Source organism: Tympanuchus pallidicinctus, unplaced genomic scaffold (genome assembly GCF_026119805.1).
Source record: "Tympanuchus pallidicinctus isolate F22 unplaced genomic scaffold, pur_lepc_1.0 scaffold13, whole genome shotgun sequence".
NCBI lineage: Eukaryota > Metazoa > Chordata > Aves > Galliformes > Phasianidae > Tympanuchus > Tympanuchus pallidicinctus.
Genome location: NW_026294648.1, coordinates 17,769,582 through 18,040,739, shown reverse-complemented (window position 1 = coordinate 18,040,739; position 271,158 = coordinate 17,769,582). Strand labels below are relative to the sequence as shown.

Genomic DNA, 271,158 nt, shown 5'->3' with positions numbered 1-271,158 from the left:
TCTTTCATTCTGCACGTTTCTCTTCTCCGGCGCCCCGCACGGCACACCCCTGCCATCCAATTGAAATCGACGTTTATTGGGTTTCTGCGTTTAAAAAGAAATTAAAATCGGGAATTAAATGTGTTGTTAAATTGAAGCTGTGCAGATGCTTTCCATCGGCCAGGCCATTCCCGGCTCCTTAAATCAGGTTACACCGTGCCTCTCACAGCCTGTTGGAGTCCTGGAGACAATTGTCGGTTTGATTTAAACTAAATGAATGAGTCTATCAATTGCTTCTCCAACGACACCTTAATTCAAAAGAGACAGGGAAAAAAAAAAAGATCGAGGAAGGAGGAAAAAAAAAATAATCGTTTTCATTTTAGGTGGGAGGATTTCGAGCCTACCGTAATGAGTTATATTGCAACAAAGGTAATTATTCTAAGCGAGCTGGCTGGGGAATTGAAAACTGCATTAAAGCGTCAGTGACTTCCCTCCTGCATCTCCCATCGCTGCTTCCCATCAGAGAAACACGTACGTGGCGCGGAGCGGGCGCAGCCCCGGGTCGGCCGGCCGGCCCCAGTGCCCCCAGGCGCTCCGGGGGACACGTCGGGCTCAGCCCGGTGCCGCCCCGTGCCCGGAGCTGCGGCCAGGAGGATCCCCCCCCCAACCCCCGGCCGGTGGCAGCCCCAAGGTGTTCCTGTCCAATAATCTCCGCAAATGACATCACGATTAGTTGCCATGGCGACGTCTGCTCACAGCACAACGGCTCAGGTGGGAGATGGGGAGCCGAGGAATTCTGAAGCGGGAGAATGGTGCTTTCACGCTTTCCCGGTGCCAAAAGAACGGCGCTGGGCGGAGGGGAAACGAAGCAAAAACAGCTTCGGTGCCGCCCGAGCCCCGCGCTGGGCGCTGGAACCCACTGCCCATCAGCCTCACGTGCAGCACAGCACAGCGCCGTGCCACCTCCACACCGCCGTGCCCAACCCCGCTGGTGCTGCTGCACACAAAGACCTTTTGCCTTCAGCGTTTCAGCTGGTTTTTTTTCCGAGGAAAACAAGGCCCAGGGCCTGTCTGCAAACAGCCCGGCGTGTTGGGATTGCGTTGCTGAGGTCTCTCACACCCCAAACCAAACCAGTGGAGACCAGCTGGGTGCCAATCAACACTGGTGCATCCTTAGGATGAAGGGAAACGCAGCCATGTGAGCAGCGCGAGCCGGCTGTTGTGGGCACTCATTGCAAGTTTAAGATAGGCAATGTCAACAGCGAGCATCCAAAGGTCACCCGGTGCCTCTGTATCGTGGGCTGAAATGGTATGTACATACCTGACACACCAGTATCGCTGTGTGCTTGTGGGCTGTGTCAATATCCAGTCTAACTCAGTGTTTTTGTTGCTTCTTCCCGTGCTGGAATTCCTCAGTGGACAGACGGACACAGAATCGAATGGTTCTGGCGTGGGAAAGGCAGCCCGGCTCAGGAGAGGCTCCTTTGGCTGCAGCCCAGCTGGTTTGGAGGGATGGGCACTGGGCTGTGAGGATGGGACACAACTTCCAGTGCCACCATCACCACGGCCACAAACCCTGCTTTTCTAACTGAGGCTATGAAGGGAATTTGTGACACCAGCTGAGGCTGATACCTCAGAATTCAGAAGAAAAAACTGATTGAGGAGAGGCTCCCGGCCTCAGCTGGTGATCTCTGGCATCCAGGGACACCTGTGAAACCCATGGGCTGCGTGCAGGGACAGGAGGAAGGGTTTGCTATTTTGGGGCAGCAGGGGAAAGATTGCAAAGCAGGTGCTGGGCTGAGTGCTGGCCGGGCGAGGAGGTGCAGTGGGGAAAGGATGCCCCGGCCTTCCCCAAAAGCCCAGGCTCTGTGAGCCCTCCTCTCACCTAGACAAGCAGCAGGAAGATGGGGAGACACCGCCAGCAAGCTGACACCTGGCCCGTTCCTGCTTGTCACCCCCAGAAACAATGGGAATTCAATGCCCTCCCCACTTTCTGCCTTTCTGCTTCCCCTGCACACACTCTGGGTTAGTGGGGGTATCCTCCCTCCAGCCACCAGCAGGGCCTCACCCCATCCACATCCCCACAGACACAGAGCGCCCCGAGGCAAATGTGGGTCTGGAGGGCAAGGAACTGAGCCAAGGTTTCCTCACGTGGCTTTGCCTGTGTGCCTCACCCATCTTCAGGATCACGTCCAGGAAGGGCAAAAGGGACAGAGCGGGCACAGTGTGTGTGCACAGTGTGTGTGCACAGTGTGTGTGCACAGAGAGCGTGTGCACAGACACCGCAAGGAGAGTGTGGGTGAGCTGCTTGCACGGAGAGCACGACGAGTGTGCAGTGTGCGCGGCGGGGCTGTGCTGCACACAAACCTGATCCCCTGATGGCCAAAGTTCTCCCCCTTTCCACGGGCGCAGGGTGCCACCCCCAGCCTGCTGCCTGCACCCAGCACCCAGCCAGGCACCGGGGGAAGCGGCACCTCTAAGATCCCACGCCCTGGGCAGAGATGTGCACAGAGGTGTGGGGACAAACACAAGCACACGTGCATCCCAGACCCGGCCCAGCTGCGAGGCATTCCTCTGTGGCACAGACACACACAGCGCGAGCAGAGCAGGCTGTGGGGGTACAAAGGCACGATGGGGGCTTGGCCCACAGCTCTGGTGCAGCAGTCAAGGGTGGCTCTTGCTGCTTTGATGTCTCCCCAGGGACAGCTGCCTGGAGCATCCGGTGTCACTGCTGTCATGAGCTGCAGGGCCCTCGGTGCTGCAGGATGCTCCTGTTGCAGATGGGGTCCCCAGCCCAGCCCTGCAGCCGCTCTCTGCCCTTTCCAGTGCGCACTGCCCGTCCCTTAACACCTACAATCACACCCTCATCGAGTGATGAAGCTCTGCAGCACCAGATGTATTCCGCAGCCGCTTCATATCGAAATTACCTGGGACGGTTTATAGCGAGAGAGCAATGGGATGAAATGGAGCAAAAGAGAATTTAGGCTGAGCACCTGGAGAAAGCGCTTAGTGCTGAAATCTGCAGGATGGCTCCCCCAGGGAAGCGGGTTGGAGTTATTTAAAACTCACCTAAATAAAAGCCAGGAGGGAATGAACTCCGCTTGTCCCACAGGCGCGGGCACGGCGGGACCTGGGGGACGTTCCCCGAATTATTTTCCGTGCTGAAACACGTGAGGGCTCACACAGCTGAACTCGTGCGGCCCTGGGCTGAGCAGAGGGGAAAGCAATGGGGCTGCACAGCGGGGAGTGGGGAATCAGAACTCACAGCTGAGCCAAGAGCCCTGCATAAGGAAACAGATGGATTTTTGGCGCATACCAGATGCACGGAGCTCTCGGACGAGCCGTGTGGCTCTCAAACAGCAAGCAGCCGGGCTGAGAGGGGTGCCAGAAAGCCTACGTTACCCTGCAGGGCCACAGGATCGGATTCAGAAATGAAGGTGATGTCAAGGATTTTCCCTCGCTGTGATTTATGCCGTCATTCTGGTGCTCAGACTCCTGGAAACTTGCACCTCCTGCAGATGTGCCGGCTGATTAAAATGACGCAACGCAGTCGCTCGCTGGGTGATGTGATTGAAATTAAAAGCCCTGCATTCCCACCGAAAATGTGCTGTGGCTGCTGGCAGCTTCTCACTGCCACGTCCCACCTGTGCAGGCAGCAGGTGTGGGGCTGCGGGGAGCTGGCCTGGCCCTTCGTGTGCTCCCAGGTCCTGCAGCCGTGGGAAAAGGCAATCCTCACCCGCTGTGGGCATCGGGCTGCTGGGACAAGGAGCAAGCGTGGAAATCAGCAGCACAGAATGGTTGGGTTCCAGAAGGCGCGTTTTATGGGGCTGGGAAATCTGCTGCATTACGGCCCAGGGAAGGGAGTATGAACATCCTTAACCAGGTTTGAGAGATGTGATAATTAAGGTGTTGTAAGCTTCCATTGCCTGGAAAAAAAAGGAATACAAAAAATAAAATAAAACACCACAAGGGCAAGGAGTGTGATTTTACCTAATTTAGGAAGGAGGGAAGGAAGGAAGGAAGGAAGGAAGGAAGGAAGGAAGGAGGGAAGGAAGGAAGGAAGGAAGGAAGGAAGGAAGGAAGGAAGGAAGGAAGGAAGGAAGGAAGGAAGGAAGGAAGGAAGGAAAATGAAGGAAAATGAAGGAAAGAATCCCTGCAAGAAAAAGAAAACACAAGAAATGAGAGAGGAAGGTCAGGCTGGGGGCTGGAGGAAGGATGGCCTCAGAGCTGCAGCTCCGTGTGCAGCCTCAGGTGCAGAGAAGCTGGGGAGCCCAATTCAGGAAAGCACTCAGCAGTGCCCCAGCTCCGGCCATTCCTGCTCCCATGGGGGACTTGAATGGAACTCAAGCACAGGTTTAATGCTTAAGCATTTCAGTGGAGCAGCTCTCTTTCATTGGGACCCCTGGGGAGGAAAGAATGTTGGTTTAAATTAGTGATGCCTCTGAAGTGGTTGAGAGACACGGAACTCAGAGCTTTCCTCTCTCTTCTGAGAGGAGTTTGGGTGCAGGACAGCAGCTGGTGGTGGGACATTGACAGCATCCTGCGAAGGGTGGGAGGAATGTACCCCAATTCCACACACTGGGAGCCAAGTAATTTCTTCAGCTGTGTCTAGATGAGGGGAAAGCTGGCAGAGGAACAGAGCTCACGGGCTCCAGCCTTCCTTGTGTCTGTCTGGCAGCTCCATAACACACAGAGCCAGGGGCAGTGGGGAAAAGGTGCTGAGGCCCAGATGATAATGAACCCTGAAGGGCCTCCTTGGGGAGGAGGAGGCAGGGGATGGTCCCAGGGGAGCTGGCAGCAGAGCTCTGTGGCCATGGGATGCACAGAGAGGGGCTCAGTGTGCAGCCGCTGTGTGAGCTCCTCTCATCCACCTCTCATAGGGAAAACCAAGAGTGCATTTTCAGGTCACTGGTCCACCAAAAGAAGGAAAAGCCCCAAAAAGGAGCAGGAGCCAGAGGAATGGCATGTAAGCTGAGATTTTAAAACACATGGATCTGTTTTCTTTGGACGGGGAATGGCGAAGGGAAGTCACAACGGCATGCAAATATCCCACAAGGTTTTAACACTAAAAGAAAGATGATTGAGGGTGGCAGGAGAACAGAAGGCAACCTGGGCTGTATCCTGCCTGTGGGGAAAATGCTGGGCGCCCCGTGGCTGTGCTTTGCAGCCAGGTGCACGCTGCAGGCAGAGGAACTCGCACTGCTCCCAGATTGTGCAGCATCTCATGTCCTTGTGGGCACACGGACCCCGCAGCTGCTGCCCCTGGACTCTGTGTTGGCACTGTGGTGGGTTCTGCTGACCCACTGAGAGGGTCTGCACGGAGAGCACGTGATGTGCCACAAAACCACACCAACCGTGATGGGCTGGCTGAGTTTTCTCTCCGTTCCAGCCTGGGTTGGGGCAGGGCAGGGTCCTGCAGTGCGCACCCACCCGCGCGTGCCCCGACCAACTCGGTGATCTCACGTGAATGAGCTCAGAGCTGGCTTTGCCCTGCCAGGATTTACATGGGAGGCTCCAGAGAGTCTATGTGTACTCAGAGCCCTCCTGCAGAGCCGCTGCTCTCCCCGCGGGGCGCAGCAGTGGGGCTCCCTTTCCTGTTCCCCACCCTGAGCTGCTCCGGCTGTTGGCAGCCATCCTGCGCCGGGCGGCCCACGCTGTGCCCTGCCCCAGCAGCCCAGGCCCTGCGCCCCGGGCCAGTGAGCTAAGGCATGCTGCACCCTGCCACCTGCACCATGCACCCCTGCGTCCCTATAACCCTGCATCCCCACAACCCTCTCCCCGCAATCCTGCAATCCTGTACCTTGCAACCTGCATCCCTATCGCCCTGCATCCCTGCAACCTGCACCCTTCAATCCTGCAAACATGCAGCATTGCAACCTGCACCCCGTTCCCTGACAACGTGCAACTCTGCAAACTGCATCCCTGCAGCCTGCATCCTGTAATCCTGTTACCTGCACTCTACATCCCTGCAGCTCGCACTCCCACTCCCTACACCCACGTAACCTGCACTCTGCATCCCCGTAGCCCCGTATCCCTGCAACTTGCATCCCCACTCTCCACATCCCTGTAACCCTGCACCCCACAGCCTACATCCTGCATCTCTTCATCTCTGCACTCTGCACCTCGGTTCCTCTGCACCCCAAGGCCCATCCTCACCTACTCCACAGGTCAGGAGGGAGCTTCAGCTTCACACGCAGATATAAAATCCTCCCATCTAGGCAAAACGTGCTGCTGCACACACACAGGGCTTGGACCCACGCTCTGCATCCTGGTGCACGGTGTGTGTGTCGCAGGTTTCTCCTTCTCAGCCAGTCAGTGCTTTCCATGGATGCTGGGAAGTGCTGGCTCACGGTGCGCAGCAGGACGGGGCGAGAGGCGGAAAGTGGAAACCAGAGAGAAGATGTTTTATCTCAGCAATCGCCAAAAGGGATAAACTGACATCATGAGGAGTTGCACAGCAGCATTTCTTTTGTGGGGCTGGTAATTTGTGACACCGAATATCACGGAAAATATCTTAATTAATGTTTATTTTGATGGCTGTGTAGGTTTGGGGTGACGTGTCCCTGAGTCTGGAATGGAAAGGGGGGGCAGGGGGGCAGGGAAAAAAAAGCACATCTTTTTTTGACTTGCTGCCCAGAACCACAAAAATGCCTTTAAAGACTCCCTCCCTCGCCCCGACAGGCTCCTCGGGAGGGGAACGAGATCATGGAAAGAAGAGAGATAGAAAGATAGAAATCCGGAGGAAGGGGGAGAGGGGCAGAGACATGGGAAGGAGACAGGCAAACGCACACGGGGCAATTTGCATGTTTTATGAGTCTTTGATTTCAGCGTATTTACAACCTCGGTGCTAACACCCTGGTGGGAAGTTCTGGAGGTGACTGTATTTACCCTCCGTTCCTCTTCACATCTTTATCAGGCGATCTGCCCGTCTCGCCCCCAGCCAGCCGTTACGAGCTGCGTCCCAGGGAGCAGCTCCTGCCCGGCTCCGGGAGCGCTTCCCAGCGACGCACCCAGCAGTGCCCCCTCCCAGCAGTGCCCTCCCTGCATCCGCCGCGCTGCCCCACATCAGGCCAGGCCGGTTCCTCTGGGACGTAGGCATGAGGATAAAGGATAACCTCGGGAAGCAGCAAAGCTCCTGAGGTTTTGCTTTCGCTCCTCTCTGTTGCTCTTGTTGTTTTTCCTCAGCTTCAGAGATTGCAGCGTTCCTGCAATCAGCTGCTTGCTGCTGGGATGTGAGGGGTGGCTCAGCACAGGGGAAGGGGACTCTGAGGATGATGCCTTCCGCCCCTACGTGCCCCACTGCCTCCTTCTGCTCTGTTCAGCTGCCAGGTCTGTGACCTCCCAAGTGCTGACATTGGCTCATCTCTTTTTTTCCCATTTCTTTCCCATTTCCTCCTCTCTGAGCCATTCCCACTGAAAGAATCACATTCCCAACTTTAACCAAGGCTGCCACGCCAGTGGGATGGCCAAATGGATGGGCAGCAGAGGGCCAGCACAGCCCATTGCTCATCTTTAACATTTGATGCTTGAAATACTGACACCCGGCTCCTGCAAGCCTCCTCAGCCTCAGAAATGCCTTTTCTATCAAGAGACTCTGCTGGGAGAGCCCATTTTCTGTGGCAATATGAAGATCCACTGGAGATCTGCCATGTCACAGCGAGCGCCCGGCACCCAGACAGCAGTGCTGTGCAAAGAGCAACTGCCTCACGCCAGGCTCAGAGCAGCATCGCTCCAAAAACCACGCCGTGACCCCAATTAGCACCCTGGAGGAGCAGATAATGAGTGCTTTTCCTAATGCCCTTTCCAGCACATTTTGTTGCTACGGATCTTACGATCTGCCTCCATCCATCAGCGTGCCCAGAATGCAGCCCTTCTCCTCCGACCCTCGGAGCGCGCTGAGCTCAGATCCAGGGAAGGTTCCCGAAGGATCTGCCTGCTTTTTGCTCCTGGATTTCCCCCACACCACTGTGATTTCTCTGGAGTTTAGACACCCACACGCACACACAGGAACCTCGAGGAGGGCTGGGGGTGGCTCTGCCTGGAAGCAGCTCCCGGCCGGAGGGAGCAGCAGCGCTGTGCAGTGTGAACCAGCGGCGCCCGCTCCAATTGGCTGCACACCCCCTGCTATCATTTCCACTCCATAATTGGGCAAGCGATGCTCTTCATATCAGATCTCCAGCGCAAGCACCAACGCGTACCTACAAGTCCAACGGCTCTTGGGTGAATAATGAGGAATATTCAAGGAAAATCTCGTGCTTTTTCTCATCTCATTTCTGCCAGGAAACTCATTTTTTGGGCTACCTGCAGGAAGCGAAAGCAGCAGAGGCGCAGGCCCACAAGTACGGGCAGCTCCTGCATGACTATTCCTGGTCCACCTTCAGGGTGCCTGCCTGAACTCCAAGAGGATTTGGGGGAGAAGAAGAAAATAAATGCACAGGCCCGGAATGCAGCGCCAGGGGAGCAGCGCAGCCACCAGCCCTCCCTGCAGCTCTGCTGTCACAGAGAGGGGCGGCGCGGAGGAGACCTCTCTGCCAGCGCATGCAGCTCATTTATACTACGTGTTGGTTTGGCTTTTTTTTTTTCCCCTGACATTATTTAAATCTTGTTCCTTAATAACTCTACAACTAAAAGCAATTAAGGAGTTCAGTGAGCAGCATCAATTTCAGCTGTTCTCTAAGCATGTCCAGCTGAGATAAGCCCCCGCATGCAGGTGGCAGGGCAGGGGCACCCCGTGCCAGGGCTCCATCCTTAGGGCTGCGCTCACCTCCCCGGCCCCAGCAGGGACGTTTCTGCCCTGCGCCCATCTCCACTGCTGCTCTTGCAGCCTCTGAGGGTCGCTCTGAACACCCCTGTGATTTGCAGACCCCTCGACAAGGCTGGAGGCTGTGCTGGCCTGCACACCCCTTAACCAGAAGGTGCTGCTTCCCTGATAAATGATGTTTAAAATAAAATCTAGGGGGGAAAACGCTGTATATATGTATATATAAAAATATATTATTTATTTATTTATTTTGCAAATGAAGCAGCAGATCAAAAGCAGCCGTCTCTGTGAGGCAGAAGATAATTACCAGCAATAATCTCCCCGCAGCCACCGGCGGGGAAGCAGAGCTGTGCACGATAACGGATTGGAGTGATGCACACAGAGCTGAGTCACAGATGTGAGGGACAGGCACAAACCAGGGCCTGGGCAGCGCATGGGGACACCTCACATCCTGGGGAGCAACCCAAAAGGGCCAAATGTGCAGCTGGGGCACAGCACCCGGGGGTCCCCTTGTCCATCCTTCCCTGCCCAGGGAGGGCTCAGCACTTCTTCAGCTGCGCAGCCGTGTGCCCCAGCCTCTCAGCACAGTGCAGCTGCAGGCAGATGTTCTCCTGCGCTGCTGCAGGACGTGGATGCAGGCATGGAAGTCCCAGCAGGTAGAGAGCGTAGCTCAACCTGCTTTGCATTCTCTGCAACAAAGGGATTTTGCTTCCATCCCAGTCGTAATAAAAACCGAGACAGGAGAGGTAACCTCTTCCCACAGCATTTTAATGAAGAAAACACCCACTGAGATGTGAGCGCGCAGCCTGCAGTCCTCCTCACACTGCACTGAACGCCGCGCTGCTCATCGAGCCCAGCAGGCACCAGAGGAGCCAAACGGTGACAGCAAAGCCCATGGCCACAGTGTTGACACCCCGGAGAAAGGAGGATGCCACACGAGGGGTGAGGTGGCACAGAATGGAGGCGGCGGTGCTGAGGGCGAGGGGAGGGAATCTGCATAAATCAGCTGGAGGCAATTTGGCGCCCGCGTTCTAATCGCCCACTGCACACGCCGCTCCGCAGAGCTAATAACAAAGCAGGGCGGTTTTAGCCCGTAAGCGTGCTTAAACAAAATGGAGACACAGCTTTAAAGGTCAGCACATCCTTCATTAGCAGGGAGCAGGTACTTGATCCGGAGAAGCACGTGGGGCTTTGCAGTGAGCAGGAAGTGGAAGGCAGGCAGGAGCAGCCCTATGGCACCGCCAGCACTTGGGGCAGGTCCTGCCCTCCTCTCCTGCGCTCCTTCTGACAGCACACATCTGGGCTGCAGCCTGGTTCCCAGCTGTGTTATCCCAGCGTTGAGCCTGGATGCCTCCATTTACATTGCAGCAAAGTCATCTTCATCCTCAGTGTCACCACAGATGATGGGGAAGTGTGAAGAACGTTGTTTTCCCTCCCATCCCTCAGGATATCCTGCTCCCCCACCCCATGTCCTCCAATTCCATCCCACCCCATCCCATCTCACTTCACCCCATCCCACCTCACCCCACTTCCACACGACGTTGCCTTTTCTCCACAAGCAGCCAGCAGCTCCCATGGTGTCTTTTTGTCTTTCCTGCAAAAGTAAATTTAAAAAAAAAAAAAAAAAAAAAAAAAAAAAAGGTTTTTATTTTTTTTGCTCTGCGCTGAGCAGCCCCACCTGCAGCACCACACCTGGGCCAGCTCTGCTCCACCTCCATCCCCGCTGCAACTCCCCATTCCCAGCCCGGTTCCCAGCCTTCCCCCCGGCCCTAAGATGCTCTCCCGCGGCTGAGCCCAGACGGGTGAGGCTCACTTCTGTCAAAACATTTCAGAACGAGAGTCATAAAGCACGGCCAGGCTTCAAAACAAGTTAAAACGGAGCCGCTGAGGTCCGGTCACCTCATAAAGCACAGATAAAGCCAGAAAGGCCTCGCTAGAGCAGGTTTGATCTTCCTCCCTTCCTGTATCTCTTTCATAAACATTTTTGGGGGCTACAGGAGAAGAATCTTATTGATGAAGTCTGAAAACTAACATCCTATGGATGCCAGGGGAGCCCCACGCACTATCCCACACTCCCTGCCCATCCACAATGGGGCCGACCCCACTGTGCTCCGCTTCTGCTGCTGCCCGTCCCTCTCCCTCGTCCCTCTGTTTATGTTAGGCCGGTTCCTGTCTCACTCTTTGTTCCAAAAGAGGGGAAAAGCAAAACCCAAGAGGCCCTTGTGCTGCCTCACCTCAGCGGGGTGTTGGCCAAAGGCAAAGGGTAATGAGGGCAACAGGGGAGCATCTTTAGCAAGGTCAGTGTGGCAGGACAAGGGGAAATGGACTCAGACTAAAGGAGGTTTAGATTGGCGATGAGGAGGAAGTTTTTCACAGTAAGGGCACTGAGGCACTGGAACAGAGTGCCCACGGAGGTGGCGGTGCCTCATTTCTGGAGACATTCATGGTCGGGCTGGAGGGGGCTCTGAGCACCTGATGGAGCTGTGGGTGGCCCTGCTCAGTGCAGGGAGCAGCACCAGGTGACATTTAAGGGTCCGTTCCAACTCAAACCCTTCTATCTTGAGCTTTTGCCCAGCCCAGGTAGCTTCCCCAAGCCAGCGGGATGGCATGCTGAGCCACTGATCCCATACCCGGCCCTATGCTCAGGCAGTCTGACCCAGTGCCCACACTGAAGGGCTGCAGATGATGCCCTGGTGGTGCATAACAGGGCAGTAAAATGTCAGGTCAACGTCACTGTCTGTAATTGCAAAGTTATGGACATGAAAAGCAGCTCACTCGTGTCTGTGCAGAGCAGTGGGCTCCGTGTTGGCAATTACTGTTCTCTAAAGGGATCTTGGAGACATTGCAGAGAGCTTTGAAGGCATCCTTTCAGCAATTAGCGGGAGTCAAAGAAGGCAAGTGAGATGCGAAGGACTCTTAGAGCCAGAGACAAAACAAAAGAGAAAACATCATGATTCCTTCATCTGAAGCTGAGGAGCTCCAGCAGCTCGCTCCAACTGACCCATGAAACAGGCAGACAAAGCGGCGCAGAAAATCACTGCAAACACTGATCAAAAGTTTGGGATGGTGTCTGCATGGAGTTAAAATGGGTTGGGAGCTGTCTGCCTGGGAAAGGGGATGAAGAGGCAAATAACTGGAAATGACAGAGGTTTGCAAAAGCACGAGTGGAGAAAGTGACAACGCAACCTTCAGGTGACAGCTTTAAAATCAGCGAGTAGAAATGCTTCTCCCACAAAGTGACTCCATGGGAAATAGCTGGAGCCTTCTAGGGACCTGGATGGGCTTTATTCCCGGGCTGACCGTGAATTTGGGCACGGGGTGTCCTCCCATATCCTCCATGACATCCTTTCTTGCAAAAACTCCACTTTTGTTTAGGAATTTTCCAGATCTTCCTAGGAAATCCTCGGTCTGAAGCCTTCAGTGATCATGGCGGGGATGGGTTGGTGGTTGATGATTGTAGAGGCCTTTTCCATCCTCAGTGGTTCCACGATTCTATGATTCTCATAGGTCTTCCTTGTGCCTAGAACATCCCCAGGAATACTCATGAAATTCACAGGTCTTCCTCAATCAGGAACAAGTCAAGGAATGCCCCAGAACTTCACTGATCTTCAACCATCGAGAAACTTCCCAGGAATTTTCCAGGCTTCCAAGCACTTGTCAGGCATTTCCTTATCTGCAGCCTTCCAAGGGGCATCCCGGCGCACGTCAAGAAGCCCAGAAGTGCCCTCGAGAAATTCCTCAGTCTAGAATCTTTCTGTAACATTCTTCACGTGCTTTTCAGAAGTTTCTCCACCCAGGAAATCCTCAGCCTAGGACTTTTCCCAGGCTTCCAAACTGCTTTCCAGACATTCCTCAGATGAGGGTCATTGTAGATATTTCCCAGGTGATTTTAATCTTTTTCTCCCTGATTTCTAAGTCTCATCCACCTGCACTTCTAACAGATTAACTCCTTGCTCTGGTGGAGTCCTCTCACGCTCCCAGCTTTTGGGGTGCCAACCACCCCACGCATCCCAGGCCTCTATGGGATGGAGCTGTGCGCAGGAGCTCCTCTCAGCCCGCATCCCACCTGCGTGAATTGGATTCTGCAGGCTGGATTCAGGCGGTGGCAGCTCGCTGCTCCCCTCCAGTCCCCAGAGGCCCTTCCTGAGCTGCCCAGAGCACGGTGTGAGGAGGCTGATCTGTCACTGCTGCGCCGAGCTGTACCCCGGGATGTGAGCTGTGCTTCCTCTCCTGCCCTCATCCATCACCTCCAATTAGCAGGACACACATGGGCTGCAGGCACAGGGCGCAGCCGGCAGCTGCCCTGGCCAGATGAGAGGAGAGAAAGCAAAAGCAAAGTCGTGACAAAGGCAAGATAAATCAAGGGTCCAAGCGCCCGGATCGCTGCTGAACCTTTGCTGGTCACTCTCTTGGTTGTTGATGGCAGGCTGGAGTTCCCCAGGAGCACACAGGGGTTTGGGGGGACAACTAAAGGCAGCTGTGAGCATTCAGGTCTCCTCACAAGGCCTCCCCACCAAGGATCCAGGAGCCTGATGCTGGGGTCCTACTTCTACAGTCTCCTCTGCACCCTGAGCATCCCCTCCTGCAGTGTGAGCATCCCCCCAGGGGTCACCTGCCCCCAGCCCAGCTCGGGGCTGCTGTGGGCTCTGCACAGTGCAGGGAAGAGGAGAGGGGCCAGAAGAAGCAGAGCAGCCAGGAGCTGCATAGCCTGTGTCTTTTGGGGGCTTCCTGCAGGTGCAGACAGGACCCTGCACCGTCCCCTGGGAGCACCCTGCCCGGCTGCTGACTCACACCGTGCAGGATGGGCATGTTTCTTCTACAAATATTTTCTGAAATGAAACAGCCCAGGCCGTATTTACTCTGTTTATCTTTCTGCCATTATTTATTTCCTACCTGTCGATTAGGGGGAGGCGGGCGGTCAGCGCTGAGCGAGGCGCTGGGGCTGAGTTGACTTTGGCAGAGGGAAGAGAGCGTGTGTGCCAAAGTGTGCAGGGCAGGATGCAGAGCACGGCTGTGGTGAGGAAGGGGAGGCAAGGAGGGGAGGGAGAACCAACTGCTGAGCTCCTGGGGCACCTGCTGTTGTGCAAGCAGCTTAGAGAGAAGCCGCAGGATTTGTGTCTCTGCTTCGTGCTTAATTCCCCTAAGATCCGTTTCCCTGCGAGGAAGTTTTCCTCTGCTCCAACCATAGGGGCCTTAAAACCTGACATAGAGCACCTCAGGAGGAGCTCAGAGCCTTCCCTGGCTGGGGGTGAGGATGGGGTCCCCATGCAGAGCACAGCCCAGTGCTGCCCAGACCAGGGCTGATGAGGAATGGCTGCTGATGGCCACCCAGCATCGCTGCTGCGAGAGAGAATCATTTAGGAAAGAGGATTGCTAATGAAGCTCAGCTCACATTGCTGTTTAACTTAAACGAAGGCCATTTTCTCTCCAAATCCTCTCTAATTCCTCGCAGATATTAATTATAGCTCATTGTACCCAGCCCTCAGGAGCAGCAGCTCTTCCCCACGTCCCAGGCCGAGTGCTTTCCCGGGGGCCCCATTTGCAGCCAGCACTCGTCAGGCTAAATAAATCCCTGCCCTAATGCGCTGACTTAAATTAGATTTGGACCCTCCATCCCCTCTCCACTGCTTTCTTCTCATTTCCCTAAATATGTAATGCAGAGAAAACAGAAGGGATTTGGAGAGGCGGATTTGGCCGCATTTTCATCGTGCTGGGGCTGCAAGATGGGAGCTGTGCTGGTGGCTGCTCTGCCAGGACCGGCCACTGGCTACACATACAAGCAGGAGGGATGCTGCCCAGTGTCCCCTTCACTGGACCATGGCTTGGACTCATTCCCTAGTCCTGTCCATGCTGGCTGTAGTCCGAGAGGGCCAGGAGTGCACACACAGAACGCACGGAACTCTTCTGGCTCCCCACAGCTGCTGTGGCCCCATTTAAACTTAAGGCAAAGCTCCCAGCTTTTTTCTCACTTTGGTTCTGCTATGCCTACCTCCAGTGCTGCCTTTTGGGACACACATCAGCCCTGCAGGGCTGGTGCTGTTCCTGTGGGGAGGGTAGGAGGTGCACATCCCAGCTTGTTTGGTTGCTGGGGGGCTCCGAGGCCACACTTCACGCATCCCCCCAGCCCTGGCAGTACAGAGGTCAGGCTGCGCATACTGTCTGAGTACCAAACATGCTGTGTATGTGTTAAAGAGCAGGATGGGGAGGGCAGTGCCACAGAACTCCGAGTGGGGGCTGAGGGAGGCTGAGCTCAGGAGGGTTTTGTGCTGACCTTTCAGCTGAATGCCACTTTAATGAAGCAGCAGCTTCCCGGGAAGGAGGGGAGCGTGCTTTCAGCCTGTGTGCAAACAGATGGCCCTGGCAGCAGCAGCAACCAGTGCAGTCAGCTATGCAGGCAGAGCACAGGGAGTGGAGCTGGCCTAAAGCAGCAGCACCCGAGGGTGCAGGAAGCACTCTGACACAGGTCACAGCTGACTGAGTCGCAGGCTGCGCGCCTAACTGCCGCAACAGCTCTGCACAGAAGAGTTGCAGACCCAGAGACAAGACCTCAGTGCTGCACAGCAGCCCCACTTTGTGGTAGATAAGGCTCCAAAATCCCCCCACGGGCTCTGCACAGTCCTGCGCTGCCCCACAGCCATCAGCCCCTCCTCAAAGCGCTCCTCCCATGGGGCACAGCACTGGTCAGCAGGGTCCTGGGTGCAGGACTGTGCGTGGGATGTGCAAGCCCAACACAAGCTGTTACTGCAGAGCCACTTCCCAGAGCAAACAGGAAGACCCCCAGGAATGCCCTTTGCCCACAGTTGGTGACCTGTGAGCAACACCTCGCCGTGACCAGGCACCACGCTCTGCAGAGCTCTGGGCTGCAGACCCTCCACAGGTGGTGATTTCCAGGAGGCCCTGGCTGCAGAGCCCTGGCTGTGCTGTGGTCAAAGCTCCAGCAGGGTTCAGGGTGGATGAGTCCCAAGGTCCTGCAGAGGACTGGGGACGAGGTGCTGTGGCAGTCCCCCCTGGTGCTGAGCAAGCTGAATACTGCTCCCCCCCCACCCCCCCGTTGCACAGAGGCTCACTTTGCTTACATGCATCTCACTCCCTCTCCCTGGGGAGCGCTTTAATTTCAGTGGGATCTTCATTCTGTATTTTTCCTTCCGTTAATGTTTACACTGCTCAGTGCCCAGCAGGGCAGGCAGAGGCACACCCTGTGCACCCTGGGGTCCGGGACCCCCTTTCCCATCCTCCCTCTCCACCTGCTCCCTGTGCCAGCAGGCATCGCTGACTGCTTAGAATCAGCCCTCTATGCAGACCTGGCTCCCTTTCACCCGGGTTTCCCTGGCTCCCAGCTGGTTTCAGCCAGGTTTGGACTTGGGAGAGGCTCCTGCCAGCCCACTCACCCCACCTCAGCTGCATCCTGTACCAGCTGGGCATGGCCTCACCCTGCCACCCCTAAGGGCCAAAGTCCCATCCCCGTGGGCTGCGATGGGTGCGCCCAGCAGCCCCTCCCCACCATTCCCCCCCCCCCCCCGACCCCTCATTGCTCATTAACCAGCTCCTTTACGAAGGAATAATGAATCGTAAATCACACCTGCAGCCTGCCCGGACTTTACCCAGCAGCCCTCAGTGTGGTGCCGGGGCTGCACCCATCCATGCTGTGCTGGGAAGTCCCCGACCCGCAGCACCCGCCTGACCCTGCTCCTCAAGGCAGCTTTCCTTGGGTTTTTGCAGCCCGCGGGCTCTGCCCTAATCTAGGAGCAAACAGTCACTGCTGATAAGGCAGCCGATGACCCACCGAGCCCCCAGACCTTTGTTTTCCTTTTGGCATGCAGGTGTTTGCTGCGGGATCAGCCCTATCGCAGCGGGATGCCACAGTGGGCAAAGTCTCCTGCGGGTGGATGGAAGCCAGGCCCAGCCCTTCAACCCCACCCAGATCTGCTCTGAACCCTGCTTGCTGCTCCCCGTACCCCCTTGCTGCTACCATGAGCTCTTTCCTGGCTTTGCAGCAGGTGATGGTGATGATGCAGAATTTGAGGCTGGGCAATGAGATCACTGTGATCCCTTCCCTTACTCCACATTTGCCAATTAATGCAGCTGTGACTCCCAACCCCCGTGTTTCCACTGGCATCCATGGCCCAGCCCAAGGAAAAGGAGTTGGCACTGGGTTGAGGTGGCCAGTGCCTCTGGCACATGGAAGAGAAAGGGAGAACTGCGTGTTTTCAACATCTAAAGAAACTGGGGTGGAGAGGTGGATAATAAATTAAATTATTGAAGTGTAACATAAAAGGGAAAAATTCATCCCTGGCTGTTTGCCTTCAAATTCTCCCTCTGCGCTCAAGGTCCTGTGTCCAGACTGGTGGCCCAGCTGCTCCGACACCAGCATCACCCCTGTATGACGTGGGGAGGACGAGTGTGGGTGTCCTGCAAAGGACGGACCCGTTTCCCATCCCCGTCCCCACACACAGCTCACACTGCACACGCAGCTCCCACTGCCCCTTTGAACCTCCTCCCAAGATGCGCTTCTGCTGGGACACCTGAAAGCCATTACCCAGCAGCTGCTGGTGGGATGGAGCTGTGGGTGGCTTCAGATGTGCAGCAGGAGTGACCTGGCTTTGATCAGGCCTGCTGCTGCTGCTCCGTGGTGGGAGAAGAACAGCCCTCAGCACTGCTCTGCAGGGGCTGTCTGCACCCGTAGATGTTGGTGTGCATCTCCTGGAGGTGTCTCACGGGGGCTTTCCATTATCACAGCCCTTACACAGATGGCACACACGCGTCCCATCCTGCCCAACAGGATGCTTTTCCAAAGCAAAGCAAGAAAAGGCTGAGAAAAACGGATTGCACCGCCAGGAGGACAGAGATGGTCCATCCACCTGCCTGTGGCTGGCACTGCGTGGCGTCCCTCACCCTCAGGGTCAGGCTGTGGGTGCTCTGCCATCACCACGCAGTAGCTGGGACCACAGCTCTGTCCAGGGGGGAGCCTGCAGAGCCCATCAGCCGTGCGCTGGGGTTGGATCCCAGCTCTGCATCGGGGGCTTTGTGCAGGGGATGCACACAGCGAGACCTGTCAGCGGCGGGGCAGGAAGGGCGGCTGTGCTAAATGGTGCATCCCCCCACCACCCCCACCCCAGTGGGCTGTGCGAGCGCTTCCCGACACGGTTCAGGGCACAGGGGTCTTCCCCAGCCCCCGCTGTGAAGATGGGAAAACAAGAGCTCTGCTTTGCCCCGTGTTCTCAGTGCTGAGCGATCCCCCCCAGCCCCTGGGCTCCCCCTGTGCTTAGGGTGAGTTTGTGCCATGATTGATCTTCCCAGGAACCCTCTGCAGATCCGCTTCACGCCGGGGAGGGGACGTTTCAGCCACTGCCCCCAGTTTCTCTGGATTAGCAATTTAGGACATCTTTTCTCACTTTATATCCAACGGAGAGAACCTCTGCTAGAGCCATTACTGCTCTCACACAGCCTCGCTCTTTATATGGGAGACATTTCCTCCGCAGTATTTTCTCAAATCTTTCACTGAGGTATTTTTTTAGGGACCGCAAGCTTAATTAAAACCCTCGTTGTAACTTTAGCACCCAGTGATACCTCAAAGACTTTGCAGTCCCCTACTGAAAAGCCCTGGGATGCCAAATAGCTCCAGCGCTGGTTGGGAAGAGGCAGGGGAAGCATCGCAGCCCCCACCCATCCCCAGCCCTGGCACCAACGTGCTTTCCATGGACAGGACTCCATGTCTACAGGCATGGATCAGTTTGCACCCCGTGTCCTGGTATGTATTTCCTGATGGAAGAAGCGTTGCAGCTCGGTCCCTGCGAGCTCCTGCCCCAGGATTCTGCCTTTCACAAAGCACTGTGGCTCCCAGAGCTCAAAGGATGCTTTGGGAGTTCCCACCCCTGGGATGCTTCTTGGGTCTGTGTGGAACTGAAAAGATCCCAGGAGAGACATGAAGGAATGATGGTCCAATGGTCACAAACTTCTGGGTATTGATAAGCAGCCCCATGGCTCAATACGTGCTTCAAAAATTCTGAGCTGGGTGCTGCAAAAAGCTCCATTGGAGGCACTTCAATCTTTTGTTGCTGTGCTACACTTTGCCCATCCCCGACTTTTCTGATTGATGTTAAAAGGTTTGGGTACCCAGTGAGGCAATCAGACATCGGTCTGTTACAGCACCGTGTCTCTAATGTACTTTATTGGATTTCTTCATGGGAATAGAGCTGCATGCAACAGGGCAGATGATAAGCCAGAAATCGGTGAACCCTAAACGTCACCAAGGATTTGTTCCCCAGAACCACGAGGAGTGGGAGCAGAGGACAGCCTGGCTCTGCCTTGGCACCCACCCAGGGCAGAGCCCGGCTCCAGCCGCAGGATGCGCCCACAAAACCCTCCCCCTCCCCAGGCTGAGAGTGGCTGACCCAGGGCAGCATCCAGCACACAGCCCCATCCATCAGGACAGCAGAGCCCCCGGGGTCCCGGACCTTTCAGCAGCCAGATGCAAAGCACCGCTCCTGCTGCCCAGGTACTTACTCATTTCCACTTGATTGAAACATAAATACAGGTCCTCAGCCTGATGGATCGCTTCTGCCCCGCGCAGCATTTACCTTTGAGGGGGAGTAACAAGGGGAGAAAATGGTTTCCTATGTACTTTCCATACACAGGGAGAGCACACAGCACATGGAAAACATCACTGCTCCATGGATAAGATACCGATCTGACTCCTGGACGTGCTGGTGTTGTCTCAGCAAAGCCGTGCAAGCATCTCTTGCTGCCACAGGTCTCTTTTTCACCATTTGTCCTTTCTCTTTAGATCTCAAACACTCGGGGCTGCTTTTAACCATTTGCTAGTGGTCAGCGCATCTCTAAAGAGCCCCGGCACCGAGGAGACAATGAGACAATGAGACAGTGCAGAATCCCTTGCTGGGAGCCATCACCCCTTGCCGGAAGACAGCCCCGTGGTTGTGCCCAGCCCCTCGTCCTTTCCATCCAGGCGAGCCAGGAGTGCAGCAGGGCGAGGCGAGGGGCCGGAGCTGAGATAGCAGGGCGGAATTCCCAGATAACCCCGGCAGATATATGGTCAGACACAGGGACCTGCCCTCCCTGCTCGGTGAATTACAGAGGACATAAATTAGCGATGGAGAGCAGAGATAGGGGGCAGCCCTGCTGCTGGGGCTGGGGGGGGGTGCGGTGGTGTGGGAACGCTCCTTGCATGTGGGGTGAGCTGTTCCTCATGGGCGTGAGGAGATGGTTCATCCCCACTGACCCCACTGACACGGGTCAGCAGCACAGCGTCCCACTCGGCCGGGGAAGAGGCCTTTGCAGTGACACAGAGCAGCACGGCTCCGTGCGGGGTGTGCAGCCCAGCATGCAGTCCTGCAGCCCAAGAGCTGTGGGAAGGATGCACCCAGCCCATCCCATGGGGGCACAGAGGCGCTTTCTGCCAGGACAAGCACCGGGGATGGGATGCACACCCCGCAGGGAAAGGCAGCCTCGTGCCTTTGGGCTGTGTTTGCACCACAGGGTGACTGCCAACCTCCAGCTCGGTGACACCCCTCCCGGTGCTGGGGACCCCCCCTGCACCCTCCTGGCAGCACTAATGACCGCTGGCGCCGAGAGCGTGGGGCAGTAATGAGCCCAGCTCTCATTAGCACGGCAGTGCTGTCAGCGGGTGAGGGTGTGTGGGTTCAATCAGAGCCCCCCAGCCGCCCCGATAGCAGAGGAGAGGTGGAACAGAGCATCCTGCCTGCAGCCCTGCACGCTTCCCAGCACCCACAGTTGCCTGCCTGCAGCCCGGCGCTGGGCAATAGCACGCAGCTGCCATTTACCTGCCCGCCGCTCTGCGCAGTGATGGATGCTGTTGTAACCAACCCGAAATGGAACGGGGCAAAGATGGAAACCAGCCCCCACCTTTCCCAGCCGCCTTCCCCGGTGTTAACATTTTCTTGAGTGCACGGAGAGCAGATAAGAAGAAGTTAAATTTATCTTCAAAGAACCCCCAAAAGCGACTCGCTCTTAACCCCCTGCTCGCCGCCTCCCTCCTCACCCTTATAAATCTTCCCCTTATCTGAACTTGCAAGGAGCGGGGCTGGGCGGGGGAAGGAGCGGGAGCACAGTGGGCTTTTTTCAGCCAAAAACATCTCTGGTTCATATTAACAAGGCGGGATAAAAGAGCGCGAAGGTCCCACTGTGAGCATAAATAACGCAGGATGGGCCCTTTGCTGAGATTTACGCCAGAGAGGCACAAACCCCAAACAACAACAAGGGGCACAGAGGGAGCTTTGTCCCCACGTGGTTTGGGATCTATTTGCCTTAAAAGGGAAATTGTGTCTCGGGGAAATCACAGCTGGAGCGATAGGCGATGGCTGGGGTGAGGCGTGGATGGGGCAGCACCCAGCGCCCGTTGCCTCCTGCCCCCCTGCCCCACACCTAGGGAGCAGAGAAGAGGGGGAAAGAGGGAGAAAGGCAAAGAGAAGGGGAGAAGGGGAGGAATTGCACCCACACTGCGGTGACCTGAGTCTCACACGAGCACAACGCACCCCTGCTGATCGGACAAAGGAAACCAGGCAGACACAGACAAATTCCAGAAAATTATTTTTTCATTTTCTCCTTTATTAGTTTTTTATTAGAGGAAAAAATAAACGTAAGCTGACTCTGCCCGAGTGCTGTCTTCACCAGGAAAGCTCCCGGCTCCTCGGAGGCTCCCCCAGGGCTCGGGGGCGCTGTGGGTTGGAGCTCTGTGGGTCTGGCTGCCCCCTCCCCCCTTATGCAGGGGGGCACGGGGCTGCCATTCCCATGGCATCAGCAGCAGCTCGTCCCCTGCTAGTCCATGCGGCGTTGCATCCTCAGGAAGCTTAGCACAAAGGGAATGAGCACTGATGGAAAAGGGGGGCAGGATGGTGATGTGACAATATCCACAAAGTGTGGGGCTCAAGGAGTTCTTGGGAGCCAGCTGGACACACAGCAGATGGGTGAGTAGACCTTAGCAGGGTTCCTGGGGGGGGAAAACATCACAGCCAAGGAATGAGCTCAGAGCAGGGTCAGACACAGCAGATACCGCAGTGTTGGAGCGATGAGGGAGAGCTGCAGCACGATGGGAACCATTGGAAAAATCCTTTGACCTTCCTTAACCCTCAGAAAGATAGAAGCAACACCTCCATCCTGGGGAGCAGGGGGAAAGAGGAGGGCATGTGCAGATGCAAGGACCTTATGCAAGGACACCTCCAGTGGCCAGGGACATCCTCACATTGAGGCACGCGTGGCTCCACGACTGCAAGTCCTGCTGAAGGTGGGAAGGGCTGCCAAGAGCCATTGCTGTCCTGCAGAAACGCCCCGATGTCTGGAACCAATTATTCTTCAGGCCCAGGAATTAGCACATTACAAAATCGAGCTGACTTCAAGGACCAGGAACGGGATCCGTTTTTGCTCAAATTGTCACCTGCTGCCCCTGATCCTGCCCTGGGCGCGGGGAGGGGCGGCTGCAGGGCAGCAGAGGGGCCATGGGGGCAGAAGCCCTCATTCACACCCGGCAGCTCCGGGCCGAGGTTACAGAGAGGTGTTGGTGCTCGCTCCCCACGTCAGAGGAATTTTCCTCCTTCCCATTGAAGCTCTGCAGAGCTCAGCCCGAGCTGAGCAGCGCCCTCGGTGGGCTCAGGCACAGCCGCCCAAACCTCCCACGTGTCATCACCGTCAGGGGGGCAATGTGTCCTCCTTCTGTGCCACGCACCTCTATCTGCACCACCGCTTCTCTGGGGGGCAGTGATGAGCTGGGGGTGTCCATCCCCTGGGCACAGCAGCTTGCAAACACACTTCACCAATCCCAACAACGCAAACGGGAGGTGCCAGGAGGGCACGGTGCAGCCCTCAGGCTCTCCTCCCTCATGGTGGGGGTGAATTGCAGGGGCTGCAATGCCTCTACTCCCCCAGCATACGGGGTGCAGCCCCCAGCTCCATCTGAAATGAAATGCACTGTGCAGGACAGAGCAAACCAACGCAGGATTTGCATGAACAGCGGTCGCTACAACACGAGCGCAGCCAAGCACAATATTGGACAGGCAGTTTCCCCTCTGTCCTTAGTGCTTCCAGATGGAGCCTCTCTCACAGACCAAAGGGCCGGGCCGCAGCTCTGCTCTCAGCACGGGCAGCCCCGTGTGGGCAGTGGGACAGATCTGCCCTTTGTTGGAGGCGGCGGAGCCCTGCTGCGGCCCCGCGCCCTGAGCTGCGCATTTGTTTCCACTTCCATCGGAGAAAGTTAAAAGAAAAGAAAAGAAAAGAAAAAGAGATCAGGGCGTTCTGTAGGGCCCCGGGGGGGCTGTACAGGGGAAGACATCCCTGGAACAACACCTCCGGCCCCATTGCTGCCCTCTGAGCCCGGCCAGGAGTGCTCTCTGTGGGCACTGGGAGCGCTACAATGCCATGTCAGCACGGAGCAGCCGGAGGCTCCTTGGCTCACACCTGGGTGTGTGTGCCTGTATTTGCCATTAGGGTCTGATGTCCCCAGGGCACGGCCGAGCCCTGACAGCTGTCCCCCCCCCCCGGGACCCCCTCCCCAGAGCTGTCAGCTGTCAGTGTCAGTATCTGAGCCGGGGTCCAGCCGGGCTGTTGTGATGAGGACAGACGCCCCGTGCAGACGTGCAGTGCAGCACCCACTGTCCCAGCACTTCAATGCTGCTGTGCCCATTCCTGCCCACCCCCCGCCAGGCTCTGCTCACATCCCCTCATGCAGGGAGCTCACTGCACATGCAGGCTAATTTCTGTCCATGTTACGTTGCCGTGGGCAGCGGTTCTGCCCTCCCCAGCCTTCACAACATGAAGTGGGTTCACCACTTTCCCCAGGCAGCCCAAGAGCAGGCTGGGGGTTCATCCATCAGTATTAAGCTGGTCGCCTGCTGTCCTTGGGACCGAAAGCCATGTGTAACTGCCACCCAATGCCCCCAAACCACAGCATTCCCATTAGTGCTCATGCAGGATCACAGCCCCAACCATGGACAAAGCACCTTCAGAGCGACATGAAAATCAAATTGAAGCCACAGTGTTCTCTTTCTTCCACTGGCAGCCTGCAGCCCTTCTTGGCAATGATGTGAGGAGCCGAGGCAGCGCCCAGGATGGATGCAGCCATTCCCATCCCATTCAGCCCCTTGGCCCCTCTGCAGCTGGGAGGGTTGGGGGGGTCCTTCCGAGGGTGCTCTCTGGATCCAGGCCCACGGAACGCAGTTGTTTATGCGGCCGTGGCTCCTCCAGCCCCACAGCTGCACTGGACAGGATGCTCAGAGCCCCCCCAGCACGCTCTCTGTGATCATGGGGTCTGGAGGTCCTCTGCCGGATGGGAGGGAGATGAGGGGTCCTTCAGCCGGGAACCCAGGTGTGCTGCAAGCTGGGTTCCCGGTGCCACGTCTTAACCAAGGGGCCGCATGGGGTCAGGCTGTGGGAACACACAAATGTGCAGCCCTGGGGTCAGCGCACACCTGTGATGGGAGCACATAGCAGCTGGAGAACAAGGAGAGGACAGAACACGCAGTGCTTCCCTTCCCCTTCTGCCCCCCAGCCTCTCACTGCTCCCAGCCCAGCAATTTGCAGCTCTTCCCTTGTCTCTGTCCTGAAGCAACGTGGGATGAAATGGGTTTGTGCCACAAGGAGGTGCAAAAGCACATGGCCAGCAGAGAAGAGAGGGACACTCCATCACAGCATCTTCCCACAGCAGATGCAATTTGCCAGATGGAGCTGGGGGATTTGAGCTTGCTTTCACAACCCAAAGGAACAGGACAAGCCATCATCATCCTGGGAACCACAGACCAACTGCTTTTTACTCCTACCAAGGCCACCACTACCATGGGGCCATTCCCGCACTGCTTTGGTGGGGCCCAGCAGCACACTGCAGGGCAGGAGCACGGGGCAGGGTGGGCAGTGTGCTGCTGCAGTCAGAGAGGCCACAATGGTTGCCTTTACACACCCAGAGATACCAAAAGCCAACTTGAAGAGGATAATTGCTCAAAAAAAAAAAAGAAAAAAAAAAACAACAAAAAAACCAACAAAGGGTGCTTCATATTTCCTGGCTCCCTGACAGAATGAGCACAGCGAGCGCTCCCAGGTTCTCTTTCATTCCTCTCCAAAAACATCACTTTCCTGGAGAGGGGAGGGGGAGGAGTGAGCAAAAGGGGATGGGAAACACTGCACCCTGGGGTGCTCGGCCCCACAACCCCAGCACAGGGCTCTGGGTTCAGCCTCCACCCGCAGCAACTCCAGGCCCTGCAGCAGGCGCTGTGCCCACAGCAGGACTGACCCACGCGCTGTGGGGCGGCGAGCAGCTGGTGAAGAGCCTGGCAGGCTTTTCCTCCAGCTCTGCCGTGCTGTGAGGCAGCGTGGGGCTCGCCCCTGAAACCAGGTGTCCTTTGTAATGCTGGGGCAGCCCCAGCACTGAGCAAGTTGCAGCCGGCACGGGGTTGTGCCCGTGGTGCCAGCGTGCGGGTGGTTGGAGGTGTGGTGGCTGCAGGTGGGGAGATGCCGCTCGCCAGCACCACTGGGCAGCGGGGTATCCAGAGCCCTAACCTGCAAAGCAGCCCCAGACCCACGGTGAGCATCGCTGGAACCAAAGGCTGGCAGAGCCTCCTGGCATTAAGGCCCCTCGCATTCACCCCAGTGAAATCCCTGCTGCTTGCCAACCCCTGCAGCTGGGGGTGCTGCCACCCCCAGGGCTCCCCTCCACCCCCCCCCCCCAGCTGCTGGATCTCAGCCCCTCGCGGCTTTTCAGGCCTCCCCATAAAGAGTGTTATTCAGGGCTGGAATTAAAAAGCTTAAGTGTAAAAGAACGCTAAAGGGAGCAGTGGAAGAACCGGATTTTCTTTTATTTGATTTTTTTTTCTGCTCTGAAGGATGCTGTGTTGAGCCGAACATGACAAATATGCCAGGAATGTTTGCCCTCGGGGCTCGGGAGAGCAGGGAAAGGCCCAGAGAAAGGCACCGCTGGCACCTTATCAAGCACGGCCCTGCAGTTTGTGCAATGCCCAGCATCAGTGGCAGGTCCCCGTGCCCTGCCCAGGATGCCACCAAGTGCCAGGTGTCACCAAGGGGCCACGTCACTGCTGCTGCGATGCCAACACTGCGTGGCCACCGCAGACACGGTGCTGTGCTCTGCCTGCTTGTAGGGATGAGAAGAGCAGCAGAAAACATCATCTCCGTTCTTGGACCCCGATTAAATGCACCACAACAGGAGCACATTGCCCCGGTGCTGGCATCCTGCACACTGCTGTCCCCACCTGTCCTTCCAGGTCCTTCTGCCCCATCCCATTGAAACCTCTCCTCCTTGAAGAGACTTCAGTGATGCAGGGCATCCTTGGCTCACACTGTGCACCCAGGAGAGCTGCTGCCACGCTGCTCCACACAGCAGGCTGGGGCCGGGGCTCATTAACAACCCTCGTTAAAATATATATTGCGGTCGGTTGAAAAGAGGTTCCCCCAAGCCAGAGGAAGCTGGGGAAGGGGCTGCAGAGAGATAGCAAGGCATTAAGGGGGGGGAGGTGGTGGCTGGGTGCATTTATTTCTTTATTTACTTCCATTTCGAAAATAAAATAAAGTGCCTCTCTGTAGCTGCAGGCGCCCTCACGTCTATTAAAGTACCACATAGGAAATTGTAAAGTGCAGGAAAACAACCCAATCAGCCTGACCCCTTAACAAACTCCAGCCAGAGCCAAAGTTGCAGAGTAAACAAAGCAAATCCGCCGCCGCCGCTGCGCCTGGCTGGGTGCTGGGGCTGCAGGGCTGGCAGCTGAACGGCCCCACAGCCCCATCCCAGCCCCAACACCCCAAAACGGGGATGCTCTCTCCAGTGTTACCCTGGTGGCGTTGCCCTGATGGCTGCAGCGGTGCTGTGGGACAACTGAGTGCAGCTCAGCACGTCCGGGCACACGGTCGTCCTTGCCCAGCCTGGCAGCACCGCAGCCCCTGCCCCTCTGCAGGAGGCAGCTGGAGAGCAGCACTGCCTGACCACAGGCTTCCTCAGCCCCTCGGGGTGTTAAATGGCTCAACAGCTGGCCTGAGCACAGGGGTCGGAGGGTAATATTTCCTCCAAGTCGGATTCTGCCTCTCCTCCTGGCTGGAGACACTCAGGACCCACCTCCCCCGATGCTGCCGTGCTGCTGAGGCACAGATCTGTGCCACAGCCCTCAGACACCTGCAGTCCCACTGCCAGCCATGGGCACTGGTCCCACCCAGGCACTGCTCCGTTCCCCTGGACACAAATAATTCCGCCACAACCCAAACTATTTTCAGTGCATAATAGCCAGAAATTTGCTCTCAGCTGCAGGCTCTGAAATCAGCGTCCCAGCAGAGGCTGCCCACATCAATCAGGCTGGCCACAGCTTGGAACAAACCCGCTGATTGAGCCTTGGCAGAGGCAGCACCTGTGCCCCCTCCCCCCCTTGCACAGGCACAGCGATCAGAGATGTTCACAGAGCAAAAGTCTGCGTCCTGCTGCCCCCTGCATCCCTCATCCCAAGGGACCCGGAGGAGCTGCCTGAGCACGGGTCCCCCTTGGTCACTGGGAGGGGACAGCACAGCCTCTGCTGCCACCTGGCCCCAGGTGTGTGCTGGGAGGGAGGCAGGAATCCTCGAGCATCCCGACAGCCCCACATCCGTGCTCCCTTCCTGGTAGAACAGCGGATGTTTACATGATGGTTTCTTGCTGGTGAAGGACACACAAAGCCTCCAAAAAGAAGGGAAAAAAAAAAAAAAGAAGAAAAGGGAATAAAACACACACACACAAAAATCCCCTGTTGTTCCCTCCAGCAGATGGAAAGTAAACACAGCTGCTCCTCTCACCCCACGCACCCCAACCCCCGCCCATGGAGGCCCCCCCACCCCCCGTCAGGCCTTGCAGCCGGAGGCCCTTTTGCCTGCAGGGTTCCTCAGCACAGCAGGCACAGGAGAGGGCACTTCTGCACGGGGTGCCTCTCACGCTGTGCCTGATGCTGTAGCATTTTTTTTATCCTGCTATGGTTTCCTGGACTGTGGCTCTGTGCCTTGGGGTCACCCCCCAGGGATGCTACGGGCCCCCTCCTCGTGGGGATATTGGGCATGAGTGCATTTGGGAGAGCCACGCTCCAGCAGCGACGTGGAGGCTCCAGGTGCACCACCACGCCTGGGATTCCCCATCTCCATTTCTTCTTCCTTGATTTCAAAGCAGGCAGCAGCTCCCAGCACCAGGACCTGCTGCAGCTCTGCAGCCCGAAGGTGCCCACCCCACCCTGTCTGACCTGAAACGAAGGAGAAATGAAGCATTTCCCATATTTACTATGCAACAGCAGCAGCCCGGGGCAGAGCCGTGAGTGGGAACCTTCTCAACAGCTTCCTCAGAGTAACACTCCCAGTTCTGGATTTGAATAAAGCAAATCTCAACCCCACACGCATGCAGAAGCACCAAATCTCCTCCCGTTCCTCCTTTTCCATCGCTCACCTGGCGCTGTGTTTGCAAGCAGCCCCAGCCCATCCACCTCTGGGTCTGGGAGACGCGCGAGCCCCGCGGGGCGGCTTCGGGGCAGCGGCGATGCTCGGGGCTGCGGGCTCCTGGCGGCCGTTCCGTGGAGCTCGGCTGTCCTCTAGCGCCCGCCCGGCTCCATGGCACGGCGGGGCCGGGCGGGGAAAGAGAAACGGAAATTACAGACCCGGCCCTGCGGAGCCCGACCTCCGCTTCTCAGCCTCCCGCTCCGTTTCAGCCCCCGGTTTTCCTGAGCGTCGACGGTTGGGGATGGTTGTGGGGTTTGTTTTTTTAGCCTTTCGTTACCTGCCGGCATCCCAGCCCCATTTGGACCCCACTCTTTCTGGTGTCCTGACACTTTTAAGCCTCCTACGCTTCTGTGTCCTCCCCTCTCTTACAGGACTCCCCCATTTCTCAGCTTCTCTGCTTTTGCTTTTCCACCCTCCCCCCTTTTTTTGAGCATCTCATCCTTTTTTTTTTTTTTTTTTTTTTTTTTTGGCCTCTAACCTCTTTTTCAGCCTCTCATCACTTCCAGGCCACCCGTTCATTTTATATACATATATCTTTTTACCTGTACATTTTTCTGCACCCTCCACTCTTTTCCAGCCTCCACTCTTTTTCTGGTACATCCACCCTTTTTGATTCTGCCCCCATCTTTTCAACCTTCGCTTTTGTTCATCCTCTACCTGTGGTACTCCAGGGGGGTGCAGGACGCAGTGTTTTCATTGCACAAAGCGAGCTGGCAGAGCTCGTATTGCTCGCAGCTGCTGCCTCTCCGGGGCTCCCCTACTCACAGCGGTGCTGGCGGGGGCTCAGCACGGGGCGGGTCTCGCAGCACCGCCCCTAAGACCCAGAGGCGAAGGGTTGTTTGGGAAGAAGAAGGAAGAAAAACCGAGCCGGGTGACCCCTCCGGCCCTGCCGGCCTTCCCCGGTCCCGGCGACGTCGCTGTGCAGTGGCGGAGCGCGACCACGAGGGGGCAGCAGCGGGACGGGGTCGCGCGGGGCTGCGCTCGGCCGGGCGCTGGGTGCCCGCCTGGCATCCGCGGCGCGGGGCCGGGAGCCTCGCCCTGCTGGGGGGCACCGACCCTGCTGGGGGGGGCGGCCATCCCTGCTGGAATTCCCTGCTGGCTCGGCATCGCTTCCGCAGAGTTTGCCTTGGAAAAGGGCGATGCTTCCCTGCTGGGCTGCACGCTCGGCTGGACCCAGAAAGGACCCGGAAAGCGGAGCGCTGCTGCTGCTTCCGCCTGCGTTCCACCACCACGGCGTTGCCCTGTCCCAGCCCGGCCGTGGCCGAGGCCCGGATACGAGGAGCTCTGCATTCCCAGCCCTGCATGCCGAACGCGATCTCCACTCACAGCCCCCCCTCACCAGCCCCTCTCCCACCCCCACCATCTTCAAAGCCAGCGACCTGGCAGCCGTTCTGAAACCCGGGCAGAGCCTCCATGCCATGGCTTGGCACGCAGCTCAAAGGCTCAATTAGCAACATCTGCTTTTGTGGGCTGTAAAACCTGCTCCCTGCTCCCCTCCCTCTCTCCCAGTGCTCACAGCTGGGAGCAGCATGGGGCTGCAGCCTGCCTGGGCCGGGGGAGCTGCACTGGGCTGCCCCGGTGGGATAGATAGTAACACAAAGGGATGCCGCCCTGATGGGATGCTGAGGGTGGTGGGGCATGTCTGAAACTCGAAATTGGACAAGGATCAAATTTCTCACCCCGGAGTTTGTGTAAGGACCCTTGTAACGTGCATTCGTGTTGGTCTCTTCCAGGAGATAAGAAATGTCAGAGAAAGAATTGGAAAGTGCCCAAGGCAGCTGGCAAGGTGGCGGGGTGCATGGAGAGCAGAGGGCCCCGCAGCCCTCCCCAGTCCTACTCCTCATCTGCAGCTTGGCCACCCTCAGACTTATGGGCTGGTGAGAAACAGGGCTGATTGTTACAGCTGCTGCTGCTCCAGTCAGCTAAGAGCTCCAGGTGAGATGCGTTTCTCACATGAGATACAGCCCCCCGTGCATCCTACTGGTGTCCCCACCAATTGGGGAGGGTGCACAAGGGGCAGTGCAGGAATGGGCTCAAGGAGCGGGGGTTCACGTGTATGCAAGTGGCACAGCCTGAGCCCCCCCTGCCCATAGGAATGGGACAGCAGTGATTCTCCTGTCCAAGTTCTCCTCTGGGGCCAAACAAAACCAGGGCTCTCACAGAAATTAGGGCATGCCCTGGCTTATGCTGTTCTCCTGGCAGTTCAGGGCCCAGAACAGCCATCTCTAATTCAGCTGATTTCAATCAGAAATTGTTTCCCTGTATTACAGGCATGGCCCCGTGTACCTTTGGTGCACCTGTAGTAGAAACCAGTAAATCAGCATTTGAAGTTTCATCCCATCTCCTTACACACACCCAGACTGGCTGTGTGCAGTAAGAGGCGATTGCTAAGAAAACTGAGCCTCTGCATCTCTGCCTGGTGTAAGAGAAATGCTGGCATTGGCCCTTGGAAAACAGCATCGTTGGTAAATGCAGAGAAGTCCAAGGAAGGCTGAGCAATCGGACCCTTTTGCTCACAAGGGCTGTGTGTAAACCATTATTTTTGCAATAAAAGAGCAGGGACTGGGAGGAGCAGTTAATGTTTTCCCAGCAAGGGGAAACTCCCAGGGGAAATAGCCCTGCACCCTGGAAACGGCCCCTTCGTCAAACAGGGCCGTGTTTGTGCAGCCTTATCTCAGCTCGGTGATGCTGAGCAGGCTCTGCAGCAGGACTGCTCCCAGCAAGAAGAGGTGCTGCGAGCTCCCACCAAAGCCTGGAGCAAGATGTGCCTGGGCAGAGATGTGAAGATCGGGGCTGACCTGGGTTTCTTTGCCAGGGCTTTCCTCCCCTGGAAGCCCTTCCTGCTGCTTGTCCTTCTGCTTGCATTCAGCCCACATGCACCCATCTCGAGCATCCAAAGGGATGCAGAGTCCTCTGGTCTGGAAAGAAGCTGAACACAGAAAAGAAAACACATCCACTCTGCTGACTCAAATAGCACCCAATGTGAGGAACTTTTATTGGCAGCCAGCTGACCCTTAGCAGAGCCTGGGATCAGCTGGGTGCAGGACTCTCCCTTGCCACGTCTCCTGCAGAGAGAAGTGCTGGCATGGGATATGTGGTCATGTTCCTCTGTGCTCCACCAACTGCCACAGTGCCCAAAGCAAGTATGTGGAGCACTCTGCTATCAGCAGCATCTCTTGGGGTATGACAGCCTTCAAGGGACTCCACTATTCCATCTATTCCAGCATCTCCTGCCCAGCTGGAGGAGCAGGAAGGGAGGAGAGGGGAGAGTCAGAGGGAAGCTGTGCCATGGGCTCTATAGTAGTGCTCTGCAAGTGCCACAGACACGCTACAGCCCATCCTCCAGTCTGGCCTGCAGCTTTGCCTACATCACTCTCCATGATGTTTGCCATTTGCTCGTTCCGGCTGTAAAACCTCTCTTGGCTCTTCCCCAGCTATTTTCTCACCTCAGTGCCTCAGCTGGAGCACAGCTACCTGTAAGAGCACACGCAGCCTGGGCACACTGGACCTGATGGTTAATGCACACTGGGATCCAGGTGACAAGAGGCCCGGTGGGGCAGCTTTCTCCTCCTTGGTTCCCCTCCTGACGCAGTGCTTATTGTCCTCCGGGGGAGGAAAGGAGAGAAAGAAAGAAGAGAGCAGCCGGGGCAGAAGCTGGAAAACCCAAAACCCAGAGCTTTAGAAGGGAATTTGCCTGGATTGAGCTGTTGGGTTTGGGGCAGGTGAGAGGCAGCCCTATGCTCATCCATCCCTGCAGAATCCCACCTGCCCCAGCCAGTCAGGAGACCCCAGGCAGCCAGCAGAGAACTGCAGAATCGTAGAGTCGTTGGAGTTTGAAGGGTCCTTTAAAGGTCACCTGGTCCAGCTCCCCTGCAACGAACAGGGACAGCGCCAGCCCCTCCGCTGCTGAAGGGCTGCTGGCGCCGCTGGGCGTGCTGTGTTAGTTCATCTGGGGACAGAGCTTGATGAAAGCCCCATAAATAGGAACACTTGAACCAGTTCCCACAGCCAGGTTAGCGCCCGAGGGTGAGGATGGGTTTGTGTACGGTGGAGTCTGGGAGCGGCTCCGCCAGCGGGGCTCGTGGCACAGCGCCGTTCGTTTCCGTTCCCGGGGAAGCCGATAGCCGGCCGCACGAGCCTCGCGTTCCACCAGCCCGCAGACGGCGTGCTGGTAGGGCCGGGGGCGCAGCGAGTGACCCCCCCCCCCACCCCCGTTAGCTTCGACTCTTCTTCAGCGCTGCCCGGAAACCCAGCGCTCGGGAATGGGCTCCTCCCAGGGCGGGCAGGGGGTGCGCAGCGCTCGGCCCGTGTCACAGCCGTGTCCGCGGCCGGGCCGTGCGGGGCGCCCCGGGAGGACGGGCGGGAAGCGGCGGCGCGGAGCTGTCCTTCAGCACCACGGCACCTGCCGGCCGGCGCCGCTCCGGGCGCTGCGGGGCCGCGCGGGGCCGGCGGGCAGTGAATGGGCGGCGGGCGGCGGGGGGGCCGCGCGGGCGCGCAGGCGCAGGGCTGCGCGGCTCCTCAAGGTGTTGGCGGCGCGGCCGAAGATGGCGACAGACTGAGGGCAATGGGGCCCGGCGGTGGGTGCGGCGGAGGGGCCGGCGGGCTGGCGCAGCCCACGGGGAAGCGGAAAGCCGAGTGAGAGCGGGGCCGGGGCATGCCCCCGCGCGGCGGGCCGGGGCCGGGAGCGGGGCCGGGAGCGGAGCCGGGAGCGGGGCCGAGCCGGCGCCGCCTCCTCCTCCTCTTCCTCCTCCTCCTCCTCCTCCTCCTCCTCCCGCCGCACCATGCCACGGCCGGCGGCGGCCTGTAGGCGCGGGCATGGAGGCGGCGGCGGAGCGGCGGCGGCGCGGCGGCCGCAGGTGACATTGGCGGCAGCGCGGCCGCAGGACCCCCGCGCCGCCCCCGCGGCATGATCCGCGGCGCCTGGATGTACCCCCGCGGGGGCGCCGGCGGCGGGGCGGTGTGCTGCGCGCCGCGCCGCAGCGACAAACCCGTGGCCGACCCCGAGCGGGCGCAGAAATGGCGCCTCTCGCTGGCCTCCCTCCTCTTCTTCACCGTGCTCCTCTCCGACCATCTGTGGCTCTGCGCCGGGGCCAAGCTGCGCGCGCGGGAGCGGAGCGGCGCGGGGAGGCCGCGGGGCCGAACGGCCCGAGCGCTGCAGGAGCCGCCCGCCGGCAGCTGCGAGGCGTTCCTGGGCAACCTGAGCCGCGCGCCGGGCCCCGCGCCGTGCCCCGCAGCCCGCGCGGACCTGGACTCGGCGTGCGCCCGGCTGCACTCCCTGCAGCGCCTGCTGGGCTCCTTCGCCGGCGTGCCGCTGCGCTCGCCGCCCGCCACCGCCCTCTTCTCCTCGCCCTCCTCCAAGAGGAACTTCTTACAGGCGTACTTTAGGAACTTCAACCTCTCCTTTTGTGATACTTACACGATCTGGGACCTGCTGCGGGAAATGGGAGGCCCGGACAGCTTGGATTGCAGCGTGGAGAACCTGATGGTGGATCTGGTGGCGGCGGCGGCGGGCGCGCTGGGCGGGGAGGCGTGCAGCAGCTGTGTGCAGGCCTACCAGCGCCTGGACCAACACGCTCAGGAAAAATACGAGGAGTTCGACCTCTTGCTGGAGAAGTACCTGCAGTCGGACGAGTACTCGGTCAGGTCCTGCATCAGAGACTGCAAGGTAGGAGCGGGGCCCCGCCACCCTGCCAGGGCTCTCTGCCGTGCGGCTGTGTGAAACGGGCTGGGATCATGGGGAGGGGAAGGGGAAGGGATGGGGCATCGGGCAGAGGTCCTAGCTGTGGCAGCATGGGGTGCTGGAGCTCCGGGCCCTCATGTCCCCATACTGGCCCTTAAATCCACGGTGTGGGACTGGAGCCTTGGGACGTGGCACAGTGCTGAGCATCCCCTCTCACCCACCCACTCTCACACACACACACTGCAGACCTCAGCAACGCATGCAGGTTGAGTAAATCAGGCGTGGGACTTCTCACCTCTGCCTCTGGCCTGCACAGAGCGCTGGGGCAGCGCAGGGCCTTCCCTGTGCACTGCTGTACAGGATGTACAGATGGCAGTGACCCGAGATGAACCACAGAGTGGAGCCCCCTCCCCATGGGCACAGTGGGTGCTCAGACATCTCCCAGCACCTCACCCCCTTGTCCTGGGGGTTGGACTGGTTGGTGTCACCCAGCATCGCCCGCTGCCCCAGCCTAGGATGCATGGTACAGGGGGCCGGGAGGTTAGGGCAGGTATCACCAGCCCTGCCTTTGGGGCTGTACCCCAACGTGTGGCCCCATCTCTATGCCCTGCTGCACCTGTAGAAGGTGGCAGAGCCCGAGTCTCGCAGGCATCGCCTTGTTGTCAGCAGAGCAGAGGTCTGCAGGGCAGCCCATTTTCCTAAAGTCACAGCGCTGCTTTCCTAGCATCTCATGGGCTAGATGTTGCTCCTCTTGGGCGTTCCTCTCCCTTCCCCTCCCTTCAGTGCTGTCTCCAGGAAGCTCAGCGGTCCCAGTAATTAACCTGCAGCATCTGGGAGCAGCAGGAGTGCCATAGCAAGGCACTGTGTGTGTGCATCACCCCAGAGGGCTGCAGGCACAGCATCCCTGGGAGTGGGAGGGGGATGCCCCTTGCCTGGAGCATGTCAAGGGACACATGGAGCTGCACAGCAGCTCCTGGAGCAGTGTTTTCTCCTGGGGAAGCACAGACCTGCTGGGGGTGGTGCCTTTCATGGGCATGGCCGTGTGGTGCTTCTAGGCTTCTCAGCACCTCCTGCATGGAGCCGCTGTTGGGAGGCAGCTGATGTTGGCATGCTGGGCTGGTGCCAAGCCAGGTAATTGCAGTCTGCTTACTGAACTTCTCCCTGTGGTTTTGCAGCTCCTTAGTACTCCACTTGCACCAAAGGGTTTGGTGTTGCTGCTCCGCTCCTGGCAGCAAAGGAGGCAATGTACCTCATGCCACGTGTGTGCCAATGGTGCCCAGTGGGCTCAGCGGAGTGCAGGAGGAGATCGGAGGGATGGAGCAGGCTCTGCAAGGTGCCTGAGTATGCCCAGGGGCATGGGGACGTGGGCAAGCTTGTGTACAAACCGAGCTGGCACCAGTGGTTCCACTGGGCAGTTCCTTCACCCAGTGTTATCCCACTGGCATTAAAGGATGGTGAGAAGAGGTTGGCTTTTTAGGAGAGCAGAAGGAGCCTGAACACAATGTATGAGGTGGGGTTTTGGCAGAGCTCCCTACTCCTGCTCCCCAGGATGGACCTTCCTGGTACAGAGACCTCGAGAGCAGTGATCAGAAAGAGAAAATAGACCTTGTCTATGGTGAAGAGGGGTTCTCACTGACTCCAGAGCACTAGAAACAGAGCCTGGCTCGGATGAATTTTCCTTCGGTGTCCGTGGGCTGAGCATCCTCAATGAGAAAGCAGGAAGCGAGCTTGGGAGATGCAGAGCTGAAGGCAGCTCCCGACTCACCCGCTGTCACACACACTCTCCTCCTTGCAGCATCTGCGAGCACAGCTCTGGGCAGCAACAGGAGGGTGTGAGCAGCACGTGCAACCTGTGAGCACTCACCCGTGCAAGATGCAGGGAATTTCCCATGCCTGAATTTTGCAATTGCCCACGCAATCTCTCGGCTCTCCCTCTCTTTTCAGCATCTGGTGAGCATCAGGCCGCTTGTTTGAGGTGCTTCTGTCTGCACTGAGTTGCCTGGGGGCTTTCAGCAGTGGAAAGCTCAGCCCTGCCCTCTCTGTATGCGTGGGTCCAGAGTCAGTTTGGTGCGTTCTGGCCCTGTTTCCTCGTGGCTCAGCAAGGCTGGGCTGGCAGCACTGCCTGGCGGGACTTTGAAACAGCCAGGCTTTGCAACCCCTTCCCAAGCACTGAATAATATCGCGTTTTCTGATGCTGCTTTTGGCCGTGTGCTGCTGGAGTGAATGCCTGCGTGCAGCAACAGCAGAGAGCTGCTGCCCAGTGGTGGCAGAATGCACGGGTCAGTGACAGCAAAAAGCGAGAGGAGAAAAATACAACAGGGAGGTGGCCAACAATCTGACCCTGCCTCCATTCATACCTTCCTGCTCCACAGCAGGGGCTGGAAGATTTGATGCCAGCAGCTCCATCCTGCTCACCTGTGCACCCCTCAGCCGCTGTCCCACTGCAGGGCCAAGTCCTCCCCAGCAGTGATGTCCCCAGGGAGCAGCACAGCTCAGAGAGCAGCACTGGGGAACTGGGAGACAGTGAACCAGCGTGGGGACGTGGGCTGCGCTGCTTTAACTGAAGTGTGGGTGCCGCTCAGACACCTGGAGGCTCCCCGTGTGTTGGGTGAGCGTGTCAGTTCTGCTGTCTTCCTCCTGCTTGTCTTGTACCTTTGTGGCTGCGGGGCAGGAGGGGCTCTGTGCTCAGAAGGGCTCTGGCAGCTGGAGACCCACAAGCACGGTGTGTGCTGTGGCCGCATCCCCCTGGAGACGCCCGGGGCACCGGGAGCCTTTGCGCACGCGAGCGATCCGCTCCATCTTTGCAGGATGCAGTGCAGGGGGAATCCCCTGTTGCTTTGAGCCGCCGTCCCGTGGGATCCTTCAGGCTGATTTTTTTTCCCTTGTTTTCTTGTCTTTCTGGATAGACAGAATGCAGCGCTGCCTCTCGCTGAGCCGCCGTGAAATGAGATGTTTGTTGCTTTAAAGGCGGTGGCACTGCGCGTGTGCTGCCCGACGCAGCCAATCGCCGCCCGGAGAGCACTCCGAAAAGCACGCATCCCCACCCTCGTTAGGGCAAATAAAGATCTATGGGATGGAGCCTGGCGAACTAGGGACTCGTTAAGCTGCGAGAAACAAAGCTGCAGAGGGAGAAAGCCTGACAGGCGGGAGCTGCTGGGCGATGCCGGGCAGCCGCCTGGGCAGGACCTGTAGCATCTCAAGGCAGATTAGATTAGCAGGGCTTCTCTGAGTGCGGGGCTGGCACTGCATCACCCTGCAGCCCTGGCTCTGTCCCCGTAATTTCCTCATTATCTGCTAGGGAGCAGGACACAGCTTTAACAACCCCCCTCTCCCCTCCAAGGTTTTCAGGCAGTGCAATGAGAGATGGAGTTTGGTCTCCTCAGCCGGGACACGGCGTGGGGAAGGCCTGGCTCTGCTGCACTTCTGCCCTGCTGTTTTCTTGCTCTGGCACAGGGGGTCAGAGTGGAGGGATGGGAGCAGGGGCTGCAGCAGCCACCTGCAGCAGGAGGGGTCTGAGGTGCCCTGAGAGGTGTGCTGACAGCCATGACCCTGGGTAGCTGAAAACAAAAGGAAAAGTGGTGTCTCTTCCCCAGAACTGCTCTTTGCTGGTGACAGCATTACTCACATTTCATGAAATGAACAAAAAAAAATCCCAAATAAGCAGTGGATCAGTGCAGTACTTAAATTGGCAATTTTAGCAGAGGCCATATGTGCGGGCTTAGCCGAGCATGCAGCGCAGCCCTGCACGCCCATCCCCTATAAACAGAGGTAATCTCTTTCAGCCCTGCACCACGATGTGATTAAAAAGAAGGAATCTGAACCAAAGGAGCGTGCAGTTGGCGAGCAGTTGGTGTGCAGTTGCAGCAACCGAGGCACGGTTCATACACCTCATGCAAGACCTTTGAAAACTCACATCAGAGATGGGCAGGGACTTCTGCAAGTAAAACGGGAGAGGCAGAAAATGAATGGGCTGTCGTGTCGTGCAAAGGGGGCATTTTGTTGGTGGATCCCACAGGGCAGAAAGGAAAAAGGAAAGAAAACCGATCCAAGTTTCTGACCGCAGGCAGACTTTGTGTAGCGACAGCCGGGTTAGCAAATGGTGCATGGGAGGGTGAGAGCTCCGTCTGCATCGGCTGTCACCGGGCAGCTACAAGTGACGCAGGTGCCAGCGCTGCTCCAGTGCCTGCGTGCTGCAGGCGCGTGCCGCGGTGCCGAGCAGCCCTGCGCCTCCAAGCAGGACATGAGGGGCGAGGCTGGAGCAGCTCCCCGAGCCTCCGGCAGCTGGAGGCGATGGCTTTGGAGAGCATCCGGCGTGTGAGCTGCTGCTGGGCTGCGGGCAGCGGGCGGTGAGCTCAGCAGAACGTGCCCCGTGCCGGCAGGCTGCGTGCTGGCGAGCTGCTGGGCTGGAGCGGGGCCACCTCATGCTGGGGCTGTGTGACAGGCAGCAGGACGTGCTGTCGCTGCAGACGAGGGGACCTGGCAGTGTTACGCTGCCTCGTGCAGCCCCGATGCGCTGTGGCACCCCGAGGCACTGCGACTGGTGCGGGAGCTCTTGGCAGGGCGTGAAGCCCCAAAGGCAGCGGGGCTCCGTGGCGGCGATGCCCGCGGGGTTTTCCTGTGCTGGCAGCAGGCAGGATGCACCTGGGCTGTCACCGAGATGCCATTAGGATGCGGCTCATACGTGGCTCTGCACGGAGGAAGCAGGGCTCCGCTGTCGTTTGAAGGGCAGTGACTAAAGGATAGCGAATCTGTGAATGAGACACGGAGGCTGCTTGGGTGGGAAGGAGCCGACCCTGCCTGCCCGCGGGCCCTGCTGCCCTTCCCCTTCTCTCTTCCCTGGGCTTTTGCCGATGTGGCAGTGGCATCCCCTGGCAGGGTTCGTGCATTGCAGATCTCTGCCCGGTGAGCATCGCGGTGCTGCTGGGGAAGGAAGCACCGCCTGCCCCACGCATCCCCGAGGAGGAAGGCACGTGCTTGGCATCACAGCTGACATCTCTGCACGGCAGCCTCTCAGAGCAGCTGGTAAATGGGTACTGGGCAGGGGCAGCTAGGAATGGGAAAATGCTGCCAGAACTTGAGTGGGGGGATAAGCCACGGCCTCCAGCTTACATCCCAGCCCTGGGTGCTTTGGGGGATGTCTCCTGCTGGGGAGGTCCTTGCTGTGTCGCTGATGCCATGTGCAGCAGTGCTTTTTTTGTGGATCCCCACCAGTTTGCAGCAACTCCTTGCTGGGCAGCATCAGTGCGTGCAATTAACGGGCGGTTCTCCTGCACAGTGATGAAGGTGCTGGAGCTGGTTGTGGTCTTGGCCTCGGTGGCATCTTGCTGGACTTCTCTCCCCAGTGCTCCCTGGGCTGGCACCGCCATTAATCACAGGAGGTAATGAATCTTCACACGGCGCTGTGCAGTCTGGTTCTCTGCATGTGGGTGGTGTATGCCTTAAAACCCGTCTTGCATCACAGCAAGGAGCACAGCAGTTGGGCCATGCAGGGTGCTCAACACGATCAAGCTCCTGAGCAAGGCCAGGGTGAGCCTGGTGAGCCGAGGAGACCCCTCTGTGCCGGAGAGACTTCTCCTGGCTGCAGCCTGCCGTGGGTAATTTGTCGTGTGTGGCACTGAAGTGTCTAGCCCTTATTTTTTTATATCCTATCTAATGTAACAGGATGTTCTCATTATCTGTATAAATGTTTAATCTGCTTTTGAATCCCAGCTGCAGCAGTATCTAATGGGGGTGAATTCCTCAAGCGCTCCTAATAGACGGCGGGCACCCGATTTTTTCCATCTGTCCCGACTCTGCCATCATCATCATCTTCATCTCCATAACTGTCTTTAATCACTTTGTCACTAATCAGCCAGCCAGCAGCGAGGCTGCAGCTTCCCAGCGCTTCCCCAGCAGCTGCAGCAGGGAGAGCTGCTCAGGGAGGCAGCGGCTGTGCGCCGGGGTAACTTCATTGCACGTCTGGGCCTTGCTGTGACGTTGGTCTGTTCATCCCTGGAGTCGGGCTTTGTGGATGGTTGTTGTCAATAGGGACGGTGCCTGCTGGATGCCAGGGGCTGTGCCTGGGTGCCCAAATGGTGAGGAATCCCAGTGAGGATCAGAGGGCTCCTGCGTGTGCCCTGGTGTGTCAGTGCTGATCAGTTGTGGGGCACCAAGGAGGGGGGATGCAGTGATGTCCCCCCCCCGGGTGACGGTGCAGATGTGCCCAGGGAGCAGTGGTTTGGCTGGGGAGCACTGCAGCATTCGGCACACCTGGTGCACGCAGTGCCATCCATCGCAGTGTTCCCATCCCTCCATCCCTACAGCCCTGAGGATGCCCCGTCTTGGCTCCAGACAGCCCAGTCCCCACTCGCTGGCCACCAGCTGCACGTCCCCGCCTGCTGCCCACCTCCATCCCCTTCCCACACATACCTTCACGCTCCCCAGGCCGCGCTGCCTTGCTGCCCCTCTCCCCTCTCAAGCCCGGCCAAACTCCTTCTAAAAGGGGACAGAAAGCAGCTGCCAGGATTTACGGCCGCCCCTCTTGCTGCGTGGGAGCGCTGCTGCCTTCTGCCTTTGCTCTCGGGTTCATGTGCATCTGAAGTTTCTCAGGACAGCGCCTGTCTGCTCCCCGCATCCTGCAGCACAATGGGGCCTGCTTCTATAAGACTCAGTGTGCATTTTGTTTGCGTTCAATACATTTGTTTTACAGCACTGCCTGCAGGCAGCCCACCAAGACTGGGGCCACTTTGTCCCAGACGCTGCCCGAGCGTGGGCAGAGGGGACGGAGCTGGCTGCGGGCACCAAGCGCTCCGCCGGCATCACAGAGGCATGGCACAGACTGGGGTCTGCACTCTCAGGAGCTCTTCCACCCCATCGAGTCCCCACTGGGAGGAAGGACACGTCTACCCCAAGGTGGCATTGAGTAATTAAATGGCAATGTTGTTTCGTGGCAGTCAGAGTGGTCTGAAGAAGCGGGGTGGTATCAAAAGCAGAGGCACATGGCCAGACCCTGGTGGCAGCAGGGCCACGGTGGCAAGGCTGCGCTGGGCAAACTGGGGGCTGTGGTGGAGGAGCAGTGGTCTGAGGTCCCACGCTGCCTGGTTCCTGCACTGGGCTGCCCGCTGTCAGTGCAGGGGCTGCTGCCTCTCCCATCATCCAGTGATGATGTTAAGGAGCCGTACTGTAAGGTTGAGGTACCCAGGGCTGTGTCCCCAAAGTGCACACCCAGCCTCATTCCCAGGGGATGCTTCCTGTTCTGATACAGACTGCAAATAAGAGTGATCCCTTATTTGCTGGGGTGAGCGTGGGCTGAAGCGCTGCTCTGTGCTCAGTTCGTTGGTGCTGAGCTGGGGCTGAGCCAAGGGGATTTCAGCACTGGAGGCATCCTGCAGCATCAGTGCCACGTATGGCCCCAGGTCTGTCCTTCTCATGTCTTTCTCTTTGGGTGAACCAGACAACCTAAGCCCCACGTTTTCCCCTTTCCCAGCATCCCCACAACGGTTAAATGCATGCATGCATGTGCAGAGATCCAGAGGTTGCTATTCCCCTGTCCACGTGTCTGCATCTGATCTGCGGTGTGGAGAGAGGATTTCTCCGAGCAGTGGAGGTGCATGGAGGTCGTGCTGAAAAGCTGCTTTCTTTGAGTTTTGAAAGAGATGAGCTCAGGGGGCCACTTGTGTCTCTGGCTTGCTCTGAGGAGGGTTTCTTACTAGGGAGGCTGTATCATCTATAAAAGAAAGGGCTTTATGCTAGCTTCTTTATTCCAAGAACTGGGCATTCAAGTGAAGATGCTAAAAGCGTGTTTCTTCCTGCAGTCACGAAGGTCAGCAGTGCTGGGAGCAGACGGACAGTGCTGCTGGGTAATCCTGGGGTGGTGAGGCCGGGGTGAGGTCTGCTCCTGGGGTGCGGATGGCTCTCCTTCATGGTGCCGCCGCCCCGGATGAGACGGAGGATGCTTGGCTCCAGCACTGTCAGCACCAGGCACGGGAAAACACCATAAAAACCAGCATGGAGAAAAAAAAGGAATTGCACAAAGTTGTGTTTTTAGTTCCCCCCCTCCCACCCCAAAGCAGAGCTTGTGAATGTGGCAGAGCCAGGCTAACGTGGCCACGACACAGCTCCGGGAATATCAAAGTTACCGAAAAAACAGCTGTTCCCGATATGATGTGAGCACAGCCTATAGCAGGGCTAATGAGAAAAAAATACAACGCTGCTTAAAAAGCTCGACATCGTTAATGTCAGAATTGCAGGCAGCGGTAATTGAATACAGCGCTAATTGGACGTTGCAGGCTGTGTTTGTGACTCCTGGCCGGCCGCTAGCGAGCATTCCCTTAATCCTCTGCCATCCAGGGGGCTCTTCTCTCCCCCTGCCGAGCCCTGCTTCCCCCGCTGCAGCCTGATGTGCCAGAGCTTGGAGAGGTGCCCAAGCGGCTCATTAGCAGTACTCATTTCCCTGTGTCCAAGATTAATGAGGCGCAGCCACTCCAGATGCTCATGGCAGGCCGTGGTGGAAAGGCGAGTGCTGAGAGCGGCTCCTCCGGCGCGGGCAGCTCCATCTTCAGGATGGGGACGTGGGGCACCGCAGGCATGACCTGCTGGCTCTGGGTGCAGTGGCACTGCTGCTGTTTTTGTGGCCCCAGAGACAGACAGCTGCCATGAGCTCAGTGGCACCAGCAGTGAGGAGGAGGAGGAGGAAGGGCACGAGCGCAGAGCAGCGTGCAGAGCAGATCCACCCCAGCGCTCCTGGATTGTTCTGCAGAGCTGACCTCGGTGCCTTCTCCCAGCACTGCCCAATATTACTGTGATTAAGTGCTGCTCTGAGCAGCTTTGCCAAGCTCTAAACTCACGCGTGGTTTCTGCAAGCCCCCAATTTGCCTGCAGCTGGCAGAACAGCTGATTGCAGCCACTCCGTGCCTGCCTCCTGTGCAGCAGGAGGGCAGCACCCTGCTCACCTGCACAGGGACACACTGCCTTGCTCAGGCACAGCGACGGCAGCAGGTCTGCCTTGTCTTTGCAGGGCAAGATAGATTTGCAGACGGATTTCCTGCTTTTTTCCCTGCCCTCGTTGTCTCCCTCCCCTTCGGTCTGCAAATCCCTGTGTGGAGAAGCAGATTTTGAGCCACAAGCAGAATTTCCCAGGGCTCATCTCCAGCTCCGTGTCCTGCTCTGGTGGGAGAGCAGCTGCTTGTCGGGTTAATTACAGCCATTATCTGGGTGAGTGCCAGGGATGCTCCTCCATCCCTGTGTTTTGGTCCTCCCAAACGTAGCTGGGATAGTCCAACAGCCCTCACTGCTGTTGGCAAAACATTGACATCAAAACCTATCAGATTACTTCAGAACAAACAAACGAACCATTATCTGGTTTTGCGTGGCAGTTCTCAGGGAAAGGCTGTCTTTTGGAGGGGCTCTTGTGCACCTCCAGGATTTGAGTGCAGGCAGGTAAGCTCACCTTCCTCATTGCCTATAAATGGGGCGTCGGATGCTTGCCCCTTTCCTCAGCAGCAGAGCTCCGTGTCCTTTCATGGTCATCCAGGCAGTGCTCTGAACTTCTGGGAGACCAGATCGCTTGTATTCACTTGGATGGGCTGGAGATTGGCCAAAAGCAAAAGCAGAATGGAAGAAACACCCACCACAGCCCAACTTGCTGCCTACAGAAACGAGAGGACAGGGAAAAATGGGCAAGCTCTCCGTGGTGAGTCAAGCAGAGAATAAATCTCCACCTGTCCTAAATTCTCACAAGTCTATTAGAAGAGCAAGAGGAAGCAGGCTGCATGAGATAAGCCCAGAGGTATCGAAAGCTGCTGAAAACCTGAGCTGTAAGCTCAGTGCTTAGCGCAGGGAGCCGTGGCTGTGACGGAAAGATGCTGGAGCCTTCTTGTTGGCATGCACTGAGTCCTGGAAATGCCCAACGTTCAGCCTGGCTGGAGGTAGAGATCAGCCTGGCTGATCCCACGTGCATCCCGCATGGACCTCACGCATCCCTCAGCTGCTCCCCAGCCCACTGGTGTGCCCCTGGGTGACTCGTGGCTATGTGGAGGCTGGAGGATGGTCTGGAGGAGACCATGGGTTTGACTGGAGCTGCTTTTCCTTCTCTCCTAGCATGGTCATGGCTGGGGCAGTGCTACTTAGGGGGCAGTGTGGTCGGTGGGTCCTGTCTGCTCACAGCTGAGGTGGTCACTGCTTCTGAGCAGCAGTACAGGAAAGAGACACGGATGATGAAAGGGAGGGAAGAAATGTGACAGTAAATCAGTCAGGCTCGCCTAAGTTATGACTAAACGGGGAGCGTGATACATCTGCAAATATTAGAAATGTGTAAACACAGAGCAGGGAGAGGGATGATTTATGGGATGATTGAAGGGAATGAACTTTTGGATGGGAAAATGTAGGTCAAGTAGCGAGGAGAACTTGCAGGCATCGAGATAACTGCCGGCAGCAGGAGCAGCTCCTCCTCAGCAGTGGGGCTAAATGCCATGGGGGCAGTGGGGACCCCCCCGGGGATGGCAGCAGGGTGATGTGGTCCTCCCAGAGCAGAGCAGGCCACGTGTGGGCCGTGCACTGCATGTGCAGTTTGGTCCCTTTCCTGTTCCTGCACCGTATGGGGGTGGAGGCGATGGTTTGCTGCTGTGTGCACGGCTGGCGAACGCTTCAGCAGGATCTCAGCGTAACGCAGCCTGCTGGATATGAGCTGTGCTCGTCACCTATTTGCTGTTTGTTATTTGTAACCATGGAGCGTGGAAGGGAGTGTGCAAGAGAGGCTTCAGTGGCTTTCTGTGCTGTGTTGTTGGCAAGCTGGCTTCAGGGGAAAAGCCCAAAAGATCGCTCACAAAAAGCAAGTGGTGAGTTGTCTGGCAGCGGATCTGTGCTTTTAGTCCTGGCGTCTCAGGCTTTATCTGCTGTCTTCCAGGCTCACTTTTCATAGAATCATACAGTCATAGAATGGCCTGGGATGAAAATGACCACAGTGACCATTATGATTCCAACCCCCCACTGTGTACAGGGTCAACAACCAGCAGAGCAGGCTGCCACATCTAGCCTGGCCTCGAATGCCTGCAGGGATGGGGCATCCACAGCCTCCTTGGGCAACCTGTGAACAGTGCCTCACCACCCTCTTTTGCCCTGAGACATCTCATGAGCTTTACCTAACAGTATGGGAACTGCTGAATCACGGCCTGAACCTCGGATTGAGCACCTGAGGTGAGCCATGAGTCAGCCCTGGGAGCACAGGTGAAGGCAATTCTGTGCTACTGGAAGGGGTAGAACCAGGCTGCACTTCTCCTAGACCCCATTTAAGAGCTGACTGCCAGTGGGGAAGGATCTCTGCTGGAGATTGCTCCTCTTGGAGTCTTCTCAGTGAGCTCAGGACATGGGTAAGCTTTCCATCCATTCTTCTTTAGTATGATAACATGTTTAGCATGACTTTCTTGTACATTTCTTAATTGTAACATCCATATATTCATAGATCATGCACTAACACGCACTGCGTGCAGCTCGGCTGCTCATGGTGCAGTCAGCGCATCCTGTTTGTAGCCCCAGAAAGGCTGTGGCTTTCAGGAGAACTCATCCCACCCAACTTCAGCCATTTGGAGCATCTGATCTATGCTGGCTGTCAGACACCAAGCCCTGGAGCTGCCCAGCACTCAGCCTGGCTGGATGTAGTGTGGGGCACTGAGCGCCTGGCCGGCCCCACATGCGTCCCCACAGGCATCACACATCCCTCAGCTGCTCCCCAGCCCACCTGGGCGGCTCATCCTCAGCAGGGAAGGAGCAGCACCTCCTATAGGAGGTATGCGTGCAGCCCAAGCCCCTACCTCAGAGAACAGCCGCAATAACGAGTTTATTTTAGGTCGGAAATCAAGTCCCGAGCGCCTAACAGACCGAAACGCTTTGACTGGGGCGGTTCTGTGGAAGGGAATGCATTTCATAAGGCTGCTGCTCTCGCTGCCTTTTCTTCCTGTTGCTCTGACAGCCGGGCCGATGCCCGCTGCCCCCGCTTCCCCGGACTCGCCCGCTCCGTGCCCGCGGAGCGCAGTGCGTGCCGCCCGTGCCCCCTAACGGGGAAAAGGGGAACGCGCCCGGCCGGGCTGCACGGCGCCGAGCCGTCGGCGGGACGGAGCGCCGGAATCGCGCATCTGATGCGGACTGCGTGCCCGCCTGCACCCACACGTCAAGGCTGTGGGGCAGAAGTGGGGACTTGCCGAGCTGCAGAGTCGTAGGGTGGCTTAGATTGGACCTTACGGATCATCTGTCTCGTCCTGTCCTGTCTGGCCGGTGGATGCTTTCTCCCGTTCTCCTTCCTGCCTCATTTAACGTATCTTTACCTGCCGAAATGCTTAACGGTCTGCTGTGTCTCGCCGAGGTCGCCCTGCAGCAGTGCTGGGCACTCCTTTCTCTGAGCAGAACCCACGTGCCTGCTGAGCACCGCGGGGCAGCTCAGTGCGATGTGCTTCCCTGGGCCTCGTCCTCCCGGCTCCCCGCTGCCCAGCGCCGGCCCTGAGTCTGGTTATCCTTACCTGCAGTCCTATAATAGCTTATCTGCAGCCTTACAGAACCCAGTCTGCAGCCCTTTAAGTCCATGTCTGAGCCATGGAGAAGGAGGTTCAGGAGGAGGAGGAGGCGGTGGGGTTGGGGACGGGCTCACTGCCCATCTCCCCTCCTCCTCGGCCCCAGAGAATGAGCTCAGGCAGATGCAGATCCAGAAGCAGAGCTCTGAGCTCTCCCTCCTGGCCCTGTCCTCGTGGGCTGATTACAGCCAGTCCCTCCTCTGGAGCTGTTCCACTTTGTCTAAATAATTAACATCCAGAGGGCCAGAGAGAAAAAGCAGGGCTGCAGCTGGAGCTCCACTTCCCAGCTGAAGCCCTGGCCACAGGGCTATTGCCTGCTCCATGTATTGCGTCCTGGCCCCCAGTAAATTTGTTCTGATGAAAGTTTCAGCAAAGCATGCTTCCATGAAAATTCTAGTTTTCATGAATTGGCATTTTCCAGGAAAAAAAAAAAAGGTGGGGGGGAGAGGGGGGTGAAAAGCAATAGAAAGAAGTTGCCAAGAATTTCCCAACCAGCATTAATCCTGAGACATTACTATGGTCCAAACAGACAATGATAAGGATCTATGGAAAACATGGGGAAACAAAGAAGAGATGTTTTTAAAGCCTCCAGAAAATAAAAATCCAGCTGGAAGGAGGGGCATGGGGTTTATCCCAGCACGCTCAAGGAGGGAGATTCATTCCCTTTGAATGGCGGGGAGCCCTTCTAGTTGGTTTCAAAGGAAGTTGGATGTGATCATTAATGTGACCTTCATTTTGTTGCTAAATGATACGTTTGTGGATGAGCTGGAAATGCTGGGGAGGTGCAGCCTGAGGAAGCTCACTGCTCAGAGCTCTTCTCCAGCGCAGATGGGCTCTTCCCCCCCCGTGCCCCTCCGTGGGAGATGTGGGGTTGAGCTCTGCACTGTGGCCATAGGGCTGTGCCCGGCCCCACGTCTCTGCAGCTACAGCAGGCACTGAGGTGGGGAGGTGGGCACAGTCTGTGAGTGGCTTTTCCAGCAGGCAGAGAACTCGGAGATGCCCAAAAGATGGGCAGCTCCACGGGGAGGGCACCAGCAGCTCGGCACATCCCTGCCCATCCCGTGGCTGGTGCCGTGTGGTTGGTTCACTTGTGTGGTGATTTTTATTTCATTAGATGAGCTCTGCAGCCTCTCAAGTTCTCCTTTAGTTGGTGGTTAGCTCAGTAAGCAGCCCAGACGTGCCGGCAAGAACTTCCAAGTGAGATTGGGGCCTTCTTCCTGCTAACCCAGCTCTCTGCATCTCTGGTGTGCTGGGGAGTGACATGTCCTTCTTGGTGACTTTCTCTAGGCTGTCTACAAGGCCTGGCTGTGCTCCGAGTATTTCAACGTGACGCAACAACAGTGCCGACACCGGATCCCATGCAAGCAATACTGCCTGGAGGTGCAGACCAGGTGCCCGTTTGTGTTACCGGACAACGACGAGCTGATCTATGGAGGCTTGCCTGGCTTCATCTGCACGGGTAAGAACAGCGGGGCTGCGAGGGATGGAGGTGCACCTCACAGGGGTGCCCGTAGAGCTTTATGGTCTTGAAGTCTCTATGGGAGGGAGGGAGGAGGAGGTTCCTGGGCTGGGTCCCCTCTGTGCCACCTCACTGACCCCGGTCTTCCCGCAGGGCTGCTGGAGAGCCAGCTGCCCGAGGAGGAGGCCAAGTGCTGCGAGGTGCAATGGGACTCCTGCGACCACCCCCCGGACAGCAGCTCCGACACATCCCCCAAATCCACGGCGTCAGAGTCGCTCCATTACCACCGCCACGACCCCCACCTCCATCACCAGCGGCAGAACCACTACCATCTCTACCACCACCACCAGTACCACCACTCCCCGTCCTTGCTGCCGGTCTCCGCAGGGTCTCGCCTGGGCAGCAGCAGGATCCGGCTGTGCGTGCTGGTTCTGATGCTCCTCCACACCATGGTGTCTTTCTCGAGCGTGCACGGCGGCGGCGGGGGGCTCGGCCCAGAGACCCTGCCCTCCTTGGATGAGAGCGTGGCGCGGGACGAGTGATGCGGAAGGCAGAGCCGACCTCCGAGAGGAAACGCCAGATCTTTTTCCACGAAAGGGGGCACATGCTATTCCTCCAATGGGAGGCACGGGATCGGGGGTGACGCACACAGACACACCCCCACACATTACCCCCAAGAGCTGCTCGCCGCGGGGCATCCCCGTGATGAAGAGTCTCTAATGCGCACAGGGCTGCGGGACTCGGCGGTGAGAAGGGTTCAGTCAGCAGCAGCCAGGTGGTTCGGCGTGGGGCGGGATGGGGAGCGGAGGGGGTGGGACCCCTCGGGAGGTGGCCCCATGGGTACCACATGTGCCTTGGGTACCCACCAGCTATGTGCCAGGAGCGTGGAAATCAGCCTAACCCCCGTTTCTCTTCTGTCCATAAAGCCCAGCACCCCGTGGTCCCAAATGGGTGGGAGGGTATGGAGACAGCATCTCTCCGCAACCCTCCTCTTCCCGTCCCTGGGGAAAACCCAACAAGGCAAGGCAGTCCCTACACGGCCTGGCCGGGCTCCTTCTGCTGCTGGTGGTGCTGGCGGGGCTGGAGGATGCTGCCCTATGGTGCTGGTGGGGTCGGTGGGGCAGGAGGATGCTGCGCTGTGGTGCTGGTGGGATTGGTGTCGCTCGGCCCGGCGCTCCCTGCTTTGCAACATGATGGTTCCATTTACCATCTCTTGCTTGCTTTCCCCACGGGAGAGGCTGCTCTCGGGGAGGCGTTAGGGAGACGTGGTGAAGCTGAGGGTGTCTTCAGCTTGCAGTGGGATCAAGGCTGGTAACAATTGGATGAAAGGCTTCAGAGGGCATCCTTCCATGCTTCGCGGCCACAAATCATCTACTGGATGGCAGAAGGACTGGGTGAAGGGCTGGAGAAATCTGGCTGGTAGGGATGGTCTCCCACACAGAGCAGAGGCGCTAATAAGGCCCAGCTGGAGAAGGGAGTTCTCCCAAATGCTTTTTATCAATAGTTGCCCCCAGATCAGAGAACATTGAGGAGCCCACCCGGGGCAGCGGCGCTCGCTCAGGCAAGGTGCAGCCTCAGTCAATGCAGACTTTTTATACCTGAGTTCAGCATTTCTGGGCCCCAAACAGACACCAGGTCCCTCCCTGCCACGAAGCTTCCAAATTCTCCATCCGCCCACAGGGCTCTGCAGGCAGCACGGAGGAGGTGGGGAAGCAGGCTGCAGACTGCTGCAGGGCGCTGCGGTCACAGCGCGGGTGCACATCTGCTGCTTCCATCCCTGCCCCTTCAGGTCAGCTCAGGGTAGGGTCAGGGTGGCCCTGTGGAAGACATGAGGATTGTCCTGCTGTGCCCAGACCTGTGCCAGGGCCCTGTGGAGCAGTGGGGAGGTTCAGGGCGGTGAGCATTTCTGGTTCCTGGTCTGGTGAGGTGAAGCAAAGCCCCGTGCACAGTGCTGCTTCTGACCTGGAGGAGGGCAGCACCAGGAACCTTGCAGGAAAGGCTGCTCTCGATGTTTCCAGCCCATTCACAGACCAAAGAGGCTCTGAAAAGCAGCTGAATGTGTGACTTGTGCTTCGACTCGAACCTCAGAGCTCTGGGGAGATGTTTACACACTACCAGTTACCTGTTACCAAAGTCCTGAGGATGCAGAGCCCATGGACTTGTTGTGCAGGGCTGTCGGGCAGGAGAGCTCACACTTGTGGGAGGTGCAGAGCGTTTCCCAGGCAGATTCTATTACGGATGGCACCCAGGATGGATAGGCAGGGAGATTCTTGTTTGAATATTCACGGCAGCATCCCTGTATTTGCGGTCTGGTTTACACCAAGCTGGGAACTCAGACGTGCAGCAGCTCAGCAAATAGGAGTGGGGCCGCTCCGTTCACTGCGGCACCGCGGCGTTGTGGCGAAAAGCGAAGGCACTCAGCAAGAGCGAAGGAGGGAGAGCAGCCGCGTCCCTTTCCTTCTTAAGGAAATGAGATTCTTCACGTACTGCCAAGAGTGAAGCTGATTCCAGGCGCCTCTCCCCGAGATAGGCTGTGTCCAATCTGGGAGAAAGCGTGGCCCCGCGCGGTGCGTCAGCGTGCGGCCCTGACTCAGCTCTGCTCTTTCTCTGCCCGCAGCTTGCTGGGGGTGCTGGGCCTCTGCCCCACGGCTACACAGAGCGACAGCAGCGGGAACAGCTTGGGGACGCTGCATCTGGGTGCGGGGATGGGGATCCCAGGCAGGGAGCAGCCAGCTCAGGGTGCTGCTGTGAGGGGCCGTGGCATTACCTAGTGTGACTGAGGAAAGTGCTGAGTCTTCACAGAGCGGGGCTGTTGGAAGGAGTTCTTTTATTTAGCAAGTCTGGGCTGCTGTCAATAAGTTCTGTGGTTTTCGGGCACCATATGCTGTATTCAACGCTTTGCCAATGGCGTTAAACAAATCCAGACGTGGCTGTTTGAGGAGCGGGACGGAGCAGCTGGGAGCTGTGCGTGGCGCAGTCTGACACTGTAGGGCCAGCAGATAAAGATCTTCCCTCTGCCCTGACGCTGCAACCCCGATAACCCTCCGCATCAGCCTTGGCTAGAAGAGAGAAGCAGAAAGCAGACCGGGCGCAGGCTCAGCTGATAACCCCACGGTTCCCCTTTCAGAGCATCCCCGGGGGAGCGCAGCCCCACGCAGCCCATGCAGGAACTCAGCCCACGGAGCTCCTCCTTTCCTTCCACTCTCCGATCTGGTTTCTCCCCCCCGGTGCTGGGGGTCGGATGGTGCTGCAGGGATGCGGCCACGGCCCGTCTGCTGCGCCAGCCCTCTGCACCGCGCTTTTATGTCGCTGCCAGTTGTACAAATTAATTAAAAATAACTGAAGAAAAATCCCAAAGAAAGGCCCCGCTTCCTCTGGTGAAGATTAATCATTAGTTGAGCCTTTTTCTTATGAAAATACAGATCCATGGTAGCCCCAGGCAAAAGATTCCCAGGGAGAGCCCTCACCATTCGTGCTCTGAGTTAGGGAAATCGCTTTGAAAGCATCTGACAACTAAAGCAGAACATGTTGAGTAACTTGGCAACACTCTGAAAACATCTTGAAATGGTTTTTGTTCAACACATTTTGCTTCGCTTCAATAGGAGATGTCAGGGCAGTTCATTCACTGCCGCTCAGGGCTGCGGGCGATGCCGGGAGACGGCTCCTCTGCAAAGAACTGAGAACCCCGATCTGTGCTGCTGTGAGCCAGGGCCAGGGTGGTGCTGCCACGTTGGAGCGGCCCGGAGCTCTGCACGGCTGCCTGTCTGCACCCTCATCCCGCATCCCCTATCCTTCATCCCACGTTCTGCATCCCACGTCCCGTATCTCTCATCCTCCATCCCACCCACGGCAGCCCTGTTCCCTGCTGCCCTCCCAGCATCCTCGGATGCCCGTCTTCAGCTCGCGCTGGATCCGATCCGTGGCCACCACCCCAGGAAGGAGCACCCCTAGAAATTAAGAGACAAATTTGAAACAGAAAAATGATCCGAAGAAAACGGCTGTGAAAATCTATGCAACGTGTCCAGCAATTTTGTTTATAGGTTTGGGTTTTTTTGTTTTTTGTTTTGTTTTTTTTGAGCTGCCCTATGAATTTCCATCCGTGGGAGCATAAATCATTATTCCAAGTATATTTAGAATCATAGAATGGCCTGGGTTGCAAAGGCCCACGATGCTCATCCAGTTCCCTGCTGTGTGCAGGTCACCAACCAGCAGCCCAGGCTGCCCAGAGCCACATCCAGCCTGGCCTTGAATGCCTGAAGGGATGGGGCATCCACAGCCTCCTTGGGCAACCTGTGAACAGTGCCTCACCACCCTGTGTGAAAAACTTCCTCCTCATATCCAACCCAAACCTCCCGTCTCACTTTAAATCCTCCTGCCCTGTGCCCTGGATCCTGGCAGCTCAGGGCCCGCAGGCTCCATCTGGGTCATTCCTCAAGGATTCTGTCACAGTTCCTTGCACACACAGTGTTGGATGTCCGTAGGGTTGGGCTGCAGCTCAGCTCAGGGCGCTGGAAATGGTGCTGAGTGGTTCCCACCTCCCCAGCATTCAGAACATGGGCCCTTCATGGCCGCCCCATTGCAGGGATGGCTCTAACTTTGCTTGCTGTAAAGTGAAACTCACCCTCGGAAATTTTTCAATATATTTATTTATTTACTTTACAAATTGGCTTCAGCTTATGAAATTTGGGTTTGGTTTTGCCATTTTTAAATGCATTTATTTGGGAGCTGTCCATGCTTGAATTGCAAAACAAAAAGCCGTTTCGAGCCAGATGGCTTTTTGGGTTGTTTCTTCTTCTTTTCATTTTGAAATGTATCAGGAGGCATATCGATAATTAGCGCTAATTTTTTTTTTTTTTTCACATTCAGAAATGCATCCAGAACTGCCCTTTCCCACAAAACGTTTCATTTTCCAAAAAAGAAAGAAAGAAAGAAGAACAAAAATCAATCACACTTTTTCTGCTCGCAGTTGGAACTGGTGGCGGTGGATTTGGAGAGAATAGCAATTTGTCAGGAATTCCAACCAGCTCGACTCAAAATAGCAAAACAGCACCCAGCCGTTTCTCGGGGGCAGTGGGCTGAGCAGCGCCGTGGTGAAAGCAAACTGGAGAGCTTCCTTCCTTCCTGCCTTCCTTCTTTCCTTCCTCCCTTCCTTTTTCCCTCCTTTCCTTCCTTCCTCCTTCCCTTCCTCCACTCCTTCCTTTCTTCCTTCTTCCCGTCTTTCCCCCTTCTTTCTTTCTCCTCTCTTCCTTCCTTCCTCTCCTCCTCCCTTACTTCTTTCTTTCCCTCTTTCCTCCTTTCCTTCCTTTTTTCCTCCCACCCTTCCTCTCTTCCTTCCTCCCTTCTTTTCTTCTCCTCCCTCCCTTCCTTCCTCCCCCTCATCTTCCCTTCCTCATTTCCTATTTTTCCTCCCTCTCTTCCTTCCTCCCACCCTTCACCTTTTCCTTCTTCCTCTCTTTTCTCCTCCCTTCCTTCCTCCCATCTTCCCTCCCTCCATCCCCACAGCTGCAGACCTGACGTCCCACCTGTGGCTGCAGAGATGCTCCATTGCAGACACCACTGCAGCCCCGGTGGCCGTCGGCCTCCCGCAGCCACCCCTGTGACCATGCTCCGTTCTTCCCCAGCCCGTTGCCTCCCAGCTCCTCCCCACCCGCACATCACTCCTCCGGCACCGATGGGAAGCCCTCAAACCGGAGCGTTTTCCAGGGAGTTGAAATAGGAAGGAATCAGACCCGCGGGTCCGGCAGGGAACCGCAGGGCTCACGGGGAAAAGCGAGCGCTGCAAAGAGCGACCCGAGGGAGCAGAGGGGAGAACAGGGGCAGGGGCGGCCCGTGGGGGCTGATGGTGACCGAACCCTTCTCACGCGCCCGGGGCCGTCGGTGGACGCGGGGCCTCGACCTGCGGGGCCTCCCGGCGCCGCGAGGTGAACCAACCATCCTGCTGAAGTCAAAGTACTTTCTAATCCCCCCCGCCCGGTTTTCTCTTTCTTTCCAGCTTTCGTCCTCTGCCTCCCCCCCGCCCCTCCCTCTGTTCCCACCCCCCTTCTGTTTCTCTTTCTCCCCTCTGTCATAAGAAAGTGACTGTGTCCTCGAGGGGACGGTTTTCTTATGCCATTTTATACACTGTGCTTCATGTTTAGAACTTTTTTGCACTAGTTCCTATTACATTTATTTTCCAAACCGGTTTGACAAAAAACAAACAAACAAACAAACAACAACAAAAAAAAACCAACAAAAAAAAAAGACAAAAAAAAAAAAAAAAATACAAAACCAACCGACAAAACCAACACAAAACCATGCTATAATTCCGTTGTATTAAAAATATTATCCTACTACTCTCTGTGTTCAATAGTCTCTGTACCTGTAATGCTTTCAGTTCTGTTGTATCCGGGGCAGAGGTTTGCTCCGCTCCTTGTTTAACCCAGTACGGAAATAAAATGTTAAGAGTTGACGATGCCCTGCCGCTCTCTGTGCCTCGCTCGGGGCTCGCAGGTCCGCGCTGCGCTCCGGCCGTGGCTGCCGGCGGAGCCGGGTCCGCTTTCGTAACCTTCCTTTGTATTTCTTTTGTTTCTCGCCTTCGCGTTTCTCGCCACGGGGCTTACCTCGGAACAATAGGGGCGAGGGCTGTCACCACGAGATCCATCACGGAGCAGTGACTAAGCCGGGCTATCCGAACGATGCCCGGCTGAAGCCCACACCCGCCTGTAATCTGGAATTAATTCATCTGCACCACAGATCGCGGCACGCAGCGGAGCCGGGGCTCTCTGCCCCAAACGGAGCGCTGCGTGCCCGCCTGCAAAGCTCTGAAGTTACGCTTCGGCAGCCCCCACCCTGAGCTGCGAGCTCTGAGATCGGGAAGGTGGAGAGAGAGAAGGGGGGAATTAAGGATAAAATGCGATCGGTGCAGAAAAGACAACAGCAGAGTGCTGGAGAAGCAGATGGGGAAAAGCGGGGGCACTAACGGGGCACGGGCAGCTGAGCGGGGCTGGCGCCGTACTGCTCAATGCCACGGAAAGCCCCCGAGCTGCGGCACGGCGCCGGGGGCAGCAGCTGAGCACAGGTGTGCTAACAACCCTCCCTCCCACAGCCGTCTGCAATTGCCAGCAACGAGCCTTACGGCACAGATGTGCTGCTGAGGGCACCAACCCCCCTTCGGTTTGAAGAAGCAAACCATCCGCGTTCCTCTTGGAGGGCGCTTCAGAAGCAGCACGAGCTCCGTTTGGAGTTCCCAGGTAACCTCGTTGCTCTGGTGTGGTGTCATGGGGAGCACTGGAGCTGTGATAAAGCTTGGTGGGTCCTCAGTCCTGACGCCCATTGCTCTGGTTTGTTCCATGCTCGTCACTTTGATCTTATCGAGAACCTGGAAAGCAGATGTGTGCAGGTAGAGCCCTTGCTGTGCACTTGGGTTCCTTCCCACCACCCCATCCCTCCCCTCTTATTGAGGAGGATCTGCAGAGCCCTGCGTGAGCCCTAGGCTGTGCTGCTGGCACAGGCTGTGTGGAAGCCCACGTGGACCAGAATGAACCACCTCCTCCACCTCCCTGGCCAGGTAAGGATGTTGCCATTTGTCACCTGGTGCAGAACCTGCTGCTGTTTGGTGCCTGGAACAAATCAGGTGCTTAGGAAAGGGAGAAACTCTACAAACAGATTATGTAAGAGGGGGCTATGCCACTTTCCTTAGAGCTCCCTCATGTAGGAGGTCAGAAGTGTAACCTGGTGCCCCTGACGTATGAAAATAAGGCCAAATCAAAATGGTCTCCATGAGGAGAAGTGTGCAGGAGCTGCTGGTGGAGAAGCATAGCTGCCAGCAGTGGGGGGTTTTCCTATCACTTGTGTAGAGGGGACCATGCTTAGACTCAGCAAAGCATACAGAGGGGTCTATGTCCAGAGCAGCTCTCAGGTGCAGTCAATGGGCTGAGGACGCAGTGCAATGCATTGTGCTTCTTGGGAGATGAGCTGAAGGTCAGCCCTTCCTTCAGGCCATGAGCCACCACATGAGTCACAGAAATGTGGAGCATCCCAACCTGGAGGGGATTTACAGTATCATAGAGTCCAGCTCTTGGTTCCACGCATCACCAACCAAACCCTATGGTTGAGAGCAGTGTCCCATCACTCCCTGAGTTCCGGCAGCTTCAGGCTGTGCCCGCTGCCCTGGGGAGTTGTGCCTACCGCCCTCCGGGGCCTTCCTTTGACTTCCCAACTCAGCTCGCCGTTCCCTCGAGCCCCATCTCCGGGCATTCACTCCGCAGCACCGCTCCTGAAGCGTCGACGTGCGGTTAATGGGATCTTCGGGGATGGCGGCAGTGTCCCTACGGAGCAGCTCGGGATGCTGCGGGGCCGCGCGGGCGCTCCCAGGGTGTGCAGTACCACGCCTGACCGCCAGGGGGCAGCACCGCGCCGCCCGTAGGTCCCACCTGCAGGGGCCGGGCTGCGCACCGCGATGTGCGGCACGGCTGGGCGCGGGGCTCGGCCTTCCCGCGTGTCGCAAGAAGGCATCGGAAGGAAGCGGTGCGGTCTTCAAGCGCGGACATCATCACGCCAACGTCACAGTTCTACTCCAGAACCTTTTCCGAGCTCCTGAAGCTGCTTTGTCTCCTCCGCGTGCGCGGCCGCTCAGAGTTGTGAGAATTGGGCTGTGTGTCACCGTGGGTTCCATCACTGACATCAACGTTTGGACACGAAATGGTGAATCCCAAAGTGATGCCTGTGAGCCGTTGTTCCCTGCACTCCTTGCTCTGCGCTGAGCAAGGAGCCCCTGGCTGTTCCAGGCCCTCTGAGCACCAGCGATGCTCAGAGCATCATGCCCTGCTGCTGGGATGAGCCCTTCATCATCGGTTCCTTTTCATCTCTATTTGGGTTTTGCTGAGGATCAAACAGGTACCTTGTGTTGAGTGATGGGTTCTGCGGCTGGAAAGTTGGCGTGATGCCTCCTCAGAGGACCGATGAAACTCTTGTAGCTGGAGCTGAAGAAATTATTAATGATCGTAATTTCCCACAACTTTTGCCTGGAGGACTCCTTTGTTCTCTTCTTTGTCTAAAACTTGTGTGAAGTAAGAGCTCACAATTTATTCTGCATTAGCAGCCCCTTTGCCATAGAAGAGCAGGCACTGCCTGGATGGGCTGTAGGTGGATCCATGTGAGATCTCTGATCCAGATGGGGCTTTGCTCTGCTCTTCCTTCCTGGGCACTGCTTTGCTTTACTCATCACCCAGGCACTGCACGTGGCACTCAGCATCCTGACTGGTTTTGGAAGCAAGTCTCCACCACATCAATGTTCTCAGTGAAGGCAACATCAGTGCCTTTAATTCAGCTTTGTCTGAATTAACTCTAACTGCTTTCTTGGGCTGAAGTTGTCTTCCCTTCTGCAGCACAGCTCCAACCAGGGAAGGTCTGCCTCTAGTTGCCATCCTCAGCAAGCCGCTGTTCCTTGCTATGTAGGCCATGGCACTCTGAGCAGCTCACTCCTGGTGAGGGTGATGGAGAGCCTTCAGCTGGTGAAGGTGAGAGCTCAGAATGAGATTCTGGAGGTGAATTTGGTGGTGCTGGAGAAGCGGCGGCTGCGCCGTGCCACCAGGTGCCCGATGCTTGGTGCTGGGACACCCAGCCCTCACGCTGCCCTGGGGCAGCATCCTGCAGGGAGAAGTGCAGGAGGTGCTCTTCCCTTTGAGGAGGGCAAGGTGATGTGCTACCAAGGATCGCAGAGCCTCTCTGACCTGCTAAACCCAAAGGATGCTGGATTGCATCCAAACCTTCTTCACCATGAACAACCAAGACGAGGCCTGAACAGGATAGCAGGAGCTGCTGTGTGCCTACGCTGCGTGTGGGAGAGGTGTCTTGGCGTCACGCTGGGCGCGTTGCCCACTCACACCCTACCCCCAGCAATCTCCTTCGTGCATCGGTATGAAACCATGCTCCCACCGCAGGGGCGTTTGCCCTCTGCAGAACCCATTGCTGCTCTGCCCCCTGTGGGAGCACTCCTGCTCTTCCCCGCAGGGAGGCTGCAGGTAGCCCAGCCACCAGCGTCTGCTGCCAGCCACCCCTCGCGTGTTGGCATCCGTCAGCCTGTCAGCGTTCAGCTTTTCTTTCCTGCTGGAGGAATGGCTGCTGCTCCTCGTGATGAACGAGCCTGGTGGCAGTGCCAGATCCAGGAGCTGTGCTTGGGGTGAGCCCACGTGCAGAGCTGTGACTGCGTTGGCATCGGCTGTGGTGCAGCCGGGAAGCCAACAAGAACCTCTTTATATAAACTCTAAGGGGTTTTTTTTGTTTTTTTTCTTTTTTTCATAAAAGCCCTTCTAATTTGTACCAAAGAGGCTGGAGCACGCCCTTGGGACTGGTAAAAATAATAATAGCTTAAGTGGTAGAAGACTGTGAATTTGAAACAGAAGGTTATGAGACTTAAAAGTATTACAAAAACGTCAACATTGTATATCAATAAGCGTAATTTAGATATACAGAGAGATAGCGAAGGCTCAAACAAAGAACTGTCAAGTTTTACCTCTTCAGATCTCCTTGAAACGAAGCAGATGTCTTCATCCAATTGATCCGAGAAGCTGGCCTTCGCATCCAAAAGCATTTCATTTAACATCACAAATGAATTACTCATTACAAAAATTACATGGTTTGCTATTTTTTTTTTTTCAATCTTTTTTTTGTTGTTTTAATTCCGAGATGAAACACACATGTTGGTGTTGGCTGCTCCAGCACAGCGCTCCCCAACGCTGGGAACAGGGAGCTGCGGCCGGGCGATGGGGGGTGGAGACGAATGGCTCTCATTACAGCCCTATCTGTTGGCTGCCTGAAATATGCCTCCTAACAAGCGGTTTAATTGCGAGCGCTGCGTGCCATGACGAATGGCTGCCGCCTCCTTCCAAATCCTCCACCGGCCGTCCAAGCGTCCCTCATCAAACCCTGATCCAACGCGGAGTCTGAAGAGGAAATTGCTGCTTTAGGGCCGTGTTACCACGGGATATTACGTCTGAGCCCTGTGATCTTCCTCCTCGCATAAATCTGTGGCTGTTGGGACACATCTAAGAACAAGCATTCGGGCTTTCCTTCCCTGGGTTATTGCTGGCACGCTGCGGGTCCTGAGGCTGCAAATCACTCAGCCGGGAGCCTCTGCCCTCAGCTGGCTGTGACCACAGGGTGAGCAGCAGGCGGCTCTGTGTGCACCTGAAGGCTGCTCCTGCTTGGGCTGCAATTCCTGGGATTTGCCTCTGCGAAGGTGAAGCTTTGGCTCCTCACCCTGAGGTGTCCTGGAGCAGGAGTCACCCCAGTTGCAGCTCTTTGGGCAGCTGCTTTGCTGAGGTTCGCCTCACCTCATCTAGAAGCAAGGCTGCAGCCCTGTGCTTGGTGCACCTGGGCCGTGACCTCACTTCCAGCCTTCAGCTGTGGGGCGGTGCACCATGAAGTGCCCTGGAAACCCTTCGCCCTGTGGTGTGCGTGCGTGTTTCAGCCCTTCTATGCCTTTGGAGGCCACGGTGCGTGGGGAATAGTTTCATTGGGACCGTACCTCCAAAGAGGTAACCTGTGCCATGCATTAACGGGGACAGATGTCAAACAGACAAAACCATTTGCAGAGGAAACCACGGCGTGAGCCCCAGCCTGAGCGCCGTGTGCAGGGAGATCCTGCTTGGAAGGAGCTGCTCTGCTCTGCAGGGGTGAAGGTGCACCTGGGGGCCTCCATCCCAGAGGCTGAGAGGTGGCTTTCCTGCAACCAGCCCAGAGCTGTGGCACTGGGCAGGGTGGGGAGCGCCCATGCATCCCTCAGCCCTTCATCCAGACACAGAGCTGCGTGCTGAGCTGCTCTCACATGGGCTGCTGGGGGCTGAGCAAGGAGCAGAGCAGGCTGTAGGCTCCCCAGCGCGTGCCTTGCATGCAGCACGACCTACGCCCCTCCAGACAAAGATCCTATCACCTCCATTCCCAAAAGTGGACCCCAATGCCAGCCCTCGAGGCCGATACTCACCAGCATCCCGCAGTTGGGAGCCCAGGGCTGGGGGTGAGCAGCAGGCGTTGTATAACACAGAGTGGAATATCACTGCTGCAGCCAGGATGAGTAAGAGAACAGCTGACGTTGGTCACCGGCTGCAGTTCCGTGCGGCCGAGGGAGGGGGAGGCTGAGAGACGGCTGCACAGTTGAAAAAATAAAGACAATGAGTCTATAAAAGTTGAAGAACTGAATAGATTCCGAACATTTGCTTTTCATTATCACCAAATAACATATAAATAAACATACGACAGAAACGAGAGCAACGTCCCAGCTGCCCTGTCCAGAAGGAGCCGTGTTTAGGCTGAACTGAGCCTTCTGTGGCCAGGCCTCCTCCCCGTGTGCTCTGTGATGGGACTGGGATCCGGCTGAGCTCCCATCCCAATGCAAAGCCAGGTGTGTGGGAAGGAGAGCTGTGCTGGTTGTCCTTCGAAGGCAGGAGGACAGGGGGAAGGGTGTGCAAATAAGCACTGCCAGTCCATGCACTGCTTTGCTTTCTGGCGCGAGCAGACCTGAGTCTTTTGCTGTTGTTGTTTTTGCACGTCGATAATTAATAGCGCAGCTCAGAAATGCCATCCATAAAGAATAGCTGGCTTTGCTTTTCCTTTCCCCACGTCTCACGGTGCAAAATGAGCCCTTGAGTGATGCTGAGCACGTGGCAGAGCAGATGGCTCAGGCTGGAATTGCAGCGGGTGCTGCACCATCAGCATCACCACGCTCTCTGCTCTGGCTCTGCTGTGCACATCCCCCCATGGCAGTCCCAGAGCTCAGCTTTGCACTGCTTTGCAGTGACCACCGGCCCGGGGAGGACTGCAGGTTCAAGGAAAGGAGAGGGCAGCTCTGCAGCTGCAGATGTAAATGGCAGAATGTGGTGGAAAGAAGGAATCCCTGTGGCTGCTCTCCCCGTGCAGATCCGCTGCTCAGTCCCTGCAGACGGACACAGCCTCTGTCACAGCACAGTCAGAGCCTGCGGTGGCTGGGAGTACAGCCTTAAATAAAGCAGATAACATGAGGAATGTCAGCCCTGTAGCTGCAGCAACGGCTGGAGGCTTTCAGAAAGTCAGGATGCTTTGTCCTATGGGCTCACAGACGCATCTGAGGACACAATCCCTGCCCGCTGTGATCTCAGGATCCAGGAGGCTGCGTTCTATTAGGGTTGCTAACATCACTGTGTGAGCAGAGGAGATGGCTTTCCTGCAGTTTAGCGGAGTTTTCCTCAAAGGAAAGTCATGAATTCCAAAGCTTTTAGGTCACGCATGTTAAAATCCACTCTGCTGCTGCAGCAGATACAACAGCTGGTGCCAAAACGTAAATGGGAAATGGGCTCGGAACTTATTTGCAGCATGCCTCGAAGAGATTCGCTTAATCTCCTAAATATGCAAAGCGCTGGCGCTGCCCCTGTGGTGCCCCCGTGGTGCTGAGGGCTTTGCCGAAGGAAGGAGACCTGAAGCATTGATCTGCTGCAGGTTCCTCCTCCCGGCTGTTGTCTGGGACACAGCAGCTCTGGCGTGGTGGTGCTGGGAGTAACGGCGCTTTGGGAGCCAGCAGGGAAAGCCCACGGGCTGAGAGAGGCGGCTCCGTGTTCCTCCCCCATCAGCCCCCAGCCATCCCATCCCTGCGGGCTGCAAGGAACAGCGCCTTTATTTCTGGGATGTCTCCTTTTCCCCTGGATTTCTCCCTGTTGTTCAGGGGGAAACAAAAGCAGGGGCAGCTGGGCCCGATGGATTCCTGCAGATAGAGGCAAAATCCAGGCATGGGGAACCTCCTCCTTGCGCAGCAATGCTGCTTTCTGGTTCAGAACTGCTCCCTGCAAAGCCGTGCGGTCCACACGTGAGGGGCCGCTCTCAGGTCTGGGGTGGCACATTCACTGCTTGCTCGGATGGGATTTCTCATTAACCGGTGGGATTTTGTAGGAAGAGCTCCTCAGTGCTTCATTCTGAGGGTGTGATGTGTGTCCCGGTCAGATCCCAGCGGAGGCGGCCAACTCAGCTCTTCTGGATGGTTCACGGATGGATGGAGACCCCCAAGCAGACCCTGAAAGCACAAAGTAGTGAGGGAATCGCTTAACCTCTAAAATTCACCCCGAAAGGAAGGTGAATTACCCTTGAAAACAGAGCCAGGTTGCAGCCTGCCTGAGGAAGTCGCTGTTTGTAAATAATTTGGATCTCCATCTTGAAAAACAGGACCAACCCTGAGTGTGCAAATAATTACAGATGTCCCTAAAATAATGGCAGTGTTGTGTACTGAGAGTCCGTTGGCTTTTATTTGCTTTTTGCTCTGGAGCTGTCAGGGTTGGTGCTGGTTAATGCTTCCAGTTTTTCTATACAAATATTAGGGAAACATTTCTCTCTTAAATGAAAACAGAGACTCTCATATAATTCCATGACCATGGCACAGAACTTAAAGGCAAAATAATAATAATAATCCCTATTGCAGAAAAATAAGTCTAGGAAGGAGTACAAAGAGGTCATCTGGTTCATCCTGCTCCCCAAAGGCAGCACAAACTGTGTTCTTTATGGCCCCAGCCCATGAAATACAGAGTGCTGGAGACCCCCCGTGCTCCCCATGCTCCATCCCAGTGCTTGCAAGGCATTCTCAGAGCCTCACGTCCCCCTGCCCTGCTCTGTGGGGGGCAGCCCCCTGCTGCTGCTGCGCTGGGGGTCCCTGCACCATCCCTCCCCTCCTCCCCCCCCCGGGCCTTGGGGATTCAGGGTTGTCCCATTCGGTGTCACAGCAGATTTCTGCTGGCACCCTGTTTTGCTTTGGGCACCTCTCCGATCTGCTAAGAGCACAGCTAATGCTTGATGCCATCAATTCCCAGAGACATCCCTGAAGGATGCCAACAAAACACTGCCGTTGGTAAAAAGGCTCACGGTGCCATTTCTCCCCCTGCTTTCTTTTCAGCTTGGACATTAGGAGAGATTGCTTCTCCAACACAGCGGTGCTGCCCATGGAGCGGTGGGGTCACCGGCCCAGAGGTGTCCCAGAACCGTGGGGAGGTGGCACGGAGGGACGTGCTTTAGTTCCTTTTTCTCATCTCACCCATTGCTGATGTCAGCAGTCCCTGAAACACCAGTTTTGAGCGTTTCTCATTAGAATCGCCCCAAAGCTTCTGTCTGCTTCAGCTCCTTGCCCAGAGGGCCCCTCCACCTGCTGTCCCTGCCATGTCACACACAGTGACACCTCCATGCCTCCCCTTGTCCCTTGCTGCTGCAGACACCTCTGTGCCCCATCCCTTCCCTGTCGCTCCCACTGCCTGCTCCCTGCAGCTCCATCCCCACACCCCCGTGCTGTTCTTCTCCATCAGGAAGGGCCCTGATTTATACTTTCTGTGCGTGTTCCTCATTGTCTCCGAGATGACCGAGCTGATCTCATGCTATTCTTTCTATCTTGCCTCTGCCCTGGGATGTTCTGCAGATGTGCCCTTGTGTTAATCCCTGTGAGCAGCTGGCAGCTCCCCCAGCCCTGTGTTCCCAGCCACACCGACCCCCCCTGCACCTCCCACTCAGGTCTGCTTTCTCAAAGCCCCCCCTCCCAAACCCCACGCCTCTGCCTCATGTACTTTTGCTGTCAGTGCTCAAGAGGCATTTGGATAAAGCCCCCAGGGATGAAGCTCTGAATTGCTTTTCGGTAATCCCCGTAGGTCCCTTCCGAATGAACTCTGCTATTCCCTTCCATCCCACTCTATTCTGTTCCATTCCCACCCGTTATTTAACATTCCATTCCATTCTACACTATACCATCCCATTCCACTACTTCTTTCCATTTCTTCCCTCTTCCCTTCTCTCTTCCCTTCCCATTTCCCTTCTCTTCCCTTTTCTCTCACTATTTTCCTTCCTTTTCCCTTTCCATTTTCCCTTCCACATCTCCTTCCTTTTTCCCATCTCTTTCTTCCTCCCATTTCTCTTCCCTTTCCCATTGCCCTCCATCTCCCTTTCATTTTCCCTTTCCTCTTTTCCTACCTTTTTTCTCATCTTCCCTTTCCCATCCCTATCCCAACCACTTCCCCTTCTCCTACCTTTCTCCCTTCCCCATTTCCCCTTCCCTTTCCACATTTCCCTTTCCCTCCCCTACCTTTCTCCCTTCCCCATTTTCCCTTCCCTATGCCATTTCCATTCTCCCTTTCCCATTTCCCATTTCCCCATCCCTCCCCGCTCCCCTCTCAACCCACACCTCCCATCCCCGCCCCCCGCCCATTCCCCGCCCGCATTCCCCGCCCCGCTCCGTTCCCCGCCCCCTGGCGTGGCGGTGGGGCGGCCCCGGCCGCTCTGCCCCCGGCGCCCCGTCGCTCCTCGGCCGAGCATGGAGCAGTAGCGGAGCCGCCGCCGCTCCGTCCCGCGGCCATGGGTGCGGAGCGCAGGGGGGAGGCGGCCCGCGGCGGCTGCTCCTGTGCCGGCGCCGGGAGCTGGCGCCTCTTCCTCGGCTTCTTCGCCCTCTCTCTGGCTCTGCACGTCCTCACCCTCGGCTGCTACCTGGAGCTGCGCTCCGAGCTCCGCCGCGACCGCGGCCCTCAACCCGCGGCCCCGCCGAGACGCGACGGAACGGCGGCGGCCGCCGCTCCCGGAGCTCCGCCCGCCGTCCGCCCGCAGCGCCCCGCGGAGAGCGGCGACCGGCGGCAGCAGGTGGGTGCGGGCCGGGCGGGGGGAGCCGGAGCGCCGCTTTGGAGCTCGCGCCGTCCCCGGGCTCCGTTGGCGGTCGTCCCCGCTCCGCTCGGCCATCCGCGGGGCCCCCCGACGGCCGGGGACGCGCCGCGTTACGCTACACCTGCTGCGGGCGGCGCGGCCCGACGTGCGGCGCTGCGGACGGAGCTGCGCGATCCGTGCTGCGGAAGCACCGCTGCGACGCACGCGAGGGGAGCCCGCAGCGCCCGTCCGCTGCGCCCGCGCTGCTTGCGGCGTTCGCTTTTCCCGCGGCGCAGTTGGCCGCAGGGAATCTCCCCGCCCCGTTTTGCCGCTGGCACCGAAGGGCCTCGAAGTCGGAGCGGCTGCGGGAGGAGCCCCGCGCGTGCCGAGGGCCGTCGGTGCGGGGGGACCGCGCGGGAACGGCTGGGGAAAAACCCGTGGGTTTGGAGCCTCGGCCTCTGCGTGCCGCTCCCGGCGCCGTTTGGGTTCCGTGGCTTCTGATAACGAAGCGTAAGCGGAAACTGGATTGGGGGAAGCCGGATAATGCGGGCATCTCCCCGCAGTGCGTGTTTCTGCGGTGTCAGAGCGAAGGGAGAGAGCTGCTCGGTGTTGTGGTTGAGTTTGGGATTGCCCCGTGGCTGCACATGGCCGGAGCTCCGGCTGCGTGTTGTCACGTGAAATGTGCTTGGGCTGCAGAGCGCTGGGTCGCGGAACAGCACGGCACAGCTGAGGCGTGAGTAAGTTACAGCCTGAGATAAGCTGAGTTTGTGCTGAGACCTGAGCGCCGCTCTGCGCAGCTGCCGTGCTCCGGAGAAAGGTCTGCGAGTCGGTCCTTGGTTTGCTGTGTGTCCAGTGAGGGCTTTCTTGCTGTGCTGCAGCGGTTGGTTATGAGAGAAAGTTCCCTGTTCCCATGAGCAGCAGGCTTGGCACGATGGGCAGGGAGCTGCTGGCACCGCACGGCGCTCTGACAGCATGCAGCTCGTCTTATTTGGAGCATTTCTCTGCTCTTTCTCACTGCCTTCACTGGAAAAAAAACCAACCACCCAACCCTCAATGCTGCAGCGTTTCATTAATCCATCCGTTTCCGGATGGCCGCAGTGAAACAAGGTGTTTGCAAACAGCCTGCCTTGAGGAGTTAATGACGGTGTAAAACTCCTCCATGTGCTCCCCGCGGCTCCTGCAGCCTCACTGCACACAGATGTGTCCCGAGGCATCAGCTCGCAGCACCCGGCGCGGCTCAGGGCTGCGATGGTGACGCTGCAGCCTGGGACCCCTCCGGGTCGCTGTGCTGTACCGGAGCGGTGACGCAGGCTATGGGAAGCCCTTCCCCTCGCTGACCCCTTTGTTTTATTTTCTCCTCGCTGACCCATGGAGGAGGAGGGCGGCCGCGATGGTCAGCGCTGGGATTTTGGCAGGAGCCGCGCTGGGCTCTGTGCCAGCAATGACCTCATGACAGGAGCGAGATTTGGCAGCCCGATAGCGCTCTGCTTCCCTATCTTACAGGGTATTCAAATATGTAACTAATTTAGGATACAAGGGCAATTTTTCATGGCAGAGGTTGAGGCATTGTGCTTCACATCTTTGTCCCAGAAGCTGCGGGGTGTTGCGTCAGCAGTTTGGCCTCTGGGTTAAAAGTTTGTTAACGCCGCGTTAATTGGCTGGGTTGGGGCGGTTGGTGGTGCTGGGGAGCAGCGCGTGGGACGGATGCAGCCCTGGCAGCGCAGCCCTTAGCAGTGGGTGCTCCCCTGGGTGCTGGCACCGTGGCACAGAGCGGGCAGAGGGGATTGAAGCAGTTTGTGTCTAACCCACAGAAAGTCAGACAGTTACTGCTGTGCTGCTTGAGTGTTGCGGTGGCCTCAAGGCGCTGAGCATCCAAAACGATGCTCTGACTGCAGGATGGCTGCAGTGGGTGCAGCCCGGCGGGGTGATGGGGCTGGAGCTCCTCTGATGGATGTGAGCATCCTCAGCTGGGCTCAGCAGGTGGGAGGGCTGCCTTAACAGTGGGAAGCGCCTGCTGTGAGCATTGCTCCTAGCGTGCCGCAGGCCCCAGCCCACTCCTTGTTAGGAGCTCAAATGAGGTTTTAGGTTTGCTCCTGTGCTCGGTGCAGCCCTGAGTGGGTGCTGTGCCTCCCAGCACCTCGCAGTGGCTGAGGATGGGGGTCAGGGGGTGCAGCACCATCTCTGCACGCTGCCTGCCCTGCAATCTGCTTCTCTCAGTAACGCCATCGGTTTGGGGTGAGCAATGCTGCGCTGCTGCTGGTGGCTGAAGATCAGCACACCAGGTGTGGGCAGTGTGAGGCCAGGATGGTGCCTGTGAGCAGTGCGTGCTGCTATAGGCACAGGGAGCACACAGGGTTGAGTTCAGCACACAGCTCAAGTGTATTTGGCCCCTCCTTGCAGAGCCACAGGGCCTGTGAGTGCCCTCAAAGTACGGAGCCTGTACACAGAAGGGTTTATTCCTCAAGCTGATGGTTGGCTGCAGCTGATGACCCAACTGCCATTAAACTGTCCCCAAAGCATCCCCCAAAAACAAAAAAGCTCCTCCTCTGATGCACCCCAGCCCCCATCCCCACAGTGTGATGGGTGCACAGAGAGCTGAGCCATGGCCACGGGACGCGTCCTGCATCTCCATGGTGTGCATCCTTTGTGCTGTGCTTTGTCATCCAAACTGGGGCTCTGCTGTACGGTGTTCAGCATTGCTGAGGCTGTGTTGGTCTTTGGGTGCAGTATGCCTGGAGGGCTCAGAGAGAGATATCAAATGGGAAACACATTTGTGCTCCTAAGCCTGGGGATATTCTGTGTGAAATCCGGCACCGATCCATGCGCTGCGTTTCTTTAAAGAGCAGATAGTGCACAGCGTTGGAGAAGGGCTGCAGGGGGCAGGGATAACCCAGTTCATCTGTAGGGATCAGCGGTGCTGCTTTGGTTCCATCTCAGGTGGGAACTCAGGAACTCAGTTTCTTCTCAGAGCGGTGATGTGCGGCTGCACAGGGAGCAGTGGGGTCACCGTGCCCAGGGTGTCCCAGAACTGTGGGGATGTGGCACTGAGGGATGTGGGGATGGGCATGGTGGGGTGGGCTGGGGATCTGAGAGGGCTTTTCCTGTGTCCCAATCTCCCCCCATGCCAGTGGGTTGCAGGGAGGGCTTTGCTTTGGGTGAGTTGCCCATTGGCCCTTACACCAGGGGGGCATGGAAAGCAAGCGAGCACGGAGGTCACAGCACCAAGGGCTCCATCAGCCCAGTGGGATTTTAACCTCTTAATGTGATTTTTCTCACTGCACAGTACTATAAATCATCTCTGCTCCTCCGTACGCATGCAGTATCTTGTAGTGCTAATTAAGCTGCACGCCATCCTAATTTTGCTCTCATACTAATCCCATATATTTTTCTTGACTCGAAGCCAAACCCTGAAAAGTTCAGAGCATGCGAAGCTCCCAATCCTGCCTTATTATATGTTAATGACTTGGTGTTTTAATGTCTTTCAACACTTTAAGAGGATGTCATTTCTGGAGGTTTCTGGCTGCAGAAGGTGACCTGTGTGTGAGTGCAAAGCACTAAATGGGCTCTGTGCAGCGCGTCAGTGCTGAGTGCATCTCAGCACTGGGATCTGTCAGAGCTCATTGTGCACAAATACAAATTGCAGCGAGATTTGGATGTAATTTTAAAATAGTTAACTGTCTTTATAGGTTAGGAAAATAAAGCTCCTGCCTAGACTTTACATGCTGCAGTTGTAAGTGCTTTCTTGTTAAACTCTTGGGGAAATGAACTGTTTTTGTGTGCTGATGGTGCTGATGCCAGTTGGGCCTGAATGCTACTATAACAAATAATTACTTGCAGATGTGTGCATATTAAAATGAGCTCTTTCCATAAGGCCAAATAAAATTCTGTTGTAAGTGCAAAGTACTAAATATGCAAGATTGTATTGATGAAATGCCAGTGCTCTAATGCTTTCCAAATGGCAAGTGCCAGCATCCCTGGCTCAGGCTGCACCTCGACTGCAGCTCCTCCTCCTGTGGTTGCTCTGCACTTCCTCAGCAGTGGCTCATGCTATGGGGAGGCACGGAGCAGCACCTGGAAGTGATGTGTGGGTCTGCGAGGGATGCGGCCCTGTGCAGCACCTCCTGTCTTTTGTAGCAGAGAGGGTTCTGTGCAAAGCCATGCTCTGTGCCCCCCACGCCTTTTGCTTGGGCAGAAGAGCTCAGTGTGAGGAGCCCCGTGTGCAGGAGGCGCGGTGCTGCGTAGCTGTGCAGCAGTGGGTGTTGCACGGAGCAGTGTTGTGTTGCATGGTGTGGCTTTGCAGCAGGGTGTGCTGAATGGCGTTGCATGGCATTGCATGCTGACGTTGTGTGCATGGCTTTGCAGCAGGGTGCATTGCATGGTGTGTCGATGGCTTTGCAGTGGCACTGGCACCAACAGGCATTGCTTGGTGTGAGGTCACCATGGGAGTTGCATTGTGTGGTACTGCGGGCACTGCATGGTGCTGATGGCTTTGTGGGGTGCAGTGATGCCTTGCAGGGCTTTAATGTCTGTCTTTAATTGCTGCGGTGGGCACTGCATGCTGTGATGTGTGTGGCTCTGCAGCAGTGCAGCTTTGCAGCACTTTGGTGCTTTGCAGTGGCCGGTACCAGGTGCTCTGTGGTGTGGAAAGGGTGCAGGAGACGTGGCCTTGATTTGGGTTAAATTCAGGCAAAGATGATGATAGACCACGCCACAAAAGTGATAGCAAATGTCAGCTTGCAACTTCTTTCTGCTGCTCTTACCAATTCCCAACAGATGTACTGTGCCAGTAGCTCCCAAAGCCTCAGCCCATCATCAAGCAGCATTAAATGCCAAACGTGCCCCAGGCAATGGGTGCTGGTCCCCATCCATCCCTGCTGCAGCCTTTGTTTGGTGCCCATTCATCCCAGCTTTGCCATTCATTCACCTCTGCCGCCTTAAATCTCTCCGGAGGCACATAACAAGGGATGGAGACAGTAGGGTTGTTGCTTAAGCGGTGGCTCAGAGTCAAACACACCTCCAGAGATCAGGGAAAGGCCCAGTGGGGCATCTCTGCCTGCTCAGCCCTTGGTTTTGGGGTACGGTGCTGGGGATCGCACAAAGGAAGCCCTGAAAGTGCCAGGGCTGAGCTCAGGGCTGTTAACCCAGCACAGGTGCTGCTGGTGGGTCCCTTCCAGCTCGGGTATTCTGTGCTTCTGACCCAGGGAGCCGTAGTGGAGCAGTTTACTTCCACCTCACACATCAGCCTTGGGGTTTCCTCGGTTTCCCGTGGGATGGGAGAACAGGGTAAACCCTTCACAGCCGATTCCTTGAGCTAATGCTGCTCTGGCTCGCTGTGACACTGAGATGAATACACAGTTCATGTTTATAAAGATATGTTTTTTACTGCTGTTTTAGGATTCTGGCTGTCAGTGCGTTTGACCCATTGCCTCCTTCCGCTTGGAGAGGAGGGTTTGGGAACTTGAGGTTACCAGAATTAGGAAGGGTTGTTTCTGTCTGGAAAGCCTTAACTCTCATTCCTTCCCACAAAGGCAGAAAAACGAGATTGGAATGTGAATTGCAGGTTTGCCATTGGTGTGCTGTGTGAAGGCAGCACGGTGGTAATGGTAACGCACAAGGAGAACAGTTTCTAAGTGCAGCTGTTAGTGCCTTTTTAGTGGTAATGAACTCAATTAATCCAGTGCTGCCACTGAGCAATGGCCATGGGGGGACATCGAGAGACTGTGCTCTGCTGCCATGACAGTTGGGTTGGAGGTGTAGAGGAGCCTTTCTTGTCTGCAGACAACAGATGGAGCATAAAGGTGTCAGTCCTCATCTGTCAGTGAGTGCTGTGCCTCCTTATCAGTACCACGTGTAGCAGAAATGCCGAGTCACAGCCTGAAGCAGTGATGGAGCACCTGGCAGGAAGGCAGGGCCAGCCCAGGGGAGCTCAGGTGCATGCAGTGCACTGAGTGATGGAAGGAATGGAGTCAGGATTCACTCCTGCCCAGCCCTCATTTAAGGGTTGGCAGTGGATGTAAGGGTATCTTGCTGGAGATCCCTGCCTACCTGAGGCCTTCCAAAGTTAAGCAGCTTTTCCTCCTTTGTTTCTGTGTCCATGGCTGCTGCATTTGTCTTGTTCTCATTAGCTGCAGTCTGGGATTGTGCCACCCTGCTATTATTGCTGTACTTTCTATCTCATTATAGCATTGCACTCCATCATGGCTGGTTGGTCATCTTTGGGTCACAAACCTACGTTGTTTTGTTCTGAGTTTGCACTGATTGCAGCTCTGTTCTCCTCTGGCTCTGCTCTCTCTGCTCCTGCTGGAAGTTGTGCACAACTCCCTGCACTGGGGCCGGTCCCAGCCGCAGCACATGTGGCTGGTGGTGACTTCCTTGTGACACAGCAGAGCACATAGGCAGCCACAGGGCTGTTTCTCTGCTCTTTCAGTAGCATTTGTTTCCTATGCTCTGAGTGCTGACTCAATTTTTACAAAGGAAAATCACTGTATTCACTACTAAAACGAAAGGTGAGCTGGTTGGGTGCAAAGGAGCAATGCAGAGCTAAGCAGAATTACCTCTCAGGTGCTGTATTATCAAAGGCAGCATCTGAATGTAGGAACTGCGGGGAAGCAGCCACAGAAATGAGTTCTGCCTGGCATGATGGAGTGCTGTCCTGTGCTGCAAGTGGGTGACAGCTGTACTCACCAGCAGCTGGAAGGAAGGGTGCAGTGGGGCAGGAGCTGGTTGGGGCACACGATGCATTTCTGGGCCCCTGGGTGCTACCAGAGCTGCTAGGAGTCAGCATGGGTGTGCAGGGAAGCACTGCAGTGTTGCAGCAGTCTGTCATTGTGGTGGGTGCTGCTGAAGTCTGAGCCCGTTCTTGCAGACAGATTGCATCATGTTGTAGTGACTGCTGTGATATCTCAATTGAAAAGAAGGAGGAGAAGCAAAGGCAGAATAAGCAGAAACAAAAAATTTAAAATAAAAAAAAAATAACAATTCCCCAAACCAAAATAAAAATCTGAACCAAACTATCCATGCTGATAGCCAAGAGGCTTTGCATGATGCTGCCAGAGGTACCGGCCTTCTGACAGTTTGATTACATCTTGCTTAAGGTATATTGACAATGCAGCAAGTGCGTTAGGAGGTGTTGAAAGCAGAGATGATGCCCTGTGCAGCCTTTGGCAGTTGGGCAGTGAAGGCCTTGGGGACTCGGCACCAATCCTGCTCATCCACGCTTGGCTTTAGGTCTGGTGGGGCAGCCAGGCAGTGGGAAACACCGACTACTGGGCAGTGCTGTGTGGGCTCCTGGTGAGCTCAGGGCACGTCTGAGTGCCAGGTTTGTAAGGTGTGGAGCAGCTCTGCCCCATCCCTCACCCATCAGCATCTGCACCAGCACCACACCTTACACCTGTGCAGGGTGCTCCAAAATCAGGTGCCTCGTGTGCTAAGGCTGGCTGCTGAGCGCCCCAAAGCAGGCTGCCAGATGCCCCCACGTCAGGTGCCCGTAGCAGGGTGCCGTGCCGTGCTCCCTCAGCCTCACGCTATCTCCAAATGCTGCAGCCGCTGTCAGAGTCACGTAGCAGGGAGCAGCAGCCCACGAGCGGCTCTGAAGCCGAAAGCAGCACGCCTGTAATAAAAGCAGGCTCCGACTTCAAACAAATGTGTACTGCACAGTCCTTGTTAGCACTCTGATGTGCGGCTGCGGAGCTTGGACAATTTATAGGCGCTGCATCAAGAGCCTTAGTCAGTTCCATATGTGCTGCCTTCGTGCGTTTGCCGGTATGGAGCGGTGGGATGGGATCTCGGAAGTTGAGGTCTTCAAGTGTTAAATACAAAGCGTTGCTCCTGCAGGCTCTGCTCTGCTGATCCAAGTGTCTGGCGCACATTTCTCACAACAGGCTGAATTTGCCAAGGAGAATTACGCTCGGTGCAGCAAAGAGCTGTCAACTCTTTCCTCCCTCGCCTGCCAGGCTGCCCTTCAGCAAGCAGAGGGTAGTGCTTGAGGTGCAGAGTTTGGTAGTTAGCGGTGGTTGCTGGGGCTGCTCAGGGAGGTGTGTGGTCGCTCAGCTCTCAGCCCAGTTGCTGCCTCCCATTGACTCTCCCGAGCCGGGCGCTCAATGGTTAAACGCTCCTGCTCTTGGCCTACAAGAGCCGGGTATCTCCTGCTGGATCCCTCTGCTCCATCAAATCTGGCAAATAGCACAGATTTTTATGCTGTGAACAGAAATGACGCCCCAGGGCTACGACTGAAGGGAGAGGTTGACATACTTACCTAGCAATCTTGTTATCGTTAGCTGCGCTTTCTCCAAAACCCCAAATCCCAAGAACAACAGCAGCAGAAAACATTGCAGGTTTTGTGAGCAGATGCCTGGAGATAACAAATTACTTTGCTCTTTGTTTGACTCCTTGGCACTTAGTCATTAATTAAAATGAGGCCAAGTGTGCTTAGATGGTTCATATGGAAGGAAAAAAAAGCAAAGCTTGCTTGCGGAATGAAGCAAAACTGCCTTTGTGAGAAATAGGGGCAGCATCCCATGCAGTCAGCGTTAATCTTTCAGTCTACGAAGCAGCAGCACTAATTCTGATCCAGCTCTTCCCCTTTTCAGTATTATCTTTTGTGATAGAGAGATCTGCTGGCATTGAAGTTGGTCCAAAGTACACCTAGGATGCTGAGTAGCACTGCCATGTGCAGCAGCACGTGTTTCTAAGGATGGACTTGGAGGATTTTTGTACAGAGAGGAGCCTAAGAAGCGTGGTTCTCCAGTTGTGATTATAGGCACAAGTGCTTTGCAGTGGGAGATGTTACCTTGCATACATGCCTTTCTTCTAGCTGGGGCACAAATGGTGCTGTTAGCATTCAGTGTTTGGATGTAACGTCTTTGCAAGAAGTATGCACTGCGTTCCCCAGACTGAGTTATTGCTGTACTTTAGGGAAGGCCCAGTGAGGAAGAGCAGAATGCAGGGATGTAGCAGAAATGCTCAGTCATGGCTTGAAGCAGTGATGGAGCACCTGGGGGGAAGGCAAGGGCCAGCCCAGGGGAGCTCAGGTGCATGCAATGCACTGAATGATGGAAGGGATGGAGCCAGGATCCACTCCTGCCCAGCCCTCGTTTAAGGGTTGGCAGTGGAGGTGAGGGCATCTTGCTGGAGATCCCTGCCTACCTGAGGCCTTCCAGAGGTGAGCTGCAGGATGGGTGGATGCTCTGTAGTGGCGCTCACTTGTAGTTCTACATACATTGTGCTGCCTCAGAGATAACAGGCAGCTGGTTGGCTTGGGCAGAGAGCAGTTCAACTGCACAAGGACTTGTGCTCTGCAGGGCTGTTGTCTGTGCAAAGGGAGAGATGCCTGTTCATGCAGTTAGTGCAGACTGCTGCCTCTGCAGGAGGCCAGCACAGCTGGGTGAGGAGCTCAACATGGCACATTGGGCAGCAGTGCACCTTCCAGCATCCTCCTGAGGACAGCCAGAGCTACGTGGCTGTCAGCCAGCACCGACAGCAGGACGAGCATCTCCTCCTTTCACCGTGGGGTGAAAGCAAGTGCGCGTTGTGTGTCTGCAGCATCTCCTCTACGCTGTCCCTCTTGCACTGCCTGGATTCTCCCAGACCCTGGTGCAACGATGCTCAGCATCCAGCTGGATTCACAGCCCCTGCATGGGCTTAGTGGGAGCAGTGGTTGGTGTTGGGGGAGCACAGTGCTCCTGGGTTTGTCTCTGGAGCATTGCTGCACTCATTCAGAGCCTCAGGTGTTACAGTAGGTGAAAGTCAGATGCCTAGAGCTGATTGCTTTCAGTCTTCCTGCTGGCTGCTTGGAGGCCCGTTGCTGTGTGTGCTGCATGCTGTGAGGGTCCTTCAGTGATTATTTGCTGTTTCCCAGTTCCATGCTAAGAAGGAACAAGAGCAGAATACTTGCTGGCAAATGACTTCTGAAGTCTTATGAATGATTCTGTTAGTGCTTAAACTATGCAGGGATATTGGTTTTTTTTCTTCCTCCCTCCTCCTTCTGTGATCTAAACTTGGGTTTCTGTGGTCATTTTTACGTGGTCCTTTTTGAATTAGTGCTACACGTGGATGGGCTATTCCACAACTGCTTGATGAACTGCTATGCTCTTATCAAATGACAGAACTCTGTTTTTAGTGCTCTAGTGACTGAATTGGCCCAAACCAGCAACTTAGAATCAAACCAGCCAACGCCGTTGTGGTGATTTGGGAGCAGAGACGCATCCTGTGGGCACCTGGGGAGGAATCTGAGGTGTAAACTCAGGGTGCATTGACTCACACCCAAGCCTGGTGTCTGCTGTGCCCTGCACAGATCCTATGCACTGCTGGGCTGGTCCACGCCACCTCTGGCTTCTGCCTGGGCTGATGACTCCTGGAAGCACAGCCCTGTAGGTGGGATCTGCACTTGCATGGTACTCGTCCCTCCAAGCAGAGCTGCTGATGGCAATTAAAGCTGCTCCGATGATGCTGAGCATCTTCCCTCTGTGCTGGTTCTGGAGGTGTTCTGCAGGACGGAGCCACGCAGCTGGCACAGGAAATGTACTGCTGCCCATCTGCAGCCAGAGCGGGTCCTGTGTTGAGCAATTGAGGGTTCAAATCCCCTTCTAATTTTGTGCCACTTGTGGTTGCTTTGTGCCTACCTGAAGCTCTTCACTGCGGCAATATCTGAAAGCAGAGAATACTCCACGTTAGAATTCTTAATTAACATTAATTATTTGGAGGGTGGGGGGGTTGTTTATCAAACGTGACAGTTAATGAGCGTCCAGTTGGGTCTGGTTATCACATGGAGGACTGAATGCATTGAAATCCGCTGCTGGCAGTGGTGGGGTTAGGCGGGGTGATGTGGAGCAGTGCAGCAGAGGTGGGCATTACGGTAGGAGAACGTCCTGAGCAGGGCACGAGTTGGTGCCCACAGCCACTCAGCTTCATAATCTCGCTGTCTGTGTCGACTTACAAATGAAAGCTTGCAGTAATTTGGAGCAGCGTTTGAGTTGCGAGTGGTGGTGGTGATGCTGAGCTCGTCTTTTAATGCCGAGTTTGGAGGCTTTGAGGTTTGGATTAAAAAAAAACTTCAATGAAACCACAAGAAAGACATTGGAAGCATAACTGAACAGGTGGAACAAATTTGTTAAATCTGTTATTGGGAAAACAGCAACTTGCTTTTAAGAAATAAATCAATCTGCAGCTCAGCGTTTCATAATGAGGAGTGGGATAGGAAAATCTAAAAATATCTACAAATGGGAGCTAATGCTCTGAAGGAACAGATCCAAACTCGAATATAATATTGCCCATTGTGGTGACAATAAGCATTTTAAAGTTCATTGAGATCCGTGCTGGGATGCAGATGGGAGCCGGCGTGTTTCTCTTGCCTGGGTCCGGTTTTATTTGCATAACCACTTATAATTTGCATTGCCAGTAGCTTGCAGAGCTGGGGTTGGGAAACCACGATGAGTTCATCCCACTTGCTGTGCTCAGTGCGTGAAATGGCAAATCTGGAGGGCAAATCTCTGCTCCCTGATGTGAGTGAGCCGGCTCTGTTCTCTGTCACCTGGCCGTGTTTGTCCCCTGGCAGCACTGGGAGCAGCCCTTGGTCAGCACAGGGACTCGTGCTGGTGGTGTGGGTTGCGTGCGCCTGCGTTTGCAAAAGGGCATCCCTGCATCCTGGGCTTGGCTTTTTCTTTAGATTCCGCTTTGATGTTTGGGCAGCACTGCCCAAGCATCAGCTTCCCCGTTTTCTTGGAAAGCCCCATGCTTCCCAGCTGGGTTTTCCTGGTGGTGTTGCATTTCCCCTGCTCAGCCGTGGCACACAGCAGCGCTGCCCTCGCCTGCCATGCTCCAGCCCACCTTCCATCCCAGCCTGCTGGTTGCTGAAGGCTTCCCTCTGCTCCTCTGGAGCAAGTACTGGAATGCATGTGGACAGCTGTTGCTCAGAGGCGCACAGGGAAGGAAGTGCATCTGTACGGCTCCTGCACGGTGCTCGCCTTTTGCGGAAGCGCTGTGCCCTTATGGCACTAAACCAGGAAAACCCCTCCTCACCATCCAGTTTTGGGTTGAACAGTGCTTAGTCTGGGTGCAATCGGGGCTCTTGGGGCATCAGGGTGGGAAATACCCCCGTTGCTGTCCATGCAGTGGGTAGGGATGCCCTGTGCGGGGCTGCGTGCTGCCCCAAGTGGGTGCCTCGCTTTCCTCTGCGGGAGGCACCGCAGGATGCCAACGGGTCCAGAAGGGCACAGACAGTACTTCTGCAAGGCTGGGCTTCCCTCGCTGCATCACAGCCCAGCTGTTTGCCCTCAAACCCATCACACCATTTAAAATACTCTTTTTCCTTTTTTTTTTTTCTTAATGGTTTACCAAAACCCAGCCATCAACCTGACCATCCACGCGCTGCTCCCCGCGCGCGTCGCGGCCGCTGCAATCTGGCGGCTGCTGCTTTAATGAGGACTGGAGCTGTGCTTTCGGGGCCCGCGTGGCAATTGTGCTGACTCCTCATGATGCTTTTGGAAGCACTGCTCGCCTTCTGTTGTTGCCGTGGTTTGGGAGGGCTTTCATTTGATGCTCTGTCCCTGGGAGAGCATCCCCGTGGTGCAGCTGCGCGGTGCCCGGGGCGGAGGTGGGGGTCCCACGGTGCCCATCTGTCCCCCAGCCCTCACCCATGGGTGCGGGGGCTCTCGGGATGCCCTGCAGAGCTGTTAAGTTGGCAGCTGCCGAGGCCAGGGGTTCAGGGAGGCTTTTGTGTCCCCGCTTTGAAGCCTGAGTCTGAAAGTGTTGTAATGAGGTTTTATGATGTATTCTGGCAAGGGCTTGTTATTTTGTGTGTGGATTTATTGTATAATGAACGGAGTGATTTTGAAATGTTTTGTGCAACCATTTTTTGGAAGGGACATTGTATTTTGTTTATGGGGATGTGTGAGTTTTTATGAAACTTTATTTAGCTTTTAGCAAGAATAATCTTTATTCAACAAATAGCGCAAATAAATCTTTAATTGAACAAATATGTGCCAACTTTCAAACACAGCAACAAACAATGACATGAAACGGGGCAACTTTGGAACAGCATACGACTTTAAGCATAGTAAAGAAGTAAGTAATAAAAGCTAACAAAGAGCAGCTCGGGCCGTGCAGGGCAGGTGGGGGTGGGCCAGGCCCCCTCCCCACGCTGCGCTCAGCCCCATGCCTGCTTGCATTGGGCTCCAGCCTGACCCAGGCTGTGCTGATGAGTGTAGCTGTGGGTGATGTGGAAACATTCTCCAGCAAAGCTTTGTGTCCCCACGGCGGCTCCAGGAAATATTTCATATATGTCGCTGTCTTTGCTCAGCAGCACTCCTGGGGGGCGAGCTCTCCCCTTCTGCATCCTGTCCCGATGGCGAAGCGTCGTGGGATGGCTGTGGGGAGCAGCACCTCGTCCCTCTGCAGAGCCGTCAGGGTCCTGCTGCATTGCCGTGACTGAGATGGGCACAGAGTGACTGGTGGCAGCTCTGTAGCATTTGCTGGTTTCTCCTATAAAAGCAGTGAACCTCACGGCGCCTGGAGGTGGCCGAGCTGGTGGCCGTGCCGTGCGTGGGGCTCTCTGCAGCATGACAGTGCCCTGTTCTTCAGTCCTGCTCAGTCTTACCCTCTGAATGCTCTGCTTGCTGAAATGTCTTTATCAGGAGCAAATATTTGGAATTAATTCTGGGTTTCCCGGAGTTTTTCCATCAAATCTGAAGATAGATTGCAGCGCAGAATGGCTCATCCTGATCAGTGACGTTTTCTCTTTCCTTTATCCTTTGGGCTTTCCCAGCTTTTCTGCTTTACTTCACTTTTTGGAGCGTTCCTTGTAGGAAAGGACAGAATCTTCTTTCTGTTCATTTCCAGGGCGGTTTCGTTGTGCTTCATTCCTTGCTCCTGCACCACAGCGTGGTGATGCTCATCGTTTTTCATTCTGGTTGCTGTCCCCAGTTACAGAAGGAACCTTTTGGTGGGGACACGTGTCCCTGCCTGGCTGCAGCTTTCCCCGAGGTGTCTGGAATTCCTGTGCTGAGCTTCTGTTTGTTTCTCAGACCTTCCTGCCCAACCCTCCAGAGTTGGCCTTCACCACTTTGGTCAGGGTGTAGAGCAGGAGATGAAATGCATGGGGTCACGAAGCCAAAAGAACATAGCTATATTTGTGGAGGAAAGAGACCAAACTGCTTCCAAGTGTCTTTCCTACTTTCTAACCTTGGAAAAACCAGGAGCACGAAGCCTGATATTACTTATTTCTGTGGGAAATCTCATGTAGCGAATCCACTGTTACTGGGAGGAGCATTTTCAGCCCCTCATTGGCCTTTTCAGCCCCTACAAGTTTTAACAAAAGAGCTTTTCTTCTAATGGTGAGCAACGGAATTGGGTGTTAATGAAAACAAATTAATTCTGAATGGAAAATTCCTTCTCGACTGTGTTGTGCCATTCTCTTCTAATAGTGCAAACCTGCCAGATCTCTCTCCCATCACTTTTCCAGGAAGAATAAATGAGACTTATGTTTCCAGAACCACGAGATGGAGGCATCTCTTGGTTCGTGTCCAGCCTTCTTCAGCCCTTCACAGTGCCCCTGCAACTGCACAGAGCCAAACTCTGCTCTTTTCTGTGCCACTTTACTTTGGAACGTTGGTTTCCCTTCAGGTCTTTCCTCCAAGTTGGCTCGTTCCTCTTTCTTGCACTTTGTCATTACTTTATATACCCGAAGAATCTGGTCAGGACTCTTTGTTGTTAGCTACAAATTCAGCTTCTCTTTTGGTTTTGGGTCCTGATGTGGATGGGCACCCTCAATGCAGGAGCTCCGTGGGACCGGAGGATTGCATTGGGTTTGGGGAAGCTCTACCCCCATTTGTCACTGGTGCCTTGCTGGAAGCCATGAGCCTTCAGTGTCAGTGGGATGTCAGGCATGTAAGCGTGTTGGCAGCTGAGCTTCCTCTTGCCTTTGGATCACAAGGGAGGATGGAGCAGACGTCCTGCAAATCCCATGTAGAGGCCAGAGCCTGGTGAGCAGTCAGGGTGGGATGCAGCATGCAGCCACAGGGCCACCGAGTGCTGAGCTTGTCCCATGGAGGGGGAGATGGGGGCTGTGCAGCTTGGTGGATGCCCATCACTGGGACACAGAGATTGCTTCTTTGCACCGAGCTCAGCGTTTCGGTGCTCACAGGTAGCTTTCCTAACAGCTCGGCTGGAGCCCAGCAGCGCTCACACATTTTGGTCCTCAGCTCTCAGTTCTGCCACTTCAACCTCGCTTTGCTGCAGGACCTTCCTTTGGAAAGAATGCGGCGCCGTGCGTCAGAGCGCTGCGATGGAATTGTGAGCTCTGCCTTGGGGGTGAGGATTCTGATCTGAACCTGTGAGTCAGAGCACGCGCTGCTGCAGCGCCCCGAAGAGTTTACGGCTCAGCCTCTCATTGCCCCTCACAACAGGTTTTTTATTACGCTGGAAAACTAATTTGCATCGCTTGTTGTAATTAACGCTGTAAAATGTTTAAACAAAAGCACGGATAGAAATTAAATTTACAGGCCTTGCGAGCAATAGCATTAGAATAGAAACCTTTGGTTCGCTTTTCTCCTTTGGCAAGAAAGTGATTAGCTCAAATTAAATTTATGGAGAGCTCTCTGCTCAGATTGAGGGATGTAATGAAAAAAACGCGTGGCAGAGCTGGTTTTGGACCCAGAGTCTTCCAGTTGTTAATCTTCAAATGGAGTCATCCAACCAACCCGTCTCTGCCCTGATTTGCATGGTGGGCAAAAAATTACGATGTGGGAAAATGGACTCTTGGTCATGTTGGGATTCTCTTCTGTTGTTTTGAGTTGTCGTTCTGTTGTTTTATGGCTGTGATTATGGCTGTGGTTAGAGCTGACTTGTTTGTATGGGATGAGGCCATGAGCTGTCCCTGCGCTGCCATGGGACCACAGGATGGTGTGTGCTCCTTTGGGGCTGTCTGGCAGTCCTTTTGCTAGTCGAAATTCAGGTAAAAATTGAAGTGTGTGAGCATGGCTCTGTCCTGGAGTCCTCCGAGGGGTTTTGTTGCACAGAGGGTTTGCTTTTGGAGGAGAATTTGCAGCTGTGGGGAAACACAGCCAGGTTGGGTGGTAGGAGCAATTCCTGCTCCAAACGCTGATCAGGCATCAGCACCAGCTGCCCAGGGAGCAGCGAGGCCACCCAGCAGTGCTGCAGAGCTGCAGGAATGTGGCACTGAGGGATGCAGTGATGGACACCGTGGGCTTGAGAGATGGCTTCTGCATCCTGAAGGACTCCGTGGTTCTGTGGCTGTGACCTGGCAGTGTGTGTTCAAAGCCTGCTGTGTGGCTGCAGGGGTGGGTTTGGCAGTGAGTTTATGCCTGATGCTCTACAAGGAGGGAAAGGTGACGTTTGTGGCAACGACTTGTGGGTGGTTAGGATGAGAGTTGTGGCACTGATAAAACTCAGTGGCTGCTCCACCTCCGTGGCAATTTGGTAGCTCTGTAATAGTCATATTCCTGAGTATCTCTTTTTTTTCTTTCTTTCTGGGTGAAAACCAACAGCAAAGAGCTGTCTGTAGAGAGGAGCTTTTTAATTTTTGCATCAATCTCCCACGTCTGGGAAGGTGCAAGATGGCAGCAAGCCTAACGTGGGCTGCAGGGTGAGAGGAGAGCTCCCGTGTTGTTCCTTTCATACACTCCTTGCGTGGCTGAGAGACAGACAGCATTAGGGACAGTGTTTGTATGGCAGCAGTGCATGGACTGAGCCCTGGATGCTGAGGGGAGTTTGCAGCATCCTTTGGACCCACGACCCCGGCTCCATATCCTGCCAAGCACTGCAGCTGGGAGCACTGTCACTTCTCTCCTCGTGCAGCGTTTTCATTTTCAGGGCCCTCTTGCACTGCTGCTCTGCTTCTTGCTGTTCCCCAAGCAGCAGCTCTTTAAAAGCGTTGATGTGTTATCTGTGTTCATCTGAGCAGACTGTCAGCTCATACAAAAGCTCTTTCAAACCCTGCCAGCCTGTCTGCAACCTGTCTTCTTTTTTCTTTCCGCAGCCCTTTGCTTGTGTAGGCACTGTGTTTATGTGCTGCTCTTTCTCCTGATTAAATTCTCTTGCACCCAGTGTGACTCCGTGCTGGCTGAGCACATCTCCAGCCCATATGTGCATTGCAGGAATGCTGCTCGGAGTGGTGGTTGCATCACTCAACAGTCTGAGCTTTATCTGAGAGACAGAGCCCTCCTGCTGTAGTGGCAATGCTCAGCCATGGCCTGAAGCAGTGATGGAGCACCTGGTGGGAAGGCAGGGCCAGCCCAGGGGAGCTCAGGTGCATGCAATGCACTGAGTGATGGGAGGGATGGAGCCAGGATCCACCCCTGCCCAGCCCTCATTTAAGGGTTGGATGTGGAGGTGAGGGCATCTCTTGCTGGAGATCCCTGCCTACCTGAAGGTAAGCAGCTCTTTTCCTTCATTTCTGCATCTGTGGCTGCTGCATTTGGGCTTGTTCTCATTTGCTTTAGCCTAAGACTTTGCCACCCTGCTATTATCACCACATTATAGCATTACCTGCCTCACCTGGGAGATGAAGAGGGTTGGGTAACGGAGCTGCAGAAAGTAAGGATTGCTTTGGAGCAAGTGATTTCAATGGGATAAGTAGGAAGGAGGGTTGGGCTGTGCCAGTCTCGGTGAAGATGGATCTGTCATGCCCTAGGTGCTGACTGTGAAGAGCAATTAGAGCTTTTTTTTTTGCTGGTTGGGTTTGATTTTGCTTTTCTAGGCCCTGTTCAGGATTTTGACATCTAAGCCTCTGAATCAGTTGCAAAAGAGAGCTGTGCAACTGGGGAAAATGCCGTTCGATTGTGAAGTTTCAGGGAGTCTCAAAAACACCGAACTGCAGGTTTTGGGTCTCGTGACCAGCTGGTGGAGAACATCAGAGATGTGGGACTTCAGGTTTGTGTCTGTGTGTGTGCTGGATGTTTCGTTTGAGAAAAGTTTCTCTGCGTGCACAGTGAGGTGCTCAGACCTCATTTAGCCGCGCTGCCGTTGGGAAGCGTGAGCTGTGGCAGGGGTTTGGTCAGGTCCTGCTGGGGGTTTGCTGGGATATGGGGGGAGTTTCTGTGTTGCTTTGTTTCGGCTCAGGTGTTGGGCTGCCGTCTGCGGACCTCAGGCAGCCTCACAGCTGCTGTGACACACGGGGATCCCATGGCATCACCATGCAGAGCGCGTGCACTGCTGCGTGTCTGGGCAGACGGGGAGCAGAGCAGCTCTTCAGGGCGTTCGCTCTTTACGAGCTGACCATGCATGTGGATGGTGGTCCTCAAACCTGGCTGCTTTTCGGGAAGCAGGATGGAGATCAGGGCACCCTCTCGCACCCAAACCCCCAGCAGTGCCTGCAGTGGGGCAGGCAGCCCTCCGTGCATGGCTGAGCTGCAAGGTGGGGGCTTTTCCTTGCGTCTCGCCTCCTCCTCAGACCAGCAGGGCTGTCCCTGATGCACAGAGCTTCCCCCACAGCCTTCGTGGGAAGACTCCGCTATCAGGTAATGATGTTTGGAAATCTGCTTGCTAGCAAATAACCTCTCTTTAAAAAGAAAATCTGGTGTTAGAGGTATAAAGGGGTGCTGGGAAGTGGAAGAGTGAGGCTGTGTCCCAGTGCAGCACTGTGGAGGCCTGGGGAGGTGCTCTGAACCGGGTTTGGCAGCGGTGAATTAGAGCAGAGTGGAGGAGCAGCTCCCATCACTGCCTTCTGCTCCTTCTGCTGTTTTGTTATCCAGGAATGAAATGGGGTTGCTTGCTCTGTCACTCCAAGCTGAGCATTTCCAATTGGAGAAGCTCTGTGCGTCCCCTCAGTCGCAGGGCGAGAGCAGCAACTGTTTGCTGTGCTGCTTTCAACTGTTGCTGCCTCTCGTTTGGTATTCTGCTTAATGCACGTGGAAGGGAATCGCAGTGCTGCTCCTGGCTAGGAGGAGAGCAGCTAATCCACAGAAACATGTGCAGCCCAACCTTTGTGGCTTTCCATTTTGCATAATTCTGCAGAACAGGATGTGTCAACACTCCGGTGTTTGACAGAGAGCCACTGCAGGGTGTGTGGATGAAGCGATAAGCTGGGGCTGACGGGTAGGTGTTGGGACATGCTGCTGGGTGCCGAGTCTGCACAGAAACAGCTGTTTTATAAACCCCTGCTCTCCTTGGTAATGGAAAACTGACAGCATCCCAGACGTGAAGTGAGCTCGGGAGGTGCGGGCTGGTCTGTGCCTCTGGGTGTGCTGGGTGTCCCAGCAGTTAGCTGCCATTATTTTGGTTCTGTGTTTGTGCTGCTGGGACACAGCGCGTGCTTCATCCCTTTCAGATGTTCTTTTGCTGCTTTTCTTTCTTTTCTTTTTTTTTTTTTCTTCCCACCTCAACTAGAAAAGTTGAAAGAGGGATTTTGTTTCTCCTGCCTTGAAATGCTGACCTTACTGCATCGTGTTGTCTGACTTCTGCTTTTCCATCCAAGCGATTAATGTCTGCACCTGGTAACAAGGTGGTGGGTACTGCTCGTTTTGCTGCATTTCCATACCTGTGGTGCCCATCCTGAGGTTCTCCTGCCAGTCTGGGAACAGCACTGTTTGTGCTGCTGTTGGCACTGTGCCTCTGCACCATCCCAGCCCCTGTGGTCACTGCAGGGCCCTCCCAGCAGCTGCTGTGGGGCACAGCCATGGCTCAGGACCCACAGCTTGCTTTGCCTTCCCATGGAGACCTCGTGGCTCTGCATCACAACTGGGCCAGAACTCATCCTGCTGTTCTGATGTAGCACTGATGATGCTGTACTTCCTGCAGCAGAAGTGCTCTCTTGGTGTCCAGCAGTGGTGAGCTGTTTGTGTCCAGCACAGCAGGGCTCTTGTCTTGTGCCTCCTGACCTCTGGGTTAGGTTGTGTTCAGACTCCTGAGCATCCAAAAGTGTCCCTGTGTATTAAAGCTGCCCTTGTAACTCCTCAGTGACCCCATTCTTGCGCAGGGCACCTGCAGGTCGCTTACTTCTGAGGGATGTGATTCAAATTAAGTGTTGGCTGAGCTCTGCAGCGAGGTGTTGACGTGCTGAGTTCGTGGGAAGAGGCACGGTTACACTTGGCAGAGGTTAACCCCCGTCTGGGTAAATGTTTACTTTGCTGAGTGCTTCAGCACTTGTTCTGAGTGTCTTTCTTTGGAAGATGGATGTTGTGGGATTCCGGGGAGGAAGATGAGCACGAGGGGCTGAGAGCTGCCTTACAGCCTCAGTGCTTGCAGAGCTGTCAGCAGCCCGCTGCTGGGAGCTGCTACAGGAGCTCCCCAAAGCACGGGGCTCCTGGCTCCTGTGCCTTCCTCCTCCTCCTCCTCCTTACTGTCTTCAAAAGGAGCCTCTGGAGCCAGGACAAAACCCATCCTGAGCAGCTGAAGTTATTGCCTTTCCTTCTCGTTATTTTCCTCCATTTTCAAATACCTTTGTTGTCTTTTCCAGTAATTGTAACAGTATTTAATGTCAATGTTGGCTTGTTCTGAGTAACGGGAAGTACTTACAAACCCATAGCATGGTCTGGCTGTCTCTTGGTGTGTGTTGTTTTGTACCCCAAGCTCTGTAGGGCTGTGCTAACAGCTACAGCTTATCACAGAACGTAGAATGGCCTGGGTTGAAAAGGACCTCAATGCTCATCCAACCAGCAGCCCAGGCTGCCCAGAGCCACATCCAGCCTGGCCTTGAATGCCTGCAGGGATGGGGCATCCACAGCCTCCTTGGGCAACCTGTTCCAGTGCCTCACCACCCTCTGGGGGAAAAACATGTTTTCAACATGCTTGGGTTATACAATTCCATGAAAAGTCAGTGGACTCTTAATTAACATGTAGGGAAATGAGTGTTGCCAGGCTGTGCTCCTTGTGGGGTGCAGACCCACAGGTGAACCTGTGGGAGAAGGTGGTTCAAGGAGAGCCCCCTGGAGGTGTAGGCCATTGCTGCCATAGCTGCCAACAGTATAAATATTGGTGCCCTTCCAAAACAATCTGTTCTATGAGGCTTTTTTTCTGGGTAGTTTCTATTCTTTGCTGCTCTGTGGGTTTTTCTTTCTTTGAAGTGAGCACAATGAGGTCCAGCACAAGAGGCTCGTTTCTCACACTGCCTGAGTGTCCGTCTCCACACAGCAGTTCTTTGGTTTGCTAATGCAAAAAGAAACAACAGAAAAAAAAAGCCTCAACCAAAGACAAATTGCTGTCTGTGTGCACGAGATGCTAAGGAGGGCCGGGAGGTTAACATGCAGGTCTCACCAGACCTGCAGCAGATGGAGCTGCACTGCAGCCCCACTCTAACAGCAGCTGCAGGATGAGGAGCAGACGGGACAACTGCTGGGACCCAAGTGTTTGAGCCATGCTCTGCCATGTTCTGCCCCTTCTACCAGGGAGAAGCTCCTGAGAACCTCCTGCCAGCAGGGGATGTTGCTTATTAAGGACTTAGGTTGTTGCAGTGTGACTCTATGGACCCAAAGTGAGTGAGAAGGGGGTTTTTGAGGGGAAACCTGTGCTAAGAACCAGACCTTATAGTGTAATCCAGACTGACTGTGTCCTTTTGGATGTTCAGGGTCAGATCTTTATGTTACTGATAACACCAGAAGCATTTCTCACCTCCAGAATATGGAGATCTTAGCACGTGGGTTTGGGCATCGTGTCCCAGTGATGTCCCAAATTGTTCTGGTTGCCCATTGCCATGCTGCAGGTTTCTGCTGTCATGGATGTCCATCGTGGGCTTCCCCAGGGTATGCATGTAGTCTCAAGAGTTGAACATCTCATGTCCTGTGGTTGGTCCCGTTGAAGAACCTCTCCCCCCAAATTTCAGCACATGCAGCAAACCCCGTTGTTGGCTTGGGTGCAGTTTTTACTCTTCTACTCCTTTGTCTCCAGTGTTGCTGGAGCTGAGATTTTGTTTTCTGGAGGCAGAGCCTTTCTGCTCTGCTCCCTTGAAAGTGGCAGATGCACACTTGGGGCTGCATCAGGTCCTTTCCAGCGAGTGTGGGGCCACATCCCCTATTCTGTTCTCTCATTTTCCAATGCAGACAACTGTCTGAGACGTCCTTCTGCTTTATCTATCTTTTCAGTTGCCTTTTGCAGTTCCCAGCAGCATCTCGCCTCCTCTGCTGCCTGTTTATGTACAGTTCTGGTAAAACATCCCTTTCATTTGGGAGCCTTTCCCAGTCTGGCTGCTCCCAGGGGTCAAGGGAATAAAATCTCATGGCGCAGAGATCTGACAGCGCGATGCCTGTAAGCAGGCTCTGCCCAGCTGATGCTGCAGGGATGGGGCTGTGGACAAGGAATGCCCACTTGTGTGGGTGCCATCTGATGTGTACCAGGGGAAATAAAGGCTCTGGTGGGCTGAGCTCAGACTGAAACGTGCTCAGCAGAACCTTTCTTTGTTTGGGTATCTGGTCATTGCGCCGTTCCTCTTTGTCTGTTTAGGATGATTTAGAAAGCCAGCTTCAGAAACAAACAAACCCAAGCAAAGCTGCCTGAAAAAAAAAAAAAAACAACAAAAAAAAAAAGCAACCAACCCTGTGAGGATACATTTGATACTTTTTCCTGGCAAAAAGTAAACAGTTTCCATCCTCCTTCAGTTTCCAGCCTGCTAAGGTCTCCGGGAGCCCCTCGGTGTGTGCTGCCCACCCATGGCTGTGCTGGGGGCTGTGGGGCTGCGGGCTGCCCCCGCTGCAGGTGGGGCTGCACGTTGCCCCAGGCTCTGCTCCATTCCACGTCCCCACCACGGCCAGGAGGTGACCTGGGATGACACTGGGAGCAGTTGCAAAAGTCTGTCTTTAAACAGTAACTTTTCTTACCCTCAGCCCCAAGCCATGGAGCTGTTGGTCTCACCCAGAAAAGCAGGAAAATGCTTCCTGGCTGCAGGAGTGAGGGCTTTTTTTCCTAATTTTCTTTGCTGCAGCAGTGTTTCTCATTAAGCAAAGGCATGCAGAGTGCCTGGATGAGACCTCTCTAGCATATATGCCACACCAAGGTGTGTGCCTATGTATGCATGTATGAGATGCATCTGTGTGTGTGTACAGGTGGGCACGAGGGCACGCTCAGATGGCTAGGAAGCTTCGCAGCTGCCATAAAGCAATCCATAGCAGCACTTGCTTCTTCCACGTCTGCTTCCCAGCAGTTTGCTGGGTAAAAAGGAAGAAAGGATAACGATAAAATGTATTGTTAAAGAGACAGAGCAGCTGAGGCTTCCTGGGCGGGAGCAGTGCGGGGGGTGATGGGCTGTGCTGGAGGAGCAGCTCAGGGGCACTGCGCTGTGCTGGGCTCGTGCTGGTGGAACTGCTATCACAGAAGGCTTCAGAGCCAGCTTGCAGTTGATGTGAGCCTGTTTAGTTGTCGTTTCAGGAATTTGGCACGGGCCGTGTTTATGAAATTTTTATTTCCTGGCTTGTTTTTTTCTTTTATTTTTAACCTCCAGAAAGTCACTTAACCTTTCCGTGCCTCGCTTTGCTGCTCTGCAGAAAGCAGCTCCCAGAGCAGCAGAAGCCCCTTTGCAAGCTCAGCATCACACCCCGATATCTAAATTCGCTTTGACAAACTCTCAGGACCCTACAAAGGCTCTGTGTGTCTGCATCCCAAAGTGCAAACCTGGGAGCAGCTCCCGGCAGCTGTGCTGCAGCTGGGCTGGCGCACGAGATGGGAACATCTGGCCGGCCTGACGTCCCGCAGCCCGGGTGTCGTGAAAGCTGCGCCGATGCGTTGTGCACAGCATCTTTCTGCTGCTCTGCTCGCCTCTTTAGAAGGCGTGCTCTCTCTGTTGCAGCACATCAAAGCTGGAAGCAGAAAGGCTTGGCTTGCAGAAAGCAGAACGAACCAACGCCTCTCCTTTCTTGTACTGCTTTGCTGCGTCTCTCGCGCACAGCCGGAGATTGAGCCTCGTACGTGAGCTTTATTAGCCCAGAGGAGAAGGCAGTTCCTCTGTTAGCTCCAGATTGCACTTGCTAGCGCTCTGGTGGCTGCTGCCCAGGCTGCTGGGCCGTGGGAGGCTCTTGTCTCCTGATTGCAGCACTCCTTGGCCTCCACGCAGAGAGTGAATGGGGGATGTTTTTCTGCTTACAGATCCGTGTGGAGCTTACACAGCAGGCATGGGGCAGCCCTGGGGCTCAGCCTCTGCACACTGTGGGTGCCTGGGACCGACTGTGCACCGTCACAGAATCATAATGGATTGCGTGCATTGTATGGAAAATGGAGGTGTGGATGAGTTGAAGTCCCCAAAGGATTCTCAGCTCTTTTCCCATGGATTCCATAGTGTCATATGAGATCACATCTCCTTTCCCAGACTGTATCTGTTTGGGGCTGTGGATCCGGGCAGGGCACAGAGACCACCTGGGTGCCCTCAGCCACCCCAACCCCTCCAGCATTCAGCAGGTCTCAACAGCACAGCCTTGGCTTGGCGTAGGGCCATGCTAAGGGGATGCTGGATTCCCCCTGGTGCTGAGGTCCGGTGTGCTCCAGGACATCACTCCTTCCAGCAGGGCGCAGGCAGCCGGGGAAACCAAACAAACACAGTTTGGATTTTTGGCAAGAATCGCCTTGATCTGTGGATGAGGTAATTGGTTTCCCAGGTGCCGTGTGCTGAGGAGAACCTTGGAGCTCTCTGCTCTCAAGAGCAGGGCCTCGAGGGCCATTCCCGTTCCCCAGTCCCATACCCCAGCTGAGTGCATGCCGGCTGATCCTCCGTCCTCCAACTGATCATCCTCCCTGCATCTTCCCACTGGGAAGTGCTTTCCCCCTCCTCTCTGCGATGCACAAACCTCAGCCCTGTGGTGAGAGAGCTGCCAAAAGCACGAGACCTTTCGCTTCCAAAGCAGTGCAGTTGGTGCTGGGGGATTTGCTTTGCTGGCGCTGCTGTGCCCCACGGCAGAGTGAGCGCTGTCAGAGCTCTTGGTTGTGTTTGCATGCAGCCGTAGTCTCTTTTGACAGTAATTGCAATGGATCTGATTAATTAGGCAACAAAGCGTGATTTCTTTAGCAGGTTAATTTGATAGAATTAAACTGGCAGTTGCTGCCTCGCACCATGATACCCTGTGGGAGTGGCTGTTCACCTTCCCTGCTGAAATAGGCGTCTCATAAAGGAATGAAAGGATGTGCTGAGCTGCTGTGTGCCCCTAGGGGGTCAGAACAGCAGCCAAACCAGTGGCTCTGCAGCCATCCCAGCGCAGTGGTGCCACTGAAACCGATGGCAGCCCCAGCTGCTGTGCTGCTGCTGGCCTGGCTCCTGGCTGGGTGTTTGGTGGTTGCCACACATACAGTGCACTTGGTTTTCTTTTATGGTGATACTGTTTGGCTTGGACTACTTGAAGTCCTCCTCCTGTTTCCTTCCCTTCTGCCTCTCCTTCCAGTGAAATGTCATAGAATTAATCACAGCCAAGGGCCTGGTTGAGCATCCAGATTTAGAAAATAGGGTTTGAAAGCCCTCATGCTGAAAGTAAAGATGCGCTCCAACAGGAAGTCTTTGTTTTGTTACGGAGCAACAAAGGGAAAAAATAAAAGTTTTAAAAGTTGACAGCAAAAAAAAAGAAGATGTTGAGACATTGAAGATATCCAGAGTTTGTGAGGAGCTGATGTGGCTCCAGGCTGTGCTGGGGCTGCAGTGGTGGGGAGGCAGAGTGCAGATGGGGGAAGGCAGAATGGGGAAGGTGTGCATGGCGTTGGGTTGGTGGCACTGCGCTGCGCTCTGCAGCCTGCGAGGGCTTTGGTGGGAGGATGAGGAAAGCATTGCTATTGATGTGCGAGAGGAGAAGCTGTGACCTCCATATGGAGGGGGACACAGCCCAGCTGGCTCAAAATGGGGCTGAAAAAGACTATGAAGGCTAATTAAAATGTGAAAAACTGAGAATTCGTGCTAATAGACAGCAGATCTCTGTCTGGCGCTGGTTCACAGCTAAATCTGATTTCCTTGGGAGAGGAAAGGAACTGATTTGAGGCCCATACCTTGCGCTGACACTGATTCTTCTCAGCCCTTTTACCAGCGTGTTCCCAGAGCGGGGTTGGGTTTCTGCAGGTCTGCCTGCAGCAGGAACCTCTTAGTGCCGCTACCATTAAGAAATTCAGCACAGGTGTCTTCCTGCATGGTGTTAAACTCAGCGTTGACCTCGTTCTCCCCCAACATCTGGGTTGTGTTTTTAGCTTTCCCTTCCCGTGCCAACAGGTGCAGTCAATTGAACCCAACATTGCAGCGTGCCGTGGGGCTGGAGCATCAATGCTTGTGCACGGCCAGCCTGCGTTGAGCACGAGAGGCGGTGATGGAGGTGCCAGCCAGAGCAGCTCCTGTCCCCGTGGGGATGGAGTTCCTGTAGTCACAGCCTCCCTCACCTCACCACCACCTGGAGGGCAGGCCTTGGGGCTCGCAGCACTGTTGTTCTCTGCAGCTGGCATGGGTCTGTTTCCATCTCCCCTTGGCAGCTCTCAAGGTCCGTTCCCTTCAGCGCTGTCTGTGGAGCTCGTGGTTGCAATGCTGAGGCTTCCGTATGGCTTTCACTCCCCCTCTGGGCTGAAGCTGTGTAAAAACAACTGCTGGTATGGATGAGCAGTCATAGTTGCATTCCCCTAGGCCACGAAGGAGCCATCATAGGAGGAGGGTTGGACTGCTTTCCTAAGCCAGCAGAGGCCAACTCCCATTGCTGATCCCAGCGGCACCTCTGCACCCAGGGCTGCACAAATGTTGCCCTCCAGCAGGCTGCTCTTGCTGGCGATCAGCCTGAAATATCTAAGAAAGATCCCTCAGTGGTCTGTGCTTAACTTGCAAACCCTGGGCTGAGGTGTCCAGTGAATGGTATGGAAGTGTCTTGCCCTGCTCCATCCCCACTGTGGCATCACTGAGGGGTTCTGCAGCATGGCAGGATGGTGAGCAGCTCTGAGTCATACAGAAGGCATTCATCTGTTCTCTCTTCTATAACGTGAGCGTGCCATTAACTACAGTTAGCAGTTAGCTGTGTTTGAAAAGTAGAAATGAGTTAATGGTAGAAATATAAATACATGGGACGTTGCACGTTAAACTCGGCTAAATTTATGGGATGTGCAGGAGGCGCTTTGATTAGCTGTGCAAAGCTGAAATAGCTGTGAAAGCACCGTGAGCCAGCACCACACTGTGGAGGGAGAAGTGCTTTTGCTTTGAAGACAGGGATGCTTGTGGCTGTTTTTGCTTGGAGGGCCGTGGGTGCCCCATGCCTGCAGGATTCAGGGCCAGGTTGGATGTGGCCCTGGGCTGCCTGATCTGATGGGTGGCAGCCAGCCCAGGGCAGCAGGTTGGAGTGAGATGACCTTTAAGGTCCCCTCCAACCGAAGCCATTCTTTGAAGTGGTGTCAGGATCCCTGTGGGGTTGCCCCTCTGCTCCAAGTGGGTTCTGACCATCTCCTCCCTGTGCAGTAAGTGCTGCCCTGAGGAGGAGCAGAGTCAGGCTGCTCGGTCCTAGCTCAGCTCTGCAGGATAGTTTATGAGCTGCGTTGTAGCCTCTAATGACCATTAATTGTGTGTGAGTATTGGCTGGTAACGAGCCTTGAACTGATAACCGGCAACTTTGTTGAATGCTCTGTGCTGAAAAACGCAGTAGCTTTCCCGAGTAATGAAGTTAAAATACCAATAAAATCTTAGGAAAATATGCTCCCTCCCTCTTTTATTGTTGTCTAATCACTTTATATTACCGCAGTGCCTCGAAGACCCAAGAGCAGGACTTGGTGGGTTCGTGTTTAAAGCCCTGATTGCGCAGTGCTGTGCTGAGAGGCTGCTCAGCTCTGGGCAGGAATGCTCCATCCCTCTGTCGGCGCAGTCTGCCCGGATCGCTTGGCCTGAGCTCAGTGGCATCTCTGCAGCTTTCATCTCCTGAAGTGGTTCGTGGGGCGTCTCAAAATGGAAGGGACCCACATGATGGTGAAGTGCAGCTCCAAGGAGGCTGTGGATGCCCCATCGCTGCAGGCATTCAAGGCCAGGCTGCATGTGGCTCTGGGCAGCCAGGGCTGCTGGTTGGCGACCCTGCACGCAGCAGGGGGTTGGAACTGGATGAGCACTGTGGTTCTTTTCAACCCAGGCCATTCTGTGATTCCAGGCCCCACACAGAATGTCTCAAAATGGGTAGGAAAAGTCCCTGCTTATTGCAGGGCAGTTGGGTTAGATGACCTTTAAAGCTCCCTTGCTAACTCAGCCAATTCTATGATTCTAGAAAATGTTGTTTGCAGAAATTCCTTTGCCTCGTGGCTTTGGGAGGTAAAGTGTTTAAAGACGGCTGTCCAGTCCAACAGCCTCAGTGAGGATCCTCATGTGGAGATGAGAACGAGAGGGAATTGTGTTTTTCTTTGCCTTTTTTTCCCCTGTCGATTCAAGAGCTTCTGTTCTGTGCCTGTGGGACCTCGGGCTGCAGCGTGAATAGCTGGCACAGCAACCCAGCTGCCATGCAGGGGGAAGGATGGCAGGGAGCGCTGAGAGGTGGAGCCATAAGGCGAGAAGGGTTTTGGGCAAGGGAGGCTGGTGACTGAAGCTTTGTGAAGGAGATGAGAACCACAGAACGGCTGACGTGGGAAGGGCCCCCAAAACCCATCCGTTTCCATCCGCTGCAGTGGGCCAGCAGCTCTCAGGCTGCCCAGGACGCAGCTCCAGGGATGGAGCATCCTGCTGTGTGCAGCCCCCCAGGGGAGGATCTGAGCCCCCAGCCCAGGCAGGGCGCAGCTGTGGGCTGGTGGCAGCTCAGCTCTGCCCAGGCGTTGGCTCACAGCATAGCTCACGTTTCAGGAACTTTGCATTCGGGGCCGGGCTGACAAACACGGCGTGTGTAAATTCTTGTCGTGTTTTGTCATGTTGAAATGCGAATTGTTTACTCTTTCTCTCCTTGCGTTTTTATAAGAACGAGTCACGATGACAAAAAAACAAAGCCGAAAATATGTTGAATGGCTTCTTTGGTATAAAAAAAAAAAACAAACAACAAAGCTGCTCCCCAAACTTCTTTTTTTTTTCTTTTTTTTCTCCAGCCTGTTTGAAAATAAATGATCTCCTTCGGGTTTGACACCACGTGTCACCACGGGCGAATTCCTGCTGTAGGACAATGGGCTGCGATTCAGGGAGCTGCTGCTGGAACCGCAGGCTGTGCCTGCTGACCTCCAGAGCCAAAAAGCAGCGGCAGCGCTCGCAGGGAACGGCTCCGAGGAGCTCCGGGTGGCTCCCCGTCCTCACGCCGCTGATCTGCAAAGCTGCAAATGAGCGTGAATTGAATGAGAAGGGCAGCGTTTGGTGGTGAGGGTGAGGAGGGCTCGGTGCCTCCCTGCTTCCCCCTTGGGAGCAGTTTGACCCTTTGGATTGTGGTGCCCAGTGGGTCTTTGTTCTGATGTGATGCGTGGTGTTGCACAGGGGTGCAATTAAACCCCCAAACCTTTGCTAGTATTTATATATCCCAGCGCTGCCTTGCTTTTCCTTATTGCTTGTAGTTTATATATCCAGCCCTAACGATGCTCCATCTGGGTCTTATATCCTGAAGAAAGATTCCAATTTATGGTACCTTTAAAATGTATTTATATATATATATGTGTGTGTGTATAAATATATATATATAATACACAATAAAATGTCTTTATTCTTCCTTTTGCAGAGTCCTTTCTTACAAACCAGATTGGCTTCTGAGTAACTGCAGGCGACGTTATTTTGGTAATTCCTATTGTGTTCTCATGGCATTCCAGAGTGTTATTGTTTGGTGTTTCCAGAGAGGTTCTGCATGTTGCTGCAGAGCGAACCAGTGCTTTTGTGTGCACGCCTTTGTGTTTGCTTTATTCTGCTGACAGAAAGCAAGGTATCACTGATTCATTGCAGCAGGGCGTGCTTTGGGCTATTGTTCCGCAGGTTATTTTGAGGTATGTTTTCCCCTGGGGGTTTTTCCTCTCTTTGCTGTTTGACCTTCCCAGAGAGATCTTGGTGATTAAACATAGGGAGTCATAATGGGTTTACACGGTGTTGGCCGTTTCAGGCCTTTGCATGGGAGTGCTGATGCCTCCAGCTTTGTGTGTAGCTGTAGCAAAAGTCCAGCAGGAGCTGCTGCTGCTTTGGCTGCAGGTGTATTTGCAGGGCTGTTTTTTGGGTGGTCCTGTATGGAGCCAAGGGTTGGACTCTGATCCTTGCGGTCCCCTTCCAACACTGGATGTTCTATGGTTCAACCCTCATTGCTCATGGTGGGAAGGGTCCTTTGCAGTACATCTGTGCTGTGACGCCGTCCTGGTGAGTGTTCTGCCTGGAGATGATGTCTCTCCCTGCATCTGTCCCAGTGGCTGCGCTGTGTTTTGCAAGCTGGGTGGCAAACACCTGCAACTTTCTGCTGGTACAGCCTCCGCTCTTGGAGACAAGTGGAAAACAAGAGGGTAGGTGAGGTTAATTCAAGGCAGAGTGCAGCCCAACGGCCAGGCTGAGAGCTGCAGACCCGTGAGCAGGGTGCTGCTGTTAGTCACATCTCAGGGGTGGCGGATGGGAGGAGCATCTCTGGCTCTTCAGCCCCACACAGCTGTGCTGGACCCGAGCGCTGTTTCCACCCGTGTGGGTGTGAGTTCTGTGTCTGAGAGCTGTATGGTGGGTAGGGGCAGTGGGGAGCATGGCTCTGGGCAGCTTTTTTGCTGGAGCTTTTCTGGCCGTGCCATGCTGTGTGTGCTGCTGGGAGCACAGCTCCGTGCAACCAGAGCATCGCTGGGGCTGGAAAAGCCCTCTCGGATGCTCACCCCCCTACCACGTCCATGCCTGCATCCCTCACTGCCCATCCCCAGAGTTCTGAACTCCTCTGGGACGGTGACCCCACTGCTCCCTGGCAGCCGTGTCAACGCCTGACCGCTTTATGGAGAAGAAATTGTTCCTAATGTCCAGTGACCTGAAAGCAGTGCTGATGTTCCTCTTCCATCCCGAGGAAAACCTCTCTAAGCCCCTGCGTGTCACTTCCTGGAGCTCAGTGCTGCTGTTTGCACTAATGAATGTTGCAGAAGCAGTCTCAGGCCAGGCTGCTCTGTACATCTTTTTTCCCCGCACCAGTTGTGTCAGTTTGCAGTCCAGGCTGCAGTCAGTTCTGCCAGACAGCTTTCTTTCATTGGAACTGTTCTCAGACTGCTCACAGCTGCTGTGGCTGCCATCGCTGCCATAAGCAATAAGTTCTGTTATTTTCCTAAGACTGACTTTGTACGGTGATGGAGAGAGGGCAGGGGATCCACAGGGTTAGCAGTTCCACCTCCTTGTCCTTCAGTCCCCTTTTGTGCGTTGTTCCCTGGAGATCACACGCTTACAAAAGAGGGGGAAGGAGTGGGGCAATGAAAACTTTGAATGGGTTTTACAATCACTGGTTTTTTTTCCTTTTTTTGCTCTTGTAGCTGGGTGAGCACAGTGTGCCCAGTGTGGGCAGCAGGGGTCCCAAACTGACCCTAGCAGGGGCTTTTGTGGCCTGTAGCTTCATACACTGCCCTTGTAGCTGCTCATCCATGAAAGGGGTTGGTTCTTCCCTGCTATTTAAAGGCTGCTTTGATGCGCTGGGTTTTGTTCTCTGTGCTGATAAGCTTTGGTGCTGCTTTTGGAAGCCTCTTTGTTCCTTCCTTAGATGGGTGCATGTTTGGTGTGGGTGTGTGTTTGTGGACCAATAAATGCAACCGAGTTCCTTCAGCGTGAGGAGGAAAACCCCATCCAGGTCACCAGCAGTGCAGTGCAGGCTGAAGGAGGTGGCTGCCACAGAATCATAGAATGCTTTGGGTTGGAAGGGACCTTTCAGATCACCCAGTTCCAACCCCCTGCTATAGGTAGGGACACCTCCCTCTAGCCCAGGTTGCCCACAGCCCCATCCAGCCTGGCCTTGACATGCAGTCTCCTGTTCTGTGGAGCAGGAGCGCATGGAGGAATGCCCCCAGCAATGGGCTGCTGCCACAGCTGTGCTGCTGGGCTGTGTGCTGCTGACCATCACGGGGCTCTGATGGCAGTGAGTGCTCTCCACCAACAGGAGATTGCTGCGGAGAAACGTTTCCCTCTTGGCAAAAGCCGTGTTATAACCATGTACTTGTCCTAGGTTTAAAGTGTTAATGATGTGGTATGCTGAATTGGATTTAAAGGTCCCTGAAGACCTCTGAATCTCAGTAGCTAATGAGGCTTACAGAAGGGAGCTTGGGAGAGGAAAACTTACTGGCAGTGAGCAGTACTGGTGAGAGCTCCAGGATTGAGCAAGTTTTGCAAAGGATAATTAAAAGCGATTGCATCAGCGTTTGGGGCTTTTGCTTATTTCCAGCTCGACCCTCCATGATCTGCGTGTTGGCTGCAGGCAGCAAGGTGGTTTTTACTGGGTTACCAAATAGGGAACAGAAATAACTCTTCTGGTGCAGCTCAGCCCCGTTGGGAAATGCCCAGCTTCATCTTCTGCCTTGTGCTGTGCATCGATGTGCCCGCCTGCTTGGATGCCTGGGCATCTCCAGCAGCCTTAACCTTGTCCTTGTCTTGCAGCTGGCCTTGCTGAACTTCTTTCACCCTGAAGAAAAGCTGCATGTTGGAGAAGGCAGACGTGTGCGCCGGAACAAGAGGAGTAAGGGCAGCGAGGGCCCAGATGGTGAGTCCTGCTGTGTTCCTTGTCTTCTCACCAAGGGACCAAGCATAAGGACCTTTTCCTTCTTATCATGGTTATACGCAGAATTCTGTTTGTAAAGGAGAAAACAAACAGCATTCGTGATGTATAGCAGTTTCTGTATGATTTTGATTGCCTTCCAGGGTGCTAATTCCAGCAGTCCTATTCCTACGTCCTAGGCCTAGTGAACTTGTGCACAGTAGTGCTACTGGGTGTCCTTGTCCTTAATTCTTCCACAATACTCGAGGCTCTGTGCTCATTCCAGGTAACTGTTTGTACTTGTATGCCCATATTTGTTGCTCTGTTGGCCTGTTAGCTGTAGATCATCAAGTAGCTCTTCACTGTCTATCAAATGACTGCGAACATCTGCATCGCAGAACGTTAGCTGTTCTCTAATAGGGTTTCAAGCACGCTGGAGGATCTCAGGTGGCTTCAAAGCGTGTGTTTATCTTTGAAAGCACACGTTTAATCTTTAACCTGGAAGCCACGGGCAGCGGAGCCCATTGCTGACATCTGTGATGGAGCTGGGCTGGTGCGTGGGACATGGGGTGATACGGGAGCAGCTTCCACTCCATGTGAGCTGCGTGCACGGTGCTGCCAGCAGATGTTTGGGGGATGAGTCTGGTCCACGGGGCTGTCAGAACGCCGGCTTCATGCTGACAGATGTGCAGAGAGCTGTGCGGTGAGCAGGAGCTGCTGAAAGCTGATGGAGGCTTTTCCCTCACTGTTGTGCCGAAGTGAGAGCGTGCCCCTCTCGTAGCACTGCTGCAGCCTTCCCACGTGTGCTGCAGGGCTCAGCCATCCCTGCAGTGCAGCGTGCTCCCACCGTGTCTGCTTGGAAGTTATATTTTGACTGTGTGAGGTGATGGGGATGGGCAGAGTTGCCATAGTGATGGGTTGTGTCCTGGTGAGCTTAGCAGAAGGGGTTACATTAGCAAGCAATTAGCTAGTGTTTGGCTATCGCAGTTTTATTGGGTAGAGAGGCATTTAACAAGTGTCAGCTGCCAGGGAAGGGACTGTTCTGCTAACAGCCATGAAGTCAATAAACAAACAAAACCGCATTCTACCCCGTGCGATTGCTGGGGTTTGTTTTAGGTTTGCGTGCAGGAATCTGTTTTTCACAGAAGGAAAGTGACTCATTTGAAAATATATGTACAAACCAATGATACTGGTATGGCATCACTGTTTTCTCCATGAGTTTTGCAAAGCTGCTCAAACCTTTGGTCTCCAAAGAGCCCCCAGAAGATAAAAGTGGATGCACTGCAGATCCCAGGAGGAAGCGGGTGTGCCTTCCATTGAGGCCTTGAGAATACTTGTCCAAAATTGGTCTGGGGACCCTCTGAGTCCCTTGCCATGTGCAGCCCGAAGCACTGGGCAGGGTGGCACACAGCTGCTGCCCTTCCCACTGCACCAGCCCTGCGCTGGGCAGCGAGATGGGAACACGGGATGTGACACTGGGAAGAGAATGTGGCTGCTTTCCTAAAAGCTGTTCTTTTTCTTTTAGGAAAATGAGCCTCCACTGCTTTGGCAGTGAGTGGGGCATTTGGAGGAGGGGGCAGAGTTGGTCCCATCTGTCCTTGGGGCAGGAGGCTGGGATGCTGAGGGGGCTGGGATGCTCATGGCTGATGAGTGCATGGGCTTAATGCTGGTTGGTGCCCTGGAAGCACCTGAACAAAGCCAGGGTCATGTCCTGGGAGGAGCAGGATTAGGGAGGAGGCTGCCATGGGGCTGCCTTGCCTGGCCGTGGGCCTGATGCCCATCCACGTGCTGCCAAAATCAAGCTTGCACCACTGAGAGCTGCAGCCGCTTCTCTCTGCTCTTCAGGGAGCCCAGCACTCTCCTCGCAGTGCCCTGTGCTACCAACTCCACCTGCCTTACCCTGCTCCACCCCGTCCCTCTGCAGCATCTCCTCTTTTCCCCTCCGTCCTTTCCATCTCGGTGTATTTATGCTGCTGTGGAACTGCTGCAGCTCCCAGATGGACAAATCATTCTGGAGCTGGTAATTAGCAACAGTTGTGCTAAAAGGAACCATCAAGAATGTTAAATTAGTCCACTTTTAAATAAACTGTGTATGAAATGTTAGATCTCTATTCCCAGAGCTGCAGTAAAAGCGCTGCTGGCTCTTTGCTAACAAAGCCAGAATATGGGAGTAGCATGGTTGTAAGTACAGAGACAATTCCGTGCTCTTGAGGTTATAAATAATGACAGAACATTTACAAAGCAGATGTCAATAGGACTCTTTAAAAAAACATGCTTAAAAAAAAAAAAAAACAACAAAAAAGTAGTTTCTTTTTCTCCTACTTTCATCTCTGTTCCCAGTGAGATCCCTGCAGTGCTGCTTTCCTGGTCTGGTTGGTTTGTGCTGTTTGGTTTGGGGTTGGCCCTTCTTTGTGTTTTTAATCCCTTTCCTAGGTTTGTTCCTTGTGTGCTTGGTGAGAAACACGGCTGATTGTTCCCTGCCCTTTGATGGGGAGCGTGGCAGCTGGGGCACTGTCCTTAGCTGACAACACTTGGGTTCCTACTGCTTTGGCAGTCATTGCCGCCGAGGAAAGTCCTCAACGAGCAACGAGTTTCAGTGCTGCTGGTGGGTTTCGCTGGGGTGGGAATACCAAGGGCTCTTGGGCTGCTGCCCTCACACCCAGGGCTGCAGAGTGCAGGGTCAGCAGGGTGCCCAGCCGTCCCCGGGTTACGACGCAGGTCGGTGCGCGGCGCTCTGTTGTGCACTGAGGTCACAGAGGGACTTTTCCTGCTCGCTTCCTCTCCGTTGGAAAGGGAAGATGCAGCCCTCCGACTGCAGAGCCCAGAACAATCAGTTCCTTTGTGCCGGCCCCGTGCAATTCCCTGCAGCCCAGGGATTCTCAGAAACGCAGATGGATGAAGGGCGATAGAGCCTTATTGTGCTCGGAAACCATGGCGATGAGCTCTCCGTAAATAAAGAGCATTTCCTGGATACTGGAGCGGAGGAGACGGTCCCAGAAGAGCCACCTCACCAGAACACACTTGATCTTCTCTGGTTTCCCCCGAATTTCTCTGTGATTTCCCCCAAACCAGGAGGAGTTAAGCTATGCCAGAGCAGACGTTGAGTCCTCACGTGTGAGGGCCGTCACCTCCCCGTGCTGACGCTGTCAGTACTTTCTGTTACCACGGTTAAAACTGAGCCCACAAATCCCTTACAGCCCCTTGCCTATGGTGCACCTGCACTTGTTGTAATGGGGCATGCTACCTGTGGCTCACACAGCTCAGGCACTGCTCTGCCAGGAAGATTGGTGGCTACAAATGCAGTAACCTGATTGTAGATCACAGCCTGGTGTCTGTGCTGTTCTAACTGCTGTTTCCACAGGGACGCATCCAGAGAAGCTTAACAGCTGTTGGAACGTTCAGAGTGACATCCAGGTGGTGGTCCTCAGCTCTCTTGCAGCAGTGGCACACAAACACCGACCCGTTGCTGCAAACAAACGGAGGTGGAAGTTGTGTTCAAGGAATCCTCTAGCACCAGGTGTGACATGTAAGGCAGTGCACAGACAGCAGAAACATTTTTAGCTCATCCTCGGCTCAGACTGCTTGGAGCTCAGTTCTTCTGAAATTACTCTTGAATTCTGAAACCACTTTGAGGCCAAATCCATCACAGTATCCATTAATGACCTTTGCTGAAGCCTCCCTCAGGCAGCCCTGGCCGTCCTGCAGCAGAGGCATCATCTCAGGGATGTTCCATGGGAGTCTGGGAAGAGCAGAGATGCCAGCTCAAAGGGTTTGGAGTCACTTTCTGCAGCAGGGAGGTGCATCCCAGCAGTGTGTGTTGGTGGTGTTTGGGTGAGGCTGTACTGCATCAGAGGTGAGGAGGTCTGCAAACCAATGGAGCTACAAAGTGCTCACTGAGCTCTGATGTGCATGGCTACCCCCGGTAGCATCCCTTCCAGCTGTGACCTGCACTGTTCCAAAAGAAGCCTTGCTTCTTCAATATTCCCACAGCTGTGATAGGATGCAGCTCTGTGTGTGTGTCCTCTTGCTCTGGTCCCTCCCCATTCATCTCCTGTCCGGTGTGGGTAAGGTGGGAGGACAGCAAGATTCTGAGATGCAGAGGAAACTTGGAAGGCTTGAGAGAGAATTCTGTGCTCAGAACTCCATCCAGGCCGTGCATTCAGGTCCTTGTGCTGATTCAGCTTTTGGATGGGTTTCAGTCCTGTCCTGCCCAGATCCTCAGCGCAAACCCAGCGCCGTGTGCTGCAGCAGGCTGTGCTGGAACTTGAACTACTCTTTGAAACTTCTCTTAAAGCTGCGTGTTGAGCAGGGACCAGTATCATTAGAAGTAATTGGTGACTCCATATGAACTCCACTTGTGAAAACTGGGGCTTTTCATAACGCCTCTGGTCAAATGCTGACGCTTGAGAATCTCAGTTTCTTCTGTTACAAAGCATGGCCCTGGCTAATGAGAAGAGAACAGATGTTACAGCAGGGCGGGAGTGTGATTGCATCTGAGCTATGTGTGCATCTGGACCGTGAATGCCACGTACCAGGCATTGTAAAGGCTGACTTGGACTGGTGGCTGGTGATTCCTTCCCCACAGTGTGCCGGAGGCTCTATTGTCTGTCCTTGGGAAGTGTTTGCAGCTGAGCTTTGATTTCTGTGCACGCTCTGCTTGCTGGCCATGGCCCTGCAGCGCTCTGCAGGCGCGTGGTGCTGTGGTCCATCTGGTCACTGAGTTGTGCTGCTGTGAGAGCTGGCTGTTGGGTGCATACCTCTCCAAACGGCTGGGGATGCTGCTCAGGGTCTGCTTGGCGACTGCACGCTCTGCCTTCTGCAGATTTGGGACAGAATAGTATTGATCTGGTTTGCTGGCAGCCCTGCTTGTGACAGAGGTGTTGGCACTTGCTGATCCTTGAGGTCCCTTCCAGCCTGAGCCATTCTGTCATTGTATGAATGCCCTTATTTTCAGTCCGTGGCAGTCAGGGTGGGACTGAATAGCCAAACACAGAGCTGCAGCTCTGGCGATGGAATTGTGGAGCTGCCTTCAGTTGTGGCCTGTCTGTGCGCTCGTTAAAAACCCGCTCGGTTATACGAGACCAGATACATTCACCATAAAATAGGAGAAGTTGCACAAAGCTGCAGAACAGCACCAGCGAGGAGCTCTTTGGGGAAAAAGCTGTGAATGAGGCACGACAATTCCATGTTTTCATTAGGGCTTTGTTGGCAGTGATGTATAGCTATTGGTGCTGTGAATGTGAGCAGGGCTCAGCTCAGCGCTCATTCATCTGACTGCGGTGATGTGAATGGATGGAGTGGGGCAGAGCCAGGTAGTGCTGTGCTGGGTCAGAATGCTGTCAGTGAAGGTGCAGGCTTCCCAAGACGCGGTCTCTGTCTCTCCCTTGGGTTTCTTTCAGCTCCTTTTCAGGTTCCTCCAAACGTGAGCACACGTGCACGCATGTTTGCATCAGCAACAGAGCCTGTGCAGCTCTGCGTCATTAAAACCATCAGAACAGCTCAGAACAATGCAGAAGTTTGCAGTGCAATGAGGTTGCAGGCAGGAAGAAGGAGAACCATGTCGGCTTGCGCAGAGAGAGGAGGGCTGGATGGGTTTCCTCCTGCCTGCTCTGGTTCCTCAGGCCTGGCTGTCTTAGAGTGCATTGGAAATGACCCATTGCAGAGCATCTTCCCTCCACTCAGCTCCAACCTTGCAGCAGCACTGCTGGGGAATCGCTTCTGCAGGAATTCGGGACATATGTTACTTGTTTATCTTAGTGGGATGTGACTTAAAATGCCAGAATGTTTTGTGTTAAGCAACAACCGAATAAAACAAACAAAATAAAAACACAGCTGTAATACCACGCTTTAAATAGTTGCATTCAAATATGTGGTATTGATAAAGTAAGCAATAGGGTGCAGCGGTGTGTAGAAAACAAGCGTTGCGAGGCCGGCCAGCCAAAAAGCAGCCTTGAGATCCTCGAATTGGAAATAGTAATGCTGTTTGTCAGCTCCGCTCAAAGATCCAGCTCTTGGAATCCACCCGCAGCGCCCGAAGGGAAACAAAAGCACATCATATTCTTCCATAGCCAGCGAGAGTGCAGAGAGATGAAATGTGACGGCCGCAGGTTCTGCTGTGAGCCCCAGGAACTTGGCTGGGACTGATGGTGTGGGAGCGGAGCTACGAGGGGCGGAGATTTATGTGCGATTGGTTTTGTGCTGTTCTGAGAAGCCGGCGCAGCGATGTTCTGCCAGCAGCGGTGGCTCTGCAGCTAATTGGGGGCAGGACGGGGTCTGTGCTGGGGAGCACCGTGCTGTGCTCCCTCCTGATGGGGTCAGGATCCTGCACAGCCCCTCGTGCTGGCAGTGCCGTGCCGGTGCTGTAGGCGCACGCAGAGGGTTGAGCCTGCTGCCACCTCAGCTCTTCCCTGCTGCCAGCCGCGGGGCCCCTCTTGCCTCCAATCCTTCAACGCTTCAGTTTGCTGAAGTTTTTCTGTTCTTTTGAGGCAGCGGTGCAAATGAGAACCTCTGGTGTGATGAAAGCTTTGAGTTTCAGCTGTTCTCCCAGCATGGTTTTGAGGGATGTTGCAAAGTGCTTGGTGGGTTACCACGGCCAGCAGGGACAGCTGGGAGCTGCCTGCAGGCTTGCTGCTGGGCCTGTTGCTGCATTGGGGTGCTTACACCTGGCAATGTGACACACGCTGTGCTGCTGCTCTCCTACGTCTGTCTGTTGCACTCCTGCTTCGCTTCGGTTCAGTTGAGCAGCTCTAACTGATGATTTTTTCCCTTTAATCTGATTAAAGACCATTGTAAAGTGCATCACAGCTGCCTGTCGCTGTTAGCCAGCATCTCTGCATTCCTGCCTTTCACTCATGAGCTCGACCAAGTTATTCCCATTGTGGAGAGCCTTGCTTTCTTAATCATCAAACCGGGCAGAAATCTCTCTGAAGCGCTGGTAGGAGAGAAAAACAATGGTGACAGCAACAAACCTACAAGGTGATGAGCTGTTGTGGCAGCCTGAGGCTGTCTGAGGAGGAGCACGGTGCTGCTCCAGGGAGCACAAGAGCAGCAGCGAGGAGCTGGGGCTGCTCCCACAGCAGTGCATGGGCTCAGAGCAGCAGGGAGGGAGCAGGCTGCTACCCATGGGGCTCCCGGAGCAGAACGATCATCTGAATGGCACATGGGTGTGGGTTTGTCCTCTGATAGATTGCACAGAGGAGAGCAGTGAGGCAGCAGAAAGCTGCTCTCGTACCGAATTCACCAGCAGATAAATGATCTTCAGCCTTTGGCGCTGGTGCAGAAGCTCTCAAAGCCTCGTGGCCGAGCACGCAGCGACCCAGAAGTGCCAGGGGAGACCTCAGCGTGGGATACTTCCCCTGGAGGTGTGTGGGAAAAGTCCTCTGGGGAGATGAAGAATGGCCCTAAAAGTGGATGGAGCCGAGGGAGTGCCTCGAAAGAGCACGGAGAGCTGCAAAATGCTCATCATCTTGAGGAAACTGGTTTTGAGTGTCAGTTCAGTTCAGCACAGGGGTGGGGGATCGGAGCCGTGGCAGATGTGAGTTGGGGCTGAGCCTCGGCTGGGCACTGAGCAACGTGTGGCTCAGGATAACGGTGGCACTGTCTTGTAAGCAAAGACCCCTGACGTGTAGGACGTGGGGCCTGTGGTGTGCGGGGGGCCATCGTGGAGCATCTCAAAGGAGTGAGAACAGGATAATGGAGGGTGACTGTGTCCATGTGTGAGCTTAAAAAAAATCATTGGAACAAAAGCAGAGAGAGGCAACAATGGTGGCTGAGAATAACCGATGGCCCGGGGCTCTGCCCTGTGTGCTTATGCGTCAAACAGCACGATTTCATCCTTTTCCCCTGCTTTGTACAATGAGCTCCCCTTTCCGTTCTGTAATACGTTCAGTGTATTTGGATTTACTGAAGATACTCCAGGCCTTGTACCTGGGACATCCCATCCCACGCTTGGGTTCACCCCTTCCTCCTGCCATTGCTGACAGCATCTTTCCTCTGCTCCCAGCAGGAGACCGCCCTTCCTCTTCCCACCCCCAAAATCCACTCTGCCAAAGCATACCAGACGTTTGGAGCAGTGCATGGTATGTTTTATGTCTTGGATGCTTTCCTACATCCATAATTCATCCTATTTTCTGGAGTGATAATAGCAAATAAGAGCTGCTCCTCGAGAGCTGCTGCCTGGCTCTTTGGAATTGGTGAAGAAGCACTTTCTGTGCAAGGGAAGGGGAAAATTCATCCTGCTTCAGTATTTGTATTGCTGATATTTCAGCGGAGTCCAAGAAGCTTTCATCTGGCTAGACCAAATTTCCTGAAAATGTTGAAAACATATTGGTTCAAAACCTCCCCAAACCCACGTGTTCTGGATTAAGCATGTGTTGGGAGCTAACATCCTTCTTTCCCCAGCTCCGCCATGGTCTGGCATTAATAACACAGCACTTGGAAATGTTTGAAAAGCCTCACATATCTCATAGCCCCGTGAGTGGAGTGAACATCAGTGCACCCATTCTGCAAACGAAATGATGGAGTTGCAGAGGTTGAAGTGGGCCTTCCCATCTCATCCGTTGGGACAGCGTGTCAAAGCGTGTCATGGGTTCCTCATTGCTTGAAAACTTTATCTCTGGAGTAGCGATTTAGCTTTTCTTGGTCTCTTCCCTGCTCCCCCCAGCATTAATTAGAGAGGGATACAGGGCTCGATGGGAGGCTTACTGGGCAGGACTTCATTAATCCTTGGTCGTCATCATGGTTCCTTGTGGTCTTACCTGCTGTGAAATGACAGCGTCCACCATGCAAGGTTGTACCGACTGCCACAGCCTTGTCTTTGGGACACCAAAGTTAAGAAGGACTTTGACCAGCAGCCATATGTCTGTTGGTCGCTTCTCTAGTGATGCTTTCCCCGCCGTGGCCAGGTGGGTTCTGCAAACCATCTCTTCTCCAGGGGCCTCTGGTGGAGTCAGGCAGCATTCAGAGCTCCCTCTGGGATCCAGCAAGCGATCTCTTTGTTAAACCAGATGGCTACCAGGATTTGGAAGAGTGCTTTGCTCAAATTCCCATCGCTGTTGAGAGAGGCGGTTGTTAAACCTGGCATTCCTCTTGCAACCACAGCCAGAAGCTCCCGCTTCAAAGAAGAGGCTGCAGGTTTTTGGGAGTGCACAACATTAGGGAAGATGGGCCTGCAGGATAAGTCACACCGAGCTCCTGCTTCTGTTCTCATCTTCAGATTGCAACTGTGCTGGAAGTGAAGGGACGTGTCTGCAAGGTGGACAGGGAATCGCTGGGTCTGGGTTCTGCCTGTCCCTGGGGTGAGGGTGGCTCAGCAGTCTTCCTTGGGACAGCTTTCTGCAATGGCCTTTTGCAGGTTTTACATCAAACCAGCATAATTACAAAGATCTGTTCCTGTCAGTAAGACCAGTTTGAACCATTCTGAAAGAATTCGAGCTATTTCTCGTTAATCCACACACACAGCTAATAAGTGAACGCAGGTTGGTTTGTGTTTTTTGTTATTTTAAATATGCTATTTATATCAGCACATGACCTAAAGAGGTTTGGGGGTATTTTTGTATTTATAGCAAATCACAGCAGCGTGTAGCACACAGAAAGTAAAATCAAGGGGGGTAGGGGGGGGGGGGGGAAAGTAAACTCTCTTAATCTTTATAAGCGAAAACATGTCATGTGTAATATCCTCGAGTTGCATCACCATCTGGTTTCTCTGCAGCCCGTGGTGGTTATGCAGCAGATGTTGGGGTCGACCCCATCCCTGCAGCACTGTGCAGTGCCCTCTGCGTGGCCACATGTGCTGCCCTGCACAGCGCTGGCCCACCTGCTGCAATCCCTCCCTTGGCGTTGGGAAGCGGCCGCAGGGATTCTGCTGGTGCTGCCCCAGACCTCCTCCCGTGTTTCCCCCCTGTGCCAACCCTCTGCAGGGGGAGGGCCGTGTTTGGGTTATGGAGGGTATTACGAGTGGTAGAAGCAGCTCAGCTTGCTGGCTTTGGTGCTTTGAGTCAAGTTAGCAGCCTGCTTCGTGGTTCTGTGCTAACAGCTTGCGGTGCCCTTGGGAAGAATTCTCTCCAAGAGGACTGATGAACTGTTGAGCCTTTCTGGCAATGCCCTATGGGGATGAAGGTTCACACTGAGCCAGCAGACCCCTCCAGACCTGTGCTGCTCTCCTGGAGGTTTGGAATAGCCCCCTCATTTCCAGCTTGGCTGCCTTTGAGCAGGAGCCTTTCTACAAAAACGTTCTCGTTTGAACTCAGCTCTGTATGGAGGAGCTCCACCAGGCAGCAGCAATCTTCACTCCATGTGTGTGGGTCATTTGTAGGACTGTGCATCCTGTATGAGTGAACCCCATCCCATGCTCACTGCTGTGACCTTCAAGGCCTTTCTTCTGCTGCCCCTCTTCTCTGTCTTGGTGCTTCTTGACAGCTTTGCTGAAGCAAAGGGTTCCACAGGACTGTGAGCTCTTCTGAGGAAGAGCAGCATAGGAGCGTAAGAGCAAATTTCATTTCAGCTGAAGCAAAACAGAGGGGAGGATAAACTTCCCTCAGTTTGGTTTGGCCTCAAGCACGAATAGAAAGCTTGCAGGGGAGAATATAAGTGGGGTTATGAGGAGGAAGAGTGGAAGCTGAGCACAAATACAAATGCAGAAGAGCCCTGTGCTTTGGCAGGTATTGGGGTGGAACTGTGCCTCCCAAACTCAGTGAGAGGCTGTTACTGCATGGCAGTCAGTTCAGAGCTATCTGATGAGTTCTGAGCAAAACCAAGCAAAGCTTTGGCTGCTGGTGCATCCCGTGAGCCCCATGGCTCCCCGTGCAATTAAACTATCCATCCCTCCCTGTTGGGAGACGAACAGATGCAAACCCCAGAGGCTCAGAAGCTCCCAGGGCTAATAATATTGTGTTTTTTTTCATGTCAGAAGTATTTTTGTGTTTGTCAAAAGATTCACTTGCACAGCCGTAACATCTCTCTCTGCCGTGCCTGGAACAGATGCGTGTGTTGTAATATAGACTGCGAACATCCCCATCGCATGTGGTTCTCATTCCTCCCATTCATCTTTGAAGCTAATTGGTTCCATCCATCCCCAATGTGTTTGGCTCGCCGCAGCTATTTGTACTTTCACTCTGGTTATGGCGCTAATGGTGTGATATATATAACATGAAATAAACTCTCGTGACTCCGAGGTCTGGAGAGGCGCAGAGGCAGTGCTCGCCTCGTGCTGCCCGCCCTGGGTTGTTCTCTGGGTGATGTTCCCTGCCTTGTTTGCTTTCCCTGAGCACGGTGTCGCGGTGCTTGGCAGGTGTGGGCAGCATGGCAGTGGCCGCCAGGTGTGTTGGCCTGGCAGCTCGCCTCTGCTGGGCTGATAGGAGGGTGTACGTTTGTACAGAATGCATAAGAAATAGCTTTTCAAAAGAGCAGATTGATAGAGGTAATAAGTCAGATGATACCCTACATTTCCTACATGCAATGCGTGTGCCTGGGCTCCAGGGGTTCTGCAGGCAGGGTGGCACCTGGGGGTCTCGTTCTCATCCATCATGAATCGCTGGGGAAGCAGCGGGGTGTGCTTCACGCTCATGCTCAAGAGCTGTGCCCTGCTCAGCTTCTCTAGGAATGTTTCAGCCACGAGCTGAGCTGGGTTCCCTCCCCAGCCTGCTTTCCCCAGGACATTCGCTGCATCACCAAGGCAGCAGGGCTCTGCACAACCTCCCAGCAGTGGCTGCACAGCATTCTGCATTACAGGGATCGAGGCTCAGGATTTCTGCTGTCCAAAAGCTCAGTGTGCCCCATTGCAGAGGCGACCTCGGCGGATACAGGCAGCACATCTGTGTGCAGAAGTCAGGCAGTGCTGCAGCAGAGCTGTGCACAGAGCATCCTGCAGAGCTGGGGGCTCTCAGCCTTGGGTGACCGCTTCTGTTCCCAGTTTTGTTCCAGACAGAAGCCTCTTCCCAAGTGCTACGGGTGGCAGCGGGGATTTTTAGGATTAATTGATCACTGAATCTTACTGGCTTTCTTTTTTGTTTTTTTTCTTTGTAGGTCCAAGCTCAGTTAAAAACAAGAAAAAGGGTAAGTTTGATTTTTAATGTAATTTGACCTCAGTTAGCCCTTGGTGCACCTGTGTTAGTGTTCTGGCTACAAGTTCTCCACCTGACATGAATGGGAAAACCATTCATTCACATCCCAGCAATGGGCACAGCATCAATGCAGCACTCTGGGGCTGCTCCCCATGCCTCCACCATTGCTGTGGCAGAACTGCATCCCCCAGCAGCACTGTGGAGCTGGAGGTGCTTGCTGAAGTCTTCTTTAAAAGCAAAGGGAACTTAATTGCATTGTATAGAAGCGATTCCCATAACAAACAGCTGTGCTGCCATGTGCCAGCTGTGGCGAGCTGCCTGCTCTCTGCAGCTCCAGCTTCCCTCTGCTCTGCCATGGGTCCTGCTGCAGCTTGGTGCCTTCTTCAGACCTTCAGATTCTCTGAATGCACTCTGCAGCTTCTGTGTGCACCAAATGCAGAAGTTCTGTTTTGTGTTTCCATGCTGAGTGTGGGTCGGCCCACAGGTGATGCCTGGCTTTCTCACCACGTTCCTCAAGCTGTTTGCAATGTGCACCTACTACCCAAAATGCAGACTGGGGAGGTGTAGTGTTTTGTGTTTTGGGCACACGATTCCGTGCTTTGTGGGGCATCTGGTGCCATCTGTGTTTGTGCCTGGCTCCTTGGCACACACAGTGGTTGTGCATGGATCTGCTACCAGAACACAATCCAAAGATCTGGGTTGCTTTGTAGGCTTGTTCTCAAAACCAAGCAACAGCCATTTAGGGTTTTAGGTTTAGGGGAGTGCAGCCATTGGCCCCGTGCTGCTCCTCTCACCCATCAGAGCACCCATCAGAGCACCCACCCATCTCACACCCAGCACACGCCCACAGTGCCCTGCAAGCAGCAGGAAGGTGCCAGCTGTGTGCAACTCAGGGGCTCCCCCAGACGTCTCTGCAGCACTCAGTGCTCACTGCTGATGCAGGGCTGCACGCAGCCAGGGCTGTGACAGCACCTGGGGATGGGGCACGCAGGATGCCACGTTGCACTGCTGCATGGCCCTGGCACTGAGCTGCAGCAGCCCCTGCACGGCACAGCACAGCACAGCGCTCTGCTCTTGCTCCTTGCATGCAGCCTCACGGCTGATGGCTGCTGTGCTCAGAAACATGGGCTGTTTGTGCTCCAGAGCTGCGTCACGTTTCATGTTCACAAAGTTTGTCCTAACAGAGCTCTGAAACCCCAAACCCTGCTAAATCAGCTGAGCTAACAGCAAACGGTGCTGTGGTGTTCGTGCAGTCCTGGAGCAGCTGAGGGATCTCGCAGTGCTGTATTACATACAGCTGTAGTGCTGCATGGAATATTTTTCTGTTATGCTGTTGTCACATTTTCTTTAATTTATTTTCGTTTTTTGGACTTAGAGCTTATTGTTTGGCAAATGGCAATTAGGGAAAGCACACGCTGACTGTGCTGCACTTGGGTCGTGCTGCCTGTGCAGTGCATGTGGCTCCTGGGAGCAGGGCCTCCACCAGCAGCTCTGCCACACTGAGGGGCTCTAAAAAAAGTCCAGAGAGGAGGAAGGGGAAGCAGCAGCAGCAGCAGCATCTCATTCTTGTGTATCCATGCTGAGCACTGCAGTGCACTCCTTGCTCCGTGCTGCAACCCACCCGGCAGTGGTCTCAGCTGGAAGGTGAATTGAGCTTTGTGTTTTAGTGAATAACCACTTTTTGCCTTGTGATATCAGTGAGCAGGATTCCATTACAACAGAGGGGGAGTTGAAATTGCTCGAAGGAGCAAGAATGCCCAGAATGCACATCCCTGTGCAGCTTCAGCATGATGCGTGGTTGTTTTGCTGCTGAACGAGCAGCACGCTGAGCTGCAGACCCCACTTCTGAGATGGATTGGTTAAAACAGCTGGCATGTGATCCTCTTGGGAAAGAAAGAAGGGGAGCCAGCCGTGGAACTGCTGGCCCCATGTGTGAGCCTTCCTCAGCATTGGCCTAGGTAGAAGGAAGGGCATTTGCAACGTGCTGCTGGGGAGATAGGTGAGAGCTGGGACTCGAGCTGCTCATTTCGAAGAGCTGTCACCATCCTGAGGTGGAGCATTGCTGGCGTGGCCTGGTGCATGGCCAGCTCAGGTGTGAAGGCACAGCTGCTGATCTGGGCAGAAATATTGCAGGTCACAATTTGTCCCCCTGTTTTTATGGGATACTGGCGTTACTGCCATATTATTTTGGTTATGCATAGCTAGTTTAGTTTACTTCTTTGATTCAGAAGGTAACATTCTGCTTCCTTTAGCCCTAGAATTTACAAGGCTGGAGGTGAGTTGTATGCAGGGAGCAGCAATGTGGGGAATGGCCGTGAGGCACTGAGCAGCACAGCTGTTTCTCATCCCTGGTTCGTAGCCACAGTGCACCAGGTTGTATCCCACCAGTTCCACGCAAGCTGAAAATTCTTGCTGTGTGCAGTGATGTGATGCTGATGCTGAAGGTTTATGTACAATGCATCAGCATACAGCAGCTGGGAAAGATTGCAACTGTTTTCCATCAAAAAGCTTCGGTCACATCCACACCCCTGGGGCAGATGCTCCGTCCCTCGGGTGGCCCTGAGGTGCAGTCCTTGTTTAGGTGTAATTGCACTGCAGGTGATGACCAGTGGTCATGCACCCACACGGCTGCCCGGGGAGCAGTGGGTTCCCCCAGAAGTGTTGCAGAGCCGTGGGGACGTGGCACTGAGGGACTTGGTGCTGGGTGGGCTGGGAGCAGAGGGGCCTCTTCCGACATGAGTGATGCTGTGTGCTGACACTTGGCCTTGTGTTTTCCAGGTAAGAAGGCCGGTCCTCCAGGACCCAACGGTCCCCAAGGGCCACCAGGCCCCCCTGGGCCCCAGGGCCCCCCTGGCATCCCCGGCATCCCCGGGATTCCTGGGACCACTGTGATGGGACCACCCGGCCCCCCTGGCCCACCCGGCCCCCAGGGCCCCCCAGGGCTGCAGGGCCCCTCAGGTGAGCGCTGCTATTAGAAAAGGCTTCTTCAGAGAAACCGGGGCTGTCCCCCCACAGCTCACACAGCTATCAAGGGGAAGCTTAGCTGACGTCAGTCTCCCCCAGGATCAGGGGACAGCAGCAGTGCCAGGTCCTCAGTGCTGCCGCATGGTGCCCACGAGCATCTCCTCTGTCACGGAGCTTTGGCTCTCAGAGAAGCTTCAGCAGAGCATGAGTGCAGCAGATGGCTGCGTTGCTGCCTTCACACTGCTGTTGGCATCCCAGAGCCTCTGTTGGCACTGCTGCCAGGAGCAGAGTGCTGCAGTTTGTCCTTCCAGTGGAAGCTGGTTGAGTGATCTGAGGATGCTTCAGTGACGCCGGGCAGAAATACAGGATTAAGACAGGAAAAAAGCAGGATGAGGTGTTTTCTTATTTCGGTGCTTTCTGACACGGAGCTGTACCCCACTCAGCTGCTGGTGTCCTCCTGTTAAAAACGTGTCTTTTATGCTTACTGTGGGGTAAGAGGAGGTTTCTCTGAAGGAATAGTTACTGCAGCTCTTTCAGGCTTACCCTGCAACGATGTGCATTGCATTTTGCAGGTGCCACAGACAAAGCCGGCTCCCGAGACACCCAGGTTGGTTGGCCTCCTTCCCGGTTACCAGCTTTGTTGACTAACCTTATCTGCTGTGTTTACTAACACGTAAATCCCACCCTTCCTGTGTGTGCTGTGTTGTAGCTACCCCGAAAGGACCGGCTGAGCTGACTCTTCTCATTGCTCAGAAGCAGGCTGTGTTAATCTGCCCTGGGTTTCTCACTCCTTGTGCAGTGCTGATGCTGTTCTTGGCCGCTCCGCTCTTTTGTGTTTGTGGAGAGCAGTAATGATCTCAGAGCTGTGGAGCTGTGCCCAGTTACTGTAAGACGACACGGTGTTTCTGACCGACTTTAAATCCCTGTAATCTCGTTTGCAGCCAGCTGTGGTCCACCTTCAAGGCCAAGGCTCAGCCATCCAAGTGAAGAATGGTAAGGATCTCATGCTATTGGCACTTACTGGGCCCATCCTGCAGCCCCAGGCATATATGTGGAGCTAAGACCTCCCCTGTGATGTGGGTCGGTGCTGGCTGACCGTAACAGACTCATTCCCATTGCCCAAACCCCACAGAGGAGCCCACTGCTCAGCATCCCCCCATTTCTCCTGCAGTCAAACTCATCCCCCGGTTTGTCTCTGTGCATCTCCCACTAGTTCTGCCCTACTGGATCTCACTTTCCCTTCACCTCCTCCCACCTGTTGTAAAGTCATCAGTTTTTCCTGAGTCCCCTACTGGCAGCCTCCTTTCCCAGCCTCTTTCTTCTCCTATTCTACGCCTGCAGTGTGTCCTTTTCCCACCTCAGCCCCGTTAGTCTGCTCTTTTCTCCATTTTCCCCATTAGTTTATGTCAGGAGAAAATGCAGCTGTAATGGGAGCTGCGAGCACAGAGATGCAGGGCCACCAGCTCCTGCTTTGCCGTGCTGCAGGCACACAGCATGCAGCCCCTGAGCATCCCTACCCATCCATACCCACCCCAAGTCCTGCCGAGCCATCTCACATCCACCAGCACTTCTTTGCTCTTTTCCTTCCTCCCCAAACCCATCTCCGATTTCTGCTCGCGTTCCCTTTGCCAACAGCTGGGTCTCATTCCTTAGCTGCTGCCTCTCGGCTGGCCATATCTCGCTGTACTGGAGAGGAGCTGCCTCATCCCCTGCCCAGACCCAGGGAGCTCTGGTTCAGGGCTGCAAGAATGGGACAGGGCTGCAGGAATGGGTTCACCAACCTCCGCCCCATGTGTGGGATGGTGAGGGCTGGCCAGGGCTCCTGTAGGAGGGCTCGGTTTGTCTCTCACCAGGCGTGAGCTGCAGGAGCTGACATTTCTCACGATTCTGTCTTGGAGCTGAATGTGTTTGTTATAGCAGGGTGGGGGGAAGCTCCCAGCAGCAAAAAGGAAATCTGCTGTTTCCAACAACAGCACAGGGGAAAAGATGCTGTCGTGCTTACATTTACAAAGCAATTATTCCATTATCAATGGGACCCTTCTATGTTTACAGAGCATACGCTGCTCTCTAAGAGTGGGAATTACCCTGTAACTGTCCTTCCCTGCTGCTTGGGAACAATCTGCTATGCTGAGCCTGCCTTCCTCGGGCACTCTGACATTAATGCTGTCCAGCTGACAGAGAGCAGAAAGCACAGCCTGGCTGGCTCACAGCTGGGGGCAGGGAGCAGAACAGCAGATAAAGGCTAGGAGGGGAAAGATTGCTTTTGATACAACCTGCAGACTGCAAGCTGTCCTCAGCACGTAGCAGAGCATGTCCTCGGATGTGTCTGCTGATGCTTTCAGTTGGCCCAGTGACAGAGGAGTGGGTGGTGGGTCTTCATGCCCCTGATTGTGCTGAGGATGTATCTCAGCACAGGGTAATGTGGTGGGATGCGATGCCATTTCACGCAGGCAGGTTTGCCATGTTTTGTCCCATTCCTATAAGGACAGGGATCACAGTTCTCACCCTAGCCTAGTTTAGAAAACACAGCAAATAGTTTAGAAATACTGGCACTGGTCTCTGTGTGCCAGAGTGTCCTTGCTGTGCAGCAGGGATGATGGCAGTCACTTTTGATGTTACTGGGGCTGGGAATCGCTCAGCTACTTGGTTGTATCGGGAGAAGACAAGTCAGTCTGCACCCAGCCCAGGGGACGAGCAAAGGGCCGTGCACTGCATCCCAAGGATGAGAATTGCTCTTAACCAAAAGCGAGCAGAGATCGGGTCGCTCATCCTGTGCACAGAGCAGAGCGGGTGCCCCGTTCAAACAGCAGCAAGAGGTGGCGCAGGTAGAGCTGCTGCCCTGGGAAGGAGCCAGAGCAAACACAGCACAGTGCTTAACCGTGGGGTTTTCTGACCGAGTTCCCCTGACTTTCCCACGTGGGGCTGCGTCAGCTGCTTGTGTTGCAATGTGACTGTATTTGTGTGCTCCCGCGCTTCTCATCCTGACGGGTACTGAGTGACTGCCGTTTTCTCATACTGAGATCTTTCAGGTGGAGTCCTCAATGACTGGTCTCGCATCACTATGAACCCCAAGGTGTTTAAGCTGCATGCCCGCAGTGGGGAGCTGGAGGTACTGGTGGACGGCACATACTTCATCTATAGTCAGGTAGAAGTGAGTACGGTCCTAGGCCTAACTCCTATTCTTGTGTTCCAATGGAAGCCTTGCATGAACCACGAGAGGGCTCCAGACATCTAGAGAATGCCAAGAACTTGTATGTGCTTTTAACCACTTCGTGCTCTAGGAGATGTGTGTCAGATGAAGAAGTTAATAGAGTTGGGAAGTGCGAGGTCACACGTTCTGCCACGACACCAGCTGCAAGAGCCTGGTTACTGCGACACATGCACAGAAGCCCAACCAAATCCCATGTGCCACCAGAGCCTTTTTTTTTCCCCTCCACATTGTCTGTGCAGTCACTCAGCCGCAAATCTAAACCTTATTGCAGAGCAAGAGCCCCAGCAGGAAGCTGGGCTCAGTGCTTTAAGAGGGATGCCGTGCCAAAACCCTCACGACTTGGGATGTTTGGGCAGCCGTGGCACTCTTTGTAAGCATAGGGCTCCCAGCCCAGGTAATTCCATTTTGCCTCCACATTTCAGACTGATGCTGTGCTCCAGCAGCCTTGCTGGCTGTGGGATGGCTCAGTGCCTGCATTAGGCAGCACCAATGGTGGGTTTGCAGACCTGCTTATGTAGAAAGGACTGAACAAAGTAACAATTGCTTGTATTATGACTTAGGATGGAGCTAATTAAGACACAATTTCTGTAATTTTCCCATTCAAAAAAAGAAAAAAAGCAGGAGGTGCTCTGTCAATTTAATGCCTTGCTGCTGGTTTCTTGCGAGTCTTTGACACGGAGCATGAATGCCACGTTCTGCCCTTCCACAGCAGCCGGGGTGTTCGGACACCTGAGGACTGAAAAACTGTGCAGGCTGTGGGACAGATCTCAGCACTCCTGCTCACAGTTTGGCTGCATTCAGTGGGCAGCCCCACGGGGATGGCAGCAGCAGGATGGGCTGCGGCCGTCAGGTTAGACAGGGCTCTTCTGTGGGCACGGCTGTGCGTCCACATTGGATGGTGGCAGGGAAAATAACTCTACTTGGGCCAAAGTGCAGTTGTTTCCCAAGTGCTTCGTGCTCATTGCTGGCCACCGAAGCCGTTGCTGTTTGTGGTCCGTCAAGGAAAATGGGGACTCGGCCTTGCTTAGCTTCTGTGGTCACACAGCGTAGGCTAAGAAGAACTGGCAGACGCATCCAAACTGAGTAGTTTCCTTCTATCAGGAAGAAGCAGCTCCCTGGGATGGACTTCTCTCTGTGCAGGCCTTTCTCAGGCATCCTGGAGTTCTTCAGAATCAGTACGTGGGAGATGGTTAAGTTCCAGCAAGCTGCACAGTCCTGGGGGCTTTGTCACCAGATCTAAGAGTTAAATCAGTACAGATACTGTGAGGTCATTTGCTTCCAAGCTGTGGAGGTTGGGACAGTGTCTTCCCTGTAACAGCTTATGCCTTTGAGAGCACCTCAAGTCCAGTTACAAAGAAGGCAGCTCCCAGTACATCTTAGGGCATTGTTGATGTCAGCACTAAAGGAGGCTCATGGGACCCAGAAAGCAGGACTTGCCAGGTAAGTGCAAGAGGACTTCAGTTAACAACTTTGTTTGTTTGTTGGATGGTTTGTTGGCAGGTAGATTTGTTCTCAGATTGCTGTAACTAGGCTTGCACAGGTTTGTACATTCCCTATAACAGCAGGGTCTGGCATGAGGCTTCCTGGCTCAGCCATAGAGATGCTTGGATTCACAGGCACTTGCATGCTTTTATTAGGATGAAGTGAAATACGGAGTTTCCTTATCTCTCATTGGCTTGGGGGTCATTCAGACAAGTCGGCCTCCCATGAATGTGTGTGGCTGGGGGCTGAGGAGAGGATGGTTAGCAGGGGGAGCATACATACGCACCGAGAGGAGCGTGGGCTTGTTCCTGCTTCACAAACACGCTGCCTAATAATCTCTCTTCTTCCTGCTTCACATCAGGTATACTACATAAACTTCACAGATTTTGCCAGCTATGAGGTGGTGGTGGATGAGAAACCCTTCCTGCAATGCACTCGGAGTATTGAGACCGGCAAGACCAACTTCAATACCTGCTATACAGCCGGGGTCTGCCTCCTCAAAGCCAGGCAGAAGATCGCTGTGAAAATGGTCCACGCTGACATCTCCATCAACATGAGCAAGCACACAACTTTCTTTGGGGCCATCCGCCTAGGAGATGCGCCAGCATCCTAGATGAACTTGGCACATCCAAGGAGACTCACAGAACTGCACCGTGCTGCTGTTCATAAGCGTATCAGTATTTCAGGGGGTTCTGTAATCCGGCCATAAGGAAAGCTGATCCAGAGCTATTTATTCCTATATGTGAATGCAGGAAGCACAATGTCTTCTGTGACTTGCACGGAGACTCGGATCAAAAAGCTAGCTGAAAAAGCGTGGTGAGGAAGGAAGGCTGTTGTGTCCGCCTTGTCTCAGTATTTCAAGTATTACTGCACTGATATTCTGCTCTGTGATCTTCACGTGGGGCTTGTTGGGAGTGACGTGGCTCTCTGCTTTTATGTTGCACTAAGCACGAGCATCATCCCAGGCAGGAGCAGGAGAGAGCCCAGCCAGGCGGCCCTACCTGGCGCTCCTGCTTCTGCCCGCTGATGAGAGCGAGGATTGGGGTTTCTGCTTTCCTGCCTTCTCAGTTCTAACTGGAGCGGCGCGCGGCGCGAGAGGAGGTGGGTGAGAGTCAGTGGTGTTTACATTCATCCTCAGGAGTGGAGAAAGGAGAGCAAAGTGCCTCAGGCAGAGCTGGGAAGCAGGCGGTGAGAGTGAGAGCGGTGCGGTGGAGGGGAAGGTGGATGCTGAATAGAGCAGGCTTAGCACACGGAGAACCGCCTCTGCATTCCAGAAATCACAAAGTCCCAAAGAAAAAGACAATCCTGGTTCCAGAGCCTCTGCTACTTCCAGCTCCTGCCGTGACCCCGGAGCTGTGCGCTGCCCACCGGGGGCTGCCGTCACCCACTGCTGCTGTCACAGCTGCCGGTGGTTTTTGTTTGGGGGTCGGGCTTTTTTAATGTGTGTCTTTTTAATTAATATTTTGCAAACCAGAACACTTTTCTACTGGCTTCCCAGAGGCACGCAGAGCAGACACAAGTACTTGTGAGAACACTCTGAAGAAGTTTGTCATGTTTAAGAATAAAATATTCCAACAGGAAATTATTTTTTCTGTTTTAATAGCAGCTGCCCTGCTCTTAGATGTGGTTTTCATCCTTCCTCCCCACACCCCGTCCCTGTTGGCACCCTCCTACCTAAATTGCTCCAATGAGCAGCGATGGAGTCTCTAGCAAAAATGTGTATTTAAAAAGCCTGGTCTAGCATGAAGTCACCGCTTTTCTTTGCTCTGAGCCCTGCTGGGTCTAGTCCTAACTCGATTTCTGGTGACTAATAGCGGAGCGAGGACGCTATTGTTTCTTTTGGCTTCTTGAGCAACTCTCTCCCGTCACCTCCCCACGGCTGGTGGTGAGATCTGAAGCTGGAAGTTGTGCTGGAGCTGAGGAGGAGGCCGGAGCACGAATTGCCCCTGGTGCTCGGTGGTGCGCGCCTGCTCGTGTCCTTGGGTAGGCGGCCTTCGCTAAGGGAGGGCAGTGCGATTGCAGCCCCTGTGGCAAACACAAACGGCTGCGTGGGGAGCCGAGGTCCGGGTGACAGCCAGGGCCGCCCCAGCCGTGCTCACCTGCGGTGTAAGCCAGCACTGCTGTGCCCCTGCAGGCTCTGCCTGCCCGCACTGCTCCCGGCTCCGCTGCTCTCCGCGGCCGTAGCGAGTGATCTCACTTGCCAAGTATTGCAGTTATTGGGAGATAAATATTTCTTGGGGGCACCCGGCTTTGGCTTCAGCCTTGCTATTCACAGGAGGCGTGCAGTTTATAAAATAACTGCATGAAAAATTGCCTGCTATTTCTTTTTCAATATGTTCTCCTCCTTTCTAGCCTTAACATGTTGGGCTAGCGAGAGCCTGAGGGGCACTGAAGCAGCCTTTGTTGTTTATTTCCTTTAAAATCAATTAAGAAGGAGATGTTCCTCTGACAAGAATGAATCGGGACAGCTTCTTATAGTGAGAACATGAAGCAAATCATTAACAGGATTGCTTTAGAATACAGTCTGAGCAGCGAGGCTTAGGGGCAAGCATAAATAACACGATGGCTTGGGAGAGCGCGATGGATGTCACTGGCATTCCTCATCCCCCGCTGGCAGGAGCTGTGGTTCACTTCTGAATGTGCCTGTGAGCAGCAGGAGGCAAAGGGAGAATCCCTTTTGCTGTGAGCATCCCGGCACTGCTGCCACGATCCCTTGGCATGCGTGCAGGAGCAGGGCAGGAGGTGCTGCTGGCTGCAGGTGGCCGTCCTTCCTCGCTGCTCCATGCCTGGCAGCTGTGGAGTCCTTTGTATTTAAACCCTGTGGCTGCTGCAGCAGCACGTTCTCACGGATGCAGTACTGTGGCACAGTTACCCAGGCTGTGGTATAGCTGCTTCTGTTTGATACTGCTCTGTGCCACCGCCCCTGGGGCCTCTGCACGTTTCCGTCATTGGAGCCAAAGGGCCTGGAAGCAGCTCAGGACAGCTGGAGGGGGTTCATTGGTGTGGAAGATTGTAAGCTCCGGCAGGAACAGGGCCTCGCTGCATCCTTCCCTCTGGTGTCTCTCCTGCAGAACTCCCAGCAGTCCTTCAGTTCGCCCTCACCCACGTGCCTCAGCTCTGCTGCTCAGCCTTCGGCTGGACTCCAGTTGCAGAAATGTAGCAAGCAGCCGATTGGTATCTAACTCAGCATCTGAAATCCTTCTCCCTCTGAAGATCCCCAGTACAGAGACAGCCCTTATGGAAGCCAGCTCTGCTTCTGTGTTCAGGGTGCCTTTGCAGGAGGGATGCTCCCCAGCACACCCTTCAGCTCATGGCTCTGCACCCACACGTGCTGGCTGTGCTTCCTCCAGCACCTTCCTCACCCAGGGTGGGGGCTGAGGGGCTCCTGCCATCACCAGCAGCCCATCAGTGCTGCAGCTCTGTCCTCTTAGCATTGAGCGTTGTATTTCCCAGGCTGAGAGGTACAGGGCAGGTGCTTCCCGGGGCTGCTCTCAGGTGAGCTCTTTCCACGGCTCAACGAAATCCAGACGTGCTGTCCCAGCTCAGAGCATGGGAGCAGGAAGGCACCGGTCCCAGCACTCAGCACTGCAGGCTGAGCCCCTCCAGCTGGGGTTTGTCCCATTTCTTGGGCTCTCCCCTGCCCAGGCACAGCTGTGTGTGGGTGCTGCACCCTCTGGCCTGGCCCCACACATTGCCCACCCTCATGGCTTCCAGGGGTGGAAGGAAGCCCCTCCTCACCCCCCAACCAAAAAGGAATGGGAGAGGAGCTGTGGGAAAAGATGCCCAACTCCACTCCCGTTTATCTGAGCTGCACAGAGATATTCCAATGCTGTTTTGTGCTTCGACATCTTTATTCAAGACACTATCTGTATATAAAATATACATAATGTATATAAATTAGGATGTAAGTTTATGTAAATTGTCAATATTTTCTTTGCAAATAAAGCTTTTTCCTGATCTCTGGGCGTCCCTGGATATCAGCTGGTTGCTGGGCACGGAGGGGCTGGGCCCTGTGGTGTGGCAGCCCCAACTCAGACAGGAGCGGGGCAGGCTGTGCCCTACAGCAGTGCCCCAAAAGAGAGGGGACAGGACGTGGGGAGTTCACAGGCGTAGGATGCAAATGGCCGGGGGTTCTCCACACCAGTCCCTGCCTTTGATCTGGGACTTTTGGCTGATTTCTTCTTCCTGTGTGCTCTGCAGACCCGTAGCCAGGGCTTGGGTGATGGCTGGGGCTCCCTAAGATGTGCGGTGCAGAGGGATGAGGATGATTGGGTTCAGCCAGAGGCCGGTGGCTCCTGGGTGGAGCTGCCTGGTTCCACATCTGGACAGATGTGCGCTGAGAACAATCAGGGGTTGTTCTGCTGCAGCTGCCCTTGGCCCGAGTGCATCCACTGTGGGCGGTGGGGAGGGCTGAGCCCCCAGCACTGCACTCTGTGGGTCCAGAGCCTCTGTCTGTCTGTCCAGGAGGAACCGCAGCCCAGAGGCAACAAAATGCTCTCCATGGTATGAGCTGGCAAAGGGCAACCCCAGGAAAAGTCAGGCTGCTGTGTCTTTAGATACAATCACATATATATGGAATGTGCAAGTAGGGGGAAAATGTTATCTATCATTCTGCCAGGCGCATCTAGGAACAAAGCAACCATCTGCTGCTGCACCCTTAACAGAGGCAGCCCAGCTCGGGCTGAGACACAGCAGCGTCTTCAAGGGGCCTCTTCCAGACCCACTGGGGATGTGTCACTGAGGAGCACAGCTCTCTTTCCCTGCTGGGGATAAGGAAAGGGCTGCGTCCACCCCGGCTCCTACCCAGAGCTTTGCTTTGTGCCCCCCCCCGCACAAGGGCTGAGCAGTGAGAGCACAGTGGTTGTGTCTCAGGGTGCACAGGAGGGGGATTTGTTCCTTACTTGTGGTCCTGGGATCCTCAGTGGGAGTTGGGGCGTCCAGGCTGTGGGCACATCCCCGGCACAGGGCAGGGGAAGAGCAGCTCTATGTGGGGAAGTCCTGCAGAGCCTTCTGCTCTCCCAAGCACGGCGTTCCTTCCTGATGCTTCATTTCCACGGTGGTTTCAATGGATCACCTGAGCCCTCGTGCAGCCCTGCCTCCCCCCACTCCAGCGGTTTCTCTTTCCCTTCCTTGTGGTTTTGTGCAGTTTTTCCCCTCCATGCTCCTATGTGTCTCCTTTCCCACTTCCGCAGCTGCTGACACCCGCTCTCGCTATCTCCTTCCCCCGTCCGTGCCACAGCCTATTTATGGGGCTGTGTGCAGGGGCTGGAGCAGAGCGGTGGAGCTGCGAGCAGGGCTGGCGGTGCCACCATGCGGAGTGTCCGTGGGGCAGGACGCCTGCTGCTTTGCCTGCTGCTGGTCATCCTCAGGACCCAGGCTGGTGGGGAGGCGAAGCCCAGGCCTCCACCGTGCCAGCAGGTAAGGCTGCTGCTTCCCGAGGCTGTCACGGCACTCTGCGCTGGTTCACAGCACCCATCCCTCTGTGCAGCAAAAGGGAGATCTCACATGCCTCTCCCCCACGGCACTTACCTCACCCAGCCTCCACTTCTACCCGTCCTGTCTCTCCACCTTCCTGCTCCCCTCTGCTCTCCTGGCTTCAAGCTGTTTGCCCATAGCCTTTCGCAGCTGCTCCCCGTCACTTTCAAACCAATGACAACATTTCCAGGGGATAAGACGGGACAGGGGCTCTGCAGGGCAGCGCTGTCAGTGATGCCATTAACTTTTCATTCACTGCATGAGAGGACAGCCTACATGGCCAGAGTGTGGGGCTTCTCCCATCTCCAGGAGCACCATCAGGCAGGCTTTGCCTTCCGCTCCCTCACTTATCCTCCAGGGCTTAAGGCTAAGGAGTGCCGGCGATGACCCGCACCCAAACCAGCAGATTGCACCACGCACAAAAACAGATGTGAAAAGCAAGATCCTTCACCCAGAAAGCCCACCCCATGCTGGTCTCCCGAGCAGCTTCTGGTGGCCTCACCCCTTCCCGTTGCAGGCACAGAGCAGATGACAAAGAGCAGCTCCTCTGCATGGAACTGTGCCGGCTGCTGCTGATGGGTTTCCCCGTTTCTCTGTAGAGCCCCACAAAGGTGTCCTGCAGGGCTGCTGGGCTGCACAGTTTTCCCAAGGACCTTCCCCAAGGAGTGAAGCACCTCGATCTGTCCCACAACATCCTTCAGAACCTGTCAGAGAGCCGCCTGCCTGCACTGGGGCAGCTCGAGCACCTGGACCTGCGCTCCAACCGCCTGGAGGCCATCTCAGGGTCGGTGCTGGCCCAGCTGCCACGGCTGCACTCGCTGCTGCTGGGCTCCAACCGCCTGCACCAAAACCATCAGGACAATGCAGTGGCTTTCAGTGCACTGCAGGGTATAGAGGTGCTGGACCTGTCGGCCAACGGCTTGGAGAGCCACATGGTGAGGGGGTTCCTGAGTGGCCTCACTGCACTGCGGGTGCTGCACCTGCACGGAAACAGATTGAGCCAGCTGCCAGCGGGCATCTTCCAGGGCTCCCCGCGGCTGAGCGAGCTGGATCTCAGTAACAACTACATCATGGACATAGAGGAGGGAGCGTTTGAGGCATTGCGGGAGCTGGCGGTGCTGAGCCTGGCCCTGAACTCCCTGCACTGCCTCTCCAGCTTCAGCCTGCGGCAGCTGCAAGTCCTGAACCTGAGCCACAACGCCCTGGAACTGTTTGGCTGGGAGGAGGGACGGGGTCCCTACCTGCTCCAGGTGCTCGACCTGAGCCACAACCGACTGCTTTCCTTCCCACAGCTCCCAGCCGCGCACCGCCTCGTGCACCTCAACCTCTCCCACAACTCCATCACTTCGCTGGACCCCAGCTCACAGCACCCAGCCCAGTTTGCACTGCACTACGAGGAGATGGTGAGCTTCAGCACCTCGCTGGCCACCGCAGCCAACCTGGCCCGCCTGGCCGAGCTGGACCTCAGCTACAACTGCCTGCAGCTGCTTCCGCTGCTGTTCTTCCGTGCCATGCACTCCCTGTTCACTCTCAGCGTGGCCATGAACTGCCTCCAGAACATCACCATGGAGCTGCTGACCAGGGACGGGGATGGGGACAGGAATGGCACAGCTGTGTGGCAGGAGGACGCAGCGCTCTCTGTGCGCTCCATGGACCTCCATGGCAACGCCATCCGTGCTCTGCCTCGTTGGTTCTTTGATGCCCTGCCCCAGCTGGAAGCCATCGACCTGGGCTCCAACAGCCTTCAGCCCTGCGGGAGTGACATGGGGGAGATATCAGGAGGGGGCTCTCCAAGGGCAGAACCCTGCACCGCCTTCCACAGCATCCCCCACCTGCAGCACCTCAGCCTTCGCAGGAACAGCCTCACCCAGCTGCTGCCCCACACCTTCAGCCGAACCCCATTGCTCTCTTTGGACCTTTCTGAGAACCAGGGCCTGGCCGTGCCACGGGTGGCACTGGAGGGGCTGGAGCACTCCCTGCAGCAGCTCTGGCTGCGGGGGAACCACATGGACAACAGCAGGGCTGAGATCCCTTGCTTGGACAAGCTCAGGGTGTTGGACCTCTCGGGCAACCGCCTAAGCCTTCTGCCCACGGGTTTGTTCTGCTCCCCACTGCAAACCCTGGATGTCAGCGATAACCAGCTGCCAGCGCTGCCCAAGCAGGCACTGCTGGGGTGGACCCACAGCCTGCAGGCATTGTGCCTGGCAGGGAACCCCTTCCATTGCTGTGAGCTGGGCTGGCTGGATGCTCTGCAGGCAGCTGGCGTGCAACTGCCCGACCTGCACCGCGCACGTTGCATCCACCACAGCATCACAAACAGGACAGCACCACTCGGCAGACGCCCGCCATGGCCGTGCCCACAGCCCTGGGATGGCAGCCCAGCACTGGTGCTGGCAGCCCTGCTGGGTGTCCTGCTGTGTGCAGGCTGCAGGGTGTGCTGGCTGCGGGGCCACAGGATGTGCATCCTGCTGCCACAGCCCCAGGTAGACAGAGTGGCCGAGGAGGAGCCAGCACACAGCGACACCAAAGTATAGCCAGGAGAACCAACTGCAGCTGTGTGTTGTCAATACTACTATTAATATGATTATATTTCAGGCACCTCTCCCAACACGCTGCGTGTTCTGCAGATCTGATCGCACACATCCAGCGCTGGATAGGCAGCACACAAAGCTGGGTCCCTGCAGCCCATTCTTTGCAGGGAGGAAGATGCCTCATCTGCAGGGCCATGAGCAGTGTCAGGAGAGGTTCTGCTCTCTGCTCATGGGAAGGGAATTGTCCCTGCAGCCAAGAACGTGGTGCCACCACCGTGAGTTTGGCAGCCTGGCTCCCAGCTGGCACCCATAGGGTCAGCAAGGGATGGACGAGGCAGCAGATGGGTGCTGGCTTTGCCAAGGGGCTGAGAAATAAAGGACAGCAACCAAAGAAGGACAAAGAGGGACTGAGGCGTGGAAATCAATCCAGGGAAACGGTGCATGGTCCTCTGCATCTGTATCTGATTTAACAAGCAGCTCTCTGGACTGCGTCCCACGATTGCTCCCAGGAGAGCCCCATGGTTTTGGTGTTAGGAGCTTTCTCTTGGTTGATACCAAGCTGAAATGATTATGTCAAAATGCTGTGTCAAAGTGATTCGTGCCCAGCTGTGGGACAGTGCGACTCCTGGTCTGAGAGGAGTGCTGGCACTGACAGACCCTGGCATTACAGATTTTCTAGAGAATCAGTTGAGAAATCCAGCAAAACTAATTCTTTCCAGTGGAAACCTTTCACATGTCACTGAATCACGCCATTTTCAAAGTAAAAGAGATTTTATCAGAAGTTCCCAACTGGCTGCTCTGCTAACTTATGTGGAAATCACCTTGTCTGCAACTAACTGGAGTTAAGGCATAGTTGAGCTTTGCCCCCTTTTCTCCATGCGATCAGGAGCCTGGCTGGGAGCTGTGGGATGCAGTGGGCAGAGTCCCCCCCGTGCTGCCCCTCTGACGGGCACAGCTCAGCCCACACCTCCCCCAGCTCTGTTGTAGGATAACACACACTTGGGGCTGCTGTGCTCCCACTGTGTGTTGCATCCAACTCGCACAGCCACGCAGGGCCACGATGGCAGAGCTGCTGCTGGAGCTGTCCCTACTTTTGAGTTTTTGCTGCTGCTGATCTTAAAGCCATCACCCCCCTACTTCATGCAGATGGGATTTATGTTTCCAGCAGCTGTGGTGTTCGCTCTGTGGCTTCGGGATGGGACCGGGGCTGATGGCAGTGCCTCTTCCCCATCCCATCCCCATCTGCACGTCCTCCAGGACCTCTGCCCTGTGCCCTCCCTCCTGCAGGACGGTTCCACCGCTGCTTCCCATTATCACTCCCTACCACCACTTCTGCTGCGTGACTCAGTGCCACCCCCGCCAGCCACTCCTGCCTCATTGGTGAGGTCGAGCGTGTCATGCATGACACTCTTTTCGTCTTTGCTGGGGCTCCGGCCAGACGGGGACCTGCACCTCCCTCTGGCAGCCACAGAGCTGCTGGCGAGCAAAGAGGGAAGGCAGCTCCCAGGCATCCCTTGCCTCGTTCTCAGGGGCAGCCGTGCAGATGCAGACAGCTGTTGTGCAGCTGGGTGCCCCCACCCCGCCGCCTTCCATCCTGGTGCCCTGGGGACAGGGCGTGCAGCAGAGCTCAGTCTGTGCTGGGACACTTCTGTCACAGTCACCCCATGGCAATGTCCCCACGTGCTCTGTTCTCTTTCCTCCCTCACCCACAGCAGCCGCACGCCCGTGGTCTCTGTCCCCAGCTGTAAGGTGCCGCCGACCCAGGCAGAGCTGAGCGAGTGCCGTGGGAAGCGGGGACACATCATCCCTGTGTGTCAGTGTCCCAGCAGCTCAGCTGATGGGCACCTCGGGAAGGTCGCTGCCTCCCGCAGCCGTGTGAGCATCCGTCCTGTGCTGAGGTCACCGACACCTCGGAAAGAGGAAGGAGGTGGCTTGGCTGAAGTCAATTGTCACAACCACCAGCACAGGGGCACCTCCGGTACCAGACGCACCCCAAGACATGACAGAGGTGGGCACGGGGGCTGGGGCAGAGGCCACACTTCACAGGTGTCCCCCCTCTGCTCTCACACCAAACCTGTCCCCAGCTGTGCATCCCTGCACTTTCTCCCAGGCAGAGAAGGGGACGCCTTTCCCAGGCTGGGAATCCCCTTTCTCACCTCCTCCTGCCTCAAGGCAGCTCCACATGGAAGTGGAAGAGGTATTTTTAGCACTTGCCCTGCATTCACTTCATGGATGAGGCAAGAAAGAGGAAGTGACATCAAACAAAGGGCGGCTTTGGCTTTAAAAGGAATCCTTTCTTTCCTACTACTCAGTCGTCGCAAAACTTCTGTGAAGAGGGGTTGGTAGAAATCACCTGGTGGGAGGCAGCGAGGGGGAGGCAGGAGGTTGATGCCAGACGTGGGTGCTCAGGGCCCAACCAGTGCCATCCCACTGCCACCTGTCACCCCTCCGGATCCCAGCCAACGACACCATCTGCACCCCGAGCAATTTTCCTGGCAGTGACACAGCCAACGGGGGCACAAAGTGCTGAGGGTGGGACCTGCTGGCCCCAAGGAGAGAGAAGGCAGAGACCCCGAGGGGAAGGGGCGGCCCTAACAGCAAAGCCGTTGGCCAGAAGGTGGCAATGTGCCCCTCCGGCTGGGGCTGGCACTGAGCGCCCCGTTAGGATGCGCTTTGCCCATCTCTGTGGGCGCTGCTGCCCTTCCTGCCCAAATCCCCTCACAGCACAGCTGTGCTGACAGATGTTTGTGAGGGGCAACTGCTGGCCTTTCTGAGTGATTGCTGCCCCGTGTGCTTGGTGGCAGGCTGAGCACATGGTGAGCAGAAAGCACCCGAGCACCTCCCAGCACTGACAAAAGCTGCTTTTCCTCCTCAAGAAACTCCTCATTCCTCCAGAAGCTGCTCAGATTTCCCCCCGATGTCCCCCTTCAGGCACAAGGCATTTCTCCATTCCTTAAGGTTGAAAAAAGGGGATTCACGGAGAGAAAAATGTCACGACACCAGAATCTTTGGGGTTGGAGCGAAAGGCCCATTTGGGCTCACAGGAGGGAGAAGTGTGGATGCTGCATCTGGTTCTGGCCAAGGTAAGAGAAGGATCTGCAAAAGCCGTGGTGTGAAGGTGGGAAGACAAGAAATATCAGGGACTTCCAAAGACTTCACGTGCAGCGGTGTCTACATGGCAAACCCATCACGGCAGGGGCTCCAGGGGCCATGCGTCCCCTCACAGCCATTGGCAGAGGTGGGTGGGATTCACAGATCGGTTCCTCTCTGCCACTCAGCACCTGGGATTGGAGTCAATGGCCCAGAGTGGGTTTACTTTACAGAGGACGGCAGCGCTGAGCCTGAGGTGTGGAAGGAGCAAAGCAAGCAGCAGCTGCCCCAGACAGCAGGGATGCTGCAGGAGGTGCTGGGCTGGTGAGGGAGCAGCCGAGCTGGAGCTGTGGAATGGCCTCTGGCCCTGCAGTGCTTCTCTGCTCTGACCATGGAGGCTGTGGCAGCAGTCTCTCTCTGCCTTTCTTTTTTTTTCTCTTTTTGTTCAGCTTTTTGTACTTACGCTTGGGATTTGTAATGCCAGCCTTTTCCTAGCAGGACCCCACAAAGCACTGTGGCCTTTCCATCCCAATAGAGCACACTGGGGAGGTCAGCCATCCACACTGTGCATCCCAGCTCTGGTTCATGTGACAGCGAGTCAGTGGGAGGTCAGGGGGTGCTCACCAGACGTCCTGCAAAGGGAAAGCACCTCCTGCTAGAAGGGAAGTGGCACAGCGAGGGAGAAAGCACAATTCCAAAGGAGAAGTGCCAGACATGAGCCCAGCTGCTGCCCTGCAGAGCATCCAGTCAGACCCAGCACCGGCTCCTCTGCACCTGAGAGCTGCATGCAGGCAACCCGCAGTACCAGGCTGGGAGGTTTCCAGGGTCGTGCTGGTTGGGAAGCTGGCTGTGCTGTGTTTAGGAGGAGTTAACAGCAAGCAAAAAAAAGAAAAAAAAATAATCCAGAAATCAGTATCATTCCTTGCCATCCCTTTTGTCCCTTACTAATGTCATCGCTGCCTGATTCCCACTAGTCTACATCTCCTGCTTATGGGGACAAGTTTTTATCTGCTGAGAAAAGAAGTGTGTGCTTGCTTTGCAAACAAATGGCTCTCCTTGAGCTGAAGGTGATATCCCTTTGCACCAAGCTGCTCTGTGCTCCCTGAGGAGCAACTATTTCAGGAGCAACTGACCGCAGCAATAGTGGGGTGTCTGACCAGTGAGATCCCACTCCAGGAGAACCCAGACTGGGGACCAGAGCCAGGCAGTGGGGGTGGCCACTCCATCCTCCCCCAACAGCTGTGAGCTGTGAATGGCACCAAAACCGCCTTTTTTCCCCTCCCCAGTGGGCAGGACAGAGGCCAGAGGGTATAAAGGGAGCAGAGGCCCTGCTCACAGCCCTGCTCCCAGTCCCATCCCCAGCCATGGGCCGACTCGCTGTGCTCACTGCTGCAGTGCTGCTCTGCCAGCTGGGGCTCGCCATGGCCATCCACTGGCTGTGAGTAATGGAGAGCAACTGGGGGACAGGAGGAGGCTCCCTTGGGTGTCCCCTGCAGCATTTCCCTTTGGTCTGCCCATCTCTCATTCCCTGGGTCCCCATCCCAATGCCTGCAGACCCCAACCTCTCATCCCCAACCTCTCACCCCCATCCCAGTGCCCATCATCCCCGTCCACTCATCCCCATCCCTGTGCTTGTGGTCCCCTCACAACACAACCTCTCTCAACAGAGCATTGGCAGAGAATGGCAGCGCAGTGTCCTGGGACAGAATCCACCACTGCCGGCTGCTGGCTGGGCTCGTGCCCGACCAGGTCCAGATATGCCGCAGGAACCTGGAGGTCATGCACAGCATCGTTCAGGCTGCCAGCAAAACCAAGAGCATCTGCCAGAAGACCTTTTCCAGCATGAGGTGGAATTGCTCCTCCATCCAGCGTGCCCCCAGCTTCGGTCCTGACCTGCTGAAAGGTAAAGAAGAGAAAACTTGCTGCCATTACACCGGTGTTAATCGTGTGCCATTCGATCTGCAGGAGATGAGACATCTCCCCCTTTCTTTCCAGGGACCAGGGAATCTGCCTTTGTCCATGCGCTCTCCGCCGCCGCCATCGCACACTCCATTGCCCAAGCCTGTGCCTCAGGGTCACTCCCACTCTGCTCCTGCGGCTCCGTGCCCTCCGAGCTCCCTGGATCGGACTTCAGATGGGGTGGCTGCGGGGACAACCTGCACTACGGCCTCCAGCTCGGTGCTGCTTTTGCTGACAGCCCCCTAAAATCCAACAAGCTGGGATTGCAGGCTCTGAGGGCCGTGAATTGGCGTAACAACGCGGCAGGCAGGCAGGTGGGTACGGCCCACGGCCCCTTGAGGTTGGATATTAGGAAAAATGTCTTCTTGGAAAGAGTGGTGATGCACAGCTGCATAGGGAGTGATGGGGCCACTGTCCCTGGAGGTGACCCAGAACCATGAGAATGTGGCACTGAGGGATGCAGGGGTGGGCTGGGGCTGGGGAGCTGAGAGAGCCCTTCTAACCTCAGTGATTCGATGATTCTGTGACGCAGGGTGCAGAGGTGCCTGAGGTAAGGAGGTAGGCTCCAGAGGAGGACACAGTTCCTGAGCCTTTGTGAGAGCTGGGGAAGCTGCCACCCCACTACGAGCTCCACCAGGGCACTTCCCAAGGGTCAGACTCTTATTACAAAGGGAACAAAGCAGGATGAGTCCTCAGTTGCTCCACTGAAAGAAGGCACTCTCTGGATGTCCCAGCAGCACCACTGTCTTTCACCTCTAAATGAGAGAGAAGTCTCTCTGGTGGCAGTAAGCAGCTCAGCTCTCCCATCTCTTGAAAGTGACAGTGGATGTTCTTACAAACCTGTCAGTGGAGTGGGAACCAGGAGCAGCCACTAAATTCTTATTTCCACCCTCTGTAGGTGCTGAGTGAGTCCCTGGATACCAAGTGCAAATGCCACGGTGTTTCAGGCTCCTGTTCGGTGAAGACCTGTTGGAAGGCACTGCCGAGTCTGGCTGAAATTGCCTCCGAGCTCAAATCCAAGTACCTGGCAGCCATCAGGGTGAGCCACCGCCTCGTGGGGCGCAGGAAGCAGCTGAAGCCCACGGAAACAGACATCAGGGTGATGAGAGACACGGACCTGGTTTATCTGATTCACTCCCCCGACTACTGCACGCCCAATGTCCACCTGGGGTCTGTGGGGACACAGGACAGGTAAGGACCAGCTGCAAACATGCTCTAAGAGCCGCTCAGGTGGGCACCAGCACTGTGGGTGGGAGGCATACTGCCTCATTCTGACCCATGCATCCCCCCTTGGCAGGCAGTGCAACAAGACATCAGCGGGCAGTGATGGCTGCGACCTGCTGTGCTGTGGCCGCGGCTACAACGCTTACGTGGAGGAGGTGGTGGAGAGGTGTCACTGCAAGTACCGCTGGTGCTGCTACGTGCTGTGCAAGAGATGCCGGCGGCCGGAGGAGAGGTATGTCTGTAAATAGTGTGGGGCATCACAGCAGGCAGCAGGACGTGTGTTGAGTCCTCCGGTGTGCAGCTGGGGAACGGGCACCATCTGCAAGCAGTGCTCTGAAGGGGACTGTGCTGCAAGCCTGGACTCTGGAACTACAACAGAAGACCTCAAACTGGGTGATGATGGGAAGCCTCAAACCAGAGGACGACCTCTGTCTCACCAGAGTGAGACAAAGGGCTGCCCTCCTGCAGTGGATCAGCATCTGGCCCTCTGTCTCCAGCTGGGGACAACCATTTATCACTCGGCCCTGTTCTCCAGGGGTGAATGGGGACTCTGCACTGCCATTGTCCTTTTGCAGGAGGCTTTTGACAGTGGCCTGAAAGCCAGGAGTGATGGATGAGAAGATGGGTAAAGAGTTGTCCATGGGGGGAAGGCTGCAGAAAGAAAACCGCTGAGGTTGAGGGGGTCCTGGTAGACCCTCTGGAGCCAGGTTTCTGCTGTGGATTCACCCAACACCACTGAATGTTCCTCCTCACGGGCAAACACTGTTCCAGAGCTCTTTGCAGCATCTGAAATAAAGAGGCAGATGGCAGTCAGTGATGGCTCCAAGAGACAGAACTCATCACTTTCCTCCACGACCCACATGGAGATGGCTGCAGGTCTCACAGTTACAAGACTTCAGCTGTGGCTGATGGAAGTTGCTCCTTCCACCCCCTGACCCCAGGTGTGCTGCACTGGCCTGGGGAGAGGACGGGACTCCTGAAGAAATAAGCATAACTCTTTAGACTCACTGTCAGTGGGATTCCGGTGCGTGCTGCTTAAATAAATGTACCATACCATGCCTCTGTGACAGAACTACGTGTCACCTCCTCCCACCTTGGCATTCAGCTGACCCCAGAGAGAACAAGCTGGAAGGAGAGCGCGAAGCACAGTGTATAAGGTTCTGGTAGCTGGAAACAGAGGCAGCTGGGGCTCATTTTCTGATCTGCATGTATGTGGGTTGGAGCACAGTGTGCATCGAGGACAGGGTCCTGATTCACCTCATCCTTCCCTCAGTTGCCATGACTGCTTTTAGCAGGAGAGTTGGAGAAGTGCTTGCATAGAATGAGATTCCAGTTCATGCAGCCTTTGGAGAGAGGTGGTGAATTTAAGCACATGTGTGCTGAGGAGAACCCACAGCACAAGGAGTGCAGGTAGATGTGCCTGAGATCCCAGGATGGCTTCCTGCAGCTCCCACCACGACCTAGAGGCTCTGGCAGCCTTGCGTGCGCCTTGTGTAATTTGTGGTTTGCATTGAATGGAGCTGGTTGTGCTCAGCCCTGAGTCCAGCTGTAAGATTACTCATTTCCATATTCATTCAATCATTTTTTAACAGCCTCAGCTGGGTCACAGAATCAATTCATAAGCTTTTGTTGTAAACTATCCCCTCCACTTAATGTGCTCCAGGTTTCTCTATGAACAGTGAGTAAGAGCTGAGAGTCCGAGGCGGCTCGAAACAAGGCTGGGAGCTGGAAGCCCAAATCCTCAGGGGTGAAGCATATGCTCACATGGCTAACCAAGTGAGTTAACCATCATTATCAGTTGTTAGTGCAGCACTGACTCGGTCTGGCTGCTGACATACTGCCTTCCCAGAGCCACGGGAAGGCCACAGCTGGGAGGCTTCCGCTGCAGCTGCAAGGGCAGAGGAGCTATCTCCTGTTTGTCTTTTAAAATGCAATTAGGAGTTAGTCACCAGCATTCCTCGAAAAGGGAGGCTTCAGCTGCAACCCAGGACCTGAGTACAGAGGTGATGCAGGTACTTAATTAGGAGGACTGCTTAAATACCTTCCCCATAGCCACCCCCACACCGCAAGATCACAGGGAGGTGAAGCTGGGAGGGGCTGCGAACTCCTCAGAGCATTGCAAAACGAGCTGGGGAGAAGAAAAGAGGGGAAGGATACTGTGAAGGGAGAGATTCCACCAGGAGGGTGGGAAATGTGATTTGCATTTGGTAACTGCAAACACACATTGCCTGGGGTGGAGGAGAGGAGTCACAATAGCTAGGAGCGCCCTGGGGAGATGTCCTGATTCCCCTCCTGGAGAGGTCCTGTTTGAATTTCTGCCTGGGAAACGGCAGGGTCAAGGGTGGAATATGCAGAGCCCTCTCCTCCTCTTGCTGCTTGCATTCTCGCTGCAGACCCAGCAGGGAAGGGCTGGAGGGGCAGTCAGCAGTGGGATGCTGGGTTCCATCTGTGTCCTGTGGGAGATGGGGAAGTGCTGTAATTAGCTGAAGGGTGCAAAGAGGTCAGGCTGGCAGGAGGGGCTGCGGTGGAGTGGTGGCAATTCACTGACAATGTTTAGAATGGGAAGTGCTGCAATCTGAGTTTGCAGCTGGAATTTCCAGTCTTGTGAGATCAGCTAGGCTGGAGGAGTCTCCTCAGGACTGGGAGCCAGAGCAAAATCCAGCAAGGGATCCAGAGGGAATAAACTATCTGCTTGGCTCCAAGGTCTGCTGGGTGTATCTTCTCTCTCTAACCCTGCCAGGGCAGGAAAGCCAGCAGAAGGCTGCTAAGGGCACCCAGAGCCCTGTTTCCCCAGACCAACGCGGGCGACCTCCAAGGCAAAAGATGGGAAAACTTGGACCCTGACATCACCCTCAGGTGTCTTCCAGCACCCATCAGTGAGATGTTGCCAGAGAAAACAGTGCAGGAGGGCTTTACCTTAGCTGCCTGCAAACCTCGCTGCCATCGCAAACGCCTCAAGGTGTGAAAGGTGCCTCTTCATGATCTGAATTAGCTGGACAACAGTGGCAGCAGTGTCCCTGATGCTCTGTAAGGATTATGGGTTTGCAGCCCTTCAGACACATCCCCCTTATTTCTTTTGCCCCATGTTCACAATCAGTCCTCTCCACACTGTGGCAGGCTGCTGTCATTACCCTCTGCTTCACAAACCCTCTTTGGGCTCATCGCTGATGTGACAGATCTACCTCTTTGACTCCTCTCTCATTACCCATTTTCCCCACGTCTTGTGGCTTTTTGTTTATCTGTCTCTGGAAATGAGACTCCCGGAGTTGAATGGTCATGGCAGAAGCTCTTCACTTTGCAGTGCTGTGAACTGACCTGGGAGAGACGGCTCTGAATGTGGCTCATGCACAGAAGAAAACCGTCCCTCTGCAAGCAATTTGGTGAGAACCAGGCAAAGGGTTTGCTCTGAAAAGCCTCCTCCCTGTTATTGCTTGGCTTTTGCGTTTGAGAAGAGTAAAACAGGTGTGAACATGGCTGTTCCCTGCTGGTTAAGGATGCTGCTTAACTAATTCTAGGCAGACAATCCAAGCAAGGGCAATGAGCTGTTGGTAAATAAGTAAAATCTATGGGGAAGAATGGCACTGCCTTCAAGGATGCTTTGGGATATTCCTTCCCTACAGCCTCAGAATGCAACTCTGAGAGGAGAGTGCTTGAAGACACAGCTCCTTCCTTCTGCTGACCCCACGGATGGCTGAGCCAGAACAAGGGGGAGGCACAACTGAGGTCACTGTTGGGGCTCAGCAGATGATCAGTGCCTATTCCGTCCTAAAGATCTGGGGAATGTTACCTTGACCTTTGGTGTTTACAGTATCACACCACCAGATACAAACATGAGCAGAGACTCGTATTTAAGGAAAAACCCTTGGCTCTTTGTTCTCCTTTATTTGTAGGGTGTTCAGCAATGTCATGAAGTCTTGAGGATGACAAGTAACAAACAGGGATTGCCCTTGTGGGGATCTTCAACTGAGTGATGTAGGTGAGTAACAGACATAAGACCAGAGGGGGAACTGGTCCCCAGTCTGAGGGCCCTTGAGCACAGCTTAAAGGGCAGCTGCAGCAATGGCTGTGCTGGATTCAGAGAGGAAGAAGACTTCCATGTTTTCCTTGAGGCTCAGCAGGCTGGAAACCCTCCCAGCTCCGCACCCCTCAGTTCACCAAGTTGCAGGGCACAATTCCCAGGTGGAAAAGGCTTCTACAGAGAACAGCAGTCCTGTAGTGGAAATGCTAACTTATGGCCTGAAGCAGTGATGGAGCACTGGTGGGAAGGCAGGGCCAACCCAGGGGAGCTCAGGTGCATGCAATGGGAAGGGATGGAGCCAGGATCCACCCTTGCCCAGCCCTCATTTAAGGGTTGGTGGTGGTGGTGAGGGCATCTCTTGCTGGAGATCCCTGCCTACCTGAGGCCTTCCAAAGGTAAGCAGCTCTTTTCCTTCATTTCTGCATCTGTGGCTGCTGCATTTGGGCTTGTTCTCGTTTGCTTTAGCCTAAGACTTTGCCACCCTGCCATTATCACCCCATTACAGCATTGCGACTCCGAAGTTAAAATCTCTCTTGGTGCTTGCTTATTGCTCTCCAGAGCAAAACTAACGTGTCAGAGAGCTCAGGAGCACGATGCTACCTGCTTCTGTTCCAGCACTCTGTGGCCTTTTCCAACTATCTTTCTGCCAGTACAGAAAAGGTGCTGTGGTCCTCCTTTGAATGATGAAATGATACCAACCTCCTTCTGTTTACCTATGGAGAAACTGTCTCTGAAGGCAGTCAGAAAGTGAGGTAAGGTGGAATGAGGGCTGCAGAACAGCCTCCTCTACAAAGCAGAAGCAGGCACAAGCCATGAGCAGCCCAGGGTCTCTGTGCCACGGGGCTTTTCCAGGCATGCCCTAGAAGTGCAGCCAGATAGATTTTGAGGACCTTCTCAGTTTGCATATGTGTCAGCCTTGACCACTGCGCAGTGGAGCAAGGGATTTCCAGGCATACTTCTGTCTGGCTGGAGCATTACTGGTGTGTGCTGTGCTACAGGGCTAGCAGGAGCTCTGAAGCCTTCCAGGTGGCTGGATGCATTTGTAATATGCTGGTGCTCCTGGGGAAGCACAAAGTGGGCCCTCTGGTTGTGCAGTCAGATGCTCTGCACACATGCCTTAAATGCAATACACCAGAGCAGTTCTAGGTTTGCTACACGTATAGTGGAAAGCACGAGGGCATGTTTCATGGCTGAAAACATAAGAGCTGTCCAGAACCTGTAGCCGGGCCCTAGATATGGACTTTATGCTGAGAACCTACCATACTGAGACACACAAGAGAATAGAAGAGCAGGAGAAATCAATCCTGCTTGTCAAAGCTTTTCACATGTAGCAGGACTAATCACAGCCACCATCCCTACCGTCAGGGTCTTGCTGGGTAATTACACCTGCCAAAGAATCATTTATCTTTTCCCTTGTGTTAAGAATGCCCCTGTAATTGGAAGAGGCAGCTCGAAAAAAAGCCTCACATCCTGCCAGTCTGTAAGAGGACGCTGTGTGTGGGTACGTGCACCTCATATATTGGGGCTGGAGAGCAGACAGACCACGGACACTTTGGTCACCAGCCCTTATTGACTTCATTCTCTGCGGTGTAAGTGAAGCCTGTTGTTGACCATATGGGACAGCAGACAAAACCAGGGGTAGTTAACTGCTAGCAAGGAGCTTTAGAAGCCTCCAACTAGCAAACAGGTTTGCCCACTCGACTCCTCCTTCTCCATCTTGGAGGAAGCAGGGCTTAATGTAGATTTCCTGCTCTCTCAGTCCAGCTTGCGTGGTGAGCTGTGATAACGTGCTGCTCGAGGCCAGTCCTGTGCTGCCACTGATAGTCTGGGTCTAAGCTGACCCCTCCTTCCTGATTTTAAAGAGAGGGAAAGCAGGCTGAGGTCCCGTGCTCCATCATCAGCCTCTGCACAGCTATTTGGAGAGCAAGCAGACAGCTCCTCGTGAACCTGTCCGGCTTGTTCTGAAGGCTTACAAGAAGAATGCCCAAAGGAGAAGTTTAATCTTTAACAAACAGAGATATTCTACAGGCAATGTGATCTCTGAACTGCTGAGGTTGTCCTGATAACACAAAGGTGATGGCGTTCATTCCAGCATTCTCTATCGCTCTGATCCTCAAAACGTTGTTGAAATTTAGAACCTTGGAGATGGTGATACGATAGGTTTACTGTGGGTTTCAAGTAATGCACATGAAGGTGAAAGATGCTGTATCAAGTGCATTGCTGCCTCTCTAATGAAAGTGAACTGGCTGTAATTATTGGGGATTTCGCAGTATCTTCTGCCAGTGAGCAACGAACGGCTGTAGATTCCTGGCCCTGTTCGACTTCCAGTTAATACATTAATTAGTTTTCCCACCACTGGACATACTGCTTTTTACTTCCTGCCTTGTGTGCAGGATTACCACAGAATGATGTGTTAAGCTGTTGACAGAGTTCACACCACTGGTGTCTGTGTTTTCAGTCAAAATATGGTCATGCAGAGGGAGGATGAGAGAAAAGTACAACCACCAAGATGCACTCAGGACACGGCATGCAGGATCCTAAACTCACAACTCTTCAGCTTTTATGATTAACTTTTTATCAACGTATCTCATGCACGCACGAATAAAGCAAACAGAGCAAATCATAAACTGACTCATCTGTGGAAACTGAATGCTTCCAGCCTGCCCTGAATTATTGTCACACCATATAAATTGTTCTCATCTAGGTCAATGACTTGTATCGTGTTTCTGTGTTTGTAAAAGTGTAGCTTTAACCCTTACCCATCTTATGCCTGTTTTAATTTCAGGGGTACATAAGGGAAGAAAAGAAACATGTGGAGAAGAAATGGCAGTAGGCACTGCACCTGAACAGCAAAACACAGCACTATGCTGCCAGGTGTCCAGGATGCTGTGTCACATTCCAGACCCGGGCAGCGATGGCTGCGTGCAGAACGAGCGCACAGTGCAGCCCAGCCTTGACATCAAGGTGCCATCAAGGCTCTTCCAGGAGCAGGACGGGCCACGTGAAGCACCCGTCCGTGCCTGGGGCAGGGCGTGCTGACTTTCTGACCACGCGTTTCCGCAGTAGCGGTGATTTGGGGGCCCCTGGAGGGACCCACGGCAGTGCCTGGTGTGTGGGTGTCACGGCGATGGCTTGGCTCCCTCTGGTGCAGCGGCACGAGCAAAACACAGCTGGCTGCACCCAGCCGAGGGAGCTGAGCCCTGCAGGGCTGCCGGCACGGGGTCCTCGGCACGGCGGCACGTTATCCCGATCTCTGGTTGGTTTTACAGCGACTGTTCCCCATTCTGGAGCGAGCACTGCTCAGCTCCAGCTCGGCTCCTGCTGCACTGCGCTGTGTGGACGGACTCTGGCCTTCGGCTGTGCTTTTTATTTAATTAACAGAAATCGATGAAGATAACGGAAAGAGACTTGCGCCACTGAACAAAACCAGCAAACAACCATCTGCAGAGGAGGGGATATGGGAGCACTATTCAAATAAGAGGCAGCCGGAGGGGCTCGGTGCGATCCGGGATGGATCTGTGCGAGCCCGGATCTGCGTCACTGCACGGCGCTCCGGGGCCAAGAAACGGAGAGCTGCCGCCACGTGTGGGTGAAACTGAGGCTGAGAGGTGCGCAGATCCGGATAGGTGCATCCCTAACTGATTCGACCTCCGACTTGTTAACGCTCTGCTTTGTGTTCCCTCCGGCCTCGGTTCTGACCATCCTGTGACCGCGATTCTGCGCGCTCACGGCGGCCCGGCCCCGCCCTCACCAAGATGGCGGCGCCATTCTCACCAAGATGGCGGCTCCGCCCTCACCAAGATGGCTGAAGGGGCGTCGCCGCCGTTACCGGAAGCGGGCGGCAGGCGGTTCCTTCCCGGCCCAGCATGGCGGAGGCGCCGGGCGAAGGCCCGCGGCTGCCGGAGCTGCTGGAGACGGGCTGGCGGCTGCTGGAGGAGGTGGAGGCCAGCACCGAGCCGTCCTCCGGAGCCCCGTCCGTGCAGGCCAAGGTGCGGCGGGGGCTGGGCGCGCTGCAGCAGGCGGCCGCCATGGTGGAGGAGCTGCAGCTGTTCAGGTGAGGCGGCGGGGCCGCGGGGCCGGGGCCGCAGCGCCGGGCGGGCTGTGAGCCGATCCGTTGCCTTTGCAGCGAGAACGAGGAGCTGGAGGAGATCGCCTCGGCAGATCTGAAGTACCTGCTGGTGCCCGCGCTGCTGGGTGCGCTGACGCTGCGACAGGTGGAGCCGAGCCGGCGGCGGGAGCACCTGGAGAGCGCCCGGAGGCACCTGTGCCGCTTCCTGGAGCTGTGCCGCTCCTACGGGCTGAGCGGAGCCCCGCCGCCCCCAGCCGCCCCTCGGGAGGACGGCGAGCCCGGCAGCGCCGCGCAGAGCAGCCTGCTGGCCATGGCCTCCAGCCGGCAGGCCAAGATCGAGAGGTGAGAACCGCGGGTTGGGCTTTGAGGGCTCAGCCTTGCCTGCACGGGCACTGCCTGCCTGCCCGTGTGCAGCGCTGCGGCTCCTGCTGAGCTCCACCCCAGCTGGCCCCACCTCAGCAGATGGGAGGCGGCTGCCCCAAGCCCTGCTGTGAGCAGGTTCGTGCTTGACCCGCTTGGAGGACAAGCCATTGCAATTACAGCAACAGGGACAAAACTTCCCAGAGCTCTGTGTCATCATGCAGAGCTGTCCCGTCCCAGTTGCCATTGTCAGTAGTTGACTAAAGGGAGCTCATCCTTCTGCAAACAAACCAGAGAGGGGCGGTTTGCTTTGCCTCCCTGCAGCACAGGGCTGGGCAGGCAGGTGCTCAACTTCTTAAGATGTGTTTTTCAGGGTTTTCTGTGGAGTGTTTTATAGAACAGCTCATAGTCTCTGTGTCCTTTCAGCTCCCATAGGCTGCTAATCTTCGATTCTTACTGTTCGTTCTGTGGTGACGCTGTAACTGAAGGATTTACCCTGGAAGTGTGTTAGATAGGTAGTCCTCCTCCCTGCCCCCTGCTTCTCTTAACTAGGCCAAGAAAATCCAGAAAGCCAAAAGCATAGTAAAAAACTCATCTGCAGGCATATAACCATCTGAGACAGAAATTGGAAATGTGCTCAGTTGTCCTTTTAACCTCTGGCAAAGTCTAGTAAAAATCCATTGCAGTGCCCAAGTTGGAGTTGAGAGTAGGACAGAATGGGGAAAGTGGGTGGAGAGGATCTGGATGCTGCAGGTATGTGTATGGTCATGCATTTTCAAAGCCTTTGTAAGCACAGTGGAACTCTTCTGTAGTTTTCATCTGTCAGAAACTCACACTGAGGTGGAGTTATGTCCTCATGCTTGGTGTTCTGCCTCTTACTTGTGCTTCTTTAGAGGTCACCAGGAAATGACAGCTGGTATGATCTGTTGCTATGTTCCTGAAAGTCACTGCTTTAGCTCTGTGGGACTGTTGGTCCTTTGCTGTATGAGTGGGTCCTGCTCTCACTGGTACATTCCTCAGCAGTATGAGGCTCTTTATGAATAGCTGGGATTTATTTACCCTAGTGAGCAGTGATCAGAAACTGGCACTTCTGTGCAAAGCAATTAACGTGGGACAGGAAATAGCTCTCTAACTACATTTTATTCAAGTTCAAGAAATAGTTTATTTTGGAAGACACAGTGGGCTGTGCTGGAGAAAGTTTATTGGAATTAATTAATTATTCTTTTCTCTTCGAGCCAGATATAAGCAGAAAAAGGAACTGGAGAACAAGTTGGCCTCTCTGAGAACCTTTGTGGAGAGCGGGCAGGCAGATGAGGAGCAAAAACGGGAGCTGTATTTACTGCAGGCCCGTAAATGGGTCAACATCAGCTTTGAGGAAATTGAGAGCATCGACCAGGAAATGGTCATCTTGAAGAGCAGGGATACAATGAAGCAGGTATGAAGTCTCTCTTGATCTGCAGGTCCTGTGAACTCTGCATAGTGAGATCTCATGATAAAAGCTGTTGTGGGTAAATGAACCATGGAGGAATTCATCAGAGTTTCCTAAATCTTGTTCTTTGGATTCTAGATCAGAGTCTTAGCTCGTGCACAGCATAAATGGATGGGGCTTGGTTTAATTCTGAATGGCCAGTGGTGCTGCCACATATCTTAGACAGTCATGGGTTGTTAAATGCTGGAGCACTGAATATCAGAGTGTAGCTGCTCTGCACACAGAGGCTTTTTTCCACTTAGCTGGGTTGTGCCAGACCTTTAACTCTAAAGAAGTAAATACATTTTTTAATTAAAACAAGACCTTCGTGGCTCTTATTTTTTTCAAGACTGCACTTCTGAGCCTACAGAAAATCCTGATGTTAGAGTAAAACATTCCATTCCGAGTGAGGAAAGCTGCTTAGGGACCTGCAAATCATGTGTAGGACAGTTTCTCCAGACTTCATGCTACTCACCTCAAATGTCTGTCTAGAATTAAAAAATCTGAGTGTACCATAGTCCAGCTTTGGCACAGCTGGTTTGTGCAATTCTGTATTGCAGAGCTCTGCTGTTCTGTAGTGCCCTGGGTGATATCTTCATGAATGATGAGCTTGATTGGCTTCATAATGTACTGCGTTTGATCCATGGAAAAAATAAGCTATATTTCATGCTTTGATCTGAGCTGATCTGGTTTAGCTCTGTTGACTTTCTGCTTTGATCAGAGTGAGTATAATAAAGGCACAAAGCGGAGTGATTTGTGGAAGCTCACAGATGGAGTTCATGATTTAAACTGGATTAAGAGCTGAATTGTCTGACTTGGGATGTTGCACTGACAGCAGAGGCATTTATTTTCTACAAGACCCTTAGTAACTTGCTTGGGGTGGGAGGTAAAGAAGGGAACTCTTATCTACATGACTGTCTTATGACTCTTGTTGGCAATTTCAGTCCTCAGCACCGCCACACGGTCCTTCTCGGCAAGTCAGGACTCCATTGAAACCTTTCATTCTTACCCGGGATGCAGCTCAGGCTAAGTATGTTGGTTTTTGACTATTTAAACACAGTGTGATGCAGTGTTGTGTCTTCATGGTGAGTCTAAGACACTTTTCCAAATGCAGGAGAGCAGTCATTGTCTTCAGGTAGCGTGTCACACCGAGATTGCATCTGTTGTATGGTGAGGGATGGGGGAACTTCTGATACGTTTCTTCCAGTCTCTAACTTCTTTTGTTGTCAGCATATTTCAGTGTCTCAGCTGTCAGTACAAGCTGGGGTGCAGAGCAGTTCCATGCACTGATGTTGGTTCAGTCGTGCAGAACGTTCCTTGACCATCTCTCTCTTCCTGTAGAGTGTTTGGTGCTGGATATCCTGGCCTGCCAACTATGACTGTAAACGACTGGTATGATCAGAAGAGAAGGGAAGAAGCAGCGCGTGGTCAGACTGCACCTCAGAGGCCACCAAGTAAGGCAGAATGGATCCAAAATGGGAATAGAGAACTTGGTAGCTCTCTTGAGGGGAAGGGCGAATGGGAATGTATTCAGGATGTGAAACACCCGCTAGCTTTCTCCATTGGGTTTGAGGATAAATGGTTGCTGGGCTGCTGTGTGGCAATTCCTGCTTTCTGTCTGGACCTCACTCTTGTTCTCGGCCTTTAGCAGACACAAATGACGAGGAGTCGCAGAAGGAGCAGCAGGAGAAAATAAAGGAGGAGGATGATGAGGAAGCTCTTCAAAAAGCTCGGGACTGGGATGACTGGAAAGATACACACCCAAGAGGCTACGGCAACCGGCAGAACATGGGCTGATGCTCCAGCAGCAGAGAGAGCAGGGCCTGGAAATCCTGTAAGAGTTGCCTGTGTCTCGCAGATGTAAGAATAAATGCACTGTACATATGCAGAGGTATCCTTGGCTTCTCTGCGAGTCACTGGAATCAGAGGAGTGAGCGTGACAGTTTGCTTTGGTTTACATGAAACGTCAGGCTGACAGCGTGCTTGTCCTGTGCAGTGACACCGGGGGCTCCTGGCAGCGGGCGCTGTGATGGGTCAGGCTGCCTCTGCCCTCCCAGTCAGAGGAAGTCCTTGAAAGAAAAGTACCTGAGTTTGGAAACCGCTCTTTGTATTGTTGGTGGATGTATTTATTTTTTCCTCTATATTTTAAACAAAATAAAATCTCTCGTGTTGCCTAGTTCTCCTTGTGAAAATCCATTGCTTTTCATCCTGGTCTCTTCCAGGGCTTGTGTCAGCTGGACAGTTATTTTAGCCAGGGCTACTGTTGGCCCTTTCCACTGCCTCATTGCTCTGTTCCTCCCCGGGTGGGAGGTTTTTTGTGGGTTTTTTTGTATGTTAAGTAGATCAGGTGTTCTGAGGGCAACGTGTTGAAGTGCCCACACTGTGTAGTGTGCCCACTACACATAGTACAAAAGCCTTATTATGAATGTTTGTCCTTTTGCTTTGTGTAACGTGGAGTGTGCATATGTATGGACAGTGTATGTCCTCAGGACCCTCTAATGGGGCATTGCCAAGGCCAGTGCTGGGACACAGCAGTGCCACATGCAGAGGAGTAATGCGTTGGTGGTCAGCATGCTCTGAAATATCCTTACAGAATAGCCCTGAAGGATCTGGGTTCCTCTAAAGCAAGCTAATGGGAGCTCTGGCCTTGCCAGCTGTGGGCCAGCAGCTGCCATTAAGTTGTTCAAAACCTGTTAAAAATGCAAAGTATGCTACAAATGTCAGGATTTAAAAAAAAAGAAGTACCTTTCCTGCTTGTGTGATAGCACGTTTCCCAGAGCAGTTTCAATCTTTTATTTGGCCTCAGCTGAGGCTTCATCAGCGGCTGCTCCCTCACCTTTAGGAACAATGGGATTTTAGAAGAATTCAGCTCTTTTTTTTCTTCTTATGAGCATGATTCATGCAGGCTGGGCTGCACGATTGCTCAGATGCAATGTCAGCACCTCTTGGCAGCGTGTGCTGAGGAGCTGCAAGTAGTCTGCAATGGATGCAGCTCCCTCTTTTTCCAGGTATTCTTTTTTCTATGACTTACCATATCAAATTGTGGATTTCTGTGCCTTCCAAAACTTTTTTTTCTTTGCTTTAACAACGTGTGCAATCTTGAATACGAATTAACTCCTTTCCTGTGTTGCTGTCAGCCTGCTGCTCCTGCTGAGTCCTTCTGGAAAGACGTGGCTCCGCTGGATGACGTCCTGCAGGTTTTCTGTCCCTTCCACTGCCAGCCTGCAGCCCGCTCTCTGGGCTGCTTCCATGCTGTTTTGTTTCCTCCTTTCTTCATGCATTTGGAAGGGAACCTTTCCCATTTTTATTTTGTTAAGTTGCACCCAGTCTTTTTGGTCTTCTACACCTGTCCTTTAGCAAGCAGGACTACATGCCAGCATGAAGGCTTCATCCAGTGGAGGAAATCTGGATGTCAGGCACCACCCCGGCCATCCTCTTGGTTTGCTGAGGAGGGAACCACGTGGCTGTGGCTGACAACCAGCTCACCAAGCTGCATCCCACCCCACTGGGCATCAGGGTGAGATTTTCAGGTGCCTCTTGCATCGCACCAGCAGGGCAGGACGGCGGGTTGTGAAACACCCACAGTGCCATTCCTGGGGGGCAACGGCTGCCGGCGGTGACAAGGAGGAGTTGTCACTGTGTGACTGCTCCCAAGGAGCTCCAGCAGCCACCCTGGCCCTGCTCCTGTCCACACGTCCCCCTCGCATCGGCCGGGGCGGTCACCGAGGCCGGCTGAGCGATCAATCGCCGCCCAGGATTTCCAAACCTGCCTTTTAACCCGCTGAGCCGGGCTCCAAAGCAGAGCTTCCTGCCACCATGAAAACAATCATTGCAGCCTGTTCCCAAAATCTGAGTGGTAAGGAATATCCAAATGTTTGAATGGTTCCTAACGCTCCGGCGCTGTATGGGCTCGGGCAATTAGCGTTTGCTGTCACTTATTGTCTGTTTGCTTTAAGACTGCTCAGGGGAAAGGGAGGTGTTGGGAACAATTTGGGGTTAGCGGCACCAGAGGAAAACATAAAGTTGCTCAACAGGAATGGGATTTCTTAAGTTAATGCTGACCAGGCGTTAGGAAACGCTCCTCCTGTGAGATGCTGCAAAGTGATGCCAGTTCTGCTCTCATCTCCGCGCTGCCCGGAGCCGTGGACGCTGAGCTCCTCAGGGGAGGCTCCCACCACGACTGGGGAGCGGTGTGGGCACAGCACCGGGCATCGCCCATTGCTCCGCTGATGGTTTTCATTGTGCAGTCTGGAAACCAGCGGAGTGCTCGAGGGGCTGTAAAAAGAGCTAAAAAAAGCAACGTTGGGGTAGGCACAGATGGGCTGTGTGTCTTCGCTGGAAAAGTCAGCAGGCATTGGGAAAGCTGAGAGCCACGGGGCTGGAGGATTTCTGGGAATGCGGCATAGCAGGGGGGTGTTTGGAACGGGGACAGCGCTGAGAGGGGGCAGAATCCTTCTGCCAGGCTGGTTCCAGCACTCTGTTTTTCCCTATTGCTCCGTTCTTCCCAATTGCGCTGTTCCTGATTTGGTTTGAGGTGGGAAGAGGTGAGCTCCCCCCGGGACTGCTGCTGGTCCTCAATGGGCACAGCTCTATCCCCTCTTCCCCTGCACATCTCTCTCACTGCAGGTTTCAAGTTGTTTTCACAGCCCTGCTGCATCTCAGACCTTTGGACGATGGCTCAGGCCCGTTTTGGGGGAGGAGGGATGGGGCTACTTGTGGAGTTTGGATCCTGGCACTGTCTGGGGTAGTTAATGGTTCACCAGATCCAGCAGTGGGGAGCAGGGCCAGGCTGTCTCTTCAGGGACAACGGGGGCATCCACCCCTACTGCTGTCCTTGGCACGGCCGGGAGGGCAGACATCAAGCATCCCCAGCCCATCCACCCCACATCCCAGCACCAGCCAAACAGGGCCACTCCTAGCATGGCGGTGACTCTGTGGATGGGAACGCTGAGCCCACCGTGTCTGTGTCCCCACAGGCAGCCGTGCCAGCCTCCATGCCGCCCTGCGCACACTGCTGGCCGTGCCATGGCCCTCACAGAGGGATGTCCGTGCCTGGCTGCAGCTCCTTGCAGTGCTCCAGTGGGTGCTCAGCTTCCTGCTGCTGGGTGAGTGGGGCCATGGGGGCTGTAGGGCTGGGCGTGCGCTCACTCACCCACCCCATCCCACAGGCCCCGTCACCCTGGTGCTGCTCCTCTACCTGGTGTTCACCCGCTTCTGGCCCATCTCTGCTCTCTACCTGGCCTGGGTCATCTTTGACTGGGACACACCAGAGAAAGGTGGGATGGGATGGGATGGGATGGGATGGGATGGGATGGGATGGGATGGGATGGGATGGGATGGGATGGGATGGGCACTATGGACACTCCATTTCTCTGGGTCTGCCCAAAGCAATGCCAAATCTTCCTCCTTCCACCTACAAATGGCAGCAAGAGGGATACAGCCCTCTGTCTGCTGGGATGGGCCCTCATGACTCCATTCCTGTCTCACTTGCAGGCGGCAGGAGGCTGCCATGCTTGAGGAGGTGGTCTGTGTGGAGGCATTTTCGGGATTATTTTCCTGTGAAGGTGAGGAGCAGGGTATGGTGTGGGGGTGACAACACAAACAGCTGTGGCACCATCCCAAAGGATCCGCCGTGCTCTCTAAGCAGTTCCCATGACTATGAACCAGACGGGAGCAGTGCTGTTATTCCAGGTGTCCCCAAGTCCTTGCCTGCAGCACACAGTGCTACCACAGAGCCCTGTCAGTCCCCTCTGTGCCCACAGCCCTCTGTCCCTGCAGTTGGTGAAGACACACGACCTGTCCCCCGGCCACAACTACATCATTGGTTCCCACCCCCATGGCATCCTCTGCGTCGGCGCCTTCTGCAACTTCATCACCGGCTCCACTGGCTTCTCTGAGCTGTTCCCAGGCATCCGGCCCTTCCTCACCACACTGGCTGGCAACTTCCGCCTGCCCCTCTTCAGAGAGTACCTCATGAGTGGGGGTGAGTGGTGTGGGGTTGGGGTGGGGGTCCGGTGCCTGCATCCCTGCTTCCAGCCATGACCTCTGGTCCCCAGCTGTGCCCAGTGGCTGCACTCCCAAGGAGCGGGAAGGGCATGGGCTGAGACTACCTGTACCTGTGCACGCTTTGCCTGCAACCTTTGTGCACCTTGTTTGCATCCTGCACGTATCTTTTTTGCAGTGTTTACATCCTCTGACATCTTGGTTGCATTCTGATTGCACCTGCGTGCATCCTATGCTTACCTCCTCTTGCGTTGTTTGCACCATCTGCAAACCTCGCTCACATCCTGCTCGCATCCTGTGTGCTCCTGATCTGTGCTGTCTGCACCTTACGCACACCCTGTGCACACCTGTGAGCACCTTGTTTGCATGCTCTGCACACCCTGCTTGCACCCCTGCCCAGATTTTTGCATTCTTTTGAACACCTACACGTCTTGCTTGCACCCGTGCACACCCTGCCTGCACCCCATGTGCACCTTTTTTGCACTATTTCACTCTGCGCTCTGTGCTCACATCCCACCTGCAGCCCTGCTGTCCCCATTCTGTCCCTTCCAGACACGATCCCTAGCGGGGTCCTTTGCACAGTTTCCCCCCACCCTACAGACTGCATTTCTCCTGCCATAGGCCTGTGCCCAGTGACACGCCGTGCCATCGGCCACCTGCTCTCCAACAACGGCACCGGCAACGCCGTGGCCATCGTCATTGGAGGAGCAGCTGAGTCCCTCTCCTGCAGCCCCGGCGTCACCACGCTCATCCTGAAGAACCGTAAAGGCTTCGTCCGCATGGCCCTGCAGCACGGGTGAGTGTGGGAGCACTGGGAGGGCACCGGGTGAGAGGCACGGGGTCCCAGCACACCCCCTCAATGCCACCGTGTGCCCCGGCAGTGCCTTCCTCGTGCCCTCCTTCTCCTTCGGAGAGAACGAGCTGTTCCGCCAGGTGGTGTTTGAGGAGGGCAGCTGGATGCGGGCCGTGCAGCAGCGCTTCCAGAAGATGATGGGTTTTGCTCCCTGCGTTTTCTATGGCCGTGGCCTCACCTCCGTGCGCTCGCGGGGCTTCCTGCCCTACGCCCGGCCCATCACCACCGTGGGTGAGCGGCTACAAGGGGAGGAGGAGGGTGTCTATTTGATGCCGGGAGGTGGAACTCGGTTCACGTCCCACCAAGCTCAGTGCTGCCCTGTGATGGCTTCCCTTCCCGCAGTGGGGGAGCCGGTGACGGTGCCCAAGATCGAGGAGCCGAGCAGCGAGGTGGTGGATCTGTACCACGGCATGTACGTGCGCTCCCTGCTCAAGCTCTTCAATGACAACAAGACCAAGTATGGGCTGTCAGAAGGGGATGAGCTGCGCATCGTGTGAGTGCTGTGGGCATGGGGACGCGTGGCTGACGAGGCCCTGCCGCTCCCCCTCCTCCTCTTCCTCTCCTGGCACCCAAAGGCTGGTGGAGGCCCCAGAGGTGCCACCTCCAGGATTGCAGTGATGGGCACGGCCCCATACAGTCACCATGAGCAGAGGGAGGGCGTAGGGTGTCGTGAGGAAGAGGAGGGAGGTCGTAGATTTGCATCCCCAAGGCCGGGCAGGGGAGGTGTTCCCCCCTTGGAGCAAGGGAAGGGACGCTCAGACACAGGAACCGGTGACAGTGGCCTCGACGTGGTTGTTGGGTGATATCTGTCATACAAATTTCCATCCCCTCACCGTGTCCTGAGTGTGCTTTGGGGTGCTCGATCGATCGGGGCACAGCATAGGGGTGGGTGGATGGGGTTTGGTGGCACTGCAAGTAATGGCGACACAGTGCCTGTGCTCTGGATCTCCTTCCCCAGGCATGGGCTGGGTGTGCAATGAGGGGCAGGGACAGCCCCATGTAGGGGCTGACGCGAGATGCAGCTGATAAGCATCTCCAGGCTGCTTGTCTTTACGCAGATCCACAGTTAAACATAACTGAGTAAATATTTACAGAGGAAACACCCATAAAGGCAGATTCTCCTACAGGCCTTCCCCACCCATCTCTTGTCATCCCAGTGCCACCCTCCCCATCCCATGGCCCCAGGCTTGCCCCAGATTATGTCTTAGTATGAAGGGGCTTCACTACTGTACCCTTACCACGAATATGTCCTCCTTCTTCCTCCTGATACAGGGAGGACCAGTTTAGCATGTGAAAAAGGGAAAAGTGCTTTATTGGGGTCCATTGGCAGCACAGCCCTTCACCGCCTCCCCCAGGACGCTTTGGGGGGCATCTCTGAAATGTGGCTCCATGCCCATCCCCCAAGTGTCCTCACCCTGAGGACAGTGCAGCGCATTGCAGCAGGAGACTGAGCCCTCAGTGCTGGCGGCACTGGACTGAGTGACAAAGTCTCAGTAGAGACCCTGGCCAGGACCATGACCATTCCTGCTGTCCCCACGTATCACCACCTGACACAGAGCTGCTCCTCCACTGTCCCTAATGTCAGTCCGCTCACTGAGCTCTATGGTCAAGCACTCTGTGCATGCCTGGGGAGGGACAAATGTTTTCTTAGTGACCTGGGATGCACCCCATGGCCACCCTCCCTCAGACCCATGGTCAGTGCTTCAGACAGGTTTGTGGGACCAGGGCTTCCGTGCTGTGTCTCACTTCACTTCTCATTGCCCACCTCTGCTCCTCGCTGTCCCTCCCTCGACTCTCACTTTTGCAGCAACTGCCAACCACACTGCTGTCCACGGAGGGGGACACGAGGCCCAGCAGGGAAGTGGGCACAGGCTGGGGCCGCTGGGCTGCCCCCCGGCGCAGCCGTCCCCGGTACTTGTCCCCAGCCATGAAGTACAGAATGGGGTCCAGGCAGCTGTTGATGCTGGCCAGGGGTCGCGTGATCTTGTAGGTGAAGTTGATGATGTTGAGGGTCTGGCAGTCAGCTTGGAAGTAGCGAGAGGTGTAGTAGAGGGTCCGTGTGATGTGGAAGGGCACGAAGCAAATGGCGAACACTGTGAGCACGATGATGATCATCTTGATGGAGCGCTTCTTGTAGGAGGGCATGCGGGGGCTGGGGCTGGGGAAGCTGCGCTTGCAGAGCCTTTTGGCCATCAGGCAGTAGCACACAACAATCACCAGGAAGGGAATACCGAAGAGGAGGGCCATGACGGAGGAGCTGTAGTGCACGTAATTGTCAAACTCCTCGGGTTTGGTGGTGTCATGGCAAAGGGTGGTGTTGTCCTTGGAGCTGGTGGTGACGAAGATGAGGTTGGGGATGAGGCAGATGGTGACAACCAGCCAGACACCCACGCAGATGAGCCGCGCGTGTTTGGTCTTCACCCACTTGAGGGAGCGGATGGGGTGGCAGATGCCCAAGTAGCGGTGGACACTGATGCACGTCAGGAAGAGGATGCTGCTGTAGAGGTTGGCGTAGAAGAGGAAGCGCACGATCTTGCAGAGCACCGTCCCGAAGGGCCAGTTGTTGCGGTCAGCGTAATAGTAGACCAGGGTTGGGAGGGAGAAGACGTAGAGTGTGTCAGAGATAGCCAGGTTGAACATGTAAGTGGTGGTGGCATTCCAAGGCCTCATCCTGGAGACAAAAATCCACACGGCCCAAGAATTGAGGGGCAGACCCACCAAGAAGACGATGCCGTAGGAGATGGGCAGCAGGATGAACTTGAACTCCTCGTTGAAGACGCACTCTGCCTCCGCAGCAGCGGTTGTGTTCCCTTCCAGCCAGGGGGTCGGCGTCGGCGTCCACGGGGCAAGTGAGAACATCCTCACCGGAGCGTCCATGTTCTCCCAGCCAGAGCTGCGGGAGCAGTTAATAAACACACATTAGCTGTTGATCCCGACCATTGTCAGGCACAAAGCAGGGCAGGCGGCCAAAGATGCCAGATTTTCCCCCCCTCCAGGAGCTCCGGCCACTTTGATGCTTCTCTGTTTTTTCTCAGCTCTTGGGTTTGGGCTTGACACGTCCTCCCCTCCGGAGCCCTCCCAGTGACACCCGCGGATCGTAGCTCGGAGCAGCGCGCCGTGACACCGCGTGGAGCCGGGCAGGGTGCCCAGGGCCAGCCAGCAGACCCGCGGCGCAGCAAACAATGAAACCTTGATCAGCAACAGCAGCTCCTGCACGGTGCCAGCGCAGCCTCTTGGAAGCCGGCTCAGCCTAATTGGCACCGCCGTGACAATGCCGCCAGTCCCAGAGGGGTCCTCCCCAGAAGAAAGGCGGGAGGAGAAGAAAGGATTGTCTGGAGGGGTACGATGGCCCTGAGAAATCCTCGGGGGGCTGTTAGGGGAGCCTTTGGGAGGGCATTCCTGGGAGCGAGGGGCCTCCAGCTGCCCGCTCTCCTCCCCAGGAGAGCAATGAGTTCAGCTGCACAGAGAGGAGCTGCTCCCGTGCCAAACCCCAGCCCGACACAGCGCGAGTTCGAAGCCATCGGGACATTTCCCCCTTTGCACATTGTTCGGATCAAAGGCCGGGATTCTCATCGTCCCAGCAAATTGGTCCCCGGGGGTGAAAAGCGAGGGCAAGCTGTAAAACGGTTGCACTCGCCTTTGGAGATGTCTAAAGTTCAGCACCCGCTGCTCCAGCAGACATGGGGCAGCCGCCCTGGGCAGGGGTTGGCTGTGCTAAAAGCCTCCCCTGTGCTAAAAGTCAGCGCGGGCTGCTGGTGGTGGGAAGGGCTCACAGAAGGCAGTGCTGATCTACAGGTGGGCACCGGGATGGAGCAGAGCTCGGCTCAGGGAGTGAAGCAGGATGCTGGTTCGGGAGGGGTGAGAAGAAAGCTGTGCCACCCCATGCTCCTGTCCCCCCATTCCCTTTACCGCTTTCCTTCGCAGTGAGCACAGCTGGCAGGGCTCTCCCCAGGGCACATCCGTGGCTCCGTTAAGCCATCGTCCCGCAGAGGCACCCCACTGTTTGCAGAGATGATCATAAAGTAACGAATGGCACCAGGACCAGGCACCAGCTCCGCTCGCAGCCCAGCAATTTGTTTGAGTTCTGGGCTGAGCTCAGCTTTGGGCCCAAACCCAGCACCCCTTCCTGCTGTGAACGGCTTAATGACCGGATGAGTTCAGAGAGCAAGAGGCTGGCCCTGATCAAACATTAACAGCGGGACCTCGCTCTGCTCTCCTTGTAGGGACTGGGAATACCAATGGGGGCAGCAGGAACAGGGGGTCCGTTCTCCTCTCCCACCCTCTGAGGATGGCAGAGCAGCACAGCACAAAGTCCTGTAAGAGCGGCGGTGCTTCAGGTTGCGGCCACCGCTGCCAACCTCTGCGAAGCTGCCGACCAACGAGGATGATCTGAATAATCCAATTAAAAAAAAAAAAAAAAGACATCTGATGTAAGAAACGCACAAAGAAAACGCGGTGCCGGATGGCTCAGGGCAGAGGGCAGGTGATAAAACAGGTGAAACCTGAGGCCGGCTGCAAGCGGCAGCGTGATTTGGCTGCTCCTGAGCAAGCTGCCTTCAGGAAAACCACTGACAAACTGAAATGCAAAAGAAGATGACAACTGACAATCTTGATCTCAGCACTCGGGGTTTCCTACTTCCTCATCTTACTCACGATCAAAGGCAGTGGTTTAAAGGGCTCTGATTTACGCCCATCCACCCCGAGGACACGTCACTGCTGTTTGTGTTCCTCGAGCACGGCCCCAGGGAGGCTCTTGCAGCCACTGCTTTCTCTGTGCACTTTTCTGGACGGACCACCTGCAGCGGTGAGGCTCTGAGCCCAGCTGGGAGCTGGCAGGGGATGACGCAGGGCCGGGGAAGTGATGCTCAGTTCTGCCCTGCCCCTTTTGTGGATGCACAGGGCTGTGGTGTGGGGACTAGTATTTCCCCTTGCTGTGAGTGCAGCTGGTGGCACACAGGGATGATGGCCAGAGAGAGAGGGGGGCTGGGGACAACCTCAGGGCACAAATCTGGACCATGTGCTGCCCTTTGAAGATGGGGCACGGAACAGACTGCAGAGGGGAACTTGGCTGGGTGAGCCAAAGGGGCTCGGGGAAAACACAGGGCTTTTCTTCTCTCTTAAACCCTTGGAAATTGCAAAACAAGGGGAAATTGTGCAAAACATCCTGCAGAAGACCCTTGTCCCTAATCGCCACGTGGTGAGCCCAGCCAAAGCCCTGGCACCAGGGGAGCGTGACCTGATTTCTCTGAGCTCCCTTTCGCTTGCCCGAGCTCCGTCCTTCCTGGGGCTGGCAGTGGTGCTGGGGCTGTGCAGTACCCCACTGCAGCCTGCCCAGGTGCCCCCAGGTGTCGGCAGGATGAAGGTGACAGCCTTTTCGTCCTCAAGTGCTCTGTTCAGCCCTTCCACCGCACCAGTTTGCAGCACCGAGCAGAGCTGCAGCAGCCACAGGGCCAGCCTTGTCTTCAAAGGAGATGGCATTTGGGGGCTGCAGAGGAAGATGAAGGAGGGGAGGTGGCTGCCCCTGGACATACAAAGGTTTTTGGTGGTAGAGGTTCGCAGTGGTGTGGTTGGAAGGAGAAATTTAGGGATGGACTGACCCCACCCTCCCCCCATCCCAATCGTACACCCCCTGGATGTCACTGCCAATCTTCTCAGGGCCAAAGCTGCATCTCCAGAACCCCCAAGCCTGGCTAGGTTTGTACAGTCATCACATCACAGTGGGACCATCCCAGCTGCTGCCCTCCCCAAGACCCCCACCTCACCTCCGCTCCAGGGATGGGGTGACTCTCATCTGCGGGGCTCCCCCAGGGAACACCCGTCCCCCATAGGACCCAGGGCCATGCCGCCGTGCCCGGCCGGCCCGCGTCGTGCCTGCTCGTGCTCTTCCACGCTGGGAGCAAAGTGCCTGGGAGAGGCAGGGCTGGAGGTGGGCGGAGGCGGGGGCAGGAACCCGCTGCTCGCTGTGCGCCGTGCCGGCGTCCCTGCCTGCCCCGCGGGCCGCTGCGGGGCTCAGCGCTGCTGCTCTCCCGTCCTGCCCTGCCCTGCGCCCGTGCAGCCTTCGGACTGGATGCAGCCCCCGAGATGTGAGATGTGTGTTTTTCTCTCTCGGTTGCTGGGGACCTCAGCCCCACGGCTGCGGTCTGCCACTCACGGGCACCGCGTCCCATTTGTCCGTGGGCGCCATATGCTCTCACCCACGGGATCGCGGCGCCTTGCAGATGGGAACCGGCCGCGATCCCGTGGGTGAGAGCATTCTTCTCCCTTGGGGACCAAGCGCCCTCAACCCTGCGGACTCCGGCCTTTCTCCTTCGGGGGCAGGATGGCATCGCAGCCCTGCGAGGCTCTCCTGGGGAGAAAGGCGGCCACTGCCACCTTGAGGCCGGCCCGGGCATCGTGTCCCCAAAGCGGGCAGCAGCAGCAGCCTGCGGTTCGGCAGCACGCAAATGCGTGTCGGGTCTCCCCGTGGCTTGGCAGAGCAGACGTCTGTCCTCAATGTGTGTACGTGCACACTTCAGCGTCCTCCAGACCCTGACACTTTATTCTGGGTGATAACAGCGCAGTGCACCCCAAAGGACGCAACCTCAGGAGCAGCTGCTGCAGAGCTCCTTGGGGAACTGCCCAGCCAGGGTGTGCAGGGCCTCAAGGACCAAAAGTCCAGCGGTCCCTTTGTCCTGAGGGGCCTCAGTGTGTCCTGTGCCCCCTCCTGCTGGTAGGGCTCAGCAAGGTCTTTGCATTGCTTTGGGGAGGGCCATGGAGACACACAGTGACACCCCGAGAGCATCCATCTGACGTCCATAGGAACTTCATGAGACTTCCCAGCAGAGGCACAGCAGTCAATCACTCCACATCAGGGTGCTGGCCACGGTTAGGTGAGATGCCAACAGAGTCGGCAAGGGAACAACTATGGGACATCTCCAGTCTCACATGCGCAAGTTTAGGTGTTGGGTTTGGGGTGGGCTCAGTGCTGCTGGCTCCCCGAGGGGCTCCCATGCACTTTTACATGGTGCAGGGACGTGCAAGGCTGAGCACCCCAGCTCCCAGCACGTCTTGCTCAGTGCCATCCCTGCACATACAGCAAAAGACCCTTTTGCCAATAAGTGGGGACCCCCTGGGTGTCCATGAAGATCTGGGGACACACAGTGGGTCTGTCTCCCCAGTCTCCTGTACCCTGCATGGAGGGGTTCACCTCTCATCCTCCCCCAGGCGCAGGGCTCTACTGGGGACCCTGGGGACAGCAGTGCTGCCCTGCTCCATGCCTGCTGCTGCCAGCTCCAGGGCTGGGGGGTACCTGAAGATTTCAGTGCCGTCCCAGCCATGTGCACACAGCCCCTCCTCACGCTGCTGCACTCCAACGTGGCCTGGCCCAGCACCAGCACTGCAGGACCTGTCACAGCACCACTGGGGAAAGAAAAACAAGGGAAGGCTTCAGCCCCGTGACAGCAGAAATGCCCACCTTTGTGTCCCCACCCTGCATGAACCGTGCACCCCAGCACCACCACCCCTCAGCCATCCACACCCCATTGGTGTCTCTACAAAGGGACACCTTTGTAGGTGCTTCTGGGGGTGGCCCTGCTTCTGGGGGTGGCCCCTTAACCAAAAGCACATCCCACGGTTGTACCTCTCTGTGGTGGCCATGCTGGTAAGCGCTCACTCCATGCCCCGGCACCCGCCGGCAGCGTGGTGAGGGTGGCTGAGGGGCACTGTGGCTCTGGTGCAGCAGCATTTGGTGGCCATCCCCTTCACCCCTGGGGAGCATGCGGTCCAGCTGGCTCAGGTCGGTGGCCATGTGCAGCACTGTCAGAGAGTAGTCGCCACCCTCCGGCACATCCCTCGCCAGGACGGCCGATTTGGGGCGCTTCTGCCTGCCCACACCAGGAGGGCTCAGCAGGGACCTGCAGGGTGAGGGCAAAGGGGTCCGTGTCTGGGGGGGACCCCGCACGGGGCTGTTCTCCTGTGCGTCAGCACCCAAAGCCCACGTGGCAGGTAGTCCCTCAAAGATGAAGTAGGCCGGGTTGGTGTAGCTGCTGGTCACCTCTGGGAGGCTGCGGGGACGGCTCCTGCAGGGCACAGCATCACCAGGCTCAGCGTCACCTGGGGATGGGGCACGAGGATGGACCCCAGCCTGAGGGGGTACCTGAGGAGCGGCTTGGGGCACAGCGGGGAATCCTCTGCTGGAGCATCCTCCTCCTCCTCAAAGCTGATCCACTCTGCAGAGCACAGAAGTGTCACTTCTCCCCACTTGGGCACATGGCAGCAGTGGGGTGGCACGGCGGCACCTTACCGTAGAGCCTCTCGCGGGTGCTGCGCCTGTCCTTGGGGACGCGGACCTTCATCCGGCCCCGCATGGAGCCTGTCTCCTCGCCGTGGTGGAAGAGGAAGGTCTCAAACTGCTGGGCCATGCTGCCGATCATGGATCGCATCGCGATGCAGCACTCGCCTGCACACAAAGCACGGTGAGCCCCACACCCAGCAGCACCCTGCCCGCGTCCCCATCCCGTGCGCACCGTACGACTCGCAGCTCTCCACGCCCTTGATGCTGAGGAGCAGGTGCTGGTCACCCAGGTACTCCACGTCGGGCAGGATGGGGTTCAGCTGCACGAAGTGAGAGGGGCAGGGCGGTAAGGAGCGCCTCTGTCCTCGGGGGATGATCACAGCACGCAGGGGGGGAGGGACGGGAACGAGGAGGCGGGAGGATGCTGAGCCCTCCCCTCTGTGCTGTGCGTACCACGGGCAGCTGCTTTGCTGACCAGCACATCCTCAGGAAGCCGGGGACGTCGCAGTTCTGCGAGGTGTTCTCCCCACTGCGCTGTGCCTCTGCCAGGGGAGAGCCATGGGGACAGCTCCAGCCCCACGCCAGGCACCGAGCTCCCCTGCTCAGCACTGCAGCCGCAGGGCACCTCACCCTCCAGGCAGTAGGAGTGGAACTCGATGTAGCACTTGCTGCGGCTGGCAGTTTTGACGATCACCTCGATGCTGTCCCACTCGATGCAGGCCAGGGGCTCGGGGCCAGTGCCAGGAGCTGCAGGACATGGGGGTTCTCAATGGGGGCCGAACCCCAGTGGGGATCAGACCCCGTCCCCTTGTCCTTACCCTTCTTAGGCACAAACTGCGACGTCACACCCACCTCAAAGGTGGCAAAGACGGGCGAGTGGTCACTGGTGACGATGTCATCAGTGCAGCCTGGCATGGGGAGAGGCAGCTGATGGGCTGCCAGAGCCGTGAGACTGCACGGGGCTCAGCCCCATCCCCAGGTGCCACTCACCATAGGAGCTGCAGACCAGGTGGGTCTCTGGGAGAGACTTCCAGAGGATGCGGTCACACCACGAGGGGACATTGATCCTCATCTAGGAAGGAGAAAAGCGACCGCTATAGGTGTCCTCTTAGGGTCAGGATGTTTTCTCCTAGCCTGCTTCTTCCTCGCCACCAAGAAAATGTATAGAGTGGCCCTAAAGCTTCACCTCCCCCCAGGGGAAGGCTGAGCACCCTGTCTAGCACCATCTGTCCCACTGTCCCCATCCCCTATCTGTGTCCACATCCCAGTGATGTAGGAACTCACCCCTGTGGTCTTGAACTTCTGCCACATGTAGTTGTCCCGGGAGCCCCGCTCATACCGGTAGGTTGGTGGGAAGGAGATGTCGCCCTCTCCTGGGAACCGAGACACACAGATGATATGAAGCCAGCATTTCCAACTGTCCCCAGAGGTGCAAACTGCTCCAATGGGGTCAGGTCCTGAGTTTCCCCATGCCCACATGCTCCCAGCTGTGGGGACGCTGCCCAGGAGGGGCTCATGATGCACATGACTTTCCCCAGGTTTTTGGCAGCTCGCACAGAGCCATGCAGGGACACAGTGCTGGAGGTGGCACTGGCAGAGAGCTGGAAATCCCTGGCTTCCACTGGGAAGGCAGCAAGCAGCCCAGCAGCCCCACACTCACGGAACTGCAGGAACACCTTGTTCTTCTCCCGCTCCATGTTGAGTTGGTCCATGGCTAGGAGGATGTCAAACTCCTTCTTAGTGACATGGGTCAGGACGTCCTGAGCAGGCACAGGAGGAGCAGTGAGCACTGGCGCTGACACCCTGAGCCCAGCTCCCCACAGACGCACACCTGCACATCCATATCCAGGCGGTAGTTGAGGTCCCCGAACCAGAAGAGGTGGGTGAAGCGCAGCGTGAGGTCGAAGGCGCTGAGCCGTTTGTCGCCCAGTGCCAGAGAGCGCAGGATGTCACTGTAGTTCTGGTTCCGCCTGTGCCGTGCGGAGGGGATGGCAGCCACGTGTCAACCACTGCGGGGTATCGTGGGGCCACCCCTTGCCCCTGAGGCAGGAGGGGGATGGGGTAACCCCACACCAGCCCACGGTGTCCCCATCACCTGTGGGTCTTCTCGCTGCCCGAGGCCAAATGGCAGTTGACAAAACCGAAGGAAGTCCCGTTGAAAAGAAAGGAGACACCCACAGCCCCCTTGTTCCCTATGGGGACACCGAGCTCAGGGGCGTGGAGGTGCCCTGGGGCAGCCCCCCCAGCTCAGTATCCCCATCTCTTCCTTACCCAGAGTGTTCGCAATCCCTGTTTTGACACTGGAGGTGTGGACGTGGCTGATGCGCCGCTCGTGCTCTGGCTTCACCAACACCACCATCTTGATGCTCCAGAGGCACTGCAGGGCCACCTGCGGGACGGGGCAGTCAGCCCAGCTCCCACATTGCAGGAAGGCAAAGCATCCCCAGAAGTTGCTCATTACCACTCGGTAGTCGATGGCCATCAGCGTCTTCAGGGACGCGCGCAGGAACTCGACCCACTCGCGGTCACCCAGGGAGTTCTCCTGTGTGCCGATGACGTAGATGTCATGCGGGATGCAGGCAGTGGTCTCGTCCTGTGTGTGTCCCAGGCCCCTCGAGGTCAGCCAGGAGGCCAGGGAGCGGGGCGGCGGTGTGCTGCCTGGGGATGGGACAGCAAGTGACTGCCTCGCACCCTCCTCCACCCCAGTACCTGCTGGGGATGGGAAGCATCACACCAGCACCGTGGTCCACCCATGCCCATCTCAGACCTGCAAAGCCCTCCAGGTACTCATGTCTCCAACAGCAATGGGGCAAGCAAACTCCAAACCACGAATGGCCATGATGGGGACTTCTACAGCCTCTCCCTCCCACTGAGGACCAGCTCACACCTTGCCTGTCCTAAGGCAGCTCCCTGCAGACCCTTCCAAACCGTCCCAGGTTTGCAGTGGGCTGTGAAGATCCCCCAGGATGACTTGACTTCATGGAGGTCACTTACCCATGTTCCACGTCCCGACATAAACCGAGATGAGGTCAGGTTCATCCAGGTTGGAGTGTTGGATCTTCATCAGCTGCAGCAGCTGGCAGAAGGCTTCTCGCTTCTGGGAGCAATGCAGGGGGCTCAGGGCATACAGGGCTCAGAGCTGGACCCAGGTATAGGAGAGCACAGAAGCCTCAAAAGCAGACAGGATCAGGGGGATAAGAGCACCCAGGTGCCAGAGCTAACAGAGGCCTGGCCTTGACCTCAAGAGCACCTATTCCCTGCACAGCTAAATAATGGCTCTGTGCTCCCAAAACAGCCTCTCTGAGGAGGTTGGGGGGAGAGGCTGGGGGACATCACCCCACAAAGCCACCCGCATTGCTCACCTTTGCACTGGGAAAGATGAAGTCCTTGCTCAGGCTCTTCTGCAGGTCACGATTGTACACCAGCCTCACCTTGCTCTGCACGCTCTGGTACTTGATTAGCTGCAGGACTGAATGTGGGGCATGAGGGTTACAGGGGGACATCCTGTGTGACAGCACATGGCATGGGACAGAGCTCGGTGTGCAGCCCATGCCATGGAGTCAGGCCCAGCCCAGCAAATGCCTCATGCAGAGAACTGGGGGGCAGCATCCATTTACTTTTGTCCTGTGGGATGACCTCCTCTGGGGACCCACTGCCCCTCTTGGTGATGCTCACTGTGCCCTCCTCCACATCCACTGTCAGGGCTGCGCGCTGCGACTTGCCCACCTTCACCTGCAGCATGGACAGGGGGGGTTCCTGGGTCAGCCCCCACCCATGGGTGACAAAGACGCCGGGGCCACATTGTGTCCCCTATCCTCACCTCAAAGCACTGTGTGGCCATGGGCTTGGTGTCTGGAGGCAGGGCTGCAGGGCTGGGCAGTGCCAGGTTGTGTCGTGACACCGTGTCCTGCAGTGACACGAGGACCTGCCAGCAGGAGGAGTGAGAGATGGGGACATGGTGGGTGACAGCCTGGGGGTGGCTGAGGCACCCAGATTGGAGAGATGCTGTCACTGGGAGTATGGGGTAAGGGGCCCTACGCATGGGGAAAGGCCAGGGGTGCGTGGCTGTGCAGCTGAACAGCAATGTGCTGGAGGGATTAATTAGCTGACCAGTCGGCCAAGCACAGCAAGGAGCTGGCAGCATGTGGGCACCTTCTTCTCCAGTGATGAGAGCAGGTGGTTGACAGCTGAGATCTTGCTGAGGAGCAGCTCCAGGTCAGGATTGCTGGCCAGGAAACCCTGGAGAAGAGGACTGGTGCTGGTGTTGTGTTCAGGTGTGCCCAAGGCTGGCAGGGACCTGCTGCCCCCTCCTGCACTGGGAGCACATAACTCCTTGTCCCCAGTGGGGACCTCATCCCCTCCTTTGTGCTCAGAGAGCACCACAAGGCGTGCAGCACCCTCAGACGCCAAAACCACCCATAGCCCCTGGAGTGGGATGAGCCTGCAGGACTCACCTGCTCTCTGGCCAGACTGCGTGGGGACACAGGAGGCTCAAACACTCTGGCCAGAGTCTCCAGCCCCGCCAGCGTGAAGTCAATCTCACTGCAGAGAGACAGAGGAGCATGAGAGCTGGAGATGCACAGGGACAGGGACAAGCAGGCGGTCCCTCAGCCCTGCCCTCCTCCTGCCATCCTGTGCCACTCACCTGTGCAGCCCCCGGCAGGCGGTGACGAGAGCAGCACTGAGATGGTGCAGATGCGGGTGCCCACTGTGCAGTGCAGCCAGGTCCAGTGGTAGGTGCTGTGTCAGGTAGTCAGCCATGAAGCCCATGAAGTCACTGGATGGGCTGTAAGGGGGGGCAGTGGCTGGGAACGGAGGTACCCAGGCTCAGAGAGGTGCCAGCCTCAGCTCGGGATTTGCAAACCACAGGGAAAGGCATCTTGTGCCCTGCTCCAACTCCAGCATGAGCAGGGCTGGATGTGGGCAGCCACCCTTAAGGGCATCCTCTTGGTCTTGCATTTTTGGGATGTGCCACTTCCATCCTGCTATGCTGTGCCCACCCCGGTGCATTACCTGCTGTGGATCTGCTCCTGAAGCCTCAGCTGCAGCTGCTGTGAGATGTGGGGATGGGTGGGGGGAGCACCAGGCCCTGTGCTCTCTGCATTAACCCTGGTGGGCACCATGCTGCCAACATGGCCACCTCTTCCATCTTCTCCATCTGCAGGCACAGATCCCAGCTCAGCGCCATCACCTCTCTGCCGGCAGCCCCAACCCTTTGCCCCCATGCCCTCACCAGAGTCCTCATCAGCTGCTTCCCGGAGCTGGTGCACAGGGTAGAGCAGCTGTGTCACCAACCCATTGTTGGGCTGCTGGTAGGCGCTGATCAGCTCATGGAGGCTGCGGAAGTACTTGGCCTGGATACCCTGTATGGTCTGGAGGGGGGGCAGAGGGGACGGTGGCCACCATGTACCCCATCCACAAGCCAGGTGCCTCCAGCCAGGTTCACTGTGGGCAATGGGGGATGCGCTGCACGCTCTCACAGCAGGGATAGTGGCAGACAGGAGACAGCATTTTCACAAAGCCTCCCCCAGGAGCAGCAGCAGTGGGCGGCCATGGGGCTGCCCAAGTGGCATCGCTCCCAGGCGGCTGCGCTGCAGAAAGGGTCGGTGCAGAGCTCCCACATCCTGTGCTGTTGCACTTATGCAAAAAGCAAACCGCACCGCTCACCACGTGCGGGAAGCTGCAGGCTGCACCTCGCCGTGTGCTGTGCAGAAGTTGGAGGTGGGGGTGAATGCCCCCCTTCCCTGTGCACTGCTTCCTGCACTCACCTGGACGGAGAGCAGCCCCTCATCGTTGGGCAGGATGCGGTAGGTGTGGACGTGCCGCTGGAACCTACAGGAGAGCAGAGCATCTGCACCCTGTGCACTTTGCAGGTAGAAGAACTGAGCTCCTGCTTCAGGTAATGAAGCTGTCACCTTCTGCCCTCCCCATAGCCCATGCTCCCCAGCACCATGTGTTTGCCATTCGCACCATGCACCTGGCCAGGAAAGCCATAGGGAACTGGGGGGCATCCTTCTAAACCCGCAGAAGCACTGTCCGTGCATCTCCAACACATCTGTGCAGTATGTCCCTCAGTCGTAGTGGAGGTCCACCTCAGCCCCAACCCTGTGCCTCCAGCAGCAGCAGTGATTTAGGTGCTGGGGCTGCTCAAACTGGCAGCTGAGAAGTTAATAGCAGGCACTGTGGTCCGGATGCTGGCGCGCCAGAGGCTGGACGCAGAGGGGATGATTGTATTCACACAGAGTGAGCTGTGCTGGCCGCTTCCTCCACCCCACGCAGGGGCCAGGCAAGCACCCAGATGCACCTGAATGTGAGCAGCCCCACAGGGCACAGCGTGCTGACCCATGGATGTGGGGTGGGAGCTTTGCAGGGCCCCCCACCTCACACCGAGCTGGGCATCACCGAAAAAGCCCCATCACTGATTGCCGAGCAAAGCAGAAGTGGTGGCTGCACCCTGCACACATCCTTTTTGCTGTCGAATGATTTGCAACCCCAGCCCTGCCTTGCTGTCGCTCCGCTCCATCCCCCCACTCTGCTGCAGGGACCGGGGACAAGAAAGAAGCCAAGTGCAGAAAGAAGGCAGAACTCACAGGAGGCACAGGGCGTACGCCCCTGCGATGGACTCACTGTCCCGCACCAGGAAGCAGCCATCGCGCCCAGCCTTGGCCAGCAGCTCCTCGGCCACCACCCTGCTGATGTCCCGGTGGTACCAGCTTGCTGCTGCCATCCTCGTGGGTGGCACAATGTCAGCTGCACTGCGTTGTGTCCCTCACCCAACATGGGCTGATTGCCGTGGAAGGGGAAGGTGGGGGCCCGGAGGCTGTGGGTCCCGATGGGCGATGTGCAGCTCCTGCTCACAGGGTGCCCCGCACTGATCCCCCCAGCTGGGTGGTGCAGTAGGAGTGGGTCTGGGGGGGCTGTGGGGTGAAGCTGGGGGTCCGGGTGCTCCTCATCATGGGTGGCTGCAGCCTGCAGAGTGAAGGGGAGCACAGAGGGGGAGATCAGGAATCCGCGGCAGCATCACCCCACCGGCGTCCTGCCCTGCTGCACCACGAGCATGAGGCCACACGGACATCCCGGCAGCACGTGGGATCCCGTAGGTCACCAGAAGTACTCACCCTCTCTCGCAGACATGGCACTGCACACCCTGTGCCCCCACCGCCTGTCCCCTGCAGCCAAGCCCACTTCTCACGGCCCCGCTCTGCACTGCTGCGCCTGCCCACACCCTTCTTCCTTAACGCTCTGCTCGCTCCACATCTGGGACAGCCTCCTCGCTCCTCCTCCCACTCCAGCCCTGCTGGCAGGAGGAAGCCGGCAGCCATGCTGGGCCCCGAGCACAATGGGGGCTGCCCAAGCACCACCACCCTGCTGCCATGCAATCCCAGACCCTACCCCACAGTTGTACCCAGCGGAGGGGATGGAGGGCTGCACGGCATCACTGTGCTGTGCCGGGGCTGGCAGTGATGGGGATGCCTGCACATGGGGGCTGCCTGCACACAGTGTGGGGCTGAGCTCCAGCCATGCAGAGATGGTGATGCTGTGGGCATTGGGTGGGTGAGAAAAGTAGGTACCCAGTGCTGCATTCACTCATCCTGTTCAGGGGTGCCCTGGCTTCAGGAAGAGGGGAAGCAATGGGCTCAGGGAGGGTATGGGGACCATCACACTGAAGTTTTGCTCCTCGTGGCATGCAGTAAGCAGACCCCACGTGCCAAGAGCTGCGCGGGGCAGCTGCCAACAAGGCTGCGTTAGGGTGATTAGCGCCACGGCACTGTTAATTACAGACAAGCTGCAGCCACCATCTGCTGCAGGAGAGATGGGATGGGGGCTTCACCACCCACGCCAGCCTGGTTCCTCCCTGCTCTTTGCACGATTTGCTCTGGGCAGTTTACAAGACCAGCACGTGGGCACCCCCTGCAGCAAGCAGCAGCAGGCACAAGGACATCCCCACCACCCTCTGCACAAACCTCTCCAAGGCATCCCCTGAGCTCCTGGCACCAAGGAGGAACCTGGTCACCTCAAGGGGCCACCACCTGGTTTGGGGATATCAGCTACGGGCTGGTGGCATTCCCATCCCTCAGCTGTCCCAAGCACAGCTGCATGGCACGGGGCAGTGACTGGGGACTCCACCACCTGGAGACCCCCTCCCACCAGTGCTGCTTTCAGTTGTTACTTAACCATTCCTGTGTTTGCAGGTCCGGCGGCAGGCAGGATTAGTGCTGACCACAGCACCTAATCCAGCTCAGGGTAGGAAGGCACGACGCTGCCAGGGGCTTTGGGAAATCATTGCTGTCTGTCTGCCAGCTTGCCCTGCAGCAGGCTGTGTGTGAGTGGAGCAGCACACAGTGTGGGGACCTGCAGGTAAGGCTTCGTGCCATTCATCAAACAGGAGAAGGATCCAAACACGGGGCTGCGGACCCCGGTGTCCCATTACCTGTGCTGCAGTCACACCGACGCGTGCAGGCACCCAGGTAAGGCTGCACCCAGACCTCCACCACTGGGAAGATCACAGTTCACGTGGCCTCTGCCCTTGGCAGAAATAGTGCCTGCTAATCTGCAGCGTAAGCAGCTCTGTGTGTGCAATTAAAGAGATCACAAGTCATGGACCTGGTCAGCACGTGCTGGCAGCTGCAGCCCCGCATTTCTGTGTGCTCAGTGGGGTGGTTGTGGGGTGGTCCATCCCCACCTCCCGTGTGTGTGTCCCCACACTGCGGGACGACAGTCCCCACCATGGACCCACTTGGTACTTCCCCAGTTTTCTTATTTGCAGCTGTGCATCCTGAATTAACAACATGTTAACTGGGTAAAGTGAGGCCAGCCTGCAGCGTTATGAAATGACCACTGGTGAGGGAGCAGCCCTCGTGGGTGTGTTCACACCATCATCTCGTGAACCACTGTTCCTGGGCCTTCTCTCTTTGGTTCCTATTCTCCCACCACCATGTGTCTGTGTGCTGAGGGCAGGACCAGGTGGCAGGGATGCACCCACCGCTCACTGCCCAGGGACTGATTCTGGGTCCTGAGGGGCTCAAGGTCCTTCCCAAGCTGTCCCATACCCATAGCAGGATTTAGGAGGTGCCTGGCCCCATCATGGCAGCCCCACAGAGTGCACAAGGGAGGAATACAACCGGGAAGCCCCTTCCTTCCCTTCTGTTGATCCCATCCACCACCATGTGAGGACCTGCACCCTGCCTGCACCCTGCCTGCCAGGCACTTCCACCCCAATTATCATCACTTCACTCCTAAGCTTTACCAATCTCCATAATCTGCTTTCCCAGGGCTCCAGCCACCACCCCATTTATAGCCCACTCTTACTCACAAAGCATCTCCCTGGTTAAGAAACTAATAGGATTGCAGCCCCAAAATACCTCTCCCATAGTGCACACATGGCACACCCCCGGCCAAAGCCTGGTGGGCGAGATTTGGGGTGGGAGCAGGTGGCTATAAGAGGCCACAGAGCTGGGAGCAGCCGTGGTGAGCAGGTGGCAGCAGGACAAGCAGGAGAGGAAGAAGAGAACGTGCATCCAACCCCAGGTGAGCGCTGCTGTGCTGAACGGGCAGGGATGTCAATGGCTGAGTGGTGGCTGCAAGGAGGGCAGCCTGCAGCTGGGTGGGTTTCAGTATGGGTGTAGGCATCCTTAGTGCAGGAGGACTTGGCCAAGCCAGGAATCCCAGTGCCCATTCTTGGAGTTCTGGCACACAAAGGAAGGCTTCAGCTCTTTTCTCCTTTCTGTCCTTTCATCCTCCCTTTCCCCATCACGCAAATCGTGCTCCTTCAGCACCTCAACCTGCTGTTCCCAAGGAATCTGTGGATTATGTCTGAGACCCACAGCCCACCCGAGGCCATTCCAGAGCCCGTGCTTGGGACTGACGCTTTGTTTCCCCATGGGGAAGAACATCATCATCTTCCCTCCATTCCCTCTCTATCGCCTTTTCCCTTCTCCCCACCATCACTGGTTACATAAAGGGGTGATTCTGCCCACGCGCTCCTGGGGCTTAAAATCTTGCCTGGCCTTAAGCCCAGCTAATGTCAGAGCTGCCTAAGTTTAAGAAGCAGAGCTCATCCCTCCTGATCTCCCCACAAATCAGCCAACAATCAGCGAGACATTTGCCGTTTAATTCTGGACGCTGATGTTGATCAAGCAAAAAGCAGCAGCCCCCGAGGGGAGCTCAGTCCTGTCCCACTGCTGGCCCTGAGGCTGTTGGTGAGTGCGGGATGGGGCTCTGAATGGCACTGGGCTCCCCTGCCCATGGTTTTTCTCACTGTCTTGTGAGTGAGCACAGTGAGTATGTTCCTCCTCCTTGCAGGTGATGGCAGCAAATTCCCAGCAGCTGCAGTCTCCAGCAGCTCCATCACTGGGGTGAACCCCCAACCCCATAAGGTCCTGAGAGAGCATGGCAGCTCTGGATGCAAATAGAGCATCTGAGCCCTGCTAAGCCTCCAGCCGTGCTGCTCACAGTGCCAACCCCCAGGAGGGCCATTGCCAAGGGTTCTGCACAGCATTGGCACACGAACCATTGAGTCCCCATTGCTGGTGATGGCCAATGGGGCTCCTGTTCCCATCTCCAGCATTTCCCCCATCTCTCCCTGCAGGTTCCTGGCTGTGTGGCACCTGACTTACAATGGCAGAAGGATCAAAGTAAGCCCGAATCCCAAGGCTGGGACATATCTGCCTGCCTGGGCACAGCTCCTGAGGATGCTCCTCTAGGGGGAGAGAGCAGCACTGCCCCCAGCCTCACCACTGTTCTGTGCTTTTCCTACAGGGTATTCAAGAAGACCAGTCCCAATGGGAAGGTGAGTCCATCAGGCACATGTGGGTCTGTCCCCAGTGCACATGAGCTGGTGGTGCCCAATGGTGAGGCTGCGAGGGCCTCAGTGTGGGGGACAGGGGATGCAGCCCAGGTTGCCATTCCCTCTGCAACCTCCTGATTCCCCTGTGCCTGCTATGGTGCCATCACTGGGGTCACTTTTCAAAACAAGTGTTTTAAGAAACACACGCAATTCCTGCGATGCGATGCCTGCTCCTTCACACCAAACACCTGCAGCATCACAAAGCTCAGCACCCACTGACCTGATGTGTTGTTTCCATTTGCCATGGGCTCCTCCAGCTGTCCATCTACCTGGGGAAGAGGGACTTTGTGGACCACGTGGAGTCGGTGGAAGCCGTGGGTGAGTGTGGTTCCCAGGGTGCAGGTGGCAGTGAGTGGCCTCGACCATTGCTCTGTGTGGAGAGAGGAGTGAGGGCAACTCCAGAGGAGCAAACACCTCATTTTCCTACAAATATCTTTAAAGCAGTACTTACAAAGCAAAATTCCTTTGCAAGTAAGCCCTGGGGGTGGAGATGTTGAAGGAAGGGTCACCATCCCCATGCAGGCAGGTCCCCTGGAGGCAGCTCTCCTGGCCTCCTCCTGTCTGAGCATTTTGACTGTAGAGCATTCTCACAAGGACCTTCCCTCTCTCCAGCACACCCAGTTCACCACCTCTTCTCTCCCGTTATTTGCAGATGGCGTCTGCCTCATCGACCCGGAGTACCTAAAGGACAGAAAAGGTATTAAGGCACAAAAACCCATGTTACGCAGGGCAGGGACACAACCCCTGTAGGTCGCCATGCCTTGAAGAGACCTGATGAATCTCATTAACTTTATGTTTGGCGCCTGAGATCTGCTTTCAATGCCAATAAGATACAAACACACCTTGTCTTTCTTTCCTCCTTTCCCAACCCTTCCCCTGCGCCTTTCCCTCCTCGCTCCCCTCCATTCTCACCCAGTCTATGTGACACTCACGTGCGCCTTTCGCTACGGCCGAGACGACCTGGATGTCATTGGACTGACCTTCAGGAAGGACCTCTACGTCCTGACCACTCAGATCTTCCCACCGGTGCCTGAGCAGGTGCCCAAAACCCTCACCTCTCTGCAGGAGAAGCTGCTGAAGAAGCTTGGTGAGAACGCCTACCCCTTCACCTTTGAGGTAAGGGTTGCTTGGTGCTTCCCAACCACGCATCTCAATGGGGATCATCCTTGGGCACGCTCTCTGTCTGCACTCTGTCTCTGTTCTGCCCAGATTGCCACCAACTTGCCCTGCTCAGTCACCCTCCAGCCGGGACCGGATGACGTGGGAAAGGTCAGATGCTGTCCCAGCCTGTCCCCAGGTTGTTTCTCTCTCATGGGGAAGAGGTTGGAAGGGACGGACAGCTGGAAGCAGGGCTGGGATCCGCAGGGATGTGGTGGGGGAAGGAGGGGAACAAATCTGAACCTCGTGCAGCTTAGAGCCTCTTTGTAACCCAACGTGTCCTCCCAGGCCTGTGGTGTGGACTTCGAGGTCAAAGGGTTTTGTGCTGAAAACCTGGAGGAGAAGATTCACAAGCGGTATGTATTGCCCTCAAATAGAGGGGAACCCTCATCCATTTCCACTGCCCTGAAACTGAACAACTGAGCCATTTGGGGGTGATCACCTCCGGAGCTGAGACAAGGCTGCAATGCCTGCTCGTGTCATGCTTGGGTTGGGGACTTTGCCTAAAGGAAGGGTGATGGTCCCTATGCCTGTGTCCACCCCATCCTCAGAGCAGCCTGTAGACTGCACTGTTTGAATGGAGGAATTGAGGTGCCCCCATAGACAAGCTATGCGTGCCTAGGGAGGCCAGGGGGTGACAGCTTCTCGCCCTGCAGGAACTCAGTGCGCCTCGTCATCCGCAAGATCCAGTTTGCACCTTTGAAGACAGGCCCAGGGCCCAAGTCAGAGACCACCCGGCAGTTCATGATGTCTGACAAGCCCCTGCACCTCGAGGCCACCCTGGAAAAGGAGGTCAGTGGGGGGCTGTTCCCAGCTCCTGCTACCATGTGTGTTCCCAGGGATGGGGACCGGGACTTCTTCGGCCCCAACCCCATTTGCTGGCCACGTAATTGAGCTTTTTCTGACTGCAGATCTACTACCACGGAGAACCCATCAACGTGACTGTCAATATCAACAACACCACCAACAAGATTGTGAAAAAAATTAAGATTGCAGGTGAGAGGAGTTGTCCCAGAACCCCCGTGTTGGGTTGGAGAGGGGGAATGTGGGCCTGGGTCTCTGCCGCCATGCCAACGCTGCTCCCTCCTGTGTGCCTCCAGTTGATCAGATCACAGATGTGGTTCTCTATTCACTGGACAAATACTCAAAGACTGTGTGCATGGAGGAGATCAAGTGAGTAAAAACGAGCTGGCAAACAGAGCTGGGGAGAGGAGGGAGGGGGAGAAAGAGAAGCTGGTGGCAACGATGGTTTTACACTGAGCAAGAACAAGGTTAGAAGTGCAGATGTGAGGAAGCGGAGGAGAGGGAAGGCTGCAGACACTGAGAGTCCAGCTCGAGCCTGGGGACGTCCCTGGGGAAAGGTGCACAGCTGCCCCCAGGCTGCTTCCTCTCCCCGTTTTGCATCTTGAGCCCAGCCGCAGTCAGACGAGGTCTCTGTGCTCCTGAAAAAGAGGAGTGACAGAGCAAAGATGGGAAGGCAGAAAAAAAGAAGTGGTCGTGGGAAGGAACAAAAGGAGGAAATGAGCCCAGGCAGCTGCAAGGGAGGGGAGGATGGGGCGGGACTGAAGTCAAACTGGCACGGTGCTGAGCACTGATCAGGGGGTGCTGGGTGCTGGCTCTGAGCTCTCCTCTCCTAACCCTTCTAGTGAGAATGTGGCAGCCAACTCCACCTTCTCCAAAACATACTCTGTCACCCCCACGCTCTCGACCAACCGGGAGAAGCGAGGCCTGGCTCTTGACGGCAAGCTCAAGCATGAGGACACCAACCTGGCCTCCACCACCATGTAAGAGCCTCTGCATCAGAGCAAATCTCAGCTCAGGCACCTCAAGTGGCCTCCAGAAGCTGTGGCCTCAGCCACTGATCACCCTTCCCTTCTCTCTGTCCGCCACGTTGCTTTGCAGTACAATCTAGTGCACCCCACACCAGTACAATTGCTCTGGGGGTCATGAGGTTGGCTGCATGTCACAGCTCTGCTCTGCCTCTCTCCTAGCCTGAGACCTGGCATGGACAAGGAGGTGCTGGGGATCCTGGTGTCCTATAAAGTGAAGGTCAACCTGGTGGTGTCCCGAGGAGGGTGAGCTCTGTGGGCACGGTGGCAAGGACACCTCTTGGGTCGTGCGTTGGGGTCTTGTACAACTGAGCTGGTGACAAGGGGATGGATGCAATGAGAAGGAGCTCATGCTGTGGGTTCCTTTCTCCCTGCCCATTTCCAAGGACTGTGGAGGCAGCTGAGGTCCACATCATCCTCTTTGTCTCCACCACTACTGCCCTTCACTTATTACAAAGCATTTTATTTCAAAGCTAAAAAACCAACACCCTTCTCTTCTTCCTTTGCTGCTTTCTTTCCTTTATCTCCATGGCCAAAGCATCCTGGGGGATCTCACATCCAGGTAAGGAGGGAGCTGCCCACAGCGCTCAGTGCCAGCGCAGTGCAGAGCCGGGGCCAGCATCGTGCAGCACTGGGTGGGTTCACTGAAGGAAGTGCTTCTGCTTCCAGTGATGTCGGTGTTGAGCTGCCCGTCATCCTGATGCACCCGAAGCCTGCGGATGGTGAGTAGCACTTGACATGCTGCCGAAACACCAGGGAAGAAAATGTAGTTCCTATTCAAGGGGGAACTGATAGGACTGATGGCTCTGGAAAGTCCCAACGGCTGGATGAAGTGCCCCAGAAAATGAGGCACATGTGACTCATCAGCCACGTGCTGCTCAGGATCAGACAGCGTGCTGGAGGAGCAGCTCTGCTCCCTGCTGCCACCCACACATGGCAGGCTGTCCAGAAGAGCACCTGAGCATTGAGATGCCTGTTGAATGTCATTTCTTTATTAACCATAAACATCTCTATTTCAATCCTTGCCTTCCCACGCTGTGCTTACAAATGGACTACACAGATAAACCAAGGTAAGTTTACTTACACCTCAGACTGCATTTCCTCCAACACGCAAATTGTGTAAACCCATCGCAGATATTCCATTTTGGGTAATGGAGGTGCTCTTAAATTAGAACATCCATGCCAGCAAGCCTTCTGCACGTGTCACAGCAGGCAGCACGGCATCCCCTACAGTGGCACAGGCAATAGGATGTAGGCCTATTCATGGCAGCCATTGCTACCAGCCGGCCCCACAGCTCTCACAGCTCCCAGACCCTGCTTCTGTGTCTGGTTCGTGCCCCAGTGCAGGGTGTTACATGGGGGTGTGGAGCCTGGAAACTCAGTCTGCAGCACTGCCTCAGCTCAGCAAGGACACAGAGGCTTACAGAGAAGAAAAGCTGTTGGTTTGCTCCCACCATCACAGCCCATAGATTTCCCCAGGTCGTTTCATATTCACACACTCCTGGAATTGTTTTTGCTGACTCTTCATTTCCATCTTTTCCTTTTCCTCTCCCTTGCTGTCATCCGCTTGCCTTTTGCAAGGAGGTAACGAATCCCTTTGTCACCACTGTAGCTCCCTTCCCCTCCTTTTTCCCCTTGACACTGTAAAACACTGCCTTGAATTAAACCCCCCAAAGTTGCTGGCCCTCCCCCGGCTCCCCAGCTCCAGTTTGGGCTGCACGCCCGCAGGGTGTCTGCAGGGGGAGCCGGATTTGGGGTGGGGTTCAATCGTTCCAACCTCACCGCGCTCCTTGCAGCGAGGAGGACATCGTCATCGAGGAGTTCGCTCGCCAGAAGCTCAAGGGAGAAAAAGACGATGAAGACGAGAAGGAGGAAGGCGAGAAGGAGGAGAGCTGAGCTGTCTGCAGACAGAGGCACGGGGGACCGTACCCCCACAGCACCCCGCAGCCCTGCCCGCCCTCAGCACCACGTGCCCCGTAGCTGCCCCGCTCTGCCCCGCTCTGCCCCCTAGCTGCCCCGCTGCCCCGGCGCTGCTATCGGGCTGTCCCACCGCCCACACTGAGCGCGGAGCTCCGGCGCTCGCACGGCCCAGCAGCGGCCCCGAGCGCCGTGTCGCCTGTCACCGGCCTGAATGACGCGATGTTTTCGGCGTGTTTATAAATAAACCGACGCGAAACAAGAAACAGAGTCGTTTTGTAGGAGCGCTACAACGGGGGTGGGCTCGAGGCCGCCGCCCACCGCCAGGTGGCGCTGTGCCGTGTCGGTGACGCCATCGCGGCGGCGGCGGAAGTGACGCCATCGCGGCGGCGGAAGTGACGCGCGGCGCGGCGGGCGGGGCGGCGGTGCCGGTGTGTGCTCGGTGGCCTCTTCTTCTCCTCAGTCACGGCTCCGGCTCGGCCTCTCCGCGCCGCCATGTCCGCCCCAGGCAGCGGCGGCGAGTTCGGCAACCCGCTGCGGAAGTTCAAGCTCGTCTTCCTGGGCGAGCAGAGCGGTGAGCGGGGCGGGGATTGGGCCTGGTGCTGAGGTGCCGTTAGGCGGGGCGGGGCCGGCGGGGCGGCGGCCGGAGCGGGAGGGGGGGGGGGAGAACCGGGGGTGGCGGGGCGGGTCGGGCCAGGCCCGGCCGGGGGGTCGGTGGGCTCGGCGGGCTCGGCATCGCCTCACCGCCCGCGGCTGCGCTGCGACTGCCGTCGGTCTCCTTTCAGCCGGACGCCGGCTCTGTTTCGTGCCCCTGCCCTCACGGTGCGTGGATGACTTGCGTTATTTTCTTGAAATCGGGGTACTTCGTCTGTGTCGCTCTCCCGTATTTATCGTCTCCTCGACCGCAGGACTGCGTCTTGCAGGAATTTCCAGAAGTTTTCAGGTTGAGCTGCCTCAGCGAGGCGGGATCCATGTTGCTGCTGACAGGTGCTTGCCCTCCTGTTGCTGGCGCTCACCATTTCGCTGCTTTCTGCAGCTGCTTATTCCTTTTCTTTCCTCCCTTTTGTCTGTGTTTTTTGCAGCTTCCCAAGAGAATCAGGGATCTTTGGTTCCCGTTCTCATCAGTTCTTGCACTATTTCTCTTGGTGACATTTGGATATGTGCGTTTTTTAAGCAAGCTATCAAAGTTCACAGGATCACAGAATGGCCGCGGTTGGAAGGGACGTCAAGAATCACAAAGCCCCAAGCCCTGCCACATGCAGGGCCACCAACCTCCACATTTCACAGCAGCCCGGGCTGCCCAGGGCCCCATCCAACCTGGCCTTGAACACCTCCAGGGATGGACGGGGCATCACAGCCTCTCTGGGCAGCTGTTCCAGCACCTCACCACTCTCCTAGTACAGAACTTCCCTTGACATCCAACCTAAGTCTTCCCTCCTTCAACTTAAAACCATTTCCCTTGCCCTGCTGTTATCTACCCTTTCCAAGAGTTTACCTTATATCTAAATATCATTTATGGACAAATGATCTCAGTATTAAACGCTGCTTTTCTGTAGAGCTGGTGGCAGCTAATTAACGTCCAAGGCAACACCGTGTCAGCTTTTGATGCTTGCATCTGGGAGTCCCAGACTTGGTGATTACATAAGTGCCCAAATATGAATAACAAAGCAGATTTACTGCTTGCTCAAAGCAAACAGGCAGCTCTATGCTGTTCTCATCATAACATATCTAAATTGAGGGTCAGGTTTCCATAGTGATTAGGTTTTTTCTTAGATTCCTTTGACTTAGTGCTCACCTATTATCTCATGAATGAATTTCTCAGCTGTTTATTTCCCAGGTGGGAGTAGCTGGGAAGTAGCCTTATGTTGGCAACGTCATTCTGGCGGTCAGTGGTACCAGTGTGTGAATCCTGACCAGCAGGTTCTTCCACTGCTCTTTGAAAGTAATTTTGCCTCTTCTTTTATAGTTGGGAAGACCTCTCTGATCACCAGGTTTATGTATGACAGTTTCGACAATACTTACCAGGTATGTGGTAGACACTCCTCTGTGAACACATCTGTTTTCCACTACTAAAATGCATTCCTCTTGTGCACGTCTCCACGAGGTGTCAATTGAGTATCATACACGAGACTGTAGTGTGAGTTGAAACGTAGATCAGACTGGCTTTCAGTCCCAGTGTGCTATCAGGGTGTGCAGTGAGCAGGAGAGCCGTGAGGTTTAGATCCTGTTTGGGTGTTGGAGAACTTGGAGGAAAGCAAAGAGAAACGTTGGTTTATGGGATCAGTGAACAAAAAAGACAATGGTGAGGATGAGTGAAGGTCAGCATGGAGCATCAGGAAATGGGGAATAAGGTACACGTGTGCTTCTGATAGTTCTTGGTCTCTGCTCTCTTTATAGACGTCCTGTTAAAATAGTACTTGAGTCCAGACTACGTGGACGGACCCCCAAGAAGTCTACATGGTGTATTTTCTCTCTGAGTCTTTCCCTTCTTAATTTTTAAATGTATGTCTTGTTTTTTAGCTGAAAGGGTATAGATAGAAAAAGTCAGGGAAATTTTGGCAAGGAGAGAGCAGGGTAGGGATGGAGAGACTTCAGACTGAGAAGCTCAGCATGTGTAGGAGGCGCAGAGATCTCGGGAAGAGTCAGCTGAAACAAAATGGCTTAGTGGTATTTCAAAGGAGTACTGAATGTCTTTGAGGAAGATGAGACTGTGGTGGCCTCTTTTAATGCAGGCCAGGAAGAGTTATTGGTTTCAGTTGGAGTAATTTCAAGCTGGAAGGTAACAGAGAAGGTGGTTTTCTGGAGGACGAGTCATTTACTGAAACCAGATCCACTTGTGCTTTGTGTGCTTTTATTCCTAACCCTTGTTAGGTGCTCTGGAGGGTTTATCTTGTTGTGAGCTGTCTTGGCTGCAGAAAACAGGGCTCCTAGAGAAGAGCTACTGACTGCAGAAATTGGCAGCTGTGGTTTGATATCAGCTGGTTCATGTTCTAATGGATGCTTCCAGAACACGTGGTGCTGCCTGTGTTTGAGTCTGGAGATTGTACTAAAATCTGTTCAGTAATCAGTCACTTGTTTCCTGGGGTTGTGATGGGCTGGGATGCCTGCTTGATTTAAATGCCTGCAAACATTTAACACCTCTAACTTCATAAGTTACTTTGGGTGTTTCTGTAGTGGAATGTCTGTGCAGCAATGGAAATGTGAATGGAGGGAGGTAGATGGAAAGAACTGCTTGGGAAGTGCAGCTTCTGGTTGTCCTTGAAAAGGAAGAGCATTCTCTGTTGTTGGATAGCCCTGAATCAACGTTACTTTTTAGGTTTCAGCACAGTTGCTCACAATTTATTTGTTCTACCTTCTGGTTATTTCTAATAAGAGAAATGTTACCAGAACAAATTGCTGTAAAGCAGAGGGAGATGACAGGACAGATACGATCTGCGCTGAGATGCACGAATGTCAAGGAGGTAAAATTAGAATTTGGAGGATCTTGGGAGTTGAGAAGTGTTGGAAGAATAGTGTGAAATAGAGATGGTGGAGATACCTAGATTGCTTTGTTTTTATCAACTCTTTTGAGGGCAAACGACTTCAACAGCTAAATTACAAGTTAGCGAACGTTCTTTAGAGATTGTGTAGAAAGATCTGATCTGCAGATCCTGGGAGGCAGTTCCTAACGCTTTTCTTCTTTCCAGGCAACCATTGGAATTGATTTCCTGTCAAAAACAATGTATCTCGAGGATCGCACGGTAAGTGAGGCGTCCGGGTGACGGTGTGGCAGCAGCAGCTGCTGTGGTGCTGTTTGCTGGCCAGGCCTGCAGCGCCTGCTGGAATCCCGCAGCACCTTCAGAGGGACGGCCTTTGTTGAGTCACTGACCCACGGCCCTGCTGGTACCCACTGGTGTGTAAGGCCTCCAGCACTGAGCCTGGTCCTTCCGAGCAGAACTGGGCCGAGCCCATGTCCCAGCCGTGGGGGAGCGGCTGGCTGCTCTGCTTGAGAGGCGCGCTTTGCTCCCAGGGTTTGCAGTGCTGTCTGTAGGGGTTGTCAGTGTGACTGGATGTGGACAGACCCCAGGAAGCAATTCCAAGTTTTGAAGTCATTCAGATTAACAATAGTGGCACGGTTCCTCTTTGCAGAACGGTTCTATTTGTAGCACAATGCTGACTTTCTGTTAATAGAGCGTTTTTGAACTTAGCTTGCATGAGACTCCATTTTGCAGAAGGAGTTCCCTCGTATCTCTCTCCTGTCTTTCAGCATCTGCCCATTTGTTCCTGTTTTGCTAGCAGTTGCCTTTTTGCTCATTTTATTACTGGCCAAGAAGCTGCTGGCAGGAGGGAGGGGTCAGCTCTGCAGTGGAAGCCTTTTGCACTGTTTTGGGTCTGTTGCTTTTGAAGAAATCTCATCCCTGTGTGTGGCGAGATTCTCCTGAGTGCTTCTCTGCCATCTTACCAGCGACTGATTGTTAGAAGAGACCTTACTGAATCTTTGGGAGAGCTGCTTGGAGAATGTTCTTGTGTTGTTAGCAGATCTTGAGAATGCAGCCTGACACCTGTGAAGTCAAAGTGGAATGCCTGTGTCTTGTTTGCAGCAGTCTGTAGGTCTCAAGCGTAGTCCTGGTTCCCTATGGCTGTGTAGGTCACGGTGCCGTGCACCTCCTGGCCTGCTAGCCAGAAAAATGGCTGGTATACTGTTAGCTTTCTTAATTATTTATCCTGTTAAAATAATGAGAGGTGCGGAGTGAAAGTCAGGAGGGAGAAATACTAGCACACCAAGCTAGACAATGGAATGGTTTCTCAGATATGGCTAGTCCTATATTTTGCTATAGGCTTTGTCTGCTGTACTTGAAATGAAGAATGTGAAGCCTCCAACTGCAGCTTATGCTTTGACATCTATGTCTTTATGCCAAATAATGTCCTGTATGTAGTGGATTGTACCCACTGCTGTTCCTAGGCACTTCACATCAGAATTTCCAGTGGATTAATCAAAACTGTGTCTGGATGATGCACTCCTTAGGATTTGGAGTGGCCGCATCTAGCTAGCTGTAGGCTGCAGTCTGTATGACTTGTGTACCTGGAGTCCCCCTGTGGCAGAATGCACTGAGGTATGTATGCACAGTTCCCTCCTTAGCAGACAGGTTTGGAAGCTACTGTAGGGATATTTAGGACATGGGAGAGTGTGCTTGTGTACGAGTTGCTGCTGGTCGTGTGGAGGGGGAGAGGTTTTTCTGGTGTGTCAGGTTGCAGTTAGAGGTACCGCTGCCTCTTTTCACGCTTCTGTTCCATGTTAACTTTCCTTTTGTTGCATTTTTTTTAACCATGCAGGTTTTTTTTCTTTTTATTTCACTTGAGTTTTGGTTTTGTTTTCCATTTTCCTGCCCTTTCCTTTCCCTCCTCCCTGCACTTTTCCGTTTCCCAGATCAGGCTGCAGCTGTGGGATACAGCCGGCCAGGAGAGGTTCCGCAGCCTCATTCCCAGCTACATCCGTGACTCTGCTGTGGCTGTCATTGTCTTTGACATTACAAGTAGGTATTGAGCCTGAGTGTCTGCAGAGGCCTTGCTTGTAACGTGTGCCTTTTGTGCTTTGGAGGCAGTGCTGGTTTCTGAATGTAGTTCAGTGCAGCGTCTGATGCACGGACTCAGATGCGAATGATGCGAATCGTTCTCTACAAGGTCTCACATCGCTTACATACTTTCACAGGTTTTCTTTTTCTAGCTTTCCCATCCACTCCCACAACCTTCCCATCCACCTTTACGTGTCAGCAGAGCAGCATTCAGCAGAGCGCCCTTCAGCCGCTCACGCAGGCGCTTGTCCACTCAGAGCTGTGAGATGTTGGTTCTTCTAGAGCTGTCCTTGTTATCATGCTGTTTGTCTTGCTCCACAGCTTCTGCTCTGAACAGTTTTTCTTGTATTCCCACAGTTAACATAGAACATCAGCCCCAGAACTGCAGGTGTTTTGTGGGCTGAGGGGGAAAATAGGTGAGCATCAAGCCCCCAAACCAACATAAACCCCATCTCCTGACACCTAAACTGGGCAGTCATTTAAGTCTTGTCTGCTCAGAAATCAAACTGTGGAAATGATACAGAAAACTGCCCTGGCAGGTGGGTGAATAGGGGTTATGGCTGTGTGTGACTTCGTGGAATAAAAGGTGGCTGGTAGCCTTTAGAAAACTTCTTAGCTTTCTGTCTGTTGTTTTTGCTGTTGTTTTTGTGCTTTTTTCCTGTTTTGGTGTTTTTGTTTTGTTTTTTCAAATCTTCATATGTTTTCTCTGCTCTGGGTAACGAGAGAGGTAATAGAGGAGACAATTTCAGAGGCCAAACCATTGAGTTACTGCCAGACTAGGTAGAACACTCATTTAAATAGAAGCAACGTGGTGACTTGTGAGTATTCAAGACTCCCATTTCACTGAAGAGCAGAACTGACAGCTCATGTGAGTCACCAGAGAGCTTTTGAGAAGGAATTCCTCTCACCACAATTTCTGAAGAATGAATGAGTTTATATGGAAACTGTCTGTAACTCTTGGCATAAGCATTTTAGTGTATGAGAATAATTTCATGGTAACTCTGTTATCGCTTACCACTTGATCTGGCTTTTTCAGCTAAGTGAGCTACAGCATCAGCTACACAGGATTCATGCCCCCTGAATTAAGCTGAAGTAAAGAAAGCACCACAGATTCAAACAAACAAAACAGCACTCCTTTGGCTTGCCTTCCTTCCATCACAGACCGTACCTTATTGGGAGTCTTTATGGATCAAACTGCCCTCAGAACGAGAGGTTGATCGTAGCAAAAATAATTACGGTGTTTCAGTTCTGTAGCTTAAGTATTTAGGGAGGACTTCTGGTTTGGTGCAAAGTATTGTAAAGCTGATCTTTTGGGGTTTGAGGGGTGCTGAGATGTGCTGTGATGACGTGCTGGGAATGGGTTCGCATGAGCAGAGTTTCAGGCTGCAGAGGCTGGCATCTTTTCCTCCCAGCTGTTGTGACAGGTTTAGGAGGCTGTTTATCCAGGCAGGTGGAACAATCTTGCCACAGTCTAGCTTGTTATTAACAACTTCCAGACGTGTCAGAAATAGTTAAATGACAGCTGATCTCATCGTGCCTCAGTAGTGGTCTGATCTTTTCAGATAACATCATTTTTTTCCCTTTACTGCTCTTTGTTCTGTGCTTAGCAACTAGGAAGCTTTTAGGTTTGTCACGACAGTGAAGGAATACGCTTGTGTGCTCTTGAGGGCATGATAATGGTGACTGAGGGGATTACAGAAATAGTTTCCAGTCTGAATGGAAGCTGAGCTGTGCATTTGCACTGTCTTTAGTAGCAGCTGTATTTGGGAACCTCAGTCTTCTCTAAGTTCATGTTGATCACAGTTGTGTAAAACAGGGACAGTCCTGTGAGTACCTGCCAGGATGCTCTGAACAAGTACAGCAAGCACTGCTGGCTCCACTACTTGTTCCTCTTCAACAAGATCAGCAGGGCCAGCCAGTCACCTTCAGTCACTTCTGTGATTGTGAATCTGCAGTCTAGAGCATTTAAATCACCCCCTTGGTGAATTTTGTGGGTGAAAAAAGCCTGATGTAGCAGTAATGTTTTGGACGCTGTAAGGAGCTCATTGTGAAGTTCAAAGCCCAGAGCCTGAAGCAGTCGTTACTATCAGTCTGATCCGCCAGCAGTGGCGCTTGGAGTTCATCACCCTGAGTTTCCAGGGGTAGTGAGGAGCCCTGATCTTTGCTACTGTAACAACAGCTGCCTTTAGAAGAAGGAGCCCTAGCTGTACAGCCCAACTGTAAGCTCTGATCTTCCTGAAGTCCTTGGGCAACCATGTGGGTGCTCTGATACAGATATGTCTTGTTTAACCTGTTGTATCAAGACATTTTGCAGACGTGTGCATCTATTTACATTTTTCTTGTAAACAAACCAACCATCAGACCTTCAGAAACTGTTTTCTCCCTTGCAGCCTATCTCCTGCCTGTAGTTATGACTGCATGCACCACATATTCATACATACTAAGAGGGGAAAAGGATGGTAGCAAACCAGATGCTAGTGCTGTCATTCAATAACTTGGTTTGTGTTTGGAGATCACGGTGGTTCTGGAGATGAACTGTATCTTACAGCATTTGGTACTTGGTTCTGACTCTTGTGCTTGTTAAAAGGGGAGAGCCCAGGGCCCTTTTTGCACATGAAGCCTGTATTGTAGCATTTGCTTTTTTTTCTGCTGGAATTTAAGTTATCAGTTGCCCTGATGTTGCATGAAAATCTCCATTGCCGTCTTCTGGCTGCATCATGCTGGGAGATTGGATGCTGTTGCACTACTTGGTGTCAGACTTGAGGTAGTTAGGTGTCTGCCATGTGGTAAATGCCCCAAGGGTTTTAGCTGGGTCATGGTGGGCCGGGAGGTCTTGCATGAATAACCCTGGGTAGGTTAGGAAGGTGGCTCTGTTACGTACCTGTGCCTTTAGCAGCAGTGGCTGGAGGTGGCAGCCGTAACCTGGAGCTCTTTGGGATGTGGTGGCCGTGGGAGTAGGAGGTAATGAAAGCACATTGCGTGCAGTCGAAATCTGAAGAGCCAAATTGTGCGGTGTGCGGGTGTTTGCAGCTGCATTACAAGGTCAGTGCCAGCTTCTGAGACTGAGCTGCGTGTGGTCGGTTCTAGAAATGGCCTTTCTCTAAAGGACAGTTTCCTCCTTTCTTTTCTCTCCTGCGTTCTCCCTGCTCTCCCTGGCCTGGTACCAGCAGGTTCGGCTGCAGCTCTGGGACACGGCAGGCCAGGAGCGGTTCCGCAGCCTCATTCCCAGCTACATCCGCGACTCCACTATTGCTGTGGTAGTCTATGACATTACAAGTGAGTGATCTTCGGTGTCTCGTTGTTTGAAATCCTGCATGTGAGCAGAACTGCTCCCTCGAGTTCTGCCTAAAGATGATTAACGGTAGAAACGTCCCCCTGCCCCTGCGGGTTTTTGTGTTTGGGCAGAAAACGATTTGTGGGTCATTTGTGTGTGATGTGGGGAGACTTGGAGAGCATCTGGATGCAGGCGTACCCAGATTCGTGGGTTTTCTTTCTCGCTTCAAAGTAGTTTTATCCTTAGCATTCCCATTTGCTTCTTCCTTACAGACTTGAATTCCTTCCAGCAGACCTCCAAGTGGATTGATGATGTTCGGACAGAGAGGGGAAGCGACGTCATCATCATGTTGGTGGGGAACAAAACTGATCTGGCAGACAAGAGGTAATAGAGGAGCTGGTGGCCTTGCTGCCCTGGCCAGGAAGAGCAGGGAACTGGCTGCCTTGACTCTTAAAGCCCCGCGGATTTCACATCTTAGGGCGTGCTGTAAAATGTTTGCCTTTAAAATTCCTAATTCTGTGATGCTACTTTAACTAACAACCACCAGAATAGCTTCTCAGAGGACCACATTCTGCATTTCTATTTCAAATTCATCCCTTTATTGTTCAATTAAGAAAACATATTTAATGTTTTCAGAGATTTTCCTTTATGAATGTATTGGAAATAGCGTAGATAAGGAAAAATTGCTTATTTCAGGGGTCAACTTCACTGTTAGTTGACAAAAAGAAAATGGAGAATGCAGCTTCTGACAATCCCAGTACTTTAAACTAACACATGCGTGCATATGGGTACTCTGAGATGTGTTCTTTGTGTTTCAAAGGGTATATGAGACCTCAAAGTTATGAGGAATTTTTATTTGGTGTAAAAGAATATCAGAAAAAAAAAAAAACTGGGCAATGCCTGGATGTCACAGTAAAACAGAGTCTTATGAAATCAAAACCTGGCTGTTCATGAGACGCTTCCAATCACAAGATACCATCTTCAGAAGCTGTTTTCTCAGAAAAGAAATCCTGCACTATTACCTGGGTTGCCTGCTTGTTTACTTTTCTCCTCAGTATGATGTGCTTAACAGCAGTCTGACCGTTCCATTATTGGATGTTGCCATGTTTTAAATCATAAACTTTGCTTTGCTCACCCCTGAGATGTAAATCCTGCCATGGGAAATATTGTGGTGCTTTTTTTTTCCTTCCCCTTACATTTTGGTGTTGTACAAATGCTCATGTGAGACAAGAGCCAGCATCCCTGGCTGTACAAGGATGCTTTTTGCCCTTTGCCCCGGTGCAAGTCGTGCTATTAGTTTTTAGTTTGCTGTGCCTAGCAGGAAAAGCACAGTACTAAAACTCATGATAGTTGAGGTTTTCCTGAGTGCTGCGTGGGCTTCTGTACTGATGATACTTGTGGAGATGTTTCCTCTGCCCTTCACACCTTCCCATCAATTGTTTTACTTTTCCCAGCTCCGTTGGAGGCCAGTGCAAGTAATCCATGCCTTACGCCCCAGAAATGTTGGGGGAACTCAGTGCCCCAGAGCTTCAGAAATGGGATTGGTGTACAGAGCTGACTTAGGTTAAGAAATCCAGGTAGCAAGAAGTCAGAGTGGTCTGGCCTCTGATTTCAGCTCCTAAAAGCATCTGAACGAAATCTGATGGGTTGTAGTTCATTCAGCAGCTCTGTGTGCTGACCAGCTGCTATCACTTACGCCCTCCCAGGAGCTGGAAATACCTGCAGCTCTCTAACTGAATAATCTGGAGTTCAGATTTGAGGCTAATTTGTACCAATTTGCATTTCTTTTTGGTAGAACTGTAAAACCCAGTGGGAAAATTCCTGCCTTGCGTTATTTTCTGGCGGTACAGAAGAGTGCAGAACAGCTGTTTCATCTCCGCCATACAAATATAAAAACCAGAAACTTATTTGAACCATAGCTGTGGTTGGAGTTGATGTAGCACTGAAAATCAGAAGTTTGTTTAAGTGCCAGCAGTCCTGGCCTAGGCTTGAATTTGCAATTTCATGTAAATCCTGATATCAGTAAAAGAAGCCCCACTGTCTTGACCAGAACTGTAAAATAAAAGCAGCTCTGTGGCAAGCTGCAATGCTGGGCCACTTAATTCTGGAAAAAAACACAGTATCAGTTTGAACCTTATCACATTATTCTTTTGTTTTAAGTACTATACAGCATATTGGAACCCATTCCCCCTGAGTGATGATTCAGGTTGAGTTCTGGTGCCAAGAAGCTGAACTCAGGATAGCAGTGGTTTTATTTGCTGCAGCCTGTTAGTTTTTCTTTCCTGTTCATGTTGCTTCAGTTGGTGGCTGGTTTTTCTGCAGTTTTCTTTTTATCAGTTTTTGGACTATTTTTCTTTGTTTTGGTTTTTCTTTTCTGTGATTTGTTCTCATTGCTGTAGACAGGTTTCTATAGAGGAGGGTGAGAGAAAAGCCCGAGAACTGAATATGATGTATATTGAAACCAGTGCTAAAGCAGGATATAATGTGAAACAGGTATGTACAGGGCATTGGTCAGAGATGCACTTGCAGGTGCTTGCACACAAGCTGTAGCTGCTGCTGGAGCCTTTCTGATTTCTTTCTGCAATCTTGTGGAGTTCCCTTCAGTTGGCTTTTGGGAAATGGCTTTTTGCAGCAGGTGCAGCTCATGGGGATTCTTCCTTCCCTCGGGAATGCTGTGAATGAGACTCAAATGTATTGCATAAAACTTCATCCTGTGCTGATCACCCTTTAGTAATGGTCTGAAGTCCAGCTGCTCTCTGAATCACTTGCCTGACGTCTCCTCAGCTGGAGAACTCAGGGGTCTTAAATGCCCAGAGCTCCTGAGGTCTCCACTTCTGCACTCTGCACCCTGGTGATGGGCAGTGAATGGGCCTTTCACTGACCAGTGTCTCACTCACAGATATCTCCAATTCCTCTTGACTGTTTTTCCTTTCTGTCTTTCTGCTTCTGTTTGCACCTTTGTCCAGGCAAATCACTACAGAAGAAGGGGAACAGAGAGCCAAAGAGCTGAATGTGATGTTTATTGAGACCAGTGCAAAGACTGGATACAATGTGAAACAGGTAGATGGATCTTCTGTTCTCGAGGCAGGAAGTTTGTACTTTCCTTTTGCTCTGTGGGAGGATTGAGCTTCTGCTTGGGGTTTGTGTTCTTCAGATCTCCTTCAGATACTTGCTTGCATTTGCTGTCAGCCTCTGAAATGCTCCTTGCCCAGTGGTCACTGCTGCTGCTTTACCTAGTGAAAGCTTCCTTCGTGTCAAATCAGTGAATCCCTGTTAAAGCTAAGGAAACTTAACTTACCTTGAAAGATAAGAGGATCTAAAAATGAAATACGCTGAGGAATAGAAATGGCAGTGCTCAGTGCAGCCTGTCAGACTTCATTCTGTCCATTCCCTTTGCTGCTGCTAACCGTGAACGCAGTTTTGTAAAATCAGTTTTGACTCCAGTCGAGTCAGTAGCATGTGCTGATGCTTAAAGTGGGAGTTTCTGGTTCTGTTGACGAGCCACAAAAAAGAAATTGCAGAATGATTGAGGTTGGAAGGGATCTCTGGAGATCTTGTCCAGCCCTTGTGCTCAAATCATGGTCAGCTAAAGCAGGCTGCCCAGATCTGACTCCAGTTGGATTTTGAATGTGCCAAAGAGTAGAGACTCCATCTCTCCAGGCAACCTGCCCCAGTGCTCAGCTACCTTACAGCTGAGGTAAAGGATCTGCAGAGAGCATAAGCGTGAGTAGTGCTGGGAAACTGCCAGCTGGGATACCTGCTGAACTTTGCTGCACACCAGCTGGCTGGAAGAGCCTGGTGATAGGATTAGGGGGTGCATTTTGTTTCTGTGGCTGTTTTGGTGCTCAGTGCCTTGATTTGTTTTCCAAGTGACATGTTTTGAAGGTGTGGATGAGAACCTCTGCCAAGCTACTGTGAAGAAAAATCATTGTCAGCTGGTGATTCCTTTAGTCCTTTAAATGAGAAGCTTTTACACGGCATCCTTCACCTGGCTGTCCAGCAGTGTCTGTGTTGTTTGCTGCTTCATTAATGGCGGCAGGAGGAGCTCTGAGCACTGGTTTAAAACTATGCAAAACCATTTTCTGTCTTTATGAGCATATGCTTGTCCTTCCCAGCTCTTGTACATCCTTAATAGCTTAAAGCAGCTCACCCAGGCTGGCCATTCTGCCCAGAAGTGGCTGTTTCACAGCAGGACTGAACTGAAAGGGTTGGCTGTAGAGCCTTGGTTGTTCCACAGGCTTCTGGAGCACACCTCTGAACAAACTAAAGGCTTGTTGGAGGTCCCGAGCCAAGCACTGTAATGTAGCTGTGTGTGAAAGCAGTTGAGGCTGGAAATAGTAAATGATAGCCTCTGACATGCTTACCTGTATGCAGGGGGGATTTGTTTTTGTACATCCCTAGATGAACAATTTCTAATGAGAAAGAATTCCATGTTCAGCTCAAGGAGAAGCAGATAAAAGCAAGCCACCTGTTTGGTAGGCATTCAGTAGCTTCATTTCCTTAAGCAGGCTCGTTAAATTGTTTATGGAAAAAAGTCTTGTGGCATTTGATTGTTGCTTTGCTTGCTGAAATACCCACATAACAAGTCTGTAAGATGCTCAGGTCTGCCACGGAGCAGTATGGGGTGGGTTGTGTGGTGTTTTTAGTTTCTGACACGGATTTCTTTCCGAGGAGCTCTCAGTTCACCTATTGCTACCTTTCAGCTATTCCGTCGTGTGGCTGCTGCCTTACCCGGGATGGACAGCACACCAGAGAAGAGCAAAGAAGACAGTATCCTTGTTTTCTGGATATCATAGGATTTGGCAATTAACGCTTTGTGAGTGTGGGCTCGCTGGCTTGTTGGCACATTGGAGGGATGGGGCCAGGGGGGTCTTTCAGATACACAGCTGAAAACGGAGCAGTGTGGTGCTTACCTGCAGCCGTGAAGTGTGGCCCCTGCTTGTGGTCTCTGTAGATACACAGAACTGCCTGTAAGTGCGCTCTGCTCTGACCAAGAAGGGCTGCTGACAACTCTTTAAGATACTGATCGTGCTCTCTGGGTCTTTTTTCTTCTCCTTGAGACGGGTGATTTCCTTAACTTACCTCCTGCAGTGATTGACATCAAACTAGAGAAGCCTCCTGAGCAGCCAGTAACGGAGAGCGGTTGCTCCTGCTAACAGGCCCGTTCTGTAGCAGCACATTCCCCAGCTGGCCAGTCTCACTGAAGAACATCACTGCTCATTGGCTAGGCAACCCTACTTTGGGCTGAGAAAACAATCTACTAAGCGAGCGAACTCCCTGTTTACGGTGGGGAGCAGCCCTGGCCTCCCCTCTTACTGCATGGTATGAGCCTTGAGTGCAGAATGAGTGTCCTGTCTTTTATTTTACTTTTTTATGTTGTTGCACTTTGGCACCGTGGTGCCCTTTACACTCTCTCTCTCTCTCTCTTCCTCCCCTTTCCCACCTTGAGCCTGTCTGCTCAGATATATCATGTGAATGCAATGGAAAAGCCACCAAGTTAGGGAAAAGACAAAAAAAAAAAAATAAAGCTTGGGGGTGGGTTTTCCACTTTCCTTTACTGCCTTGCATATTAACTAGCTCCTGTCCACTCCAGTCTTGTCTGTTCTGCATCCCCACTTCCTCTGTTTAAAGGCTGCTCCTTTTACAACAGTCACTCAGACTTGGCCTTGCCTTTTTGGGCAGTACAGGTTATCTGTTTCTAGGCTTCCTGCGGGGCACACACACAATGTTTGCTCTTCGGTTTCTCCTTTTTGTGGATGATCTTGGCTAAGTTTTGCTCATGACTTCTGGGTTTTGCCCTGCACTCTGACCCTCATGTGATGCAAAACACTGGAAACTCCCAAACTCTTTGCTTCGGCCTTGTTGCTCCCATCTGAGTAGCAGAGACATCCCACAGATTGCTCCCTGCAGTGTGAGTATCTTCCTGTCTGGAGGATGTTGGTGCTTGGTGTGTTGGCAGTAAGATGTGGGGAAGGAAATGGGTACAGAGACTTTGCAGCATGAAGGTGGGTGGGGAGAAATCCTCAGGGTGATTTGTAGGGACCTCAGTCTTTTCTGTCAGCAGCGAAAGCAAACAGCTCTGTGGAGCCCATCACTGCAGGAGCAATACCTGGGAATCGTGTGTGCTGTTCAGGTTCCTTTCCTAGTCTCCATCCTTCTGTTTGCGGTCACATAGCCTAGGAGAGCAGGTGGGCTACAGCAAATTGAAGGCCACTGATTGCTGTTCTGGCTTCATGTCTAGGTTGCTGCTCAATGAAATCACACACAGCTGCTTCTGCTTTTGTTGTGGTCTCAGAGAGTGGGGGGTAATACCCTGCTGCTTTTGGAGTAGTGGTAGCAGAGATAAGTGCTAGCAGGGATTTATTACCATGGGTGAGTAGGGGAATGTACACTGCTAGAGTGCACTGTATTGTCACTTCTGGATGCCTGAGGTTGGGAAATAGCTCGCTTTTCCCTCAGCTCTCTGCCCCTGATTTCTAACCATGTTAGTAGAGCTCTTTGTAAACTTTCATTGTGATATTTTTTGTGTGTGTTTGTGTGTCCATCTGACCAATCCAGAAGTCAGGAGGTCTGTTGACAGAGAGGAGAAAAAGAACAGCCAGGTGGTTTTAAGCCATTCGCCAGTTCTTTCATCACCCAGCCTATGTATCGCCGCTGGGGGGGAGCAGCACAGCGTGCCACGGTGTTAAGGGTACAAACAGGGATGTTTGTGTTAGTGAGGCCCTCCTAGCAGGATGCCTTGTCGGTCACTGACACAGCGTGTGCACTTTGAAACCTGTGGGCTGGGGAAGGAGGGGAGGGGGTGACCTCGGGCTGGGTGCTGGTGGCCTTGTTGGAGAGGTGCCTGGTCGGAGTGCCGTGGCTGCTTCCTGATCATGTTGGCTTACTGGCATCTGGTGACCGAGCTGCAGGTGGCTGCCCTTGTGCTCAGAGAGCTTTGTCCCTTCCCTCCACATGAGCTGGCCTGCAGGAGGAAGCTGGGATGTCATTTCCCCATTTCATTCTGGAGTGTCCCTACCCCTTACCCGCAGTTCCAGCCGGCATGGCTGGGTCCTCTGCGCCCAGCCCCAGCAGGAGCTCAGCCCCTCCTCTGTACATACTCCTGTCACGTGGGAATTGCTGATATTTGTTGGTGTGTGTGTGTCTGCTGTAGAACAGGTTTTGCTGTCCCTTTCTCATGGGCAGGCGTGCACTGTGCCTGCCCTTGTATTGTTCTGAGTCACGGGCCTGGGGGGGAAAGGGGGGGACCATAAGTAATGGGGGGAGGGGTAACTAGTGAAATAAAATAGTTCACTTCCCACTGTCTTCTCTATGGATGTGTATAATATTGAGTGTGTGTCTGGCCCTGCTGTCTCCTAGCTGTTAGCCAAGTGTGACTATTACTATGAGTATGGACTGTCCGACCACAGCCGTGTATCACACTAAATAAAGTTATTTCACCAACACCTCCTCTGTCCTACTGGCAGCTTTGACGTGGCTGTAGGGGGCGGGAGCTGCTCTGCCCGGCCCCGGGGTGGTGACGGAGCGGGGCTGGGAGGCACTGTCCCGGTGCAGGGCCGCATGGAGCGGGCGCAGGTGCCCGACGCCGCTGCTTTCCGTGCCTTCAGGCAGCGCTGTCAGGATGGCAGCTGGCAGCGGGACCGCGGTGGGCTCGCCGTCAGTCTCCAACTGCCACCGCCTGGCTGTGCCGTGCACCAGCTCAAGGTGAGGGCCGGGGGCAGCACCGGGCTGGTGGTCGGCTTCGGAGCTTCTTCTGAGCTCCCGGTGCTCCCTGCAGTGCCGCATCGATGTCCCGGACGTGCCAGCAGAGACGATGTACGACGTGCTGCACGACAGCGAGTATCGCCGGCAGTGGGACAGCAACGTCATCGACACGCACGACATTGCCCAGGTGGCTGCCAACGCTGATGTGGGCTACTATGCCTGTGAGTGCAGGGGGCCGAGGGGTGGTGCTGGCCTTCTTTTGTAAAGCCTTGGTCTGTGTTCAGCGAGGTACAGCCCTACTCAGCCTGCCTGGCAGGAGGGACATAATTTGGGGTGCGGGATGCAGCTCAGCACTGCTGCTATGTGAGGTGGGCTGCTGAGGGATAGGAGTGGTATTGCGTGGAGATACTGAGGTAGCAAAGCAAGGTTGGGAGGATGCTTGGGCAAGGCAGGAGCCTCTTGAGGGGTGCTGAGCTCCGTGGTTCCTTTGTGGTGCTTGGGCAGGGGAAGCAACTTTTTCCCTTCCTCATCCAGGGCGATGTCCAAAGCCCTTAAAGAACAGGGACGTGGTGATGCTGCGAGCCTGGCAGGTGGAGGATGGGTATCACACCATTATCAACTTCTCCATCAAACACCCGGTGAGTGAGGAGCAGGCTGGGCTAGAAGGCTGTCCTGTTACAGGATCCCACTTATGTCTGGGGTAAACTGGAACTCCCAGAGCCCATCGCAATTAGCTTCCTAATTCCTGGACGAGATCCCAGCTGGAGGCAGCTGATCTAGCCTGGTCGTTGCTCTGTGTATTCAGTGCTTGAGAGAGGGAGAGGGCAGGGAGCATGGGAGCCAGCATCTGACTGCCTGGTGTGTCTGCACAGAAATACCCTCCGCGCAAGGACCTGGTGAGGGCGGTCTGTCTCCTAACAGGATACCTGGTGCATTCAACTGGGCCCAACAGCTGCAGCCTCACCTACCTGGCTCAGGTGGATCCAAAAGGTAACTGGTGCTGCTGGACTTGTGGTGTGGTGATGCAAATTCTGGTCACAGTGGAAATCTGGCTTATAAGCCAAGAGTGCGTTTACGTTACATGGCCCTACCCTGTTCCAGACCCTCTGGTTAAATCTAATGCCACAGCTTGCTATCAGGGCTGTTGGATACTTGGTAGAAATAAAGCCACTTTCTGGTGCAATAACTTCAGGTTTTCTCCCCCAAATTTATTAGGGTCGTTGCCAAAGTGGGTTGTGAATAAAGCCTCGCAGTACCTGGTGCCGCAGGTGAGTGGAGCGTTTCTATGGTGCCTATGCCAAGTGCCACCCCATGGCTGGAGCACAGGGCTGGAGGATGGGTGTCCCTGGGCAGCGGAGCTGCACTAGCAATGTGCATCGTGGCTCACCTCAGTGTGACATTGCATTCTGTCAGCCTTACCAGTCCCGACAGCTGACTGATTCATTTCCGAAGCCAGAGGGAGGTGAATAATGCCACTATTCCAGTTTCCACTTGTGGAATGTCCTCCCTCCCCTCTGCTGTTCATGCAACATCTGAAGAGGACCTCGAGGCTCAGGAGCTTTCGGAGGTCCTAAACCAAGCAGCAGAGCAGGACAGGCACAGAGGTTTTCTGTGCCTTGATGGTTTATAGGAAGTTTGATTTCACTTTTCCTAAAGCAGCTGATGTATTTGGGAGATCTGAGCAATTAGAAAATGGTCCTACAAGGAAGTTAAAAACTGGCCTTTCTTGAGCTCCTATGCAGCCAGAAAAGAAATGCAGTAGCTGTCAGCAGTGGGCAGATTGCCGAGAGTTGGTCTAAGCTGCCACTGTTGTTTCCCTCTGTGCTTCCCTGCTTTTGATCAGATGTTAAAGAAACTGCACAAGGCCTGCGTGCAGTACCCTGCCTGGAAGCAGCAGCACAACCTAAACGTGAAGCCCTGGCTGTACCCTGAGCAGAACAAGCTTCCCGTGCTGGCGCTGTCGGAGCTGGCACTGCAGCGTGCTGCGTCGCTGGAGAACATCGACGAGAGCAGCCTGGCTGAAGAGAAGGATGAGAGCAGTGAGCACGGTGGCTTGGAGAACTGATGTTGCTCAGGCTTGTCTAATGGTTTACAAGAAGGGGGGAAAGAGTTTTTTTTACTGAAAAAAGAAATCTTCATGTTTGTAGCCTTTTCTCATGACCCAGCTGCGTGGCTCCTGGCATGCAGGCCCCGCTTACTGCAGGGCACACGGGATGACAGTCCCCACTTGGTAATGTTATGCTCTGGGAGAATTCATACCACGTATTTCTCAGGTGAAACCTGCCCTTACAGAATACAGCTTGTTCTGAGCCTGTTGCTCCCAAGAGGTCAAGTTACCTGTGGTACCTCTGCCAGGCTGCTCTACCAGCTGGTGAGTTACTCATTGACAAACTGCTCTTTGCCTCTGTCCTGTGAGTGGCTGAAATATCTTGTGTTGCTGGAGCTGTTGTTTTCCCAAAGGGAATCAGTAACTACCTGGTGTTTCTCTCCAGCTCTGAACGATGAAACAGACTGGTGACAAGTACAAGTGACAAGTACTGCTTTGTCCATTAAAGATACTTAAGCCATGAATGGTCCTTGAGAAGAATCCACTCCTTCCTTTCTAGCCCACAGCCATTTGTGGGGGCTGCAGAAGCACCTGAGCAATTCTGAGTATTTGCAGAGGAAGCTGCCCTGGGCAGGGCTGATTTCTCTGGTGCTCCTGCGAGGCTCTGATATAGGATTAAGAGGTGGGAGTTGTATTTGCTGTCCTCTGCGCAGTGAGGTCAAAGCCCTCTTTGCTCCTGGGCAGCGTGGTTGTGCCAGAAGCCTGATGTGTGCAGTCGTTTGCTGTGCTTTGCACCAGGCAGAGCACAGGGGTGGCTTTGGAGCCAAGGATCGGCCCTTGAAACTTCACTCTGGCAAGCCTGAGCACAACCCCAGGGGAAGACAGAGCAAAATGAAACATCATCTTGTGGCAATTTGTAAAGCTGGTGTGAGACTGGAAGCATACGTGCTCTGCATTTCCATGGAAGACCTCTTACTTTACTTCTCATGGTATTACAGTGGGTGGGCCTGGATGCTTATTTCCCTGATAGAAAAACTGACTTCTGTAGCTGAAGGTCTTTTTCCTAGCATTTTTAATTCTACTTCAGCTAAGGCGAATCTAGCAGGCAGAGTTGAAGCTGCGTTAGGGCTGCTGCTCCTAGCTGTCTCAAGTGATGTAACACAGACAAATCCTGTTGCAGCCCTTCTTTCTGGCAGCACTGAAATGCCACTCCAAACTAATCACAGGCTGACTTCCATCACAGTCAGAGGAAAAACACCCTTATAATAAGGCTGCACCAGGTATGGGTTCCCTGCATTCTTCCTGCAGGCTGAAAAGGCAATTGGAGCCACGCATTTCCTCAAGGGAGCGCTGAGGGTGGCAACAAACCCTTCAGAGACCTCCTGAGTGAGAACGAGACAAAGTCTGGTTGCTGTACTAGTTTTATTATTTCAGTTATTACAGTAAGTGGAAAACACCGTGTAGAAAGCCAGAGCAAGGGCTGTCCTAAAACCAGTTACAGTTACACTGTCCTACGTTTGTGCCCAGCTTTGCTGATAAACTGTAGTGTTTTCATCTGTGCCCTCCCAGCACAAGGCACAGCAGGCTTTGTCCATTTTCTCAGTAGAACAGCTACCATATCACCATTTCAGCAGCAGGAGAGTGAATTGTCCCAGCAGGAGAGAACAAACCCAAGGCAGAGGAAAAGGGAGAAGTTTACCTCGAAGTGGCAGGGAGCTCTAAGGGGAGCACCTGCAAGGGATGGGGCTGTGCCAAGTGAAGGAAGCAAGTTCAGTAAGTGAAACTTTAACAGTGCAAGCGCTGCACGTGAGGGAACCTGACTATGTGCTACTGCAGTTTAGAAACATGCTCTGAGCATCTTGGTCCTGTATCTCAGGGGTGGATGAGCAGCAACAAGGTATGCACGTGCCTTAGCAGACTAGTGCAGCTAGAGTTGTGCATTGAGTTTGACTGGATTTTACTCCTGTTTGAGTGTCAAGCAAACCCAGTAGTGTAGAGCAGAGGTAGAATAGTGGAGAAGGAAAGGACTTCATGTCACCAGAGAAGTGAACAGGTTGATCTCTTAGAGAAGGCCACGCTCTGCTGAAGTGCACTTGGGCACTCCTGGAGTTACACCCTAGCAACAGGGGCTGGATCCTGAACCAGCAGTGCGTTCCTTTTAAGTTGTATCCTACTAGAAGAGAAGCACGGGTCTGGCAGGACAAGCTGCCCCCCGGTACCCACTTTCATGCCAGCACTGCCAACTTGTTTCATCATCCAGTTCCAGAACAGACTGAAGCCCCATCCATCCTCCAGCTAAATAGGCTGTGGTGTTCCTTCAAGCAGGAAGCAGAGCTGACACCTGTGCAGTTGTGCCTCCAGTGACAACTGAAACTTAATACGTCATCTCAGATGTTGAGGAAAGGTAGTGGAGAGTTTCTTGCAGGACAGCTCCTCCAGAGAGGACGCCACAGACAGCTGCCTACTAGTGAACAGTTCTTTCTTTCTGTCTCTGGTAATCTGGACAGGAAAAAGAAGGCAAGGCTGAAGGGGCACAAGAGCAGTTGCTGATGGTGAGAAGAAACTAGCCAAGCTGTTACAAGAAAACAAATTCTGCTTATACTTCATTAATAGAAGCTGTTTACTGCCTTCATAGATAGCAGCTGGTTTTAAAACAGCACATTTGCATTTCAGCTAGTTGTTTCAAGTTATTTCAGTGCTTGTTTTAAAGCCCTCTCTTCCCTCACTGCTTAATTTTCTATACTTATATTTAAGGGTCAGTTTCCAATTTTATGAAGAACCCTTGTTCGGCTTCATTTGACCTTTCCCCATTCCTCCTTTCTTCCCGTGAGTATTTCCGGGCATTATGGGTTCAGAAATCAATGGCTAAGAAGTTTTTCCCTCTTGGCAATATTCAAACATCCTTACAGAGATGGAATGAGAACACAGGCAATGTTTATCTACATCAGCATAGGTCCGCTAACAACAGAACTAGCTCCTGTGTTAACTGAAGGATAAGCAGGTTCTTGTACACTTCCATGAGAAACCATCTCAGCTTTTAGCACTGTTTTCTTAAGTCCTGCTCTACAAGATTCTGTGCATGAGCAGTTGAAGCTACTCCCTGCTGTTTTCATTTGATAACTTTTCTGATCCCCAAATCAAAGACCAGTGTTTTCTAAAATGAAGACTGCTTGTGTGACAACACCTACAATTTCAGACTCATCACTGCTAAGCCCAGGTGAATCAGCAGGGATGCAGAGCAGTCTGTTGCCCAAGGAGAAATGATTTGGAGCTAGCAGGCACTTACTGTAAGGGAAGTAACGCACACGCATGGTGATTTCACGGGCTGTCTTCAGGATCTCCACAGCCTGAAAGCAGAAAGTTGATCAATGCCCAAACTGTTTTGGAGGATAGGAAACAGCAGTGCAGTTACACAGTGCCCCCAGCTGAGCTACTGAAGGAGAAGGTGTATGCACCACTTCTCCTCCTCCTGTTTGGGAGAGCACATGCTGGGGAGCAGAAGTTCTCACCTTGCTGTGCTCGATGTCCTGGAAATCCACATCATTTACAGACAGCACCTGATCTCCTTCCTGCAGCCCAGCTCTGTGTGCATCTGAGTCAGGGATCACCTGCAAAGGGCAGAGCAGATGCAGCAGTGCTGACACTCTATGGTCAGTACTGCAGGTCCGAGAGCTTGCATAGCGTGTCCATGCAGCGTGTTCACACAGGGTGGGGGGTCATGTGGAGAACAGGGACTGCAGTGCTCCCTGCAGGCTAGGGAGGGGTAAGAAAATGGTGCAGCACTGCCTGCGTGCTACCTGGAAAGCGGCAGATTACAGCTCTGAGTCTGCAGACTCATCCAAAGGCAGATGACAGCCTCCACGCACACCCAGCTGGCTCAGCAACACCCAAGAGAACAGACAGAACAGAACACAGAGAGAGCACAAACACACCTTAGAGATGAAGATCCCCAGCTGTGAGGCCTTTCCTCCCCGGATGTTGAAGCCCAGCTGTGAGACAAACCAGATCAGCAGTGAAACGTCACTTCTATGGCAATCCCACCCCCAGTGCCCACAGGGTTGTCCTCTTGTGCCTGTCCTTTACCAGCTCCTCTCACAAGACATTGTCATTCCCTATGGCTGTCTCCCTCCTCCACACGCAGCACTCCCATCAGGGCAGCAGTCCCCCTCCCCTGCCAGGCTCAGCACCACAGAATCATAGAATGGCCAGGGTTGGAAGAAACCTCAAGGATCATGAATCTCTGACATCCCTGCCACAAGCAGGGCCACCAACCTCCACATTTCATAGCAGCCCAGGCTGCTCAGGGCCCCATCCAACCTGGCCTTGAACACCTCCAGGGATGGATGGGGCATCCACAGCCTCTCTAGGCAGCTGTTCCAGCATCTCACCAGTTTCTACTGACTATCCAGGCTTCCCCTCTACGTGCTCTCTGGCACTCAATCAAAGCTTATCGGTCCCTCACAGCTTTGCCAATTTAGGGAAAACAACGTGAATTCAACAGGAAAAAAGGCCACACCGAGGTCAAGAGTGACCCGGTCAGGGCCGCAGCGGAGTCCCACAGCCTCACCTGCGCCCCGGGCGGCTTCTTGAGTACGACGGTGCGGGGCAGGAACTGGGTGAGCTCGTTGTTATAGTCGGGGTGATAAACCCTCTGCAAAACAAAGCGGCGGGCCTGAGGCGCTGCCCCGAGCTGAGCCCTGCCGAGCCGGACCCCCCCCTCGGAGCCTTCCCTCACCTCGTGCGGCGGCACCCATGCGGGCGGGCTCTCGTAGGGTGGCAGGAAGACCACCGGGAAATCATCGTAGGGCAGCCGGCCCTCCATGCCGCGCCGCGCCCTTTCGGTCTCTCTCCGCCCCGCCTCTCACGCGACGCGGCGCGCGATGATGACGTCGAACCCCCGTGACTGGCGGAGCGGCGCGCGGTGATAATGTGAGCCCCGTGATTGGCGGAGCGGCGCGCGGCACCGGTTTGAAAGCGGGCGGTTGGGGCGCCGCCATTTGCGATCCGGCGGGGTGGCGCTGAGGGTTGCGGGCCGCTCTGCGCTGCCGCGGGGCCTGACCAGAGCTTCGCGGGCTCCTTCCGAGCTCTCAGCCCGCTCCGAGCCGGCCCGGAATGGTGCGGGAGGAGGAGAAGGGGATCCCGGTGCGCGTGGCGCTGCGCTGCCGCCCGCTGGTGCCGAAGGAGACGGGCGAGGGCTGCCAGACGTGCCTGAGCTTCGTGCCCGGGGAGCCGCAGGTGATCGTGGGGAGCGACAAGGCCTTCACTTACGACTACGTGTTCGACCCGTCGGTTGGGCAGGAGGAGGTCTTCAATACCGCCGTCGCTCCGCTCGTACGGGACATCTTCAAAGGTCGGTCTCCTCCCCTCAGCCGCAGTAACTGCAGTGTTGGGGTAGGAGGTTATTGCAAGGTGCTGAGGAGCTGCTCGGTCTGTCAAGGGAAGCGTGCTGTTAAAAGTTAAACTCATAAGGAAAGGATGAGTTGGTTACTAACTTTATTGCAGCGTATGCAGGCTGGTGTCTGTGGCAGGCTGATGCTGTGTGCTGTTACATCTTGTATTTTGCTTGCAGTAGTGCTATGTTTTGTGTTAGATTTATTTATTTGTTATTGTTAAACGTGTGATTGTTACTCTTCTCCCTTCTATTTGAATCAACCTTACATTTCTATGCTCAACAATGGCTGCTATTAAGGAAAGCAATAACATTCTCATTAGTGGGCATCAGTATCATAATGGAAGTAATGTGATAAGCAGGTGTCAATTGGGTGAAGGTTTCTGGTGGCTGAGCAGAGGTGGGAGAGCTCGAACTGCCAGCAGGCATAGTGAGAACTATTTGGAGCCAGTATCAAAATCCAAGGAGGGTTAAAAAGGTAAATAACCTGGTGGTAAGGTATAATACAGCGTACCATAGCTTTGTGGGAGCCCTGCTCCTAGTATTAGGAGTAGCTCAGCAGGAAAAGGCTACAGTGAAGATCTCTGCAACTCTACAAATAGTAGAAAACACCACAACAGATTCAATCCGAGAGGAGGTATCCTCTTTGTCTGAAGCAGTACTCCAAAACAGGATGGCATTAGATCTATTAACAGCTAAAGGACGGGTGTGTGCAATAATAAATCAGCTCTGTGCTTACATAAATAGGGATAGATGAGAACAGATGTAAGGAAAATCTGGGAGCAAACCGAAGTCCTGCATAGGACAAGTATCAATAACACGACTGGGAAACAGATCTGTGGGCTCACTCACTAGCTGATTACTGAATCTAGGATGGTTAAGGTGGCTTTTCTTGGCATGCATCGTACTGGTTCTGTTGGTGGGCCTTACCTGTGAACAGCTGAGGTGTTCTATGTGCATGCTGCAATACTAGAAGGGAGTATGAGGTATGGAAGAGACATGAGTTAAGGCAAAAAGTGGGAAGTGGGGCTTGTTTCACACACTAAGGAGGAGTAATGTAGCAGGTGGAAATCCTGTTAGATTAAAGAAAAGGGGGGAATTGAAAGGTGAGAAAGGCCCACAAGTGAAAGTGAAAAGGCAAGAAGGCTTCACAGTGACTGAGAACAAGGGAGGTGAAGGGGAATAGTTAGAGATAGTTTATAGAAGCAGGAATGTAGAGCCTGTTAGAAAATAAGAGATGGCAGACACTGGGTCTGGGATAGTGAGGGGGATGAAGGCCATTAAGATAAGGGTTTGAGAACAACCTGAGGACATTTGGCAGGGAGGTGATTAGATGGCCACAGGGCAAGAAGGAATGGCCTTGGGGGGCTGCCCCCCTGAAAGGTCAGGAGCATTCAGGAGGAAAACAACAAATCTTCATCTCATGACCCACTATGCATGTGCACGAGGGGAGGGTCTGCATGCTAACCAATGCTCATACTGGCTCTAGTGAAGCAACAGAGCAAATTTGTTTGTTAGCTTTTAAAGAACTGATTGTTTAAAATACTTTTCATTCAATCTACTTCTTAATGTTGTTAAAGTTGTTTGTTAAAGTTATTTCCTCTGAGAGTGGTGAGGGGCTGGAACAGCTGCCCAGAGAGGCTGTGATGCCCCGTCCATCCCTGGAGGTGTTCAAGACCAGGTCAGATGGGGCCCTGGGCAGCCTGGGCTGCTGTGAAATGTGGAGGTTGGTGGCCCTGCATGCAGCAGGGGGTTGGAGCTTCGTGATCCTTGAGGTCCCTTCCAGCCCGGGCCGTTCTGTGATTCTGTAAACATCATCTGTGCGTGGAAGTTGCTTTTCCTGGAGTGCTGCTGTTCTTGTTGAGGTTTGTTCTGGTTTCTGCTCCAACATCTGATCTGGGCGTCCTTTGTTCCCTCAGGGTACAATGCCACAGTCCTGGCCTATGGACAGACGGGGTCTGGAAAAACATACTCTATGGGAGGTACTTACACTGCCAGTCAGGAGCATGATCCCAGCATGGGGGTCATCCCTCGTGTAATCAAGCTGCTGTTTGAGGAGAAAGAGCAGAGGCAGGATTGGGAATTTGTCCTCAAAGTCTCCTATTTGGAGGTAAATGTGGTTTTGATTATCAAACTGTTATAAATGCACGAACTGCAGTTAAGGTGATTCTTTAACAAGGCAGGTCCGCATCAGACTGCATAAATCTTGTCTGAGTGCTGGATATCTTCCTCTAAAAGTAAGATGAGAGCACCATCACGGGAATTTAGCCCTGGTTTCAATGTAGTGGTGCATCATTCTTTGTGCAAATTGCTTCCTCCAAAAGCTGCTAATTCTCAACTGCTGTTCTGATGGTTTCAGATCTACAATGAGGATGTTCTAGACCTCCTGTGTTCCTCGAGAGAACGGTCTTCTCAAATCAGCATACGGGAGGATCCCAAGGGAGGCATAAAGGTCTGTTGGGCTGTCAGAAGCAGTTTGAGGCAGTGTCACTGCAGACAAATGTTTCAGTGAAACCACACTCAGTCTGAGCACTACTTTATATGAGTGCATAGGAAATCGCTGCAGCTTCTTCCAGCTGAGCTCTTGATGCTCCTTATGCTTACTTAAAATGTAACACCAGTAGGGCTACACTCGCATGTAGAAACGTGATGGGTGAGAGATAAAGGACTTAAACCCCAGTACAAACTTCCTCTGGGGAGTCCATATCAAACCTCTGTCTTGAATTGAGACTGTGATGCTTGTGGATGCCCAGGTACACTGAAGATAATGTTTGTGATGCAGAAAGTTAGAGGTGAAGAGGAAGAAGAAGATAAATGATGCTTTCTTTCTGGATGCAGATTGTGGGGTTAACAGAAAGAAGTGTCACCTGTGCACGAGACACTGTATCCTGTCTAGAGCAAGGGAACAATTCCCGAACTGTGGCCTCCACAGCAATGAACTCCCAGTCCTCACGGTCCCATGCAATCTTTACCATTTGCATTGATCAGAAGAAGAAAAATGACAGGTAAGTCATCCCACAGCTGCCAGGAGCCATACTTACTGAAATCACGTTCTCCTGGTAGCTCAGCTGAGCTATTCTTGAGGCAGTCCTTCTATTTAAACTGCCTCTGATAACAGGTACATTTCTAAGCCCTGTAGCTCAAGTGTAGTAACCACTGGACTGCTTCTTTCCCAACTTTACGTTTACTTCAGCAAGTAAGATGGTCTGTTTCTGCCATAGGAACAGCAGTTTTCACTCCAAGCTACACCTGGTTGATCTTGCTGGATCTGAGAGGCAAAAGAAGACGAAAGCTGAAGGAGACCGGCTGAAAGAAGGTCTGTAGGAACATGAAATAGCTTGGCTGCTAAAATTCAACTTCATAAATTGAGTACTTATCAGGAAAAGAAAACACTTCAGTATTTTTAATGCATGCACTTTTTGAGTAAACCTTCCTATGCTCTGTAAGCAAGGCAGGAACTGAGTGGCTTGTAGCTACTGAGGTGGCTCTACTCACCATCATTTGTTTGTGCACAGGTATCAACATTAACAGAGGTCTCCTCTGCCTGGGGAATGTAATTAGTGCTCTTGGTGAAGAAAATAAAAAGGGTGGCTTTGTCCCTTACAGAGACTCCAAGTTAACAAGATTACTGCAAGGTAAGAGACAGATAATGACAAAGCCTAAATCTACGGGTGCAATTTAAATAACAAAGTACCAAAAGAAACAATTCACTAAATGCTTTTGCTTTTTCCCAGAGCATTGATGGTGTCCTGTTTTCCTTCTCAGATTCTCTGGGTGGTAACAGCCACACTCTGATGATTGCCTGTGTGAGCCCAGCAGATTCCAATCTAGAAGAAACTTTAAATACTCTGCGCTATGCTGACAGGGCAAGGAAAATAAAAAACAAACCAATTGTCAACGTTGATCCCCAGGCAGCCGAGCTGCATCATCTAAAGCAGCAGGTATTGGTTGCTTTCTTCATGTGGCAAGAATAGATCTGTCCTTTTGCTAATCAGCTCAGTAAATAGCAGCACAGAGATAGGGCAGCTGCACAAAGTATGGAAAATACTCAGTATGTGTTCCTCCATCTCTTGAGATGGCTGTGTAAGTGCTGTAGGGAGGGTATGTGAAAGCTGCTCGTGATTCTGCAGCATCTGCTCCACTTGACAGCAAAACAATAACAGTGACTGACATCTTGCTTGCCTGCCCGTGAGCCTGGGATCTCTCATGTAATGGAGCAACAGCACTGGTTCAGCAAGGTGTGAGAGCTTCCCTTTGGGTCACTGGGGTCTGACGCCGTGCTCAGGACAGCCTGCAGGTGAGGTGGTGTGCTGCCACCTGAGCTCTCCTGGGAGGCAAGGGGAGAAAATTGCTTCCTGCAGGAGAGATGTGATCCCTCAGGAAGCAGTGAAAGCACAGCTGTGGAGCTTTCACTCTGAAAAGTGACTCATTTTCGCTCAGAGGTTCTTAGCTATGTTCCTTCAGCTGTCCAGCTACTTTAAGAGAGGCTTGAAAGCACTGTTTGTTTGTGTTTCTAGGTACAACAGCTACAGGTATTATTGCTGCAGGCCCATGGAGGGACTCTCCCAGTGTCTATCAAGTAAGCTTTGTAGATGAGTTCTCAGTGTAAATGATGGCCGAAATCAGTTATGGGAAATAAAGAGAAACTAGGCACTGTACTCCTGTATGCCTTTCTCAGGCCCATCCATTCTTCCTCCCCCTTTCAGCACTAAAAATCAGGAATCTCCATCTCCACTGTTTGTAAAAGCACAAAGCAAAAGGAGGAGTTTGGACTGTGTGGGTATTTTCTCCTGAATATATTTAAAATCCAAATGCAATTTACAGACTTAGAGTTGGTTAAGCAATGTTACTATTTTAAAAGGATGTTTTCTTGCAAGTGTCTGCTTTCAGTACCCTGAATTCCTCAGAGACTTTGAATTCAGATTAGTCTTCCTCCAATTTTTCTATTCATCTGCTATAATCTGTACTTGCTGTGAGTTATTTAAGAAACTTGGAGGCAGTTTCAGTGCTATTACAAAACCTCTGGTGAAGTCATGCTCACAAAATGGTTCCTTGGTATTTCAGTAGCATGGAGCCTTCAGAGAACCTGCAGTCTCTGATGGAGAAGAACCAGTCGCTAAAGGAGGAGAATGAGAAGCTGAGCAGAGGGCTGAGTGAAGCTGTTGGTCAGACAGCACAGATGTTGGAAAGGATCATTCTGGTGAGGCTCAGTTTCCTGGCAAGAGCCTTGATTTGTGTGATTTTTCCCTTAGCTGAAGATTGATCAATAATAACTGCTGCACTAATGACATGTTAGCAGTCTCTTTAGAGTTCCACACACATTTATCTCAGGTCTTCAGCTATTGGGTAGTCAGAACCAAAAGTCTTCTGGAATCTGTCAAGGCCTGAAGATCTGGAGACTGCAGGAGAAGAAGGAAACTGGACTCTTTCAGCTCCTGCTGCTTTAATGTTTTAAAGATGCTTTCGAACTCCCACTCTCTCCTGTTTTTCATTCTTTGTTAATTCATTGCTTTGTGTACACCTGCCAAAATAGATATTGGATCTAAACAAGGTAATCAAAGTAATTGTGGAAAACATTTCAGTGTCTTGATTTGCCACAGACTGGCAGTGTGTCTCTTGCTGCCAATCCATTGGCTTCTTACCTTTACATTGCACTTCCTGCAATTCACTGTAATTCTGTTTTCTCTTAGACAGAACAAGAGAATGAGAAGATGACTGCCAAACTAGAGCAACTTCAGCAGCATGCTGTGTAAGTCTGTCACCCCAGCCCACTTGTGCTGAGGGATGTCCTGCAGCATTAAATATCCTTGTTGGGATCGACAGAATGCCATCGATTTGTTGATCCAGAGCTCATTTGTTTATTCTATGGGAAAATTTACTGGGGTTTGTGACACAAACTTGCCGAGTAAAACTTGAGGACTTATTCCTGTGTCTGCTTTGCAGATGCAAGCTTGACCTCCAGAAGCTGGTGGAGTCTGTGGAAGATGAGGAACTGAAGGAAAGTGTGGAGGTGATCCATAATCTGCAGCAGGTGTTGGCTCAGCTGCAGGTGAGGCCAAATTCAAGGAGAGAAAGGTTTTGTTAGTGAAGCTGCTTGGCAAACACACAATTCCCACCTGGTCAACCTGCTGCAGCAGGAGCCTCCCTTAGGGAGCCCAGGTATTAAAGCTATTCAATGGCTCTAGATGCCCACTTCCAAATGAGCTCCATTCTGTGCTTTTAATGCAACAGAAGGGCCACTTGAGCACAAGTGTCTGCACGTCCTGGCAGAATGCAAGTCAAGGAGATGAGAGCCTCCATTAAAGAATCTAATGACTGGGAGAGCAGTGTGGATTTCCAATCCAAAAACTGAAAGCTGAATTAAAAATCTGGTAGCTTAATGGGCAGCCCCAGTTGCAGAAACCTGGAATGGCTTCATAGAAGCTGCCAGATCTTTGTCTAATTGGGAACTTCTGTATTACCTTACTAAATATTTTCCCTCCTGCCCCATGTTCCTTGCTCTTGTGTCTGGGGAACACAGGCAGAATGCCTTGACAGGAGGGGGAGGCTGCTCACTGTAAAAAGAAGCAAGTCAAAGACATCCTCTTCCCAGAGATAGCTTGCTGGGCAGAGAAGGGTAACTGACTTTGCTGTTATAGTCCAAAAAGCTGCTATTAACTTCATCTTAATTTCCCACCTTTATACTTTTTTTTTTCTTCTCTTTTTTCTTATATAGAGTGAGAGTGCTGCCTCAGTGGAAGCTGCTGCAGAGATGGCAAACTCTGAACAGGATGCTACAGGAGTAAGTGAGGGGAGTCCTTAGCCTGTAGCACAGTCTCACCAGTGGCACATCTTTGCTCTATTGCTCTTCTCCAATCTGTCTTTTGCTACTCCTCTGATTCAAGTAACTGTGGATGATGTGTCACCTTTGTGTGTACTGCTTTTCTTCATCCTTATTCACTCCATTCCAGTTCGGTAACCTGTTCTCATTAATGAATACCTGTTTTTCTTAATGTCAAAATGAATTTGTTCTGTGGAAACGAATTGTTGTCAAAGAGCTTTAGGTTGACCATTCCAACTCATTGCTGTGTCTTCTCCAGGAAGGAGAAACAGGCCAGGTTACCAAGAGGTCCTCAGATGAGTTCACCACACAGCATGCCCTCCGTCAAGCACAGATGTCTAAGGAATTGGCTGAACTGAATAAAGCCCTGGCTCTGAAAGAGGCACTTGCAAAAAAAATGACACAGAATGACAGTCAGTTGGAGCCCATTCAGTCCCAGTACCAGGTAAATTCCTTCACAAGTGGCTCCTTTAAGGGTGTAGAAGTTTTGTTTTTGTTATTAATGTGTCCATTGCACACTGAAGATCTACCTTCCATGAGCATGTTTCTGAGTCTCTTTAAGTTCTGGCCATTGCCCTCTTGGGCATGGGAGGATGTTGACTGTAGGTCAGCAGAGAATGGGGAGAAACCATATCTGATTATCTAGAAGCAGTCCAGCAGAAGATGATCTTTTCCCTGAAATAAAGATTAGCCACTGGATGTTTAATGTGAAGTAGGTTCTTTTTTTTCTTCAAGATTTACTTGACCATACGAAGCCCACATGCAATACTTATTGTTATTAAACATCATAGTGCAGCTAGCTGATCTGGCTTTCCCTGTCACAAGCTGTGGTGGGATCTCCCTTCTCTGAAACTGTTCCTTTTTTAACTGTTAGTTGATGCTGCAATGGCTTTGTGCACTGACTGCAGTTTCAGATGTGCTGGTTTTAGAAAATGTCCCACAGTCTGCTGGAAGAAACTTGGTTCCCCAGGGTGTCCTGTCTTAAAGCTTCCCCTCTAGGAGGGGGGATTTTCTAGGAGGGGGGATTTGGGTCGTTACTGGGAGGCTTACTGCTTCTGTCTCTGTAGACTAACATCAAGGATCTGGAATTAGAAGTTGGCAATTTGCAAAAAGAAAAGGAGGAGCTGATCCTTGCCCTGAGCATGGCGAAGAAGGATGTCAACCAAGCCAAGTATGTGTGACTGCACAAGCTGGCGTGCCTTACAGCACTGAAATCTGTGTTAATGCAGCTGAGAAAATTCATTGCTTTAGCCTCACTTTGCTGCATGGCAGAGCTCTTATTCTGATAGAAGCACAGGGTTAAGTGCACCTCATCCATGGTAGTGTGACGTGCTAATGAGTGACTGCAAACACTGCAGGCATCTTTGGCAGGCTGTGTTGTGAGGTTGGGGAGGAAAAAAAAAACCTGTTTGCCAGAATACTTCTGAGAATACTTGTTTGAGAGTCACAGTAATCAGGGGTCTGTGACTGAAGTGTGGCTCCTTCACAGGCTGAGTGAACGGCGTCGGAAAAGACTTCAGGAGTTGGAAGGGCAAATTAATGAGCTGAAGAAAAAGCTGCATGAACAAGCAAGGCTCCTAAAGCTGAAGGAGTCAACAGAACGCACGGTCTCCAAACTGAACCTGGAGATCAGGGTAAGTAACCCCAGCAGTTGTCAGGCTTGCCCCAGTTTAGATAAAGTGGCTTCCAGGCAGAAGATGCTGATGTTCTCAATCTAATAAAGCAGAAAGTGCCAGTCTTCTGGCAAAGTTCTTTTGGCTGCCTGATCTCTGTCCCTGGTGCAAAGCAATAGGGAGGCAACTGTGAGACGGAGGAATAGAAGAAGCCAGAAGTGTCTTCTACCTTTTCTGACAGTTTGCTGGCTTAGTCAAGTTTGATTTGTGTCACATCATGCATGCTTTTGTTTTTTCCTTTCCCCTTTATGGCTTGAAAATGAATTCCTGGGGTTTAGCGCTTTGAAAGCATCCTTAGAGAGCTGCATATTGTAATGCTTTCTGCCCACTCCTGGTAATCGTATCTGTCAACCCACAGCATGGGAATGTGGGCTGAAACTACCCAGAGTGGAAACATTGGAGGATTCTTCCAGCCCTCTGTATTTCCTAGGAAATGAAAAACCAACGGGTGCAGCTGATGCGCCAGATGAAAGAGGATGCTGAGAAATTTAGACAGTGGAAACAGCAGAAGAACAAGGAAGTGATCCAGCTGAAAGAACGGGTGAGCAAACAGCAAGCTTCCAAACTGTACCTCTTCAGAGCGAAACAAATCATTCATGCCTTTGCTGTGAGGCTTTACTGAATTTACAAGCATCTGGAAAAACACCTGGGGAATGCTTTGAAGGTTACAAAACAGTTTATATGGTTGCCACCTTTTACCAGCTGTAAAAGGACTCTCGTGCTTGTGTCTGGAGAACTTCAAGCTATCAACAGCTGTCATTCAGCTCCACAGCAAAAGACAAAAATATTTATATTTTTAAGTATTTAAAGTCATAAGATTTGGCTGCAAAATAGGAGTATTCAACCTTTCAAAGGAATATTCAGTCTGCAGTGAAGAGTGAGTCAGTTAAATCCATCTGGCTTGTACTATCCAACTCTAATGAAGAGCATGCTTACATACACCACATCACACCGTTTGATTTCTGGTCTCACAGGAGATCTTAATACAAAAAGTTTACCCCCCAGTGCTTAGGGATGCTACATTTTAAGCTTGTGACTTGCAGTCTCTTACAACCTCCAGGCTCCTAAACCCTTTTGGTGGGAGGTGTGGAGCCCTTCTGCTCTCAGCCTCACAGCTGTTAACAACAGTGCATGACTTTAAGCCTGCAAGGATCAATGGAATCCCTGTCATGAAGCACTTCTATTTGTTGTTCTCTATCAAAGTGTGCAGTTGGCCACTGCTGTTAAGGTGACACACAACCTCCTGCACCTTGGATGTGTTTCTTTGCAGGATCGTAAGAGGCAGTACGAGCTGCTGAAGCTTGAGCGAGACTTTCAGAAGCAGGCCAGCGTTCTGCGGCGCAAAACAGAAGAGGTGAGGAGCCATTGTCTGCTAGAAACTGCTGGCTGGTTCCAGATGCCTGCACAGGGTGTTTGGAGGTTGTGATGGGATGTGCAGAAACGTCCCAGCAGCATTTGGTGGTATGTAAGTAGGGAGAAAGAGGGGCAGCCTGTAGGGAAAATGCTGTGCTTCTGTCCTGTAGCCTGAGGGATTCTGATTTAAGTCCAGTCCTTAAAGGATAAATTATCCCCTGCTGAGCAGCAAGTTCCTGAGGAGAACTTGTTGCAGACACCCAAGCTAGAAAGTGTACAGTGAGCTCTGTTGGGTGCACTGGATTGCAGTTCAAAATTCCTTCACAAGGCCTGAATAGAAAAGTGAATCCTGGAACCATTTTTTTTGGTTCTTTTCTTCTACCTTCTTGCATGGAAGCAAGTTGTCTTTAAAGCAAGGCTTGTAGCAAATGAAAATATGTCAGGGACGTATAGTCTGTGCTGAGGTGTGAAGTTGTTTCAGTTTTATCATCCTACTTTCTCACTGTGTCACAGAGCCCGGCTTGCACTGTGAGTGCCTCATGTTTTCAGCCATTAGATGTTAAATAATAAACCAGTGTTTTGCTTCTGTGTAAATTCTTTTGCAGGCTGCAGCTGCTAACAAACGCCTGAAGGATGCTCTGCAGAAGCAGCGGGAGGCTGCAGATAAACGGAAGGAGAGTCAGAACAGAGGAATGGAAGGAGTTGCTGCACGTGTGAAGGTGGGTAGCAACAGGTTGTGCATGCCAAGGAATAACATCAAACCTACTTCTGCAAGTGATGAAGTGCTGCTGGGGTGGTTATGGACGTAGTTATTGCTTCCTGTTAATGGGAGGTAACTTGATCCAGAGCTGTGAAGGCATTTCAGACAAGGAACCAGTCCTGAAGCTGAGGCTGCCACCAACCACTGCACTGTTTTTCCTCCAGAGCTGGCTGGCAAATGAAATAGAGGTACTGGTTAGTACTGAAGAGGCTCGCAGGCACCTTGCAGACCTTCTGGAGGACAGAAAGATCTTGGCACAGGAGCTCCTTCAGCTTAAAGAGAAAAAAGAGTCTGGGGAAAACCCACCCTCAAAGCTCCGGGTAAGAGAAGCAAGTGCCACACTGCCTGTCCTGCCTGATGAGCAAGTGCCATAGCTTACTCCTACTTGGATGTTACTACAGGAAAGGGTTAATGTTCTTATTTAGTGCCACAGACTCTCGAGTTGGATGGGACCCTTAAGGTTGTCTAGTCCAACTCCCCTGCCATGCACAGGTGTATCTACAGCTAGATAAGGTTGCTCAGAGCCTGCTTAAACATCCTCTCACGTGGTGGAAGCATGTAGTGAACCTGCTACTTAATGCAGTGAGTCTGAAGGGCAGGAGCTGCTCACAGCCCTTCTCAAAGATTTTGCTGGTGCAGAAGAACAGTGGGATTTAAGCTTTGAAGAAATGCTTGGGGGCCTTTGCAATAATCTCTATTTTTGCTGAAATGCAAGAAGGACATAAATGAAAGCTCAGCTTTGCATGCATCACTAAAACTGCTGCTCTCTTCTGCCTTGCTGCAATTCTCCAGAGGCGAACCTACTCCATCACAGATCTGCAGGCATCAGAGATGGACCTTTCTTTGTCAAAGCAGATAGAAAGCCTGGAGACTGAGATGGAGCTCAGGTAAGCTAGTACTATAAAGCTGATTTCCACAGCCTAAGGCTGCTTTTTTCTGCTTTGTCCACAACTGTTCTGTGAAACAGAAGAGCAATTAAATATTTTCCTTGAAATTAGGAAACAAAAACAACCTATGTTTTTTCCTGGCTTAATTTTTTCTAAAATGCAGCTATTTGAGGCTGCTGCTCAGTCACTGAGATTTTGTCCCTTGCTGTTTGCAAGCCTTTTTGACTGTTGCAAACTTATTTTAAGCAGAGGTGTGGATGGGAGGGAAGGAGAGAATCCCTGCTGTAGTGCACAGCAGCTGTAGTCTGCATTTCCACGCAGTACAAGTATAAACTTCATCTAATTTGTCTAAAATTCTAATATGCTTTTTAACCTGTGTTCTCCCCTGTGTTGTGGCCTCAAATCTGTGCTCTTCCAAAGGAGTGCCCAAATAGCAGACCTGCAGCAGAAGCTCTTAGATGCAGACAATGGAGACGGTGTGAAACAACGCTGGGACAATATTGCAACCATCCTGGAGGCTAAATGTGCTTTGAAGTATCTCCTTGGGGAGGTAAACTGAATCTTCCTGTTGTGGAGCTTTTGTTCTTAGTGGTGAAGTCTACTTACCCAGGAATGAAAGGCAGTGAGTAACAGACAGTAATCTGAACAGAGTGAAGGGCAGTGTTAGCTGAGACCAGGCTGGAAGCAGTGCAGTGAGTGCTGGGGTGGGAGACCTTAAACAAGACTGGAAGTAGAAGACAGCAAGAATTGGGCTGACCCTAAATCAGGGGAGAAATCAACTGCATGGCAGAAACAAAACGCAGTTCCTGAAACCTGAAGGCTAAAGGAAGAGAATGGAGGCAGTTATATTGGAGAGCATTTGTTGTTGGGGTTCCTTCTCCCCTTAAATACTGAGCAGGAGAGGAGATTAGAACTGGCTGATATCTCCTGTTACCAGTTCCTCACTTCCATACTGGCCTTCAGATGCCAGCTCAGGATGTCTCATCTATTCCCCTTGTTGCTAAGGGGCTGTTCTGCTACTCAGAGTGGTTGGCTGTCAAGCAGAAATGCTTCACCTTCAGACTGCATTATTTCTGTCCCAAGTGCAGTGTGAAATGTGGAACCACCTCACGTTTGTCTTTCAGCTGGTTTCCTCCAAAGTCCAGGAAAGCAAACTGGAGAGCAGCCTCCAGCAGAGCAAGGCCAGCCGTTCAGACATGCAGAAGATGCTGATGGAAGAGCAAAACCATGCAATAGAAATGGAGGCTGAGTTCCAAAATCAGCTTCTGCGGCAGGAACAACAACACCAGGAAAAGGTAGAGCACAAATCAGGAGTCTTGAGAGCCCCTGTGTTTAGGAACTCTGGTTCCCAGATGTACTTATAGATAAAGGCAGTCAGGACACACTGAAGCTGAACTATTGCTACATGATCAAAATTTGTCAGGCTCTTGCAGGTAAGGTAACAAAAGCCCAAGAAATCTTCTGTCTCTTGTTATTGAATAAAACAACTTTTCAGTGCTCTGAGTGAGGATGCTGCACTGGAGCACGTGGTAACTCACAAAGCAGATCAGGGCAGAACAATGCTGGAAGTAGCAGAGCTGCTTTCTCAAATTGCTCAGGCCTTTAAAGGCTGAGATGCCAGGAATTCACACCTGTTTTGTCTCTGGTATTAATTTCCTTGTAGATTCTGTACCTGGTCAGCAAATTCCAGCAAAAAGAAGCAGCAGAGAAAAGACTGGAGGATTCCCTAAATGAGCAGGAGAAACAGATGCAGGAGAGACTCAAGTTTCAGGTAGTCCTTGTGCATGTTTGTTCTTTTCCCCAAGGGTCACCTGTTAATTGGAATCGTATCCTTAGGGTGAGGAATGTGCAGAGGGATCTGTTGAGGGTGTTTGCATTAATAGCTAAGATAATGCTGTTACTATTTGATGTAAAAAGAGACATAAGAGGAATGATGCAGGCTTACTGGAGCTTGAATAGCAACTGTTCTTCAAGATCAGCAGTGTCTGACCAGCTCATGCAAGCATCTGTGCTCAGAGCACCTTTTGTTAGGAGAGTCAAAATGCTGTCACAGATTCTTTGAGCACATCTCCACTGTGATACCTGAAGCAGAGCAGCTTTAACTTGATCACACGTGTGTGGTACAAGCTGTACCTTGGCTCCTTGCTTCCTGCAGAAGGGATACTTGGTGATGCACTGCAGGAAAACCAGTCCCAGGTGCACCCCATGTACCAGTAAGCCTTGGAAACAGGAAACTTTAGGTCCTCAGTGGTCACTTTAGAGAATTGACTTCTCCCTGCTGTGTTGGCCATGTTATGCATAAAATGAGATATCAGCACTCATCATTTCCCTGACCTGGAATGCAGAGCTGATGTCCTGTTGTAGAGTGGATGGGGAACCCCTCTGACACTGCAAGGAAGTTTGAAACAAAGCATTTCCCTATTTGTGTGTCACCCCTGTGTGAGCCTGCTGGCTTCATCTCGTCTTGCAAACAGGAGGAAGAGCTGAAGAAAATGAGGGAGATTTGTGAGAAGAACCAAGAACTTCTCCAGGAAATTGATATTCTTAAACAGGTAGAGATCTGTACGGACACAAGGGATGCGAGGGCATGTTGGCAGTTGGGTTAATATATTACAAAGCAATTTTTGCCTTCCTTCACAGAAACTGCTGCTTGTCCAAGTTGCCAGTGGGCAGAAGCTCCATCGCATTCAGCAAGTGTCACCCGAGTCCCCAGACTCTCCTTTCGATTACATTCCACCCAAAGTAAAGCTGCTGCATGACAATTTCCTTATCTTGCCCCAAACTGCTCAGTAATGTTCCTCAGTAATCCAGCTGTTTTCTCTGTAGCACTCTGAATCCTGGAGTGAGGCATCTGTTGTAGCAAATGTAATCATGGCCCTGCAAAAGGTCCGAATCTTAGTGCTGAGGAGATTCCATGATACAGAGCTGTTTTGCCAGGACTGTGGCACAAAGCAGTTAATTTCTCTGATTTGTCAACTGCGTTTTTCAGACTCTCTAGCAGTTGAAGCTGGTTGGATTTTTTAACGCTCACCGCTCTGATAGTTGGTCTCTAAGCCTGTGACTCTGTCAGCTGTCTGAGAGGAATGAGGATGGTGGCAGTGGGACTTAATTGCGAAACTTAGAGGGTGTAAAACCACTCCTGTGTGTTCTGAGGCTTCAACCCCTGTGATTTCTGTGTGCAGCCAAAGACCCGCCGGCAAACAGTGGCAAAACCGTGTGCATCAACCCCAGAAATGAACGTGGAAGAGCTGTTTTCTGACTCAGAGTCTGGAGAGGAGGAGGATGCAGAGTGGGTTCCAGTAAAAGCAGTCAAAGGAACAAAGAGGAGCGTAACAGGGGTAAGGCCACCTTCCTCACTAGATTATCTGTGAGGGACTTGCATCCCTGAGCATCCAGTAGGTGTACAGCAAAGCAGTGAGGGTGCAGTGTCTGCTCTGCTGGCATCTGAGCTGTGCAGTCTGCTATTGCTTCATGTGCCCAAGCTAGCAAGGAAACGTTCCTCAAATATGCCATAAAATAGCTAAATTGTCTTGCTTCCATTTACACAGAGGGCCCAGGTATGGTGGCAGTGGTTTGCCTCTGAGTGTCTTTGTGTCAGCTTCTTCAGCTGGCACTGGATTCCTTTGGGGTTGCTTGAAGTGAAGTTCTTGAGAACCAAAGATTGTTATTTCCCATACTGAAGGTGAAGAGGATGTAGTTGTTTTTCCCCAGGAGTCAGACCAGCAGTGAAATAACGAAAGGCTCGTGGTAGTTTGGGGTCACTGTCCTTCAAATGTTGACAGCTGTAGCAACCTAGGAACAGCCTATGGAACACTGAAGCCTTTTCTCCACAAAACTCTTCTTTTACTCAGTGCTTCTGCAAGGGCCGCTGTGGGAACAGGCAGTGTGGCTGCAGGAAGCAGAAGGTGGGCTGCACTGCGGGCTGCAGCTGTGACTCAACCAAGTGCAGGAACAGAGAACCTGGCCTTCAGGTGAGAACTGCCTGTGCCAACACCATTGGGTGTATGAAAGCAAGGCTGGGTGGACAGATGAGCAGTTTCTGTACCAGCCCACATGTGGGGCTCCTCAACCTTTCCGAGGCCTTTGTAAATGTTACTGAAATTCATGGTTTTATCCATGGTAGAGTTTGGAGTCTTCCACTGCAATATAGAAATTCTCACACCACATACAGGAATCTGGGCAGTGTCCAGAGCCACTTACATCCACCCAGTGCTGTCAGCCACAAATCTGAGAACAATCTGTCTTTTTTTTTCTGTATTCCCTCTCAGTAAATGAAACTTCTATCTTGCACTTCAGATTGTGCAGCAGCTTAACCCTCCTGAGTGCACATGTACCATTCAGTGCTTCATTCAAGGAAGGAGGAGAAGGGGTAATTAATGCTTTTAGCAATAATTGTGGCATCAGGATGGTTTGTGAACAACTGCTAGAAATATCTGCCTGGCTCCTGGATCTTAGGGATTTGAAGCAGAGACCTCCACAGTAACTCCTTAATTACTTCTGCATGAAAGCAGTTGGCTGATGGAGGCATCTGCGTTCTGTAATACGGATGACTTGGGGACTGGAGAGGAGATGGCTTGGGGAGCTGTAGTATTTCCTCAGCTGTTGGTGGGAAGGGAGGCTGGGTGGGGAAGGGAGGCTGACCAGAGCTCTGCCCTGCAGGATGCCACGGCGAGTGAGGAGCAAGCAAAGGAGTCGGAAGGTTCCTTCAAACTGGAAGACCTCCCTGATGTGACTGCAGGAGGGACCTTCTTTCAGCCCGTGTTCATCCCTCCAGCTACAAAGGTGCTGGCTGAGTTTTTTTGTGGTCATTTCTTCTAAACAGCTGAAAGAGCACCGCAGTGTGTGTGCAGTCAGAAATGTCTGCTAGGTTCAGTGATGAGCCTGGGTGGGGAAGAAGGGGGGAAGGGGTTGGACGAAGAAGTTGATGTGTGCTAAAATACTGAGCAGACTGCAGCTGTCAAGCCAGCTTGTGTTTCATTTGTAAGTCTGCTGAATTCAGTTTCTGTCTGAGCTGCCACTCGAGCTTTGCACGGACGGAGCCAGAGCCACTGTGCTGAGCTCCCCATCCAGACTCGTTGTCAGGTTGTCCTTTCAGCAGCAGGAGGCTGGGAATCCAGGAATGAGGACGAAGTCCTGTTTGTGTCCAAATGTAACTGTCCTTAAGCTGCTCTGCCTCAGCAGCTGTAGTTTTGCTTCAGGTAAACTGCATCATTTACTTGTGTGTATTCTCTGTACTTCTATTCTTCAGAGTTTTGACCTTGGAAAATAAATTAGGCAACTTCTGATGCAGATCAGGCAGCTTCATGTGCTGCTCTCAAACTCCAGTGCAAGCAGGTTGGCTTCCTCAGGGCTGTGACAAACTCCTAAATTGTCATCTTTGCTTTCCTGGTAGGTCCTGAAAGATATCACAGACCAAGATGTGCTCATGAAGAAGCCCAGCACTGCTGCTTCCCTGCTGGTGAGGGATGAGGAGTCCCAGGAGAACCAGCTTCCATTTGTAAAGAAGAAGAAGAGAATGCTGAGTAGCAATACCAGCTTCTTCTCAGGTTGTACCCCAATCAAAGAGGAGATGAACTGATGAGCCACAACCCTTCTTTTATAAAGGGAAAAATGAAAGTGTTGGGAACTCCTGCTGCCGCACAGGGCTGGGGGCTGAGCTGCCTGACAGCTGGCAGCAGCAAAGGAGTCAACACCAATTCCTCCTAGAACGAGATTGCGTCCAGTTGTGTGTAAATAATTGGGGGTGTGGGGCTGGAGCAGGAGTCTGCTACCAGGAGCAGGGTGAGAAACTTTCCTCTTCACCACTTCCAGAGCCAAGTGCAGGTGATTTGTCCAGGTTGCTCATGATGCTGAGCCGTGAGCAGGTTGGGCACAGATTAACCTGTGATCTTGAAAGAACTGTGCGTGTGCCCTGGAAATGGAGGTGCTGCCTTCCAGTCCAATCCCAGCTGCCACCTGAGGTCTAATGGTGCTTGATGGGGAGGAGGCACTGGCAGTAGTCTTAAAGTAGCTAGCAGATGAGGAAGTGCCAGTGTTCTGTACTGCTGGGGCACTGGCACGTCCTTGTTCAATTTAACTCAAAGTTTGCTAGCTGTATGTGAACTTTTTAGTGGTTTTTAACTTCTTGTTGTAGCTTTAATAAAGGAAAAATAGAAATCTGAAAATGTCCTCATTTCACCATGCTTCCTGTGTGGTTCTTTGTAGCATCTCTTGCTAAAATTGGTCTCAGGATGGTGCTGGCAGTTTCTGTGCTCAGAAGGTCAGCTCAAGGTCTGTAATGCTGCTTTCCTTTCCTACAGCACTGAGGGAATTGAGAGCATCTGAGAGCACCGGTCATGGGAGAGGGTTCCTGGTTGTGGTGACAACACAAGCTACAGTCTGATGAGCTGTGTTAGCACGGGGCCCTCCCTCAGCTGTAAGAGCAGGTCAGGTTTATTTTCTCTGCCCCTGTGGTTCTTAGCACAGGAGCTGTGCAAACATCCAAGGTGAGAGGACAGTTTTTTCTGTGCCTCTTGCTTTGCTCTCCATCACCTCACCAACCTTCCCAGCTGCTGGGGAAGGAGGTGGAGGGGGAGTCAGGCCTGGTTCATGGCTGCAAAACAAAGATGGCACAAAGAAAAATCTCTGTGCAGGTGAAACAGCTGGGGCTTCATGGCTGGGGCAGCAGGGAGCCTGTCCTCGTGCTGTGCTGTGTGCTGTGCCTCCCGGGGGGTGGGATGTATGCACACACATAATAGTGGGGTGGCAGAGACCCACAGGCAGAATGGGGGCAGGGAGACTGATGTGTACAGAAAGTATGGTGTGGTAAAGTTAATTAGTGCCATATCATATGCTTTGTGTTCTCTGAATGTTATGGCTTCCAAGAGAGCAAAGATTGGGCACCTGACTGTATGCAGGCATATAAACCAGGCAGTGTGTGGGAGACTGTGTGTTTTTACCCATTACACAACAGCTGCATTTTGTTACATGCACATATACAAGTAGATGTACACACACGTGCATATAGCACACAAAAATGAAGTGTATGTGTGTAGAATGAGTCTAACATGTACATAAAAATGAGCTTTGGGGGATGGATGCTTCAGCTATACACATAAAACTGTCCTAAGTATGTATTGCAGCACATGCAAGGCATTGTGAGCACAGCTTTGTGGCCAGGGCTGCTGTGCAGCTGCTGCATTATCTGTTATACTTCCTATTGTAGGCAGGAGAAATGGTGTCTGAGGTGGCAGAGCACACAGCTGTGCTCATGCACGCATAGGGAAGGTGAGAGAGCTTTTGCACACACAGAACCATGAGGTGTGTGATGTCTCACACAATGGGATGACACACAGCACAGTGTAACACAAGCTGTACTTGTAGCCATTGCAGTTAAGCATTTTGTGGTGCCACCTGTTCCTATTTCATATCTATATAAACAAGAAAGGTGTCTGAGCCTGGCTGCACGGCACCCCATGGCTGTTGGTCTGGTTGCCTGCAGGGGGGGGCAGGTAAAGCCACACGTGTGTACTTGCAAATAAACATTCTGCTAACATGTAGGTGCACATGAGCACATGTACCCTTATTTACACAGAAACTTACATTCTTCTTGCAGACAGTGACTGTATGTGAGGATGTGGCCATGCAAGCACGTGGAGCAGATCTGCATTGTGTTCTGGGTGCTGTGCAGCTCTACAGAGTACCTGAGACTGCAGAGCTGCAGCAGCTGGGCCTGGCACGGTGCAACACAGCTGTGTGTGTGAGGGAGCCCCGTGCCCACATTCACAGCATGAAAGCTGCTTTAGAACGTGCTCACGTGGCTGCACAAAGCCTCGGAGGGGTGGGGGTGCAGGCTTGTATTGCCGAGACCATTTTCTTCCTTTGGTCTTTAAACACAGAGAAACAAGTCGAACTTGTTCTTCTCTGTGTTTATTACAGCATTCCTGGGATCTTAAAATGCAGCAGAAGCATCTTGCAGTACATGAAGCCCCATCTCAGACACCTGAAGGGCAGAACCAGCTGCCCCTCATCAGCTTCACCTGCTTTGCCATGAGGACAGAAATGGTTTCCTCACTGCACAAGTAAAATACAAGCTTGAGGAAGTGCCCACAGCTGTATTTTGGAGATACACAGAACAAGGAAGCTGGGAGCTGTTACCTCTTCCCTCCCTGTTCCTGTCTGTATTTCTCCTGTTAGAGAGCACTACAGCAGCACATGAGAATAATGTACACAACCTGTGCAGTCTAGAGGCTTTAAATGCTTAAAATGCTCTAAATGGGAGGAGAAAAAAGTAGTCAAGATACTTCCTTCATCCAAGACTTCATTTTTTATTATTTGATATGAAATTAATTAGCTGTTGTATTCTATACCACCCCATTCTCTAAAAGCTGTGCGTTTTTGGCACAGAACAGCACTATGAGCATCCAGCTCACCAAGCTGCAGGGAGATGGACTCATTTCTGTGTGAAATAAGGCAACAGAAGGGATGTGACAGTCACCACTGCTGTACAGTCCAAAAGCCATCAAAGACCAGATGAAAATGCAACTTGCTTTGTAGTTTTTCCACAGTTCAACCACCTCTTTCTCACCCAACTGCATACAGAGCCCTGGAGTAGCATACAAAGAACAGCTGGGGGGAAAAGACCCTGTCAGACTCAATATGAATCACTGCAGAACAGGAGTGGTGGGGCAGCTTCCTCACAAATTGTCATAATCATCATCATCCTCGTGCTTCCTTTTCAAGGGGTTCGACTCACTCGCTGCGTTCTGTGACGACACCATATTTGTGGTGATAAGGATGTTCTTTGGGCCAATTAACGAAGGATTAATTAGCACGTTCTGAACTGTTGGAGTAGTTGGCGTGGCTGAAAGGGTGGAAGAAAGAAGTGAGTAACTGAACATGTGGGAAAATGAGTTTCCTACAGTGAAACCCAATTTCCACTCTGAAGTCAGGGGAGAGAGCAGAACTGTGAGCGATGCAGAAGGGAGAGTGAAGGGGAAGGGAAACCTGTGCAACAGTGCATGTCTGACTGACATCCCTGTGCTGCAGATGGCAACTAGAAGTAGCAGTTACCAGAAGGACTGAAGAGATGAATGCCTGTCTCACATGAGGAATCACATTTATCATAGCTAACACTGGAACTGAAATAACTTCCCACACTGTTACTGTACACGAATTTCTTTTCTGCTAAAAAGAACACAGGGAAGTTGTGCAGAACAGAGAAATCACTGCTTGGCAGTTTGCCTCTTACCTGTCTTGACTGCTGCCTGAGATGAGGGGATCTGCACAGTGAACCTCTGCCCCGTGAGCGACACCGGAGTGCCCACTTTTGTTGAAACAGACACCGTTTGTGCTGAAGGTGTTCCTAAATTCAGAAGCATTCACTCAGAACACACAGCAACACACTGTGATGCACACTTACCAAAGCTTACAGCAGTCGTTCTAAAATAAACTTAGTTGTGTCAGTTCAGGTGCCAAGTGCCTGCAGCACCCACCCTTACCAGCTCCCTGCGCACGCTTTTAAAACACTCCTCAAGACTTTTTCCTTCACCAAATCACCTGGAAAACCCCCACCGAGCTGCTGCTTACCTAAGGTGGGTGTGCTGGGCCTGCTGCTCACAGCTCCAACGCTCAGGCGGGGGACTGTGATCCTTCCTGCAGAGGAGGCCACCTGGTGACAGAGAGAGAGAGAGAGAACGCTCAGCTTTTCATATGAAGAGAGAAGCAGCTCCTCCCACCAGGCCACGCACAGCAACACTTTGTTGGGCTGCAATCTGCATTCCAGCACTGAAGTTCTCAGACTGCTTTGGCCAGGAGGGTTGGACTCGATGATCTCTGGAGATCCCTTCCAACCCCTACCATTCTGTGATTCTGTGAAGCCATCAGCTGGAGAGCTTGTGGACAAAGATGTGCACAGAGCTGATCTGTCAGCAGCATGTGGGTCAAGTTAGCTTCTACAGGGGAGAACAGCTACAACACTGATCAATGGTGGCCCTTCTACTCCTCATCGAGCACCAGGTCACATCCCTTGTTGATACCAGCAATCTAACCTTAAACCCAGTGTTTACAGTTCTTTCTTTAAAACCCAGGGAAAAAAAAACCACAAACAGAGGCATTCAATACTATTCAGTAAGCAAAGTGAATCTTCTCCCTCTAAAACAGATTAAAAACTAAAACATAAGTCCAAAACACCTTTTAGTACTACCAAACACCTTACTTTATTTTTGCCTTTTCCAAGCAGATTGATAAGGCCTGTAAATTTTGCTCTAAGACTAAGAAGACTCACAGAAGCTCTTTTTGTGCTATCTGTATTTGAAGTTAATCAGCAGTTAGCATACCTAGAACTCCTCAGAGACAACAAGCACTTACTTCCAGCGTGCACAGGTCGGTACTCTTAGTATTAGTGATATACTCATATCACAGCCTAAGTTGGAAGGGATCTTAAAGGTCAGGTGCCCAGAGCCCCTCGGCACCTCCAGGGATGGGCACCCCCAGCTCTGGGCAGCAGCACAGGTCACCCCTCACATACGATATAAATCTTCCCCCTTTCAGTTTAAAGCCATTCCCCTCTTGTCCTATCACCATCAGACTGTGTGAAAGTCACTCTCTCTGTTTATCAGCTCCCTTTAGGCAGCAGAAGGGCACAGCATCCCCAGGGCTCTCACTCCAATAGGCCAAACACACCCAGCTCTCAGCCTGTCTCCAGGGGAGGAGCCGCAGCCATCAAACCCCCTTCAGCTGCACTCCCTGCAAACACAGCGCGCTCTCCGTGCAGCCAGCCCCGCCCAGCCCCTCACCTTCTTCTGCAGAGACTTCAGGCGGTAGTTGGGCGCTGTCAGGCAGTATCTGTCAGGGGGCAGCCTGGGCCCGGAGTAAGGTTTGATCAGCGGCAGCGGCGTCTGGTTCTTCTGCCTGGCGATGTCCAAGAGGAACTGAACGCAGAGCGTTACGCGCCCGCCCGCCCCGCCGCCCCCGGCCGTAACTCACATCGCGGGGCGGTGGGGACGTGAAGGACTGATCGGTGCGGCACTGGATCGCCAACCTCACGTCGTCCGCGTCCACGCTGGACTTCTTGGCGTGGCTGGAGTAAATCTTCGCGTCCTCCAGGATCGTGGTCACGTACCCTGGGGAAAGAAGAGGCTGGGCTCAAATCCCCCCCCCCTCCCGGCCGGGCCCGGCCGCCCAGCAGCGCCGCCCCGCTCACTGTAGGCGAACTCCAGCATCTGGTTGATGACGCGCGGCTCGTACTCCGTGATGCCCATATCCTTCAGGATCTGCGCCATCACCTGCGGGGAGACGCGCACCGTCACCTCGGCCCGGCCCGGCCCGATTCGGCCCCGCGGTCCCGCTCCGTACCTGCGCGTCTTTGGGAGCGCTCTTGGGGGACGCCATCTTGGCGGGCTCCATCGCTTCCACCTCCCCGGGGCGCCTACTTCCGGTTACGTCATCAGGGGGCGGGAGCACCGCTGCGGCGGCCGGAAGTGCGGGAAGCGTTGCCATGGAGATGTGGCCACGTTGTTGGGGGGGGGGAAGGGAGCGGGGAGCGGGAAGCGCGGGCCGCATCGCAGCGACTGCTGCCTTCTTTCTGTTCAGCACCCAGTGTAGTGGTGCAGGACCGGTGCTTCTAACATAAATACATCAGTAGAGAAAAGCGACGGCTACGGCAGCAGCCCCTCGGGCCCGTGCTGAGCACACAATCCTAGAATCACAAGGCTGGAAAGGGCCTGCAAGATCACCCAGTCACACCGCCCTCCCGCCCCCACCAGCACTGACCCGCATCTCGCAGCCAGGGACGGCGACTGCACCCCCGCCCTGGGCAGCCATTGCAGTGCCTGACCACTCTGAAAGAAAAAGTTCTTCCTCCTGTCCAACCTAAACCTCCTCTGCTCCAACCTGTGGCCATTTCCTCGGGTCCTGTTTGTTGCCTGGGAGAAGAGGCCAAACCCCTCCTCACCACAACCTCCCTTCTGGAAGTTGTAGAGTGCAGTGAGGTCTCCTCTGAGCCTCCTCCAGGCTAAACAATCCCAGCTCCCTCAGCCGCTCCTCTTAAGCCTTGTGCTCCAGACAGCGACTGATCCCTGCAGCCTGAAGGAGCCCAAGGATTCCCACTGAGCCCCACATCCCAATAGAGACAAACAGCCGCTGTGACCCCGCTGTGATCCCACAGCTCCGCGCTTCCACGCACTGCAAAGCCTTCCTCAGGTTCTCATCCCCACAGAGAACATTTCATAGAACCACAGAACCGTTAAGGCTGGGAAAAGACCTCTGAGGTCACCCCATCCACTGAAGTGCCAACCTGCCCCCTTCGTGCCCACCACACCTGGAAGCAGCAAACGCAACCTACGCAGAGATGCAGGCACAGCTCTCAGCACTGTGCTGCACACAGCAGTGAAACAATCCCAGCTGTGGGGCTGCAGCAGGAGGGCTTCCCCATCCCGGGGTTGATGCCTGCACTGCAGAGCATTGCAGAGGGCAGAGGTGGCCCCGCGGGGCTCGAGGCACTGGGAGCAGCACGTGGTGGTGCTGGACGTGCAGACAGCCGAGTGCTGCTGCTGAGCTCTTTGGCTGGAAGTGCTGCAGCGCTTTGGTCCAAGTCATTTGACTTTCATGAGTCATAGAATATTACACAAAAACATCCTGCAAGGAGGGAACGGAGGATGAATTCCAGACACTGACCTTAGACAACAAACAAAACCCACTTTTTCCTCTCGTCTCAGCACAGAGGAGGGGGGGAGCTTTTCCTCTGTGAACAGGACACAGGCTGGGGATTAGGGCGAGACTCGGCCTCAGCAGGCCATCTGCCAACAGCGCCTTTTATAAGAGGCAAGGCACTTCATACTGGTTTACCTCAGAGAGCAGCCGGAGGCCCTTTTGGACCCAGAGGCTCCATCCCTCCGCTTGGCCTCAGAAGCTTCCTCCCCAGCTCCTGTCCTCTGGCCACGCTATGAATGTCGGTGTTCAGCTCTGTGAGCGCTCCGCCTGCTGCCCGAATAACAGAGCAGTTGCTTCTCATCTCTGCCCAGGCACTGAGGTTTCTTTCAGAGTTAGAAAGCAGGAAATCGGGTCACAGCGTGGCCAGGCCGAGCGCCGCCTCCTCCGATTGCCTCCCCTGAACCAGTGACATCCATCAGAGGTGACTCCCCAGGCTGGGAGCTACCAGCTTAGACACTGTGCAGCCACGGCCCACCCCAGCTCTGCTGTTCAAATCCTCACCAGCACAGCATCAGGTGCTGAGATTTCTGAAGGATTTTGAGGAGTGCTTAAGGCGCACCAAAAAGCGCAGCCTTCACACATAGGCAGCTTGTCTTGTCCTGAGGCACTGGGACGCCTCGATCTCTTGAAAAAGCAGCCAGTGCTTCAACCTCTTGGAAATGACAGCAGAAATCCTGCTAATGTTAAAAGCAAAGCTCTGTCAGCATAATGCAGCGACTGTGTTCGGTGCTGACCTTTCAAGCCCAAATCCCACACTATTTGGCTCTGCAGAATGGACCTTCTTTCAGACAGGAGCTGTCAAGAGCAAAGCTCCAAGGATGGACGAGGTTTCTTTCGTACCAGGCATCCTGGTCACTTCACCCAGGGTTAGGGAGGAATTCCTGAAGAGCGTGGCAGGATTCACCCTGCTGCAAGCTGAGCAGTGAGAGCAGCATCTCAGATGCTGAGCTGAGTGCCATTAACCCACCGCTCCCTGGAGGCTTCCCTTGTTGTCTCTGGCACTGACCCCATTTCCCTTCGCCTCCCCCACCCCAGTGCTTCCAGCTCTCAATCTCTGGTCTTTTCTGAAGTGGAAAATAAATCAGGGCTCAATGTCAGGCTGCCTCATCCTGAAGATTGATGTTCAAATAAAGGCTTTTCCATCCTAACTTTATACAGCCATTAGAGATTTATCACCCCGTGGCATCTGCTGGGGAAGAGCTCAAGTGGGAAAGGCCCCAGATAAACACAGAATGATGGAAAACTGTGAAACTGGTCCAAAAGGGCTTGTTAATTTTCTACTATCAAAGGATAAAACAGTTCTATCTGTGACTGCAGGCACTCTTTGCAGGGTAAGGAGGAAAGCAAAGTGATTTAGTCCAGCACCACTAGCAGCACACAGGGAGGAAAGGATGGATCACTGCACAACGGGCAGCGTGGGAGACAGCCACAAAAACTCAGGCAGCTTTAGCTGCTGTCCTCAGGAACTGCGCTCACAAATGTGGTCAGCCCTGCTCCCCTTATGGGACGGATGTGGGAACGGCCTTCTGGAAGAGCCATCTGCTTACAAAGCCACAGAGCTGCTGCTCTACCCTTCCCAAGGGCCGAGGTGCAGCCCGTCCTCAACTGCTCAGCTGCTCAGCACCAGCTCTGCTCCATGCCCTGCTCAGCCCTCGAGGGACTGCGAAGTTCTGAACTCATCTGCTGGACAGGACTTACTGCCACAGGGTCACCGGAGCGCCGCTGGCTGCGTCACCTCATGGAGCCCAGAGCCCAGGTTCTGCATCCAGCGCCTCCGCAGCCCGAAGGCGGTCACTGCGAGTCCTGAAGGCAGAACAAAAAGCCACGCGTTACTGTGCACCGTTGGTGAGACAAAGCAGCGACAGAAGGGGGAGGGCACAACTCCTTCCCCAGTGGCCCCCTGGGACACCCACCTTCAGCTTTTCTTCCAGGGAGAGCTGCATAAACTCCGTTCAGTGATACTGAGCACCATGCTGCGTCCCTTCAGCCTCAATCACAGGCTTCAGAAGCGACTGCTCCCAGATAAGGACAAAGCCCACAAGAAACACACAGCGACCCTGCGGTCAAATCTGAATACATTCGTATTATTTATTGGCTGTATTAAATATATTATCTATTTGATAGTTACAATTTAGTAATACAATGCATGGCGGCTTTAACATAGAGATACCTCAAAATTACAATACAGAGAAAGGAAGATAGCTGGCGCATTGATGCCACGAGGGCTTTCGTTCTGGAATGGATAAGAGCTGATGCCCATCTGCACGGAGGGAGGCTCCCCGGTGCATCTGCCAGCACTGAGCACTTCGTGGCAATGACAGAAGAACTTTTCCTTTTTCGGGAGTCGTCCCTTGTTAGTATTTACTTTGCCATCCTAATTTACCTTTTAAAACCATCAGAAATAGTATTGTGAATGAACCTCTACAAACTTCGTTCTAAGAGTTAAAAGAAATAACCCTTTGGCAACAGAGATTTGCTGAAGGCAGTCGTATTTGCTAAAAGTAAGCTATAAAGAGGAACAGAGACAGACTGTAAACTCTTCTGCAAACTAAAGACACTAAGATCTGTATAAAACTCTTTCCAAAAGCGGAGGGAGAGATTTCTATGATATAATAAATGATTAACTTAAAGTTCTGCTACAAGTAGAACAATACATTCAAACATACATTTTTCCAGGACTTTTAATCAAAATAAATAGAGTACAAAATGAAGAGTACATTTTGAAAAGATTAATTTCAGATTGCACCATAAATCTACTTTTACGAGTATTAAGCGATACTATGTCATAATTTAGGTTCTCCACATCTGAAATACAACACAATGCCTCGAACTACAACGCAACATTATTCACCAACTGCCATAGGAGAAAGACCCTCAAAGTGAGTAATTACTGGCAATCCTAAGCCTGCAGCACATCCAGCACTCCACTACAAGTGCCTCGTTCTGGTGGGTACAGCGTGCTACCCCTCACTCGACCTTTCTATGCCACACTGTTAGCAGACCCATGCTGAAACGCCTCCTGAACTCGCGAGCTCCAGCTCTCAAACCCTTTGGCACAGAGCTGTCAGATTCACCTGCAGGCATTCGCAAGCAGAAGCAACGAGAAGGGCAGATGTAGTGCACAGTGCCCACCCGAAATCCCCCTGACAAACGGGACACGTCTCAGAGAAGCTCACAGCAGGCTGAACATTCCCACCTAGGAAACAACGGAATGTGAAGCTGCTACCACCGGGATAGCAAGTCGGTTAAAACGTTGTACAAAGGTTAGCTAAAAAGAGTTCTTCCACGTACAATTTGATCATTCGGGTTACGTAAGAAGGGCATCCAAAAGCAGTCTGAAGTTTTATTTTTTAGGTTAATAATAGTACAAAAAACATTTGCTCAGTTTGAGCCAAATAGTGTAACATTTATCATAAATGCACTCTTTCTCCTTAAAGACAATACCTGTGCTCTTCTGGAAGCTGCGAGGATTTCATCCAAAGCACAGGAAATTACTTTTCTCTCAGGCACTGAGAGTGAAATGTGGATTGGGCCAACAGCTGCTCGCCACCGGCAGGAAGCGCTGCGTTCACAAGCGTGCAGAGCAGGGGGGCTTTCCTGCACCACACACCCCAAGGCAGCTGCCCTGCTCACTGTCTGAGCACCTCGATTCAAACCCTACAAACGCTGGCACCCGCGACTTTGAACGCTCGAAATGATTATTACTGAATCCAACGTATTAAAGTAACTGTAAAGTAGTAATATCACTAAGTCAATATTCTGCTTTCCTTCTACAGTATATTAAATGTGGTATGCACTAGTAATGTTCTGCAATGCAGTACTGCTCTAAGCTTAAGCATCTGTGCTGCTGTATGTCACGTCTACCAAACTGCGACGCCTGGTTACACACTGCTGACGGGCTGCCCTGCTCTAGCTGTACTTGGAAAGGACTTGTTCTACTAACGCCGCCCTTCTCTGACTGCCCAAGGGGCCTCGTGTGAATTCAGAGAGAGCAGAGCGTGCACACACACACCGGTGTGCACAGTAAGGCAGTTTGTGCTGTTTTCTAACAGCTAACCCTGATTACAGAGGACGAAGGATCACCCTTTCTACAAGAAATTCGGTATTTGGAAGGGATCTGCCGACCCAGCCTCGCTGTCAGCCAGCAGCAGGGCGGACACGCGCATATCCACACATCACCAGCTAGGATTTCAATTAGAACTAACCATAAATACCCGAAAGAGCTTCTGTACAAAGAGCTGAGCACTGAGTAGGATCCCGTCTACTTGATCACAAAGTACTGAATGACGACAGCAAACAAAATGGCGACCACTGCGAAGCCGCAGAGAAGAACGATGGCGATGAAGCGCTCCTCGTGCAACGTCTTCCTGCTGTCTGCCAGCTCCGTGGGCACGGCGGCACACTGCGGCTCCAGCTCCTGCTTCTGAGATGAGAACACTGCAGTGGGGCTGTAAGGTCCATACAGTTCTTGGGATCCAGCAGCGTCCTGCGACTGACGGCCAGCGCAGACTCGGATCCGGTACTCACAGTTTGTCTGCAGGCCTGTGAGACGGAAGGAAGTCTCTGGTCCCTTGTATACCTGGGCAGCACAAGAAGAAAGAGAACCAATCTAAACAGGACTCGTCTTACAAACTGCCTTTGCAGCCATTTGCTCTGACACCACCAGCAAAGTGTCAGCACAGATCTGAAATACTGTGTTTGCTTAACAGATCGTTTCCGCATAAGTGCTTCGACTTGAAAGGAAGAGCAGAAGCAGCAGGAATGTGCCTGCTGATGAAAACAACAAGCTGAAGAAAACACAGAGTTGTGCAACCTGTGTTAGGCTTGAGAACAGCACTCCAAAAAGCCTGCCCACCCTTCCTGCCGGGACACACATCTGTAATGATGCTCCTTCCATGCAGTGCGACTCACAGCAAACAACTGCTATGAAACATTCCAACATTCCTGCTGCTACTTGGAGACCTACTGCTCTCAATGAGCTGAGCAAAGCAGGATGTGCTTTGGAATAACTTAAGAATTTAGAATGTTATCAGATTCGTAAAAAAAACCCAAACAATTCAAGAGGAAAACATTGGCAATTCTTTTTATAGGTAAAAAGCTTCGAGTTCATTTTGTGAGACAGAAGGTACCTGATCAAACTCTCTCCCAGCAGCAAGCTGGAGGATGTAAACAATGGAATCTCCTTTCATCGGCTGTAAAGGTTCCCATGTGATTTCATAAGTGTTTTCTTCCAGCTGATTTGCTTTGGGTGCTAGAATAGAAGCAATTTGTTGGTAGATTAGAAAACGGTCTGTACATTCTTGCCTCTTCCACTGGAAGGAAGAAGCCAAAATCACCAGTGACAGTCATTCATATTCATAGCTTCCTTGCTTAAAATAATCCTTTAGTTTGCACGTGTTCCATTTTACTGGGAAAGTGGTTTTTTAGCATCCACCCTACCACATCCATGGCTCACTGAGGTCTCTAACGCTCACCTTTAAGAGAAGCAGGGGGAGACTTGGTCGTAGTGAAAGCGTAAACGTCAGAAAACTCTCCCTCTCCAGCATCGTTGTAGGCCTGGATCTTGAAATAGTAGGTGGTGGATTCACTGAGCCGCTGCACTTTGTACGTGTGACACGGACCACTGTAAACTGTAACAAACCTGGAAGAAAAAGCACGACACAAGTCAGAAGCACTCAGGGATCACTAATGGGAACGTGTGCCATCAGCACAAAAACACTGACAGTGCGCTCCTTGTGCCCCAGCATCACACACACGTGCTGTGCAGCATCCATGCTGCTTCCAGACTTCATTTCTATTCCCCAGGCGTTCATTAACCTGGCAGGGCACTGAGCTGCAGCACCCCACAGAAAATACACGGCCAGACTCTGGGTTTCAACAGAGAGAACCACACCTGTGTATGCTGGGTTTGTTTGTAGCTGCAAGTCAAGAACAGCTGTGTGCAAACTGGACTTCATTTCAGGATCTTCAAGAAATACAAAAACTGACAAGGTATCAGACAGTGATGTGTTGTTATCTGAGCAGTAAGAAGGATTCACTTTTTACAAGCACCTCCAGCACAGCAGCTGTTTGCAGCACTTCTACAGTTAAAAGATGGGATGCCAAAATTCAAATAAAGCAGGAACATTTGGGAGGTCCAACCAACTCACTGGTGCAAACATAGGTGAGAACAGTTAAAAGGCCTTAACAAACCTGACACAAAGTTTTAACGCAACAAGAATATCCTCAGTGTTCCACTTCTCTTACCTGCCAAACCTGTCCTCCATCTGTAAGTTGAACTGTGTAGGGTTGGTAATTAAAGCTCTGCTAGGACCTTCACCCCATTTAAGTTTAAGGCTCTGGTAGCTGAAGACCACACATTCAAGGTGAGGAGGGTCAGGAGGTAGTGGTTTCGTTTTGGCTTTAATGGAATGACTGAAAGGACCAACTCCAAAGCTGTTTATGGCCTGTATTCTCACCCTAGAAACACAAGAGCAGCCATATGGTTATTTTTGGGCCCTGACAAATGCTAGGTAATCAGAATTAACATCTGCAAAGAACACAACTACAAACAATAAAGGGATTAAAATGCAGTTAGAAGCTAAAAATAATCTAGTTCAAAACAAGCAAAAATTGTTGCAATTTCAGCCTAATAAAACTTCTGCATTTCTCAGCACTGTTCAGGTTTGCACTGTGAACAAGCACCCAGCTTCTCCAAGGTGATGTTCAGCCAAGAGAGGGGCTCTGCCCCTCTGCACACACACACTGTCTTTTGGTGAGGTGCCAATCATACCAAATAAGCAATCAGGAATTAAAAGAAGCCTAGAGCAAAGCCTTGGCTTTGAGACCGAGCAACAGTCTTAGTGCAGCAACCTTCCTGCTCAACGTCAAGGCTTAAAGTCTTGGTATGATGATTTGATTTGTTGCAGAGTGAACCAAGCAGATACTCTAAGCTGAGTGACACTGCTACAGAGTTTAAAAAAACTGCCCTCAAAGCTGGTGAATGAAAGCTGCTACAGATGCAGCTTCGAAAGCAAGCTGGTGATTATTACCTGTAGAGAGTATCAGGCAGCAGATTCTCAAGAACGTGGCTTGTATTCCTTCCCACAGTTACAAGCTGCTTTTCCCCATATTCTATATTATATCCAGTGATCTCTGCCCCATGACAACACGGCTCTTCCCATTGAATTGCAAGGCACGTTGATAAAGGAAGAGAAACTTCCATTTGGTCTTCCTCCAGCAGCTGCAGCATGGCCACGGCCGCAGGCACCGACGCAGGGGTCGTCACCACTCCAGCCTCTCCAAACAGCCCAACCCCAGCCACGTTCACAGCCTGGAAGGGACACCATGCATTGTTAACTGAATCCACACCTTTCCACTCAGTACATTTACTGTGCTTCCTTCTGCACGCCATCACAAACATGGAAGAGCAAGGGGAACTGCCCAAAGTGCAAACACGACAAAACACCTGGTGTCTAATGCAACATCTTATTTTTAGACACGTGTAGTTAGGAGGGGCTGGGGGGGAGGAGAGCTTTAATAATTGCACTGATCCAGAACTGAGGTTTTTCTTCCACCTGTATCTCCTTGCTCATTTGGTTGCTAACATAGAAAGGCTTTTTGTACCTGTACACGACAGTAATACGTGGTTGCAGGCGTGAGACCCTTCACTTCATAGCTCTGGCAAGGGCCTGTGTAAATGACATGCATCGATCCTTCCACCTGTCCCCACTCCAGTCTGTATTCACTGATTTCTGCACCATTGCACGCAGGACTCTGCAGGTTTCAAGCAACAAATAACATGTTCACCATACAAGTATGGTCTCTCACTACACTGAACAAAGACATCAAAACAAGCAATGGGGTTGAAAAGCTGAGTTTGAGAGAACTGTCTTCTCAGATACGACACTCTGGCACTTTGCTACTGCTAGTACAGTGCACCAAGTCTACAAAAATAACATATGCCTCTACACAGAGATGTCCAAAATACTGCACACATACACTTGTCACTTCTTCCATTTCCGTGCCACCTGTATGCCAGCATGATTCTAAGAGCCACACAATAATTTCTGCCTTACTGAACACCCATTAGCACCTACCTCCCAGGAAACTGCAACACAGGTTGCATTTTTACAGGTGATTGCAGGTTTGCAGCACTGATCAGGGGGGCCTGGAGCAGTAGAGATTTCTGCTTTGTCTGAGTGAGGACCAAACTGCAAAAAAAAGTACAGCTTCATGAGAATAGCAACAGAGTCGAGCACAAACTGACAGGCAAGTGTGTGAGCTGAAGAAAACAAATCATTTCTAACAGTAAGGAAGCAAATAGAAGATTTCCATGCTCATTTTCAGAGCAGTGTTTTCTATTCCTTTCAAGCGGTTTAGAAGCTGGCTCTGTGCCTGCAGGCACCTGTAACCCTCCCACTACCTCCCACTCCTGCAGTTGTGTCACTCCTCCTTTCCCCACGGTCAGAATCTCTCTTCCAGAAGCAGCTGGGTAGTGTTTCAGAAAGGCTTTTACACAACTGACATTTACCCTAACCTCATTCAAACCTTGCATTGTTTGAACACACCCTCTCTGCACAATGCTGTTCCCACTGCACCAATCTGTAAAGTCCACACATAAAACACGGTGCAGTTTCCTCAGGCACAAACACCAAGCGATTATCAACTGCCAGAAACGTAGAGTTTACTCTTTTTTTTCCCCTAATATATATATACACACATGAGAAATTCTGCTCTTCTCATGAAAATACGACAGAATACAAGCTACAGGTTACCATCAGGCTCTGAACCAGAGAGCACCACCACCATCACAGAATCACAGAATCACAGAATCACCCGGGTTGGAAGGGACCTCAAGGATCATGCAGTTCCAACCCCCCTGCCCAGCAGGGCCACCAAACATCCACATTCAGATCAGGTTGCCCAGGACCCCGTCCAACCTGGCCTTGAACACGGCCAAGGACGGGGCATCCACAACCTCCCTGGGCAGCCCGTTCCAGGCCCTAACCGCTCTCCTTGTGAAGAACTTCCCCCTAACATCCAACCTAAATCTTCCCTCCCTCAACTTGGATCCATTTCCCCTCGTCCTGCTGTTGTCAGCCCTTCTGAAGAGTTTACTCCCCTCCTGGCTGTAGGTTCCCTTCAGGTATTGATAGGCTGCAATGAGGTCACCCCGCAGCCTTCTCTTCTCCAGGCTGAACAAGCCCAACTCCCTCAGCCTGTCCTCATAGGGGAGGTGCTCCAGCCCCCTGCTCATCTCAGTCGCCCTCCTCTGGACCCTTTCCAAAATCTCTCTGTCTTTCTTGTACTGAGGGCTCCACACCTGGACACAGGACTCCAGATGGGGCCTCACAAGAGCCGAGTAGAGAGGGACGATCACCTCCCTGTCCCTGCTGACCACCCCTCTCCTGATGGAGCCCAGGATCCCATTTGCCATCCTTCCTGTAAGACCCAGCCCTGCTCACAGGGCACTTACCCCGACCCTGTTTGCTGCCCGCAGCCAGAAGCAGTACGCCCTGCCAGGGAGCAGGTTGCTCACAGTGCACTCGGGTGCAGCACCCTGGTACACCTGTCTGCGCTCCTCCTGCTCCGAGTTTGCCATCTCCAGAACGTATTCTGTTATGTCAGATCCTCCATCTACAGGTGGTGGGCCTGCAAAATAAGAAGGGATTTGTTTTTCTATTGATTTCACTAAGCACTCTTTCTCTTCTAACTAGTTTCTACCTCTCAAGCCTTCTCAAGCTACAAGTCAAGCTAGATGCATGCTAGAAGTCAGGGTGCAGGTGTTCACTGCAGCTGAGCAGAGCAACATCAGGTTTTTCTTCCCCCACAGGAACTGGTATATTAGTTTAAGATAGCCTTTATCAGGTTCTTTCATAAACGTCCTTCAAAAAACAGTCTATCTTCATTGCTGCTCACTTATCTCCTTTACTGAGATAAAAGTAATAAATAAAAATAAATAAAAGGAGGGTTGGTTCTTAACTTGCCAATAATAATAATGAATGCATCAGTAACAAGGCAGCCAGAGAGCTCTCCTCAATGGAAGACACTCATTTAAACCACTCCACATCACTGCAGACATGAAGGTCACAGCTGGTTTGCAAGCTTTTTTTTTTTTTTAATTAAAGTATCACCATGGGCAACATTACTGATATTCCTTTGATATTAAACCCTTATTTTATTTACATAGATATCTAAGTATTTTAGAAGTTCAGACATTTTTCAGGAGCTTACCCCACTGCAATGCGATCTCCTTGGGCTTCGCCTTGCCTGCCAGGCACGGAGCAGGACAGGGCCCAGGGGGAACAGCTGATGTCGTAACAGTCAGAACATCAGAAGCCTGGCAGTAACACACAGCATTTCAGAGTGGAAGCAAACATTGCAGTGAAACAGACCAACACGGCTTTCTGAAGCAAATTTGTTCTCCTTGCTCTCACCTGGCTCTCCCCACCTCTGCTGACACAATGAACTCTCATTCTGTACGAAGTACCAGGCTTGAGATGATCACACACATGCTCTCTCTGCGGACCGCTGTAGATGGTGTCCCATTTACTCCCTGCAGCAAAAAAAAAAAACCCCAAACATATCCTATATACTGCAAAGCTTTTGCAAAAACCAACCCTGACAATTCCTGTCCAGTTAATGAAGATAAAGCACAACACTCAGTTTGAGGGACGAATCAGACAAAGAACAAAAACACGTGTGAGAAAAGAACAGCAATCCCTCCAGCGACAGTGGCGAACCACAGGTTAGTACACAAGCTCAAACAGTACTTAATGACACCTGCTTACCAATGACTGCTTCTGAGATCTCCAAAAAGTACTTAACAATGTCTGATCCTCCATTATCTTTGGGCGGTTCTGAAAGAAAACATCACCTTAAAATGACTTCCTAAGATGTAAAGACAATGCTTTGCTTTGTCATCAACTGTCTTCAGATAACATTTTAATCTGTAGAATTAATTCAAGTAAAAAAAGCAACTCAAAAAGAAAACTGTGCACATACATATAGTCACAGCACATTTTACAGAAGGATGTTTTTTTCTGTTATTAATCACGAGGAAGAGGAGCACTGTGCATTTCTCCTGCCATGCCATTCCCTGCAGAGACAGGTGTTCAGCCTACAGGTTTGTCTCTGCGTTTTAACCTGCATCACCAGGTGGCTGCACACACAGTGCAGAGAACAACTCCAACACAGAGCTGACAAACCTACCCCATGCTACTTTCACGCTGTGGGAATGGATCTTCCCCTTTGCAGCTGGTTTACTTGGAGGCCCAGGTTTGTCAGGGTTGGTGCTGTGCTCCACTACCTCGCTTGGGCTGCTTTTTCCTTCGCTGTTGTAGGCAAAGAGCTGTTTCGAACAAACAGAACATGGAAGTGACTGGAAAGATGGGTTTAATGATGGGTTACTGATGATTTACAAAACTCTTCCGTGCAAAACTGACAACAATTGCAGCTAAATTTCTCTAATCTCCATTGAAAGGGTCTCAGCTATAAGAAAATGCTAAAATCCCAGAAATGCATACGGCCATAATTAAATTAGCAACAAAACATAGTACAAACCCTAAACTTATAGGATGTACTCCTTCTAAGATTTCTTAAAGTGCATGAGAGCTCGTCTCCGTTGTACTGTGGCTGGAAACCATAACCCTACAAAGAAGGAAAAACAAGAACAAAAAAGTCACTAAAAAGTCACTAATTTTCCATGATAAAATGAAGAAGTGATCAGACAGTGGAGGAAAGACAAGGATAACGTCCTTGCAAAACAAAATTTGGGAGGAACAAAGGAAGGATAGCGCGTCCCTACAAAACAAGATACAAGAAAAAGCTGAGAAGAGTAGTTTCAGTCAAGGATCTGGTTAAACAAACTCATCTTGAAAGTACATGGCAGGAGATGCTGGCTTAGCACCTTGTGTGCACCTTGTTTGTTGGGCAGAATGAAGAGTGCCAGCCAGTTCCAGATGGACAAAAGGACAAACTCTGAATCCCGAGTACAAAGTATGTGCCAACAAAGGAAACAAAGGGGCGAACCACAGGGGGATGGGGAAATGTGAACCTCAATACCTTGGCCAGTGGGGAAAGGGCTCAGTAGCGTTGGGGTACAGGAGTAACAGGGGGGCCGTGCACCCCAGAAATGTGAGAGATCCATAGGGCTGCACCCCAGTGGATTCTCCCTTTATTCAAATTACGAAAGATGAAGACTGTCCTGCCTCTTTTTGGGTAAAGATGGTTGAGCAAGCTTACTGGAGCAGACATTTTTCTAACAGACAGATTGTTTTTCGTTGTTGACGTTGTTGTAGCTGGAACTCCATCTTTGTTTCATAAACGCGTGCAGCGCTTGCCAATTTGGAAGTCAAATACTGCTTGAAATGTTCATTCGTGCCCAACCGCGCATCGAGCTTTCGCAGATGTGAAAGAAAGGCGCACTTACGGAACCTTCCTCCTCCACGTCCAACGTGTAAGTGAGGGACTCCTCTGAGGACACTCCGCTGGGGGGGCTCCACCGCAGGGCCAGCCAGGTCACTCCAGCTTCAACGAGCAGCGGGGCCGGCGGGGCTGGGGGCACCATCCCTGCTGTGCAGTACGTCACCGTCTCGCTAAACCCACTGCAGAAATGGGTTTTTGGGATGTTAACGACGATGAGCCGGTGAGGAAATGAATGATGGCACGAGCTGCTGCCCTTACCTCATTCCAATATCGTTCTTAGCAGCCAGTCTAAGAGAGTATCTTGTGGAAGGAGAGAGTTTGGTGAGCTTATACTGCTTCAGGTGCCCGTAGTAGCATTCTTTGAAGGGCCCGTTCTTCCCCTTTAAAAAAGCGAGAAGGACCTGAGCAACTTCTTGCACTGAGACTGTGCACTCCCTGCTAAGGTCATTTTCTCATCCTCTAACTTTTCCTAATTTAATAAAAACTGTAAATATAACAACTGCACTGATTTAATAAAAACTAGATTAAAAAAACAAAAACCAGTAAGTCCAAAGAATTAGAAAGCTGCAGTCACCCACTCCACGCTGAGCAATCCTGAGCACTCCAGGTGCCAGAATCACACCTGACTGAGATGAGATGATTTTTTGGTGCTGCAGTTGTGACAAAATGGTAATACATCACTGCAACGGAAAATAAACCACAAATGTGAAGTTTTTACTGCTTTGGGATGTACTTCTGTAAGAAGTTCAGACCGGAGCAGTATTTGTGACAGCTGCTGAAGGGAGAAGCCAAACACTTGATCAACAAAGGCCAGGAATTAATGCTGCTCTGACTGACAAGGACCACACGAGGACACTGAGCACGGCTCTCAGAGGACCTGAACACAGTCTGCTCCAATGCCTCACTGCTAACAATGGCATTCAAGATCTTTAACTGAGTTTAAGACTGCCCAGGCAGCTGCACTGAAAATAGTGGATGAACCAAAGCAGAAAAGTATTTTTAAAGTATAATCGGTCATTGCATTGTTGGGTATTTTTTCCACTAGAAAAGGGCTTACCTCATCCCATTCTAAAAGAAAATTAGTTATTTTGGAACCGTTGTCATTTGAAGACTGAAAATAAAGAAACAGTGAAAAAAGTTAAAACCAAGCGGTTGAACATTTGCATCTTTTGCATATTAAGACAGCAATTGAGCAATCAAGTATATTTATAAATTCCAACTGCCTTTTAAAATGAAAAGAGCTGGAAAAGTCTGCAGTAAGCACACAAAACAGCTCTCTTCTTCCACAAACACTTGGGATCCCCTGCAGCTCTGGGCACGTGCTCTGTGTAAAAGCCAGCAGCTCATCCCATCCCTCGCTCATGGTGGCTCTTTGAACTGCTGCATCAGTATTTTGAACTAATCGTGCTTTCGAGGAAATACAAATTAGGAACTTCCTAAGTGCAGATTACACAGATAATTTAACTGATATTATTCATCTATTAATCATTTTTTCCGGGTGTAAACATAGCTGTTAGAAAAACATGGAACGACAATAAAACACAGCGACTGGATCTTCAGATTGTACTGCATGTATTCAAAAGTCAGATTCAAAGGGTAACGTACAAACTGGAGACAGAAACTCACTACGAGCTGGTACAAGTAATGCAGAATTATGGAATTACAACCTTATCATCCAGAAACCCCACTTAACAACATAAGTGCTCTGTCTCCTTCCTTACAGTGCCATTTCAGAAGAGAACTTTCCCACCAAACAGCCCATATTTCAGAGAGTGCTGCTTCCAACCGCACGTGGCTTCAGCACGAGGGAAGAAGTAAGCAGGCAACAAAAGAAGCAGGAAGAAGCGACCGTGATTTCAGCCACCAGCCTTAACTGAGCAACTTAGAAGCTAACATCTAAAACAAACACTACATTACAGGCAAAGCTAACATAAGCATGCTGTGTATGAATCCATCAGACTGCTTTCTGCTTACCTTCCACTGCAAACTCAGGCTGTTTTTGGTTCTGTTAATTAGCTTCGGTGCAGCTGGACAATCTGGCTCGCAACTTTCCGTAGTGAAACTCACTAATTCTGAAACAGATTCCTTTATGGAACTGCTGGTTGCTGAAACTCTAAACAAAAGGACAACAAATTATGTTATCACACTGGCACCTCAGAATTTAAGGAAAGATTTATCAGCTTGAGAAATTGTAAGCTGTCTTAACAGCAGCAGGACCAGAGCCTTTTGATACTGCAGATCACTGATTCCAAAGCATTGCTCAGGAATGAAGAAACAAAACCTCATTTCATGATCTCAATCCAGGTTTCAGTAACTGACGTTCACAGCACAGACACCAGTATCCAAAAGAATTCTAAAATCCTAGAATGGCCTGGGTTGAAAAGGCCCACAGTGCTCATCCAGTTCCAATCCCCTGCTGTGTGCAGGGTCACCAACCAGCAGACCAGGCTGCCCAGAGCCACATCCAGCCTGGCCTTGAATGCCTCTGGCCAGAAGATAACCTGATGTTTATATGATGGAGAAACAAGAGGGGAGAGGAGACAGCAGAATGCTGGAGAAAGAGAGGCGACATTTTTAGGGAGTTAGGAAAGAAGTGGAAAGCAACCACCGTAACGTCCACAGCTGTGATGCTTCACACACAGTATTCCTCAAGTTTTCTGCAACCACACCCTATGATGAAGCCATGACGACTTTACAATTAGCACATAAACAACAGCATTAACAGCAACATACCTGGCATGGTAATCGGTTGCTGGTCTGAGATCAGGAAGGGTAATTGTTAATTCCTCCCCACTATAAAAAGGGAAAAGAAGAGAAGTTACAGCTCCTCCTTATACTGGCAGGGATAAAAGCTTATTGAAAAGCAAAACCAAGTAGTGCACATTTAACTTTCAAGTTTTCCATTGTCCATGTAAGTCATACTGAAATTACTTAAACTTTATTGCATGTGAAGTAGGTAGGTCTGCAAGTCAACAAACAGCTCCTGATAAAGAGATTGCTGCTCGGTTAATGGTTTTAAACATCAGTATTGTGCTTAAAGGAAGAAACTAAACTTACACATAGACAGATTTAAATTTTCCATTTTTACCACTGTTGGATATTGCTACTTCAAATGTAAATGCTGCTGGACTATGACTATGGCTCTCTCCATTCTGTGAACTAACTGGGAGATTCCAGGACAGAACGGCTGATCTTGCTTGTATATCAGAAACCTATTAAAAGCATAAATAATGCAAGTAAGTTTGCTTTCTGTAATAAAAGGTATGTTAGTCAATAACACGGTGTTGCTAGTTTGCCCTTGAAGTTCCTCACGGGAGGAATTCTTTACCTTTGTAGTGGAAATATCAAGTCATTGTTTGAATTTAACATTACTTTGTTTTCACTTCTGAAACCACGTTAAAGGATCTCCCTTGCTTATAGGCACACTACACCATCTCGGGGTATGAAGAGGAGGTGTATTTCACCTGCACTGTTTGCATCACTCATTCAGAGCAAATTTTCAGATCTGGAATCTTCAGCACTGGCACCAGGTCTGTGTCTAGGCACAGTCAGACCGCCTCACTTTCTAAAGGCATTGCAACTTCACCACTTAACATTCAACCAATAACCAGGGCGACAGCAAGAGGCTCTGATTTTAAGTGCTCAAGACTAAACATCCTCTGTCTATGCAAAATGTCTCTGACAAAATTCAATACAGCCTTCTGAGGACATTAAGTACAGATGTCAGAGGCATCAGTGAAAAAACAACTGTAGGAAAGAACAGCTGGACAGCTAGAGCAGAAAAAACACAACCCATGCTTAATGTTATCAATAGCACAAGGTTCTATGTTCTAGTTCACTGAATGTGCCTGGGACCACAAATCAGTGCAGTTTTAGCCTCAAGATATTCAAATTCACGTTAGCAGATTCCAGTATCTTGAGCAGGCTGTAAACACTCAAATATCTGCTCCAATTCCTCAGCATAAAAAGAAGAGCTGTTTCTGTAGCTTCCATTCCCAGTACCTGACACCCTCCTCGCTAAATGAAGGCCACTTCAAAGAGCTAACAGGTGATCACTGCGTTAGCAGGTCTCTGCTCTCCAGGCACTCAAGTCCTCTCACACACGACTGCAGCAGTGGGTACAGCCCTGCCTTACAGGCTGGGAAGTGGAGTCACTCAGACTGCTTCAGTAAAAGCAGGTTTCTATGTCACCACTGCCTTTTCCCAGACATAAACCCTGGCAAGTAAAATCCGTTTTCTCTACTACAGAAATTAACAATGATAGAAAAGGGGATCGATGAGAAAGCTGTGTTATTTAACACCAAGCACGTGCCCAGAAAATGATGGTATTTTAAAGGTAATACTTACTACTGGCTTGCCAATGCTCAAGTGAGTATCGTACTTCTTGCATTCCGTGTCAGATTCTGAAATTTCAAATACAAAACAGATTACAGAAAAACCCCCAGAGTAAAAACCAGTCTGTTACAGAAATGCCACCACAAGATGGAGTGCTTTTCATTAAGAGCTTAACAATAGCACTTATTGTGCAAAGTTAGCTTCTCCTGTTTGTTTTGGCTGCGTGACGGTTAGAAACACGAACTATCCAAAACTAACAGCGTTACAAAAACCCTTTTAGTCCATCCTGCACAAAGGGTATATTTTCCCAATCTGAGCAGAAGCGGGTTTTCTTTGATAACACGAAAACATTCCTCCAAAAACAAAAGGTGTTCAAAGATGACAGCAAGATCTTATCTTGCTATCATATGTGCCGGTCCCTGAATTTCCACTGTAAGCCACCTGCTCTGGGTATATCTGAAAGAAGCCTGATGATCAAAATTGCATACTGGCACTACCCATGGGTATCAAAAGGTTTACAGCTGCAGAATGAATCCTGACTTGAAAATTGTCCACATTAAACAACTCTGGATATTTTTCTCAAACATTTCTTGAGTGTTTTTTTTTTTCTTTTCTGAAAGTAAGTTTGCAGTAAGACCAACTCTAATCAGCTATCTCTTCAGTCCCTGAAACAAGCTGGATAAGAACTTCCACCTCTGTTTACTTCCCCAGTCAGTCAGGTATTTGTTTAATTTCCCTATGCAAAGAGCTCAGTCCAGCAGTGACGCAGATGAGGACTGTCCCTTGCTGCCTAAAAAGATCATTTCCTTTAAGATACACACACAGCACTGAAGAGATGCAATTAATTTACAGAACCTTGATAAGAATCCAGGTGCACGGCGGTGACATTGCTCCAAACCAGCACAAAGGACACTGCCACAAGGCATTTAATACATGCAAGTAAATAGCCATGAGCTATTAAAAAGCTCAAACATTCATTTCAGCAAAATAATGTGCTGCACTGAAACTGCAGCTGATCAAACAGCAAGCTGTGAAGCCAGTTGCTCAAACCATCCTATTTCTTTGAGTCTCACGTAACTCCTGTTTATCCAAAAAGTTAGGAAAGAATGACACCAGAAGTCACTTATGTGAGTACAACAATTCATCCTCACTTGGAACACCGAGCAGAGTCCCAGGTCAGGAAAGGAAGAAGAGCCACGAGAGGCTCAGACTTAAATCTTCCTCAACATCTCATTTGGTAAAACCTCAAACGATCAAAGTCGATACAACTACTATTTCTACAGGACCACAAATAAATAAATGAACGACTGAAAATCCAATCACAGAAAAGCTACATCAGGCTTCCTTCAACCCCACACAACTGGAGAAAACTTACAAACCCAATTTTTTGCAGAAACCACTTTGCAGCGCAGGCACAGCAGCTTCTAGTGACCAAAGATGTACAGCGTTGGTTCTCTGTCAACCTTTTGGACTCAACCTACCTCCCAGCTCTGCATCTGGACTGCCCTTTGTTTTTCCTATCTGCTTCTGCTTTAGCGGCCCTCCTGTCCCTTGCTGTCCCTTTCCATTTCCGTTCTGAACTGCTGCACTGGAAGAATTATTAACTTTATGTGGTGAAGATGGAGGACTGTTAAGCTTATTGTTGGTGTGACCGCTCGCTTGTCTGTCTTTTAGTCTTTTCTTCAGGTGTTCTTGCATTTTGAGACTCCTTTCATCTCGCTGAATGAAGTTTGTCCTTCCATGAGAACGAGGTTCTAGAAAGCAAAGGAAACACTGCTTTTGATCCCAAATTCACTTCACATTTGCTGTTGCTTTTTTCTGATTTAATTCAGAAAACCACCTTCTGTTGGTTGCTTGGGATTAGGCCTTAAACTCGCTCCCTTTCCCCTGAAACATATTCATATTTTTAAAGAAGTGTAAACAAGCACTGGACCCAAGCTAACTTTTTAAAATGTAGCTGAAGTAAATAGCTGAAAATAGCTTCTATTTTGTGCTAGACATTAGCTGAAACAGCTTAATTAATGATTTAAACTTGACAGAAAGAGAATGATCTTCCGCAGTCTGATTTCTTCCTGCATTAAATGCCAGTTCTCAGAAGCAGCTTATAGGCTCTCAGGTCAGCAGGGTTCCTCCCATGAAATACTGCTTCAGTCAGCTATTAAATATAGAGCAGACTTGCATTTCAATCTCCAACATGGGTGACTGCGATTTTTGATGCATGTGTCATTACTTTTTATTTTCTTTGCAGTCCCATCTGGATTCTGTCTAGCAAAAAATACATTCACATATTAACATTAAATGCGTTTTCAAAAGCTGTGTGCCAAGGCTGCAACCAAACACAGCAGCTTTTGAGAGCACAACTTTAGAGGAAGGCAGAAGCAATCACCGGGGCATAAACAGCAGCAAAAATAAAGACCCATTTAAAAACACATGCAGCATCATAACATTTCAAAGCTATTGCTTTCGCAGTAAAGCCTTACAAACAGAAGTTTCAGCTTTACATGCTGATACTTTGCACACGCAGAGTGCCACAGGCTGGGCTACGGGTTTCAGGGAGGCTGGAAACACGAGAAGGAGCTACCAGCAGAACTCAGGTGCCCCAGCCCACACACTGAGCAGAAAGACTCCTCGTGTGTTTCAGCACTGCCTGCACGCTCACCTTGCTCCTGGAAAACGTGTGGCGGTGGATGCTGGTGGATGAACTGCGGCGGCAGCTCTCCTGTCCCGGGAACAGGGGGGTACACAGGGTGAGGGGGGTGGGGGAGCAGAGCGTGGTGATGATGCATGTAATGGGGCACGTGGGGGGGAGGATGAGGCGGAGGATGCATGGAAGGATGGAATTCAGCCGAGTGTGGCAACACCACCACTTTGCGAACCCCATTTTCTTCCACCACCTGTCAAGCAACATAAGAAATGGAAAGTCAGTACAGATACAAGCTTTAATAAGGAATCTCCCTGCCTACGTCTGCACCCAGCAATCTCACAGTCAGGGGTATACAAGCAGAAGTGGATCCCAGCGGAAATCCAGCACGCGTTATTAGAAGGAACCGGAGTTTCAGGCTGCCAGATTTAAGAAGCTGAGCCTCACACACTGAGGCGTTAAGCAACCTAAAATCTATGAAATTATTTACACTTTCTTGAAGAAAACCAAGCGGTGTGGACTGACCAGGGTGCAGCGCCCCCTGCAGCCTGCATTAGACCAGATCCAATCTGACAGCATGAGCCACGTGCACGCCGTGCCATCCCCAGAGCATGGCTGCACACACATCCACAGCCTGCAGCAAGCACACAGCACTGCACGCCAGCTCTGCTGCCTCGTGCTGCGATCCAACCCAGCTCAGACGTCAGGACAGCTCATGTCAGCCATGGGCTCACGGAGTTCAGACAGGGAAGCTGCCTGCACGGCTCAGCCCTGGGATCAAAAGGTGCTGGTGCTCCAACGCACAGAGAAGAGATTGCATGCGTAGGACAGGTGCGCACACGCTGTGAGCATGTCCTGCAATGGCAACGTGCCGGATCAGCTAGACTGCATTCAATCATGTTTAAAGGTAGACAGTATATGAATTGTCTTCTGTTCTCCCTTCGCTCAAAGAAATGATGCAATTGGAAAAAAAAAAAAAAAAAAAATCACTACTAGAAAAATGCTTGATTTTTAGGGCAAATGGACGCTTTCAAATTAATCATCTTGGCAGGAAAACGGGGCATTTTTCTTAAATTGGTTTAAAATTGGTCTGCAGCTTTATGCTTCCTTCTCCTGCGAGCTGCATCACAAGCACGGCTCACATCTGTGGGTGGGAAGGGCCTTCAGTGCTGTAGCACTGATGTAGTGGTGGGACCCAGGGCAGCTCTGGGCTGAGGCTGTGGGGAGGCACTCCAGCTGCAGGCTGGCAAACAAACCAGAGATGCAAACCCTTTTCTATGCAATCTGTAAAGTAAATTGTATAAAATAAAACCTGCTCTTAGATAAGTTCAAATCTTCTAGATTGCACTCTGTTACTAAAACATACAAAACTTATATTTTCGGGCATTTATAAAAAGCACTTTCCTCAAAGCAGACCATATTCTTTATCCTGTTAGTTCCTTCGAGATCCTCTCTTAAAGCATGTTTGGTTTGGCTGTAAGAAATCACTCCAGCATTTCCTAGTTGGCAAAGAAGGCATTACGGATGTTGAAATACTGCTCATGCCAAAAGTACATTTTGAAAAGCTCTTCAGCAAAAGATAGAGCAAACGAAGCACAAGCATTCTGCAGAAGGGAAATAGGATGTGTCCAGTCCCAAACTGCTATGAGAGTTCAGCTGCACGATGACCTCGGAGCCAGCTATGCTACCAGGAATTCTTAACAGACCTCACAAAGAAGAAAAAAATGGTACGAGGTCACAGAATCACAGAATCACAGAATCACCCGGGTTGGAAGGGACCTCAAGGATCATGCAGTTCCAACCCCCCTGCCCAGCAGGGCCACCAAACATCCACATTCAGATCAGGTTGCCCAGGACCCCGTCCAACCTGGCCTTGAACACGTCCAAGGACGGGGCATCCACAACCTCCCTGGGCAGCCCGTTCCAGGCCCTAACCACTCTCCTTGTGAAGAACTTCCCCCTAACATCCAACCTAAATCTTCCCTCCCTCAACTTGGATCCATTTCCCCTAGTCCTGCTGTTGTCAGCCCTTCTGAAGAGTTTACTCCCCTCCTGGCTGTAGGTTCCCTTCAGGTATTGATAGGCTGCACTGAGGTCACCCCGCAGCTTCTCTTCTCCAGGCTGAACAAGCCCAGCTCCCTCAGCCTGTCCTCATAGGGGAGGTGCTCCAGACCCCTGCTCATCTCAGTCGCCCTCCTCTGGACCCTTTCCAAGATCTCTCTGTCTTTCTTGTACTGAGGGCTCCACACCTGGACACAGGACTCCAGATGGGGCCTCACAAGAGCCGAGTAGAGAGGGACGATCACCTCCCTTTCCCTGCTGACCACCCCTCTCCTGATGGAGCCCAGGATCCCATTTGCCTTTCGAGCTGCCAGAGCGCACTGCTGCCTCATGTTCAGTCTCTCGTCCATCAGGACCCCCAGGTCCTTCTCTGCCGAGCTGCTCTCAAGGCCCACTCCTCCCAGCCTGTACGGGTGCCTGGGGTTCTTCCGGCCCAAATGCAAAACCTTACACTTTGCCCTATTGAACCTCATTAGGTTCACCCGAGCCCAGCCCTCCAGCCTGTCGAGGTCCCTCTGAATGGCATCCCTTCCTTCCACCCTATCAACCGCACCACTCAGCTTGGTGTCGTCAGCAAACTTGCTGAGGGTGCACTCAATTCCCTCATCGATGTCATTAATAAAGATGTTAAAGAGCACCGGTCCCAAGACAGACCCTTGGGGGACACCACTTGTTACCGGCCTCCATCTGGACACAGAGCCATTGACCACCACACTCTGTCTGCGGCCTTTCAACCAATTGCTCATCCATCGGGTCGTCCACCCCTCAAATCCACTTCCCTCCAATTTGGAGATGAGGATGTGGTGGGGTCACTTAAGACCAGGTCTGTGTGACACTGAATGTGGTTTGTTCTGGAAGCAACATGGGGGGCTTTCTGATTTATCAATGGAACCGAACACCCCACTTCACCTACGTGACTCTACGCAGCACTGTAACACATGCATTCACACATGCAAACCAATGCTCATAGCAGAGGCTGTGAGTTACTCTACGCATACAGTAACCAAGCAAGTCTATGTTCTGGCAGAAGGGATACACTGCTACAGTACGATTTTCATACGATTTTACAGTTTGAAGCTGCTAATTCTCCACTAAGCATTACTGAATCTCTTCATTGCACTTTGGAAGAAAGCAGCATAAATACTTCTGGGTTCCTTCAGACAGTTCTGAGAACAGCAAGTTCAAGTCTCATACGTTGATGAGTTTTTATACATGTGGCTACGTGGCTCTGAGTCCTACTTGGAAAACTCCAGGTTCTGAGCATTACCAGAAACCAAGAAATCCAGCTTAGCCCATTGGGGAAAAAAAAGTTTCTCATTACTTTCCTTTAAAAATGCATTAATTCAAAAGTAAATGAAACTGAACTTCGAGTATGCCTGATAGGAGTTCAAGTACCACACACTGCTCTGATCTGCCACGACTTAACAGCGCAGCAGAGTGGAAAATCAGTGGGAATGGAAAAATTAAGGCAGGAGAGAAGCCCAGAGCCCTGCTGTTTTCCTAGGCACGTGTCACCAGCATTAACACTCCTGCTCACACTTCTGCTACAACAGTAGAGTCTTTTGCTGAATGCTAAGCAGATCAGAGCTGGGAGATGAACAGAGTTATGCTACGATAGAAAAATCTGAATTACGAGAAAATGTTAAAAAGAAATAACTAATGCAGTGTTGGAAAAAAAAGAAGACCTGAGAGATGAAAGAGCTTGGTAAAGATCTGTGGTCAATATAACCTCAAGGTAAGAAACTCGAGTCTCATACCCAGAGTGGAGATGAGTTCACCTGCTGCCAGCAGCCGTGCTCCCAGAGGCTGTTCTAACACAGCTCCATTACACCTATCAGCCCTCCGGTACTCTGTGGTCTGCAGTCCATGTAGGTATGCCCTAAGCACTTACTTTCACCCTATAAACAGGGCTGAAGGAAAATCAGGATGTGCATCGTGTTAGTGGAACTCAATGGCCAATTCAGTCATTCATTGTCTCGCAAAAAGGAACCTCTTTTGGTCACCTCACTATTGAAGAAATAAATAAGAGCCATGAGAACTGGCTCCAGTTTTACCAAGCAAACAGACAGTGTGAGAGAGCCTGCAGCAAAGTCAGTAAGTTCAGTGGAAAAAATGAGAAATGCTGTTACCAGTTGTTGCAGATAAACCAATCGCTATCTTCCCTGTTCAGCAGCCACAAACACACTTCAACACAAGCATAAATTAACGTTTACCTGAGATACGTAACCGGGAGGCACAAAAATCGGTGGCATAGAACCGTTTGGTGACATCATAGGAACATGGGCTGGACCTGGGAAGGAAAGAGGAGCCACTTCACAAACAGGGATGGCTCTGGGACACCAGTTTTCAAGAGTGATGAGCACCAACATCATCACAGTGCTGCCGATAAACAGTCTACCAACATTTATAAAAAATAAACGTGTATTATTTTTTATAATATTTTATATTATTTAAGATTGCACTCCCCTCTGGGATGTGATGGAAGCAGAACAGACATTTTTGTGTATCATCTGAGATATTTTTACAATGGAAGTACTGATGAATTCAACTTGACTTACAGGAGATATTTTGAACCAGCAGCAGATTTGCAGCTCGGTCACCTTCCCACAAGCCAAACAGTGGTTTGTAACCACACAGAGGGCAGTGACTCTTCCCTCAGTACTAACACACTGCTAATGCCTCTGCCTTGCACTGCAGCAAGGTCACACAGCACCCATTAAAGTTGTTTAGATGGGACTAAATCTCACAAGTTCATGTGCTGTGAAGCTGAGAAGATGGATGCTTGAGGACCACTGGAAGAGCAGCTCAGATGCTGACCTCCTAGAAGCTATCAGCAAAGCATGCAGGGCTGCAGGGACGCCTGCCAGTTTCCCAGCGCCGTCCTGTTTGTGCTTTAAGTACAAACTGAAGAAGTCTGGTTTATTGCATTGCAGAGCACATAAAAACACGTCTGATGTAACAGAAACAAACTGCAGTAATTTTATGATATTTATGATATTTTGTTATTTGATTTAGCACTCCAGTCTTTCCCTTACCTTGAATACACTGAATGTGTCCATCTTCAGTTGTAATTGTAAATGTTTCTCCCGGGTTCACCTGCACAAGAATAACCTGTTAAAGAAACAACAACAACAAAATAAAGTAGTTAGTTAGCTTTTTACTTATTTACCTTTTATTTATTTTAAAGGTTACTTAATCTTTACACGCATATCTTACTTCATGTAATGTTATGCATTCCTGAGAAGTATTCTCCATTGCTCAGAACAGGAAGTTTGCACAGACCTGTTATATTTAAGCAGTGTGTGTAAAACAAGACCCAAAGGAACAGCCTGTTAAATGCTGGCTAATGCCAACTCTGCAGCTTCTGCATTCTGCCATATGCATCTTTTTTAACTCATAACATGGGATGTGGAAGCATAACTGAACACAGACCCCATCCCAGGGAGTTCACAGGACAGGGAACAATTCTGCTCTGGGTAGGTAAGCTGCTTCTGGACATGAGCACAGCATCTGGAGCAGTCAGGCAGCCACTCAGCAATACTTACTGCATTCCAACAAGAGGTCAGACAGCACCGCTCAAAAAGGTGTAACTGGGACACTGAACTGTAACAAAGTCTGTCACTTCAGTACATCAGCAAACGTGTAGCTTTAAGTCTGCTACGTTTCTAGTAGTAGAGAAAGTGATGCAATGTTTCTTATTGGTTTGTTAAACAACATACCAAACAGACAATAATAGGCTGGGGATTTGCCAGAGCACAAAGGAAACACAAAGTCTGCAGTGAAGAACTGCTGCTGGGACGGCGGGTATTTCAGCTCACAGCTCACCTCCAAGGACAAGAGAAATCAGAGGCAGGAAAGGGATGCTTTAAAAATTCAGAGCCTTTGAACAGGATTGATTTTCAGAAGTTCCAATTAACTGAAGTTCAGGAAACTATTAACTGAACTGAGTGAAAAGGATCCCAAGTGGTGTAAGCACAGGACTGCAGAGCAGCACTGAGACTGGAATGTCAGGAATGCACGGGGCAATGTCTCAGAGGAATGACTCACCATAATTAATGAAGCAAATGCAATTCCATCTACCTTCCATCAAGGAAAACTTCCAGGAAGCCTGAGTGCTCCTCAGGAGTCAGCCTAAGCCTGGTAAGGGGCGGCACGGAGCGCCCACAGTAAGGCTGGCACCCCCAGGTGCCCCACACAACCATTTTGGAACTAATGGGATCAGCACAGTTTGAGAGCTATTGCAAAGCACTGCTCAGCATTTTGCTGCTATGCACTTTCTATCGCTGAAGTTTCGTTGTTGTTGTTTTTCTGAAACCAGAAACCCTTCCAGAAAACTTCCCAGTTTCCTTCTGTGAAATGGAACTGATGAGCTGGAAGCTGCATCTGACTGACAGGACTTGCCAAACAGCACGCATTTTACTTCTACAAACCACTGTGTAATGTTTTATAATTAGCCCATCCTCTCTGGCACTGGCAGCAAAATGATTAAAACTCATCTGCCTTAATAAAGCTTTCAAGTTAATACTCTGCTTAACAGCAAGTTTGCAAATGTGGCTCAGAAGCTTCTACTCCCTGCAAGTGAGAGCAGCAGAGGAGAGCAGAACTTTGTGAGTAATGTGACTGCAGGATGGCAGCACGGCTGTTTATAAACAGTGAGAAATGCTGGCACAGTGACATCAAGTGACATTCTCACCCCATGAAGACAGCCACACCTATTTTCACTAGACAGACAGACTTGTTATTTCCAAAATAACTCAGTTAGCCTAGAGACTCATCCGCTTTCAAGTCTGCTCTTAAAAGGCCATTTTCCCCTGCATCTCCAGTCCCTACTCTTTTAAGCCCTACCCGACTGCAAACAGGCTCCACTTGGCTCCCCAGACTCCAGTGCCAGTCACCTTTTGGTCACTCACCGCACGCTGATATTCTGCACACTGCTCTGCACAAGGACATGTTACACAAACACAGCGACAGAGCCGGCCTCCAGTGAGACCCACTCATCTCTTTTCCTCGTGTAACAAGAAGCACCAGCTACTGAATCATCTCACAGCTGGTCAGTGTCTAAAATTTCATGTTGCTAATGCTAGAGCTGCAGAACGAGCTGAGATATTCTATAGCTTTGTTTATTTCAAGTCACCTTATCTCCAGAGTAAGAGAGAAAAATGCAGAGTGCAATTACTCATCACTTTTTTTATAGTAAGGGCTATCACTGCTACAAGGAAGTGCCCTACGACTGAAATAATGCAGGTCTCTCCTCTTTCCCACCTGTAACGTTTACAAAATAAAAGAGACTCAATTTAAAATCTTCCAGCATACACTGCTTCCTCAGCAGCTCACAGCACTGCTGTACCTTATTTATTCACCGTGCATTCAAACACACCAAGCTCTTCACAGTCACCCTTTCCCACTGTTGCACAGGAGTTATCCTACAGAAACTCCTATGCCATTTTCCCTTCTGAATCAACCCCCGAATTCCTATTTTAATTACTGCCAGATACTCAAAGCTACAGCTGACCAGAATGAAGGAACAGACAACTTTGCTCCTCACTTCAACAAGACAATTATTCGACTCCAGGCACATAATGCCTTCAGATTTATCTTTTGTTATTCCTGCAGTTCAGTTATGTCAACAAACCAAGCACCCTTTTCTTTCCTACAAGGACCAGTTATGTTCGTAGCTTCTTAAATTAAGATCCCAAGTTAAAACAACAGGAGTCTGTGAGATTTCAGCGGTTGTTCAGCAATGCATCTCCCAACGATGGCAATTTACAGTGGAAGGCACTACACTTTTATTGCCAAGTACTAAATTTACTTCAAATTTAGCCACAATCTGTTCAAGCCTGTACCGTTGCCTGTATTTCTACTCATAGTAAGTGCTTCCGAAGGGCTGCGTCCCCCAAAATTCTACAGTTTCAGCTCTACTCAGGTTTCATTAGCATGCTGTAATTATTAATGAAGATTCCTAGCATCAGGGATCCAGAGGTCCTTCCTCTTCTCTACATTTTCCTACAGTAGGTTTCTCAATTTAAAGCGCTGCAGCTTCTTGCTAATCTGTATCCATCTGTTTTATTATGTAACACGTTTTCTCCTTCACTATTTGATTCTTTTTTAAGTTTAATATTAAAGATTTACATGTGCATAAAACACTGCAAATTAAAAGCAATCTTTTCATATTTCCACTGCAGTAACATTGAATGATTTTCTTCCTCTTTATAACTGCACTGACAGTATCAGTGCTGAGAACCACACACTCACAGAGTCACAGAACAGGATGGAAGGGACCTCACATTCACCCACTTCCAGCCCCCCGCAGCATCGCATTGCTCGAGGTCCCATCCAGCCCAGCCCTCAACACTTCCTTGGAGGAATAACTGCAAATCAGTACCACAGCTGCTTTCTTTGGAGCCTTCTCTCAGCCATCACAAAAGCTGGCCAGCAAATAGTTTGTCTGAATCTGTTCTGTCTTCTACACCTGAACGCCAGCCTCCCTGCGAGCCCTGCAGGCACAGTGTGACAGGGACCCGGTTGGAAGCACGAGGGACGGACTTGCCTGTTGGATGCTGTCTCCATTAACCATGTGAGGTAGAAGTGGCACTTCGTTCAATAGAGGCGTAGCTTCTAACGGAGGTGGCTGGTCGGCCATCATGTCTGAAAACCATTCATTGACAGCTGCTCTCAGTAATCGCCTGCTGAAACAAAACGACAGCACCGGGATTAGGTTTCAGCCACTCCCCTTTCCCAAATTCTCCACTTTGTTTGCCAAACATGGTACCGGTAATTCAGAAGAAAAACACAGCATTCAATGCCTTCAGCATTCCACAACTCTGCCCCAAAGATATGCAAATAAATTGACCTTAATTGGAGCCTAAAGCTGGTATGAAGCATTCCTTTCTGCCCTCATTGCACATCGAAGAACTCGTGCAAATGGACAGCATGGAGGGCATCACCTCAGATGTCCGTGCTCTTTCCAGTGGTGCTCTCAAGGAGTACAAGTTATTATCCTGTTCTCAAATACTGTGTGTCAGCAATACATATCCTCTTCCCAAAAATACATCCTTTAAAATAGCACACGTACCCCACTCAACACACCACAAGGGCTGACATCGCGACGTGAGCGATGCAATCACACAGCAGCATCATGTATGCTCACACAGCATTTTATTCTTGACATTCGGAGTTTCCTGAGTTTCTGAGCTCGCTGTAAATAAAGTCTTACACCAAATAATTCATAGAACATACACACGTTTCAATCTCTGCGGTGATCAAACCCCCTTCATTCTCCCCAGTGTTGCAATGTGCCATTGCTACAGAATTCTGGCACGTTGAAGACAATGTGAGACAGACCAGAGTGCTTTGTATAGGAGTCTTTAAATGAGTACCATGGAGAACTGCAAGTGGAAAAGCACTGCATGGTTGTGAGCTTCCCATGAACAATCCATAATTACAACAAAGCAAAATGCAGTGCAACTCTTCATGAATTTTTGATGAACAGTTAATTCAGCGTCCGTAGAATGCACAAGGTAACAGGATACAGGAAATGCTGCTATTTCCTTCTCCTTTCCCATTACCTCCCATAACCCAGATAGAAGACCAAAATGCATTTAAGACAGACCAATTTATTACATTAAAAAAGCAAAACAGAAACAGAGTGCAAAAACACCAACTCACCGATGCATGAACCAAGCCAGTCTACGTACAACTGCTAAACCAATAAGGACACAGCAGCGTTCAGAGAAACATCACAGCTGGACTCTCAAAATTCTGACGTTAAGCTCAGGTTGCCCAAAAAGGGCCTGCAATAGAGGCCAACATTACAAGGTCCTCCTGCACTGCTGCTGCCAGACGAGGAGGCTGGGAGAGCACAGAGGCACAAACACCCTCATTCTTGTTTGCAAGAGCATCTCAAGAGAACCAATACAATCACGTAGACACAAAACACAGCACAAAGGAACGGCCCACGGTGCCACAGGCAGCCCTGGCTCTGCACACCAGCCACCCCCTGGCCCTGCTCCTGCCATGGGATCTCAGGAGACCAAAGCAGACTGCAGGGGTGCGAGGGCCACGCAGGACTTCAAAGTGCCAATCTGTATCAGGATTGCCCTAAATACACCCAGCTACCTTAGAGTGTTATTTATTTCCTGCATAAAATCACCTTCCCTTCTGTCTGCCAGATTTTGAATGACTACTGCCAAGGAAACAAGCTCATCTGATTGTGCACAACCATTTCACTTAAAAATAACTGCCAACGCTGCCGGTCCATGGGCTAAAATTACGGCTGCAGTTTCTTCTACTACAACCCTCCTATTTTTAGAGGTTTCTAGCTAAGACTTCAGAGAAACTGCTTCCATAATAGGAATTCAGTACACACGAGCAGATTAAAAATACACTGTTTTATACATATAAATAAATACATTAAACACACGTGTCTGCGTGCACAGCCTCATTCATCTAAAGAACCTCAACGACGACAGAAATTAGCAATTAACACAAAGGAGAAAAGCACTCACCAAAAAGCACTCAGCAGATCTGCGTTCAGCAGTGCAGCTGAGCACATAGAAACGCTGTGACATTTTGTCATTTTGATTAAAACAAGAGGCTAAAATCTGATGTACAGCAGAGTGCACATCCAGCAAAGCGTTCACATGGCTATCTCAGCATGGGACACAATGAGTGAAAAAAAATAATGACCGTGTGCCTCAGGAATTGAATCTGCCTCAGTACTCTGCAGCGATCTTTGACACACAGTCAGATTTCTCCATTTGTTCTCCATTTATTACACTGATGTTGGTTTCCACATTAGGCTTCCCTGTTCTAACACCCAGAACTAACATTTTTCAGACTTTCATTGATATGACAGTTTACCAACAGTTGCGAAATACGGATTTCAAATTACTCCATCAATGTTAACAGACCCTAAGAGTCAGGTTTTGCAGTATCGGGCTGTGCCAAAATAGGGTATAAAGGGTTTTTAGAGCAAAGAAATCAGCTCAGATTCTAGAAGTGCTCTCTGAGAAGCACTGAGGGACCCAAAAGCACACCAACGTGACGCAGTTCATCACGCTAACCATATTAAAAGAGGCAACATTTTCCACTGACAGACTCACACTACAAAGGCTTCTAAGAAAAACAGAAAACCTTATTGACCAGCCTTCCAGAAAACAATGACAGCACACAGCGCCGGGTCTGACCTCACTTCCTGACACAGAAAAACGCACAGCCTGCACCGCCGCAATGTGGGCCTTCCCCTTCCCAGCCCCGATGCTCCTCCAGCAGCACTGCAGTCATCCTGGAGCTGCTCCAGCTCTGAGCTCCCACCGAGCACAGTGCTCATGGATTCCACCCTGCAGTTGAACTCAGCACCTCTGGGATGGAGCAGGCCTGCTTCGTGCCTCCAGCTCTGCTGTCCGCCAGGGAAACCCCACTGACTTCTTCCATGAGACGTTCTGAAAATGAAATCTCAAATGGTTTCAGCCCAAAAGAGAAAGAAATATGCTATTCCTACGTATGGCTGTACAACAAAAGTTGACTGAAATGAATAGAAGAGACGCTCACTGCATGCTGGGTTTGCAAAGCCCCACTGAGCTACGTGTCAGTGTGCAGAACGGAACGAGGTGCCACCTCAACCTCAGCTCACACCAGCACTGCTGTGTGCACAACAGGAAACTTCCAGCCTGTGCCAGCAGTCCCCCTAAGGACAAACCACAGCTGTAAGCACCCTCCTGCACACAGGCACTGCTTCTGCCTCACTCAGAGCTCTGTGTCAGCAGCCAGCAAACAGCAGCAGCATGTCACCGCATCTGCAGGCATGCTTTGCTTCAGGCAGTGACCACAATCTGATCGGGTTGGACTGCAATCTCCTGAGGTCCCTTCCACCCTCTGCATTTCTGTGGTTCACAGAATATCCCAAGTTGGAAGGGACCCCTGGCTCCACAGAGGACCACCATGCAGTTATCTATTTTCAAGGTGCAAAACAACAATAAGTTGTGCATTCTTTGTGTTCTACCATACTACACAAAATTAGGAACATTTCACAGACTGAAAGATAGTGTTTTCATTGGAATGATATTCTCATATTAATGGCATGAGATTATTTATTGTGCAAATGTGCAGCAGTGTCATATACAAGTTGCAGGCATCCTGCTGTTTCACACTGAAGTATTTTCCCAATGTATTGAAAATGTCTCTTCAAAAGGCTTCATACTTATCCTAAGAAGGGGAGAGGCTGTAGGCAGAAATGGATCAGCCTCATTCCACTGCCCAGAACAAAACTGAACCTATCCCCAAACAGTCAATATGCATTTCTAGTCCCACACAGAAGGGGATGTAAACACTTCTCATTACAGTAAGTGCTGGATTTAATCTGAGAAAGCTGCTGTTTTAAGGAGCTTATTATTTAAATGGAGATGCTTTTAAGTAGAGTGAGGCTGAGACAGGGAGAACAACGTGCCCAGAGCCACAGAGGGATTCTAATGGGAAGGTGGGTGCTCAGCTCACGGAGGTGCTTCCATGCCTTCAACTCTTGCAAACCTTGAAATATTTTGATATAAAATCTGCACCAAAGGCTGTTAAACAAGAGCAACGGATGGACAAAATGCCTCCCTGGCATCAGGGTAAGGAACTGTCTCGTCAAAAGATCAGACCTTACTAGGAATTTCAGAAAGCCTTACCCCCCCATCCAAAATGCACACCCCATGTGATTTTGAGGTAGGAAACATTTAGGTTAAAAGACACAAGTTGCCTTCTCCCAGTGTTTTTCAAATAAACAGCCCTAACAAAGTGTTTAAGATATCATCCTGGTCCCAAAATAGTTCCCCTCGGCCACAGGACCACACGTGAGCCACGGAGAGCACTGGTTTACTTTCAGTGAGATTAAGGGAGCGAGAGCCCCAACAGAACCACACTTAACAGAGGCTCAGTTACAATTTTAGCTCTGAAGAGACCACCATCGCTCCATAACAGTCATCTGTTCAAAACTAAATATATGTTTTGATTAAAATGTTGGAAATAATTCATAATGACACCCGAGTGGATTTGGCTGCAGCACCTTGCCCGGAGCCTGGCTCCCAGCCAGGGGGCACCGCAGCCCTGATCCTGAGAACGCTCTTCATGACTTCTCCAACAGCCCTGCTCAGTCACACACTGAACGCCTACGGCTGTGAAAAACCCCACACAATGGATCTAGGTGTACCCTGTGTCATTCTGACCTAGGTACTGCTAGATCTTAGAGGTCCCTTCCAACCCAGGCCGTTCCAATCGCTAGCGGTTTGGCTCCAGGTACGCTCTGCGATGTTAAACCTGCCAACCTGCATTGCAGAACAGTATGAAGCCCCAACAAAATGCCCTCTGCACAGACATGCAGCACGTGGTTTTAGCACGCTGCACAAGGTGCTTTCTTTGAGGTACCACAAAGTGAGAACACCTCAACCCCAGCAGTAGTGCAGATGCACCGGTGCAGAACAACTCGTGTCCCTGATTTGCACCACGATGAAAATAACAGCCACAAAAATAGCAGAGCTGGAAGCCTCCAAAGGGAGGACAGGACAACCTGAAGAGGCTACAGACGTGGGAGATGCAAACATTTTCCTGTATTTTCCAGAAAGCCTCACTGTCACTGCAGTGTTGATTCCGTCACAGAACGCGGAAGCCAGCACCATGCTTTTATCAGCCTGGCTCGTCCTAAGACCCGAAGAAATTCTCCCCAGAGGAAAATTCAGATTGAGATGGGAAGCCCTCATGTCACAGCCACCAAATAAAAAAATCCCTAAAACCACAGAAGCAGCAGATCAACAAGGTAGGACACACGGGAACTCTGCCACGAGTGATAGCATCACCTTCCAGCCTCCCCTACCAATCCGGATCAGGTTCCTGATGTCACCGTGCCAGGAAAGCAATAAAAAGAAATCCTCCACCCGCTAATAAAAACTATACAAGCAATTGCCCTCAGCACTTACAAACTGCTTTGTGTTCTGGTATGATGGCCCTTGAGGTCTCAGAGCAATGGGGGGAAAGCAGATGCACCACCTAAAGGGAAGGGATGTAAAATATAAAACAGGCAACTGAAAAACAAACTCGTGATCCAAGAGCCACAAAAACAGAGCACCTTTGAAATGAATAAATTGATTTAAAAAAAGAGAAAGAAAGGAAAATCCTGCAAAGGGAACAAATGCAATGACAGCATCCTTACAGGGACTGCGGTGCAGTCATGTAGCAGTGGTGCAAAACAGCTGGAAAACTAAAGGGGTACTTCCCTGCAAACAAAACACACAGCTGTAGAAAGACAACACTCTGCTCCGAAGACCACAGGCTGTGATGTGCCAGAAAACAGGCATCTGTTCCACACCGTGGTGACAAGCAGCAAGAGCCCCGGAGAAACCCTTCCCAGTCACCCCAAAGCAAGCCAGGCTTCACAACTAAGTAACTACTGAGCTCTACAGATGAAGCAAAATGTTTAAATCGGTGCCAAGAATGACAAGATGGGAAGTGCAAGTTTCTACAGGAGCTGCATGTGCTCTGAGGTTCTGAATTTCAGGTTAAGTATCTGGAAAACTAAGTATGGTATGAACTAAACAGGTATATTCCACAGCATCATCCAAGTCCCCTCCGTGAAGAGAGGCACTCCTAGATCACAGAGGGCTCGAGCACGCTGCCACTTCCAAGCGCTGTGTTTCTGTCTCCCATGGAGGGCAGGTGGAGGCTGCCCTGTCCTACACACTGCATTTCCAGACACTGAGATGCCCCTGGGTGCCACGCAGCCATGGGTGCCAGTGTGCTGTGCCCACAGCACGACAGCATCAGAGCACAGACCTCTGCAGCACCAGAAGGTAACCTAGCGAGCGCTGCGGGATGGCAGACACACACACAGTCAGACAGATGGTGTGATACAAACACCAGCTGATCCAAAAGTTATTTCCCAAACGTTCTGCATTCCTAATCCTGACTTTTTTTTTTTTGTTCCCCAGACTGGACTGAGAGGAAGCAATCATTCAGATTACTAAAAACAACAGCCCTACTTCCAGGAAAGGCTCTCTATCACAACACAGGTCAGAGCAGTCAGTTCTCATCTAATCCAACAAGAGAGAAGCAAAAGCAGGACTTACGCCTTCAAGAACAAGGAGGATGAGAAACACTTTGCCTTTGCTTGTACTTTGTACTACAGTTTAAAAGTTTGTACTACAGTTTAAAAGTTTGACACACGAACCAAAAACTTTCCTGCACAACAAGAGAAGTAATTCAGGCTGTAGTGCTTTAGCTGCAGAGCAGATCAGACCAGCCTCGTTTAAACAGGTTATACTTAAACCTAGCGCTAAAACACACCAAGAAATTACTTAAGTTACCACATCTGAGCAGTCTCGTGGTAACTGACCACGTGCATTTCTTCAGTCAGTGAAAAATGTGAGGCAAAATGCAAATATGACATCATGCACGTGAGGTTTAAGCGAACGCCCTTCACCCAGCATCTGTGACGGGTCAGCAGCACGCAGAAAGCCTCCAGCACAGCTCACCTGATGCATGCTGGCACTGAAATCAGCTGCTCCTGTACCTGAAGTTATTGGTAGATCAGTTGAATTGCAACACCTCTGTGTAAGAGAATGAGTGGAGCCGAGCACAGTTTTGAAGACTCCAGGAATGACCGTTTACATCTATGCTTATTAAGGTTTTTTTTCCCAAGAAATCTAGGCACTAAAAATCAAAGTGGCAGATTAAAATACTCCAAAAGGTTGTCTATGTAATATCTTCCTGAAAACCTGCTTTGTATTTGATTACATCGTTTCCCATCACACTCTATTTTCTATAAGTCAGCTGCCATTCAGGTCTTTCCTTGATCTCTTCTACTGCTTTAGACAACCACGAACCAAACCAGAAAATGGTTCAACTGCTCTTCACAAAGCTGAAAATTCCCTTCTACAAGCAAATGTAATCCACAGGAATCTTCATTAAAAAAAGAAAGCAGAAATGGTAGAATTCTAGCCTTCAAGACAAGACAAACATCACACTACTGCTAATTTATCGTGCCAAGTCTCTCTCCTCCCCCCCCCCCCCCCCAAAAAAAAAGGTCAATCCCATGGCCTGCCAGTTCCATGAGCTCCAACTCAAACCAACACACCTAAGCAGTGCCATCCAGTCGGTCACTCAGCGGTATGCTGCCACTCTCTTGAACTGTTTTCTCTACAGGAAATGCCTTTGCTAAAAACAGAATTTACTTTCTTTATACGAAGGCTGATTATGCAAGTCTCATTAAGACGAAAATTCCAGCTGGGGGAAGGAGAGTGAGATTAATGCCAAAATAAAGATAAGGTTGCTACAGTATAAAACCAATAACTTTTATCTAGAAATACTGAACTTCCTCCTACTTCAAGAACCCCATCAGTTCTTGCTTCTCTAACCCGTTTCTCATTTGATAGTAAGTTTCAAACAAAACAAAAGCAGAGAAGAGAATCCTAAGCTCAGAAGTTTCTCAAATATTTACATATTATTTCACCTTAACACACGAGAGACTTACAAAAGAAACGTCTCAAAAGATCTGGGAGAACAGCAAATTATGGCTAATTACCGTTGACACTCTCCTGACTTGAAGCTGCTCCTGTTGATAGATGCGCACGGTCACTGCCTGCTGCAGTAGGAGTAAAGTGCTGTGCTGTCCCTCAGCCTTCCTTCTGCGGACAAGGAAAAAGAAAGAGTGATTTTCTTCTTGGAAACTGGCATGCACAGCCTTAAGGAAAAAAAAAAATCATGCAGAAAATAGCTTGTATTGAATAAGCTGCTGGAAAACAGCCAGAGAGATAAACTCCACCAGGATCTGCAAATAAGACTCGAGGAAGACTCCAGTGTCAAAATACCTTACACAGCCTTCTTGCATCCATTCAGCACATACAGAATGCAAAGCCTGACAACTGTGTAAACATACTGCACATACATTTATTGCAGTGTCAGCCATAGCTATGATCTCATTAGTGAAAAGGAACTTGAATGCAGTGAAGACAGCTCTCGTACACGGTACGTTCTCTGCAATAAGTACAAAGTTGTCTGCCCACTGCTCTATTCTTCCATATGACAGTAATGAGGGGAAAATCAATTTCCTAACAGTACATAAATATATCCAGGTTGAAATTACCAGGAACGTACTTGTCCTCTGGTAAGGAACACTGAAAGCAGAGCAGTTACGCAGCCTGGGGAAGGTGGTCATAGCTCTGTGATGGGACAGCACGGCTTCGTTCCAGGAACTGTCCCACCAAAGCTGCTCCACCAGAAGATGCTGAGAACACCTTCAGCATGCACCAAAGCCGTTCAAGAAATCACATTTAACAATGTGAAAGCCACCACCTTTCTCAAGGCGCTGGATTGAGTACCAAATTCCAGTTCTGTCTGCACACTGATGAATAAGAATTGCCCTGTTTTGGCTCTTCAAAATTACCCCAAAACATTGACCAGCTCCCAATATGCTTTTCCCAAAGCCAGGGCACAGGCCCCCGCTTTCTGGCTAGCTTTGCAGGAGGCAGACAGAAGCCCCTCCTGCAGACACAGCAGCTCCTTTGTTGCTCCCACCAGAAAGGTGATCTTGGCTCGAAGCCGCAGACGTCGCTGAGGTCGCAGCCTCATCATGTCCTCCTGAACTACTTTTCGTGAGATATGAGCATAAAAGCACAAAGCGCCAGGCCTCAGTGCTGGAAAAGCCTATCTTGAGCAAACTGAGGCATTTTTCCACATCAATCAGATATTGGGAACAATAGCAGATTTACATTAAGATTGAAACGGACGAAGGGCGCTGCGCCAGCGGTCTGTCCCTGCCGGTCGATACACAGAAAGGATTGTGTTAGCACCACTGAAAGAATAAATTATCGCTGCTTTTACAATAAGCTCTTCAAGAATGCAATAAAGAGTTCAGTGTGTGCTCCTCACTCAGGAATCCAAAACTTTTCAGTGAAGGTCTGGCGTGCAGCAAAGATAACAGCTGAAAACCAACCATCTTGACCTTGGTAAGCTTCATGACAACTTGCTAAAAACAGGTGAAAAAAATTAAAAGGTTACTTCTGTGATATTCATCAGCCTTGAAACGGGAGCAGCGAGCAGCCACGGTTCTGAATGCCAGCAGCTCAGAGTGGATCGTTCTGAGATGCAGCACAGTTAGAAGTGAGAGACGCCGCTTTCACTTCAGCTCTCCTGTCTGTTGCAGTATTACTAATATTGAGGCTTTCTCATCTGCTTTCAGAGGTAAACTTAAAATTTTTCTGTGTTTTAATGAAATTGCGATAGGAAAATAAGAGAATGTACAACGAAGGCATTCTTACAATGCTCGGCATCAAAGTCAAGAGCCAGTATGATGCCTTGTAGAGTCACAGCATCACTCAGTTTGGAGAAATCCTTTCAGATCCCAATTCCAGCCCACCCCACCATGCCTTTCCCCACAGTTCTGGGACACCTCAGGGAGCGACCCACTGCTCCCTGTGCAGCTGTGCTGTGCACCACTGCTGTAGGAATGCCTTCCCTGCTGTCTGTTTTCTTAAAAGCAACAAGTGTACGTCTGGAGTTTGATGAGAGGCCTTTGAAGTTGGGCAAATCACAGGTCATCAAACACGAGCACCGGCTCCAGCCTCCCAACTTTGAACACGTATTTCAATTTGCACCAAACTCACCCGGAGGGATTTCCAAAAGGCTTTCCACCACAGGTGTACAAACATACACACAAACGCAGTGCTGGTGCAGCAGTCCTGGGGCTCACCAACATCAGGTACACATTGTGAGCAGAGAGCTACAACTTCTATTGGCCACGCAATACAAGTGAAGTCTTATTTTAAGGACCAAACCTTTTCTAAAATTAAATATAAAAGAGCCTTGGCAAGGGTGTGACAACCCACACAAGTCAACAAGATGCAAACACTGGCCTCCAAAAACACCCAAACGAAGAACCATCTAAATGTTACATGGAACATTTGTGTTCAACTTGGTTGCAAACTTGGTTTCTGCACAGCATCAAAGCAGGATGCACTTTGTGACAGAGGGCTGTGGCAGGAAGCAGATTTGTGCAGATCCATTATCGTTATTCTCTGAAGGTGAACACACCAGGAATGATGGTTTGACACCATTCTAACAATTGAGTCTTCAAAGCTGCCGGCAGCTGTAATGCTCTAGTAATGTTAACTACTGTGTTTTATGAACAAAAGTGACCTACCCCAGAATAGCAGCGTGCATCTGTGTGGACACCTGGGAAGCTGAAATGATTCCATTCCGCTGCCTGTGTGATGTTTAATTAGAGGTAAGGCCAAGTTTATCCAAAATCTGCAGCAGCTCTCCTGAGCCCATCAGTGATCAATATGCACCTTGCTCCAGGAGATTCCCGAGACAGACAGCACAAGTCCCGTTTGCTCACAGACTGCTGTGTTAAAAATCACACACTGAGACCCAACCAACAGCAGGTTGCTTTCAACTCAGCTGCACGGAACACGAGATTTATTTGATCCCGGCTAACAATAAATTATTCCCAGACAACAGCAGCATTCTGAAACTTTCAGGAGTTCAGAGCACAGTAAAGTAACCAGACCTAAAAGAGAGGACAGTGTAACAGCTGGCTGCTTTTCAGCACGCATCATTACACACAGAGCCTTGAGAAAGCCAACATCTTTCCCACTTTACCACCTTATCCTTTTTCACATATCAGCTACATAAGAGAGGAAAAAAGAACACAAGCGTGAGGTTTTCCTTTCTCCTCACAAGGATCCTGACCAAAATGCAGACTACTCTCTTCTATGCTGGATGCTAACTCCAAGGACAGCTTATTGGCTTAAAACACAGAGAGGATGCTTCCCTGGTTAAAATGCTAATCTGAGTCTCAGGAAATCTAGATTCAATTCCCTGCCTGACCACACACTTCCTGCGTGACCTTGGGCCATAAATATTTCTGTGCCTCAGTCTTTCCATCTGGAACTGGGGTAGGATTTCCCTATCCAACTAAATTTTGTAATGATAAATATATTAAAAGGGCACAAGGAACTGGACGATACAGAGACACATACCGGGCTGTTATCTGCAGAAGCACTGTGGTGATGCTCACAAGGAGATATTTGGTGAAGCACAGAAGGACCGACAGCATTATAAACCAGCACAGGACAGCAGAGATACAAAACATTCAAGGAATGGCCAGAAACTGAAGCAGTAGGCTTACAGCACCCCAGGTAGGAAAATAACTTTGTGGAAAGTTTCCACCATTCTAACACAAGGTCTGAGCAGCAAGCTTTAAACACGAGACTCGAAAAGCAGCACGGACGGAGCAGATCCACCTGCCAGCTTCTGTGAAGAGGTTACAGCAGAGCAGGGCTGCGGGGCCACGCGGACCATCCCGTGTGCTTCCAAACAGCCCGTACAGCCCTCGGGAGGCACTCAGCGGGACGGCGTCGATCACAGAAGGGTCCGCACTTCACCGCCGCCCCCAGAGCCGAGAGGGGCAAAACGGGACGGGGGGAGGGAGAGGGACGGGCACTGGCACGGAGCGGTGACAGCGCTGACCTTCCACTGCCCCGACCCCGCCGCGCTGGGGGAGGTGTCTGAGCCGGAGCGGCGAAGGGGAACAGGCAGAAGGCGACGTGGCATTCGCAGGCAGCGGCTCCGCTGCGGGGAGGGAGAACGGGAAGGGGGGGGGGGGGGGGGGGGAAGGGAATGAGGAGGGGAGAACGGCTTCAGCGCTGCCCGAGGAAATAATAGGGAAGAAATAAATAAAAAATAAAGCGAGGGAAAAGGAAGGAGGGGGAAAGGGAGGATTTGAGGCGGGAGGGGGGAAGAGAAAGTGCGGGGAGCGCGTTGGCAACGGCACCATCCGGGGGGCACCGCGGGGCGCGCCGACAGACACAAAGCCGGCACTGCGGGGCACAGCCGGGCTCTGCCGGGCACTGCGGGGCGTTGCGGGCACTGCTGGGCTCCGTCGCCCCCGCCCCTCCAGGCGCCCCCCGCTCCCCTCCGCCCGTCCCACACCTGCCCCAACCCCCCCCCCCCCCGGTCTCCAACCCCACACTGCGTTCCCCATCCCCCAGTATCACCACAGACAGACAGACAGACGGGCACCGACCCCCCCCCCTACGCTCCCCCTGCCCGTCCCGCACGGCCGCCGCCGGCCCTGGCACTGCCCACCGCGCCCTGGCTGGGAAGCGCCGCTCGACCCGTCCCGGCCCCGCCGGCCTCGCCCAACCGCCAGCCCCGCGGAGCGCGAAGGGAGCGCTCGGGAGCGGAGCCCGAACCGCGCCGCCGTGGCACTGACCGTGAGCGGAGCCGCTGCCCCCGCCTCAGCCTCGGCGCTGCCGACCGCCAACGGACCACTCCGCCATGATGGAATGCGGGCACTGCGCCTGCGCCGCAGCCGGCCGGCCAGGGGCGGGCGGGCGCGCGAAACGAAGGCCGGGCCGAGCGCGGGGCAGATCTCGGGCCGCGGCCGCCCGCGAAAAGCGGCGCGGGGGGGCGGCGGGGAGCCGGCGGGTGTCGGCCGGGCCCGGGCCCGGCTCGGCGCGGGGCCGGGAGGTGACGGAGCCCTGCGCGAAGCGACGGCGGGAAAAGCTGGCCGGGCGGTCGCCGTCCCGCCGTAAGCAGGCCCGGGCCGCGGCGCGAGCCCCGTGGGCTGTGTGGAGGCGCCACGCCATCTTGGCCCCCGGCTGCTGCCCTCGGGGTTCCTCGCTCGCACCTCCCGGCCCCGCGCTGCTGGCACGACGTGCGACGGCAAAAGCACCACAGTTTTAATGCAGTTTGGCGTTTTTCAGCCGCGGTTCAAGGAAGGCGCGGAGCTCATCTCTATGTAGGGGCAAAGAGAGGTGTGGGTTGCGCTGTGGGCCAGCCCTGTGTGTGAGTGCAGGTCTGAGGGAAAGGGGAAATGCTGCGCGCACTGCCTCGCACGGATACAAAGAAAAGCCTTCCAAGCAAACCACAAAGCGCACAACACAAAGTAACCCTGAAAAACCAGCTGACAGTGGCTGTCCCCCCCCCCCCCCAGATGTCAGAAGTGGTGAACTGGGCTGAAATAAAGTCCCTTCCTAATTTTAAATGAACTGTATTAAGGAAGGCCTGGGAGAGGAGCTGCTGAGCTTCTGGATCCTCATAAGCTGTCCCGTTAATTAACGCCACTGAACTATCAACAGGGGCTTCACTCCTTCATCATTGGAGGCATTCAAGGCCAGGCTGGATGTGGCTCTGGGCAGCCTGGGCTGCTGATGGGCAACCCTGCACACAGCAAGGGGTTGGAACTGGATGAGCACTGTGGTCCTTTTCAACCCAGGCAGTTCTTTGATTCTATGATTCGCAGTATTTTTTCTTAGACTGGCCAGTTCAAATATACTCTCAGCGTACCACCAAAGAACAGATCACTTCATCCTCGAGGTGTGTCTCTGTGCGCTGGGCACTCAGTAAAGAGTTATCCCTTCTTTTTTATTGTGTTTGATCTTCAACAGGACCGATGGTTTATAACAAAGCCTTTTAAAATTTCTTTTGGGGAGAAAACAGGCAAACGCTACTGTTCTGCTTTAGCATAATTCCACTGAAAACATCCATATGGTGAGAGCAGCACCGTGGGTGCAGTAAAAGATGGCTCTTGCAAGGAGCCCATTACCTTCTCATTGTGCTCTTTGCTGTCACCTCCATTTATCCAAGCTCCAAACGATGCATGAGAGCTTCTTCACCTAAGCAGCTCATTGCACTGTTGCACTATCCTTTGTGATCTGGCAGCTGGCTCAGTGGTTCCAGGTGGAGAAGACACAGGCGTCCTTTTCCTCCTGGAGAGCAGAAGCTCTGTCGTGGTCCCTGCCCTGAATTCTCCTGTTCTTTCTACCTCTTCCAAAAATGTTACTGCACACACGACTCTTGCCCTTATTCCAGTACAGAAAATTAATAGTGCTTTTGCTCTGTGGAATAGCGTAGATCAGCATATCGGAAAAAGAAATTAATAATTCTTTATGTCTATGAAGTAGATTGAGATCTCCAGAAGGGGACTGAGGAAGAAAAAATAAGCTGCTGCTCAAAGTCATATCTTGCTGTTGTCACTAATATTTAGTTCTTTACTTCTCTGATAATTCTGAGATGAGATTCTTTAATTCCAGCTCAGACTTAGGGCTGGTGAACATTTCAGATGTGGTACAAAACAAGGGCAGCACAGGAGGCAGTGAATGCAGACCTCCTCCCTGCATTGTTGTGCTCCAGGAACAAAAGGTTGGTTAATCATTTCACCTTTGAGAGAATTCCTGGAATCTTCAGCACTCCATCTCAGGAATCTTATAACTCCACAGGCTCTGGCTAATCTGCAGTGAAGCGTATCCAGTGCCCTGGGGATTTCATTTCTGAAGTGAAATATTTGTACTTACTTTTGGGGAGATCTCTGAAAGAGACACATCAGGATGTAATTTGGAAATCTGAATTCAAGGCAGTATTTCAAGGACCGTTTTGAACTTGCAGGCTCAATATTTATTCATTGTCAGCTAAACCCTTAAAGTTATGGCTAGTGGTACTGCGTGATATACAGAGGTCTGATGCCCTCCCATCATGAGCGTACTGTGTCTGATATCCCAAGTAAAGAAGGTCTTTAGGGGTGAATGCTGAGCATTCTTTGCACTGACAGCTATTGGACCTCCCAGCTTTGATTATTACAAGAATTCCTTTGTAGGTAATAAAGCAGTATTTTAGCATTCAGGGAAAAAAAAATGCTTTCCCTTTCCCTCCTGCCTTTCATTAAATCATTTTTCTCCCTTAATTTACCCTTCTAAATATATTTTGTGTCAGAGCAAGGTATTCACTGGCAATTCCAGCAAGTAGGATGTCTGGTGGAAAAGCCTTCAGAAACCGTAGCCAGTTGGTAGTGAGTCTGAGGATTGAAGATCTAAGAACTGCCCGCATTCCACAAGCTCCAGGGCTCCTTTAAAACTGAAATTGCTTTGAGTACGAGAACTATTCCCACACCGCAGAAAATAAATGACTGAATGTTTGCTGCCTACATCCGACATTCAGATTGCTATGGGATGACAGCAAAGGAAAATTCTTTTCAGCTGAAACTGGAAACTATATGGCCAGTCAGTGAGGCTGAAGGCATACAGGCTGTTCCAGATGGCAAAACTGCACAGAAGAAATATTTGGCATGAGTAGTACAGTGACCAAACTGCCTGGAAAGAAGGCCATGGTTAGATGGGTCAGAAATTACAGAACAGAATGGAACAAGACAAGGGGAGGGAGCTTTAGCTAGATTTTGAAATTCCTGGAGAGCCTAAGGACTGTGCAAGGATATTGGTGATGGCAGAGGTCGCACACAAAGGCAAACAGCACTCAAGTCTCGGGGTTAGGAGAGGCCAGGTTTTGAGGAGACTGCTGCCCAGGCAGTGCTTTCAGTCCAGAGCAGAGAGGCACACAGGCTAAGGATAGAGAAAGAATCTAAAATAGCAGAATAAGATTCAGAGGATGTTAGGAAGAAGGAAAAGGAAAGAGAAAAGAAATAGCCAAAATGAGAAGTGGAAATGAGTCAGGAGGGAGGGAAGAGAGAGCACAAGTGGGAAGAAATCTGGATTTAGAAAGGAAGGGCAGTCACCAGGATGGAAAAGGAGAGTTAAGGAGAGTCTGTCTTAGTGAAACAATGGGGAGAAGAAGTGCCAAAAACATGCCCATTCCTCCATTAGAAAACGTAGAGTTCCAGATCGTTTTCTTCTTTGCTAATTTGACGGCTCTAGGTGAGCTAAGAAAAAAAATAGGGAGGGGAATAGTAAAATGGAAAAGAAATAGAAAAGGAAAGCCTTCAATGGGAAAGGGGTGGAAAAATAGGTAGGAGACACAGCGTGTTCTGTACTGCACATCAGGAAGGACTGGGGGCTGCTGGGAGCTTACTGAGCTCTTGGCTAACCAACACCTCTGCCTGCAGTTGGGTGCAGTAAATACCTGAACACACAAAGCCCCTGCAAACCAACAGCTCACTTATCATGATGATTAGCAGCTGCCCTGACCTTCTGCTGCCAGCCCATAATAAAAACCTTTTCTCTTCTGTACTTACATGATAATAATAAATATGATTATGGTTATTTTAACAAGTGTCTAGCAAACCTGCCCATCTCTGGAGTTTGTTAGGACCTGCAAACAAGGTCTTAGAACACATTTGCTTCATTTTCTCTTGTTATGTACAAATACTGCTGTGTACACTTTCAGGAGGGACCGAGGCAAGGCAACCTGGCAAACAAACTTTTATCAAGCAGAACTTCGTTTGAAGCGAGCGTGCTTAGGTCCTCAAGAGCAAACACTGGACACTGGAGCAGGTTTCCAACCAGTGTGCACTGGCACAGCTCCATCCACCCCGATGGGATCAGGAGTGTTTTCTCCAGGTGAAGATCTGGTCCACCAAGAGCAAACCAGCAGTCTGTGCTGTGTATTTGGAAAAGAGCACAAGGGGAGAAGCCTGTGGGGCAGGAGTTTCCCTTAAAGGTGGGTGAAACCTTTCTGCTCTTCTGCACACGTGGGTGCAGCCATATCTCTTCCAGAGAATTTCATTTCTTTGCCATTCAACCCCAGAAGTAAGTCATTAGTAGCAGAGTTAATTAACACTGTCTAAACAAATAGGAGTTACCATCGGAGGCACCCGAGTGTTTTGGCACTCCGTTCCACAGTATCCTTACCAAACAATGCTGCGTTCAGTGAAGAAATTAAGCGTGGAGACTTTGAGTCCATCCTCCATTTCAGCGGGTACAGTGCTGTGTGCTCCTGGTCCAACTGGAACTGATGGTCTTAGGAAAAGGAGAGATCAGAAGAAGCAAGAGGACAGCCAGGCAAGTGGTGCAGATGCATGCTGCATTTGGCTGTCTGTGCTGCTTTCTCCAAGCAGGGCACAGAAACCTGTGGCACCACTGCTTCAGACCAGCAACGTGTTGCAGAGAAGTTATCCAGCAAACTCACACGCAGAATCCTGGAACATCATTATTCTATCAACACTGCTATTGTTATAAAGCCACGATAAAGGTGCACAACAAAACCCGAACCCCTTTGTAACCCACAATAAACGTACCATGCACTTACAGCTGTTAAAAGTGGAAAGGAACGAGGTTCAATGCCTGGCTAATTTGCACTTTGCACAGAACATCTGTTTTATGATTCCTTCTCTCACTTATTATATGGAGCAGGCTGTGTGTAAACACTGTGTGTCCTGGCCTCAGGCTACACCCTGTATCTTCATTTGTCCCAGCCTTCAGATTTGACCAAGTTCCTTGGAAACCCAGCAGCACCTGCAGGGAAAAGTGTTTGATTCTGTGGTTCAATAAAGGCTCTGTGCTGCACCCCTATGCTGGCATCTCTGCCTGCAAGCTGCTGAGACATGGGGGCAGTGGCTCCTCTGCAGCAGAATGGACTTCCAACCACGGGCAGCTTGGTGCATCCCAGCAGCTTATGAAAGAAAAGGGGAAGGCAGCTGGCAGCACCTCTCTGAAGGCTGAAGATGCAGAGAGGTGTTTGTTTTTGGAAGCCTGGTGACTGGCTGTGTGCATTTAGCAGCAGCTGAACTCAGCCCTGTAATTAACACCTTCGCTCCTGCTCTTTGCTGAAGAGAGAAGCCAAGGGAAAAGTGCAGCCCCTTGGCCCTGGGTTTGCTGCAGCTGTGATGATGCACTCAGGGTTAATCATATCCTGTGGTAGAAGAAACAAGCGTGGGGTGCCCGTCTATCTCCCCCTCCTGCAAGGTCTCCTTGCTCAGTTTCTCCTCAAATTATCCAGCCAGGGCCCAGGTAGCTATGAAACATCCCAATTTAGTCTAATTCCAGACACTGTCTGAGTTTACCCTTCATTTTACAATTCTCCCCCAAGCCAAGAGCCAAAACAAAAAAACCCCAAGGAGTCTGCAGTGCTCCGCAGAGTGCAGGCAGTAGGCAGGCCCAAGTAAACACTGGGTAAGGGCATGTTAACGTGGCACTGTTACCTTTTGCTTTGCAGGAAAAGCACCCAGCTGAGCAAATAAAGCTGGCTGTGCCTGCAGGAGGGAGCTCCATGGCACAGGGCATGTGGGGATGCTGCAGGCATTGCAGGGGGGAGGTCCAGACCCCAAGGGGATGGACTGCAGTCACCCCCCTGGGTGAACACATGGACACGGAGCTAAATAAGGTCTGCTTGCCTGGCTCGGCACAAATGTGGTCATAGTTCTAAGAAATCTGAGTAGCTGGATCCTCAGAAAGGCTCCAAACACCCATAATTTAAACATGTTTGAGCTGGAGGATGCTTGTCCATGTGCTAGCGAGGGAAGGAGCAAGCCAAAATGAGTTCACCACTGGTTTTTATAAACGAGGCTGGAAAATGTTTTGAAAAAAAACACCTCTGGAACATGCTTTGCTGCTGCTGTGGTGCAGTCTGAAAGCACTGGGCGTCCTGCATTTTCACCCCACTTTATGGGCTTAGGGAGGGCAGGTTTGCTCTGCAAACAGAGCCCCAGTTCTGCTGCATGGAGCTGAAGAGGGGCTTCAGAGCCAGAGCATCAGAGCCAACTGCTGGAGAGCACAGAGGGGACAGGACAAAAAGGGAAGAAATCGAGCAGAATAAATCTGAGTGCAAGAAAATTACAGTCTGCATTGAAATTTCAACATTTGGAATTGATTTCTTCCATCAGACAAAAGGCTGTGAGTTCAGCTGTTGAAATGCTGCTCTCCTTTTTAACCCGTGCTCAGTGCCGTGTTGGGAGGAGCTGCAGGTGAGACGTGGGGAAGAAAGGACTGATGCAATCTGCGAATATTTTACTGGCAGGAGTAATGCGATGTCCTTGCTTTGTCTGCTTTGTTTTCTCCTCTCGTGCCCTGCAGTTAGTTTGGGTTTCCCACCACCCCTCGGCTGCCTCAGGCTCGCAGTTTTCCTGGCTGATCCTGTTTCCTACCTCTCTCTTCACTTCTAGGGATTTACAACTGTACGCCCTCGTGACATCGGGTCAGCATCACAGTTTCAGCTCAATTACATACATGGGGGTAAAGAACTTTATTTGCATCCCATAAATATATATGGAACTGGAGATGAGCGAAGCAGCTGGTGAGGAGCAGCTCACCGTGCTCAGAGCTTTGACGTGGGGCTTCCGCTGCCCTGCTCTTATTCTCCTTGCTCCATTGTCTTTCCTCAGAGCACTATTGCTTTCCTATCTGGCATTCCCCTCGCTGTCCCCACACAACCTCTTTTACTTGCTCTCTCCTACAGTAACCCCATTTCTCTTTATTGTTTCCATTCCCCTTTTTGTTCTCTCACTCTGCGGAGGCCTGGGGGCCCCTCAGTGCTGGGAGTCCCTGCCAGCCCCACACCCAGGGCCGTGCAAGGTGTGCACTGCAGGGCTGGCACTGTGTGTCTGCTTTGCAGGAGCATCCACAAGCTATCAAGTTGCAGAGCAGCACCGAATCTGGCCCTACATGCAAATAAGAAGCAGCCACGTGGCACGAAGCATTTGGGAGCACTTCAGGCTAAAAAGGGAAAAAAAGAAAGAAGATAAATCAGGAAAAGAAGAAGACGCAGCTGTGAAGAATACAAGTATTGGCTCCTCAAGGAAACCTCCGTATTGGATCCATTATTACAATCCACTTATTTGTTCAGGGCTAATGCTCCATTTTGAAGCTGTCCCATATCTGGTTTCCTGTGTGCAGAGAAGGGCCGTGCGCAGCCCCTGCAGCAGGAGCCCTTCTGCAGCGCCCACCTGGCACAGCTGAGTGCCGTGCGAGAGAACCTGCTATTAAAATGAATAAGGACCCTTTTGTGTATGAGAAACAAGAAAAAAAGTACTTGGCATGTTCCCACCTTCCCCATCTTCTCTTGCTACGAAACAAACATGAGCCGCCTGCTCGGTGCGGCTGTGTCAGTGCCCCGTGATGGAGCCTGCGGAGTCGCAGGTGCTTTTACCAACTGTGGGAAAGCTTTGTAGGATCATAGAATCATTATGGTTGGAAAAGATCTCTGTGGTCATCCAGTCCAACCGTCCTCCTCTGCTGGAACGCCGCATGCTCACCCTGCTTCACTCCCTGCATGTGGTGCTCTGCCTGTTGGCCACGTCCCATGCAGATGCCTTTTTGGTGCCTTCCCTGGATAAGTAGGAATGTATTTATATAGAGAGTTCTGCAGCAAAAACGGCCATAAAAACCATCATTACTTAAATATAGATCCCTTCATCCAGAAAGAACCTAAGCTGTGTTTATGCAAGCTGGGGTTGTGCAGGCGGCTCAGTTCTGCGCTGAAGAAGAGCTCCCAAAGTTTAACATAAACTAAAAAGAAAAAAGCAAATCTTTCAATTTACTGTTCTCTCAAACAGCCCCAAATCCCAGCAACCCTGGAGGCTGCAGCCTGGATGGTTGATATTGACGAGAGCAGTGCACTTTGTGCTGGGGATCTGGTAACCTGCACAGCATTCAGTCTTCTTGGGAAACCAGGAGCTGAAGTGTTTGAGGGCATTTTGTTTAGCTGAATTAAATTCAGGGTTGAACCTTCAGCTGAGCAAATGGTTAATTCTCAGCTTTAGCTTTTCATTATCACCATTCCCATTTTTGGGGGGGGTACACTGCTCCAGTTGTTTTCTAGGAGCAAGCTGTAGAAATACAAGCAGAAAACCAAGACATACAACATGCTGCAGGTACAGCCTGCATGGGAGAGGCTGCAAAGCCTGGCTCCCATTGCTGGAAACTGAAGAAGATGAGATCATTGACTTTATATTTGTGTAAATTCTTTGAGATATTGAGTGTGTGCAAGGAGCTGGGGTTATTCCATTGGGAGAAATTCCCACTGTTGGGAAGAGTTACTGCACTTAGGAATTGAATCTGGGAGGATGCCACCTCTGAGCAGTCGGGGCCACGCTCTGTCCCTGCTGCTTCTGCTCCACACTGACTCCTGCAGTCTCCTCTGCTATGGACAGAGATACCCCAGCAGGTCTGAACCTCAGAGCTCAAGACTGCAGTGATTTGGTTCAGTTTTAATTGCAATGACATCAACCCCTGTGGCCAGCATGGTGTCAGCAGTGCCATTCCAATCTGCACAGGTTCCTGGGAAAACAGGAGATGAAAGCCCCCAGGATGTCAGGGCATGCAGAAATGTCCCTCAGGGCTTTGGCAACTGTTCTGCAGTACTTCTGCTTTATTAGTTCACGTCCTCGAGGCTTGTTTCTCCTACACAGGATATGATTAACCCTGTGTGCATCGTCATGCCACATCCTGAAGCCGTGCCACATCTCAAGGCTGTGCTGCATCCCAAAGCTGTGCTGCATCCAAAGGCTGTCCCGTGCAGGGTGAGGATGCTGCTGGTGCAGATCAGCACCCCACTAACAACCAGAAAATGGTCTGGAGAAATGGGAGCCGTCTGGGAAGGCCTGGGAACCTCTGGCACAGTGAGGCAAGCATTGAAGGACACAGGGGCATGTGGGAGGATGTGCTGCTGACAGTAAGCAGAGGCTCAAGGCCAGCCATGGGGAGCTTCTCATTCCATTTTCCTTGAAAAAGGGTGGTGAAAGGGCACTGCAGCTTTTCTCAGCCCTCACTCACGTAAGCAGCGTGCGCTCACCATTCCGACAGCTTCCTGTTGTGAGTAACATGGAAAAGGTCAGAAAGCAGGGACTGTCTCACTGCAGATCATTACTCATAAAGGAAATAAAAGCCAGGTTGGCTCATGGGATACATGTGGGTCTTGCATAGCAGTAGGGCTGGATGGTGTGAAAGGAGCACAGATTCCTTGCAGGCGTGGTGTGATGCCCCCTTGGGCCCCAGAGAGAAACCCCAACTGAGGAGCTGCATTTTGGCATCTCCAAGATGCTGCTGGCACACCTGGCACACCTGCTGGAACCAAGCACTTCTGCATGCTGTGCCTCCTGCCCTCTCCATGCTGCACCCGATCACAAGAGCATGGGATGGCAATGGGCAGTGCATGGCAGCCCTGCCCAGGGGATGCAGTACAGATTTGTGGGGTCAGATTCCAGGCTCACAATTTGCAAAAACTGCTGCTGAATGAAGTAAGCAGCTGCAGAATGAGCAGCGTGCAGCATGCACAGCACTGCTAGACAAAACACGTGTGTGCACTGCTTTGCACTGCAAGCCTGTCCCAAAACATTCAACAGGATGACATGGAGCCTCCTGCCCTTGATCCCACAGGGCTCTACCTGGATGACCGCGTTGAGGTTAAAGGTGCATAGGCCAAAACCCATGCAGAGCATCATGGAGACATACTTATCCCGAATGAAAGAGATTTCAATGGGCTGAACCAAAAACAAGCTCTGTTTAGTCTTCAGCATCGCCATTGGGGACGCACAACAGTGTTCCTGGAAGCAGAGTTTACTTTAATGACCAAAAGAGGGCATTTTTGCTACCTCCTTCCCTCCTCCCCCCAACAAACCTGGTGCACATCCATCTGGAATATATTTCTTAAACTAACATAGGGTCCTCCTCGTTTTGCTCTGCTAGCAGCCTCGCTTCCTCTGAAGCATAAGAAGCAGCATTGACAGGAAAGAAATGGGCACATTTCCCCCCGCAGTAAGATTTGCAAATGCTCAGAATATTTGTTTGTGCATGTGGCCACTTGCAGAGCCAGAATTCATCATCTTGGAGAAGTGGGGCTCGGTTCCCAAACTCGCTGACCTGTAAATCAGGGGATGGGTTTGCACTGCTCAGCCCACAGTTTGCTGCCTGTAGCTCTGAGAAAATGTGTAAGTAACTGCTGTGATCACTTTATTCAAAGTGCACTCTTGGCAAAATTGCTTACATGAATGGTGTGTTAATATCTGACACACTGTCCTGCATTTTTCCTATCATTTTTTCCCCAGTGATCAGCTCATCCCCTCTACTGCCATGAGCAGGGGATAAAATCCACAGTGTTCTCCCTC

At 52.7% G+C, this 271,158-nt stretch overlaps 15 protein-coding genes across 41 annotated transcripts; 10 read left to right on the top strand and 5 right to left on the bottom strand.

Moving 5' to 3' along the window:
• Positions 1-33,096: 33,096 nt before the first annotated feature.
• NALF2 (NALCN channel auxiliary factor 2) lies at positions 33,097-54,337 on the top strand. Its single transcript, XM_052673391.1, has 3 exons — positions 33,097-33,872; positions 47,714-47,885; positions 48,039-54,337. The coding sequence occupies exons 1-3, from the start codon at positions 33,114-33,116 to the stop codon at positions 48,425-48,427; spliced, it is 1,320 nt and encodes a 439-aa protein (XP_052529351.1). The 5' UTR covers positions 33,097-33,113; the 3' UTR covers positions 48,428-54,337.
• A 9,790-nt stretch (positions 54,338-64,127) lies between these two features.
• EDA (ectodysplasin A) lies at positions 64,128-120,657 on the top strand. 2 transcript variants are annotated; one of them, XM_052673406.1, is made up of 8 exons: positions 64,128-64,490; positions 96,886-96,988; positions 109,004-109,033; positions 111,820-111,999; positions 112,578-112,612; positions 112,947-112,998; positions 115,035-115,150; positions 117,060-120,657. In XM_052673406.1, exons 1-8 carry the CDS (start codon positions 64,212-64,214, stop codon positions 117,309-117,311), a joined length of 1,047 nt encoding a protein of 348 aa, XP_052529366.1. In that variant the 5' UTR covers positions 64,128-64,211; the 3' UTR covers positions 117,312-120,657. The 2 variants fall into 2 exon arrangements, with proteins under 2 accessions (XP_052529366.1, XP_052529365.1); XM_052673405.1 differs by having other exon boundaries at positions 64,129-64,490; positions 115,026-115,150.
• Positions 120,658-121,997: 1,340 nt separating this feature from the next.
• Positions 121,998-125,584, top strand: LOC128076074 (transforming growth factor beta activator LRRC32-like). The gene is made up of 2 exons (XM_052673390.1): positions 121,998-122,116; positions 122,773-125,584. The coding sequence occupies exons 1-2, from the start codon at positions 122,009-122,011 to the stop codon at positions 124,705-124,707; spliced, it is 2,043 nt and encodes a 680-aa protein (XP_052529350.1). The 5' UTR covers positions 121,998-122,008; the 3' UTR covers positions 124,708-125,584.
• A 766-nt stretch (positions 125,585-126,350) lies between these two features.
• On the top strand, positions 126,351-132,775 carry LOC128076080 (protein Wnt-11b-like). 2 transcript variants are annotated; one of them, XM_052673403.1, is made up of 6 exons: positions 126,351-126,712; positions 127,581-127,787; positions 129,462-129,697; positions 129,790-130,067; positions 130,652-130,944; positions 131,051-132,775. In XM_052673403.1, the coding sequence occupies exons 2-6, from the start codon at positions 127,693-127,695 to the stop codon at positions 131,223-131,225; spliced, it is 1,077 nt and encodes a 358-aa protein (XP_052529363.1). In that variant the 5' UTR covers positions 126,351-126,712; positions 127,581-127,692; the 3' UTR covers positions 131,226-132,775. The 2 variants fall into 2 exon arrangements, with proteins under 2 accessions (XP_052529363.1, XP_052529364.1); XM_052673404.1 differs by lacking the exon at positions 126,351-126,712 and having other exon boundaries at positions 127,543-127,787.
• Positions 132,776-138,781: 6,006 nt separating this feature from the next.
• On the top strand, positions 138,782-143,068 carry IGBP1 (immunoglobulin binding protein 1). The gene is given in 7 exon segments (XM_052673402.1): positions 138,782-138,839; positions 138,842-139,049; positions 139,122-139,406; positions 140,664-140,859; positions 141,837-141,922; positions 142,234-142,346; positions 142,541-143,068. Coding segments are annotated over 7 exon segments (1,080 nt in total). The 5' UTR covers positions 138,782-138,796; the 3' UTR covers positions 142,690-143,068.
• A 1,553-nt stretch (positions 143,069-144,621) lies between these two features.
• LOC128076077 (diacylglycerol O-acyltransferase 2-like) lies at positions 144,622-148,580 on the top strand. 7 transcript variants are annotated; one of them, XM_052673400.1, is made up of 8 exons: positions 144,625-144,748; positions 145,869-145,971; positions 146,061-146,168; positions 146,386-146,456; positions 146,671-146,875; positions 147,517-147,691; positions 147,777-147,979; positions 148,091-148,580. In XM_052673400.1, the coding sequence occupies exons 2-8, from the start codon at positions 145,887-145,889 to the stop codon at positions 148,243-148,245; spliced, it is 1,002 nt and encodes a 333-aa protein (XP_052529360.1). In that variant the 5' UTR covers positions 144,625-144,748; positions 145,869-145,886; the 3' UTR covers positions 148,246-148,580. The 7 variants fall into 7 exon arrangements, with proteins under 7 accessions (XP_052529358.1, XP_052529360.1, XP_052529356.1 ...); XM_052673396.1 differs by having other exon boundaries at positions 146,584-146,875; XM_052673397.1 differs by having other exon boundaries at positions 145,869-145,997.
• A 457-nt stretch (positions 148,581-149,037) lies between these two features.
• P2RY4 (pyrimidinergic receptor P2Y4) lies at positions 149,038-153,659 on the bottom strand. 2 transcript variants are annotated; one of them, XM_052673392.1, is made up of 3 exons: positions 153,511-153,659; positions 151,658-151,747; positions 149,038-150,641 (listed from the first exon to the last, which is right to left on the bottom strand). In XM_052673392.1, the coding sequence occupies exons 1-3, from the start codon at positions 153,537-153,539 to the stop codon at positions 149,444-149,446; spliced, it is 1,317 nt and encodes a 438-aa protein (XP_052529352.1). In that variant the 5' UTR covers positions 153,540-153,659; the 3' UTR covers positions 149,038-149,443. The 2 variants fall into 2 exon arrangements, with proteins under 2 accessions (XP_052529352.1, XP_052529353.1); XM_052673393.1 differs by lacking the exon at positions 151,658-151,747.
• A 609-nt stretch (positions 153,660-154,268) lies between these two features.
• On the bottom strand, positions 154,269-171,784 carry LOC128076202 (phosphatidylinositol 3,4,5-trisphosphate 5-phosphatase 2-like). 5 transcript variants are annotated; one of them, XM_052673604.1, is made up of 31 exons: positions 171,631-171,784; positions 167,318-167,547; positions 167,087-167,236; positions 164,452-165,706; positions 163,139-164,372; positions 162,611-162,989; positions 161,789-161,852; positions 161,254-161,392; positions 161,034-161,178; positions 160,666-160,806; positions 160,475-160,562; positions 160,173-160,259; positions 159,841-159,945; positions 159,638-159,752; positions 159,383-159,489; positions 159,015-159,117; positions 158,482-158,678; positions 158,292-158,409; positions 158,116-158,212; positions 157,852-157,990; positions 157,681-157,780; positions 157,305-157,393; positions 157,011-157,092; positions 156,839-156,928; positions 156,651-156,767; positions 156,474-156,562; positions 156,253-156,340; positions 156,030-156,185; positions 155,883-155,955; positions 155,367-155,805; positions 154,269-155,146 (listed from the first exon to the last, which is right to left on the bottom strand). In XM_052673604.1, exons 6-31 carry the CDS (start codon positions 162,745-162,747, stop codon positions 154,931-154,933), a joined length of 3,321 nt encoding a protein of 1,106 aa, XP_052529564.1. In that variant the 5' UTR covers positions 162,748-162,989; positions 163,139-164,372; positions 164,452-165,706; positions 167,087-167,236; positions 167,318-167,547; positions 171,631-171,784; the 3' UTR covers positions 154,269-154,930. The 5 variants fall into 5 exon arrangements, with proteins under 5 accessions (XP_052529564.1, XP_052529563.1, XP_052529562.1 ...); XM_052673603.1 differs by having other exon boundaries at positions 171,636-171,784; XM_052673602.1 differs by having other exon boundaries at positions 170,938-171,705.
• On the top strand, positions 166,638-171,749 carry ARR3 (arrestin 3). The gene is made up of 16 exons (XM_052673592.1): positions 166,638-166,654; positions 166,779-166,809; positions 167,124-167,184; positions 167,519-167,563; positions 167,783-167,982; positions 168,076-168,135; positions 168,313-168,380; positions 168,681-168,816; positions 168,936-169,020; positions 169,125-169,197; positions 169,671-169,808; positions 170,016-170,099; positions 170,392-170,415; positions 170,523-170,575; positions 171,323-171,335; positions 171,650-171,749. The coding sequence occupies exons 1-16, from the start codon at positions 166,638-166,640 to the stop codon at positions 171,747-171,749; spliced, it is 1,188 nt and encodes a 395-aa protein (XP_052529552.1).
• Positions 171,785-172,154: 370 nt separating the features above from the next.
• On the top strand, positions 172,155-188,041 carry RAB41 (RAB41, member RAS oncogene family). 9 transcript variants are annotated; one of them, XR_008204279.1, is made up of 9 exons: positions 172,155-172,344; positions 173,737-173,795; positions 175,457-175,510; positions 180,490-180,598; positions 180,869-180,980; positions 182,996-183,089; positions 183,563-183,656; positions 185,300-185,366; positions 185,688-185,744. XR_008204279.1 is itself a non-coding variant. In XM_052673621.1 (9 exons), exons 2-9 carry the CDS (start codon positions 173,770-173,772, stop codon positions 185,750-185,752), a joined length of 630 nt encoding a protein of 209 aa, XP_052529581.1. In that variant the 5' UTR covers positions 172,223-172,344; positions 173,737-173,769; the 3' UTR covers positions 185,753-188,041. The 9 variants fall into 9 exon arrangements, 8 of the variants coding, with proteins under 8 accessions (XP_052529577.1, XP_052529573.1, XP_052529574.1 ...); XM_052673621.1 differs by lacking the exon at positions 183,563-183,656 and adding an exon at positions 177,178-177,283 and having other exon boundaries at positions 172,223-172,344; positions 180,493-180,598; positions 185,688-188,041; XM_052673618.1 differs by lacking the exon at positions 183,563-183,656 and adding an exon at positions 177,178-177,283 and having other exon boundaries at positions 172,223-172,344; positions 185,688-188,041.
• On the top strand, positions 186,413-190,871 carry LOC128076204 (START domain-containing protein 10-like). Of its 2 annotated transcripts, XM_052673611.1 has the most exons (7): positions 186,413-186,507; positions 188,063-188,300; positions 188,374-188,521; positions 188,835-188,938; positions 189,173-189,290; positions 189,516-189,568; positions 190,144-190,871. In XM_052673611.1, the coding sequence occupies exons 2-7, from the start codon at positions 188,157-188,159 to the stop codon at positions 190,363-190,365; spliced, it is 789 nt and encodes a 262-aa protein (XP_052529571.1). In that variant the 5' UTR covers positions 186,413-186,507; positions 188,063-188,156; the 3' UTR covers positions 190,366-190,871. The 2 variants fall into 2 exon arrangements, with proteins under 2 accessions (XP_052529571.1, XP_052529569.1); XM_052673609.1 differs by having other exon boundaries at positions 189,173-189,568.
• An 879-nt stretch (positions 190,872-191,750) lies between these two features.
• Positions 191,751-195,225, bottom strand: PDZD11 (PDZ domain containing 11). The gene is made up of 6 exons (XM_052673622.1): positions 195,083-195,225; positions 194,915-194,998; positions 194,280-194,336; positions 193,857-193,955; positions 193,634-193,694; positions 191,751-192,846 (listed from the first exon to the last, which is right to left on the bottom strand). The coding sequence occupies exons 1-6, from the start codon at positions 195,167-195,169 to the stop codon at positions 192,812-192,814; spliced, it is 423 nt and encodes a 140-aa protein (XP_052529582.1). The 5' UTR covers positions 195,170-195,225; the 3' UTR covers positions 191,751-192,811.
• Positions 195,226-195,319: 94 nt separating this feature from the next.
• Positions 195,320-212,975, top strand: KIF4A (kinesin family member 4A). 2 transcript variants are annotated; one of them, XM_052673594.1, is made up of 29 exons: positions 195,320-195,697; positions 197,656-197,846; positions 198,096-198,188; positions 198,575-198,741; positions 198,958-199,052; positions 199,252-199,371; positions 199,502-199,677; positions 200,254-200,315; positions 200,801-200,936; positions 201,427-201,485; positions 201,680-201,785; positions 202,452-202,517; positions 202,816-203,001; positions 203,624-203,727; positions 204,046-204,190; positions 204,660-204,770; positions 205,500-205,583; positions 206,188-206,301; positions 206,507-206,662; positions 207,135-207,229; positions 207,650-207,779; positions 208,354-208,524; positions 208,893-209,000; positions 209,704-209,781; positions 209,870-209,971; positions 210,412-210,567; positions 211,081-211,200; positions 211,889-212,011; positions 212,622-212,975. In XM_052673594.1, the coding sequence occupies exons 1-29, from the start codon at positions 195,460-195,462 to the stop codon at positions 212,805-212,807; spliced, it is 3,678 nt and encodes a 1,225-aa protein (XP_052529554.1). In that variant the 5' UTR covers positions 195,320-195,459; the 3' UTR covers positions 212,808-212,975. The 2 variants fall into 2 exon arrangements, with proteins under 2 accessions (XP_052529554.1, XP_052529555.1); XM_052673595.1 differs by lacking the exons at positions 211,889-212,011; positions 212,622-212,975 and adding an exon at positions 211,741-211,785.
• A 2,544-nt stretch (positions 212,976-215,519) lies between these two features.
• On the bottom strand, positions 215,520-218,671 carry TAF9B (TATA-box binding protein associated factor 9b). Its single transcript, XM_052673612.1, has 7 exons — positions 218,564-218,671; positions 218,412-218,493; positions 218,195-218,331; positions 218,005-218,139; positions 216,797-216,878; positions 216,459-216,572; positions 215,520-216,071 (listed from the first exon to the last, which is right to left on the bottom strand). Exons 1-7 carry the CDS (start codon positions 218,612-218,614, stop codon positions 215,905-215,907), a joined length of 768 nt encoding a protein of 255 aa, XP_052529572.1. The 5' UTR covers positions 218,615-218,671; the 3' UTR covers positions 215,520-215,904.
• Positions 218,672-221,982: 3,311 nt separating this feature from the next.
• LOC128076201 (fibronectin type-III domain-containing protein 3a-like) lies at positions 221,983-260,729 on the bottom strand. Of its 4 annotated transcripts, XM_052673598.1 has the most exons (28): positions 260,605-260,729; positions 255,913-256,015; positions 254,864-255,041; positions 247,912-248,047; positions 244,400-244,475; positions 243,578-243,654; positions 239,322-239,556; positions 238,144-238,416; positions 236,675-236,730; positions 235,385-235,539; positions 235,061-235,120; positions 234,302-234,440; positions 233,385-233,438; positions 232,586-232,707; positions 232,332-232,506; positions 231,464-231,550; positions 231,113-231,251; positions 230,692-230,760; positions 230,338-230,456; positions 230,135-230,240; positions 229,377-229,552; positions 227,998-228,111; positions 227,525-227,674; positions 226,951-227,231; positions 226,166-226,378; positions 225,394-225,560; positions 225,049-225,170; positions 221,983-224,498 (listed from the first exon to the last, which is right to left on the bottom strand). In XM_052673598.1, exons 4-28 carry the CDS (start codon positions 248,005-248,007, stop codon positions 224,181-224,183), a joined length of 3,579 nt encoding a protein of 1,192 aa, XP_052529558.1. In that variant the 5' UTR covers positions 248,008-248,047; positions 254,864-255,041; positions 255,913-256,015; positions 260,605-260,729; the 3' UTR covers positions 221,983-224,180. The 4 variants fall into 4 exon arrangements, with proteins under 4 accessions (XP_052529558.1, XP_052529556.1, XP_052529557.1 ...); XM_052673596.1 differs by lacking the exon at positions 254,864-255,041 and having other exon boundaries at positions 247,912-248,050; XM_052673597.1 differs by lacking the exon at positions 254,864-255,041.
• Positions 260,730-271,158: the final 10,429 nt, after the last annotated feature.

What these genes read in the sequence shown, in the direction of transcription:
- NALF2 (XM_052673391.1), top strand. Translation starts at nt 33,114, where the DNA reads ATGATCCGCGGCGCCTGGATGTACCCCCGCGGGGGCGCCGGCGGCGGG. An exon ending in CCTGCATCAGAGACTGCAAG is followed by an intron (nt 33,873 to 47,713) that starts GTAGGAGCGGGG and finishes GACTTTCTCTAG; the next exon opens with GCTGTCTACAAGGCCTGGCT. An exon ending in GCCTGGCTTCATCTGCACGG is followed by an intron (nt 47,886 to 48,038) that starts GTAAGAACAGCG and finishes GTCTTCCCGCAG; the next exon opens with GGCTGCTGGAGAGCCAGCTG.
- EDA (XM_052673405.1), top strand. Translation starts at nt 64,212, where the DNA reads ATGGGTGCGGAGCGCAGGGGGGAGGCGGCCCGCGGCGGCTGCTCCTGT. An exon ending in GGGCAGCGAGGGCCCAGATG is followed by an intron (nt 96,989 to 109,003) that starts GTGAGTCCTGCT and finishes TTTTCTTTGTAG; the next exon opens with GTCCAAGCTCAGTTAAAAAC. An exon ending in AGGGCTGCAGGGCCCCTCAG is followed by an intron (nt 112,000 to 112,577) that starts GTGAGCGCTGCT and finishes TGCATTTTGCAG; the next exon opens with GTGCCACAGACAAAGCCGGC.
- LOC128076074 (XM_052673390.1), top strand. Translation starts at nt 122,009, where the DNA reads ATGCGGAGTGTCCGTGGGGCAGGACGCCTGCTGCTTTGCCTGCTGCTG. An exon ending in GGCCTCCACCGTGCCAGCAG is followed by an intron (nt 122,117 to 122,772) that starts GTAAGGCTGCTG and finishes GTTTCTCTGTAG; the next exon opens with AGCCCCACAAAGGTGTCCTG.
- LOC128076080 (XM_052673403.1), top strand. Translation starts at nt 127,693, where the DNA reads ATGTCACGACACCAGAATCTTTGGGGTTGGAGCGAAAGGCCCATTTGG. An exon ending in CGGTCCTGACCTGCTGAAAG is followed by an intron (nt 129,698 to 129,789) that starts GTAAAGAAGAGA and finishes CTTTCTTTCCAG; the next exon opens with GGACCAGGGAATCTGCCTTT. An exon ending in TCTGTGGGGACACAGGACAG is followed by an intron (nt 130,945 to 131,050) that starts GTAAGGACCAGC and finishes CCCCCTTGGCAG; the next exon opens with GCAGTGCAACAAGACATCAG.
- LOC128076077 (XM_052673394.1), top strand. Translation starts at nt 144,709, where the DNA reads ATGAAAACAATCATTGCAGCCTGTTCCCAAAATCTGAGTG. An exon ending in CTGTTCCCAAAATCTGAGTG is followed by an intron (nt 144,749 to 145,868) that starts GTAAGGAATATC and finishes GTGTCCCCACAG; the next exon opens with GCAGCCGTGCCAGCCTCCAT. An exon ending in AGAGTACCTCATGAGTGGGG is followed by an intron (nt 146,876 to 147,516) that starts GTGAGTGGTGTG and finishes CTCCTGCCATAG; the next exon opens with GCCTGTGCCCAGTGACACGC.
- P2RY4 (XM_052673392.1), bottom strand. Translation starts at nt 153,539, where the DNA reads ATGAGAGTCACCCCATCCCTGGAGCGGAG. An exon ending in ACCCCATCCCTGGAGCGGAG is followed by an intron (nt 151,748 to 153,510) that starts GTGAGGTGGGGG and finishes CTCTGCAAACAG; the next exon opens with TGGGGTGCCTCTGCGGGACG. An exon ending in GCTCACTGCGAAGGAAAGCG is followed by an intron (nt 150,642 to 151,657) that starts GTAAAGGGAATG and finishes CTGCTCCCGCAG; the next exon opens with CTCTGGCTGGGAGAACATGG.
- LOC128076202 (XM_052673604.1), bottom strand. Translation starts at nt 162,747, where the DNA reads ATGGCAGCAGCAAGCTGGTACCACCGGGACATCAGCAGGGTGGTGGCC. An exon ending in GGTCATCCCACAGGACAAAA is followed by an intron (nt 159,490 to 159,637) that starts GTAAATGGATGC and finishes CCCCACATTCAG; the next exon opens with TCCTGCAGCTAATCAAGTAC. An exon ending in CAGCAAAGCAGCTGCCCGTG is followed by an intron (nt 156,341 to 156,473) that starts GTACGCACAGCA and finishes CACTTCGTGCAG; the next exon opens with CTGAACCCCATCCTGCCCGA.
- ARR3 (XM_052673592.1), top strand. An exon ending in GAAAAAAATTAAGATTGCAG is followed by an intron (nt 169,021 to 169,124) that starts GTGAGAGGAGTT and finishes GTGTGCCTCCAG; the next exon opens with TTGATCAGATCACAGATGTG. An exon ending in CTGGTGGTGTCCCGAGGAGG is followed by an intron (nt 170,100 to 170,391) that starts GTGAGCTCTGTG and finishes CCATGGCCAAAG; the next exon opens with CATCCTGGGGGATCTCACAT.
- RAB41 (XM_052673613.1), top strand. Translation starts at nt 172,266, where the DNA reads ATGTCCGCCCCAGGCAGCGGCGGCGAGTTCGGCAACCCGCTGCGGAAG. An exon ending in TGTATCTCGAGGATCGCACG is followed by an intron (nt 175,511 to 180,489) that starts GTAAGTGAGGCG and finishes GCCTGGTACCAG; the next exon opens with CAGGTTCGGCTGCAGCTCTG. An exon ending in CTGGATACAATGTGAAACAG is followed by an intron (nt 183,657 to 185,299) that starts GTAGATGGATCT and finishes GCTACCTTTCAG; the next exon opens with CTATTCCGTCGTGTGGCTGC.
- LOC128076204 (XM_052673609.1), top strand. Translation starts at nt 188,157, where the DNA reads ATGGAGCGGGCGCAGGTGCCCGACGCCGCTGCTTTCCGTGCCTTCAGG. An exon ending in ACTTCTCCATCAAACACCCG is followed by an intron (nt 188,939 to 189,172) that starts GTGAGTGAGGAG and finishes GTGTCTGCACAG; the next exon opens with AAATACCCTCCGCGCAAGGA. An exon ending in CGCAGTACCTGGTGCCGCAG is followed by an intron (nt 189,569 to 190,143) that starts GTGAGTGGAGCG and finishes GCTTTTGATCAG; the next exon opens with ATGTTAAAGAAACTGCACAA.
- PDZD11 (XM_052673622.1), bottom strand. Translation starts at nt 195,169, where the DNA reads ATGGAGGGCCGGCTGCCCTACGATGATTTCCCGGTGGTCTTCCTGCCA. An exon ending in CATGGGTGCCGCCGCACGAG is followed by an intron (nt 194,999 to 195,082) that starts GTGAGGGAAGGC and finishes TTTGTTTTGCAG; the next exon opens with AGGGTTTATCACCCCGACTA. An exon ending in TGTGCGTTACTTCCCTTACA is followed by an intron (nt 192,847 to 193,633) that starts GTAAGTGCCTGC and finishes TTTCCTGTCCAG; the next exon opens with ATTACCAGAGACAGAAAGAA.
- KIF4A (XM_052673594.1), top strand. Translation starts at nt 195,460, where the DNA reads ATGGTGCGGGAGGAGGAGAAGGGGATCCCGGTGCGCGTGGCGCTGCGC. An exon ending in GTTAACAAGATTACTGCAAG is followed by an intron (nt 199,372 to 199,501) that starts GTAAGAGACAGA and finishes TTTCCTTCTCAG; the next exon opens with ATTCTCTGGGTGGTAACAGC. An exon ending in AAATTGATATTCTTAAACAG is followed by an intron (nt 209,782 to 209,869) that starts GTAGAGATCTGT and finishes CTTCCTTCACAG; the next exon opens with AAACTGCTGCTTGTCCAAGT.
- TAF9B (XM_052673612.1), bottom strand. Translation starts at nt 218,614, where the DNA reads ATGGAGCCCGCCAAGATGGCGTCCCCCAAGAGCGCTCCCAAAGACGCG. An exon ending in GCGCTCCCAAAGACGCGCAG is followed by an intron (nt 218,494 to 218,563) that starts GTACGGAGCGGG and finishes GTCTCCCCGCAG; the next exon opens with GTGATGGCGCAGATCCTGAA. An exon ending in CGTCCCCACCGCCCCGCGAT is followed by an intron (nt 218,140 to 218,194) that starts GTGAGTTACGGC and finishes CTCTGCGTTCAG; the next exon opens with TTCCTCTTGGACATCGCCAG.
- LOC128076201 (XM_052673598.1), bottom strand. Translation starts at nt 248,007, where the DNA reads ATGATGGCCGACCAGCCACCTCCGTTAGAAGCTACGCCTCTATTGAAC. An exon ending in AAATTTAAATCTGTCTATGT is followed by an intron (nt 235,121 to 235,384) that starts GTAAGTTTAGTT and finishes CCCTTTTTATAG; the next exon opens with TGGGGAGGAATTAACAATTA. An exon ending in GCAACCGATTACCATGCCAG is followed by an intron (nt 234,441 to 235,060) that starts GTATGTTGCTGT and finishes CCTTTTGTTTAG; the next exon opens with AGTTTCAGCAACCAGCAGTT.